This window comes from Bombina bombina, chromosome 9 (assembly GCF_027579735.1).
Source record: "Bombina bombina isolate aBomBom1 chromosome 9, aBomBom1.pri, whole genome shotgun sequence".
In the NCBI taxonomy this organism is placed as follows: Eukaryota; Metazoa; Chordata; class Amphibia; order Anura; family Bombinatoridae; genus Bombina; species Bombina bombina.
Window position 1 is genome coordinate 194,878,423 of NC_069507.1, and position 288,358 is coordinate 195,166,780.

The window sequence follows — 288,358 nt, forward strand, 5'->3', positions numbered from 1 at the left end:
TCTTAATTCTTGTTTCCGGAGACCCTGAAGGCTCGCACGGAAACAGTTATATTCAGGGCCATTCAGCCCTTGTTAAATCGGCCCCTTTGTGACAATTCACACTTTTAAATTAACTCTGAACGAAATTAGCAGATGAAATTGCTTCATTTTAACCTGCTCTTTCTGATGAATAATAGTTAAAGTTCTGAGTTAACTATCACTTAATCAATAATAATAGTTATGAATTTTAAAATGATTTATGTATGTTTATATAAACGGTATAGTTATTCTAGCCTTATTTTTTCTGATAGGTAAAGCAATATGATTTTGAATCATTATGTTGTAAGGCTGGTTGAACTCATATAGTATTAGTTCATTTCTAATCACCTAGAGTTTTGCTTTTGTGTTTTAACGCTGAAAAAATGGCAATTTCAGCGTTAAAACAGCAACGCAGCCATTACAAGTCTAGCTGTACCGCAAGCCTTTTAGCCTGTAACGCAAAGTCAGCCCCGCACTCAAAAAATTATGTTTTTGTGTGGGATTTCCATTACAAGTTTTGCGGTGAGGCTAAAAAGCTTGCGTTGCACCCCTATAACGACACAATCCGTTTCGCAGTCTAAGAGCAGTAGTTATGAGTTTTACACAACAAAAATGTTACACAAAACTCATAACTAAAGTGTTACAAAGTACACTAACACCCATAAACTACCTATTAACCCCTAAACCATGGCCCTCCCGCATCCCAAACACTATAATAAACTTATTAACCCCTAATCTCCCACTTCCGACATCGCTACCACAAATAAAATTTATTAACCCCTATTTCGCCACTCCCTGACATTGTGGCCACTATACTAAAGTTATTAACCCCTATTCCCCCGCACCCCAACATCACACACACTATAATAAAGATTTGAATCCCTATTCCGTCGCTCCCCGACATCGCCGCCACTAAATAAAGTTATTAACCCCTAAACCTCTGGCCTCCCACATCACTACCACTAAATAAATAAACCTATTAACCTCTATACCGCCAGCCCCCCACATCGCCAAAAACTAAATAAACTATTAACCCCTAAACCTAACAACCCAATAACTTTAAATTAAAATTACACAATCCCTATCTTAAAATAAATAAAAACTTACCTTATAAAAAAACTAAGTTTAAACTATAAATTAAACTAACATTATCATTATACTAAAATTAAAATAACTACAAATTAAATAAATTAAATTACACATTAAAAAACCTAACCCTACTAAAAAATTAAATCTACAATCACAAAAAATAAAAAATACTAAATTACAAAAAATAAAAATATACTAAAGTACAAAAAAATAACAAACACTAAATTACGAAAAATAACATGAAATTATCCAAAATAAAAACAATTACACCAAATCTAATAGCCCTATCAAAATAAAAAAGCCCCCCCAAAATAAAAAACCCTAGACTACAATAAACTACCAATAGCCCTTAAAAGGGCCTTTTGTAGGGCATTGCCCTAAAGAAATCAGCTTTTTTCCCTGAAAAAAAATACAAAGACCCACTCAACATTAAAACCCACCATCCAACCAACCCCCCCAAAAAAACCTAACTCTAAAAAAACCTAAGCTACCCATTGTCCTGAAAATGGCATTTGTATGGAGATTGCCTATAAAAGGGCAATCAGCTCTTTTTCTTGCCCTTAAAAGGGCATTCAGCTCTCTTAAGAAAAGCCCAAACCCTAATCTAAAAAAAAAAAACATGCAAAAAAAGTTTAAAAAAACCGAACACTAACCCCCAACTATCTTTGCTGAAGACTAAAATAACAATGTCTTCAGCAAAAAGTAATGCTAGCGTTTCTGTACATGATGAAATTGTGCCCTCCCCAAGATCCTCTGTCCATGAAGTGGTTCAGGAAAAAACTCTCAAATTAGAAGCCATGAACCACATCATGACTAGACTTGATATTGGGGACGATGTCTCCATGTATATTAAGGGGTGTAAAGCTAAGGCCAAAGATTTAGTTAGAGATCTGTGGTTTGAAGATGGGGAATTATACCAAATGTTACTGCAACTTAATGAATGCACTGAACTTAGAGGGTGTGATGAATTAATTTTCGAAACTTGGCCAATCCTAATGTATTTGAGCTGTGAGATGTCTAGCCAAATGGCAGGACAGGATAGACAATTAGGACGGCTAAGGGTTGAAAATGATTCATTACGAGAATTTGAAGAAGCTTTTATTCAAGGAAAGGTAGAGGTTTTCGAAGCTAACAAAAAGGTTTCTGGCTTAAATAAATATAATCAGGAATTAGTGGCTGTATTTAAAACTTTCGAAGAAGAATATGAAAAATGCCAAGATGAAAATAAAACTTTAAAAGCTAGATATTGTGATGCTGAAAAAGGATATGAACAGGCAATAAATAAATTAAAGAGACAAATCAGCAGTATTAAGGACTGGGGCAGAAATGAGTTTCAAGATACCAGGCGGGAGGATAGACAAAATTACCCAAATTATAGCCCTAATTCAGGCCCAGAAGTAACTTTTCCCCTAGGCAATTACCTAACTCTGGGGGACCAGAAGATTATTACGCCTCAGATGAAGAGGGCAGTTACTATAACGGGTCAGAAAGGGGGCTAGATTCTCAGACAGCCCAAATAAAAATACACGGTAAGATTTCAGCAAAATAAAGATAGGACAGATGAAAGGCACCCTTACCCAAACAATAAGCTCCCAGTAAGATCCAGTAATATACCAAATAAAGTGTATGACACCCCCACAATAATTAAATTCCTAAAGAATGCAGTACGCCCATTTTCCAAAGGGGTGGCCACTTCCATAATTGACCACTTAGAGGCCTTTGAAAATGCTTTATCTATAATGAGTGTTACAAATGAGCAATTAAAAATTGAATTTCTACCCTGGGTATTTGAAGGTAAACATCACAAATTCTTTGCTTCACTAAAGGATATGAATATTCATTCCTGGAGTGAAACGAAACGACAGTGCAGAAAGGAATTCAGGCAACATCGCACTAAAACTGCAGCAAGAATAGCTGTATATGGTTTAAAATGTAGTGCAACTCAAAGCCCCATTGAGTTCCTTTCTATACTAAAAAGTGCATACAGTATGGCTGAAGATAATCCCATATTTGAATGCTCAGAGTTTGGGAATCTATTTTTGAAGCACTGCCCACACCCATCAACATTAACTTAGCTAGAAATTTTGATGAGAACTGCTCATTGGAATGACTGATCAAAGAGAGTATAAAGTTATACTCTATTCAGCAATCCGGTGAACTGGGGGATAAAAGGGAGAGAAGACCCAATCCTAAAATAGTGGCAGAAACTAGTGTGTCACCTAGCCCCCTCAATTTGGAGTCTAAAAAGAAAACCTATGCAGAGGTAACCCATGGAAACGGGCCATCTCCACAGAGGTTTAACTCTACCCCTCCCCCAACACGGGCTGAGGCGCAGTGAGACTATAATCAAAGTGGGGGACATACTCAGGCGAATAATTACTCAGAAACAGAATACCCACAGAATAACTGTTACCCACGCAAAGGTAGAAACAATAGATGGCGAAGATATTCTCAGGATAACCAGACACCCCAAGAAAATAATGCTCCCCAAAATACTAATGCTGAGCAAGCTAAACCCCAAGGGCAACCATGCCAGGATGGAAATAGCGGCTCTGATCCTGAGGGGAACCAATGGTCCAGGAATCATTATTATGGGGCATCAAGAGATAGGCCCAGGAGTAGAGGTAACTTGTACAATCAAGTAGATCAGCTTAGTACCCAGCTAATTCGGTTGAGCGAACAAGTCGCTAATATGAGTCAAAAACTTACGGCTCAGCAACCGAACAATACTTTTTTAGGGGTACAGTCAGTGGCCAGCAGTGGGCCACAGGCACAGTCATAGACACTGTAGTATCACCTGAAAGGGAAGGGAGAGATATGCAAAATATAATGATAAATGTCAAAAATGGTACTAATCATGTTCTCTCCCCACAGACCGGAAACGGATGATTTAGCTGTGATGACGAGCAACCTCAGCCGGGAAAAATTAACCAAATTCTTCCTTTGCAGCGTTCTCTTAACCTTATTTCCACAGATGCAGTACACAAGAATCCGGCCGACCCTGTCAAAGAGGGGACCGGTAGGTATGAAGTTTCTTCTGCATCGGAAAACATGGCGGATTCAGGTAACACGTGGCGAAGCCCACAGATGTATGATAATGCCAATTTTATGTGTGAAATGGTAGAAACTGCAGGGAGATATTATGTATTAGCTGAGCTACAAGATTCAGTCTCCAACCCTATCATGGGATTAATTGATACTGGATCTCAGGCAACTATCTTATCCCACAGGTACTACACACAGCTAAACGAGCTAACACCCCACAAACCTAAAATAAAAGAATTTGATGAATCTCTAATAGGTGTTGGGTGTGAGTCTCTAAAAGTCTACGGTACGGTCTGGTTAAAATTTAAACTAGGGAATAGGGTCATAAGACACCCTGTCATTATAGTGGATCTGCCAACTGATCGTTTAATTATTGGTAGTGATCTCCTAAAGCGTTTAAGCACCATAATTGATTGCATAAATAATGTAATTTGGTCACAAGTTAAAAGGCCTATCAATTATGAGAAATCTGGTATATCTCGCCCGCGACATAACTGTCATGTGGTGGAAGAGAAACCAGATGATGTGGAGATTCATTTCAGGAATAACTCTGTACCTGAAATCACTATCCTACAAATAGATGACCAGACTCCTTTAAGTGGCTCTGATGGTAATACTTTTAAAATTTCGCCTGGAAAGATAGCGAATATTTCCTTAGACGGCGATGTGTTAACCATATCTCTCCACAAGAGGGATCATAAAATCCCTAAGGGGGGGTGGGGCACGCTCAATACCTCGCAGGGATTGAGAGAGTTAAAGAGGATCTATTTATCCCTATACAAGTGCATGACCTTGGTACAACAAAATTTGCCAAATTGAACTTAAAACAGGAAGCTAGCTATATAAGCGAAGGCTTATTAGCGCAGATAGCGGAACCTAAAGTGATTAAATATCTTTCTCCCCAAGACCACTGTGTCCACAACCTGGATAACAGGTTTGAAAGCTAAAACATCACAGCTAAATGCCTATTATCGGTATCTATAGGTAATAAATCAGTGAAGCACCTGTTTTTAGATATGCCATACAAATAGATTTGATTAACTCTTGCCTCTGGAGCAGGTTAAGGGGGGACCCTGAAGTATTTCAGGATGAAAATGCAGCCCTGAAATCAAACCAGCAATTGCCATATGCTGTGAATATGCAGGTGTCTAGCAATGTTATAATACCTGCAGGAGCTGATAAATTCCTTAACTTCTGAAACACTAATTTGCCTCTTCCATAGAATACAAAATCTGGGTGTCACAATGACCTACACTCCTTTGGTAAATATTGGAACTATTCCAATACATGTTATTATGCATAACATGACCCCACAGGATATAAACTTATCCAAGGGGACTACCATAGGATACACGCTGGAATCAAGTTATTACACTTTTGGATTCCAGAATAATGTAATTGAGCTAATACCGGAAGGATACTTAACTGAAGATCAATTAATAGAACAATCCTTTACATCTATGCCAGAGGGTCTATTTAATATTCAGTCTATTTATCCCTTCAGCTCAGAGGAAGGCATCAGTAAAATTGAAGAAGCCTCTCTAGTGTTTGATCAGCCGATCAAACAGCAAAATTACCCCAATACCCAGAGTCATGAGAGCAATGTAAATTATAATTAAGGGGATCTCACCTCTAGGTTGGAAGAAGCCTATGAAATAGGACAGCCTGAAATCTTTCCAGGATTTCAGCAAATAGACGAAGAGCAAATATCCTTAGCTAATGGCTGTTCCAGCGATGATGAATGCCAACAGCTGCGAGAACTCCTGATGGAGTACAAGGATATTTTTTGCTAGGGATTCTTATGACTGTGGTACTACAGACTTGTACATTGCAAGAATACAAACAGATCCCAATGCACCACCTGTCTTTGTTAAACAATACAGACTTCCTTTAGCCTCATATGATTCTCTTGCAGAAATCATAAGGAACTTGGAAGAAAGAGGTATTATCAGACAGGTGCACAGCTCTTACAACAATCCTATTCTAGGTGTTCTTAAGCCCAATGGACAATGGCATTGTGCCATGGTGTGTGCTGATTTAAGACAGCTAAACAAACGAGTATACATGTCTGGCTGGCCTGTACCATACATTGACCAGTGCCTAGCACAGATGCATGGATCCAAAATATTCACTGCCATTGATTGTGCACAGGGGTATTGGACCATAAAAGTACACGAGGATGACCAGTATAAGCTGGCATTCTCATTCCAAAAGGTCCAATATGCATTTCAGAGACTCCCTTTTGGATACATAAATTCTGGACATGAATTTGCTGTATTCATGCATAAGGCTATGCCTGATGCACTGGAAAGGGGGACCTTATCTTTTGTTGATGATGTTTTAATCAAAAGCACAGACTTTGAAAAACACATTGAAGAGCTTAAACACGTCCTCAGCCAACTTAAAAGGGCAGGTGTTAAATTATCCCTACAAAAAGCTCAATGGTGCCGCACTCATGTAAACTTCTTGGGACATGAAGTTACTTCTGAAGGGCTAAATCCTCAGAAGAAAAAGGTGGAAGCTATAGTAAATTCTAAAAACCCAACTAACTTAAAGGAATTGAGATCATTCCTGGGTATGACGAATTATTCTTGCAAATTCATTGATAATTATGCAGAATTAGCTAAACCACTACTACTTCTTCTCAAGAAGGATGTTAAATGGCACTGGAGTGAGTCTCAAGAGACAGCCATAAGATAGCTGAAGAGAAAACTCACTCAAGCACCTTGCTTAGCGTACCCTGAAGGAGGTAAACCTTTCTTCTTAGAAACAGGTTACACAGATGTAAGCATGAGTGATGTGTTATACCAAAAGCATGATAATTTAAGTAAAGTCATTGCTTATGCGAGCAAAACTTTATCCGCAGTAGAAATAAAATTTAGCGATTGCGAAAAAGCACTCTTATCTACTGTATGGGCTCTACAAAATTTCCGCAGCTATGTACAGGGCGAGAAAATTATTGTAGAAACAGCCCACAAGCCTTTGCTATATTTGCAAAGTGAGAAAATAAGAGATGGGAATTTGTCAAATAGCCGCATAACAGCGTGGACTCTTTCCTTACAAGGCTGGCCTTTAGAAATTTGCTACAAGTAGAATAAAAAGAATCCAGTCGCACAGGGGCTTGCTGAGCTCCACGACTGTACTGCTAAAGATCCTGGGGAAGAATTGTCAGAAGATGATTTCCTGGAGGAACAATTACTTTCCCCATATAAAATGTACAATGAGGACCATTGTCAAACATTACCTTGGGTGTATGTTGATGGTTGTTCTTACCATGCCACTATTGATGATGAGCGCAGATTAGTTGCTGGCATTGGTATAACTTGGGCAAATGGATTCTCAAATATATCTATAGGTTTCAACATTGGACCAAGATCCAGTCAAGTTGCAGAACTCACTGCTGTTCTAAAAACCGTTGAAATGGCTATTGAACATGGTATTCATGAATTTGTAATCATAACTGACTCAAATTATGTGTGTGACAGTTTTGTTGAATACCTACCAACTTGGAAAAGAAATGGCATGCAGAAAAGCAATAACAAACCAGTCAAGCATGGCAAGTTGTTCTGCGAGATTGATAATCTGGTGGTATCCGATGATTTAACCATACACTGGAAAAAGACCAAGGGTCATTCCAGGGTTCTAGGCCCAGATAAGGAAGGCAATGATCTTGCGGATTCATTAGCCAAACAAGGAGCCATAACTGGAGAACTCCTTAATATTGACCACTTAATGGGTGCAATTCAGGTAGAAGCCATTACCAGAAACCTGGCAAAACAACAGAGTGAGCCTAACTTGGTACAATGGAGTCAGGATTCTCCTAGTGAGGACCTGATCACTAGTCAAAAAGAAGACCCCGTTGTAGGCACCTTCTATAAACACATAGAAGATCCTGAAAATAACCCCATATTAAAAGATGATTGTATTGGCAAAGAAGATCTTAGAATCTTAATGAAATCCAGAACACCATTCAAGTTACAGGATGGTTTGTTAATTATGACCTCCAAAACTGGCATCCAGCAATGGGTAGTACCCACCAAGTTCAGAGGTCTAATGCTTCAACATGCCCAGGATGCTCCCACATCTGGTCATCGTGGTGCCAAACTCACATATGAAATATTGCGTGACTACACTTTTTGGCCACACATGTTGAAAGATGTTAAAACCTACTGTCAAGGGTGTTTAATCTGTCCACAGTTCCAACCCTCTGCTCCAACGCATAGAGCGCCATTGCAGAAAAGGGGGATGATAATGCCATGGTCAGATATACAAATTGATTTTATTGGTCCAGTAACAAGGTCATCAAGAGGTAACAAATACATGTTAACCGTGACATGCCTGTTCACAAAATGGATAGAGTGCATTAGTGCACCTAACAATAGTACTGAAACATGTGCAGCATTGCTCATCAACCATGTGTTTTCCAGATTTGGTTTGCCCCAAAGAATTGAGTCAGATCGGGGAACCCACTTCACTAGCGAAGTGATGACCAAAATGTGGAAAATACTAGAGGTTAAAAGAAAGCTCCATATTGCATATAGAGCTGCCTCAAGTGGTGGTGTAGAGCGTTACAACCAGTCCATTGTTAAAATCCTCAAAAAGTTTGTGAGTGAAACGGGTAAAGACTAGGATGTGAAACTACCTCTTGTCTTAATGGCATTAAGAGCAACTCCAAGTAGTGCTACCAAGATGTAACCTTTTGAACTGATGACTGGTAGGAGAATGGTTCTACCTCAACATCTGCTGTACCGTACATCAGACCAAAACTTGGTAAACGCTTCCAATACACATAAATATGTGGAGAACCTAAGAAAGCACCTGCAATATGCCTTTGCATTTGCTCAAAGGAATTTAGAGAAAGCTGCAACTGCCACTAAAACATATTATGATCTCAAAACGTCCAAAAAGGAATATGAAATAAATGATAAAGTTTATCTTTATAACTTTAGAAGAGATCAGGTTAGGGAGAAGAAATTTCTTCCATCATGGAAAGGTCCTTTTGTCATTACTGACAAAATATCTCCAGTGGCCTATAAAATAAGGATCCCCAAAAATGAAAGTTTCATAGATAAATGGGTCCATATCAATCAGCTGCGAGCGTGTCATCCTAGGTCCCAACTACAAGTCATAGAGGGAGAATGAAGTGTCATATCCCCAAATGCACCAAAGACATACTGAATTTTAAAGATGCCTAGCTGATAAGCATGAAGGCTAAAAAATGATGGACTCGCTCCATCGCTCCATAGAAGACTGTCTATGAGGCATACAGTTGACGCTCACAGAGTACCACTGACTTTAATCCAATTCAAATACATGTGTCCTACATATATTTGAATTTTAAAGGGGGAATTATTTCAGGGTACAGGTAAATTACCTATATGTATATATACTAATATATATATATATATATATATATGTAAATAATATAAAAAGGATGTGTTTTTATATATATATATATATATATATATATGAGGCTGTATATTTTTTCAGATGTGCTGTAGAATAGCAATTCTGATGTAAAGGATTGATTTAAAACCCACAGTCCTCCCCCACTTCTTTCAATTACATAGGACACTCATAGAAGTCATTTCAAAAGAGACATTTCTAGCTAGGGTGTGAAAATGAAGTCCATATCAGATTGTAACTGAAATTTTCTTCTGGCACTAAAGCATTTGGCCATCAACCCCTTTTTAAAACTTCAAAATACAACATTTGGTCCTTAATTGGAAATGCAAACTTCAGAACACTCTTTACCCCATACAGTGAGTGAAGACAAGATGTCTGGAATCTTTCTTTGAGGCCTAATGAGATTCGTAGGAAAAGAAGAAATTATTGTATCACCTATGTGCAAATTATCTTCTATGGAGTTTCCATGTACAGAGAACAGACAGATTGGCATTTAAAGTATCTGTGTAACAAATAAAATAAGAATATATTCAGACAACATAAAAATAAATACATTGTGCAAAAGGAATGAGGCCAGTTTTTCATGTGTGTTGAAAATAATTCAAATAACCCAAATATATATATATATATATATATATATATATATATATATATATATATATATATATATATATATATATATATATATATATTGAGCTGGGACATATTATATTAAATAAATAATTGCTGTATTGAATAATAACTACGTTGATAATATTGCAGATAAACATATCAAATGTATGCTCCAGACTGCATTGAATATATATCTGGGAGATAAATTTAAATCTGTATAGATTGAATAGCAATTGTGATAGTCCCATGTTTGGATGATATATAACATGTTGCTTTCTGTGTTCCAGATGGGGCTAAAAGATACTAAATACAGGATTGTCTGTATGGAATAATAACCCTTGTATCACTTTATTTTATTTTTTTAGACGTATGATAACAAGATTCATGCTTTCAGAATTTGTTAGAAATGTGAAACATGCTGTATTTGCATGAATGCAATATCAGGATTTTAAATGCTATCAATCTGGAATAATTAGCAGTATAATTACTTTAATATAATATAATGTTAAAGACACATGATGTTTCATATTAAAATAATCAGAAAATTCACATGGTGCTATCCTGCCTGGAATTCAGATTGTAAATAATAAATGCAATGTTATAGTATTGTTTAATATAATCATTATATGGGATATGTAAAATTTAGAAACATGAATGTTAGAAATGGTTAAATGAATCTGTTTGTGTTGTCTGCTGCCCCCGATGGCCAGAATCCAGTATGACAGTCAAGGGACTTAAATGTTAAAAGTTGCGTTTCCATGGTGACCATGCAAAGCCGAGGGCCAATCCGCATAGACTTCCCAGGTAACCAATGGGATGGTCAGCTCCCATAGGGCCACCCACATGGTTTCATAAATGAGTGAAAACTTATATAAGTAAAGCAAGAGAGGGAAAGACACGCTACTAACTTTGAGTGATAACTACTGCTGGGCGTTCAAAATACATTCATTCTGAGCAAGCTGACTGCCTTTTCTCATTGATTGCAAAATTTACTTATCTGTCTTCTGAGATGAAACAAGGAGTTTTTGGTAACTGAATTATCGATTTTGGTCATTTTGGTAAAGTATATATATAAAAAGAAAAAAGGTTTCAATTAATATCTTAACACAAATATATGCATTGTCGCTGCAGTTTAAATTACAGTTGATAGATTTAAAAAGAAGGTTATATTTTAGTTTATATTCATAGTCTGTGTATTGTTAAACACATATCCTTAATGCTAAGTTTGTTTTAGCTGTGCAAATATAGAGTTATAACTCAGAGTTTGATTGTTGGCACAAATAATATATATCATTTCTAGTGTTTCAATTAGAGTATATATACTGTCCTATTGTTTAAATAAGCACTGTTAAAACTGTACCAGTCTGAATGCTTAGTGGTTTATATTTTAGTCTCATTGTGTTAATTGAATGAAAGGCTATTGTGAGTAAGGCTAATTTTAAGGGTAGACTTGCATAACTCTGCATAGCATATTTGCATAGTTTTTAAACGCATATAATATTGATTCATATTCTGGTATTACAAATATATTTCAATGTGTTCATAGATATTTACTAATAATAAAGAATTCAGGTATTTATATTCATTTTATTGTACTATTATATGCATATTTGATTGTGTCTTTAGTTTAAAGAAAGATTGTTAAATATATTCAGTTATAACCCTGCCATATACTCACATATTATTTAGAGAGTACTGCTAAGATTTTTATAAATATACTGACATTACCAAACATCAAGTTTACAGCAGGAATATAATCTAGTTTATTGGTATTTAACTATGACCCATATTCCATTAAGGAATTGGAAGACAAGTAAGGTCAGGTAGTTAGTCTTGCACTATATTAAATGTTAATACATAAATTAAATATTAATAAACTATTTTAGCTTAGATTTGCCATTAAAATATATTTAAAGATTGGGGCTGTTGGTTTTTATTTTTGTTACAAAAGGGTACTTAAATTACTATTAAATAGGAGCTGACATAGCTTGTAATATCTGACTTAGCATGTATTTGTCAACCTGCAGAATACAGAGGTATTTGTCTACTTATAATATTAATATATGTGTTAATTATGACCTAACTGTAAATACAGAAAGAGAAAACAGTTCAAACAGGGAAGAAATACAAGTGCATAGCTTGTTCTATGGATAGTTACCATTCCAGGATAGGCTAATTGTGTTTTTTTTTTTTAGAACGTTCCTTTGACAGAAAAGCATTTTCCTACATGCTGCTTCCGATCCACTCTGCTTCAGGTCTGCCTGAAGTGGAAGTTAAGAAGCAACGGTCATAAGACTGCTGCTCCTTAACTTGTCCGCCACCTCTGAGGCAGCGGACAGCAATCAGCCCGATTGGATACGATTGGGTTGACTGACACCCCCTGCTAGCAGCCGATTGGTGGCATTGCTCAAGCATTTCACTAGAAATGCTTGGGCAATGATAAATGCAGACAGTGTATCATGTGTCACCCGCATCATGATAATTCGGCCCATGGGATCCAGTTTTCTAATGTGCAGGTGGACATTATACGCTGTAATAGATCATGTCCGCTGTACATCAATAATTGCCGACAGCATATGCTGTCAGTATTTATCATTGCACAATCATTTCTAGTGAAATGCTTGTGCAATGCCACCCCCTGCACATTCGCGGCCAATTGGCCGCTAGCAGGGGGTGTCAGAAGTTACGACCGCTGCTTCTTAACTTCTGCATCAGGCGGAGTGGGTCGGAAGCAGCATCCGTTGCTTCATAAATCGACCCTTCGACAACTCCAGGTGTACAGTTTGCCTTCTGTGAGCCTTGTTAGTGAGGATCACCCATTGGTCAACTGGTCCAACTCTTTAGGGAGAATAATCCTTAAGGTCCACATCTGCATACACAAGAAGAGCTCAACCATTGGATGAACAAAAGCATAATAGCTTTACGGCTAGTCACCATTTTGAACAGAATGTCACGGAGAACTTTCATGACTGTGTTTAACTCTAAATTCCAAAGGAAACATTTTATTAAAAAAAATAATCTAAAAGAGGACTATTTCTTCTGTTATGTGTGATCAGTCCACGGGTCATCATTACTTCTGGGATATAACTCCTCCCCAACAGGAAATGCAAGAGGATTCACCCAGCAGAGCTGCATATAGCTCCTCCCCTCTACGTCAGTCCCAGTCATTCTCTTGCACCCAACGACTAGATAGGATGTGTGAGAGGACTATGGTGATTATACTTAGTTTTTATGACTTCAATCAAAAGTTTGTTATTTTACAATAGCACCGGAGCGTGTTATTACTTCTCTGGCAGAGTTTGAGGAAGAATCTGCCAGAGTTTTTTTACTATGATTTTAACCGGAGTAGTTAAGATCATATTGCTGTTCTCGGCCATCTGAGGGAGGTAAAGGCTTCAGATCAGGGGACAGCGGGCAGATGAATCTGCATTGAGGTATGTAGCAGTTTTTATTTTCTGAATGGAATTGATGAGAAAATCCTGCCATACCGTTAAAATGACATGTATGTATACACTTCAGTATTCTGGGGATGGTATTTCACCGGAACTACTCTGCTAAAGGTCACTAATACTTTTAATAACTATTTATCATGTTAAACGTTTTTGCTGGAATGTAGAATCGTTTACATTGCTGAGGTACTGTGTGAATAGATATTTGGGCATTATTTTCCACTTGGCAGTTTTTTGCTTGTAATTGTGACAGTTTCGTTTCTCTTCACTGCTGTGTGGGAGAGGGAGGGGCCGTTTTTGGCGCTCTTTACTACGCATCAAAAAATTCCAGTCAGTCATTTTTATATTTCCTGCATGATCCGGTTCATCTCTGACAGATCTCAGGGGTCTTCAAACTTCTTTGAAGGGAGGTAAATTCTCTCAGCAGAGCTGTGAGAATTCTTATAGTGACTGTGCATAAAAACGTTGCTTTGTACTTCTTATGTCAAATTTAATTATTGTTATTTTACTAATGGGAACAAACCTTTGCTAAAAGTTGTGTTGTTTTAAAGTTTGATGCTATAACTGTTTTTCAGTTCATTATTTCAACTGTTATTTAATCGTTTAGTACCTCTTTGAGGCACAGTATTTTTTTGCTAAAAAAGATTATAACCAAGTTGTAAGTTTTTTGCTAGTGTGTTAAACATGTCTGACTCAGAGGAAGATATCTGTGTCATTTGTTCCAATGCCAAGGTGGAGCCCAATAGAAATTTATGTACTAACTGTATTGATGCTACTTTAAATAAAAGTCAATCTGTACAATGTGAACAAATTTCACCAAACAGCGAGGGGAGAGTTATGCCGACTAACTCGCCTCACGCGGCAGTACCTGCATCTCCCGCCCGGGAGGTGCGTGATATTATGGCGCCTAGTACATCTGGGCGGCCATTACAGATAACATTACAAGATATGGCTACTGTTATGACTGAAGTTTTGTCTAAATTACCAGAACTAAGAGGCAAGCGTGATCACTCTGGGGTGAGAACAGAGTGCGCTGACAATGCTAGGGCCATGTCTGATACTGCGTCACAGCTCGCAGAGCATGAGGACGGAGAGCTTCATTCTGTGGGTGACGGTTCTGATCCAAACAGATTGGACTCAGATATTTCAAATTTTAAATTTAAATTGGAGAACCTCCGTGTATTACTAGGGGAGGTCTTAGCAGCTCTTAACGATTGTAACACCGTTGCAATACCAGAGAAACTGTGTAGGTTGGATAAATACTTTGCGGTACCGGCGAGTACTGACGTTTTTCCTATACCTAAGAGACTAACTGAAATTGTTACTAAGGAGTGGGATAGACCCGGTGTGCCGTTCTCACCCCCTCCAATATTTAGAAAGATGTTCCCAATAGACGCCACCACTAGGGACTTATGGCAAACGGTCCCCAAGGTGGAGGGAGCAGTTTCTACTTTAGCTAAGCGTACCACTATCCCGGTGGAGGATAGCTGTGCTTTCTCAGATCCAATGGATAAAAAATTAGAGGGTTACCTTAAGAAAATGTTTGTTCAACAAGGTTTTATATTGCAACCCCTTGCATGTATCGCGCCGATTACGGCTGCGGCAGCATTTTGGATTGAGTCGCTGGAAGAGAACCTTAGTTCATCTACGCTAGACGACATTACGGACAGGCTTAGAGTCCTTAAACTAGCTAATTCTTTCATTTCGGAGGCCGTAGTACATTTAACTAAACTTACGGCTAAGAACTCAGGATTCGCCATACAGGCACGTAGGGCGCTGTGGCTAAAATCCTGGTCAGCTGATGTGACTTCTAAGTCCAAATTACTTAATATACCTTTCAAGGGGCAGTCTTTATTTGGGCCCGGTTTGAAAGAAATTATCGCTGACATTACAGGTGGTAAGGGCCACGCCCTACCTCAAGACAAAGCCAAAGCTAAGGCTAGACAGTCTAATTTTCGTCCCTTTCGGAATTTCAAAACAGGAGCAGCATCAACCTCCACTGCACCAAAACAGGAAGGAGCTGTTGCTCGTTACAGGCAAGGCTGGAAGCCTAACCAGTCCTGGAACAAGAGCAAGCAGGCCAGGAAACCTGCTGCTGCCCCAAAGACAGCATGAACCGAGAGCCCCCGATCCGGGACCGGATCTAGTGGGGGGCAGTCTCTCTCTCTTCGCCCAGGCCTGGGCAAGAGATGTTCAGGATCCCTGGGCTCTAGAGATCATATCTCAGGGATACCTTCTAGACTTCAAATTATCTCCCCCAAGAGGGAGATTTCATCTGTCAAGGTTGTCAACAAACCAGATAAAGAAAGAAGCGTTTCTACGCTGCGTACAAGATCTGTTATTAATGGGAGTGATCCATCCGGTTCCGCGGTCGGAACAAGGACAAGGGTTCTACTCAAACCTGTTTGTGGTTCCCAAAAAAGAGGGAACTTTCAGGCCAATCTTAGATTTAAAGACTCTAAACAAATTCCTAAGAGTTCCATCGTTCAAAATGGAAACTATTCGGACAATCTTACCCATGATCCAAGAGGGTCAGTACATGACCACAGTGGATTTAAAGGATGCTTACCTTCACATACCGATCCACAAAGATCATCACCGGTATCTAAGGTTTGCCTTCTTAGACAGGCACTACCAGTTTGTAGCTCTTCCATTCGGATTGGCTACGGCTCCAAGAATCTTCACAAAGGTTCTGGGTGCCCTTCTAGCGGTACTAAGACCGCGAGGGATTTCGGTAGCTCCGTACCTAGACGACATTCTGATACAAGCTTCAAGCTTTCAAACTGCCAAGTCTCATACAGAGTTAGTTCTGGCATTTCTAAGGTCGCATGGATGGAAAGTGAACGAAAAGAAGAGTTCTCTTTTTCCTCTCACAAGAGTTCCATTCTTGGGGACTCTTATAGATTCTGTAGAAATGAAGATTTACCTGACAGAAGACAGGTTAACAAAGCTTCAAAATGCATGCCGCGTCCTTCATTCCATTCAACACCCGTCAGTAGCTCAATGCATGGAGGTGATCGGCTTAATGGTAGCGGCAATGGACATAGTACCTTTTGCACGCCTACACCTCAGACCGCTGCAATTATGCATGCTAAGTCAGTGGAATGGGGATTACTCAGATTTGTCCCCTACTCTGAATCTGAATCAAGAGACCAGAAATTCTCTTCTATGGTGGCTTTATCGGCCACACCTGTCCAGGGGGATGCCATTCAGCAGGCCAGACTGGACAATTGTAACAACAGACGCCAGCCTACTAGGTTGGGGCGCTGTCTGGAATTCTCTGAAGGCTCAGGGACTATGGAATCAGGAGGAGAGTCTCCTTCCAATAAACATTCTGGAATTGAGAGCAGTTCTCAATGCCCTTCTGGCTTGGCCCCAGTTAACAACTCGGGGGTTCATCAGGTTTCAGTCGGACAACATCACGACTGTAGCTTACATCAACCATCAGGGAGGGACAAGAAGCTCCCTAGCAATGATGGAAGTATCAAAGATAATTCGCTGGGCAGAGTATCACTCTTGCCACCTGTCAGCAATCCACATCCCGGGAGTGGAAAACTGGGAGGCGGATTTCTTGAGTCGCCAGACTTTTCATCCGGGGGAGTGGGAACTTCATCCGGAGGTCTTTGCCCAAATACTTCGACGTTGGGGCAAACCAGAGATAGATCTCATGGCGTCTCGCCAGAACGCCAAACTTCCTCGCTACGGGTCCAGATCCAGGGATCCGGGAGCAGTTCTGATAGATGCTTTGACAGCACCTTGGAACTTCAGGATGGCTTATGTGTTTCCACCCTTCCCGCTGCTTCCTCGATTGATTGCCAAAATCAAACAGGAGAGAGCATCAGTAATTCTAATAGCACCTGCATGGCCACGCAGGACTTGGTATGCAGATCTAGTGGACATGTCATCCTGTCCGCCTTGGTCTCTACCTCTAAGACAGGACCTTCTGATACAGGGTCCATTCAAACATCAAAATCTAAATTCTCTGAAGCTGACTGCTTGGAAATTGAACGCTTGATTTTATCAAAACGTGGTTTTTCTGAGTCGGTTATTGATACCCTGATTCAGGCTAGGAAGCCTGTTACCAGAAGGATTTACCATAAAATATGGCGGAAATACCTATACTGGTGCGAATCCAAAGGTTACTCCTGGAGTAAGGTTAGGATCGCTAGGATATTGTCTTTTCTACAAGAAGGTTTAGAAAAGGGTTTATCAGCTAGTTCATTAAAGGGACAGATTTCAGCTCTGTCCATCTTGTTACACAGACGTCTGTCAGAAAATCCAGACGTCCAGTCCTTTTGTCAGGCTTTAGCTAGGATCAAGCCTGTGTTTAAAGCTGTTGCTCCACCATGGAGTTTAAACTTAGTTCTTAACGTTTTACAGGGTGTTCCGTTTGAACCCCTTCATTCCATTGATATAAAAATGTTATCTTGGAAAGTTCTGTTTTTAATGGCTATTTCCTCGGCTCGAAGAGTCTCTGAGTTATCAGCCTTACATTGTGATTCCCCTTATCTGATTTTTCACTCAGACAAGGTAGTTCTGCGTACTAAACCTGGGTTCTTACCTAAGGTAGTCACTAACAGGAACATCAATCAAGAGATTGTTGTCCCATCCTTGTGTCCAAATCCTTCTTCAAAGAAGGAACGTCTTTTACACAATCTGGATGTAGTTCGTGCCCTCAAGTTCTACTTGCAGGCAACTAAAGATTTTCGCCAAACTTCTTCCTTGTTTGTCGTTTACTCTGGACAGAGGAGAGGTCAAAAAGCTTCTGCTACCTCTCTCTCTTTTTGGCTTCGTAGCATAATACGTTTAGCCTATGAGACTGCTGGACAGCAGCCTCCTGAAAGAATTACAGCTCACTCCACTAGAGCTGTGGCTTCCACTTGGGCCTTTAAGAATGAGGCCTCTGTTGAACAGATTTGCAAGGCTGCAACTTGGTCTTCACTTCATACTTTTTCCAAATTTTACAAATTTGACACTTTTGCTTCTTCGGAGGCTATTTTTGGGAGAAAGGTTCTTCAGGCAGTGGTTCCTTCTGTATAATGAGCCTGCCTATCCCTCCCGTCATCCGTGTACTTTTGCTTTGGTATTGGTATCCCAGAAGTAATGATGACCCGTGGACTGATCACACATAACAGAAGAAAACATAATTTATGCTTACCTGATAAATTCCTTTCTTCTGTTGTGTTATCAGTCCACGGCCCGCCCTGTTTTAAGGCAGGTAAATATCTTTTAAATTATACTCCAGTCACCACTTCACCCTTGGTTACTCCTTTCTCGTTGATTCTTGGTCGAATGACTGGGACTGACGTAGAGGGGAGGAGCTATATGCAGCTCTGCTGGGTGAATCCTCTTGCATTTCCTGTTGGGGAGGAGTTATATCCCAGAAGTAATGATGACCCGTGGACTGATCACACAACAGAAGAAAGGAATTTATCAGGTAAGCATAAATTATGTTTTTCATGTGAAAAATCTTTATTCAAAGTGACATTCAAATGCAGAAACAACTAACGCATTACATTTTTGCATAAGTTTACCTTACTTACAATTTCTTTAAAGGGACATAAAACAAGTTGGGATAGAGACAAAATATATTAATATGTACTTTAATTACTTTACCTGCAAATCTATAGTGCCTCGCCATTAACCCTTTCCTTTAAGTTTCCGAATTGTACAACTCTAACTCCCCCCACACAATTCATTTTATGGCTGCATCTATATCCATCATTGATATGGTAGAATGCAAGACTTTAACAGTCATTATCTGCTGGAGCATGCCTAGAAGCAAATAAACTGCTGTGAACTCAGTCTAAATACAATGCCTGTGTTTCTGATGCTAAGCACTGATATGGAGGGGTGGAACAGGTTTCTCCAGACAGAATGACTTTGTAAACAATTTTGCTCATTTCTGAAATTTATTTTAAAATACTTGCCAGCAATTTTTAAACAATTGTATGCCCTTTTAGAATATGCACAGATCTCAACATGTTTTATGTCACTTTAAGCTCCAAGCTTTAAGCTTGAGCCAGTTGTTCATTCCTGTGAGTGTGCTTCTCTCTGTGTGTATTTAGTCTCCCTATGGGAAAAAGGGGAAACCAAACATGGACTCCTTGCTCAGTGTGCTTAGAGGAATATGGCTACACCTCACTGACGAGGCCCAATGAAGGACGAAACAATCGTCTGGGGTTGCTGTGTTCCTTGTTCAGAGAGGAGTTGCCTGGTATTTCGGCGCTAGACTGACCGTAATAGGCAGGATCAGACTGATATACTACAGGAAATTTCTTCTCTGTGAAAAGCATTACTGGGCTAAAAGAAGCTGCACCCAGGTGGTAAATCGCCATAAAACAGGCTAACAATAGTATTGAGCCAGTTGTTCGTTCCTGTGAGTGTGCTTCTCTCTGTGTGTATTTAGTCTCCCTATGGGAAAAAGGGGAAACCAGACGTGGACTCCTTGCTCAGTGTGCTTAGAGGAATATGGCTACACCTCACTGACGGGGCCCAATGAAGGCCGAAGCGATCGCCTGGGGTTGCTGTGTTCCTTGTTCAGAGAGGAATTGCCTGGTATTTCGACACTGGACTGACCGTAATAGGCAGGATCAGACTGATATACTACAGGAAAGTTTTTTCTGTGAAAAGCATTACTGGGCTAAAAGAAGCTGCACCCAGGTGGTAAATCGCCATAGAACAGGCTAACAATAGTATTGAGCCAGTTGTTCGTTCCTGTGAGTGTGCTTCTCTCTGTGTGTATTTAGTCTCACTTAAAGCTCCACAAAAGGAGTAATAAACACACGTATAAAGTCCTGCTTGTGAACAGCAACACATTGCAGCTCCTGAGCAGAAAACAGCTGGTGACTTAAAGCTACCTGTGTATGCCACAGCTAATTTAGCATTTCCTGCTTAGAAACAGCAATGTATTGTTATATCTGAGATAGGCTTTAGATATGTGTTTAAACATTAGATTTGTTTTGTCAGGAATATACATTTGTGACGCAAATCGGATTTTTAACTAAACTAATATCTGAATGAATTTACAAAGAAAATGAAAAAAAAAAATGAAACACTACTGATGAAAAATGTCAGTATTTATTTAGTTAATACCTTAAAATTAATTTCACTAAATGGGTTTAGGAGGCTAAGAACCAAAATTAAAGGGACAGTCTACACCAGAATTTTTATTGTTTTAAAAGATAGATAATCCCTTTATTACCCATTTCCCAGTTTTGCATAACCAACACCGTTATAATAATATACTTTTAACCTCTGTGATTATCTTGTATCTAAGCCTCTGCAAACTGCCCCTTTTTCAGTTCTTTTGACAGACTTGCAGTCTAGCCAATCAGTGTCTGCTCCCAGATAACTTCTCGTGCACGAGCACAGTGTTTAAATAATCATTTTATTGAGAATCCAGAAAAAACAAATATTTGTCATTTTGTGGACACGAATGTTGAAAAAATAAAAATAAAACAAATGATCACATCATATATAATTTCCAGATACATTCTCAAAAAAGGGTATAACTAATACCTCTATACTGACTTGTATCTTATTTAACTGTACATAACGATAGGATAACAAACATAATCTTCCCATTCGTTTTATCCTAAATACTGAATTCTATTTATTTCTCTATTCACCTTTTAAATGTACCTAAAAAAATAAGACAAAAGAAAAAAAAAAAAAAAAAAAAGGGGGGGGGGGGAAAGGGGTAGGAAAAGAGAAAGGATAAACCAACCGTGGCAAGCCGCTTCCTCACTCCTTAAATATTTATTTTTACATCCACTGTTGAGGGAGAACCTCCTCCACGACCAACGTGATCAAAAAGAGCGAGCTCCTTAGAGGAGCAATGAACTGAGTCTGAATTTCGAGAGGCCATGACAAGATTATATTCTTCCATTTATCAAAGAACAATCTAAACAGTTTTTCCGCCACTCGAGTTAAGCCTTGTCTTTCTACTGTCATTTGTAATTTCATGTTGTTTAAAAATTCTGCTATCCTGGGGGAATCAGGGGATCTCCACTTCTGACATATTAAATTGCGTGCGGCCAAAATGGCCATATTCACCAGCAATCTATCACCTCTTTGTCTAAGTTATTTTTCTAAAAAGAATACATTGCGCGGGGAAATTTCAACCCTCTCTTGCAAAAATCTGTTCAACCAGTATTGTACTTTACCCCAGAATTGTCTAATTTTTGGGCACCCCCAAAGGCAATGTTTCAAGTCTGCCAGTACTTGCCTACATTTTAAACATGTCACATTTTGCCATCCCTGCCCCCATTTCCCTATCCTATGAGGTGTAAGATAGTAATTATTCATTAGTTTAAATTGCGCTTCTCTCCAAGTCGCCAATAAAGTGGCTTCCCTTGCCCGCTCGAAACTCTTTGCAATTTCCTCCTTTTGAACTATTCCAAAATGTCTTAGAAGTGTCTCTTTCATCTTATTCAGATGATTTTATCCCGACACGGCTTGTATCGCCTGATACCAGTAAGATAATGTGCGCTTCCCTGCTTTATATAGTTTGAGTCCTGACTCAATGCCTGGGTCCCAGACCATTCTATGCTTCTGTAACAATTCTGAGAGAAAACTTCTAGCTTGCAGATATGCGAAAAAATTATTTGACGGTAGATGGAAATTCCTTGCTATTTCCTCATGTTTGTATTATCTCCCTATCCAGTTGCATTATCTGGGCAAAATATATTATCCCTTTTTGTTTCCAAGATCTGAAAACTGCATTATTTGACCCTGCTGTAAAATCTGGGGTTCCTATAATTGGCAAATATTTTGATAATTGAAACTCTTGACCTCTAAGGGCACAATATTTTTGCCATGCAAGAACAACGTTAGCAAATGTAATTAAATTGCCTATATTGCTTGGTAGTCTGCCATGTGGGTGATGCAGAATTGCCTTAAGATCAAATGGCGCTACTAATGCAGACTCTATTGTATAATATGTAACATGGTTTGTCTCTAAGATCCAATCTATACCAAATTTGATAAGTGTTGCAATATTATAATGAGTGATATTAGGTAACGCCAGGCCACCATATTTTTTGCTCTGTGTAAGCTTATCTAGCGCTAACCTAGGTCTCTTCTTCCCCCATATAAACCTAGTACATGCCTTTTTATATTTGCCCACATCCTGTTTGGAGATGAATAATGGTAAATTCTGCATCAAGAACAATAATTGGGGGAAAACTATTGTTTTTATCAGCATTATTTTTGCAGATAAGGATAGGTAGTGTATATTCCACCTTTCCAGTTTCTCCTGAAGATTATTAAAAAACTCACTATAATTTAAATAATACCAGTCCTTAGGATTTTTACTCAATTTGATACCTAGATAATTAATGTGGCTCACTTCTCTAAATATATGCTGAGTGTATCTTCTCGCTGTTTTAGTAATCCATAATAACTCTGATTTCTCAGAGTTGATTTTATATCCTGAAAATTGACTGAAGCTCTTAATAATTTCTAGACATTTTGGAATACTTACATTGGTATCTTGTAAAAACAAAACAATGTCATCTGCATAGAGTGAGATGGTTACCTTCTGACCTCCCAACGGAATCCCTTGCATCTCCTGTCTTAGCAGTACTGCCAATGGTTCGAGCGCGATATCAAATAACAATGGTGATAACGGGCAGCCTTGTCTTGTCCCTCTTTGCAGTGTGATGTAATTTGATAATTCCTCATTTACTAGAAGTTGGGACCTGGGATTACTATATATCTTTTTTATTATCTTTACTAAATTTCCCTCTATTCCAAATTTATTTAGAGCAGTAAATAAGTGATCCCATGCAATCGAATCGAATGCCTTTTCTGCATCGATAGTTAGAAGGGCTAAATCCTTTACACTTTCTTTGCAACAATCTTGATTTATTATAATAATAATAATCTAACATAACTAAGACCCGACGCATGATATTACGCACCGGATTTCTTCCAGGAATGAAGCCTGTCTGATCCGTATGTATCAGGTCCCCTACTGCTCTTTTTAATCTGTCTGCTAAAATTGATGTAAAAATTTTGTAATCCAAATTCAGGAGAGAGATAGGGCGATATGATCCCATATCCTCCACGTTTCTGCCTTTTTTATGAATTAAAGATATTATTGAATCTGTAAAGTATGGGGAATCCAGTTTACCTTGCATGTAATAACTGTTGTATAATCTGGCCAGTGTTCCCGTTACTTCCTCGCTTATCATTTTATAGAATTCCGCCGGGAGGCCATCTGGCCCGGGCACCTTGTTGACTTTAGTTATTTCTATCGTGTACCTAATTTCCTCTTCCGTAATTTCTTTATTAATTAATTGAAGAGCTTCTCCAGATATTCTTGGGATATTAATATTTTGCCAGAATTTATCTTTCTCCTTCTCACTAATTCCCTCCTTAGAATATAATTTTTGGTAAAACCGAATGTTTCGGTACCTTCCTTAATTATGGGAATCATATTCTTTTTTTTCCTAAATTTAACAATTTTTGCGAGGTGTTGGGCGGAGATCCCCTGATACCCCTGGCAATATGCCCTCGTCTTCATATCTTCCCGTGCCCAGGACTCTCTCAAATATGCCTCTCTCTCATTTTTTGCTTTCATATACTTTTTCCATGTGTCTGGGTTGGGGTTACTGATATAGTTGCCATAGCGATTTTTAAGATTATTTGCTAATTGTATGTCTCTGGCCTTCCACTTACGTTTTCTTGTTATCATATATGATTTGATTTCCCCTCTCAGGACTGCCTTCCCTGCTTCCCAGAATATTTCTATTTTTGATATATGTGCTTTATTTAATTCATAATACTCTTTCCATTTCCTTGCGAGCCACTTATTAAATTCATCATCAAATATCATATACTTAGGGAAATAAAATGTGTTTATGTTATTAACACTCCTATTTATCCTCCCATCTACCTTTAAAGTAATTATTGCATGATCAGAGATTAATATTTCAGCTACTTTTGACTCTAGATTACTCGAGAGAATATTTTCCTCAACCAAAAACATGTCTATTCGTGAGAAATTTTTATGCCCTTTGAACTCGCATGAGAAACTACATTCGTCTGGATGCTGTAGACGCCATATATCTTTTAATTTAATTTTTTTTGCAAATTCTCTGAGGACTCTTGCCACTCTCATATGTTGTTTATTGCCTTTAAACCGAAATCTATCTAAATATGGCTGCATCGTTGCATTTAGGTCCCCGGCCAAGATTATGTTTTGCCCCAAATAGGGTGTTAATTTATTCGTCATTTTTGCCCAGAAATCTCTATCTAGTCCATTTGGACCATATATATTACACAATGTCCATAATCTATGTTCGATTTCTAATTGCAAAATAATAAATCTCCCTGCCGGGTCTAATTCCTGTTTATTAATTTTGTATTCTAATTTCTTATTAATTAATATAGCCACACCGCATTTTCTACTATTGCAAGGGGTCGCAGAAATCTCCGCAATCCAGTTAAACTTTAATTTCACTAGCTCCGAATCCTTTAAGTGCAACTCTTGTAAAAAAATTATATCCGGATGGTGCCTTTTGAGCAGTTTAAAAACATTTTTTCTTTTAATGGGGGAGGTTACCCCTCCGACATTCCATGAGACGAAATTTAACATTTATTTTTAAAGAGTCATTTTATTAAAAAGTTTCTTTTCCCTTTCCTTTCATCCTGCCTTCCTACGCAAAGTGAGCTTACGGCCGCCATAGGAGGAGGAAAGTAGGGGAAAAAAAAAAAAGGGGGGGGAGAAAAAATTAAAAGAAAAACAACTGTATCTTGCCATATTATTCCTGAGCAAAAAGTGTTGCATGACCTTTATTCCGATCGTGTGTATTTGGACACCTCTATACCTTTCTCTGCGCAAAATCTTCCGGCTTCTTCCGCCGAGTTTAAAAAGATATTGTCACCTTCCGTATTTATGATTATAATTTTAGCCGGATACCTCATTGTTGCCTTTATTCCTGCTTTTATCAGATTTGTACAGAAAGGTGCCATTAGCTTTCTTTTGGAAGACGTTTCCACAGAGAAGTCTTGGAATGTGAGCACTTGTTTAGTGTCTATCTTAAATACTTTGTTTTTCCTATATTGTCTTAATATGGTCACTTTATCTTGAAAATCAAGATACTTTATCAACACCATTCTTGGGCGTGTAGACCCGTCTGAATATTTATTAATGTTCCCAATTCTGTGTGCCCTCTCTACTCTCATTTTTTCCGAGGTCATATTCACCCCTAATAAAGATGTCAAAGTAACTGATCCGAATACTACTAGATCCTCGAATTCCTTGCTTTCAGGCAGTCCGACTATACGGATATTATTCCTGCGGGATCTATCTTCTAAATCCTCCATCTTAAGTTGCATTAATCTAATCTTCTCTTCATAGTTCAACCAGTTTACTTCATAGGAATTAAGCCTGTCTTCAAGACCCGAAACTCTCTCCTCTGCCTCAGATAATCTGTTAGAAAATGACCTAATTTCTGCTGATAGAGTAACAATCTCTTTTTTAATAGAGTCAAATTGGGGGAGTATTAAATCAGCTAATTGATTATTCGATAATTGCTTTTCTGCACTATTGATGCAAGCCTCCATTGTACCTTCTAATCCTATCTCTAATGTGGCTTTAGCTTTCTTATCTCTCTTGGTTGGCATGGCTGGGGACCTTGTCTTGAGATTGGGTATGTACTTATCCATATATGTGTCTAAGTGCACTCGTGTTGGAAAAGAAAGAGGGAGAAAAAAAGAAAAAAAAAAAAAAAAAAGGTGGGGGGGGAAGTGAGAAAAAAAAAAAAACTAACTGCTCGTGCACAGTATGTGTCAGTGTATCTACGCTAATAGTGTTCTAAATAGTATTAATCCTTAAAATTAGGGTTACCCTAAAAAAGTGCTTTCGATTTATGTCGGACTATGTCCGAGAACAACAAGAAAAAGAAAAATGAGTGACGTGATGGTGAAAAAAAATAGATTGTGAGTGAAATATATATTGGTGCCTCTGGCTGTGTGTGCCAGTTAGTGTATCGTGACCCCCTGATGTGTACCCCCTAACCCAGCTCAGTATATAACCCTATGAACAGGAAATAATAAAATTAATCCTCTATTCAGGACCCCCAGACTCGTTTTAGGATCTTAGCAACCCGTTAATGCTGCCTATCAGATTGCTTTAACCCTTGACTTATGCTGTATCACATATGACTATTATATAATCATTAACTCAACTGTGAATCAAAATACGCTTACACCGCCTTTTATATGGTACTTATTTTGACTCAAAGATCCGTCTTTATGTACTTATACTGCAGTTCCCAACAGTCTATTTGTATACAAGTTTTTTTCTCCTCTATCCACTGCCAATGAAGCAACAGAGAAGAGAGTGTATTAGCACTGTAACCTTTTATAACATTGATTCTTGGGCTTAAAGTAGAAATTACCCCTCTTAGCTTACACAGGAGTTGTACTTTCTGTGTTATCTGTATCTACTTCTAACCTAGTACTTTCATAATGCAAGGAAAGATACTATGTCTAATACCAATCCTTAAGAATGTTTAAAGACTATAAATGTTGCTTGGCCACATGTATCTTTATATAACTTTTTGCTGCCAGTCTATCATCAAGGTATCACAAGTGCTGTGTACTGCTTACCCAGCGTAATGTCTATTCCTATATAGACATACTACCTCTTTGAGTTAGGGCCCAATTAGCCCCTTACACTCCTTCCGGAAAAAATTAGATACATAGGAAGGTTCTAAATTCAAGTACCCATCCAATTACACTGCTGTTTATCTTTTAGCAGGTTTCTTAGTTAACTTAAATTTTAACCTAGAGATCCCTTTTTCCCTCTCTTTCTTCCTTTCCTTTTCAGCAGTTCCTGGTGATTTACAATATTCTTTCTTAGGATTTCTAGCTAGACCATACCCTTCTTGACTTTGTACATTAGATTCCCCTTTTATGTTTAACAGTCTCACGTGTACATATTTGCTAGTTCCGTTAATTATTGGCTATAGTTCCAAAAGAGAGAACCAGAAAGTTTTTTTTTTTTTTTTTTAGTTTGAACAACCTTTTGTTGGCAATTACTCAGTCAGCTTTTCCTTAACTGACCGATCTTAGTGAAATGTTAATAAACCATCTGTCATAGCTTTTAAAAATAAAACAAACATATAACCAATATGAATCACCGCTACTTTGAGCAAACTTAGTCACAGCAGTATCCTTTCTCATATATACCGCTTACTGACTATAAGTTTATGCCAGCTTGACACTTTTTAACCTCTACAATATGTTGGAATATATGGAAATCTTATATATCAGAGTCTAACGATATATTAAACTTAACAAGAGTTCATCCTTGCTTTAACAGCGAGCAATTTCCAAGATCCTAAGGAAAAAAAAGGGATTATAAGTAGAGTCTATTCATATGCCTTTTATCTTGTGACATCAGCTGGCTTAAAATTCTAAATATATTGCACACAGTCACCCCTGCTGACACAGTTGTCCTGTTCTGGGGGTATCATGCTGTTTATAAAATGTCACCAATTTTGTTTAACTTGATGTTGTTAATTCTGCCACCACCAGGAAACAAGAAAAAAAGGACAAACAAAACAAGGAGGCCAAATCCCCCACTCTTCAACTGTAACTTTGTCTTTTGGCCTTCTCCCCTGAATCTCTTCCTTTCTATGGGATAGACAACAAGAAAAAAGAGATGTTTTCTCTTTTTCCTTCCCTTTCTCCCTTCCCAGAAAATGTGTTGAGGAAAGGAGAGGCCCACTTTCTTTATCTCTTTTTCCCCATTAACAGCGACCCTGGTCTACACCTTTATTCTGTGCAGGTGTGTCGCGTGCTTACAGTCTTCTGTTGACTTTCTACTTGGGGCTTTAGTATTGTCTATTAATGGAGTTAGATTTATAGTTCTTCTCCCTTTCCCTTCCCTTTCCTCAGCTCCCTTCCCTTAGGAGTGCAGTTAAGGTATAGGTTTTCACTTTATTTAGTATGTGAATGTCTCTTTATCCTCTTAGCCGGTATTAGGGCAAAGGTATTTAAAGTCAGACAGATGAAAGTTTGGTGAATAAATAAAATCTACTGTCCTCCTGCAGACACACACAGCGGACTATACACCCATATTGCCAGTTTATAATCTCAGCGTCTTTTAATACTTGCGTTCACCACCGTGTGACCACCTCGGCCGCTGCTCCTTCCTGACCCCGGATCCAAGCGTGACACCTCCCGTCTGTCTCCAGGTGAGGGGGGCAGCCAAATTTTCTTGCCTCGGTTGCTATGTTCAGACCTACTGTGTGTGTCTCACGGCCAGTACCACCCGGCCTGCATGGCTGTAAAAAGGCTTCCGTCAATGGATGGTTTGTCCTCCCCAGGCAGGGCTCTCACCCCCAGCAATAGGAGCCTGTGTTATTGGGGTGTTGTAAAAACCAGCTCCTTCTCACAGACACGCCAGAGCGCGTGTAACCAGCGTGCTCCTCCCACCGGAAGCCCCAGCACAGTGTTATCTATATGAAATACGTGAACTAACACCCTCTAGTGGTGAAAAACTGTTAAAATGCAATCTGAAAGAGGTGGGCTTCAAGGTCTAAGAAATTAGCATATGAGCCTCCTAGGTTAAGCTTTCAACTAAGAATACCAAGAGAACAAAGCAAAATTGGTGATAAAAGTAAATTGGAAAATTGTTTAAAATGACATGCTCTATCTGAATCATGAAAGTTTATTTTGGCCTAGACTGTCCCTTTAAACTTACATACAAGTTGTGGGGAGAGTACTGTGGGCAGAGACAAATGGAGCTGGGGAGGGTCTGAGCTGCATGGTGGTGGGAACGGGAACAGGAGGAATGATAACTTTTGGGGGTGACAGATTAAATAATCAGAAGGGTAGGGAAGGAGCAGAGGGTGTCTTAGCCACTTTCCTAATAAGCTCCCCTCAGGCTTAAAGTACAAAATTACAATAGTTTAGAAAATTAAAAGGGCGCTTTACAGCTGACGATTCAAATGATTCTCACAATGATCTCAAATAAATCCCAAATAATTCTCAAAATGATCTCAAATAGATCCCAAATAAATCTCTAGAGGTGGAAAATGGTTTCATATTTTTATAAGAATCAAATTTAAAAAACAGCAATAATATATCAACAACAATTTGATAGCAACAGTGCAATAGTAACAATGTAACAATATCAGTTATTTCAGCACAACTCTCATTAATGTTTTCAAATGCTGGAACAATTGTATATTCAAAAAGACAATATATTTAAAATCAGGGACGTCTCCCTTTAAATTTGCTAGCAACACTTTTAAAATGACCACCTTATTAGGAAGTTCAGCATGTACCACCTTATTTTTAAAAAAGAGGGCTTTTTAGATCTTTATGGTTTTATGTCTTTTTTAGACAATACAATGTAAATTCGCCTTAAGTCTTTTTTAGACAATACGATATTTGCCAAAAACTTAGATGCTTAGTCCCAATTTGTCACTATGTGACTATCCCAATAGCTTTTCAAAACAGCTTTGCTGAATGTAAAAATGGAGCCTCTTGGCTACTAGCTTGGATATACTGACTGGTTTAATGTTACCTCACCAGCAGCAGGATCACAGTCCCTCCATGGAAGGAAAAAGGAGTGTGCAGCCTTTCACAGTGCTTCCACTCCACAACCCACAGTGTTTTCACTTCTGTTTTTCCGCTGTTCAGTTCTAATTCACCTGCATGTGTGATTGGTGATGCGGTCGGTCAACTGACCTTTTGCTGTCCTCTGATTGGTCCAAGAATGGTCTTTAAGTTTAAGGCTTTTCTTTAGTATCGTTTGTCACAAAGTTGGAAGATTGACTTTAGTATTGTCACAAGTGGCACCCCACAGCAATTCTACGCGTTTCGCCCGTTTATAGGGCTTTATCAAGAGTGTTGCTAGCAAATTTAAAGGGAGACGTCCCTGATTTTAAATATATTGTCTTTTTGAATATACAATTGTTCCAGCATTTGAACACATTAATGAGAGTTGTGCTGAAATAACTGATATTGTTACATTGTTACTATTGCACTGTTGCTATCATATTGTTGTTGATATATTATTGCTGTTTTTTAAATTTGGTTCTTATAAAAAATATGAAACCATTTTCACCTCTAGAGATTTATTTGGGATCTATTTGAGATCATTTTGAAAATTATTAGGGATTTATTTGAGATCATTGTGAGAATCATTTGAATTGTCAGCTGTACAGCGCCCTTTTCATTTTCTAAACTATTGCCACTTTTGGGGGTGCACAAGAGTTGACCAGCAATAATGTTTTGGGATCTAGTGCTCCCCCCATTGACCCACCCAGACAATGCCACTATATGCGACACATCTTTTTTGCTATCTGCAGTCAAGTCTTCAATGCTAGAAGACTGTAGTATGTTTGTTTATTTTTTCCTTTGAGAGCCGTTTCTCAGATTATCTGCCTGTTGGAGTGCTGGTTGTGAGTGGAACAAAAAAATATAGGTATTTAAGTATTTTTTTATTTTCTAAAATCTTGGTCTGTACATTTAATACAATAAATGCATTTATACGAAGTAAGAGGTGCACAATTTCTTTAAAACTATTATACCGATCCCCAGTTTAGTCATTTTCATTAATAACAAAAAAAAAAATCATTTTTAGATAAAAGCATTTTATCATTTGTACATATTATATTTCAAGAAGCTATGAATATAAAAACGTGCTTGGTTGCTGTTTTTCCAAACCTTATTTGAAAAGTAATATTTAAACTATAACGTATTCAGGATATGATGTGAATTCATATCTCTCTAAGGTCTTATGCCATTTGTTTTTTCATACATTTTTCTGGCTTACTCATTTACCGCACACATTATAAATAGTACACTATAGGTTGCAGCATTATTCTTGAATTCCACCAAATGATGGATACCAACATTTTCAAGGAACTCTCCTGGGCAGTCTTGGAGTTAAGAGTAAGCCCTTAAAGGGAAGTAATACCCATATGCTAAATTATTTTAAAAGTAATGCAGCATTACTGTAAAAAGCTGACTAGAAAATATCACCTGAACATCTCTCTGTAAAAAAGCAAGATATTTTACCTAAAAATTTCCTCAGCTTATCAGAGTGCTATGTTAACAGTTATAGCTCAGCCACTGTCAATCTGCAGGTTGGAAAAAAACAAAACAAAAAACAGTAGTCATGAGATTACACTCTCACTGAAATCTTGCGAGATTTCATAGTAAACTTCCTTAAACTGAATAGGGAAATAACATGACTGTGCCTGAACATGCCAGATGCACACTCCCTTGCAAGTCCTGGGACTAGCATCCTGATTGGCTGCTTAAAGCTTAAAATCTCTTAGGAGATTTTGAGGAAAATATCTTCCTTTTTTATTTAGAGATGTTCAGGTGATATTTTCTAGTCAGCTTTTTACAGCTATGCTGCATCACTCCCAAGTGCTTCAACATTTGGGTATCATGTTTAAGGATAGGTGAATGTGCTGTAAGTGAATTGCATTTGGTAGAACAAATAGTCCTGTGGACATTAATTTTGGACAATCAAATGTTAATAAGAAGCAAAAAATCCATTATAGTTCAGTAATCAAATGTTATTTCCGGTTTTCAAATGTTTTTAATTAGACTGAATATCCACATTTGAAATTTTGAATGTAACATTCGATTTAACAAATTCTATTCAGAAGGTAAATAGTTCATGTGGTAGGGAATTTAGCAAATTGATACATAATAGATACAAATATATCAATTTGAATATTTCTATTTCGAATATTGCATAATTTGAATATTACATTTAAAAAGAGAATTAGAAATACTATTACAAATATATTGATACAAATTTTTCTAATTCTTATATTGCATAATTCGAATCAAATAATTAGAAAAATTAAAATCGAATATTACATTTAAAGATGGTATTAGAAATACTGTTGCATTAAACAAATGTTAGAATGTTGTAAAAACATTTGAAATTCAAACCAACGAACGAATGTGTTAAAATTCTTATCATTTTTCAAATGTTGTAAAACATTCACCCATCCTTAATCATGTCCCTTTAAACTGAATTATACTCTCTTTAATGACTAAGGGCTAGATTACAAGTGGAGCACTAATTTATCCTACGCCCGCAACCATTACAAGTGGCTGGTTATTACTACCGCAAGCTCAGTTAATTTTATAAATGTGCTTAAAATGCACCCACAATACAGTGGTGTGTATTTTATTAAAAAATAAAAATTGTGGCATTTTAATGTTTTAATAAAATAAGTGTACCAGACAGTTTTTGGGGGCTAAAGTTAGCGGGTGTTGGGTATTAGAAAAAAAACGGCACTGAAAAGTGCCTTTACATTGCAGTCTATGGAAACTGTGTGTTCCCAGTAAATATGTATGTATGTGCTTATATACATATATATTTACAATTTGCTGCTATCGCTCTGCAACTTATCCCCTACACCGTGGTTCTATGCCATGCATCAGAACAAGGCTCCCATTGGTGCCTATGGAAGTGTGCTATCGTGAGCGCAATGCTTCCCAGCAATGTGAACACAATCTTGCGTTCACATTTCTGTCAGCTGGTAATAACCGCGCACATTGGAGTACACTGGTATTACTCTGTGAACTGCAAATATCGCTTTCTTAAAAGCAATATTTAGAGCTCCACTTGTAATATGGCCATAAATAATTAGCTTCATAGGTGAAGCAGAATTATTTATTCTGATGATATTTTGCCCTCCACTCAGTAATACCAGCGCATGCAAATGTGCGCTGGAATTAAAGTTAGGCGCAATGCGATCATGAATTCGCATTCTCCTTGCCTTAAAGTATTGCACTTATGAGAGCTCGTTTCTATAGGCTTCAATTGGAGCTTTGTTCTCATGGCATGAAAAACAGCAAAGAATCTAGCACAGTACAAGGGGTATGTCGCGTAGCGTTCGGCAGCAAATTCAAAATATATATGAATATATACATATATATTTATGTTTTTATATGTGTACATACTCATATTAACACATAAATATATATGTATATAAGCATATACATATATATCAACAGTGAAAACACAGTCCCCATAGACCACAATGTAAAGGCACTTTTCAGTGCCGTTTTTTTTCTATCACCCCACATCCCCTCACTGTAACCCCTTAGAACTGCTTTGTGCAGTTTTTAAACAAAATAAAGATACTACTATTTTTTATTTACAGAAGGATTTGTCCACTTCATTTGGGGGGCTATTGGGGCATATTTCTTTTAATTAACCAGTGGTTATTTGCGCTAAGCACAAAGTGCTCCCACAAACTCATAGGAGCATTAACCAGCCTTTTGTAATAGCTGGTTATTTAACGTGCACCCGTAAATGAGCAGATTTGACCATTTACAGGGGTACATTAAAATAGTTCTCCACTTGTAATCTAGCCCATAATTGTTTATCACTGTAAAGAAAAGATCAAAGGCTGTAATTACTGTCCTATTGTGCTTTCATAAAGCAAACCACGCTGTCACATTAGGATGCACCTGCAAGGGCTACACAGTCACAATACAGGAGAGCATTGAAATGTATTTATTTTTTGTTTCCATATGGTTGACCAAAAGAGTCTATGGGCCTCATGATAAAATATTCTCTTGCTTGGAGAGAAATTGTAGTGCAGACTTCATAGGAGCTGAACTCAATGAATGCTAAAAGAAAAAGAGCGGAACCTGGAAGTCCCAGCGTGATGAGAGATGCTTCCCATAAAGCTCAGATGAGATGACATAAAATGATTCTTCAGCACTAAGAGATCTCTCACAAGATTCTAGACAGGCAAAGTTTACGATACCTGTCTAAGGGGTTTTCTCTGCATTTCTGTATGTGAAGGAGACACAAGCCCAGTGCAATATAGGACTGCATGTTAAGAGAGTTGTGTTACACTTACACTTTCTGTTTTGTATTTTATATTACTTTACACTTCTGATTGGGTTCTATCATTATTATTACATTTAAAAATGAACTTTATCTTTTGCATGTAAATGCATTTAGATTTAGATAGAGCAATGGCTTTACAAATTCTTTTTGTGTTATGAAGGTTTCTGTGATACTATAACAAATTAAGAATCAGGATCATACTTTGTATATTTCTTTTTATCTTTTACAAATTACATTGCACTTTGTATTTGCTCTATTGTAAAATAAAACACAGCTTCAGAAAGTGGGATTGACAGGAGAGTTCCCTGGGCTGAACAGGGGAATTTCTAGGGAATATCTAAATTTCTTTCACATCTCATAAAATGCTGTAAGCATTTTACACAAGCTGGTCTCATCAAATAATATTGCCAGCCCTATGCCCTTATTTAACTGTCAGAAAAGTAATATGCTAAACTAGTGATAAAAAAGTTAAATTTTAGAGAAAATATTTCAGTTCAATTTGTATTTGCTGCAAACTGGGACTTTATATAAGGCACAGGTGTGCTACTGTTCTTCTCTCCACTATGAAATTCTATATCCCAAAGAGCCTTATAACTTTCTATGGAAGGCATCTCTCATTTCTCTGGGACTTCCAGGTTCTGCGTTTTTTCTTATAAAATTCAGTGATTTCAGCCCCTGTGAAGTCTATACTATAATTTCTCTCCAAGCTAAAGAATCTTTGCTTATTAGGCCTATAGACAGTAATGAAGCTCTCCGGGAAATAAAACTGTAAAACTGACAGCTTCAATTTTAAATAAAAAAAATACAAAGTGCAATGTAATTTGTAAAAGATACACATAAATATACAAAGTATGAACCTAATTTGTTAAAGTTACACAGAAACTGTCAAAGCATAATCCGAATTTGTAAAATGACAATCCTAAATACAGTACTGTATACATAATCTTTGTGCATTAAAATATAAAATATAAAGTGCTAAGTTTAAATTGAATAAAAAAACAAAATGAAGTATAAAATCATATAAAATACAAAGCACAAAGTGTAAATAAAGCAGAACTCTCATGTCATGCAGTGCTATATTGCTTTGGGCTTGTCTCTCCTTCACTTACAGAAATGCAGTAAACGCACCTTGGAGAAGTATATCGAAATCTGCCTTTTTAGAATCTCACAAGGACAGTGCTGGAGGATCATTTTAGATCATTTCACCTGAACAGGGAGCTTTATATAATCAGGCCCTATATGAAAGGAGAGTGGGAAGAACATTTCTGCCATATAAACTCAAAAGACTGTGTTTGCTAAGATGGCCAGTGCTAATCATACAATAAATCAATTTAGGTAGGGTACCTTCAATAAAATTGAACTATCTTGGCTTGACAAGTTATTCAGTAAATTGCTTATATATTCTGAATGTTGCATTTTATATAACCACCAATGTTATGGGATAGTTTTATTCATACACACATGTAATTGCAATATATAATCTCTATAATTAAATATAAATAAGATAGCTGTCCATGTTGTGTTTTATGACAATTGTAAAAGATCTTACCAAGAAGCAGTAAGGGTAAGGTATGGGGTTTTCCAGGATATGGCAAATTATATCTTTGCCTGGGTAGACAAAAAACATTGCATAGCCCTGGTGTTGTCTGTATCTATGAGACTCAAAATTTATATAGATATCAGTGCATAGCAACTACCACAGGATTTAAAATTATATGGGAGCTGAGTCAGATGCTCCTCGTGGGTGGTTATTACAGAAGGAGATGTAGATCTTATCCCTTGTTAATTTGCTTTTTTAATACTGTTCTTTTTGTGCTGTTAACCCCTTTGATGTGCATGTTGAGCTATAGTTGCCATGCATATCATAGCCTGTGATGAGCCCTTTTCATCATGCTGGGGGATCGCAGATTAAACATACTACAGGTTGGAGGTAATTGGTGATCTAGTAGGAGGCACTTCCTGGCTTCATGCCAGTGATGTCACAAAGGGGGCAGAATCAGGAAGCTCAGTGTAGCTGCAAGGGAGTTGGATGGGGAGGTTGTTCAAAGCCCTCAATCTCAGCTCCCCTAGCAGCTAGAAACTTGGGATGGGCGAATATGTTTATATTCAAATTCAAATGTTAGAACGAATGTTATTGTAAAAATTTGATTTACATAATAGAATGTTGATAAGAACGAATATTCTTAAAAATTCTATTATCAAATGTTATTTACAGTTTTCGAATGTCACATTAGAATTTGAATGTCACATTAGAATTTGAATGTCACATTCAAATTCGAATGTCACATTTCGAATGTCACATTCGAATTTGAATATTACATTTATAAAACACAATTGTAGACTAGAAATACTATTTCAAATTCGAATGTGACACTCAAATTCGAATGTCACATTCAAATTCGAATATTACATTTATAAAACACAGTATTAGACTAGAAATACTATTTTGAATTCGAATGTCAGATTTGAATATTACATTTATAAAACAGTATTAGACTAGAAATATTATTTTGAATTCAAATGTGACATTCAAATTCGAATGTAGCATTCAAATTTGCATATTACATTTATTAAACTCAGTTGTAAATTTGAATATTACATTTTAAAAACACAGCATTAGACTAGAAATACTATTTCAAGTTCAAATGTGACATTCGAATTTGAATGTCACATTCGAATTTGAATATTACATTTAAAAAACAGTATTAAAATAGAAGTACTATTTCGAATTCGAATGTGACATTCAAATTCGAATATTACATTTAAAAAACAAAGTATTAGACTAGAAATACTATTTCAAAATTCGAATGTGACATTCGAATTTGAATATTACATTTATTAAACACAGTTGTAGACCAGAAATACTATTTCGAATTTGAATCTTACATTCAAATTCGAATACCACATTCAAATTGGAATATTACATTTCGAAATTGAATGAATACATAGCTAAACATTCTATTATTCAAACTAATATTTTCGAATTTTATTGAAAAATTCGAAAACGAAAATTCGAAAATAGAATGTTAGAATGTTATATAAACATTCAAAATTCGATTCGAATGAACAAATGTATCAAAATTTGTTTTAAATTTTGAATTTTTAGAAACATTTGCCCATCCCTACTACAAACCTCCATTTGAAAGAAAAATGTCTGCTACATAGCAGTGGTAGTCTTGAAGCAGTTCTATATAGTAGACATGTGCGATTCGGTTCGGTTCAATTCGGAAAATTCGGCAAATTCGGAGATTCGGATCGAACCGAATCTCCGAATTAAAATAGTGCCGAATCTACTGAATAAATCCGAATAACTTCGGATTTATTCGGATTTATTCGGTAGATTCGGATGGCCATGGATTACACTAGTATTGTACAGTATATTAGGTTATATCACTCTGCTATGGGTTACACCTAATGTACAGTACATAATACTAGTCTAATCCCACCTAAAACTTACCGAAATTCCGAATTTCCGAACCGAATCAAACCGAATACAGCCGAATTTATTCGAATCCGAATGAATCCAAAACAAATCCGAACCGAATTTATTCGAATCTGAATGAATCCGAAACAAATCCGAACCGAATTGATTAAAATTTTTCCGAATTTGAATTGCTCCGAACCGAAATTCGAAAAAATCTGAATCGATCCGAACCGAATTTTTTCGCCATGCACATGTCTATATATAGCAGATGTTTTAAAAACAAAGTACAAAAACACATGGGGATTTGCTTGGAAATGGGTCATTATATGTGCCATAAAAAATCTGGTATGACTAGAGAGCCCTAATAAAATGTATTTTCTAGTAGACAAGTCCCTCTCTCTCAAAAAAAAAAAGAATTTTGTCTTTATAGTCAGGTGATCACTGTGGTAAGAACATCTTGCAAGAAAAAAATTGCTTTTATTTCTGAACGAGACAATGGTGTCTCTCTAATCTATATTATAGCCCCCAAAAGCCTGTATGTGCCCCTATTTCACATGTTACTTCACATGATGACAGTTTAGTAAGGTGATCAAAGTAACAGCAGTGGTCATGTGGCTATTTTCAGTATTATTTACTAAAATCTCAGAAAAAATTATACATTTTTTACAGTTTATTCCGTAACTATCTTATCTGCCGTAGCCATCTCATATGCCATGAATTATTAATATAATAGTGGTACATTGTGAATTTGCTGGGCCTTCTGAAAAAAAATATATATAATTTGTGTGGGTCACTCACTGAAATTTGACGAAGAATAGGGCTTGCATGTAGGTAGAAAAAAAACTTAAAATTGTCTCAGCACTGGGGTGAAAAAAAGGCTTAGCAGCAAAAGGGTTAACATTTGTGTTTGAAATGAGACAAACATTATAACTTAGAATTGTAGTTGTATAGTTATATTTCTTGCTGTCCTTTAAAAATACAGAATTCAGCAGCCAAATTAACAATGCCATTTTACATCAACACAAAGATGAACTCATAAGAACACACCTCTCATTTTAGCAAATGAAATAATTTACTTTAATAAACACAATATTACAGGATTAAACATTCTTTGTAAGAAACAATGATACAATGTGAAATACAATATATATGTTATATATATACTGTGCTGTTATATTGAAAATGGTGTAAAATGTGCATTTTTAAAGCAACTACAAAGAAAGTCCCTCTGTGATTCTAATAAATGTTTCAATAACAAGTGGGTGCACACTTTAGTTTCTAGGTCTATAGGTCTTCAGGGACACATTTCAAAATTGAATTTACTATACAGAAATAAAATACACTAATAGAAGTTAAAGGGTCATGAAACCCAAAAAATGTATTTCATGATTCTGATAGAGAATACAATTTTAAACAGCTTTCCAATTTGCTTCTAATATTTAATTTGCTTCCTTCTCTGCTGAAAGGTTTATCTATGAAAGCTCAGGAGCAGCAAAGAACCTAGGTTCTAGCTGCTGATTGGTGGATGCATATATATATACCGATTGTCATTGGCTCACACATGTGTTCAGTCAGCAACCAGTAATGCATTGCTGCTCATTCAACAAAGCATACCAAGAGAACAAAGAAAAATAGTTAATAGGAGTAAATTAGAGAGTTGCTTAAAATTGCACGATCAACCTAAATCATGAAAGAAAGAAAATTGGGTTTCATATCTCTTTAAGTAGCACTTTTAGGTACACGGTGTTTACTGGAGATTTCTTTTAATTTCATTTTTATTACAATAATCTTAACATAAATTGTAAAATTCCCAGTTTAGACGTACATAAAAATAATTTGTGAGATTCTTCTTATTTCTCTACAAAATCACAAGGTTGTCTAGCTTCTCCAAAAGCCCCTTCCACTTGTGCCCTTTTAAAGGGATACGAAACACCCTCTCTTTGTTTAAAAGCATGGATGTAAGCTCAGGAGCGTGCATGTGTCTGGAGCACTATATGGCAGAGCACTAGATGGCAGCACAATTTCCTACCATGTAGTGCTTCGGACACCTACCCTAGGTATCTCTTCAACAAAGAATATGTTGGGAATTAAGCAAATTTAATAATAGAAGTAAAATGGAAACTTTTTAAAAATGTTTGGGTTTTATACCCCTTTAAGTTATCCCTAACACAAGTTACCAATATTATCAGAGCAAGCTTAAATTAAAAAGACACAAATGAAATAGAAAGAATCATACATAACACTGCTACTGCAGTATTAGATGAGAAATCCTCTAAGGGCCTATTTTAAAAAGTGAGTCAGACGTGGTTTTCCACATTGTCACTCGCAGGGCACCATAAAAAATAGTTTTGCCCCTGAGAGTTGCAACATGTCTTCCATACAAAGTGTTGGAGCTTGCTGGAAAGGGAAACGTCACAGGGGAGAATGAAGTTAGCAGGGAGCTCACTATAAAAATTAAATCCTGTAGCCAAGACAAATCAGATTAAATTTTAGTGTATAATATCTTACAATCACCTCTATTTTCATATACTTGTGTTTTCTATGAGGATAAAAAGTGTTTTACATATTTTGAAACAATCTTGCCACCTTTTAGATTCAGAAGAAAAAACAGAGAGATCTGCAGGGGAAAATGTTTACAGAATATGCCAGACCTATAGGAGACAATTCAGCTACACCCATGGATGCCCCTGTTTAGCCCAGTATATGAGTCAGGGAAACTGAATTTCCAGTAAGGAAAATAATGGTCATTTCATATTATAAATTCAAATTTCACAGCATTTTTTGCATGTGCAGTGCATTTTTATTACAATACCTACTGTGCACCTTAAATAATTTATTTTTTGCACAATTTCAATAAAAATTTTTTTTCATAAAATACTACTTAGAAGAATAATTTTGTAGCGATTTTTAATATGATTAAACATTAAAAATTTTTACTGCATATTTCTATTTCAATATTTCCTTTATTAATTTCAAACGATTTTTAAATGAGCCTTATTGTAATGTATGCTGCGGAATTAGCACTGCGGAATCTGTTGGCGCTCTACAAATAATCGATAATAATAATGTATGCATCACCTTCACATACTTAAATGCAGGGAACACCACTTTGTAAGACACACTGATCTCAAAGGAAAAACTGCCTTTATAGGATTAGGACAGGGCATATTTCTTATAGAATCTATCAAGCCCAGAGAGCTTTATAGAATCGGAGCCTAAGGGGCCTATTTATGAAATGCCTGTCGGACTTGATCTAACATTGCGGATCATGTCCGACAGACCTCGATGAATGTGGAAAGCAATACGCTCTCCGCATTCAGCATTGCACCAGCAGCTCTTGTGAACTGCTGGAGCAACGCCGCCCCCTGCAGATTTGCGGCCAATCGGTCACTAGCAGGGGGGTGATAATATACAATCGGGTTGAATTGCGGCAATGTCCTCAGAGCGGGCGGACAGGTTATGGAGCAGCGGTCTTTAGTCTGAAGGCTCTCCAGAAACACAGGGCTTCAAGCTTTACACAGAGCTTGATAGATATGCCCCTAAATGTGGCCTAAGGCAGATATCTAATAACACATTCAACCCTTTGTTAAACTGTAATGGTATCAAATGTATATAGAACAACTGCAAAATAGCATAGAAATGCCCAAGCACAGGTTGTCTAACTTCTTCAACACTTTCTCCCAGGAGTAGCCTTTCGCACTATCCCAGGATTTCTCAATATTATCAGATCATGACATATCTTTATTTATGAGATCTCTCCTCTGTAACCTGCAAAGGGGCTGTATATGTGGTCAATGTTGAAAGACACAGAATTAAAATAAAACATCATGTATAATATTGCTACAGTAGTTATCAAATATGCAAAACTCTAAGTAAAGGTGTCCTTAGGCAGCTATCTAATGACATATTCAAACCTGTATGAGATCATATCTAAATGCACAACAACCTACAAGAGAAATAGCACAGTAATGATGTCTGCCCTTTGATACTATCCCTTATATGAGTTATTATAAGAGCAGAGAGATTGTTCTAATTATGAGAGATCCCCACAGTAACCTCTGATATGTTAAATGACTGGCCAAGCTTTAAAGACACAATATGAAATAAAAAGGGTCATGTATTACATTGCTCCTGCACTATCAGCTAAGCAAACCTTTTAAGTAAAAGTGTCCTTATGCAGCTGTCTAATGACAAATTCAACCCTCAATCAAAATGTAATGACACCTAAATAAAGAACAACCTAAAAGCAAAATAACATAAACATTTTATGAACTGTTTTACCCTCTAGTCTGAGATTTTCCTCAAACAAAAATCAAATACTTTGTATTGTATTGATAACCTTTTGTTTTGTTTATTTGTTCAAATGGATTTTCAGGCAGATATGTTGCCTGTTCTCAGACTGGTAATGCTCTATTCAGCTATTATGTTGCTTTTCATCAAATGTGTTTGAAAACATGTTTTCAATTTCCATTTTGTGCCTTTTTTTATCCTGCATTATAACTAACATAACATGAACGATACATCTTTATGAGATATAAAACATTGATGTATATTCAATATTTATAATGTTTCTACTCAGTAAAATTTGTGTAGATGCCGCAAAAGCAGACTGGAAGTACTATATATAACTGAAATATATGTGCTAATTTTATATTGTGCAATATAGTAAATGAAATGGAAACAGCAAATTATAGCCTTGGCATTTAATCTAATCAACTGTTAACCTTTAAAAATGATTGGCACCTTATACAATACTAGAACAACATAATCTATACATTAGCAAACATATACAAACATCTTATGAAACTAGCAGATCTATATTGCCACTGGTTCAGTCATACTAAGAACTCCTATTTGGCAGAGTGGACATGGATGGCTCAACCATGGGACGAAACCGGTCTAACAGACCCAGGCAGCACTTTACTAGGGGCAGCATGTTAGTGACTGAGTTGAGTCAGGCCTGGAGATGAAGCCTCTTGTGAAGTGTTTTTAGTTACTTGGAGGTGGGGCATTGTGGCCCTAAATGAGGTCTGGTTTAAGCTGTCTTTATGTGGGGTCTGAGTGCTTTTAAACATGGTTCACACCATGCAGTGAAACACCCTGGAACTGTAATTGCTGCTCTATACAACTAAAGGGACATGAAACCCAAACAATTCTTTATTCATTCTCTTTAATGAAGAAGAAGCTATACACTACTGGGAGCTAGCTGAACATACTGGGTGATCCATAATCTTTTTTATTTTGAAAGTACCTGTAGCCAAACTTGAGCCACTATAGTTGTTAATTCATGGGAGCATGCTTTTTGTGGCCAGTTCAAAGTGATACCCATGCCTTTGCTGATTTCATAGAAAGAACTGCAGAACCTGTTGGTACTCTTCAAAAAACTGATGATAATAAGAATAATAAAGAGCATAAGACTTTGGACCAGATTACTTAAAGCTCTATGATCTGGTTAGATTGTCTAAGAGGTCTCATCTTCAAGATCGCTCAAAGATTTTCAAAAAGTTAATATTTAACTTGAGATATGTTTGCCTCATCATATGAAGTTCTGGATATTAAGGAAGGAGAGAAACATACATTACAATACAATGTTATAAAAAAAACATTTTTGTGTGATTTCTCTCCATCCCAGTGTGTTTGTGATAATCAGGCTCTTAGTGAGGAACATCCCTTTAACTAGCATAAGAAATTGAGATGAGAATGTACAACAGACTCATAAACAGATGCCAATACCTGGCATAATCAGTTTGTCAAATTAGATATTCAGTTTGTAGGTGATAGTCATAAGCCGTATATTAGTGATCTAAACATTATTAAATTAGATGACAATTTCTTAACTTGCAACTCTGACCTTAAAAAATACAAAAATATTAATTTATTAACATTGATTGCTCTCCCACATGGGTTAAAAAATCAACTGTCTGTGCCCCATTAATGACTGTAGACACAATCCCTGCAATAACAAAAAAAACATAAATCCTAACAATATTCATTTTACAAATAGAGCCAGCACAGCAGTGGATCTAGTTCATGCTTTAATGTACAATAATCATAAAATGCTTAATAAAAAATATTTAATTATTTGAATAATAAACTTCTTTTATTTATTTTTCCCCATTCTGAAAATTGTGGACCTTACTATTTCCCTAAGTTTCTATATAGCATTCCATACATTAGTGTTTCTCAACCGTATTCCTCAAGTACCCCCAACAGGCCAGGTTTTCATTATAGCTGAACTAGAGCACAGGTGAAGTAACCAGCTGATCAGTAACCATGGTTACTAACCTTCTTTCACCTATAAGCTGATTACTTCACCTGTGCACTGGTTCAGATATAATGAAAACCTGGCCTGTTGGGAATACTTGAGGACCGTGGTTGAGAAACAGTGCCATACATCATTTGTTAGCACTTTTTGTCCCTAATTGTTCTTAGCAGAATAGATTAGATAAGGGAAACCTAGGTTTAAATATAGAAGCACCCATTAATTAAAAAAGTACTTTATAGAAACTTAAATGTTAAACTAATTTCTCCAAAATGTCAACACTAATAAAATGTTAAAAAACCCAAACACACATCTAAATATTATTCTTAGTCTAATCTTTGTGTTTAATACTGCATTATAGCTAGTATTTATTTACTGCGTAATTTCACTTTAAAGAAATGGAAAATCTAGTCTTGTACTGCAAACTAAATTATGGGAGAATATATTAGGCAGATCATGATTATCAAATTTCATGTGATGCTAGCCATTTCTGGAATAGTATCAATTTAACCATTATTAGGATAGATATTAACAGAGTCAATGTTGACAGCGTCAATGTGGCGCTGTAAGTTTGAATATTTTCCCAGTTTCATTTAAGCATTAGTTTAATAGGGGAATATGAATGTTTAATGTATTAAAGGGTTATAGGAAAATGAGTCAGTCTGTTTACTTTTCTGAATTCTACTCAAACAAAATATTTTTTTCCTTGGAAAGATGCAAAGATGCATTTACAGATTAACATTATGAGTAAAAGGTCACATGCCATTAACACTTTCCTTTTAAAATTAATGTTTACAGCAGTAATCCCCAGGCATCAGTCATTTTAAAGGGACAATATCACTTAAAATTATTATGTTTTATTTAATGTGGTAGGTGTTGAGTGTTTCACTGAAAAAGTTGAACAATTTTTATAAAAAAGTTCTCCATCAAAAACATTCTTTGCACTGAAATATAATTTATTACAATATTGTGCAAACATTAAAGGGACACTGAACCCAAATTGTTTCTTTCATGATTCAGATAGAGCATGCAATTTTAAGCCACTTTCTAATTTACTCCTGTTATGAATTTTTCTTTGTTCTCTTATTTGTCTAAGCTTTTTTGGTTCAGACTCTGGACAGCACTATTTTATTGGTGGATTAATGTATCCACCAATCAGCAAGAACAACCCAGGTTATTCACCAAAAATGGGTCGGCATCTAAACTTACATTCTTGCATTTCAAATAAAGATACCAAGAGAATGAAGACAATTTGATAATAAACGTAAATTATAAAGTTGTTTAAAATGTCATGCTCTATCTGAACCACAAAAGAAAAAAAAATTGGTTTCAGTGTCCCTTTAACAAAAAGAGAAAAGGGATCACAATTTCTGTATCCTTCCTCTAAGTACGGGCATGCAGCTATAATTCACTATCAGCAGTGATATTGTTAGAGGCTATTGTCTTTAGACTGAGACAGTAAATTCTGAAGTGAGTGTCCATGCTTTAAAACATGACAGCAACTTTAACAGGATGACCATCAACACACAAAAGTGCTGTTGCAGATGCTAATTAATTATCACTGACCACACAGTAGAGTAAAATCACTGATATGTGTGTTATACAGTCACAAAGGGTTCAATCACTGCTCTGTATTAGTTACTGGCAGCTAAATTTATAAATTCACAAATCTGTGTGGATTATTGGTATTAAGAGGTTATAGCATTGCTCTATACATGTTGCTGGTAGTTTAGGGAGTTAAATCATTTTCCTGTGTGAGTTAATAGCACTGCAAGGTTAAACCATTGTTTTAAATGTTTTACTGGCAGCTAAAGGAGTAAAATATTTATTGTTTGGGGTTTACTGGCACAAAATGGTTGAATCATGTCACTGGCAGCTAAGGGGTGAAATCATATTACATCATTTTATAAAACAATGATTTTATATTCCAAGAAGCAGACCTAATTTCTTTCCATGTTATTAACTTGCATTCCACAAATATCATGTACAGAACTTGCTTCCTGACTTGAGACTAAGGGGCCGAAAGTGTGAGTGGACATGATCGATGTAGCAGTTCATGCCCACCAGACATCGATAAATGCCGATAGCATATCCGTGATATTTAGTGCTCCACTTGTAATATGGCCCTAAATGTTTTTAAAGCATTTACAAAAAATAATCATATTTTGTACATGTCTGACAATGTGTGCAGCAAGAAATAGTGTCCCATTTCTGCATTCCACGTAATGCACTCCCTCTCTGGGGCAGTTAAAACACTTCAATTATCAAGTTAAATTACAGGAAAAAAAGGCAAAATAAATAATTAAAATGCATTATATATATTAAACATTGAATGGTGAATTTAGTTCTGGCTTTAAAGTCATTCATAGTTAAGTCTGAACTAGTTCATAATAATTTCTACATGTATGAAATAATAAAATGATTTCCAGGAACATGAACACTAAGCAGGATTAATTTTCTTATTATAGAAGCCTGTTGCATTAGTTATAAAATATGCACACAAATGCTGTTGTAGACAAGAGATGCAAATATATCTGCTTTTGATTCCAGATTTTATGTCAATGTTTTGCTAAACTGTGTGAAAACAAATGAATAATGAGTGGAACAAGATAATAAACACACTTCCTTGCATTAATTGTATTCTGTATTGTAATTAACATGTATTGTCTTTCCTCTACTTTGGTACCCATGACATGAAGTGATGCATTGTGGGAATATATTAATATTGATTTAGATTTTTCTTTTGTTATAGGTCTCTTACCTATTGTAACACAAAATGCTCCTGAATTAAAAAGGAGATTAAATTGCTTAATAATGAAAGTGACCATTTCTGTTAAATCCAAAGCTAAAATTATGTTAAAATGTGCTGAATATATCTACTTTTTCTTGTCAGGCATGTGAAGGCTGTAACTATTAGCCAATAATACAATGGAAGTTTTCTTTATCAGCCAAACCTATTCTTTGATGATTCAGAAAGAGTGCACAATTTACTTCTATTACCAATTTTGCTTTATTCTCTTGGTATCCTTTATTGAAGGAGCAGCAATGCACTATTGGGAGCTAGCTGAACACATTGGTAAGCCAATGATAAGAGGTATTTATGTGTAGCTACCAATCAGCAGTTAGCTCCCAATTCTGTGTCTACCTAGGTATGCTTTTCAGCAAAGGATGAGAAGAAAAAGAAGCAAATCAAATAATAAAATTAAAGTTGTTGAAAATGTCATGCTCTATCTGAATCATTAAAATAAATTTTTAGGTTTCATGTCCCTTTAAGTGTCGACTGTGAACTAATTTCTTCCAAGTTTCAAAGGAAATATATACAGAAATTGAATAACTTATCTGTATTCAAATATATCTTAAACATATTGAATTGCTGTTGTTTTTTGTGCATGATAGCAAATGCTTGCCTACAACATCCCCTTTTACAGAACTTAAGGACCAAAAATTAGGGAGAAAAAAATTAGCAAACAACGTTTTTAAACATAACGTTAACACGCAACTTGTAATCTAGCGCAAAATGTATAATGCAACAGGGAAATGCATAAGGGTCATTTCCCTACCTCTCTTAAACCCTGCAAGTAAAGAAACACTAGACTAACTAGGCAAGATTTCTGTGGGTGCCTAGTTTATTAGCAAGAAAAACATGTGCCCCTTGTGCTACTTGCCAATAAATATTGGTACTTTAGCAGTTTCATTTGTGCACAAACATGTATTTCCTGCAACGTTTGATTTTAATTCAATCAGCTTTTGCTTAAAGGGGCATCAAAGTGCAAAAAAAGAAAAGGCTATAATGCTAATGTTTGAATTTAAATTTTTAACACCTATAAAGGATAAAACACATGGTTAGAGTCAGCTCCAGAGCAGAAAAGCACTACCGAGACCTAACTGAAAACATCTGTTTAGTCAACAACAAGAGGCATATGTGTGTAGCCACCAGTCTCCAGCTAGCACATTTACATAGAGCATGCAATTTTAAGGAACTTTCTATTTTACTCCTATTGTCATTTTTTCTTAGTTCTTTTGGTATCTTTATTTAAAAAGCAGAAATGTGAAGCTTAGTAGCCTGCCCATTTTTTGTTAAGCACCATGGAGAGCGCTTGCTGATTGGTGGCTACAATTATGTGCATGTGCAGTACTTTCTTGTAACAAATATGTTTACAACGATGGCACATTTAGCCTGAATTAAAATGATCCTCAATTTTGTAATTTGCTCTCACTTTCATTATAGGAACATTAAGCACCCACTTTTTCAAGTTCACATTTTTAATAGAACACTATATGATATATTACAAAAGTTGTTTTCTTAAAAAGAGGGAAAAAAACAAGTGATCTGAAATGCAATAAATGTACTTTATCCTATAGCACAAGTTTGGGCAACTGAGCATGTACTTCTCTTTGCCATGTTACCAATTTGATTAGAGGAAATTAACTTCTCTACTAGTATTGCCAGTGACACCTTCACTATTTACAGGTAGCAGTTTCTTGAACAAAAAATAAGGTGATGGAGAATTAGATTACTTGAACTATATAGCAAAATAATCATTAGATTACCCATCATTTATGTGACAAAAACAGTTTAACATCATTCTTTACTTAAAGGGACAGTCTTGTCAAAAATAAATTTTCATGATTCAGATAGGACATGTAATTGTAAACAACATTCCGATTTACTTTTATCATCAAATTTGCTTTGCTCTCTTGGTATTCTTAGTTGAAAGCTAAACGTAGGTAGGCTCATATCCTTATCCTTAAAGGCTGCTTTTTCAAAACTAGGGGGCATTAGTTCATGTGTGCCATATAGATAACACTGTGCTCATGTCCGTGGAGTTACAGAGGAGTCAGCACTGATTGTCAAAAATGCAAGTCTGTCAAAAGAACTGAAATAAGGGGGCAGTTTGCAGAGGCATAGATACAAGGTAATCACAGAGGTAAAAAGTATATTAATATAACAGTGTTGGTTATGTAAAGATGGGGAATGGGTAATATAAAGGGATTATCTTTTTTTTTTTTAAACAATAAATATTCTGGTGTAGACTGTTCCTTTAAAATGACATAAAACCCACATTTTTCTTTTATTGGTACACTAGATTATACAATTTTATGCAACTTTACAGTTTCCTTTTACTATCAAATTTGTTTCATTATCTGGTTATACTTGAAGTATCTGCAATGCACTACTGGGAGATAGCTGAGCACAATTAGCGAGCCAATCACATAAGACAAATGTGTGCAGGCACCAATCACCACCATTTTTTTTTCAGCAACAGATACCAAGAGAAAAAAGTAGATTTGAAAATAGAAGTTAATTGAAAAGTGTCTTAAAAAGCACATTCTTTTTCGGAATAATGCAAGTTTAATTTTGACTTTCCTATCCCTTTAATACATGACACACAATATGGGACTTCTCCTTCCCTTTAAATAAGTATTCTACGCTATATCAAAAACGTGCGCAACCTAGTACTTTTTTTTATTGACTAAAAATCCATCCCAGACTTAAAGCACACTGTATGGTCATAAGAAATAAATAGTAATATGTATTTTAGTGAGTTGAGAATCAAATTTATGTATATTCTTTAGGGCAAAGTCTAAAATTTGTTATAAATAAAATGTAGCAATGAGAAATTGATATTTATGACTTATGTGAAAGACTGTTGTTTACAGATATGCCATAAGATTCATGGCTTGCTGCCTGACATCCTACACTGCATGAGTTATTGCATAGTCAGGTAATAATAATTCCTCTGTAAACACTTTTCATATTTTACCAGCAAGTGCCAGGGTCTTAAAAGTACATGGACGTCTTTCTTCATTAATATGATCTTACTTGCACACATATTTATATATCGGTATATATATATAAATCCCGTGTGTATCTGCACTCTCAATGCCGTATGGTCAGCAACCAGGGAGCCAAAGTCAATATCAGTGTAAATATCTTCAATAAAGGACTGCACTCACTGGATTCAGATAAATTATAGGTTTAATAAAGTGGTAACGCTTCAAGGTTCGCAGACCCCTTCCTCAGACCCAACGTTATAACTTATGTATTAAACCTATAATTTATCTGAATCCAGCCAGTGAGTGCAGTCCTTTATTGAAGGTATATAGGTATATATATATATATATATATATATATATATACAGAGAAAAATGAATCCTCCCACCAACTACAGCCACCTGGGTGCAAGTAAAGCAGATGATATTCTCCAAAAAATAATGCACTCTCAGAATTTTTTCAAAAACAAGGTCAACTTTATTAGATGACATTTCAGGGAACTCAAGTCCTTTTCTTCAGATCTGAAGACAGGGACTTGAGTTCCCTGAAACGTAATATATTTGTAGCAAATGAAGAAACCAGCAAGCCTTCCAAGCAGGGGAGGTACTAAAAACAGCTTAAAAAGCAAAAATTCCCCTGGCAATCTAGGAAGGAGTCCATGACTAAGGCAGTGGGCTGCCGAAACGCTTAGGACTGTTTTTTTCCTTCTGTTTTATGTACCTCCATTAAGCAATACAATCTTTGTGAATTTGAACACTTGGAAGGCTTGCTGGTTTCTTCGTTTGCTACAATTCTATTTACCTCCAGCTAAACCTCAGTGTTGCCTGGACCCACAGAGGATACCATTGGCCCATGTCACAACCTTGTGTCATCAGGAAGTAACCGACAGTTACGAGGACGGCTTATGCCGCCACTGAAGGAAGGTGGAACGCCTGCCCTGTTAGGAGCCTTGGTCATAGTGGTAGTGAGGAGGCTGACGGCACAGGGACCCAGACTGGAGTTATGGATCACTGCAGATATCTGGTGAACGATCCGTGGCCGCTTTACTGAGCCCAAACCACATGAAGACCTTTGTAGGGTGAGTGCTTTTTCCATTTGTATCTGCTTTAACCGGATAACGCCAGTGACTTTGTCTTGAGCTGCAGAGAAGGACTTCTGTATATATATGTTGTTTAAAGTTTTTATCCCCTTTTGTAGCTTTTCCACTCTAAAATAATTTCTGTTACATACATACATACTTACATATCGATTAAAGGGGCAATCCAGTGTAAAAATACACATTTGCTTTTCTTTTAAATATCTACTTTACTATGTGCTAAAAATGAAATGTGTTTAACATAGTCAAGTTGTTGTCCTATGCCATTTCAGATGAGGATACAACTAATGGACAAATAAGAAGAAAGTATACCTATGTATGCTCCAATAATTGGCTGTATTTTTGTCTGGAGCAGAAAAGGGCATTTCCAGCATTGCAATTCTTACTTTTTCCTAATCCTTTAGAAAGTTAAGACAGCCAGCACTCTAGTCTGGTGAAGTTATCTATGAAATCTTGTTAATATTACAAGGTCCCACACAAAATTAAGATAAGCTAATTTTAGCTTGTGAGCTCTTTTTCTCGTCGGGTTGTGATAGATATAGATACACATTACAATATAATTCTAAAAAAAAGGCTTTTGCATGGTTTCTCTTCACGTCAGCGACTTTTTGATAATTACCAGTGTTCTCTAAAAAGCCTGGTAGCATTATAAGGAAGCCAGGTGGGGGCAGTATAATATTATAACATTTTCTTCATTTAAATGTTTAAATTTAAATTAAGCTATCCAAAGAACAAATTAATTGTATAATTTAACATACATTGAGTCAGTAATAATTTTCTGCTACAAACATTGAAAATATTTAGGACCAGATTACAATTGGAGTGCTAATTAAAGCTCCCGCTCGAGCTTTTATTGCGCTAGAAGTAAGCTTTATGTGACCAAAAAAAGGCGAAGTTAGAATATCACGTGAACATTCACGTATTCCCCCATAGAAGTAAATGGCGAAAAAAATGCACTCTCACGCAAACCCGATCGAATATTCTAATGTGAGCTAACCCAATATGAATATTTCACATTCTATTGAAGTGTTCTATTTATTCATAAATAAATATTTCTTCATATATTTGATTTTGGTACTATTTATCTATAACTATGTATGTATATATATATATATATATAATGAATATATATATAAAATATATATATGATTATAAAGGTATAGATATATACAGATATATAAAGGAATATATATATATTTATAAATACACAGAACATATTCTGCTATCTACAGAACATTGGAATGTTAAATATTTACAGTAAATACAGAGTTAAAACCTTTATTAGAAATTAATATTGCATAAATATGTTTTTTTTTCATGTTTTCATCTACTTATTAATGTTATTATGAGTGTAACTATACTTTGTAATGTATTTTTGATGTGTTTTGTGCAACTTTTTAGGTTCGCAAAAGCAAAAACGTTAACCAGAACTCTAAAGTCGCGATAATCATTCTAGCATAAATCACATTTAAGCAATCGCAATTACTTTCAACTCGCAATACTAGCGTTAAGCCCGACGAGCCCAAACCCCGCAATAAATCCTTTATCGCTTGCGCACAAATGTTAGCGCTTCACTCGTAATGTGGCCCTTAATATTTGCTCATTTTAGCTTAATATTGGCTTACATTTCAGCTGGGTGGTATACTATTAAATAGGTCCTTGGAAGAACACTGGCCCATAGTAAGAGAAGGTAATCTGTTTAAAAATGAAGTAGACCGTTTCATTTTTACAGCAAAATGTTTGCTAAAGTCAGCTCCACTACGGAATAACATGCCATGTGCTTTTTACTCCCATGCTTGTGCAGTGACTTAGATAATCAATTCCATGGCTCCCTTTGCACATGCATATTAACAAAGTCATGCGCACCGTACTTACTCCCATACAAGAAGCTGATTACAGAGATATTAAAGAGTTTTTGTTGCTATGAAAGAGGGCATTTGAAAATATATTCTTTTCTTTCATTCTTTCTTTCTTTCTTTCTTTCTTTTTCTCTTTCTTTTCCTCTTCTGAAAAAGTGTTTTGTTTTTATGTGTATGTGTATGTCACTTTCCACCAGCAGAGCTTTAGGGTTTTCCTTATCACCTAGGGAACTTTTATCCTACAAACCAGTTATGCACTCCCTATTCATTTCATAGTGACATAAATAGTTTTAACTTAACCTTTTACATTCAAAATATTTTTTAACTTGTTCAATTAGTTTGCCTTCATTTGTGTGATAGACATTTTCTTTTAAGTTTAACAACTATGGAACAGTTACAAAACATGGTAAACATTTTAACCAACACATATTTCATTATTATATTTTAACTTGTTTAGGACATTTTCTAGGAGAATTTTTTTTTTATGAGGTTGATAACCTACTTATTTTGTTAATCAAATAACGCTAGACTCCCAAACCCTTTTGTTGCAGATGGATTCTCAAACCATGAACAGTATTTGTTTTAAACACAGTCTTCAAATAAAGCATCACATTGATAGTTTCTTCAATTCTTGGTGCATCTTCTTCAAAAGATAATATTCTTCACCCTCTCTTTTTGTATCGTTTAGACTGACTATCCTAGTAATTGTAATGTTTTAAGCTGAATATGCTATGTTACTGCTATTACTAAAATATAAAATCCATTTGGTAAGGCTGGGAGAGGGTGAAGCCATAAGTTCTATGGATAACAAATTTAGCGGAAAGAGCCTAGGTGTGATCCTGTGCCATGAGAAATGGTGTCAGAACATGGATATGAAAACATAAAGTTCACTGCATACTTCATATCTTTGCTTTTCTTGTCCCACTTGTAGATGGCAGTTAAAATAAGTTTATTGTCCACCTTTCGACCCATGATAAGAAAGCTGCCACTCAAGTTGTCAAGTTGAGGACATGGACACCCTGCCGCGTTCTTTATATACAGGACAAGTTTACGGAATTCTTTCCGTTTTAGCTTTCCAGCTTTCAGAACCTTTTTCTTCTTCTGAGCTGCAATGAGTTTCCGATCTCCATTTTCAATCTTCACCTCTTTAACACGCATCCGAAGAACTGGAAAGAATTCAACAGAATAAATAGTCAGCCTTGCTTGGAAAGCAAATGAATACATAAGTGAGTGTTACTATTGCGTTCTACTTTTCTTATCTAGAAAGCCATTCATTATGTTTCAAGACAAAAAGCAAAGTGCTTTGTAAGCTGTGTAAAATGTGCCAAAATATTACATAATGGTGAAAACAAAGCTTTTAATGTTCTCTGATATAGCAAATAGCATAATCTCAGCTTTAAAACTGTTACCAAATTGATGGATTAACAGTTACTTTTGTGAATCATAAAAAAAATAAACATATTTTTCATATAAACTGTGAAGAGATAAATAGCATACTATACTAGAGTGTCCATATCTTCTAAACAGTGCTATACATGTAAGGTCCAGTCCCATGTATTGGAAAAGTATTAGCATTAAATATAATTTGTCCTTTCTCAAAACCAAAGAAATTATTCAGAGCAGGGCTGATAATAGCTATAATTAGCCATCATATTCCTAACAGGGGATGGAGAGTCATGGTGGGAGTTTTTCCTTAATAAACATTAACAACAACCCCCTATTTTTAGCACTCCAGCTAAAACTGCTGTCCCATTTTCCCTTAAATGAAGGTACAACACAGGAAAAAAATCTTTAATAAAGTATATGACTGATGTTGGTTCTATTGGGGATGCACAGAGGTGCAAAAGCTCCCCAATGTTTTTTTTTTGATGGGTTGAATTTTTCCCTCTGCTGTTACAGTTCCTTGCTGTCTAGATATATTCCTTGACTGCATAGTCACACAACCAGAGCAACATCCCCAAATAACTGTGCCAACAAAACCCCCACTGTTCTGACTCCGCCCAACCGACTCCACCACTGAGCCTCTCTGATTCATTTTTTATCTTACCACACCTCCTTAAAAAGTATGTCTAGAAACACAATTGGCTAGGAAATTTTAATTATATTATATAAAAATAGCAAAACCAAAAAGTTGCTTGCCTCACTGCACAGGATATGGGGTATCGAAGCACTCCCCAAGTTAAAGGGACATAAAACCCTTTTTTTTTTTCGTCTTTCATGATTCAAATAGAGAATACAATTTTTAAAAAAGTTAAAAATGTACTATTATCAAATGTGTGTTGTTCTTATGTTATTCTTTGCTGAAGAGATATCTAGATAGGTAGTGTGCAAATGTCTGGAGAACTAGATGACAGGAAATAATGCTGCCATCTAGTGCTCTTGCTAATGTATAACATTGTTACAAAACTGCTGCCATTTATTGCTGCAGACATATGCACACTCCTGAGCTTACCCTACTGCTTTTTAACAAAGGATAACAAGAAAACAAAGAAAATATGATAATAGAAGTAAATTCAAAGGTTGTTTAAAAATGTATGTTCTATCTGAATCATGAAACTAAAATTTTGGGTTTTATGTCCCTTTAACTTCATTCCTAGGACAGTCCTGCCAGGACAACCACTAACCATATAAGTCACCAGGTGCAAGCCACATGCTGTAACATTAACTGGAAGAATTATTTTGTTTTGGGGATTAGAGAAAACAGTGAAAAGAAAATACATAAAACTATATTTGACAAAAGTAATCTGCATTATTCATTACAAAATTTTTCTCATATATGAAGCTGCAATTTCATTCTGCTTCCACTTTATTCTTAATGTCCCTTTAATCAGGGCCGCAATCAGGGGGTGAAAGGGGTGACTCCTGTTAGAGGCCCACTAGGTCAGGGGACCCCGTGAGGCAAGCACAACTATTTTTTTGACAGCCACCAGAGGGCGCTACAACAGAGTGCTATTGAGTGCAGGAAATGTCATAACAAGGAGTAAAGCATTAGCATTTGAGAGGATTTATGAGTGTGCACTAAACCACTTTGCACAGTGTGAGACAGACTTGGCACTTCAGTTTGTACAGTGTGTGCCTGAGTCAGACGGCAGATCACTTTCATTTGCAGAGGAGGTAGGAATTACTTAGTAAATGATTATTTCTTTTTGCAATTTTGGATTGTAACTTCAGTGTGGTAGTTGTATGGTGGGGCCAGGGGTAGTTAAAACACATTTTGTTTTAGCAATATGCAGTAGTGTATTATGATTATTTGACAATACTGTAGAAATTCTATATTTAAAACCATGCAGAAATGTTTCCTTCTCAATACACAAATGGTAGGTGACCTTTTGGCAGAAATTATTATTTTTTTATTTATATATATATATAGTTTAATTAATTCCAGTTTACTGCCCCTTTATGCAAGGACTTTCCAGATGCCAGGAGGCATTTTATCCATAAGTACAGCTGACAGATGGGAACATTTGTACATCAGATTTGAAGTGATGCTCTTGGCTGGGCAAAATGGTGGAAAACAAAAACATATGTCAACCTTTCAAAAGTGCTTTTCTTCATCTACCCATTCTGACAGATCATTAATGTACAATTTTTAATTCACAGAAGTATTTTTGTTTGCACATTTACAAATATGATTCTTTAAAAAGTGATCACTAAATGTCTGCTATTTTTTTTATCATGCATGTCACACACTGTTGATTTAGGGGATGGCAATGTGCAGCCATTTTACCTCCTGTGAGTGTTTCTGTGGGTGTCTGTGTTTATGTCTTTGTGCTTTTGTTGGTGTCTTTATGAGTGTGTATTTTTTTTCTGTGGGTCTCTCTTTGAGGGTGTGTGCATATGTCTTTGTGCATTTTCTGTTGATGTCTCTTTGAGGTTGTGTGTGTGTATGTCTTTGTGCATTTTCTGTGGATGTCTCTGAGAGGGTGTGTGCATATGTCTATGTGCATTTTCTTTGGGTGTCTCTGTGAGGGAGTGTGTGTATGTATGTCTTTGTGTACTTTCTGTGGATGCCTCTGTGAGGGTGGGTGTGTATGTCGTGTGTTTTCTGTGGGTGTCTCTGTGAGGGTGTGTGCATATGTCTTTGTGTGTTTTCTGTGGATGTCTCTGTGAGGAAGTGTGTGTGTATGTATGTCTGTGTTTTCTGTGGATGTCTCTGTGAGGGTGTGCACGTATGTCTTTGTGCATTTTCTTTGGGTGTCTCTGTAAGGGTGTGTGCATATGTCTGTGTGTTTTCTGTGGGTGTCTCTGTGAGGGTGTGTTTGTATGTCTGTGCATTTTCACTGGGCATCTCTGTGAGGGTGTGTGTATGTGTGTGCATATGTCTTTGTGTGTTTTCTGTGGATGTCTCAGTGAGGGTGTGTTTGTATGTATGTCTTTGTGTTTTTTCTGTGGGTGTCTCTCTCTCTGTGTGTATGTCTTTGTGCGTTTTCTGTAGTGTCTGTGAGTGTGTATATATTTGTGTGTTTTCTGAGGCTGTCTCTGTGGGTGTTTCCTTGGGTGTATGTGCAAGTTTGTGTTTGAGTTTGTCCATTGTCGGTTCCTTTTTAGGACATTTTGACCTTACTATTGATTATTCACAAGAACAGGAGAAGTGGACCGAGCGCTACACCCAGGGCCTTAAGCTTACTAACTATATAGCCTCCTAGTAGGCTAACAATATAAAAGCTAAAATGGGGAGAGAGTAAGCGCTAAAAAGCTTAAAAGGCTAGTAAAAAGTACATTTTAATACATATAAAAATTTACAAATGACAATCAGACGCATGGATCCATGTCTGACTTAACAAAAAAATATATAATAAACAAATCTAAAAGTATCTAAAAATATCCAATGGAGTAAAGCATGTGACGCTGACTTAGTGAGCCAGTGATGAGGAGTTAGAAGGACATGTACATTCAATAATATAAACAACCTAAGTGAGTGATTGAGTGCACACACTAGCTGTCAACAAAGAAAAATAGCATTCACAAAAAATAGTGTTCACAAAAATTGGCGTACATAAAAAATGTTCAAATGTTCAACCGGTTATATGTTAGTGAATCCAGTAGTGTTTCCTCCAAAGTGACGTGTAGAAATATAACGTGAAGTCAATAATAGTAGAATGCAAACGTTGAGTGGGTCAAATTATTGTGGTTCAGCTTCTAAATTAACCCCTTAATGACCACAATGTACCCTGTATGTCACTGGTCGTTAAGGGTTTTTTCAGGACATAATAGCACAAGTCTAGCAAGAAGACGCTATTAATACCCTCCCTCCAGCAGGCTTTGTGGAATAGAGCAGTCTCAACGCTGGTGGTAAGACCGTGCTATAAAGCAATCAAGTCCCAAAAAAAGGCCAGTGACATACAGGGTACGTCGCTGGTCCTTAAGGGGTTAAAAAATGGTAAATCCGGTATAATATTATCACTGATTTTCTATTTTTGTCTTTTGATATTTTTGTCTTTTGATTTTTGTCTTTTGATTTTTGACCTTTGTTTATCATTTGAATTCAAGTTTTCCACGTGGATTTTTTCACAAGGTATTTTTATTTTTATACACCTCACGGATTTACCATTTTTTAATTTAGAAGCTGAACCACAATAGTTTGACCCACTCAACGTTTGCATTCTACTATTATTGACTTCACGTTATATTTCTACACGTCACTTTGGAGGAAACACTACTGGATTCACTAACATATAACCGGTTGAACATTTGAACATTTTTTATGTACGCCAATTTTTGTGAACACTATTTTTTGTGAATGCTATTTTTCTTTGTTGACAGCTAGTGTGTGCACTCAATCACTCACTTAGGTTGTTTATATTATTGAATGTACATGTCCTTCTAACTCCTCATCACTGGCTCACTAAGTCAGCGTCACATGCTTTACTCCATTGGATATTTTTAGAATACTTTTAGATTTGTTTATTATATATTTTTTTGTTAAGTCAGACATGGATCCATGCGTCTGATTGTCATTTGTAAATTTTTATATGTATTAAAATATACTTTTTACTAGCCTTTTAAGCTTTTTAGCGCTTATTGATTATTCACATCTTTCTACAGACTTTGAGACTAAGACCTTTCCGGAAGTCACCAATCCACCACGTAACCTTTAAATTATTGTTTAGGCAGTTCAGGGCCCTTCCTTTCAGCCACTGCATGATGTTGTCATCATATAGTTGGCATCTACCTTGACAAAAAGATAATAAGAACTTCATATTTTTTCTTGTAAATCTCCTTTTTTGACAAACTGTAGCTACCTCATTACTTGTCAGGTCAATGTAATCAAGTGCTGAGTGTCTGTGTCTGAGTGTGTTTGTGTGTTTCTTTACGTGTCTGCTAGAGTGTCTATATTTGAATCCTTATGTGTGAGTTTCGGTGTATGAGTGTGTCTGTGTGTTTCTGTGTTACTACCTTTACAACATTTCCAAGTTTGACTACACTTAAGAATAAAGTGCATATAAGTTTTAGTCCTTTGGTCAAAAATTGCATATGTCAAGGGGGGGCTGATCAATGGTTAAGTCAGGGACCCCAAAATTTCTAGTGGCCGCCCTGCCTTTAATTATGAATAGTGCCCACTTAAATGCACATTTTTCTATGGGCACTGATTGGCTAAAATGCATGTCTGTCAAAAGAACTGAGATCAGGGGGCTGGCAGAAGAGGCTTAGATACAAGGTAACTACCGAGATAAAAAGTATTTTAAAGGGCCAGTAAACCTAGCAAATAATGTTATATAATTCTGCACATAGTGCAGAACTATATAACATTAGCTTAGCGCCAGGTTTCTAAAGGGAAGGGTTAAATAGATATCTTGCAAAGAAAACAGAACGCCACTCCTGGCTCTACTGAGCAGGTCTGTTTTCTTCTCCAAAGCGCATCACGTGCACACTGTCTAATCACAGCACGCCCAATTGTGCTATTAAACTCAATGTAGCTCACTCCCGCTCTGGTCTGGTAGCGGGGGTGAGCTACATTGAGTTTAATAGCGCGATTGGGCCGGCTGTGATTAGACAGCGCGCCCAGATGCGCTTACGAGAAGAAAACAGACCTGCTCAGTAGAGCCAGGAGCGGCGTTCTGTTTTCTTTGCAAGATATCTATTTAACCCTTCACTTTAGAAATCTGGTGTTTTCTAATGTTATATAATTCTGCACTACGTGCAGAATTATATAACATTATTTGCTAGGTTTACTGGCCCTTTAATATAACTGTATTGGTTGTGTAAAACTGGGGAATGGGTAATAAAGGGGTATCTATCTTTTTAGAAAATAACAATTCTGGAGTAGACTGTCCCTTTAAAAGTCCATTTAAGTTAGGCTTATCTAAATTAATATTGAAGCCACTTACTAATGGAGACACTTCTCACAGTTCTATTGGTGGACAAAAAAAAATTAAGGTCTTATTTTACTGCAAAAATAACTTATTTTAATACGAAATCTTTTCCTGAACAAAACACTTTTCCAGTTTTTCAGTACATATATTATGTAAAAATGTGTTAAATGATATAATTAGCTGCAATATATATACAAGAGTACTATACAGTAGTTTGAATATTCCAGTAGGAAGATGCTACTAACCTAAAGAAATGTGAGTTAAATATGAAATATAATACTCTGTTTTTGCAGCACTGAGATTTTAGGACTTTTTCGATAGATTTATATATTCAGAGAATGAGCCTAGTGATAGACCTCCCATGCTGAATGTGGTTTTGACTCTTAAATAAATACTAAGGGCATTGTAAATGCTGTCTGGGCGCAAGGCTGCCCAGTTTGTGCAGCTGAATTGAAATAGCTGTAACACAAATACTCTTAAGTCCATCCTCAAGAGTATGGTCCAAAATAGGCTGAAAAATATGTAAAACATAAATGTAATTAAATAAATACAGATTTGGATCTGCCATGCCATCTTTTTTTAACCAGTAACAGAAAGCTTTTAGGGTATATGAATGGGAGTTCACTTCAGTGGGGAAGAGAATTTTAAAATATACCTCCTGTGAGTGAGTAATTTTAATGCTGTCTTTATAGGTTAGGGATATAGATATTAGTGTTTATATATTTATATATAAAAAGTTATTTTTGTACTACAGCACTTCCTGTATTAAATATAAAATGAGTGATCAGTATTTCTTGCTGAAGATTTTGGTCATCTACCATGAAGTCATCCTCTACTGCAAAAAAACAAGTTACAACATAAAACACTTTACAGATATACATTGGTTACCATACATTTACTTTAAGTTTCAATAATATAAATAGTTTTCTTTTTTTAATATCTACATTTGGGTCTATTTATAAACTTACAACTTCACAAGTAACCTTTGTTTAAGAAAAGGTGGTTTAAAAAAAGTCAGATGAGGTTAGATCAATACAAAGGCTTATAAGTCCCTTAAATACAGTAAAATTACATAATCAACAAATGCATAATAAAAAAACAATGCAAAAGTACTTATTCTTAAATTCCAATGAGTAGTAGATTTTGTATCATGTGACAGCAATTAGCCTGTTAATTCTTGCACATGCTCAGTAGGATCTGGTGCCTCAGAAAGTGTACATATAAACAAATAAATTGTGCACATTTTGATAATTGAAGAGAATTGGAAAGTTGTTTAAAATTGCATGATCTATCTATAGTTATTCTATATTATCTTTATTTATATGAACCTTAAAAATAGTTGCCATGCCGGTAAAACCAACCCTTCCTCAGAACTTAACTCTAAATTCTATATACTTTAAAGGGACAATAAACACCTTGAAATTTGTATAATCAATATTTATTTATGCAGGATGTAACTACTTTGCAATATGTTTTCATTATTTTGCCCCCTTTTCATGTAATTTAGCTCTTAAAATTGCAAATTTCTAATACTCAAAACTTAACTCAAAAAATAAACTGCTAGATATCTGTCCCTAATTGGTTGTAACTGATAACTACTGCAAATAAATGTATTTTATACTATGGTATGACCACAGCTAGCTTTGTTGTCTGCTGACTAAAGCTCTGATTGGCTCCTCCAAATAAAGCAAATGATATGTGGCTATTAAAAATAATTACAAAGGGGACGTGTCCGGGCTATGGGCCAAGATGGCCGCTAAACTGGGAGCTCTGGAATACAGTTTTACATCCCGCCTGTAATCTGCTAACTACATAGCCTTCCAGCTAGAATTTATACCTCAAGTTGTAGGGGACATTTAGCTGAATGGACTGATATAAGAATTTTTCTCAATATAGCAGGACTTCCCAGTCTTGACTGCTGAGGGTCCCTGGTGGCTCCTAAGGAGAGGGATCTCAGCCCCCCTCCCCCCCTCCGGGGAACTGGGTAATCAGAGAATACAGAGATTCTCTACATAACATTTACATCATGGAGGAGGACTTTTGCACTAAGGTACAAGCCCTATTTGCTGAATCTGAGCGGTTGATGCACTGCAAATTTGACCGCCTTATGAAATTACTTGAGGCCCCTATGGCGCAACCTTGCAGGCTTAATATGGAGGGAGAGATAGCTCCATGCACTAGGAGCGGCGGTTCACAGCCGCGGAACGAAAGCGCATTCACCGGAACCAGCTTCATAGAGAAGGGACAGCAGGATGCTGGTCCTGGAGAAGATGGGTGGAGAGCTGTCAACACTCTGGGAGTGCCTAAAGTAAAGGATCCGTCTGAGAAGGAGACAGATGTGACGGCAGCGACTATCGGCATCGCAGAAGACACGGTAGAGGCTCGTGATGGTTGTTCCATTAGAAGTATCCAGCTTACTGCCGCTTACCTGGACATGTGGGGGAGACCGGCCGGCTACCCTGCGAAAGGTTATACGGAGGAACGCTGGGTGTTGGTGGCTCACTATAATAAGAGCCGGGATTGGGTAAAGTAAAGGCCATAGCGATAACTTTTGGACTGCTGGGCCTGATTTAACTCCACCTCAGAACTATTCCTCTCTTAAACTTGGTATCTATACACTGCTCAGAGAACTGTTATATCTTATGCCGAGATGCTATTTGTATATTTATTATTGTTTTGCCACTGGGTTTGTTGTTAATTTAGCTTAGTTATGCATCTTGATTATTACCCTATGAGACAGGGGGAAAGATGGCTAGCTGAAATAAATTTGCCCAATCCCAGTTTATTAGTAGGACAACGATATCTGGTAGAACCTGGGAGTCTATCAGGAGATAAGGGTGTTGCATCCGTTTGATAAAGAGTAGACCTCCCCCCCTACTCCACGCTTGTTATACCGCAGGTCCAACAGGGGCCTGTACCCCCCAGATCAGAAGGTGGTGTTCATAGAGGCCCTGATGTAGCAATGCTAGAATATGGGGAAAATTAATGTTTATAAGCTCCTTTTAACTATGATAATTAGTCATATTTTCTTTTTCTCCTGACTGTGCGAGAATTAGTTAGCCAGTTATGTAGATATGTTATCATAAAAGGGAGTGTGTAACCTATATAGTTCTCTAGAATTTATATTATTTAATGTGGGGTTGCACGTGTAAAACTACTACGCTATTCCTGGGACACACATGTTTAGATGAAGCTATATAGCCTTAATGTGCAGTTTATAAGTTACATTACTAATTGGGAGTCTCTGTAAACAGATTTCCTATTGTGGGATGCTATGTATTAGGTCTGCAATTGGTATAATCTATATGGACATGCCCTGATGTTCCGTGTATATATTGACACTCATGTATTACTTGCCCCGCTTGTTACTAAGGTGCCTTGAGATTCTATAATTAAGGTTCACTGAAGTTACCTCTTGTAATTTAAACTCAACATCTTGGAGCTTAAAGTTAACTTATTGCAGCTGTTAATATGTTGAGTATAAGGTCCATGAGTGGCCTATCAGATTTAGAAGCAATTTAAAAAATTGAATAAACATTGTGAGGGGTTATATATATCGATACCCATGTATTACTTGCTCCCCTCGTTAGTAGGGTGCCTTGAGATTGTATAATTTAAGCTCACTGAAATTACTTCTTGTAGTTTAATTTAGGCAGGCGCCCTAGTCATAGCATATTTATATACTTCAGATTCTAACTTAGATTATCATATTTATTGGTTGTTATTTATGTTATGGACACACGACGACCTATGCCTTTTTCCTTAGAGATGGAATACGAAAGCCAGGTCTCATGACTAACATTTGTTTTGTTTTGTTGTGTCCATGTTAATATATTTATATGTAAAATGAGGTACGGCTCATGGCCTAATGTATTTCCCACTGCTTGGGAATCTATGCTGTTTCCTGTTCTAAGACATACCTATGTATTAACTGTGCAAGAATTAATGCATGTATACAGGTATGTTGCCATGAAAGTATACACTGTTATCTATGTATGTCTTTGTTACCTCAATAAAAAGGATAAAAAAAAAAAAAAAAAATGATGTTAATTTGTTATAATAAAATTTAGACTTGGATAATATTTTATGCTATAGCAACACAACAGAAATTTCTTGTAATCACAAGGTGTCCCTTTAATGGACATAAATATGAATGATAATTTTCTTTCTATTGTGCAACAATCATATTTAGCTTATTTTTAAACAATCTTTAGTGAACTGCCCTGATTAGGTTAATAGGAAGTACAAATGTACTCACGAGCCAGTCAAAAAAATAGATATGTGTAGCAACATGGATATTATCTTCCTAGTGATAATGCTTTCATGGATAAATATACTTGCTTCGTGGGTCATGAAGTACATTAATAAGTTGTTTAATGTATAAACGACTCAATGGGATTCATAGCACAAAACATGCTGCTACTGTAGTGGCCAGTTACAAACACTTTAAAAGATGAAAGAGACGCGTATCAACCTTAACTGAGATAGCTCGGTTTTACAACATACTTATAGATATGGTACTCAGATTCCTGTCATCATTAAACATAACCCATAACACATACCAATGACTTCACATACTTTAATACTATCACACTTTTATACAAGGTTTATTAGGCTATTTTATGCATTGCTAGAATGTCAAGAAACAGTCATAGATTGAGCAAAAGAAAGAAAGAGAGAGATAAAGAGGACAGATTGGTGGCAGCTCTTGGGAGAGATGGGAGGGGGGGTGCTGGGGGTAGAATGCACCCTCTTTTCATTACTATAACAATTCCCAAACTCTGCTGGCTAGAAAGGTAGGGCTTTTTTATAGGTAGTATAAGGTAAAGTTAAAAATCATTACCCTTCAACCTTGATATTTAGTTTTGTAATAATCTTCTTGCACTATATTTTATGTAAAATAAGGGCACACTGTACTGAAAATGTTACGTCATCTCTTTAAAAAATCTACAAATACTGACTTTTATCAGGACAAATACATTAGGTAAACATTTTTTTTTAAATTTAAATTAAAACAAATACAGCTTTATCAGCTGTGTTCTCCTGTTATTCCTTAATGGATGCTAAGTACTTCCCAGTAATTCCCATTAGCTGATAACTACTTCTTGTTCTTTTATTCAAATAAGGGGTTTTATGTCCTTATAGCTACAAAGTGTTAACGGTACTAGTAATAACCACTAACCTCTTTTTGTCATGTTGTTGATTTTACAATTTGTAGATCCGTGTTTCCCTGAACTAATAAAAACATAGCAGGCATTTAAATAAATAGGGAAACTGTATTACAGGGAGAAAACCCTTTGTCCAAACTGCTTGGGACTGGAAAAGGTTTGGATTTTGAAATATTTGCATTTGTAAAATGGGCCAGTTTAGAGAAAATATCTTATGTCATTTAGGCAATATTTACATGTCATAGTACAGCTTATACAGACAACCTAAAGGTTGTTTTATATCATTTTAATACTTTTGCATACATAGTACCATCAGAAAGATAGTACAGTGCTGTAATCAGAAAGTTGATGTTTGTTGTTTTAAATAAATATGAACTGTTTATTTGCATTTTACAACGTAAAAACCAAACCAAAGACAGGAAGAATATACTGTGACTTACAGAGAGGGAAAAATATAAATTTTTGATAATTTCATTTAAAAAAAAGTTTGGGTTTCAAAATAAGTTTGGATTTTGGAATTCCGGTCTAGGGATTTGTACTGGTAGTATAAAATTAGATGATATTTTTAATTTCTATATAGGTTGATTTTTTTCCTATGCTAATTTTAGACAGGGGTAGAAGCGTGAGTATATTGTCAAAATCGGTTAGGCCACCCCTCTGGGAAATAAGAAATGTATCTCATATTTTTACTGGTAAATATGTTTTACCTATTTATTTTATGGATAAATTGTAAGATGTGTTAAAAATAATACATTGTATTTTCAGATTTCCAGTATTTTTTTTATCAAACAATATAGGTATAAAATTCTAAAGTGTTGATGTTTAATAAAGGGGAATTAATGCTGAATGTGAGACTATAAATTTGTGCATTAAACATTTGGGAAATAATGAATTCTTCACTACTTTGTACAATGTGCGTAATAGAAAAATACTTAAAGTGTATTTTTAAAAATGTCTTATAGTGGCATTTTCTCATATTAAGATGTTTATGAAACTAAAGTCATTTTCTAAAAGCTGAAAAAAATGATGTATGATTTGTTTAGGTAGCCCACAGAAAAATACTGAAATTGATTGATAAATGCAATTAATGCCAAACAGTTTTATCATAGGGGTGTGAAATGGCTCAGCAATGAAGAATGACTTTAATGCCCCTTTAAGAGTTATGTAAATATAATTCAACAATTTAATGCATCTGCTCCATTAATAGAAAAGTGGCCATTCTGTTCTTGAATTGAGAACATGTTGCATACTTTATGACCACCCATGGTTAACTGCATTAAAATAGTTTCTCTGCTCCATTTTGATAACAAATAAGAAGCCACACTGCCGTGTGAATGTATACCATGGACACAAGAGTGCTTAAAAAGCAAGTTTTCTTAACACACAGAGACAACTTCTCTTAATGGAAAGGTTTTTAAACAAGGTTATCCTTCATATTCTACCAGAACAGTGCTGACCTGTCAGACTGATACAAGGCAGCACTTCCTTGTTAATTTGTTAAGACACAAGCCATGTGCCCATTTTTTACATGGCAAATTGAAGTATAAGAGAGTCCTATATTGAAAAAAAAAAGTCTGACAAGTCGTCACTTCACTTCTCAAGCCAAAGGTATGTTTGAAGATGGAACTGAGGTGATTTTGACAGTTAATTAATGTGGTAAATGCCCCATTACCACAAACTACCTATGGTGATAAAGGCCTGGTGTACTCTTGCCCAAACCGCTGAAGTGTTGTTGGGTCAGGGATACGAACAGAATGTTTACTGCTTAAAAGACCTTAAATGTATGAGAAGAATTTAGGTCTGGTAGCTGAAAAGCCCACGTTTGTATGTTTACTGTGGAAATGAAACTGTTTAATTCAATTTTCTTTTTAAAAAGGGAAATCAAACATAAAGCTGGTACTCCCGTTTCAAAATAAACTTTATGTATTCTATGCAATGTCCATAAATATAAAAAGAGACATTTAGCAATCGAGCAAATAAACTCAGCGCTTAGTGTGTTTGTTTTATTTTAGACTAATTGGCTTTTAAGTTTAACATTAGCTTAAAAACAACAGTACACATCACAAGTTGTTGTTTAATTACTGATTTCAATTAAACTTTTGTTCTCTAGTTAATAAGCCTAGCATGTTTAAACATCTTAAAGGAAAATAAAAGAGATAATAAAGTACATAATGTTAAACCTTACTTTTTAAATATTTAAGAGATTCCTTCCCTCAGAGAAAATTAATTTATAGCGGTGTATGTTTGGAGACAGCGCTGAATTTTTCTGTTTTCTGGATCCTGTTTATTTTCTCTCAATAAGTTTTCTGGATCCTGTTTATTTTCTCTCAATACGTTTTATTTCCCTTCTTCTCTCCCTTCTGTATTTTCCACCATTTATAGTAAACCCAAAGCCCTTGGGGTAGATTTATTAAATGTCGGATGGACATCGATAAATGCCAACAGCATATGCTGTCGGCATTTAACATTGCACAAGCATTTCTAGTAAAATGCTTGAGCAATGCCGCCCCCTGCACATTCGCGGCAAATCAGCCGCTAGCAGGGGGTGTCAATCATCCTGATTGTATCTGATCGGGATTATTGTAGTCTGCCAGCTCAGAGGTGGCAGAGAAGTTAAGGAGCAGCGGTCTTCTTAACGTCTGTTTCCGGCAAGCCGGAAGCTAAAGGGGTAGATTGCAGCACCCGCTGCTAAATAAATCTACCCCCTTGTGTCTTGGATGGTTTTGATCAGATTGAAAATGGAGGGAAAAAAAACTATACACATAAATAAAGATGTTGGGGCCAAAATCATATCTCCCAATTTTTTATTTTATTTTTATTTTTAACAGGAGGTCTTGGGTGGAGTTAGGAATCGAGTTGAGGCACAGTCTATAGACATGGCTGAAATATGATATAGAATACTAGCAGGCATGCCAAGGATCATATAACATTTTAGGGTGCAAATAAGTGACCACAAAGTTGAAGGGACATACAAATGCAAAAATAAAATGCTCTGATATGTTAGAGCATGCTTGAAAAATAATTATGTGTTAAATCCTTGCAAAGGTGTGAAACATATATTTAAGGTCATCTCAATAGCAGCAATGCACTACTGGGAACTAGCTAAACACACATGGGGGCCTATTTATGAAAGGCCTGTTGGACATGATTCGACATTGCAGATCATGTCCGACAGATCTCGCTGAATGACGAGAGCAATACGCTCTCCGCATTCAGCATTGCACCAGCAGCTCTTGTGAACTTCTGGTGTAACGCTGCCCCCTGCAGATTCGCGGCAAATGGGCCGCTAGCAGGGGGGTGTCAATCAACCCGTTCGTATTCGATCCAGTTGAATTGCGGCGATGTCTGTCCGCCTCCTCAGAGCAGGCGGACAGGTTATGGAGCAGCAGTCTTTAGACCGCTGCTCCATAACTTGTGTTTCTGGCGAGTCTGAAGGCTCGCCAGAAACATGGGGCTTCAAGCTCCATACGGAGCTTGATAGATATGCTCCATGGTTCGTCAATAACAAGAGGCGTATATGTGTGTAGTATCCCTTTAAATACCAGTGGTGCATTGCTGTTCCTGATCCTACCTAAGTATACTTTTCAACAAAGGATACCAAGAGAACAAAACGTATTTGATGACAAAAGTACATTGACGTGTCTCTTAAAATTGAATGCTTTATCTGGACCATTACAGTTTCAATTTTACATTTCATATTCCTTTAAAGCAGAGATAGAGAACCTTGGCACTTCTGATGTTTCAGAACTACATTACCCATGATGCTTAGACACTCTGAAGTCCAGTTGAGCATCATGGCAAATGTAGTTCTGAAACATCTGGAGGGCAAGTTTCCTAATTCCTGCTTTAAAGGGATACTAAATCCCAATTTTTTGCTTTCATGATTTAGATAGAGCATGCAATTTTAAGCAACTTTCTATTTTACTCCTATTATCAATTTTTCTTCGTTCTCTTGCTATCTTTATTTTAAAAAGCACAAATGTAAAGCTTAGGAGCTGGGCCATTTTAGGTTCAGCACCTTGGATTGCACTTGCTTATTGGTGGCTACATTTAACCACCAATAAACAAGCGTAACCCAGGTTCTGAACCAAAAATGGGTCGGCTTCTAAGATTTTACATTCCTGTTTTTTTAAATAAAGATAGCAAGAGAATGAAGAAAAATTGATAATAGGAGTAAATTATAAAGTTACTTAAAATTGCACGCTCTATCTGAATCATGAAAGAAATAATTTGGGTTTAGTATCCCTTTAAATATCAAAAGGCAATTGTACTTAAGTTGGAGGGAGGCATTTTAAACTACCTATTCCAACGTAAATTAATAATTTAAAGGACCAGTCAACACAGTAGATTTGCATAATCAGCAAATGCAAGATAACAAGACAATACAATAGCACTTAGTCTGAACAAATGAGTAGTAGATTTTTTTTCTGACAATTTTAAAAGTTATGTCTTTATCCACTCACCCTGTTCCATGTGACAGCCATCAGCCAATCACAAATGCATACACGTACCATGTGACAGCCATCAGCCATTCACAAATGCATACACACTTATTCTTGCACATGCTCAGTAGGAGCTGGTGACTCAAAAAGTTTAAATATGAAAAGAATGTGCACATTTTGTTAATGGAAGTAAATTGGAAAGTTGTTTAAAATGGCATGCTCTATCTGAATAATGAAAGTTTAATTTTGATTGAGTGTCCCTTGAAATAATTTATTCATTAATACATTTTAAATAGTCTTCCACTGTCGTTACCTCTCTTTTTACTCTGCATAGATCTCAGAACATATAAAAAGGGGCATTACCTTGCAAAATCACGGAAGCTAGGGGTCAAACCCTACAAAAATAAGTGTGGAAACTCACGAAGACTTCCACCCCTCACAATTAATATTGTTTTATACACACACACACTTATATATATATACACACACACACACACACTGCATTTATATGTATTTAATCTATACGCTTTGGTTAATGAAAACAAATTAAATCCAGTAAAGGTTTGAATGGTTGCCTTTGAGCCTGAGACGCCTCCTCTGTCACCCACTTAAGGTGCAATAGTCCTATTTCTGCTGAGGGGAGTTAAATAACTCCAGAGCAAGCCACACAGAAATGTAAGCACCATGTGTTCCACACATTGCAAGGTGATCACACAACAGGACCGCTGACAGGCTTGCATTAAGTGTATTGTAGGAAATGTTACTGCCCATTACTATAGGATCTCACTATCCTTCTAACCAGTCTGTGCTCCAGCTCCTCCCACCAGCAGCAGCAGTGTTTAATGAAGCATTTCTGTTCTCTGTCCAGAGGGAACTTAGTTCCTCCTGCAAAAATAGTGCAGGAACTCTGTTCCCATGCGTTCCCGCCCAACTTGACCCCTGTTTGCTACAGCAATACATTAGGGGTCAACATTTTTTCCTTTGTAACCTTTACTGATTATTGGTCTGCACAGATTGGTCTGAGGGCATAGCTGGGTGAGGGAGAATTTGGCAGGATTTCAGTTGTCATTGGTTTTACTTTGGTGAAGCAGTAGAGGGGACAATGTTCGAAAATAGGTACAATCCCACAAAATATGGGCCACGTGAAAGAACTGCAAAAAAGTCTATTCTTTTCATAGAGAGAAAGGGTAACATGTGAAACAAATTTATAACATTAGAATACAACTTTCAAGCCTTTAAACAACTTTAAACATATTAGGAATTTTGCAATGAGATTTCTTATTATATTAAAAACTAGCATTTAAATGGTTTGAAAATCTGAGGGGGAAAAGTGAATATTGATTTGTGCAGAATGTTCTCGTTTTGCTCCGTTCTATGCTTTTAATGGTAAGAAATAGATCTTTAGCTGTATTATATTCACAGTCACTAAGCTGCTGACAGCATATCTTGGCAGAGGATGTATTGGCAAGATAATTATTTACAAAACTTTCATTTCTAAAATGAAAATCACATGCTTAAATGCAAATAGTTCTGCTATGTAAATGTAAGGTATTAGTCACCAAAATGGTGTTAACAAGGAAGGAACCGACAAGGCAAATTCAGTAAATTTATTAGGTGCACATTTAAGGGGTGTAATAATTTATAAGCATTAATCAAGTACTGTGAACAATAGACATTACGTGATTCATCATAATCTAGAGTTTGACAATTATCAGCTGCAGAGGAGCCCTTTTTAAACTTGATGTAATAACAATCTGCTATTTTCATTGTGCAATTTTTTTCTTCGTTATTGAAAATGGTCCTATACTTAAAGGGACAATCAACACCAGAATTTTTGTTGTTTTAAAAGATAGATAATCCCTTAATTACCAATTCCCCAGTTTTGCATAACCAACACAGTTATATTAATACACTTTTTACCTCTGTAATTACCGTGTATCTAAGCCTCAGCAGACTGCCCCTTTTTTCAGTTATTTTGACAGACTTGCAGTTTAGCCAATCAGAGCTGTCTCCATGGTAAATTCACGTGCATGAGCTCAATGTTATCTATATGAAACACGTGAACTAATGCCCTCTAGTGGTGAAAAACTATCAAAATGCATTTAGATTAGAGGCGGACTTCAAGGCCTAAGATATTAGCATATGAACCTCCTAGGTTTAGCTTTCAACTAAGAATCACAAGAGAACAAAGCAAAATTGGTGATAAAAGTAAATTGGAAAGTTGTTTAAAATTACATGCCCTATTTGAAACATGAAAGTTTTTTTTGGACTTGACTGTCCCTTTAAAGGGACATGAAACCCAAAATGTTCCTTTCGTGATTCAGATTAAGCATGCAATTTAAAAGAACTTTTTAATTTACCTCTATTATCTCATTTTCTCCATTCACTTGGTATCTTTTGGTGGAAAGCAGGGACATATGTTCAGGAGCGTGCACGTGTCTAGGCAAATTTACAAGGCAATTTTTTATTTATTTGAATACAGTTAAAAGGTCTTGATAAATACCCGGACAACAATTTTCAACTTAATACTGAGTGTCCCAAAAAGCTTTTGACACATGACATGAACATGGGCAAAACACACTGAAATTACCATTGCCATTAGGGATGGGCGAATGTGTTTATATCCGAATTCGAATGTTAGAACGAATGTTATTGTAGAAATTCAATTTACATAATAGAATGTTGATAAAAACGAATATTCTTAAAAATTCGATTTTCGAATGTTATTTACAGTTTTCGAATGTCACATTCAAATTCGAATTTTACATTCGAATATCACATTCAGATTCGAATATTACATTTATAAAACACAATTGTAGACTAGAAACACTTTCGAATGTCACATTCGAATCGAATATCACATTTAAAACACAGTATTAGACTAGAATTACTATTTCAAATTGGAATGTGACATTTATAAAACACAGTTGTAGACTAGAAATACTATTTCAAATTTGAATGTAACATTCGAATTCGAATGTCACATTCGAATTTGAATATTACATTTCGAAATTGAATGAATACATAGCTAAACATTCTATTATTCAAACTAATATTTTCCAATTTTATTGAAAAATTCAAAAACGAAAATTCGAAAATAGAATGTTAGAATGTTATATAAACATTCGAAATTCGATTTGAACGAACAAATGTATCAAAATTCGTTTTAACTTTCGAATTTTTAGAAACATTCGCCCATCCCTAATTGCCATACAGAATAAGATGAGTAAATATCTTTGCCAAAACAGATACCAACCTACATGCTCGATCAAATAGAGTTAAAAAAAAAATACTGATAAGCACTTTAACACTAATAACACAATATAGCTAAATTAATATCCCAAAAAACATATACTGTAAGCCCACTAAACTGAAAATGCATCTGTTCAAATCCCTGTTCGAAGAGACATACGCATATCTCTAGTGTTTTGGAGCATAACAGGTTTATTGAACATTCTCAATACAATGTGAACGTGCATATAAAGGTTGATTGGACACGTCACCTGTTAGCATCGGATCATTTGACTTGCAGACCTGTGACATAACTGATAAGCCCTTGAAATCACCCTTCTGTTTGTTGCTACTCATGCACATTTGTTTTTTGGGTTAAGAAATCAGGAAAAGTAAAATTGCTTTTCTCAGATATGCCTGACAAGGGTACCTCATCATCCTGAAAGCTTGCAATTGTATCCACTATTTGTTCCAGAAGCATCAGCCCTAACCATTAGGCAGCATTCGCTTGTATCCACTATTTGTTAGCTATTACAGGTATCACCTGTATATCACTTTTATTATTTTCTTACAAAAGGATTTTTACTTTGAATACACTGGCTAACGCAGTACTGCCCTTTTTTAAAATCAGATAAATAGAAAAATAATGATTTTGCAATGTTTTGGGGAGGTTAACATGAAACATTTTAGGATTGGTATGACTGGAAAAACATACTGACAATACAGGCCAAGGTTCATAAATGGTTTACTGCTAAAAACAAGTAAATGATTGCGATCAAACCCTGATTGTTTAACCCCCTCAAAATGGTTAAACACATAGTTAAAGTCAGCTCTGGATCGGTAATACATTGCTAATCCTGAGCTGAACACAGCTGGTGATTGTCAACTGCACACATATGCCACTCCTGATTTGTTCAACAGCCATGTTTAGCTCATGACTATTAATGCATTGCTACTCTAGAGCTAACTTCAACTATGTGCTTATACCCTTTGCTTAATACAAAATACGATTTTTTTCCTGCAAACAGGTGACAGCCAAAAAACCAACAAGCTCCCATGCATTTCCAGATTACACTATGGCCAGTATTTGTTCCTACATATATATATATTATTATTAATAAATATACATATATATAGTCAATTCAGATGTCAGGATCCTTTGTTTTGTAGTGCAAATAGTTAGCCAAGAGATTCAAAATACTGTGTCACTTCTAGGCACAGATGATCGAAAGTGCTACGAGGCGGCAAAATATTCCAAGAGATCTATAGATAACACCCAGCATCGCTGCCCATATGGGCGATGTAAAGTAAAAGATCCCTTGGAATAGAACTTCCATTCCTAACCACTAATCCTAATACCCCAAAACCGAAGTACCCCACAATTGCAAACTAACAATACACTAATACATTATTAAACCACCACATACCCACTGCAAGTACCTATCCTGTTAAGCCCTATATCGCCACTAGCCCACAGCAAGTACCCATCTAAGCTATTAACCCCTATACCGCCACATACCCAACGCAAGTACCCATCTTAACTATTAACCCCTATACCGCCACATACCTACCACAAGTACCGTCTAAACTGTTAACCCCTATACCGCCACATACCCACTGCAAGTATCTATCCTGTTAAGCCCTATACCACCACATACCCACCACAAATACCCATCTAAGCTACTAACCCCTATACCACAACATACACGCCGCAAGTACCAAACTAAACTATTAGCACCTATACCACCACTTACCCACCGCAAGTACCTATCTAAACTCCTAACCCCAATACCATCACATACCCATCGCAAGTACCCTACATTATTAACCCCTAAACCACCACTAGCCCACCGCAAGTACCCTACACCATTAAACAGCCACAACCCCCAATGGAGACTAACCCTACTCTACCTAACACCTAAGCCCCCTAAACTAAACCCCCTAAGAATAGGAAAAGGTAGGAAAGGCAAAGCAGGGCCTATAGAGGTGTCATTAGAACTGTCGCCCAACATGAAGCTGTCAGGGCCTGTGTACCATCATCATTCGGAAAGAAAATAATTTATCAATTAAGTATAAATTTTGTTTTCTTTTGTAAAATGATGATGGTCCACACTCCTCCATAACATATGGGATTAAACTCAAGCCATTGATCTATGTTATGCAAAGGGTGGGGAAATTCTCTGACAGTTCCTAATTAGCCGACACCATGTCTGAAGAACTTTCTTGCCAAAAACTGCTTGCAAAGAAGCAAAAACATCAAAATGATAACATTGTGAAAAAGTATGCATAGAAGACCATGTGGCAGCTTTGCAAATCTGCTCCATAGATGCATCATTCTTAAAGGCCCATGATGTTGCTCTACTAGAGTGAGCTGTCATAAGTGTAGGAAGCGATTTACCTGCTACTAAGTAAGCCTTGTGAATCACTTGTTTAACCCAAGACACCAACGCTACCTTAGTAGCTTTTTGCCCTTTATGAGTCCCAGAGTAATGCACAAACAAACTAGACGTTTTTCTGAACACTATAGTAGCTTGAAGATAGAGCTTCAAAACTCTTACCACATCCAGATTATGCAACAATCTTTCCTTAGAGTTAGCAGCGTCTGGAGGAGGACCACAAGACAATGCTGCCAATTAAGAAACTCTTCTTGCAGAAGAGATTGCTTACAAGAAAAGTACCTTCCAAGACAATAGTTTGATGTCAATGGAGTGCATTGGTTCAAAGGGAGGAGCTATCAGCTGGCGAGACTACATCGCCTGAGGTGGTGTCAGGGTTTCACCCTGATTTAGTTTGCTATTTGCTGCTTTTTCTCTTGGCTGCCATTTTGACTCACCTGTCTCTCTCCTCGCCTGCAGTAAGAGACAGGTTGCAGTCCAAGAATTATGATGTCATTACTTATTATTTTAAGTGCCTTTAGTTCAGTCTGCCTTTGCTCTTGCGTTGTCTCTGATTTCTCTATGAGTTCCTGATTCTGTGTATAACCTGGCATTTTTGACACCCCTTCTGATTCCTGATCCCAGGCTTGTTCTTGACTCCGCTGATCTTTGTGTTCCTGACCCCGGCTCATCTGACTACTGACTTTTCACTCCTGACCTGGCACGTCTGACTACCAGCACTTGCTTTGACTCCTGGCTTGACATTTGACTTTTGGACTCTTTATTTTTTTTTTTTAAATTTTTAATACAGGTGTGATTTATTTAGCAATTCATGCAACACTACAGAAAAAGGGGTTTTGGGTGTGGGGGGCCCTAAATAATGATTGCGGGAGGGGGGGAGGGGGGGAGCCACTATGCAGAAATAATTTAAAAAATAATAAAAATAAAATAAAGAAATATTTAAAAAAAAACTTTTTTATAGGTACTGTCAGAAAGCTGCCAGTACCTAAGATGGTGAATATAGTTAGAGGGGTAGGGTTAGAGAGCTGTTTGGGAGGGATCAGGGAGGTTGGTTGGTAAGGGGCGATCCTACCCTGCAGAAAAAAGAAATTAATGCAAAAAAACCTTAATTCTTTATATTGGCAGACTGTCTGCCAGTACTTTAGATGGGGGTGACCAGTGGAAGGTGGGGGAGGGAAGAGAGCTGTTTGGGAGGGATCAGGGAGTGGGAATTGTCAGGTGGGAGGGTCATCTTTACACTAAAGCTAAAATGAACCGTACAAGCTACCTAATTAACCCCTTCACTGCCGGGTATAATAGAAGTGTGGTGCGCAGCTGCAATTAGAGGCCTTCTAATCACCAAAAGGCAATGGCAAAGCCACATATGTCTGATATTTCTGAACAAAGGGGATCCCAGAGAAGCTTTTACAACAATGATTGCACAAGCAGTATGTAAAAAACCTCAGTGACAACCCCAAAGTTTGTAAAAAAATAAATAAAAAAACATTTATTTGATCACATTTGACAGTGAAATGGTGGCATGAAATATACCAAAATGGGCCTAGATTAATACCTTGGGTTGCCTACTTAAAAAAAAAATATGTACAGTTTGACAGGTAAATAAAGTAACCAAGGCTCTATTTCTGTTTAAATGGAGTGATAGCAAAAATACAACCTAGTTTCCAATGAGGTGTTAAAGTTTGGAAACTGGAGGTAACATAAAAAAATCTCTATATACTTTAATGGAGATAAACATTTTTATTACCAGTTTCCAAAAATGACCACCTCAATAGAAACAAGGCCTAAATTGGCTATGAGTGAACCTACTAGGAACTAATGGAGTAATCTCTGTGTACTACAGGTTATCGTTACTTCACATTATATAGTACTCTTCTATACTATATTGTATACTGTTACATTAAAGGGACACTGAACCCAAATTTTTTCTATCATGATTCAGATAGATCATGCAATTTTAAGCAACTTTCTAATTTACTCCTATTATCAAATTCTTTTTATTCTCTTGGTATCTTTATTTGAAATGCAAGAATGTAAGTTTAGATGCCGGCCCATTTTTGGTGAACACACTGTGTTGTTCTTGCTGATTGGTGGGTAAATTCACCTACCAATAAACAAGTACTTTCCATGGTCCTGAACAAAAAAAATAGCTTAGATGCCTTCTTTTTCAAATAAAGAAAGCAAGAGAACGAAGAAAAATTGATAATAGGAGTAAGTTAGAAGGTTGCTTAAAATTGCATGCTCTATCTAAACCATGAAAGAAAAAAATTGGTTTCAGTGTCCCTTTAAGCATGTACATCCATTATTTTCTTCTTAACCATGAGATTCAAAAGAAATTAGAGTTTATTAAGCCAGCAGTGCCAAATGTCAAGATGAAAAGAACATGTTGACTTTTTACTCTTATACCAATTTTTTTTTTTCAGCGCTAATAATCAGTAACAGAAATAGCTTGCAGCTTTTAAATATATAAACAAATATGAAAATGAAAACCAAAATTCTACTCAAATAACCAGTGTGTATTTGTCTTAGATTTCATGATAAGAATCTTTTTGGAGAGCTTGTAAGACTAAAATAAAATAAATACAAAACAGAAATGAGAGATCATGGTCAAATATGTTACTTTTCACAGAAAGAACAGGAAAAATAAATTTGTGGCAAGGCTGATTCGCCATAGTTATCAAGTCCTACAGCCCAGCAAAAGTAGAATCTAGTGACGTAACATACGATCCGCCGGACTCAGTCCGACACAGATCGATGGTTACGTCACTACAGATGTTCCGAACGCAAGTTCGGCACAATCTGACTACTTTTGGTAGTTATCAAATACCTACCAGGTACGCTCGCCACTATTCCGGGCCAGCGTACCTGGTTTTCAATCCGCCGCCCTGGAGGCGGCGGATCCCATAGGAATCAATGGGAGTCTGACAGCAGCGAGAGCTCATGTTCGCTGCTGCCCGATATCCCATTGATTCCTATGGGAAGTGTCTGCACCTAACACCCTAACGTACCCTGAGTCTAAACACTCCTAATCAGCCAATAGAATGCAAGCTCAATCCTATTAGCTGATTGGATCAGCCAATAGGATTTAAGTTCAATCCTATTGGCTGATTGCATTAGCCAATAGGATTTTTTCTACCTTAATTCCGATTGGCTGATAGAATTCTATCAGCCAATCGGAATTGAAGGGACGCCATCTTGGATGACGTCACTTAAAGGTACCGTCATTTAGTGTTAGTCGTCGGAAGAAGAGGATACTCCGCGTCGGATGTCTTGAAGATGGACCTGCTCCACTCCGGATGGATGAAGATAGAAGATGCCGCCTGGATGAAGACTTCTTCCCGTCTGGAGGACTTCTTCTGCCCGGATAGGATGAAGACTTCGGACCGTCTGGAGGACCACTTCTGCCCGGTTGGGTGAAGACGTCCCCATGTAGGGTGATCTTCAAGGGGGTAGTGTTAGGTTTTATTAAGGGGGATTGGGTGGGTTTTAGAGTAGGGTTGGGTGTGTGGGTAGTGAGTTTTAATGTTGGGGGGGTATTGTCTTTTTTTTTACAGGTAATTGAGCTGATTATTTTGGGGCAATGCCCTGCAAAAAGCCGTTTTAAGGGCTATTTGTAATTTAGTATAGGGTAGGGATTTTTATTATTTTCGGGGGCTTTTTATTTTATTAGGGGGATTAGATTAGGTGTAATTAGTTTAAAAACTTGTAATTATTTTATTATTTTCTGCAATTTAGTGTTTTTTTTTCGTAATTTAGTTTATTTAATTTAATTGTAATTAATTGTAGTTAATTTAGGTAATTTATTTAATGATAGTGTAGTGTTAGGAGCAATTGTAACTTAGGTTAGGATTTATTTTACAGGTATATTTGTATTTATTTTAACTAGGAAGTTATTAAATAGTTAATAACTATTTAATAACTATTCTACCTAGTTAAAATAAAAACAAAGTTGCCTGTAAAATAAAAATAAATCCTAAGCAAGCTACAATGTAACTATCTTAGGGTTTATTTTACAGGTAAGTATTTAGTTTTAAATAGGAATAATTTATTTAATAATAGTAATTTTATTTAGATCTATTTAAATTATATTTAAGTTAGGGGGGGTTAGGGTTAGACTTAGGTTTAGGGGTTAATAACTTTATTATAGTGGCAACGACGTTGGGGGCAGCAGATTAGGGGTTATAATTGTAGGTAAGTTGCAACGACATTGGGGAAGGCAGAATAGGGGTTAATAACTATAATGTAGATGTTGGCAATGTTGGGGGCGACAGATTAGGGGTTCATAAGTATAATCTAGGTGGCGGCGGTGTCTGGAGTGGCAGATTAGGGGTTAATAATATAATGTAGGTGTCGGCGATGTTGGGGATGGCAGATTAGGGGTCAATAAGTGTAAGATTAGGGGTGTTTAGACTCGGGGTTCATGTTAGGGTGTTAGGTGTAGACATAAAAAGTCTTTCCCCATAGGAATCAATGGGGCTGCGTTAGGAGCTTTACGCTGCTTTTTTGTAGGTGTTAGACTTTTTTCAGCCAAATCAGCCCCATTGATACCTATGGGGAAATTGTGCACGAGCATGTTTTTTCAGCTTACCGCTACCGTAAGCAGCGCTGGTATTGAGGTGAGATGTGGAGCTAAATTCTGCTCTACGCTCACTTTTTTGTGGCTAACGCCGGGTTTCTAAAGACCCGTAATACCAGCGCTGTCTGTGGTGAGCGGTAAGGAAAAACTGTGCGTTAGCACTGCACACCATTAACGCCAAAAACTCGTAATCTCGGCGTATAAGAGTTAGTTACACAACAGAGATGCCCAAGGACAATCCCTCCCATGGTCCTCAAACTACAGCAACACAAATTGAGATTTCAGTAACCCCAATCAAGCCTCGGTGCAAAGCCTGAAGGAAAAGTCACATAAAAATATTGCCTGGGTCTATGGGCTCCATTTACCAAGCAGTGATAGCTGCTTCAGAGTCCTGGTGTTTCAGAATTGCCTGAAAAAATAGTTAAAGTGCCAGTAAACCCACAAAATAATGTTATATAATTCTGCAAATAGTTCAAAATTATATAACATCAGCTTAGCGCAAACTTTGTACCTTAAAAGATTAAAGTGAAAAAATGCTACGAAATTTACTTTCACAGTACGCCGCTCCTGGCTCTACTGAGCGGGTCTGTTTGTTTTCCCTAAGCGCATCGGGCACGCTGTCTATTCACAGCCAGCCCGATCGTGCCATTAAACTCAATGTAACTCGCTCCCGCTCTGGTCTGGTAGCAGGAGCGAGTTACATTGAGTTTAATGGAGCGATCGGATCAGCTGTGAATAGACAGCGTGCCCGATGGCTTAGGGAAAACAAATAGACCCGCTCAGTAGAGCCAGGAGCGGCGTATTGTGAAAGTAAATTTCGTAGCATTTTTTCACTTTAATCTTTTAAGGTACAAAGTTTGCGCTAAGCTGATGTTATATAATTCTGCACTATGTGCAGAATTATATAACATTATTTTGTGGGTTTACTGGCCCTTTAAATAACAGCGGAGGTTATTAAAATCATCCCGATCCAATCCAGTTGGGATGATTCACAGCAACTGTTAGTGGCCGATTGATTGTGAAATGTTAAAATTGGGCAGAGTTTGCTGTCCGTTCACATCGAGGTCGGGCGGACATGATTTGCCACCGTAAACCATGTCTGCCCGACCCATGATAAATGGAGACCACTGAAAGCAAATAAAACACTCCGGTTTGAGACAATAGTCCATTTTCATGTTTTGTATGTGTCTAGGAAAATTACAAAGGCCTGTTAATTGTATTTCAGCTTGTCTGGTTGATAGTAGGCATGTGCATTCAGACCATTCATGATTATCCAAATTTGCAAGAACTGGGCACCCACTCGCAGCATTCAGCTCTTTTCTGAGCCAGATTCCTTCTTGTAAAAGTGCAACACACTAAGATGTGTGTAAAAATCCAGATCTTAATATGTTGCACTTTCACAAAAAGGAATCCAGCTTTAACAAGGGCTAAATGTCGAGAGCAGCCACCTTCTTCTGCATTCGGTTCTTCACAAATGTACCAAATGCACATGCCTAGTTGATAGCTAGCATGCAAGGCTGTAAGTTAAGGACCCAGGAAGGAAGCAACCATGATGCTGTCCTGGGCCTGTCACCATGTGTCCAAACTCTTCCAGTTTGCTTGTCCCACAGTCTTACCTTCACTAACCTGCAGCTGATAATTAGCAATTAGCATCTGTAAAATAGTATGTGCTGGGCCTGGGAGATGAAACCTGAGAGTCAAGGAAACATGGTGATGTTGGGCTAACGTCTAACAGCGCTAGAGCTACAAGGGTTGCTAATTTGTTTTGAAGGTTATTGTTGGTGAGTGGACCAGCCACCCAACTTTGGTTTTGAGTACCGCTTAATAAGCATTGTGGAGCAAGGTTTTGTTTTGCTTTATTTATGTTTAAACACTTTTGCTGCAAGGAATGTTTGCCTATGCCAGAAAGAAAATACCACTTAGATTGTTTTGTCTCTGACTGTCTATCTATCTATCTATCTATCTATCTATCTATCTATCTATCTGTCTGTCTGTCTGTCTGTCTGTCTGTCTGTCTGTTTGTCTGTCTGTCTGTCTGTCTCTCTATATAAACCACCATCTTTTAAACATTTTACATTGATTGATGGAGTTCTTTACATGATTGTTTTTTAATACAAAATTATGGCCTAGATTACAAGAGTAGTGCAAATATATTTGTGCTATTGAGTGCTAACATGGATCATTAATAGTGCTATTATTCTTGTTAGTGGGATCAGAATGATACTTTTGGAATTCCTTCTCTGTGAAAAGCATTATTGGGCTAAAAGAGGCTGCTCCCAGAGGGTAAATCACCATAGAACACGCTAACAAATTATTGTGCTGGTGTTCATTCCTGAGAGAGCACTTCTCTTTCTATATGTGTGCTTATATATATATATATATATATATATATATATACATATATACATATACATATACATATACACACACAGAGAAGTACACTCTCAGAAAAGAACAACCAGCTCAATACCATTGTTAGCCTGTTCTAAGGTGATTTACCACCTGGGTGCAGCTTTAGCCCAGTAATGCATTTCACAGAGTAGAACTTTCCTGTAGTATATCAGTCTGATCTTGCACCAAAATACCAGGCAATTCCTCTCTGAAAATGGAACATGGCAACTCCAGACAAAAAATTAAAAATTAAAAATTATATATATATATATATATATATATATATATGTGTGTGTGTGTGTGCTTTATTACACTTTTATTCCAGACCTTCACTTAAGATCTGCAGCCGCGCTAACATTTTTACTGCTGTTATGTGTTGCAATACACATAACTCACAGCTTGTAATTTGAGTGATATTTCGCTGGGCTACGCTATCCGTTGAATGTCTAGTGCGGATCTAAGAGGCGTAGGCTGAGCTAAACACTTTATGGTAATTCTGTTTTACCATGATTGTGCACTATGCTGTGTGTGGGCCTACCATTTAAATTGCACATCCTGCACTATCAACAGCTCTCTACTAGGCCTATATCAGCATCGTAATGAAAACATGTACCCTCTAAAGAACAAGAGGATTGCTACATCTCTTATTTGAACTGCTAATGTTAAGTTTTACTTTTACTGAAAAATGAATTTTGTTAGTTTAACTTGCTCACAGTTTTACAGGTGATGCAGGATGTGTGAGAGAGAAAACTGACCATTTCTGCCTCTGTCCCTTTAATGTCCAGCCACAACTCTAAACCATATGGTCACTCCCTGATTTGCCAAACTTTCTTCTAATGGTTGTGAAGTGAGCACTGTCTTCCAATGAAGCAGAAGATGTGCTTAACAGCCAATGAGCAATCAGTTCTTTAAGGGACATGATACTCAAAAATGTTCTCTGTGCCATCCAAAAGAGAGTGTTTCAAAATGTATTACAGTTTTTTTGATTTTTGAAAAATGCTCTTGTGATGAATAAAAACAACTTTTTTTTTAGCTAACAGCTTTTCTATTACCTTATTCTTGTAATATATGTTTAATATGTTTAACTGATGCTCCTTCACACACGTGAGAGAGAAAAATGTGAATGCTATGTCCCTTTAATACCTAGTTGGACTTCTTTAGCTTAAAAATCTAAACAATCCTCTTTAATAGAGCTCTTTATATGCATAAAAGAAATGTTTAGAGGTCTGGGTCCCTTTAAAGCTGGGAAAATCATCCTCAAATAGCTCTTTTTTTATTTTTAGTTCATCCCTGAACATAAATAATTTCAGGAAGGTAGCAGAAAGCACTTTATTTTCACAGTGGACAGATACATGTGTAGAAATAATATATAGAACAATTAACAACAAAGAAATTGTGCTTTTAACCCAATGAGATTTAAATAAACTTTCAACATTTTTTTGTATGTTGGGTGGTCTTCAGTCTTAATGACAATATATGTATATTTATATTTATATTTATTTTTTTGGGGGGAGGGAAGCTTACTTCAGAATCATTAATATTATTTTCTCTAAAATTAACTTTATAAATTCTGATGGGAGCCTTTCTATGTCTATGTTGCCATGGATGCCTTATATACTTCTGAGAATATATTTTTATTTAATTAGCCCTAAAAACTGTGGATTTTCTAATTCTCTGAACCTTGACTTCTCAAGGCTTACCCTGTTACATATATGTCCCTAACTGTCTTTAATTAAAAACAACTGCAAAACAAATTCACTTCATACAAGAGAACCATGTGTAGACTTCACTGCAAACTCAAGCCTGGATTGGCTTTTCCAAATAAGGTAGCTGGTGGGTGGAATTCAATTATTGAAAAACAGGTACACTATAAAATGTTTTATTTAAAAATGTTTTGACTTGGCTGATATGTAATTCTATAGCAAAACAGCAGAAATATCTTGTAGTTAGGTGTTTACTGTACCTTTAAAGGGACACTTAACCCAAAAATGTTCTTTCATGATTCATATAGAGAATACAATTTTAAACAACATTCCAATTTACTTATATTATCTAATTTGTTTCATTCTTTAGATATCCTTTGTTGAAGAAATAGCAATGCACATGGTTGAGCCAATCACACAAGGCATCTATGTGCAGCAACCAATCAGCAGCTACTGAGCCTATCTAGATGTGCTTTTCAGCAAAGAATATCAAGAGAATTAAGCAAATTAGATAATAGAAGTAAATTATAAAGTTGTTTAAAATTGCATGCTCTTTCTAAATCATGAAAGAAAAAAAATTATGGTTTCATATTCCTTCAAAGGGACAGTCTAGTATAAATTAAACTTTAATTATTCAGATAGGACTTTTAATTTTAATCAACTTTCCAATTTACTTTTATCATCAAACGTGCTTTTTTCTCTTGGTATTCTTAGTTTAAACTAAACATAGGTAGGCTCATATGCTAATTTCTAAGCCTTTGAGGGCTGCCTCTTATCACATGCTTTTTAAATCTCTTTTCAACACAAAGAGACAGAAAGTACACGTGGGCCATATAGATAACACTGTGTTCAGGCACAGGGGGTTATTTAAGATCTAGCACAAAACAATACTTAATTTAAGACAATACATAATAAACAGTCACAGTCATGTGATCAGGGGGCTGGAAGAAGTTTCCTAGACACAAGGTAATCACAGAGGTAAAATGTATATTAATATAACTGTGTTGGTTATGCAAAACTGGGGAATGGGTATTAAAGGGATTATCTATCTTTTAAAACAATAACAAGTCTATGGTAGACTGTCCCTTTAAGCTTATGCTAAACAGGTGTAAAAATGAATGAAAAACTTTATCTAGTATTCTGTAATAGACAATGTTAAAATGTAAGAAAAGGCTATCTGATATAAGTTAAATAACTAACATCTAATAGAAAACCTTAGAACTATATATATATATATATATATACACACACAAAAATTTTAATCTGGACATAAATAGAAGTAGCTATATGGGTCATATATACAATATAAAACATACTGTGCTGACATGATACTCCCATATGGTTAACATTTAAGTTGTAACTGAATAAGCATGTATAGGTACTAATAATGGTTTTGTATTAGAGTATCACTCAGAACCAGAATTGTAGAAATAGGTTTACCACACCCCCATCAGTTTTGAATGGGACTAATTTAGTTCACTCACACCTGATGGGTGTGTGTGCTAATAGAAGACAGGGATTGGTTCCTTGTTATATTTAAGCCAGAGCTCTCCCTTTGTGAACAGAAGCCTGATGAGACAGTAGTCTGAGAAACGCGTTGCAATCTGTTCTTTTTATATATCAGAGTTATATGGTTGACACCTGATTTGTATTCACCATTAAATTGTGGTTCTTTTTTAATACTATTATTGAGAGTCTGAGCTTATTTCTATCTACTAATTACATTGGGGATACCGGCACTAACGCTGAGACAGTGAGCTGGTTCACTGCAAGCTCCCAGTCTGCCTTATATAGCACAATTGGGTGCTGCTCCACTTGTGAGTATTCATTTAACATTTATATCTATCCATTTATATCCACCATATCACACTAGGAGGCACCTTTGTTTTGTGATCTTGTTCACAGAGAAAGTTTGTAAAAATGAATGCACTACATATGCCCCTAGAAAGTCCTCTCTACTTCTATCATCAGTTTTATAGCTATATATGTATAATAAACAGTCAATTCCACACACAATACAAGAGGGCATCTTTAAAGCAATGCATACAGAAAGGGAAGCGCTCTACCAGGAACGAACAACAGCTCAGTACCTTGTTCTATGGTGAGGTAGCCCAACCTACTTCAGGAAAGTTCTTCTCTGTAAGAAGCATGATATGGGCTAAAGAAGCTGTACTCAGGTGGTAAATCACTATAGAACAAGCTAACAAGTTATTAAGCTGTGTTTAATCCTGAGAGTGCGCTTCTGTATGCATCTTGTTAAAGGGACAGGTCAAAATTAAACTTTTATGATTCAGATAGAGCAGGCGATTTTAAGCAACTTTCTAATTTACTCCTATTACCAATTTTTTTTCGTTCTCTTAGTATCTTAGAAGCCGGTCCATTTTTGGCTCAGAACCAGGGTTGTGCTTGCTTATTGGTGGCTAAATGTAGCCACCAATCAGTAAGCCCTAGCCAGGGTACTGAACCAAAAATGGGCCGGCTTCTAAGCTGGAATTACTACTTTTCAAATAAAGATACCAAGAGAACAAAATAAAACATCTGAATCATGAAATGAAAATGTGGGTTTAATATCTCTTTAACAATCCTTGATGTTAAGTATGCTGGAGCTAAATTTGCTGATTTATAGTTACAGCCATGCTAAGCCAGGACATGTTCACATTCTGCATTTCCATTTAAAGTACATTAGTAGGAGTGAATAAATGATAAGATATTGTACAAAAGGGTGCAGGGTACTGAATCTTGTATAGTTTATACAAATAACAAATAGCACTTTTACTTGATGTGCTAAGGAAATTAAACAATATTGCTTTGCATAGTTTGGCATAAAGGAATAGATAAAACTAATGTGTATGATTAGTAACGAAACACAAAATTGTAGCACATATTATGTTACATTCCCCTTCTAAGGAATGTAACTTAATATTGAAGTAATGTTGAATTAATGATCAATTAAGTTGTGATAAACTATGCTCTTCCAATAATGTGCTAGCCAAAACAATAAAAAGGACATTAAATACTTTGGGCTAAATTACAAGTGGAGTAAAAAAATATCTCTATTGTGCATTAATGTCGCTCAAACACAATGAATAGTGCGTCTATTTTTGGGCTCATATTTTAAGTCCAAATTTATTAGTCTAGGATGTGCTAACATCTGAATGTTGGATAGAATTAGTGCGCTAAATCCCTCACATAATAGACAGTCCATTCCCTTTTCCACCCCTTCTCATATACCTTTAATTCTGCCAAACAAAAACTTTTTATTTTTTATTTTTTATTAATAACCTTTATTTTGTAAGTGTCAAAGGAACAGCACACTCAGAATTAAAGTTTAATGATTTTGATAGACTAATGCCGTTTTAAACAACATTCCAGTTTACTTATATTATCAAATTTGCTTTGTCGAATATTAGTCTCAGGGGCAGCAATATAAATAAATGTTATTTTAAGAATAAAATGAAAAATATCTACTATCTATCTATCTATCTATCTATCCATCCATCTATCATCTATATATATATATATATATATATATATATATATACTGTATATATATAAATAAATAAATAAATAAATAAATAAATAAATAAATAATAAAGACAAATCAGCTATTCTTGTCCAGCACAAGGGTATTTATAAGAGTCAAAATATGTTTTCTATGGCAGAAGGAAATAAAATGCCCTGATATGTATAAAACAATCATACATTTAATAAGCAATAAAGTATACAAAATCTAGCATTGACAACATTAAAAGTTCATTGGAGTCCAATAGAGCAAGGATTACAAAAGGCAAATGATCCTTGAATAGAAAATGGCCCCAAACAGTTTATTGTATTCTGGGTATTAGGCTTATACTGGGTATTAGGCATATTTCCAAAACAGTGCAGTTTATTATTATGTAATACACTGCAAGCGGTAGATTGACCCGTTTATAAGGCTTCAAGTCCATAATATGTGATGCAGTATAGTAGAGTAACGATCCTGGGAAGGACAGCTAAGTACACCTATAAGAGGTATAGGAAATCGAATTGAAAATCAAAGGCTATGACACCAACAGGGGCGACTCTCCCAAGAAATTGCTTAGGCTCAAATAGAAATCTGCTCTTCGCTAAGAAGGCTTTACTCGAACAAACCTCCTTCAACAGTTCAGTGAAGCCAAATAATGTAGGTAATCAAAGCTGTATCTCTTAGGGTTAGTTGTGTAGCATTTTGTTGGTAGAACCAGATGAACAATACTGGTATATCTGGGCACTTAGTGGAAGTCCATAACCTTTTTACCGGTGGTATTTGTGCTTCTCGAATAATCCAAATAAGGACAAAAAGGGCAATTATCACTGAATGCTCCAAGACGATCCGGAGGCGGACAGCTGTAATCCCTCCGGCTTCTCAAACCAAACATCTACGCGTGTTTCACCAGTGGGTCAGCTTCTTCCTGCTGTGTTGTATATATATAAAAATATTGGCACCCCTGCATTTCTGTCAGATAATGCACCACTTTGAATCTCACCTTGAGTTTCCAATATTAAATTGATCTATTTGTGCTTTGAATGACTCGCTGGTTCTTTGGTAGTTTCAGTGCATGTCTTGTTTCCAGTTGGAGTCACAGCACAGCTTGCTGATTTGCATCACAGAGGGTTTGCAAGTGGGTTTTCTTGGAGCTGATTGGAGCCGAGTCGAGTGGAGCTGAGTGGAGCAGTAGAGTAAGTGACGTCATGGCTACCCAGTTTAGCAAGGTGACGGGCGGACGGAACACATTGAGCAACAGCGGAAAGGCAGTGGACTGCATCAAGTGGAGAATAATATAGAGCGACTTTGCCCAATAATCCAGGTAGCGGTTCCAGAGGAGGAATGATCGTATGTGACAACATCAATACATGGTGAGCTATCTGGCTAGGGCCTAAGTTTGGGTCGACCTTTGCTCTCACAGTTCACTTTTATGGTTATATGCTTGCATCTGCTTTATTGACTCTTAATACCGCCGCTACTTGCTCACATTACTACAGTTGACGACTTACAATACTGCATATAGCAACCTCTTGTAGATGTTTTTGCCTTTTTTGGAGCCTGAGCAGGATTGAACTGTGTTTGTTTGTTCCGGATTTGGATTCCTACTTTCCTGCAGGCTCATTAGACTAGGCAGTGTATTATCTTCATAATTCACAAAGTATAACTTGTGAAATTTATATTATGTCTATGAAAAACTCAGGGTTTGCTTTCTCTAACGCCATTGACAGATTTGGATGTGGACAGATTAACTCTTGAAGATATGTTTCTCAAACAGAGTGAGATTTTAGGCATCAGTGAGACTTTCTTGTGGCTTGAGAAAACTTTATTAAAAGAATATAAAGCCTGGTGGGACAAAAGAGCCTTGGAAAAATATTTACAACTTGATTTAATTTCTAGATGCTTGAGGTTGAACAAGTTTCCCACCTTCCAAGTGGATGACCAGTATTTTATTTAATCTTAAATTGACATCTCAAGTGACTGTTCTAAAAGACTGATGATGTTAATAATTAAATATAAGGAAACCCAGTAAGTAAAAATCAGAACAGAACTATATTCAATTCAGTCACAATTAAATTGTTTCATAGACCACCCTAAATATAACGATCTTGATAAATTACTAAGTGAAACAGTCTCAAAATTCTGAATACTTTTGGGGTTGCTTTGATGCTTCAGGCACTGGATGTCTTGACTTTATGCATGGCATTATGAAATCTGAAGACTACCAAATCTGTGGTGCAATGTAGGGCCCAGTGTCAGAAAGCTGGATCTCCATCCGAGATCATGGGTCTTACAATAACCCAAAGACAAAGCGCTCAAGAATACTGAACTGGTCAGCAATGAGTCCAGATCTCAATCCCATAGAGCACCTGTGGAGAGATCTCAAAACAGCAGTTAGGAAAAGGAACCCTTCCATTCTGAGAGACCTGGAGCAGTTGGCGAAAGAAGAGTGGTCCAAAATTCCAATAGAGAGGTGTAAGAAACTCATTGATGGTTACAAGAAGCAATTCATTTCAGTTATTTTTTCAAAGGGGTGTGCAACCAAATATTAAATTGAGGGTGCCAATAATTTTGTCCAGTCCATTTTTTGGAGTTTTGCATGGAATGTGTAAAATTGGGGGGGTTCTCCACTTTTTCGTGTCATATCAAAACAAACAAAAGAAAAAAACACGAGAATGCCTAAACATTTGTAATTGCAACAATTTTCTGGGCGAAGTGGTGCATTGAAACTCCCAAAGAACCAGTGAGTCATTCAAAGTGCAAAAAGATCAATTCAATATTGGAAACTCAAGGTGAGATTCAAAAAAATAAAAACAACAACATGCACAGATATTGTCTAACACATTTTGGCCCGCAAGCCTTATTCATAGACATGGGGTACAAACATAACATGATCGTTTAAATAGGCTGTAAACCAATTAAGTAAATTACATGATGTATGCCATTGGCTGTGCATCGATTGGCAGATTGGAAATGATGGGCTATATTAACCCATTGAAGTAAAGTTAATTATAGTCTGTTGAATAGAATAGAAATATTCAAAACATATGATTTAACTGGCCAAACTAGGTTTTTAGTATGCAAATAATGTTTTTGATGTTCAGCATAAATAATACCTAAAGATAGAAAAGAAAATGAGTCTGAAGTCAGTATGAAAACACAAACAGCATATTAAGGTATATTCTGCTATCAGGCAGAATAATGCAATAGTACAATAGCTCCAAACACAAAAGTTCAAAAATTAATGATAGTCCTATACAATAAATAGACAAACTTAGTGACATTATGAGGAGTGTAACTGGTATACAATTGGAGTACTTAAGATTAGGGTATTCAACATCTTACTGATTGTCATGCTTTCACCTATCCTTGCTTTCCCTTTAATAGGAGGTGTCTATCATCAGGTATAAAAGTTCCTCCCACAGTCTAATAGTTGCTTGATTATTTTGTTCTACTAGCTCAGAATTATCCAGCTCCTGCATATTCTGGTATCTCTGTTCTGCAGACCTCACCTCTCTCACCAGCTAACACCTTTTGAGCATCCGCTCTCACTTACCATCTCATTGGAGTAATTTCTAAGGATCAATCTGTCTCCCTGAAACTCCTGCTCTCCCAGAGCTGACAGTTTCACACTTCCGGTTTCGGTAACACTGCAGGTGTGACGTCACACGCCGGAGCTGCACACAGACTGTCTCAACTCCAAAGGATCTCCTCCTGTTACAGAGTATCTGGACTTCCACTAAATAGTAAGAATTCTTACCTAAATACTCCTCTCTAATGTTAATAATTACCTGGTACCTAAACTATAACTTGTTAACAATCTTTACTAATATTGTGCTGCATTTCTCTGTATCTTTTATATTGGTGTCCTACACTTAGTATCTCTGTCATAAGCTGCCATCCTCCTGACTATAGATTTACTTGTGTAGATTTCCACCATATATCAATGCAAGGTTTATTTCTAATTATGAACAAGTTTTCATATGTTGCCACCTATTATTTAGGAATAAATCTTCTACACACCTATTAAACAAAAACTCATAGAAATCCTTATTAGTTAATTTATATTCTACTACAGTTGGATTCAACTAAAGGATAAATATTTCTTCCTACAGGAATTAGGAAATTCAGCAATTCAGGTGAATATCCTGACATAATAATCAAGCCCAATAATGAATCCAGTAGACTTAGTTACTCATGTGCAGACCTTAACAGACAAGGTAGAAAACATTACTCAAGCCTTAAACTCACTCCAGCAAGAGAACACCACTTTAAAAAATTATATTAAAGAGATTGCTGAAAAACAAAAGGTATCCCATACCATTGAACCTAATGTAAACCCACCTGATGTCTTTTCAGGGGATAGAAAAACATTCAGGGAATTCAGAAATGCCTGTTATCTGCTCTTTACTCTTAAGCCTCACACTTATCCTACAGAGCAGGTAAAAGTCCTTACAACAATCTCATATCTTAAGGGTGAACCCCGCAGTTGGGCTAACAGTTTCTTTGAAACTAACGACCCCATTCTACAGTCCTTGGACACCTTCTTTCAAACCATGTCTCAGCTATATGATGATCCTTATCTCCAGTTAACTGCTGAGAATTCAATGAGAGCCCTGAGACAGCATAAGAAACCTCTGGAGGACTATATAGCTGAGTTTAAGAGGTGGTCCAAGGATAGTGGATGGAACGAGTTATCCTTAAGAAACCAATTTAGGTTAGGTTTGTCTGACTCACTCAAAGACGAGTTAGCGAGAGTTGAGTTACCCCACACATTAGATGCATTAATTAATCTAAGTATTAGCTTAGATAGGCGTCTTCGTGAACGAAGGCATGAACGAGGCTCAGTTGAATTCACTACAAAACGTCCCATCACATCTGGAGCCTCACATTCTTACAATAGACCAGTACCACAGTCTACTCCTGAAGCTATGGACATTGGCGTAATAAGAGGTCCCTTGAACCCACAAGAAAAGCAAAGAAGAAAAAATAACAACCTCTGCTTGTACTGTGGTGCCGCTCAACACACTGTCAAGGACTGTCCTCTTCTGATTCGTCAAAGGAAGGGTAAGAACATAGACATTACCTACTGTTGTAGTTCAGAACAATCTTCAACCACTCATTTCCTCTTACCCCTTGTTTTACAGTGGGAGAACCATCGGCTAACCAGTCAAGCGATTATTGATTCTGGAGCAAGCGCTAATTATATTGATTCACATTTTGTCACTGTAAATAAAATTCCACTAATTAAAAAGCAGAATCCTGTTTTAGCTCGTGTTATTGACGGAACGAACCAATCAATGGTTAGAACAATTTCTACGCTGTTTTACTAACGAACACCAGGATGATTGGTCGTCTTTACTTCCATATGCAGAATTCTCTTACAATAACTCCGTACATTCCACAACTAAACATTCTCCTTTCTATATCAACTATGGATTCCACCCCCACTTCCACTATGACGCTCTCAAGAATGGTTCAAGTCCTCTAGTCAACCAATTTGTCAACACCATTGCTGACACCTTTCTTTCTATTGAAAATAATATCAGACAGACAAAAGAATATCAAAAGTTTTATTATGACCTCAAACATTCACCTTCTCCTTCCTATGCCATAGGTGACAAAGTATGGTTGTCAACAAGGAATCTTCGACTTCCTTACCCATCACGTAAGTTGACTCCTCTGTTTATTGGACCGTACGAAATTGAGTCAATAATCAATCCAAATGCTGTTAAGCTTTCCTTACCGGAAAACTTCAGGATACACCCGACATTTCATGTCTCTCTTTTGAAACCATTTATACCTATAAGGGAGCAGGAAACCCCCTCTGTATCAGTCCCTTCACCTCAGTCCACGGAACAGGAATATGAAGTAGGGTCTATTAAGGATTCTAGATGGATGAATGGCACTCTCCAATATCTGGTCCATTGGAAAGGTTTCCCAGCTGAAGATGATACTTGGGAGCCTGCCTCTAATTTATCTGCCAGACGTCTGGTTTCTCGTTTCCATCGTTCTCATCCTGATCGTCCTGGACCTTGATCCTCGGTGTGGATCCTTGGGGGGGGAGTACTGTCATGCTTTCACCTATCCTTGCTTTCCCTTTAATAGGAGGTGTCTATCATCAGGTATAAAAGTTCCTCCCACAGTCTAATAGTTGCTTGATTATTTTGTTCTACTAGCTCAGAATTATCCAGCTCCTGCATATTCTGGTATCTCTGTTCTGCAGACCTCACCTCTCTCACCAGCTAACACCTTTTGAGCATCCGCTCTCACTTACCATCTCATTGGAGTAATTTCTAAGGATCAATCTGTCTCCCTGAAACTCCTGCTCTCCCAGAGCTGACAGTTTCACACTTCCGGTTTCGGTAACACTGCAGGTGTGACGTCACACGCCGGAGCTGCACACAGACTGTCTCAACTCCAAAGGATCTCCTCCTGTTACAGAGTATCTGGACTTCCACTAAATAGTAAGAATTCTTACCTAAATACTCCTCTCTAATGTTAATAATTACCTGGTACCTAAACTATAACTTGTTAACAATCTTTACTAATATTGTGCTGCATTTCTCTGTATCTTTTATATTGGTGTCCTACACTTAGTATCTCTGTCATAAGCTGCCATCCTCCTGACTATAGATTTACTTGTGTAGATTTCCACCATATATCAATGCAAGGTTTATTTCTAATTATGAACAAGTTTTCATATGTTGCCACCTATTATTTAGGAATAAATCTTCTACACACCTATTAAACAAAAACTCATAGAAATCCTTATTAGTTAATTTATATTCTACTACAGTTGGATTCAACTAAAGGATAAATATTTCTTCCTACAGGAATTAGGAAATTCAGCAATTCAGGTGAATATCCTGACACTGATAGAATAGGACATGATAGAAGATAAAATAGAGTAAGGGAGGGATAAATGGACCAAGCTTAAACTAGAGGCCACTAGGGAAAAAGCATGTACTAAAACCAGAGGGGATTGCAATCGCTACCAAAAATTAATAACATCTCCCTCTATGTTTAAACTCAGTGGCTTCCTAATTTGGAGCTGAAAGATCCAAAAGGCCTCTCTGTATAGAAGCCGTTTTATCCTATCACCTCCCCTAAGCTTGGGGTGGACAATTTCTATAACTTGCCAACTCAGTGAGGAAACATTTTGTTTATGACAATAAATAAAATGTCTTCCTAGGTCAGAGCATTCAATATTGTTTTTAATATCATTATGTTCCCTAATACGGGTCCAAGCTTCCCTTGTGGTACAACCTGTATATTGTAACTCACACTGTGAGCATTCATTGTCATGATGGTATACCCTCTGTGTGTTTTTCAATTGAAAGGTAGAACCTGCCTTGTGTATGAGCAAGCTATACAGTTACTGAAATTGCATCTGTAGTGTTCCTTAACAGTTAACCAACTGCTTGTATTGATACTTTGTTTCCTCAACAAGCTGGGAGTCAGAATGTTTCCAATGGTGCAACCCCTCCAAGATACAAAGTTGCAACCACCGGATACATACTCCTTCACTCCTTTACTGATTGGCTGATTTAATCAGCCAATCAGATGGAAGTTCAATCCGATTGGCTGAACCAATCAGCCAATCAGATTGAGCTCGCATTCTATTGGCTGATCGAAACAGCCAATAGAATGCAAGCTCAATCTGATTGGCTGATTAAATCAGCCAATCAGATTTTTCCTACCTTAATTCCGATTGGCTGATAGAATCCTATCAGCCAATCGGAATTCGAGGGACGCCATCTTGGATGATGTCACTTAAAGGAACCGTCATTCGTCGTTAGTCCATCGGTAGAAGAGGATGGCTCCGCGTCGGCTCGTCTGAAGATGGCTCCACTCCGGATGGATGAAGATTGAAGACGCCGCCTGGATGATGACTTCAATCGGATGGAAGACTTCTTCAGCGCCCCTTGGATGAAGACTTCAATCGGATGGAAGACTTCTTCAGCGCCCCTTGGATGATGACTTCTGCCGCTGCAGATCTCCTCTTCTGTTCCATCGGTGGTCGGGTGGCTGAAGACGGCTAAAGGTAGGATGATCTTCAGGGGGGTAGTGTTAGGTTTATTTAAGTGGGGTTTGGGTTATAGTAGGGGTATGTGGGTGGTGGGTTTTAATGTTGGAGGGGGTTGTATTTTTATTTTACAGGCAAAAGAGCTGTTTTCTTTGGGGCATGCCCCACAAAAGGCCCTTTTAAGGGCTGGTAAGGTAATAGAGCTGTTAACTTTTTAATGTAGAATAGGGTAGGGCATTTTTTTATTTTGGGGGGCTTCGTTATTTTATTAGGGGGCTTAGATTAGGTGTAAGTAGCTTAAAATTGTTGTAATATTTTTGAAATGTTTGTAACTTATTTTTTTTATTTTTTGTATCTTATTTTTTTTATTTTTTGTAACTTAGCTTTTTTTTTGTACTTTAGTTAGTTTATTTAATTGTATTTAATTGTAGTTATTTGTAGGTAATTTATTTAATTAATGTAATGATAGTGTAGTGTTAGGTTTAATTGTAACTTAGGTTAGGATTTATTTTACAGGTAATTTTGTATTTCTTTTAGCTAGGTAGTTATTAAATAGTTAATAACTATTTAATAACTATTCTAACTAGCTAAAATAAATACAAAGTTACCTGTAAAATAAATATAAATCCTAAAATAGCTACAATGTAATTATTAATTACATTGTAGCTATCTTAGGGTTTATTTTACAGGTAAGTATTTAGTTTTAAATAGGAATAATTTATTTAAGTATAGTGTAGTGTTAGGTGTAATTGTAACTTAGGTTAGTTTTTATTTTACAGGTAATTTTCTCTTTATTTTAACTAGGTAGGTATTAAATAGTTAATAACTATTTAATAACTTTTGTACCTAGTTAAAATAAATTGAAAGTTGCCTGTAAAATAAAAATAAATCCTAAAATAGCTACAATATAATTATTATTTATATTGTAGCTATATTAGGGTTTATTTTAAAGGTAAGTATTTAGTTTTAAATATGATTAATTTAGTTAATAAGAGTAATATTTATTTAGATTTATTTAATTAATATTTAAGTTAGGGGGGTGTTAGGGTTAGGGTTAGACTTAGGTTTAGGGGTTAATAATCTTATTATAGTGGCGGCGGTGTAGGGGGGGCAGGGTATGGGTTAATAGGTATTATGTAGGTGGCGGCGGGGTCCGGGAGCAGCGGTTTAGGGGTTAACATATTTATTATAGTTGCGGCGGGGTCCGGGAGCGGCGGTTTAGGGGTTAACATATTTATTATAGTGGTGGCGGGGTCCGGGAGCGGCGGTTTAGGGGTTAAACAGTTTATTATAGTGGTGGTGGGCTCCGGGAGCGGCGGTTTAGGGGGTAATACATTTATTTAGTTGTGGCGGTGTAGGGGGGGACAGATTAGGGGTGTTTAGACTCGGGGTACATGTTAGGGTGTTAGGTGCAGACATCTCCCATAGGAATCAATGAACTTTTGCTATGGTCAGACTCCCATTGACTCCTATGGGATCCGCCGCCCCCAGGGTTGAAAACCAGGTACGCTGGGCCGGAAAAGTGCCGAGCGTACCTGCTAGTTTTTTGATAACTAGCAAAAGTAGTCAGATTGTGCCGAACTTGTGTTTGGAACATCTGGAGTGACGTAAGAATCGATCTGTGTCGGACTGAGTCCGGCGGATCGAAGCTTACATCACTAAATTCTACTTTTGCCGGTCTCTAGCCTTTGATAACTAAGGCGAATCAGCCTCGCCACAAATACGCTGCGGAATTCCAGCGTATTTGAGGTTGACGGCTTGATAACTAGAGGCCTTTGGATATTGCAGCCAGTTACAGATGTCAGCTATTTTACCTTACCTCATAGTGATTGAGGTTCCTAGAAGTAAGTGTTTTGGGATAGGGGAGTCGCAACCCCACACACTTTTTATTCATATAGTCCACCTAAGAGAGTAGCAGACACATACTCTTTTCCATATATATATATATATATATATATATATATATATATATATATATATATATATATATATATATATAATATATATATATATATATATATATATATATATATAATATATATATACACACATATCCACAAAGTATGGTTTAGCATACCTTACAAAAGGTTTAAATACATCTTTGGCATACATCTATTTGCAAATAATCAGAACATTTTTATATGCTGCAAATAATTGTCTGCAATAAACACCTATGCTTTTATATTAACCCCTTAACAATAGTAACTGCGCTATTACACCCTCCTTCCCTCCTGCTGACTTCCAAAAATAGCGTGGTCTCGCCCACTGATTGCAAGACCGCGCTATGAAAAGAGCAACCCCCATAGAATCATACGCTGGTTATTAAGGGGTTAAAATTGCGATATTAGTCACCCAATATGGCCATATTCTGCTTAGCCAACTTACAAGGTATCACAATGTTGACTGGTCCTAACATTACAATACTTTGCCTTTATGAATCATTCCTGCTTTTTCTCTTTATAATAAAATTAGACTCCCTGGTTTTATATATACACAACTCCATTACACTGTCATGAGTACACCTGAGCTTGGGTGGGGTGCTTTAATTAATGGAAGATGGTCAGTCTCAATTTTTATAAATACAAATCCACAAAGTATGGTTTATCACACCTTACAAAAAGTTTAAATCTGGGAGTGCAGCCTATTATAAAGAGAAAAAGCAGGAATGATTTAGCCCATAAAGGCAAAGTACTGTAGTGTTAGGTCAACATTGGAACACCTTGTATTTTGGTGATTGGCCATATGTGTGACTAAGATCCCAACTGTAATATAAAAACAAATATGTTAAACATAAAATTAAACATAAAGAGATTGAGTTATAAAAAACAGCAAACAACTTACTTTTTTTCTTTCTTAATTAGCTCAATTATTGGTGTAGCCACTGCCTACAACTAGATATGAGAGCAGACATTACAGAACTTAAGTTCTACTGTAACTCGATTTTTGCCACAAAAGTCCTCTATACTGTGCATAGACAATAAACTGACTACAGCTAAAGCAGATGCATCCTAGCAACACTTCAAATGAAAAGCTACTTGTTTGCCTTCCTATAGAAACCATTAGTGTGCGCTGGTATTACTCAATGGATCGCAAATATTGCTTTCACGAAAGCGATATTTAGCGCTCCACATGTAATCTGTAATTAATATTCAAAAATACAGGAAATCTGGAAGGGAACAGATACTTTTTTGTAGAATCATATGTACCTTTTATGTTGCATTAAGCAGATGGATAATCATTGGACCAACGCATATCAAACTCAGTTTCTCAGACATACTTGTAAATTATTATAGTCAAAGTGTATAAAGGCTGAACAATATTTTTTATTTGTCCAAGCTGTCAAACAATATTTTGATTTAATCAGACACATTTTATTCAGCACAATGCCCCATGCAATATAAACATATCATTTTATTCTTCAGTTCAGTCTTACTTGGTTGCTAGCTGACTATCTTTTTATACATATTCGTTTTTTTCAGTAATCCCATTACCCAGAGGCCTTTGCCTCAGGAAGTCATAACTATTGATTTAAACTCTATTAAAACAGGCCTCACAACCACATGCCTATTTTTTAAACAAGAATAAGCCTTCCTCATACTTCCTCTGGCGAAAAGTGTTCAATAGATGCATATGAAAACAGTAAATGTTGTCATGATTTATGAAAACACCTTACTGAATTTAGCTTAGAGGGATAAACAGTAATATGAAAGTAATATCTCACTGGCTTGTTTAACTAACACAATGTAGCACATATTTCCTAACAAGTCAGCAGCAGGAATAATAAACTAATAAAGAGATTATGATAACTTTCAAGTTATTTTGTATAAACAATAACCATTATAATCCATTATATATTTTAATATAATCATAGTTTTATTAAATTAAAACAAAAATGGATTCTACCAACCACCAGATGAGATTTGCTAAAAATGAAGCTAAGTAGAATGAATAAATTCTTTCTCAAGATCAAACCTTGTTGACAGCTTCCAGACTGTATCTGGTGTGTGTTATATACTTCATCATGCAATGATTAAATTTCCTCACACGTGTATTTGTAGTAGGGTATACACAGCTGCAATTAAAATGTCCGCACCCTGAAATAATACAGCCCATCACTTAAAAAATATTGTTAATCTTGGAATCCTGCCTTCTTTTTCCAATAAAAGATCTTAGCATCTGTGCTGTAATATTTTGTAATCTTTTTTTTGTATGATATACTGCAAAATGTAACATTTTAAATAAATAATGAGATATTGAATACATAAATATGTAGAGAAAAATAGTATATACTTTTGTAGATTTTTTATTAGAGAGGTGCATTGGTTTTGTTTTACGAATGCACATTCATACAATGTCAGAAAAAATGTGCCCAAATTGTACCTTTAGGGGTACAACAGCGTGTAACTGGGGCAGTACCCTTAAAGGTATAACCGCTGTACCCTTTAACATGGGTACAAATTGGTTCCCCTTGCAGATTGTTCCTTTCAAAGGCAAATATGTACCTTTAGTGACTAGATTGGACCTCAGTGCTATGGTACCATAATGTACGCTTAAAAAATGGTGCAAATTTGGTGTTTTAAGGGTACTACCCCAGTGACAAGCCCTTTGTAACTCATGTTGGCAAATTTGTACTCAACACAGCATATTAAAATGCTGTTCCATTAAATTTATTATATAACATTAAAATATGCATTAATTTAATGTGTAATTTTTCAGACAGTATTACAATAGCCACACTGCAATTTTATAAGTTTGGTTAGTGTAGCTGAATAGCAGGTCCTAAGATTTTTACAGGAATTCCTGAAAGAACCAGGATAAACAACCAGCTCCAAAACGAGCTACTCAACATGTTTTATTTCACTCCATTTAAATTAGGGTGATATGCCATATAAAACATAAATATATAGAAAACACATAGGCCTAGATTTGGAGTTTTGTCGGTAACGACCCGAAAAACTAACGCCGGCTTTTTTCTGGCCGCACCATAAAAATAACTCTGGTATCGAGAGTCCACATAAAGGCTGCGTTAGGCTCCAAAAAAGGAGCGTAGAGCATTTTTAACGCAGCTTCAACTCTCGATACCAGAGTTGCTTACGGACGCGGCCAGCCTCAAAAACGTGCTCGTGCACGATTCTCCCATAGGAAACAATGGGGCTGTTTGAGCTGAAAAAAAACCAAACACCTGCAAAAAAGCCGCGTTCAGCTCCTAACGCAGCCCCATTGTTTGCTATGCGGTAACCCTTCCTACGTCTGCACTTAACACTCTAACATGTACCTCGAGTCTAAACACCCCTAACCTTACACTTATTAACCCCTAATCTGCCGCCCCCGCTATCGCTGACCCCTGCATATTATTATTAACCCCTAATCTGCCGCTCCGTAAACCGCCGCTACTTACATTATCCCTATGTACCCCTAATCTGCTGCCCCTAACACCGCCGACCCCTATATTATATTTATTAACCCCTAATCTGCCCCCCACAACGTCGCCTCCACCTGCCTACACTTCTTAACCCCTAATCTGCCGACCGGACCTGAGCGCTACTATAATAAAGTTATTAACCCCTAATCCGCCTCACTAACCCTATCATAAATAGTATTAACCCCTAATCTGCCCTCCCTAACATCGCCGACACCTAACTTCAATTATTAACCCCTAATCTGCCGACCGAATCTCGCCGCTATTCTAATAAATGTATTAACCCCTAAAGCTAAGTCTAACCCTAATACTAACACCCCCCTAAGTTAAATATAATTTAAATCTAACGAAATTAATTATCTCTTATTAAATAAATTATTCCTATTTAAAGCTAAATACTTACCTGTAAAATAAATCCTAATATAGCTACAATATAAATTATAATTATATTATAGCTATTTTAGGATTTATATTTATTTTACAGGTAACTTTGTATTTATTTTAACCAGGTACAATAGCTATTAAATAGTTAAGAACTATTTAATAGCTAAAATAGTTAAAATAATTACAAATTTACCTGTAAAATAAATCCTAACCTAAGTTACAAATAAACCTAACACTACACTATCAATAAATTAATTAAATAAACTACCTACAATTACCTACAATTAACCTAACACTACACTATCAATAAATTAATTAAATACAATTGCTACAAAGAAATACAATTAAATAAACTAGCTAAAGTACAAAAAATAAAAAAGAACTAAGTTACAAAAAATAAAAAAATATTTACAAACATAAGAAAAATATTACAACACTTTTAAACTAATTACACCTACTCTAAGCCCCCTAATAAAATAACAAAGCCCCCCAAAATAAAAAAATGCCCTACCCTATTCTAAATTACTAAAGTTCAAAGCTCTTTTACCTTACCAGCCCTGAACAGGGCCCTTTGCGGGGCATGCCCCAAGAAGTTCAGCTCTTTTGCCTGTAAAAGAAAAAATACAATACCCCCCCCAACATTACAACCCACCACCCACATACCCCTAATCTAACCCAAACCCCCCTTAAATAAACCTAACACTAAGCCCCTGAAGATCATCCTACCTTGTCTTCACCATACCAGGTTCACCGATCGGTCCAGAAGAGCTCCTCCGATGTCCTGATCCAAGCCCAAGCGGGGGGCTGAAGAGGTCCATGATCCGGCTGAAGTCTTCATCCAAGCGGGCCAGAAGAGGTCTTCCATCCGATTGAAGTCTTCATCCAAGCGGCATCCATCCGGAGCGAAGCGGCAGCATCCTGAAGACCCCCACCATGGAACATCCATCCTGGCCGACGACTGAACGACGAATGACGGTTCCTTTAAATGACGTCATCCAAGATGGCGTCCCTCAAATTCCGATTGGCTGATAGGATTCTATCAGCCAATCGGAATTAAGGTAGGAATATTCTGATTGGCTGATGGAATCAGCCAATCAGAATCAAGTTCAATCCGATTGGCTGATCCGATCAGCCAATCAGATTGAGCTCGCATTCTATTGGCTGATCGGAACAGCCAATAGAATGCAAGCTCAATCTGATTGGCTGATCGGATCAGCCAATCGGATTGAACTTGATTCTGATTGGCTGATTCCATCAGCCAATCAGAATATTCCTACCTTAATTCCGATTGGCTGATAGAATCCTATCAGCCAATCGGAATTTGAGGGACGCCATCTTGGATGACGTCATTTAAAGGAACCGTCATTCGTCGTTCAGTCGTCGGCCAGGATGGATGTTCCGCGGTGGAGGTCTTCAGGATGCTGCCGCTTCGCTCCGGATGGATGCCGCTTGGATGAAGACTTCAATCGTATGGAAGACCTCTTCTGGCCCGCTTGGATGAAGACTTCAGCCGGATGATGGACCTCTTCAGCCCCCCGCTTGGGCTTGGATCAGGACATCGGAGGAGCTCTTCTGGACCGATCGGTGAACCTGGTATGGTGAAGACAAGGTAGGATGATCTTCAGGGGCTTAGTGTTAGGTTTATTTAAGGGGGGTTTGGGTTAGATTAGGGGTATGTGGGTGGTGGGTTGTAATGTTGGGGGGGGGGTATTGTATTTTTTCTTTTACAGGCAAAAGAGCTGAACTTCTTGGGGCATGCCCCGCAAAGGGCCCTGTTCAGGGCTGGTAAGGTAAAAGAGCTTTGAACTTTAGTAATTTAGAATAGGGTAGGGCATTTTTTATTTTGGGGGGCTTTGTTATTTTATTAGGGGGCTTAGAGTAGGTGTAATTAGTTTAAAATTGTTGTAATATTTTTCTTATGTTTGTAAATATTTTTTTATTTTTTGTAACTTAGTTCTTTTTTATTTTTTGTACTTTAGTTAGTTTATTTAATTGTATTTCTTTGTAGCAATTGTATTTAATTAATTTATTGATAGTGTAGTGTTAGGTTAATTGTAGGTAATTGTAGGTAGTTTATTTAATTAATTTATTGATAGTGTAGTGTTAGGTTTATTTGTAACTTAGGTTAGGATTTATTTTACAGGTAAATTTGTAATTATTTTAACTATTTTAGCTATTAAATAGTTCTTAACTATTTAATAGCTATTGTACCTGGTTAAAATAAATACAAAGTTACCTGTAAAATAAATATAAATCCTAAAATAGCTATAATATAATTATAATTTATATTGTAGCTATATTAGGATTTATTTTACAGGTAAGTATTTAGCTTTAAATAGGAATAATTTATTTAATAAGAGATAATTAATTTCGTTAGATTTAAATTATATTTAACTTAGGGGGGTGTTAGTGTTAGGGTTAGACTTAGCTTTAGGGGTTAATACATTTATTAGAATAGCGGCGAGATTCGGTCGGCAGATTAGGGGTTAATAATTGAAGTTAGGTGTTGGCGATGTTAGGGAGGGCAGATTAGGGGTTAATACTATTTATGATAGGGTTAGTGAGGCGGATTAGGGGTTAATAACTTTAATATAGTAGCGCTCAGGTCCGGTCGGCAGATTAGGGGTTAAGAAGTGTAGGCAGGTGGAGGCGACGTTGTGGGGAGCAGATTAGGGGTTAATAAATATAATATAGGGGTCGGCGGTGTTAGGGGCAGCAGATTAGGGGTACATAAGGATAACGTAGGTGGCGGTCGGCAGATTAGGGGTTAAAAAATTTTTTTCGAGTGTCGGCGATGTGGGGGGACCTCGGTTTAGGGGTACATAGGTAGTTTATGGGTGTTAGTGTACTTTAGAGCACAGTAGTTAAGAGTTTTATAAACCGGCGTTAGCCAGAAAGCTCTTAACTACTGACTTTTTTCCTGCGGCTGGAGTTTTGTCGTTAGATGTCTAACGCTCACTTCAGAAACGACTCTAAATACCGGAGTTAGAGAAATCCCATTGAAAAGATAGGATACGCAATTTACGTAAGGGGATCTGTGGTATGGAAAAGTTGCGGCTGGAAAGTGAGCGTTAGACCCTATTTTGAGTGACTCCAAATACCGGCGGTAGCCTAAAACCAGCGTTAGGAGCCTCTAACGCTGGTTTTCACGGCTAATGCCAAACTCTAAATCTAGGCCATAGAAAACAACATAATAATAAAAACGTAACAAAAGTAAGATGGATTCAGGGGAGGGATAAACGATAAAACTTACAACCATACATTAAATTGTCACTCTATGCAAAATATATGAAAATTAGTCTATTTCCCCAGTACACATTTTGGTGCTGAACCTTCTAACAAGAAATGGAGTTGTTACACATGTCAAGGAACTTTCAACCCATGTATGCGACTGGGGAATAGTTACAATTTTTTTTTTTTTTTTGAAAACAGGTTCTTAAACAGCTTTTGTTTATTTTATAGAGTTTAAAACAAAAAAATCTCTGTAATTTTAGTTAATACATTTGCTTTATCTTTAAGAGTTATCATTGTGATGTTCTAAATTTAAGCATTACAATATGATTTCTTTGGGACAATGCCCCGCAAAAGGCCCTTTTAAGGGCTATTTGTAATTTATTAGGTGTAATTAGTTTAAATCTTTGATAATTTATTTTTTATTTTGTGTAACTTAGTGGGGGGGTTTGTAACTTAGTTGTTAGTTTTTTGTAACTTAGTATTTTTTTAGTGTAGATTTCAATTATTTGAGTAGGGTTAGGTGTTTAAATATATAATATAGTTAATTTAATTTGTAGATTAATGTAATTTTAGTCTAACAGTTAGGGTAGATTAATTAATAGTTTAATATAGTTTAATTTAAATCTAAACGTAAGTTTAAATTTATTATACAATATGGATGAGTTAATATTTAATATAAAGTTAGGTGGTTGTTAGGTTTAGGGGTTAATAGTTTAATTTAGTTTATGGCGATGTGGGGGGCTGGCGGTTTAGGGGTTAATAGGTTTAGTAAGTGGTAGTGATGTGGGAGGCCAGGGGTTTGAGGGTTAATACATTTATTTAGTTGCGGTGGGCTCCGGGAACGGCAGGATAGGGGTTAATAACATTATGTAGGTGGCGGTGGTGTCCGGGAGCGGCGGAATAGGGGTTATTAACTTTATGTAGGTGGCGGCGGTGTCGGGGCGGCAGATTATGGTTTAAAAAGTATAATGTAGGTGGCGGCGGTGGCGGACGGCAGATTAGGGGTTAATAAGTATAATGTAGGTGGTGGCAGTGTCGGGGCGGCAGATTAGGGGTTAATAAGTATAATGTAGGTGGCGGCGGTTTCGGGGCGACAGATTAGGGGTAAATAAGTATAATGTAGGTGGCGGCGGTGTAGGGGGCGGCAGATTAGGGGTGTTTAGACTCAGGGTATATGTTAGGGTGTTAGGTGTAAACGTAACTTTTATTCTCCCATAGGAATCAATGGGATATCGGGCAGCATCGAACATAAGCATTCGCTGCTTTCAGACTCCCATTGATTCCTATGGCATCCGCCGCCTCCAGGGCGGTGGATTGAAAACCAGGTACACTTGGCTGGAATAGTGGCGAGCGTACCTGGTAGATATTTGTTAACTAGCAAAAGTAGTCAGGATTTGCATTCAGAACATCTGTAGTGATGTAAGCATCGATCTGTGTCGGACTGAGACCGACAGATTGTATGTTACATCACAAATATCAACTTTTGCGGTCTGTAGGCTTTGATAACTGAGGGGAATCAAGCTTGCCACAATTATGCTGCAGAATTCCAGCGTATTTGCGGTTGACAGCTTGATAAATAAGCCTCAAAGTATTCACAAAAGGACCCCAACCGTACCCTTTTTGCTGACAGTGTAACAAAAATACTGATATTTGTTTCGTTTAAACGAAACAAATATCTGAATGAATGCACAAACTAATTTAAAGAAAACAAATATATACTAACAAAATTCATTATCATATATTTGTTACCTTTCATTTAGCTGTAAAAGGCAAAATACCTATAGCGCACTGTGGAGCCTCGCTCATCCCGACCCTTTTCCACAGAACCCAGGGCTGAACAGTGGATCCCAGAGGTTGCACTAAAGAACAAGGTCCTTTAGTGCAGGCTCTTGGATCTGCTGTTTTAGGGTCCTATTAGAACTGCTCTGGGTTCCGTGAAGAAGGTTCAGGATTATCGCAGCTCCCCTGGCGCGCTATAGGTAAGTATAAGGCTACAGTTGAAAGCTTTCACCTGTAGCAAAGGAACATTTACATTTATTTTAACAAAAACAAATTAAATGTTCCATGAGTATTCAGCATTCGCTTAGTTTTAGACTAAACAAATACCGAATAGCGCAGAAAACTAATATTCTGAAAAACACATTTTTCAGAATATTCGCTATGAATGATTTGTCCGAAACATTTTATTCACTGCCCTCAAGTCTATTTTCTATAAGGCCATATCAATGTTTATTTACTGTTTATGTATATTGTAAAAGTGTTTTTTTCTATGACATTCTACAAGCAGGTTAGTCGTTTTGTTTTATATTAAAGGGACAGTCAACACCAGAATTTTTGTTGTTTAAAAAAAAAGATAATCCCTTTATTACCCGTTCCCCAGTTTTGCACAATCAACACAGTTATATTAATATACTTTTTACCTCTGTAATTATCTTGTATCTAAGCTTCTGCTGACTGCCCCCTTATTTCAGTTCTTTTGACAGACATGCAGTTTAGCCAATCAGTGCTCTGTCCTAGGTCACTTTACGTGCATGAGCTCAATGTTATCTATATGAAACATGTGAACTAATGCCCTCTATAGTGGTCAAAATGCATTCAGATTAGAGGCAGTCTTCAAGGTCTAAGAAATTAGCATATGAACCTCCTAGTTTTAGCTTTCAACTAAGAATACCAAGAGAACAAAGCAAAATTGGTGATAAAAGTAAATTGAGAAGTTGTTTAAAGGGACATGGAACTGTTAGATATTACAATGCGAAAATGAAAGTGAAGGTAAATCATATAGTATTTAAATGCCCCATTTGAACCTATATAATATTACTGAGCAAATTGCCAAATAAAATTGTATTATTTTTTACATTATATTAAAAGAATAACTTTTATTATTTTACTGAGTGGTGATCTTCCCCCCGCCCCTTCTATTTTCTTTTCTGTAGTGTAGTGACGTAGAGAACAGTTCTGACTGCTCTCTAAGTAGAAGATAATACGCACTGCAGATATTTACAACAAATCTGCAGGTCTGCACGTCCTGCAGTGCACAACAATTGGCCTATAAAGTACATGAGACGCTTAACTACTCCATGCCAGAATATTAAAATAACCAAGTCATGCAGGAACAATGCTGATTGGGTGAGTGCAATAATCAGCCGAAGAAAAAGTACACCAAGGGTTTGCAGGTGGGGGGATTTAAATTAAGTATTGTAAAATAAATATATATTTATTAGCATTTTAAAGGATATAAATATAACACATAACATAAATAATCTAATATGAAGTATAATTAACTTTTCTATTACTTGAAGTATTAAAGGGCCATAATAGTCGAAAAATTACATTTTCTTTGTCTTTAGAGCATGTAATTTGAATATTATTAAAGCTGAACCACTTTGTGCTAAACCCACACAACAGGGTTAAACACATGGCTAATCCTGAGCAGAAACTGCTGCTGATCCAATCAGCAGTGCTATTCACACTACTCAGCTGTTTAACTAGAGCTTCTGATTGGATCAGTATAAGTTTCCATTCGGGACCTACCGTACTTCTACTTTGTGTTTAACCCCTTATAAGAAAACAGAACTTGCCACTGTCATTGTGTTAAACAAAATCTCTGTTGCTTGGCATCAGCAAAAAATAAAGATAACAAATTGGGAAATCAGGGTCAGATACGTGACTATTTTAGGGTTGTGAATAGGGATGGGTGAATGTGTTTATATCCGAATTTGAATGTTAGAGCGAATGTTATTGTAGAAATTCGATTTACATAATAGAATGTTGATAAGAACGAATATGCTTAAAAATTCGATTTTCGAATGTTATTTACAGTTTTCGAATGTCACATTCGAATTTGAATGTCACATTCGAATTTGAATGTCATATTCAAATTCGAATGTTACATTCGAATGTCACATTCGAATTTGAATATTACATTTATAAAACACAATTGTAGACTAGAAACACTATTTTGAATGTCACATTCGAATCGAATATCACATTCCAATCGAATGTCACATTCGAATTCGAATATTACATTTATAAAACACAGTATTAGACTAGAAATACTATTTCAAATTCGAATGTCACATTCGAATCGAATATCACATTTAAAACACAGTATTAGACTAGAAATACTATTTCAAATTCGAAAGTGACATTCAAATTTGAATGTAGCATTCAAATTTGAATATTACATTTATTAAACACAGTTGTAGACTAGAAATGCTATTTAAAATTTGAATGTCACATTCGAATTCGAATGTCACATTCGAATTCGAATATTACATTTCGAAATTGAATGAACACCTAGCTAAACATTCTATTATTCGAACGAATATTTTCGAATTTTATTGAAAAATTCGAAAGCGAAAATTCGAAAATAGAATGTTAGAATGTTATATAAACATTCGAAATTCGATTTGAATGAACGAATGTATCAAAATTCGTTTTAAATTTCAAATTTTTAGAAACATTCGCCCATCCCTAGTTGTGAAGCATTTTTCAAACTTACATTATAGTAAAATGAGTCAAAATAGATAATAATGAAAACACATTACAAAGCTATTTATGCATAATTAAGTATTTTAGATTTCAAAACGAAAGTGTTAATTACCAAACACTAATTTTAAAAAGCTACATTTGCTAAAAACATGTGTTGTGAACATCAGGTAGAAAAAATTTACAGTTGTAATAGCGTGTAATCTTAATTATGATGAATATCCTTTCTGATATTGTCTTATCTATAAAAAAACAATGCACTATCCCGAGACTACTACTTTGTGTAAACACCAGTCATCTGGAATTTAAAATACCATTTGATTGTGTTTCTCTATAAAAAAATATATGTGTATTTATATATATATATATATATATATATATATATATATATATATAATGGTAGCAAAAACTTGCACTCACTGGTCTTTTCAAACACCAAACATTTATTGTAACGTTTCGGAGACAAAGTATCCCCTTCCTCAGACCTTTGTGTATATATATATATATATATATATATATATATATATATATACAGTATAATTATAATTATACCCAGCGCTACAGAACTTTGCGGCTCTGTACAAATAAGTGGTAATAATAATAATACTCTAATGACTCCCATGATTTGGGCAGCAATATTAAAACAATATACAAAAAAGGACAAGGAATACAGATTTCTTTTCAGTAGTCTTTTCTTGACATAACAAGCCTCAATACACAAACACAAGTAAATAATATAAAACACATAAACTACATAAAATGTTTAGGATGAATAATATAATTGGTGTTAGCTCGCTCATTGCTTGTCACAAAATGTTGTTTAATAAATTAAAACGAGGGACACAGTCCACAGGGATCACAGTGGTAAAGGGGCATTTGACCTCTTAGAGGAGGGTGGTAATCTTAGCTAGGATTGTTTTTTGTAGGGTGGTATTGGGATCACAGCGAGTATAAAAGTGTTAGTACCAGATTACATTGTATGTATGTATGTATTGGGTACTTGTAAAGCGCGGCTAATCACCCGTAAGGGTCTCAAGGCGCTGCTCAGTTTATTGACTATTGACCTCGGAAGGATGAAAGGCTGAGTGGATCTCGCCGAGGATCGAACCTGCAACCCTTGGGTTACTACAGAGCTCAGCCACAGTGCCTTAGCATGCTGAGCTATCTGTCCGACATTTAAACTCCCTGATCCCATTTTTTGGTAGATTATGTCTTACACATTTAATCTTTTATTGTTGCAACAAAGAGGAGATGCTTCCTCCAGTCGAGTACTTTTTAATGTATTACTGGTAGCCTCCCTGTGGGGAGACATTTGTCAGCTCTTTGGGCATTGATTTTCATAGTGCATTGTTAAAGTAGTGGTTAGTATCAGGGTATGGTTAGGCGATACCTTTTACGTGTGGAATTGTCCAGTACAGATGTGCGTGGTCTCAGAGGTCCAAATAAAAAACTCTGCACATACTTTTGGGGGGCCATCTGTCCATGTGATCAGTTCTAGTTTTGCTACATGGGGTCTGGTGGGAACTGGGCTTCATCTGCATCATGACCCCCTATGTTCCACCTCTCTGTAAAACAGGGCTCATAGTGTAAGGCAAGGGTATGGATTTGCCTTTACAAATATGGTGGCAGTATTTCCAAAATGTCAGTCACAGTGTGGGTGTACAGAAAACCTGCCAACATATTTGTACAGGAAGTCTACAGGAAGTAAATATCTTCTGGTGCAAAGGACATTTTGCAGCTCCTATGTGGCTGCTGGTTCAGCTTCTGATGATTTCAAACAGCCAGTAAAGGTGCTGTTACAATAGGGGGGGGGGGGGTCCACAACCTTTGCCATTGAGGTTTAGTCAATATGGCCATCAGTGTCTGTAGTTGGACCCAAAGGGAGTTTGAAATGTGACTGAAGTTCTTTACAAGGTGTGTGTGTGTGTATATATATTAGAGATGTGCATTTTTTTTCTGACAAATGCACATTCTTCACGAAAATCGAATTTACGTTTTGTTGTAATGAAATGAATATCCGAATGAATGCACCAATGAAAATAAAGAAAACAAAAAAATACTGATGAAAATTGTCAGCATTAATTTGTTTACTTTATTATTATTTTTTTAAGCGGTTAATATTTACCTAAGCGCTCTTTCTATGCTCTCCAGAACACATTAAGGTAAGTATTGTGCTGAAAGTTCACTTGCTGCAAATCTACAGTATATCTATATCTATCTACAGAAATGCTGTGTTGCGTTTCTATTTAGCGGATGTATTTTTTGATGTGGATGAGTTGTTGTTTTTTGCTAAGGTGGGTCTCATGCTTAGACAAGTAAAGGGTCAAGCAACGTAGGTCATTTCTGGCAAGCTATTACTCTACAGAGGTTGTAATGTGGCAGTTAATGGCCTAATGTTTGTGTAATTATAGATAAGAAATTCCTGAGGTTATACTAACATTTTTCTCTATTCACTTTAATTAGATCATGGGATACTTTAACCTAAAAATATATACATAGTACGTCTGCAACATCATTTTTCATCTTACACCAGTTAATAATAATTTAATAAATCTCCTTTTCACTGAAAGAACATTTAAAAAAAATAAATAAAAAAAAAAAATAACATTAAATGACTTACCAAAGTCACTTGCACACAACTGCACTCTCATATTTTCAGATTTCTGCTCTATTTCACATTGAGTACAAATCTTAGTTACTGCAAAAAAGAGGAAACAATATTACTATTAAAATAGTGAAAACATAGATTTTAAAATAATAGTTCTGGACAAGCTCAGTTGGTTTTTGAAAATGTTGATGCATATATTTCTTTATTAAAAATTGCCAGGAATCATTTGACTCACTGTTTAATTTATTAGTAGTTATTCACACATAATGCATGACACAGACTGTGGAACACGCTCCACAAACTGCTATTGTATGTCACTTTACCTAATGTGTTCTCTAGAGAGATTTGCCAAAAGAAATAGATTGCTTAACTTGCCTTTCAAGTGAATACAGACCTCAGAATGACTATTTGGCTTAAGCATATATTTTTAAAACCATTTGCAGGAGTTTAAAACAAAATGTATGTTGAGCTGTTGGGGTGATGAAAATATGTGATCACAAACTGAAACTTACGTTTACAATGAAATATATTAATAATACATATCAGCATTCAGCAGTTAAACAGCAAAATATCTGCATACAAAATACATTTTTATAAAGTATTTTAAACTGTCATTTTGTGCATGCTTTTTCAGTCCAGGAACATAGCCCTTATAAAGTCTCTGGTTTATGTTTATTGTATTGACGATGCTTTGTCCAGTTAGCTCATGTACTAATTAAGTAATCACTGCGTAAAATATTGTAGGTTAAGTGTTCTGACACGTTTCACCCTCTCCAGGGGCAGTTTAAAAACCATGATTTTCAGTGTTAAACTATAGCAAATAAAAGACCAAATAAATAAAAAAAACATAGCTTACAAATCTTTTTCACTAGGCATAATTAAACATATTATGATGAATTCAATTTTGAGTTCAGCAACCATTTAAATAATGGAATAGGAAGTTACCTATGCAACACTTAAGGGACAGTCTAGTCAAAATTAAACTTTCATGATTAAGATAGGGCATGTAATTTTGAACAACTTTCCAATTTATTTTTATCATCACATTTTCTTTGTTATCTTGGTATTCTTAGTTGAAACCTTGCTGCCTAAAAATAGGTACAAGACTTCCAAAAGCTTTCCTTGCAGGATTGTAACTTGAAGAGGTGGAAAGTTATAAACATCTGTGGGACTGGGTTGTGTGGGTCAGGAATATCAGCCCTAGCCATGGAAGCAGCAAACACAGACCTGAAGAGCGCAAAACGCCAGCGCCATATTGTGAGGGACATCAACGCACATAAAGAAAAGAAAGGAATTGGGCCAGTTCATTGGACACGGGCAACGGAACACTGATAAACACGGGTAAGCTGGGAGTATAGCCCCTGGGTGATTGACTACAGCGCAGTTAAAGGTGAAAGCGGCCCCACATACAGCACAACAAGAAGAGTCACACCTACAGGGCCTACATAATGGTCAGTGCATAAATATAGTACAGGCCGAACAGAAACATTGCCTCAGCTAGTAACAACCCCAACCTGTGGAAATATATTTGGGGGAGGAACGAAGTACTGGAAATGTATGTGAGGGAAGCAGGCTATTTAATTTCCCAGTCAGAACTTTGAGACTGCTGTATAGGGGCTAATACTGCTGCACTGAGGGAAACCCTGTGAGATAAGTAAAGTGCAGCTTGGAGATTAGGAGAAGAATTAACTGCAAGACAGAGCAATACCCCTAAATATCCAAAACAACACTCTAGCACACACTGGGATTATTTTGTGCCCCCAGGTAATTATGGGGAAGATGGGAGGTGAGCGCTGTTTCTCTAGAAAGTGAGGCCCGCAAGCAGAATGAGATAGTGGGTGAGATGTGCACTGGACCTCCAAATATCTGCAACTATTCTAGTTAACCCACTAACACTGAGAGACAATGACCTTGACTATCATTATCGGGAAACTGTGTCTCTAATGCTCTGTGCTTCATACACACATTAAAGCCCCTAGGAACACCCTGTACAAGAAAACAGAAAATCCACTTGGCAAGTGCATGCATGCAGAAGTATTACTCCAGCTTCACTAAAACAACAGGCAACATGTCTAACAGGCAAAAGAATCAGGAGAGAAAGTCGAAAATGATAACAGAAACACAGTCTTCAGAAAACAGCACACCGGAGTCTACTGAAGCTATGGCTCAGGAGACACTTCCAATAGTTTCCCAGATATCAGCTCTATTTTTGCCCAAAATAGAGCAGCTGCAGACTGGGATGGACTCATGTCATCCAAATTCAAAAGCTTCTCTTCTAGACTACAACAAATCGAGCAAAGGGTAGGGGATGGTGAAGTCAGACAAAGGAATTGCTCAATGAAGGTTAATGCGCTAGAAGCTCAAAACAAGTTGTTAGATAAAATTGAGGACTTATAAAATCGTTTACAATGCAACAATTTGCACATTGTTGGGCTCCCAGAGACTGTGACGAGCTCTGAATTAATTATGTTTGCGGAGAGAACCCTACGTTCACTCCTAAAAATAAATCCAGAAGAAATTCCATGCGTCGTTGAGAGGGCTCACAGAGTCTGCAACATCAACCAAGATCCAAAGAATACTAGGGGACCACGTCAAGTCATAAGTCGTTACCTCAACTTCAAGGATAAAATACTTCTTGTAAGAGCATATCGTCAAAACTCTCCCGTGCTCTATGAAGGGAAGAAAATCCTTATATTCCAGGACTACTCAGCGGAGATCTCAAGAAGGTGGAGAGAGTTCTCGACGTATTGCAAATCCTTGCTGGAGGCTGGACGCTCAGTGTCCTTATTATTTCCGGCAAGGCTCAAGCTCCAAACCCAGCGAGGGATCAAGTTTTTTGATGACCCCAGACAACTCCAGAAGTTCCTGAGGCAAGAAGAGGCAGATACAGAGCCTGGGACTTGAATGGCTTGGAACTTTGACCTAACAATTAACCAGTTTGTATATTGCATGCTGACAATAATTATTTTGTTCCAGGATAAGAGCAGTTGTGAGGTAGAGATAGGCAGGGGGGTCTAAACAGTTTAAGATGCCAGTCAAGTGGAATTATATAGTTATGTTATTTAGCAAATTCTGCATGCTAGAGAGAACCATTTATTTTAAACCCTCTTACAGGCGAGGATTAATAAAAATAGTAGTGAAAAGATGAGGACTCTATTGGTTACCTTTCTTTTCACTTTAATTTAATGAAGCCTAATATTTGAAGTTAATGTCAGAAGCCTAGAGATTAACAAATAGAAACAAATGAGCGTTGAGATGTGACCAACATGATAACCAATCTCAGAGGTCAAATATCGAGTAGCTTACTGTTAGGGTCATTGTTTTTTTCCTAAAAGAAAATAGAAAGTCCACTAAACATTATATATAGTGAGGGTTCTGTATAAGTAAACAGAGAATAGATGGAGATCTGGTGCACGAACGCAGTAGGATAGTTTTCAGAACTAGGAAGAGTTGTTCTTTATGAAAAGCTATACACAATCTGATATATGCATTAGAATGTGTTGGTTTTTTTGTTTCTGTTTCTTATTTTTATTTTAACTGATTGTTATTTTGTTTAGTTCACAGAGTGCTCTCTTCTCTCCCTGGCGTTGCATAAGTTGGGAGGTGCTCCTTGACCCAGATGGAACAGGCACATCCTTATCAGAGAAGGACCTGTACTAAATGGCTTCAAATATACCAGTTCTACAAATACGGTACCTAAAACCACACCACACACACATGGAAATAGATTATGATGACTAACAAATTACATATTATAAGCTGGAATGTAGGAGGCATTACATCCCCACAAAAAAAGTAGATCAATATCACGTTATTTACATTCTAAAAAAGCGGATATTGCTGTCTTGGAGGAGACACATCTATCTAGATTAGAACACCAGAAACTGAAACAAAGCTGGGTAGGGGAAGTCATCTTTACATCACTTGAACAGAAGCGAGCTAGAGGGGTGGCGATTCTACTTAGGAAGAATCTAGCATACACCATTACCAATACACTCATTGACCAGGAAGGAAGATTTGTCATGGTGCAGCTTGAAGTTCAAAGTTTCTCCTTCACACTAGCTGGGATTTATGGCCCACAAAGTCAGAAACAAATATTCTGGAGAAACGTACAATCTAAAATAATACAGTTTGTCTCTTTTCCTATCATAATTGGTGGATATATATATATATATATATATATATATATATAATATAATATATATAATATTGCACCTCAGGTGCCTGCAGAAAGGTTTCACAATCCCAATAAGTCTAACATCACAAGCCGGACACTCCAAAACTCTAAGAAAGAATCCCTAAAGTTTTGTACACTAATGAAATGTTTAAATTTGCAGGATATCTGGAGAGCTAGGCATCCAGAACAAAAAGACACACTGTCGAGACTAGACTACTTCCTCATTTCAACCAACTTTAGTCCTAGAATATTGGAAACCACAATTGACCCTATCACTATCTCGGACCATGCCCCTATAGCTTTAAAACTCCAGATCGGCCAAATGAAGAGAAAAAGCAACAAATGGGTATTCCCAACATATGTATATAGAGACCCTAATTTCTACAGACACATATTAGGTGAGTGGCAGGAATACAATTCACTTAACGAGACTCATCTTGACAAGCCTCTTTTATTCTGGAAAATGGCTAAAGCTGTTCTGAGGGGAGTCATAGAATTGTATGCTGCTGGTATCAAGAAAACCTATATATACATATATATATCAAGAAAATACCTGAGAAACCCCATGCCACGGAATATACTTATGTATAAAGAGGTGAAAACGTCTAGAGATAACTATATTTATCAGCAGACATATAATGCACACTCCAAAACACTGGCCAAATTTTATAGGTTTGGTAATAAAACTGGAAAATTGCTAGCTAGCATCACTAAACTTACTAAGAAAAGGAGCTCAATACTAGTAGTTAAGCAGGGAAACATGATCCTAAATAAGGAAGCAGACATCCAAGAGACATTTATAAATTTAACAAAGATCTATAATCACCACAGCCCCAGAATAGACCAAACCCATCTAGATAGCCTTAATCACCCCATTAATGGACACAATTAAGAGATAATGGACACAATTAAGTCACTAGCATTAGGAAAAACTCCGGGCCCGGACGTGTTACCAGGGGAGTTCTACAAAATTATGGGACCAGACGTATGTTTGCACCTAGCATTATTGTTCAATTGTCTGTTGGAAGATACTGTGGAATCCTCCCCTAGATTCTAAGAAGCCAATATAAGCATTATCCCAAAAGAGGGATTTGATCCCCTCCTGGCCCAATCTTATCGCCCCGTTTCACTGCTTAACCAAGATTATAAAATCTTAACAAAAATCTTAGCAAACAGATTTGCGATAATACTACCAAATATAATACACAATGATCAAACGGGGTTCATCAAGGAGAGATCCTCTGTGCTGAATATTAGGAGAATACAAACAGTCATTCAGCACTATTGGACGATATCACAAGATAAAAAGATTAGGAAGGACCATAGGGAAGCGACTCTACTATTTATAGATGCAGAAAAGGCCTTTGGTAAGGTCTTATGGGACCACATGTTCACCACACTAGAGAAGGTGGGAATAGAGGGCGCATTTATCAAGGTTCTCACTAATATATACAAAATTCTGCATGCATCCCTTCTAAACAATGGAATAGTAACCCCATGTTTTCTATTACAAAGATGCACACATCAGGGCTGTCCTCTTTTGCAGACGACATGGTGCGCTATGTCCCAGACCCCCATAAAAATGTCCCAAAGATAACTGAACTAATTGCAGAATTTAGTCAGGTTTCTGGATAAAGAATTCACACAGATAAAACAGAGTTACTTTGGTATTCACACACTACCAGGTAACACACGTAACTTGGTTATTACACCCTTTAGAAACACTAAATACATGCTTAATGCGCTTTACGAGGTGAAAAGGAATTTGATTGAGCACAAAACCCCGGGGAGAGAAGAAGAAATGATGAGAGCAACCTGAGTTGGTAAATGGTTTAATTATGTTTGATTGTACTTAATGTTTTGGAAAAGTGAAAACTGTGCACTATGGAAACTTTGTAATTACAGTTAAGAATTACTTTATCTCCAAGATCAGAAGCAGGACTTTGGGGCTGATGATCCTAAAAAGTAAGGTTTTCAAAGGAGAGATGAAATCATAATTATCTGCACCATCTGTCAAGTAAACATGTCGTTTCTTAACTTTACTGAAAACAATTGTTCTTTTCTGTGGTGACAATAAAAAAAAAATATTTAAAAAAAATTAAATAAACTAATAATGTAGTATATCTAGCTAATAAATGGACAATATTTAATAAACCCATTAAAAAAGGGAAAAAAACAAATGTAAAACTGGATTGAATATCACTCTCATTTCTCTTCAGTGCTTGAGTCCAACTCTTGTATAACTTATTCCGACTGTTTTTGATTATTACAATAAATACTTTAGAAAGGAACATAGAGCTTTAAAACTTGTTTAGTAACCAAATAACATAAAAATACATTAACAGTGCACATTACATAAATTGTATTGATTTTTTAAAGCAAATTCTATTTTTACACTGTAGTCCAATTACAGTCTATCAAAAGTGTTATGCAAGAAAAAACAAAAACATTATAGACTTTTATAATCCATTTCAATCTATTTGAATGACCAAGGGAACAATTTTAAAAAGCTCTCTGGGCTGGTGAGATTCTAAAAGAATGCTCGCCAGTACTTCTGTTTCCCTGGGGGAATTCGATAAAGCCACTTTTTGTCCTGAAAACAGAATGTCTCACTAAGGGGTGTATGCAGCATTTCCATATGGGAAGAAGATGCATATATTACAAAAGTACACAGTGAAAATTGTAATTTAAAAAGCATATATGAATAATTTAACCATTCACACAAAAGTACACAGGAAAAATAGTATTAAGATGCATCAAAAATGATAAAATTGTTAACCAAATATTATATTTTATCATAAATGTAAAATTTGTATGTAAATTACACAGGAATAAATCTTATTAAATATGCACTACATAAATCGTAATTTAACCCCTTAACGACCAGCATCATTCCCTGTACGTTGCTGCAGACCTGGGCTTCTCTCTGCCGCGATCAAGCTCAAAATTGCGAGATTGCGCTATTTCTGCATGCCCCACGAGTGGGGCACTGCAGATATAGATTTGCAGAGTTACTGATGCAGAGAGGGCCTTCAACGGTGCGACATCAGATCCTGTCTGTCATCGTGCATGGAGGCGGGGGCGGGGCTTGGGAGCGTGCGCGCGTGCACGTGTGCATGTGCGCGTGCGCACGGTCATTGCCACTGTCTTTTCTAATTCAATTTAATCTGCCGAAGGAGGGAGGAGGGAGAGGGGAGGTGGAAAAATGTTTTGGAAAGGGATCTGGGAGGTTGAGAAGGTATTGAGTGGGGGGAGAAGCTACACTACAGAAAATAGGTTTTTCTGTGCAAAATGCAAATTTGTTAGTAAACTGGGTACCTAAGATGGCAACCAATAGGTAAAGGGAGAGGCTTAGAGAGCTGTTTGGGGGGCGTCAAGGAGGATGGGGGGTAATGGTGGATCCTACACTTCAAATAAAATATATTTAAAAAAAATAATAAAAAAACACCTTTATTTTTATACCGGCAGACTTTCTGCCAGTACTTAAGATGGCGGTGACAATAGTGAAGTGGGTGAGGGAAGAGAGCTGTTTGAGAGGGGTCAGGGAGGGATCAGGGGGTGGGATGTGTCAGATGGGAGGCTGATCTCTACACTAAAGCTAAAATTAACCCTACAAGCTACCTAATTAACTCCTTCACTGCTGGGCATAATACAAGTGTGGTGCGCAGCGGCAATTAACGGCCTTCTAATTACCAAAAATCAATGCCATTATATGTCTGCTATTTCTGAACAAAGGGGATCCCAAAGAAGCATTTACAACCATTTGTGCCATAATTGCTCAAGCTGTTTGTAAATAATTTCAGTGAGAAACCTAAAGTTTGTGAAAAAGTTAACGATTTTTTTTTATTTGATCGCATTTGGCGGAAATATGGTGGCATGAAATATCATGTAAGAGAAAAAGACAGAGGCGCACAGGGCCAACTCAAGTGAAATATTTTATTATCAGTGAAATACACACATAAAAACTAACACTTACAAGATTCTTGTCTTTTTCTCTTACATGGTACTGCATTGGAGCTGAGGATTGGATTGCCCAGCTGATTACAGGCAGCACGGAAACAGCTATCCAACAAATTGTTTATAATTAAGGAAAGCAACATACGCCCTTCTCCTTCTTTTACATTTGGAATATCCAATAAAAGAACATAATTGGATTGGACTCAATCAGAACGTTATTTGATTGTATGGACTCAGTCAGTAACTGTAAGGTACCATATACCATTTAAAGGGATAACATAAATAGGCTGAAATTTGTTTTTCTGTTCTGCAACTGTTTGCAACTGCCTATATTTCTCTATCCTGTGGTTTTTACCTTACTTTACCTTACTATTATTATTTTTTTCTGTTACACTTTAAAATTATCATTAGCAAGATATACTACGTGTGTATATATATTGATACAATAATATAGAATAAGGATATTTATCAGTCATATACATATATATATATATTCTTTAGCGCAATATATTTTGTTTTCAATTTTTGGCATGAAATATACCAAAATGGGCCTAGATCAATAATTTGGGTTGTCTACTACCTTACAATAAAGCTAAAATTAACCCTATAAGCTCCCTAATTAACCCCTTCACTGCTGAGCATAATACACGTGTGGTGCGCAGCGGCATTTAGTGCAGTGGCGTCAAGTAATCATATGTTTTTTGTCTGTTTCTTCCAATAATGTATTGGGCTGTTTGTATATCAAATGACTCAACAAACAGTGGCGTCACTAAGGTTGGTGTCACCCAGTGCGGTAAGTTATGGTATACACCCCACACCCAGTAATGTTTTTTTTTGTTTTTTTTACTGCAAGAAGAAGATTTCATAGAAAAGGCAAACTTCTCCAATGGACAGAAAGCAGACACACACAAACACTAAAACACATGCACACACACACACTCAGACACACAGAAAAATACACTCAGATGCACACACAAACACTCTGTCACACACAAACACACACACACGCACAAACACTCAGGCACAAACACAAAAACACTCAGACACACACACAAAAACACTAAGACACACACAAAAACTTAGACAAATGAAAGATAAACAGTGCACTCTAAAAATAAATCACTAAAGAAAATGTTTAGGAGTGCAAACTTTAAAAATTCTGCTCTCTGACTTTGTTCCAAGTCTGTCTGTCAGTGCACAGCCCCATGCCACATGTCACTGCTTCTTATGGCCAATCACCTCTGCACTCTGCCCACCCTCCCCTCCTACCTCTTCAGTGTGCACTTAGTGTACCGTAACCGTACCGGTCTGGTGGGCATCATATGTGGCTCATTCACTTTAGCGACAGTGTCAGACAGTCATGCTGTCAGGTGCCAGGCATCCCCCTCATGATTTCCCAGTTCCCGTTTAGAGAGACAGCACAGCAGTGAGTGACTCCACTGCTCCTCACGTCACTGAGCAGTGAACACAGATAGGCAGGCAGGTTTTAACTAGCAGCGCAACTTCGCAAGCCCCACGGCCCGCCCACAACATTTATAGTGAAATTGGGCAGGGGAGGAGCAAAGTAAAAACAAGCAAAAGCAGCCGGGAAAACTATTTGTGGAAATTGTGGCGCGGGCTCAAGGAACAAAAAATGTAAGTGTGTCTACAACTTCCCCAGTCCCACTAATGTTTACAACTGCTGGCCCCTCTAATCAAAAAATCTATGCATCTCTACATTGTATTTCTTTGAATTCCAATAAAATTTTAAATTAAAAAAACAATAAAAATAAAATAACTCTGGCTGGTGGTGTCACCCCCTGGAGGGTGTCACCCGGGTGCGATCTTCACCCCCCGCACCCCCCTAGTGACGCCACTGATTTAGGGTCCTTATAATTACCAATTATCAAAATACTCCAAACAGTAACTCTGAACAGAAAAACATAGGCATATGAAAATAGCAGTGAATTTGAGGTACAGAAAACTGAAACCAGCGTAATTTGATTTGTATTAGGCGTAATATTAAAGCTTAAACATAACCCATACTCCATTGCAGAATTTACCTAACAGAGATCTCTCATTATTTCTATGGGAGATATCTCGCCACTCGTCCCTTTTTTATAGAATTCCATGGGGGCTGCCCCTGCGAGTATCAGGGTGGAAAACCATGTCTAGACTTGCACATTTTATAGCATTGGCACCTAAATCTCTTTAAAAAAAATGTTGTACTCAAAAACATTCTGCTATCCATAAAAAGAACAGAATCAACACATGCTGAATATCATTTAGTTTAGTTTTTTTGGGGGTTTTTTGCATTAAAAATGTAAAGTAAAAGTAATTTACATTTATATTTAAACTAATTTAGCTATATCAGTTCCTACTAATCCTATTGACACACTTTGCTTATTCTATTTGTCTGAAAGGCACTTCCTAAATAAGCATTAGCTAGGAGTACCTATTACAATAAAATATATTAATAATAACAATAAATAAATGCAAAATCACAACCAACCAAAAGTGCAATACAGTAAAAAATATAACAGTGCACTGTTTAATCATGGGGAATAATATGGGCTAGATTACATTTGACTGGTAAGCTTTACCAATGCTGTCATTACCTGTCCAACTCTATTAACGTCTATGGAGTTGGAAATGTGAACAGAGCTTACCAATCAAATGTAATCTAAATTTAGTCCTATAATTGTATGATGAGTTCATAGGAATTAACTTAATTTGTCCTATGAACACTCTTCCTGCAGTTAAATAAGATAAGGATGTTCCTCGGAGTAGAGTATGTTTTGAGAATAATTGTGCAAGATGAGAACTAGCAGTATAACTGGCAATCTAGCAAATAAAATAATTTTTCAAAAGTTAGTGGTAAGTTCTCTTTAAGGAACAGAAGCATCTTTTCATTTTGAACAAATGCCACAAAATGGCATATAGGTAAAATCTAAGATATGGAGGTATTAGTTTAAAGGGCCATGATACCCAAATGTTGAAACACTTGAAAGTGATGCATCATAGCTGTAAAAAGCTGACTAGAAAATATCACCTGAACATCTCTATGTAAAAAAGAAAGATATTTTATCTCAAAAATTCCTCAGTAGCCACATCCCATTGTAAAGAAGTCCTAAGCAGCAAATCAGTATGTCTGTTTCGGGACAGGCAAAGGAGTGAGCTTTATGCACTCGCATCTTATTTCCCTATTCAGTTTAAGAAAGTTTACTATGAAATCTCATGAGAGTTAAGTGAAATCTCATGAGATCAGAGTAAAAGAGTTCATGACCTCAGCACTGTTGATGCTGATTAGCTGCTGTTCATTTCTTCATTTTTTTTAATTTTTTTTACCTGCAGCTGGGCAGCTCTTGTGAGCTGAGGAAATTGTGAGGTAAAATATCTTCCTTTTTTACATAGAGATGCTCAGGTGATATTTTCCTGTCAGCTTTTTACAGTTATACTGCATCACTTTCGATTGATTTAGCATATGAGTATTATGTCCCTTTAAGTATCAGAGCATTTGCACGAGTACATCGTACTGATACTAGTATTGGTGCAACCCTATTTATTATATAATATAATTGTAAAACCTACATCTACATATTATTCTAAGGCTAATCTTTGCTCTGAATATATAATTATCCCTTGCATGAATTTACTGTTTAATATCCCTTTAATACTGTGCCACAAGATAACTTGTTTTTGTTAAGAATTTATGAAGTATGAATTATATTGCCTGTAGTAGGCGGAAGTGAACTTTCTAGTGTGTCTCATACTTTCTAAACATATGTCAATGACCTAGATTCAACTTGTTTGTGAAACTAATATGTTACCGAAAAAACCCTGGAACAGCATCACAACTGGAAAACTGTGGAATTCATAAGGATTTGTAATGAGATCGGCTTCATTATGACAAGTAGAGCTGCATTTATCTTGCAACTGTTAAAGGGTCAGGCAAGTCAAAATTAAACTGTCATGATTCAGATAGGGCATACAATTTGAATCTACTTTCCAGTTTGCTTTTATATCACATTGGCTTTGTTCTCATGTATTCTTTTTTGAAGGCTACAACTAGGTAGGCTAATGTCTAAGCCTTTGAAGGCCACCTCTTATCTCAGTGCATTTTATTAGCTTTTCAAAGCTAGACAGTGCTAGTTCATGTGTGTCATATAGATAACATTCTGCTCACTCCTGCGGAGTTATGCATGAGTCAGCATTAATTGGCTGAAATGTAAGTTTGTAAAAAAAGAACTGAGATAAGGGGCAGTCTGCAAAGGATTAAATACAAGGTAAGCACAGAGGTAAAAAGTGTATTAATATAACCGTGTTGGTTGTGCAAAACTGGGAAATGGGTAATAAAGGGATTATCTATTTTTTTAAACAATAACAATTTTTTAGTAGACTGTCCCTTTGACTTCTGGCTGCATAGAACAAGTTCCACTGTTAAAGGGATACTGAACCCAATTGTTTTTCAATTATGAATCAGATAGAGCATGCAATTTTAAGCAACATTCTAATTTAGTCCTATTATCAAAATTTCTTCATTCTCTTGGTATCTTTATTTGAAAAATCCAGCCCATTTTTGGTTCAGCACCCTGGATAGTGCTTGCTGATTGGTTGCTGTACAGATATGTATCGTCATAGATTGACCCAATGGCCTCTACTTATGAAAGTCTGGCGGACCTGATCCGCCAGTGCGGATCAGGTCCGCCAGACCTCACTGAATACGGCGAGCAATACGCTCGCAGTATTCATCATTGCACCAGCAGCTCACAAGAGCTGCTGGTGCAACGCCGCCCCCTGCAGACTCGCGGCCAGTAGGCCGCCAGCAGGGGGGTGTCAATCAACCCGATCGTACTTGATCAGGTTGTATTGTTGTGATGTCTGTCCGCCTGCTCAGAGCAGGCGGACAGGTTATGGAGCAGCGGTCTTTGTGACCGCTGGTTCCTAACTGATGTTTCTGGCGAGTCTGATGACTCGCCAGAAACACGGGACATCAAGCTCCTTTCGGAGCTTGATACATATGCCCCAGTGTGTTCATCTAGCTCGCAGTCATGCATTGTTGCTACTTCAACAAAGGATAACAAGAGAATGAAGCAAATTTGATAACAAAACTATATTGGTAAGTTGTTTAAAATTGTATATTATATCTGAATCATTAGAGAAAAAACTTTCATATCCCTTTAACATAAATCAAGTGTGTCTACTTTACCCTAATAAAGCAGATATGTAAATATTTTACAATTACAAACATTTGCATATTTATGATTTTACTCCAAAAATAACACGTTTTTCAGATGAGAGATTTAGATAAATAGAGATGGCCAATGATAGTGTATACTACAGATATATGCTCAAAACAGGGAACATTTGTCTGTCTAATAATTCAAGAGAATACTGGGTACAATCATAACATCTCATAAACATCAAATCACACCTAAATAGCTGTTGTTCTTTGTCATAGCTATCCTGAATATATAATAAAAACCTAAGCATAATATTCCCCTCTGCTTACCCACCATAAACACTCTTGAAGTGGTAGCTAACCCAAATCAACCCCATTATCCTATAACATATCCTTAAAGAGACAGTCAATAAATTTGAGATTTTCATATAAAATGTTTAGTTATGCATAGGAAAGCAACTTTGCAATATACTTTATTCTTTTAGCCAACTGTTTGTCTAATTTAGCTCTGAAAATTGTGGCTTTTCCAATTCTCTGACTTGGAAAAGCACACTGCAGAATTCTCAAGGCTAACCCTGCTACATATATTTTCCTTTTCTTTTTTTTTACAGCTTCCATTGGAGCTGCTATGTCATAGAAGTGACATGATCTTTGAGTGTCACTATTATGTGAAGTAGGCTGTAAGACTTATCCTCTTTTCTACCTATAATCTAGAGCCGCTCCACACAGCAAATAACCGTAAAGGGATCTGAAAACCAACAATTTTCTTTTGTGATTCAGACAGAGCAATTTAAAAAAGTTTCCATTTTACTTCTATTATTGATTTTGCTTTGGTCACATGTTATTCTAGGTAGGTGTCCGGAGTACTATGTGTCAGGAAATAGTCCTGCCATCTAGTGCTCCTGCTAATGGATATTAGTCTTGCAAAACTTCTACTATATAGTGCTACAGACACATTCACACTCCTGAACTTAAATTCCTGCTTTTTAACCAAAAGCTACCAAAAAGAACAAAGACAATTTGATAATAGAAGTAAATTAGAAAGTGTTTTAAAATTCTATGCTCTATCTAAATCGTGAGAGAAAAAAAATGGAGTTCATGTTCCTTTAAACCCCACAGCAAATTCCCTTCCAAAATTCTAACCAACCCTGCCTTATCACAAATACTCCCTTTTAAATGAACCAATCTTTTTAGTTTTCCTCCATTACATATATTCCTCCAAAATCTTACAACCTATTAAAATCAGAAGAATGCACAATCTTAAAGGGACACTGAACCCAATTTTTTTCTTTTGTGATTCAGATAGAGCATGCAATTTTAAGCAACTTTCTAATTTACTCCTATTATCAATTTTTCTTCGTTCTCTTGCTATCTTTATTTGAAATAAAAGCCATCTAAGCTTTTTTGGGTTAAGAACTCTGGACAGCACTTTTTGATTGGTGGATGGATTTTTTCCACCAATCAGCAAGGACAACCCAGGTTGTTCACCAAAATGGGCCGGCATCTAAACTTAGATTCTTGCATTTCAAATAAAGATACCAAGAGAATAAAGAAAATTTGATAATAGGAGTAAATTAGAAAGTTGCTTAAAAATTCATGCTCTATCTGAATCACAAAAGAAAAATTTTGGGTTCAGTGTCCCTTTAATTTCACAGGAAGATCTTATATCCCCAGTTTTGATTTATTGAGACAATTAACCAATCAAAATTAACACCAAGAGTGGCCCAAGGAATTTTCCCAGGGGCCGTGAATGTTCTAAACATAACAATATTAGTGGAAACATATTCTTACAGTACATAGGTACTGCTTTTTATTAAAGTAAGTTAAATAAATGTCATTTTTCTATTAACCATGGAAAATCTAGAGGACACTTAAAGGGACATTAAAAACTAATTATATTTTATAAGCAAATATTGAGGATTTCCCCACCTCTCTCTAGTTATAGGTACTGTCATGTTGAATTCTATCTTTCACTACATTCCAATGGTGGCATGTAGTCTTAAAGGTTAAAACCCCCCAAAAAGCACTCTAAGTCCTCAAAATGATTCTATACATCCTTATTCATGTATCTGTATTATGGTTGGTTTGTTACCATTTATTGTGCTGTATTGTGATGACATTTAGTTAATTTCTTTCCAATATTTCATCCTGGATGTCCTCTCACTTTCTTAAGCTAAATCTCTCAAAAACTGAGCTCATTATTTTCCTCAATTCTTCCAAAATCCCTAACCTCCCAACTTTCTCTAATTGTTGATAATAACATAATTTCCCCAACCCCGCATGCCCAATGTCTTGGGGTCACACTTGACTCAGATGTCTCTTTCACTCCCCACATCCAATCCACTTTGCCACTTCCTCACACAAGACACAACTAAGACTTTAATCCACTCTTTCATCATCTCCCACCTTGACTATTACAACTCTATCCTATCCGGCTTCCCTAGCTACAGTCTATCTCCCTTACAATCCATAATAAATGCCTCTTCCAGACTGATCTTCCTTACACATCTCTCCTCATCTGCTGCACCTCTCTGTCAGTCACTTCACTGGCTTCCTCTAACCTCCAGAATAAAACACAAAATCCTCACTCTTACTTTTAAAGCTCTCAATAACACTGCTCCACCCTATATCTCTGACCTTGTCTCCAGATACTCACCCTCCCGCTCCCTTTGCTCTGCTCATGACCTCCTTCTCTCCTCCTCTCCTGTTACTTCCTCTAATTCCCATCTACAAGACTTCTTCAGACTGGATCCTATATTTTGTGGAACTTTCTGCCTCGCTCCACAAGATTCTCCCCTAGTTTTCAAACTTTCAATCGCTCCTTAAAGACCCTACTGTTCAGGGTTGCATATAATATACACTAACATTTTCCTATCTCAGTTCCTTTCCTCCTTTAGTTATCCCCTTGAACCCCTTAGCATGTAAGCCTACGAGCCTAGCTGTTTTGTAGATCACCTTCATGAGAGCTGATTTACAATAGTGAAACTCTTTGCAGGGCTCTCTTACCCTTTGTCTCCCATAATTGTTTCCTTGCTTGTTAGACCCGCGTCTTTAGCGCTGCGGAATCTTTTAGTGCTCTACAAATAACTGATAATAATAATAAATAATAATAGTTTTATTTACATATGGAGGTGTAAGAAGTGGTGTGAGCAGTCAAAAATGTTGTGTATTTCAATAACATATGACAACGTGAACATTTTCCTTATGTAATCGCATTCCACACATTCTTTTCAAACATATGTGGAGTGCAATTACGTAATTCTGAGCATGTGCCACATCCAGGTAGTAAATCTCGATGAGGGATCAAAATCAGACTGGCCACCGGCACCTTTGAGGTTCAGTTGTGCTAAAGTAATGGATAAGCTTATTTTTCATTTCATAAACAGTAAAATCTTCAATAAATTGGTTAACAATGCATAGCAAAAAACAAACAAAGCAAAATAAAAATAAAAAACAGTAAAGCAAGGTTCATAATTTATTAATCTTGCTTCCTCGTATCTTAGCTCTGAAATTTTTACTTTTTCCCACCCCCAAATAAGCTTGTGTTGGATTCAAAACCTTGACCAAGCTACATGCTTTACAGTGTTTGCTTGATCAGTGAAGGATCTAATTTATAACTGTCTGTAGTTGGTAACAGAAAAGGTGATAAGATAAACAATACTCAAGAAACTATGAGTTATACCCCAATATTGATCTGACAATGCAAACTGTGCTAACAACATTACAGTCTAAACATTTTAAAATATTAATTTTGTATACAGATATATTGCAATTCAGTGTTTTATATTAAAGTAAAGGTCAATTTAGATGAATTGGTGCCCAGTTTTTAATAATCCATTTAAAAACAAGGGCACTTTAATTCTTTAAAATTGACATTTCACTCGTTTTCTTCAAATACTTACCTTTTAATCTTCACAGCCGCTCCAGTGATTCTCCCGGCGGTCGGAAGCCTCTTCATACGACGGACTTCCTGTGCAGCTGTTGCTGGCATTCTATTCCCTTGCTCATTTCCATTTGACCACCTTCCACTACTTGTATTGCCAAGTTTGTATAGCAAGCGTGTCGGCAAAGGTGTTTGCGGGGCTCTTCATACACACCTCCTGATTCTGCTGTGCTGATTGGTACTACCATTGGAAGGCGTTGGAATTTTGTCGCCTTCGATTGGTGAGATGCATCCACGTGACCAGACTGCGGATATTGCCGATTGAGTCTGTTGGGCGACTAAGAGGTCCCGACTTGCTGTTTCTGGAACCACAAGTGCCGCTCCTTATGTGAGTTTGAAATCGTCTGATTGTTTGCTCCATTTAACCTGACGATATTGTTCTATGTGGCGCATTCTTTTTTCTGTTTTACAGGATATTCATTTGACATCTTATTTTTGGGAGAGCTGCCTTTAACTTGATCGATTTGGACACTTTGCCATAAACATTAGCGCACCTCCATAGGGTGCCACTAGCCCTATTCTTCTCCAGATAATAAATTGCAATGCAGTGTTTTAGATTAAAGTGAAGGTCAATTTAGATGAATCAGTGCCCAGTTTTTAATAATCCTATTAAAAACAAGGGCACTTTAATTCATCAAAATTGAAATTTCACTTGTTTTCTTCAAATACTTACCTTTTAATCTTCACAGCCGCTCCACTGATTCCCCCGGCCATCGGAAGCCTCTTCATACGACAGAAATGACTAATCCGGCTTCCTCGAATCACGGCTTCCCCACCGGGAGAATCATGGCTTGAGGCAACGCCATGATTGGAGGAATCCGGATTCATCATTTTGGACCCGCGAAGAGGGCTTGCGACGGGTGGAGGCGGTGCTGCAGCGGCTGTCAGGATTAAAAGGTAAGTATTTGAAGAAAATTAGTGAAATGTCAATTTTGATGAATTAAAGTGCCCTTGTTTTTAATAGGATTATTAAAAAATGTGCGCCGATTCATCTAAATTGACCTTCACTTTAAATATATACTATGTATAAATAAAACATGTTTTTGTCTCTTTAATTATCTCATGAAAGATACTTTAGACCATTTCATTAATTTACTTTGATGTTCATCAAGTCTGGGAAAATGACACAAGTAATACAGTAAAGAATGAGACTGTTTCATGTTCCAATAATTACTCATAGGCTGTGTGTCTGTTACAAGAAACCCTTAACATTCAGATACTGTTCTTTCCAGTCTGCAGTATGTCTAATTGCAATAGGATTTATAATCTGACTATCCCGATAAGATGGAACATGACTTGAAAATCTAGCCTATAAAGCAAAGGCCTTAGGGCAGAGCTGGAATGTTGTGTTAGTAGAGTGGTGAGGTCTGTATATGGTTATCAGCTTGTCAGGCAAGCATCCTCTCATTACCCTTTGCTGTGTGATAGACATTTCAAGGCATCGGGCACCTGCTAAACATTTCTCTTCCAATCTGGCAGGCATCATATCTGCCTGTTTGATTAATACAACACATACCTTTGTCAGCAATTTACCCTATACTTAATTAGATTCAAATAAAAACTAATTTCCATATGATAATATCATAAACCTATATTTCTACAATATTTATGTTAAAAAGTTTATGTTACATACCAGTTTAACTATTTTGACATGTCTTTAGTGTGTCTTTGACTTCCTATTTTTATCTGTATTAAATATTCTGTGCTATTGGCATTGCATTGTTTTTTATTGCGTGCCTTAAAAGTGGTGTCTCTTTTCATACGTTTTCCTCAGTGAGACATTAATTTAATTCCTGTCTCTCAGGTACTAGAGTTGGATTTTTATGCTAAAAATATAAAACAGAGAGAAGGAACCAATGGCCAAAGGCAAGTTTAAGCCTACTGTCTTTGTATTCATATCTTTGGCTCATCTCACAAACTGCCCTCTCTCTGCATCACTTACCCTTGCCTATAACTCATCTCTTTAACCACCACTGGCACATTTCCTGATACATTCAAATGTCAATCACACCAATCCTAAGAAACCCCTCGCTTGATCCCTACACCCCTTTTAACTATTGGCCAGTCTCCTTATTTTGCTTTGTTTCCAAATTATTGGACCGACTGGTCTATAATCCCCTAACTCTAAACTAAAGTAACAAATGATCTGTTATCAGCTAAAGCAAAGGGACTCTACTTCTTACTAAATGTTCGGGATCTATCTGCTGCTTTCGACACAGTTTACCATCCTTAAAAATCCTACAATTATTTGGCATCCCGGACACAGCCATCTCCTGGTTTGCTTCATATTTCTCAAACACTCATTTTCAGTTTCCTTACACAAACAAAAAGGTATTAGCGCACATCCATTTTCAAAAGCACAACATATTTTTTGAACTGCTGCAAAAAATTGCCTGCAAAACACATCAAGAGTCAAATAATTCAAAAAATATGTTGTGCTTTTAAAAATGGATGTGCGCTAATACCTTTTTGCTTGTGTATTGACTAGGTCATATTGGCAGCACTCCCAAAGATGTGTATATAAACTTTTTGTAAGGTGTGCTAAACCAAATTTTGTAAATGTATTAAAACATAATCAGGGAGACTGATCTGCTCCCATTGGTTAAAGCACCCCACCATAGCCCAAGTGTGCTCATAACTTTGTAATAGTTGTGAATATTAAGCCAGGGAGTCTCATTCTATTATGAAGAGTAAAAGCAGGAATGATTCAGCCCTCTGAGGCAAAGGACATTAGTGTTAGAACCAGTCTATATTGGGGCACCTTGTAAGTTGGTGACTGGCTAAGCAGAATATGGCCATATTATGTGACTGAGATCCCAAATTTATTTAAAAAGAATAGTTGACTCTTGATTAGGGATGGGCGAATGTTTCTAAAAATTCGAAATTTAAAACGAATTTTAATGCATTCGTTCATTCAAATTTGAATGTTTATATAACATTCTGACATTCTATTTTCGAATTTTCGTTTTCGAATTTTTCAATAAAATTTGAAAATATTCGTTCGAATAATAGAATGTTTAGCTATGTATTCATTCAATTTCGAAATGTAATATTCGAATTTGAATGTGACATTCGAATTTGAATGTGACATTCAAATTTGAAATAGTATTTCTAGTCTACAACTGTGTTTAATAAATGTAATGTTCAAATTCGAATGCTACATTCAAATTCGAATGTCACATTCGAATTTTAAATAGTATTTCTAGTCTAATTCTGTGTTTTATAAATGTAATATTCGAATTCGAATGTGATATTCGATTCGAATGTGGCATTCAAAATAGTGTTTCTAGTCTACAATTGTGTTTTATAAATGTAATATTCGAATTTGAATGTGATATTCAAATATAACATTCAAATTCGAATGTAACATTCGAATTCGAATGTGACATTCAAATTCGAATGTGACATTCGAAAACTGTAAATAACATTTGAAAATCGAATTTTTAAGAATATTCGTTCTTATCAACATTCTATTATGTAAATCGAATTTCTACAATAACATTAGTTCTAACATTCAAATTCGGATATAAACGCATTTGCCCATCCCTACTCTTGATGTGTTTTGCAGGAAATTTTTTGCAGCAGTTCAAAAAATATGTTGTGCTTTTGAAAATGGATGTGCGCTAATACCTTTTCGTTTGTATATATATATAGGTATAGATATATACAGATATATATATATATAGGAATATCTATTTAAAAATAGATAGAATATATTCCCCTATGTGAAGAAGAACATTGGAATGTGAAATATTTACAGTAAATACACAGTTAAACACTTTGGGCTAGATTACAAGTGGAGGGCTAATTTATCGCATGCCTGTAAACGGGCAAATTCGCCCATTTACGGGTGCACAATAAATAACCAGTTATTACAAGTCGCTGGTTATTGCTACTGTGAGCTTGCATTAGCAATTAGCGCTCTAAAAATTAACCAGAGATCAGATCTCTAATTAATTTTCAAAATGTGCCCCAATTGCCCCCAAAATACAGTGTAAATATTGTAGCATTTTGATTTTTTTTTTAAAATAACTCAAAGAAGCAGTTATGAGGGCTTAAACGGAGCAGGTGTGGGGTGCCTTTACATTGCAGTCTATGGGGAACTATGTGTTCTCTATAAATATATATGTATATGCTTATATACATATACACTTATGTGTTAATATGGGTATATACACATTTTAAAACACAAATATATATATTCATATACTTATATATTTCAATTTGCTGCACGCTTCACGGCATGAGATTGAGGCTCCCTTTGGAGCCTAGGGAAGCATTCTCTCGTGAGCACAAAACTTCCATGTAATGCGAACGCGAGGTCTCATGAGCATTGCAGGCCACCTCTAATACCCCGAAAGCGCAATTTTGCGTTCCACTCGTAATTTGGCACTTTATTAACTATAAATATTGAATAAATATTTTTTTTTCATTTTTTCATTTACTTGACTGCAAAGGGCTCCAATGCACTTTATAAATGTATACATACTGTATATCTGCACTTTATAAATGTATACATACTGTATATCTGCACTTTATAAATGTATATATACTGTATATCTGCACTTTATAAATGTATACATACTGTATATCGGCACTTTATAAATGTATATATACTGTATATCTGCACTTTATAAATGTATACATACTGTATATCGGCACTTTATAAATGTATACATACTGTATATCTGTACTTTATAAATGTATACATACTGTATATCGGCACTTTATACATGTATACATACTGTATATCTGCACTTTATAAATGTATACATACTGTATATCTGCACTTTATAAATGTATATATACTGTATATCTGCACTTTATAAATGTATACATACTGTATATCGGCACTTTATAAATGTATATATACTGTATATCTGCACTTTATAAATGTATACATACTGTATATCGGCACTTTATAAATGTATACATACTGTATATCGGCACTTTATAAATGTATATATACTGTATATCTGCACTTTATAAATGTATACATACTGTATATCTGCACTTTATACATGTATACATACTGTATATCTGCACTTTATAAATGTATATATACTGTATATCGGCACTTTATAAATGTATATATACTGTATATCTGTACTTTATAAATGTATACATACTGTATATCGGCACTTTATACATGTATACATACTGTATATCTGCACTTTATAAATGTATACATACTGTATATCGGCACTTTATAAATGTATACATACTGTATATCTGTACTTTATAAATGTATACATACTGTATATCTGCACTTTATAAATGTATACATACTGTATATCTGCACTTTATAAATGTATACATATATCTCTAGGTCCCACTATCTCTACATCCCACTTCCCCCTCCAAGACTTCGTATGTGCTGCTTCTGTCCTCTGGAACTCTTTAGCCCACTCCATAAGATTCCATCCTTGTATAGCTTCCAACGCTCCTTGAAAACAAGTAGGAGGCAGAAGAGATAAGCAATAAAATGTTGAGTTTTAATTGTTCTAAATATTGGGCTTTGGTTTACAGAGATAATTTAAAGAATTATGTGTGTGTACAGAAAGTGATAAACTAAGGATATCTTATATCCCTGATGGGTTGTAGTTTCAAAGAACAAAACCAGCTATTTTAAATACAAAAAAAGATAAAGGGGCGATTTATTGTACATTTTATACTCTGCATGGAAAAAAATTAAAAAAATAGAAAGGTCAAATATGAATTGTGTATGGGCACATTACAATTTAAAATATAAGCATTTTTGCAATATACTTTTATTAGCAAAATTGCTTCTAGTAAAAGTTATTACTGTTTTTTAGTGGCATACGCGCATATCCTGTGAAGGCCTGTGCACCAGTATTCAAACACCATACATTGTCAGAGAGCTAGCACTAGTGTGTATTCCTTCTGAAGATATCATTTGTGTAACAAACCTCTTCTTATTCTCTAGAAAGATGTAGTGTTTGAATACTGTTGCACAGGCCCTCACAGCATATGTGTGTATGCTGCAGAAAAACAGTAATAATTTTTACTAGAAGCATTTTTGCTAATGAAAGGATATTGCAAAAAATGATTCTATTTTTAAATTGAAATGCACCCATGCACATTTATTTTTTTACTATCATTCCTTTAAGGTAAAAACTATTTTACAAAATACTGTCCCATTGTTCGCTTAGTATAACATTTAAATTTCAATTTTCATTGTGCGCTTTTGTAATGTACGCATTTCGTTCCCATATGAAAATGCAGTATACATCCCTTAGTGAGACATCCTGTTTTCAGGTTTAACAGTGGGCTTAGTTAACTCCAACAGGGAAATAGAATTGCTGGCGAGCATTCTAAACTAATCTCACCAGCACAGAGACCTTTAGATCATAGGACCCTAATTATTGGGCTTTAATATACATGTAGAGATAACATAAAGAAGCATGTGTATGTGATAATGTGTACAGAAAGTGTTAAAAAAGGATATCTGATTCCTCTGCAAGAACAATATATTTTAATGGGTTGTGGTTTCAAAGATCAAAAATAGCTATTTCAGTTCTAAAATACACCTAAAGAAGCCATTTCTCATAAATGTTATACTCTGGTATAACAAGTCATTGGAAACACATTAAGGGGAAACAATTTACAGTACAATGTCTCTTTAACCTCCCCCATGGACTGAATGACCAGGTTTCTATGAAAAAAAGTTGTGAGGTATGTTTAAAGGGAGATGAAGCCCATATTTTTTCTTTTATGATTAAAATAGAGCGTACAAAAAATACAATAAAAAAACTTTCAGATTTTCTTCTTTCATGATTCAGATAGAGCAAGCAATTTTAAGCAACATTCTAATTTACTACTTTTATCAATTTTTCTTTGTTCTCTTGCTATCTTTATTTGAAAAAGCAGGAATCTAAGCTAAGAAGCTGGCCCATTTTTGGTTAGTGCTAGCTTATTGGTGGGTACATTTAGCCACCGATCACAAAACGCAACCCAGGTGCTGAACCAAAAATGGGCCGGCTCCTTTGCTTAGATTCCTGCTTTTTCAAATAAAGATAGCAAGAGAACGAACAAAAATTAATAATAGGAGTAAATTAGAAAGTTGCTTAAAATTGCTTGCTCTATCTGAATCATGAAAGAAGAAAAAAATGTGGGTTTAGTATCCCTTTAAGTATAGGTTTCTATGTCTAAACAACTGAAATATTGATTAACTTATTTGTGTTATAAAAGTGATATCTATATAACATGGTTTATTGAGTTAAACTGAAAATGACTGCCAGAGGAATAAGCATAACATTATAAGAAAACTGACAGAACGCTGCCTAATAAATTGTTTACAAATTGCTGCCTGCTACACATTTGGAACATTTCCCAGAATCCTCATCTCATACTTTTTCAAAGTACTTATTTATCATTTTAAGATTACATGAACCCTTTTTACATAGGGCTATGTTCCAGAGCTGTTTGACTGGCTAGAAAATTCAGATGGATTTCTAATGGATTGGAATTCTTTCAGCAATAAAGAAAAGCAATATATTATATGAGATTGACATTTTTATATATTAAACACTTTAAGAGGAGAATCTAGGTCAATGGTTCTGAGCCATCTTACCTCAATATCATTAGCAATCACGTACTAGTAAAAGAAAACACAATGACTTAAAGGGACATTCTACTCAAGAATTGTTATTTTTTTAAAAGATAGATAATTCCTTTCTTACCCATTTCCCAGTTTTGCATAACCAACACTGCTATATTAATTTTCTTTTTACCTCTGTGATTAACTTGTATCTAAGCCTCTACAGACTGCCCCCTTATCTCAGATCTTTTGACAGACTTAGATTTTAGCCAATCAGTGCGGACTCATAAATAACTCCACGGGAGTAAGCTCAATGCTATCTATATGGCACACATGAACTAGCACTGCCTAGCTATGAAAAACTATTAAAATGTACTGAAATAAGCGGCAGCCTTCAAGGGCATAGAAATTAGCATAAGAGCCTATATTTAGGTTTAGCTTTCAACCAAGAGTACCAAGAGAAGCAAATTTAATGATAAAAGTAAATTGGAAAGTTATTTGAAATTGCATGCCCTATCTGGATCATGAAAGTTTAATGTTGACTAGACTGTCACTTTAATGGGCTGAGGATGATACTCAAAAGGAAATAGAAAACATGAGTTGCATAAGGTTTACTTGTTACTAATCATGCTATAAACAGACTTTTTTTTTACTTCTTAAAGGACCAGTCAACACAGAAGATTTGCATAATCAACAAATGCAAAATAACAAGACAATGCAATAGCACTTAGTCTGAACTTCAAATGAGTAGTAGATTTTTTTCTGACAATTTTAAAAGTTATGTCTATTTTCCCTCCCCCTGTACCATGTGACAGCCATCAGCCAATCACAAATGCATACACATACCATGTGACAGCCATCAACCAATCACAAATGCATACACGCTTATTCTGTGAATTCTTGCACATGCTCAGTAGGAGCTGGTGACTCAAAAAGTTTAAATATAAAAAGACTGTGCACATTTTGTTAATGGAAGTAACTTGAAAAGTTGTTAAAAATTGCTGCTCTATCTGAATAATGAAAGTTTAATTTTGACTTGAGTGTCCCTTTAACTCAACTAGTTTATTAAGACACTTGTATTGATGCTCTGCTCATAAAATATTAATTCTCATATTAATTTACAAACAATGGGAGAGTCCTCTAGGACTGGCAGCTCATTATGTTTTATGAGAGATCATTACTGTGCATAGGTGAGAAAATCAGTAGCCTGAGAATTCATATTAAAGGGACACTCAAGTCAAAATTAAACTTTCATGATTCAGATAGAGCATGCGATTTTAAACAACTCTCCAATTTACTACCATTAACAAAATGTGCAGTCTTTTACTGAGCATGTGCAAGAATTCACAGAATATATGTAGATGCATTTGTTATTAACTGAAGCCTGTCACATGATACAGGAAGAGTCAAAATATACATAACTTTGAAAAAACACTGCACCCGTCCTAAAAATAACTGTATGTAAACAGAATAATAATTTAAGGAAAACATATTTATCAAACACTATAAGTAGTGCTATTGGTTTTCACAAATATACTATAACTTTGAAATTAGTCAGATTTTTTTTTTTATCATGTTAATAATTAAATGTTTACATTTTTCTTTTAATAACATGAATGGTGAAATAACATTAATTGTTTTAATTGAATGTAGACTCTGGGGCATATTTTTTATAACTGAGAGGTAGCTCTCAAAGCACGGATTAAATATGTGACTTGACTCCTATTACGCCACAGTATCATGATTCGTTGCTCTGGAGTTTAAACAACTGAAGGATGAACAACTATAACGCTACCGATAGATGAAAACTAGGGTGACCTCTGTGTTCAGGAAGAGATTTTGTTTTGTAACTTTATTCCATTTCGAAACACTTGATTCACCTTCCTCTTTATTAGCAGGTATTACCCCAGATATTTCAATTGATCTTTGTTACAGTGATGCTGTGGCAGGAGGATTCCTGGTCAGTATAGTACGTCGTAAGTATACGCGTTTCGCCCCAGACTGGGCTTTATCAAGACTGATATTATTCTGTATTAGAGAGTCCATTTAAAAAGACCTCTCTTTGCTCCAATTTGTGCTTGTGTTTTCTATAAAAGGTGGACATATTTTTTTTTTGACAATTCAATTAAGGTGGACATTACTTAATTTACCATTATGACAACATATATTCATACAATGGAGTTCACTATGTTTTTATGTTTCTCATATATTTACTCATACCCAAATTAAATATTTCCATCTATAAATGGAATTATATTTCCAAGCTATGTTTTCTATAATTTATTTAAAAATTACATAGAGAATATACCTAAATTATTAACCTTATATTAACCTTTAGCTTATATAAATACACCTCCAGGGTTGATAATATTAGATTCATTTTTTCTCTTGGTAAAATTTGGACAGAGCGTGTGATGGCCAGGCAATAAAGATTAATTCCTAAATTTCTGTTTGAATAAACAATTACAGAAGTGGTGTAACATCCAACTCTGAATTCAGTCATGAAGGATACAAAGTATCCAGTTGATATATAAGTTCAGCTTCAATTTTCAGTAACTGTAATTCCCTATTTCCCCCTCTCCAGATTGGTACTACTTTTATAACACCCCAAAATTTAAAATCCTTAACATTATTGCTGTGTACTTCTCTAAAATGGGTAGATAAATGGGTCTCTAAATTACCCCTATCTATACAGGAGAGGTGTTCCTTGATCCTTTCTCTCAGAGTCCTGATGGTCTCCCCTATGTAGAATTTTTTGCAAGAACATTCTATTATATATATTACATATCTATCCTTACATCTTATGGTATCTTTGATGTTTAATTTGAATTGATTTGTGGGTGATACAATACTTTTAATTTTATTGCTATGTTTGCATGATCTGCACCCAAAACATGGATAGAATCCTTTAAGAGGATTGTCCTCTAAGTTTATTTCGATATGAGTTTTTTTAAAAGGTTTCATTTCACTGGGAGCTAGCATGCTTTTAATATTTTTTGCTCTTTTATAAATTATATTAGGGCATTCTGACATTTGCTCCCCTATTATTGGGTCAGTTTGAATAAGGTGCCAATGTTTTTTAAGAACCTTTGTGATAATTACATTGTCTGTGGTAAAATCTGTAATGAAGGGAACATTAAGTTTAGCACTATTTTTTAATGTGTTCTCATTTTTATCTTATATAGATTAGAAGATTTTTCCTATCTATTTTATCCACCGCTTCTTTTGCTTGTGACATAATCTCTGAGTTATAACCCCTCTCTGTGAACCTTTTTTCAAGAATTTCTATTTGTTTTTCATAATCTCCAATATTGGAACAGTTTCTTTTTAATCTTATATATTGGCCATTTGGTATATTATCCTTCGAAGTGACAACTTCTATAGTGTATAAAATTGTAGATATTGTCACTTGGGTCGTGACATTTTCTGCATTGTTTTATATTGTATACTGGTCAAATGGCCTTTTAAATTGCTTCAGGGAGACGTCCCGTTTATATATTTTTAACTTTGCTACAAAATAAACACATTTATTATTATACAATTTAACTTATAGTTTATAATTGTTCATTCAAGTCACATATTTAATCCGTGCTTTGTTCGCTACCTCTGAGTTATAAATTATATGTTTTGTTTTAATTGGAGGGGTTAAACTGAGGTTTAGCAGGATTTCTCTTAAGCGCTTTTTTCTATTTTTCTCCTTAACACATTTACCCTCATCTGGGGCATATTTATCAAACTCCGTATGGAGCTTGATGCCCTGTGTTTACGGCAAGCCTTCAGGCTCGCCAGAAACACAAGTTATAAAGCAGTGGTCTAAAGACCGCTGCTCCATAACCTGTCCGCCTGCTCTTAAGGGCCACGGACAGAAATCGCCAGAAATCAACCCGATCGAATACGATCGGGTTGATTGACACCCCCTGCTAGCGTCTGATTGGCCGTGAATCTGCGGGGGGCGGCATTGCACCAGCAGTTCACAAGAACTGCTGGTGCAATGATAAATGCCGAGAGCGTATGCTTTCGGCATTTATCGATGTGCAGCGGACATGATCCGCTATATCGGATCATGTCCGCTCGCACAATCATAAATATGCCCCTCTGTATTTATATTAAATGTTACTGTTATTATTTTTTAAATAATAAAAATAAATATATGTACATTTTGAGTTTAAAAAAGACATTTCTACATGTTTATGTAAGGCAGGAGATGATAAAGTTCTGTTTGTACTATTTATATTTTTTAGGAAATAAAATATACAGCTTTTAATATACTATGATATTGATTTTACACAGCTTTTTTGATATCAGCTACAAGAGCCTGGGCAATTATAAGGTATATCAAAATGCATCCATGTAGAAAACTGCTTTGTTGTCTTTGATTACCCAAAGCATCAACAAGATCTCTCCTGTAGTTTAACTGAAATCTTATGAATCATTTAAGGGACATTGAACCCAAAATTTTTCTTTCATGATTCAGATAGAGCATGCAATTTTAAGCAACTTTCTAATTTACTGCAATTATCAAATTTTCTTCATTCTCTTGGTATGTTTGTTTGAAAAGCAAGAATGTATGTTTAGATGCCGGCCCATTTTTGGTGACCAACCTGGGTTGTCCTTGCTGATTGGACAGCACCCATAAAAAAGTGCTGTCCATGGTACTGAACCAAAAATCTGCTGGCTCCTTAGCTGAGATGCCTTCTTTTTCAAATAAAGATAGAAAGAGAACGAAGGAAAATTGATAATAGAAGTAAATTAGAAAGTTGCTTAAAATTGCATGCTCTATCTGAATCATGAAAGAAAAAAAAATGGGTTCAGTGTCCCTTTAAGTATATGAACACAGATAATGCTTATGTAATTGTCCTATATTAAGAATTCATTAATATAGTCTTTCTTTGTGGCAAGAATATAAACAATATCTACAGATGGTTATGGCTTTGAGCCTGCTCTCAGTGATCATAATTACTTATACAGTACAGCCTCTGGTGATCTCTATAACTTTAGCCTCCAACCTAAAAGGATTCTGCAGCACACAGTATGCTGAAATTTTTTTTTAATAGTTGCAAATTAGCATAATGCATCACATAACTTCTGTTTAATTTAGCTTAAACTGAAATAAATTTGCCTGCATAATTAAATTATACTAATATTTGAAAAAGTGTAACTGAAAGGATACGTCCAACTGAAATTTTTAAATGTTTTTTTTAGGCAATGATTTTTATGAATGGCTTCTTTTCTTTATGTTATTTTTTTTTTTTTTTTGAAGAGTAAATTTCATCTGCAGATGAAAGAAAAGCTGTATCTGATTTAAGCAATGATTAGAGCAGAGTGACTTTGTGAATCAAAAAAGAGAAATGTTGTAATAAGCAATAGGGAAGATTATGTAGCTAAAGTACATCGACAGCTCTCAGATAGAGACATTTATGTAGGTGTAACTTTTTATCCTACTGCCCGCTTTTATATCCTGTTAAAGGACATTATAGATACATCAGTTCATGAAAGCACATTGTATAGAGAATTGGGTGAATGTATTGTTCTTCCTAGTCCCACCATAATGCTCATTTTTTAAAATTATTTTCCCACATTATATAAGAATAGTGTAAAAGGGACAATCTACTTGAAAAAAATTTTTATTGTGTAAAGGATAATTAATTCCATTAGTAGCCATTCCCCAGTTTTGCATAACCAACAATGCTATAATAATATACTTCTTACCTCTTTAATTACCTTGTATCTAAGCTTCTGCAGACTGCCCCCTTATCTCATTGCTCTTTACAAATCTGCATTGTAACCAGTTAGTGCTAGTTCCTGCATTACTCCACAAGAGTGAGCACAATGTTATCTATATGGTACACATGAGCTAGCATTGTTTGGCTGTGAAAAGCTAATAAAATGCACTGAGATAAGACGCAGCCTGCAGGGGCTTAGAAACAGGCAGAGGTTTAGAGGTTATAAAGTACAATAATATAACAGTGTTGGTTGTGCAAAGCTAGGCAATGGGTAATAACAGCATTTTTTTATCTTTTTAAACAATAAAAAAATCAAGTAGACTGTCCCTTTAAGCCAAGGTGACCGATTATAGCTGATGCAGGTTTACCTAATGAAAAAGTGTCAGATATTTATTTACAACCATTAGTAAAGAACCTATTGGTATACACAGGACGCAACTGCTCTGATTAAAGGGACAGTCAAGTCCAAAAAAAACTTTCATGTTTTAAATAGGGCATGCAATTTTAAACAACTTCCCAATTTACTTTTATCACCAATTTTGCTTTGTTCTCTTGGTATTCTTAGTTGAAAGCTAAAACTAGGAGGTTCATATGCTAATTTCTTAGACCTTGAAGACTGCCTCTAATCTGAATACATTTTGACCACTAGAGGGCATTAGTTCACATATTTCATATAGATAACATTGAGCTCATGCACGTAAAGTGACCTAGGACTGAGCACTGATTGGCTAAACTGCATGTCTGTCAAAAGAATTGAAAAGGGGGCAGTCAGCAGAAGCTTAGATACAAGATAATTACAGAGGTAAAACGTATATTATTATAACTGTGTTGGTTCTGCAAAACTGGGGAATGGGTAATAAAGGGATTATCTTTCTTTTTAAACAACAAAAATTCTGGTGTTGACTGTCCCTTTAAATGAGTGGATAATAGGAAATGGTGTGAATTGATTTGGCCTCTCTTGTACCTTAATACTCCACAAAAAATGATTATTGGCAGCGGAGTATGTTTTGAATGTGTTTTCACATTATGAATGCAATCTAAAAACATGCGGACACCTGTTTATATTGTAGTAAATGCAATTTTATAATAATATATCACAATAAACAATGACACAAATTAATTTGCATTGGTAATAATTATCTATGTTGAGGGCATATAGAAAAAAATATATTCACAGTAATGCATTAGGCAGATATGAGAAAGAGAAGGTTTAGAGAGTGGTGGATTTTCAGAATATTCCTTAGATATTCAGAAGTCCCAGGGAGCTCTTTCCTGCTGTCGCTACAGCTGCACTTTCTTCCCTAAAATTGTTCTTTCATAAAGAGAAAAAGAAATAACCCAGCCATACCCTCAGGCGGCACTCATGTCCCATACATAGGACAACCAAACAGCACAAAACGCACCTCTCCCTGCCCCAACCAATCATGACGTGAGCTGAACACAATCAGTGATTGGTAGGATCATGTGACTGCTGTTGCTACTGATTGTCACAACATCTGTGTCCTACTTGGAACCTGCAATTCTGTTAAGCCCCAGAGCAGGATTTTATATACTGTATGTGTTTAACCTCTTTGCATGGGTTAAACACATTAGAGTTACAGAAGTGCAGTACAAAAATTGAGAGCATGTCATTTTTGCACTAGAATGCCCCTTTAAAAAAACAATAAAAAAAAAAAAACAATATGGCAATTTATATGAAAGGTTTGGGCATCTTTACAAAGCATAAAAAACAGTTCTAGTCTGATATATTGAAACAGAATCTGCTAAAAGGTTTATTACCTTTCTTCAAATGTTTTTATGCTACTTCCGTGTAAAATATAACAAGGTATCTTACCTATTCCCTTTGTAACATTTTTCTTCATTTAACAGAGCAAAAGCAGACAACATATTTTATCCGATCAATAAAACAATATTACAGAGAAACCCTTTTCTCTTTCAAATTAAATTCTTGCATCAACAGAAAAAAGTTTATATGTTTAGTGCAAAAACTTTCTTTTTTAATTTGACTTTTCTTTCTTAACAAGTTTGACAAATAAAAAAAAAATCAACTTGGTTTATTTTTGCTAAGAAAAGATAATTCTCCTGTTGTGAAATTCATTACAATTCTATGCACATTACAATAGCAATGCTTAGAATTTCTTCACAAGTTAATAAACAGCCTCCATAGAAAATAGTGAGGATTTTCTTAATCTTTAAAAAGCTCTCATTTTAGTGAATGAAATCCATTGTCCAAGATTCACTAGGTATTATTATTAAAGGGACAGTCTACACCAGAATTTTCATTGTTTTAAAAGATAGATAATCCCTTTATTATCCATTCCCCAGTTTTGCATAACCAACACAGTTATATTAATATTCTTTTAACCTCTGTGATTATCTTGTATCTAAGCCTCTGCAAACTGCCCCTTTATTTCAGTTCTTTTGACAGACTTGCAGTTTAGCCAATCAGTGCCTGCTCCCAGATAACTTCACGTGCATGAGCACAGTGTTATCTATATGAAACACGTGAACTAACACCCTCTAGTGGTGAAAAACTGTTAAAATGCATTCTGAAAAGAGGTGGCCTTCAAGGTCTAAGAAATTAGCATGTGAACCTCCTAGGTTAAGCTTTCAACTAAGAATACCAAGAGAACAAAGCAAAATTGGTGATAAAAGTAAATTGGAAAATTGTTTAAAATTACATGCCCTATCTAAATCATGAAAGTTTATTTTGGACTAGATTGTCCCTTTAAGGAGCTCCTAAATGTACTAACCATAGCCACATATGTCTGTTTGCTCTATAATGGGGCATTACTTTCACACTATAGTTATATAAAATTATTAAAAAAAAAGACATGGCAATCAAATTTAAACTTGATTCTGATAAAATATGATTCTACTATTAATAATAATAATAATAATATTGTTGCATTAATGCAAACACTGCTGCCACCTAGTGCTCAAGACAAGTGCACACTCTTGAGCCCACCTCATGCTCTCATAGAAAAAAATTAAAGAGACAGTAAAGTCAAAATTAACCTTTCATGATTCAGACAGAACATGCAATTTTACACAACTTTCCAATTTACTTCTAGTATCTAATTTGATTTGTTCTCTTAGTATCCTTAGATGAAAAGCATTCTTGGGTACGCTCAGCAGAAGCAATGCACTATTGTTATTATTATAATTTATTTGTAGAGCGCCAACAGATTCTGTAGCGCTACTTGTACTGTATATGCCACTTTGTCATTAGCTCACCCAATGCGTTCAACTAGCTCCCAGTGGTGCATTGCTGCTCCTTCAAAAAAGGATACAAAGAGAATGAAGAAAATGAAATAATAGAAGTAAACTATAAAGTTTTTGTTTTACAATTCTATGCACTATCTAAATAGTGAAAGAAAAAGGTTGGGTTTCATATCCCTTTCTGCAAAAAACATACCAGAAGAAAAAGATAAATTCTTTTTTTTGTGTGTATGGGCACCAATGTTTGATAGCAGTATAACAATCCATTGTAATATACACAGTGAACCCAACGGAAAATAAACATTTTTATGCCTACCTGGCCAATCTCCCACTTGGAGCGTGATTTTTTTTCTTCTTAACCTTACATAGCTTTACTATAACTAGTAATTTTAGGGACACGAAACCCATATTTTTTTATGATCCAGATAGAGCATAACATTTAAACAACTTTCTGATTTACTTGTATTATCAATTTTGCTTTGTTTTCTGATGGAACAGGTAGCAAGCTGAACACATCAAGTAAGCCAATAACCAGAGGCATATATGTGCAGCCACCAATCAGCAGCTAGCTCCCAGTAGTGCTTTGCTGTTCCTGAACCTACCTAGGTATTCTTTTCAACAAAGAATACTAAAAGAACAAATTAAATTAGATAGTATAAGTAAAATGTTTAAAATGACGCTCTATGTGAATCATGAAAGCAAAGTTTTTGGGTTTAATATACCTTTAAGTATTAACATTTTCAGTATAGGTGAGGATACAACAGTCAAAAACAGGTATTTCAAATGACAAAATCAAGGTAAAGAAGCTATATAAAAACAATATAATACACTCCAGCAGGTAAGGATAATTAGGGACACATTAAAGAAGACATAAATCAAAGTACATGTCCCATTAATTGTAAAAAAAAACCCTTATCTAAACTATTCAAGTTTATTTCTGACTTTCCCTTAAGCAAAATGTGTCCTATGTGTTTCAAATACAATAGACTTACATTTTCAGAATATTTGTTCTGAATGATTAGGTTAAAACAAATTATTCAGGGCTGCACAAGTCTAAAATGTATTTCCATTACCAATTTGCTTTGTTTTAATGGTATTCTTTGTTGAAGAGATATCTAGGTAGGTGGTGTGCACATGATTCTGAAGCACTTTATTGCAGGAAAAAGTGCTGACATCTAGTGCGCTTGCATATTTATAACATTCTTGCAAAAATGCTGCCATACAGTGCTGTAGAAATGTGCACACTCCTGAGCTTAACGTCCCTCTTTTTCAACAAAGGATACTAAGAAAATGAAGAAATTAGATAATATAAATACATTGGACATTTGTGTAAAAATGCATATCTGAATCATGAAAGAAAAAAAATTGGTTTAATGCCCCTTTAAAAGGGTTTCCAAGGGTTACTATATATCTTTGAGCTGAAACAAAACAATTTTTTTAAATAAAATTACAGTCTGAAATGTTAATAAAAACCATTTTTTTTCAGCTGCGCAGACCTTGTTGAAATTACTTTGTCTGAAGGGTCTTTGCATATTTTTATTGGATTATTGGGAAAGGCATATTTTGTTGTAACCATACATTGGAGCTGTTTTTATATATATTGTATTAAAGTCAAGCATTGAAAAAAATCTGATCAGGTAAGTGTACGCTCTAAGCCAGATATGGTTTTTTAGTATTAATTAAATGGGCATTGTACACTAGATTTTTCTTTTCATAAATGTTTTGTAGATGATCCATTTATATAGCCCATCTGGTAGTGCTTTTGTAACAATGTATAGTTTTACTTATTTTTTATGAACATTTTGCTGATTTTCCGACTCCTAACCAAGCCCCACAGTGTTAGATGTATACCCATGTATACAGACTCCTGCTGGCTCCTGTTTATGTTGTCTGTCTTTTCATATGCAGGGAGGGGGGGGAAGTGTCTACTCTTCTTGTTTTCCCAGCCCCTTTGACTGGGTGTTCCAGTCTAACCTCATCAAAAGTGATATACTGGGAGCTTCTAAGTAAGTTTTTAACAACTTTTATGCTGGATGTTTATATCAGTATCTGTGCATATTTTTTTTTACAGTAGTGTCTATTATATGCAATTATATGGAAATCAGTGTATAATATCCCTTTAAGTCTTTACCTACATTTTATTTAAAATGTGTGATCTACACTAGGATTGTAGCTTTCACCTAATATCCCTTTCCCTCCCCCAAAATATGCCTTTCTTTTTCTCTAAGAATATATTCACAGACATTGTAAATCTATTCAGCGGTAAAGCTTTACTGACTCATAATAAACTGTCCTTTCACCTCCTGAATCACCAGCATGTTTCAAAACTTGATGAAAGCTTGGCTATACAGTGAAATACTTGAAAAATTACTGTTTAATGTCTAAGCACTTATCTATGTAAAAGGCAAAGTTGTGAAAATAATTTACAGTAAAAGCTTATTAATGAGTCCACCTACCAAAATGTTTTTGTTACTCATTCCAAACATTGCTTCTTTCATGGTTAGAGTAATTATAGGGAGCACCAGAAAGTGCTCAGATGTTTCTAAGGTCAAAGAGCAGCGCTGGTCTGCATTTACCTCTGCAAAGAAATCTATGAAATCATGGTTGCTGAAAACTCCGATTTAAAGTGAAACACAACAAATAAAAGCTTAGTAAAGGACATTTAAAGGGACAATGAACCCAAATATTTTCTTTTGTGATTCAGATAGAGCATGCAATTTTAAGCAACTTTCTAATTTACTCCTATTATCAATTTTTCTTCGTTCACTTGCTATCTTTATTTGAAAAAGAAAGCATCTAAGCTTATTTTTTGTTTCAGAACTCTGGACAGCACTTTTTTATTGGTAGATGAATTTATCCACCAATCAGCAAGAATAACCCAGGTTATTCACCAAAAATGGGCCGGCATCTAAACTTACATTTTTGCATTTCAAATAAAGATACCAAGAGAAGAAAGAAAATTTGATAATAGGAGTAAATTAGAATGTTGTTTAAAATTGCATGCTCTATCTGAATCACAAAAGAAAAAAATTGAGTTTAGTGTCCCTTTAACCTCATAATAATACCTAATACCTAACCTGATTAACCTAATAAATGTGTGGTGCACAGCTTCAATTACCTTCTAATTACCAAAAATCAATGGCAAAGCCATATATGTCTGCTATTTCTGAACAAAGGGGATCCCAGATAAGCTTTTACAACCATTTGTGCCATGAAAGCACAAGCGTTATGTAAATAATTTCAGTGAGAAGCCTAAAGTTTGTGAAAGAGTTAACATTTTTTTTTATTTGATTGCATTTGGTGGTGAAATGGTGGCATGAAATATACCAATACTTTTTGTTGTCTACTAAAACATATATATAGTTTTGATAGGTAAATTAAAAAAAAAATTGTTTTTAATGGAGTGACGGCAAAAATGCTAAAAATATATAATATATAAAATATATAATATTATATAGCCCTTTCCAGTCAAATAACTTGTTATATACCATATACCTTTTTACCATTATATAAAACATTTTATTGATATTTATCTGAATAATGTTTATCAGATAGTGTAAATATGAGTGTAACACTTTATTTTGATACGCTTTTTGCTAATTTAATTTGCACTCAAGCAAACACGTTTACTTTCAACTTGTAATATGTGTTCAAGTTAGCACATTCACAATGTTGCTAACTTTAGCTCACCATCTGTAATTTAGCCCTATATGCACTAAAGGGGGCAAGGGATCCTCCTTTTAATTAGTTAGGTAGCTAACAAAGGGTACCTGTGCAACAGGGTACACCATCCCCCATACTTACCAATATTTCTCAGACACCTTTCGGTAGAGGGAGATCTATGCTGTTGGAAGCTTGTGGGTGGAGCATTGGTTATGGAGTGTTTGAGCTGATACCAATGGGGATGGAGACCATGGAGTTAAAAGTGCTCTGTTGTCAGTGTTCAGTTTTCCATTGACAGGGAGAGGTGGAGTCTGGGTAGTCCTTGGAGAAACAGTGGGCAGTAAAAACAGTAAAATGAAAGTATCCATATATTGGACCCCCTGTGAAGATTCTAATTAATCTGCTGGAATTCTGCCTCACTATGAACTACTTCCGTTTTAAGCATTCACTTTCTGGACCTTCTGGACCTTCAGCTATATAAGGATGGAAGCCTTTTGAAGAGTACACTCTATAGAAATGAGACAGATAGGAACTCTCTGCTCTCATTGATTAGTGGTCACCCACCATCTCTCAAGAGATCCCTGCCTAAATACCAATTCAAAAGGGTCCAAAGAATCAACTCGGATGAGGAGAGAGCCCAAAAGCAGATGGAGGAAATGTATAAAAGATTCCAGGAGAGAGAGTACCCCTCTAGGATCCTTGACCAACAGTTGATGGAATTAGAGATCCCCAAAACTCGTGGACTACAGGAACAACTCACTTTTGTGATGACTTATACAAGCGATAAATCAAGCCTTAGAGATTCTTTTAACAAGCACTGGGACATTGTGAAGAGTGATCCAGCGCTGCCATTCAGAAATATGGTACCACCTCGCATGGGCTTTTCGTAGATCCACATCACTAAGGGACATGCTGGTAAAGACAAACCCCCATCCTTGTTATCAGAAGAAGTCCTGGTTGGAGAAAACAAAATGTCAGATGTCTGGGCTGTATGACCTTCAGTGCCTTACAGACAGGACCTTACTTCACTCATGCCTCCAAGAAGATGAAGTACAAGCATAGATACCGTCTGACGTGCACAACCACGTATATTGTGTACCTACTCCACTGCACTTGTGGCCTGTTTTACATTGGGAAAACGACTGATGACTTGAGGACATGGATGGCCAACCACAGCTCGTCAATACCTGTTGCCATTCTGAAGGGAACATTTGAACAACCAGTGGCAAGACAATTCATCTAAAAAGGACAAGCAGTGATTGATTTGAAATACACCATCATTGACCATGTACCACCTCTATCCAGAGGTGGAGATAGAGGGAAAATTATTCTACAAAGAGAAGCTAGGTTGACCCACAAATTGGTTACTCTGGACCCGAATGGCCTAAATGTTCATTTAGACTGGCATTGCTTTCTGTAAATGTTTTCTGTAAATATTTTACTGCATCAGTGCCTTTGTGATATGTGCATGTTATTTAGATCTATGACCTAGCCGGACCTTCTATTCTGTTTATTAGCAGCATTGTTTTGATGTATCTTTATTATTTGATATTTATGATTATTATTATTTTCTGCTTGAGATGGTAGGTAGATATAATGACCATAACTCACACTAAGTTGTTTGGGTAACAATATGCTGCATTTTTATGCCATATAATGCGTTACCATGGATGGTATCTCTCACTGGATACTGGTGACGCTCCCCCCCGGATTAGCCCCTTGTTATACTTTAGTTTCACATTCTATGGACTTAATTGAGCATGGCATTATCACTTAGTCTATTGACTAGGTGTCTGATAGTTAGCCTATAGGATTACCCTCTGTTCACTTGTACATCCTGGGGGTGCACCGCGTATCGTGGAGTCTAGCCCCCTGATTGGCCTCCTATGACACGCCTCTTCACCGGGCCTAGCCCAGTTGTGCTGGGATTACTGTTATTCACCATATTAGCACTACACTTGGGGATGCAGTCTGTGAACCTGCCATTTAGCTATTTTACTTTAGTTGGTATCTTGATATATGACTTTGATGCTTTGTTCCGTTATTGCTAGCTCGCTGTTTGCATGTATTGCAGATCATATCTCTGTGGCCATACCACACACTGTACAATCTAGCCCCTTGATTGGCTCACAATGACACACCTCTACACCGAGCATTTCTTGGCTGCGCTGAGAACGCTGATATTTTTCAGCATAGCACCTGAGGTTGGAAATGCGTACCATATGGCTGGTTTACTAAAGATTGACCAGCTCTGTTATTGTATAATTGATGCTGCTACGGTATACCAAGCATTTGTTTTGTCTTGTCTATTTAGTTTACATATTGTGCTATATGACTTTCTGGGTGTTTTGTTTGACTGACTGGGGATTGGGCGCTCCTCTGTTTCTATACTGTTGATTGGCCACATTATACCTTACCCTGGATTGGGGGCCGTTGTTGTTAGGTATGGTTGCTATGGCAACCATCTGCTGGCCATAGTTAGCATACTGGCTTATCAGGCATTAATATCACATGCACCTTGGGGCTTTTCATTCATCGTTCAATCTATTTTGAGTATTACTGTGCATACATTGTACAATGTGGTTCTTTCAGTATAATAGGGCACTTATTATTCACTTATTGTTCACTTTTAGCTACTATTGCTGATAGTGGGAGTGGCACCACAGGTGATGATCTGGAACTGTATCACTTAGGTTAGTTTGAAAGGCACGGTGATAAGTAGGTTGTGCATTGTTATTTTGTACTGTCTGATGAAGGGGGTAACACCCGAAACGTTACATTAAAAGGTAACTTTGGAAATCCTGGCGAGTGCATCCCTATTCTTTACTACTATCAATACTATGGAAGCACCCTGGGTGGATGAAATGTTAACCCTGAGTGCTGGCCTGCCTGATTTATATATATATATATATATATATATATATAAACACATAAATGCAAATTTTGCTCAAGCGCACCTGTTTACTTTTAAACTTGTAATATGGGCGCAAATTAGCATGCTTGTGATATTGCTTATAGTGACCAGCACTAAAGGGACACTGAACCCAAATTTTTTCTTTTGTGATTCAGATACAGCAATTTTAGGCAACTTTTTTATTTACTCCTATTATCAATTTTTATTTGTTCCCTTGATATCTATATTTGAAAAAGAAGGAATCTATGCTATTTTTTTAGTTCAAACTCTGGACAGCACTTGTTTATTGGTGGGTGAATTTATCCACCAATCAGCAAGAACAACCCAGGTTGTTCACCAAAAATGGGCCGGCATCTAAACTTACATTCTTGCATTTAAATAAAGATACCAAGAGAATGAAGAAAACTTGATAATAGGAGTAAATTAGAAAGTTGCTTAAAATTGCATGCTCTATCTGAATCACAAAAGAAAAAATGTGGGTTCAGTGTCCCTTAACTTTAGAGCACCACTAGTAATTTAGCCCTAAATGTTTTAAATATCTTTAACATTTACCTAAATAAAGTCAAAATATCTATGTTGCTAAACAGATCATTTAAGGTTGTACAGATAACTTTATTTACACTGAAATATAAAATAGCAGAATAACAAGTTATTTTGCTTATTTTAGTGGCAATAAAGGTTGCATTACAATATCTAGATTTACTACTTCTTGAAATGTGCACAGTTGTGTGAGAGGATATTTATTTTATTCTCGGTTTTAGAATTTATGTTTCCAGCTCGACATCTACAAATCTCAAGTAACTTTAATTTACGAACTATAAAACGTATTCCCTGACAATATTTCCTAATATATACCAATGCCTTGTATGTGCACTAGCTACTAAATCTGCTCTTCCAGGTGCCATATAAATATAGTCCATGTAAAAAATATGCATACTACAGTTGTAAACAGTAATGTCCAGATTTTTTTGCTTGCGCATTAACCCGACGAGCACAAAAAGTTAGAATATCGCGTTCACATATTCCCCAATAGAAGTCAATGGAGAAAAAAAGTGGGGAAAAAACCTAACACCCTACCCACGCACAAACCCAATTTCATATTCTCAAGTACGTTAAACATGAAAATTTGAATATTTCACATTCCAATGTTCTTCAATTAACAAAATATGGGCTATTTATTCATAAATACATATTTCTACATATATCTGATGGTAATTTGGTACAAAATATATCTATACCTATATATTTATATATAGATGATTATATATAGGTATAGATATATACAGATATATATTTATAAAGGGATATCTATTTATAAATACATTCAACATATATAAATACATAAAATCACATATATAGGCAATATTTTATACATACATATACATCTTTAGAGATGTATATTTATATTTCTCAATGTTAAATCTCTTTGCCTGCTTTTTATTTCTACCTGAGATCTCAAATCTTTGAGCCGTTATAAATTTTGTGTGCGATATTTTTTATATTTTTTTAAATAATTTTTATTAGATGGTGTTATTATGAGTTCAAGTGTACTTTGTAATGTATTTATGATGTGTTTTGTGACATTTTATTGTGTTGCAAACAGTTAACCAGAGCTCTGAGGATGCACTAACTCGACAAGCGTTTAGTATAAAGCTTGTAATACGGGCAATATACCGGACTTGCGCAAACACTCGCTATAAACCAATTATCACTCGTGCGCAAACATTAATGCACCACTTGTAAGCTGGCCCTAAATATTTTCGCCTAGATTACGAGTTTGTCGGTAAAGACCTGCGGGGCTAACAAGCCTTTTTTTCCAGCGCACCCTTAAGCCAACGCTGGTATTACGAGTTTTCTGAATGGCTGCGTTAGCCTCAGAAAAGTGAGCATTGACCTAAATTTAGCTCCACTTCAACCCGCAATACCAGTGTTGCTTACGGTAGCGGTAAGATGGAAAAACGTGTCTGTGCACGATTTCCCCATAGGATACAATGGGGCTGAGCTGGCTGAAAAAAACCTAACACCTGCAAAAAAGCAGCATTCAGTTCCTAACGCAGCCCCATTGTTTCCTAGGGGGAAATGAAATTTATGTCTGCACCTAACACCCTAACATGAACCCCGAGTCTAAACACCCCTAACCTTACACTTATTAACCCCTAATCTGCTGCCCCCGCTATCGCTGATTATTATTAACCCCTAATCTGCCGCTCCGGACACCGCCCCCACCTACATTATCCCTATGAACCCCTAATCTGCTGCCACTAACATCGCCGACACCTATATTATATTTATTAACCCCTAATCTGTCCCCCTCAACGTCGCCACCACCTACCTACACTTATTAACCCCTAATCTGCTGACCGGACATCGCCGCCACCTACCTAAATTATTAACCCCTAATCTGCCGCCCCCAACGTCGCCGCTACAAAATTAAAGTTATTAACCCCTAAACCTAAGTCTAACCCTAACCCTAACACCCCTCTAACTTAAATATAATTTAATTAAATCTAAATAAATTTACTATAATTAAATGAATTATTCCTATTTAAAAATAAATACTTACCTATAAAATAAACCCTAATATAGCTACAATATAACTAATAGTTACATTGTAGCTATTTTAGGATTTATATTTATTTTACAGGCAACTTTGTATTTATTTTAACTAGGTACAATAGCTATTAAATAGTTAATAACTATTTAATAGCTACCTAGTTAAAATAATTACAAAATTACCTGTAAAATAAATCCTAACCTAAGTTACAAATACACCTAACACTACACTAGATAATTGTAGTTTATTTAATTAATTTATTGATAAACTAAAATACAATTAAATAAACTAAACTATAGTACAAAAAAAACAATCACTAAATTACAAAAAATAAAAAAATATTACAAGATTTTTAATCTAATTACACCTAATCTAAGACCCCAATAATATAAAAAAGCCCCCCAAAATAATAAAATTCCCTACCCTATACTAAATTACAAAAGTAATCAGCTCTTTTACCAGCCCTTAAAGGGGCTTTTTGCGGGGCATTGCCCCAAAGTAATCAGCTCTTTTACCTGTAAAAGAAAATACAAGACCCCCCCAACATTACAACCCACCACCCACACACCCCTACTCTAAAACCCACCCGATCCCCCCCTTAAAAAAACCTACGTCTAACCCATTGAAGATCACCCTACCTTGAGCCGTCTTCAGCCAGCCGGGCACCGATGGAACAGAAGAGGACATCCGGACCGTCAAAAGTCTTCATCCGATCGGGACAGAAGAGGTCCTCTATCCAGCAAAAGTCTTCATCCAGACGGCATCTTCTATCTTCATCCATCTGACGTGGAGCGGGTCCATCTTCAAGACATCCGACGCGGAGCATCCTCTTCTGACGACGGCTAACACTGAATGAAGGTTCCTTTAAATGACGTGTGGGTGGTGGGTTGTAATCTTGGGGCTTCTTGTATTTTTTTTCAGGTAAAAGAGCTGATTAATTTGGGACAATGCCCCGCAAAAGCACTTTTAAGGGCTGGTAAAAGAGCTGATTACTTTTGTAATTTAGTATAGGGTAGGGAATTTTATTATTTTGGGGGGCTTTTTTATTTTATTAGGGGGCTTAGATTAGGTGTAATTAGATTAAAAATCTTGTAATATTTTTTTATTTTTTGTAATTTAGTGTTTTGTTTTTTTTGTAATATATTTTAGTTTATTTAATTGTATTTTATTTTAGATCATTGTAGTTAATTTATTTAATTAATTTATTGATAGTGTAGTGTTAGGTGTATTTGTAACTTAGGTTAGGATTTATTTTACAGGTAATTTTGTAATTATTTTAACTAGCTAGCTATTAAATACTTATTAACTATTTAATAGCTATTGTACCTAGTTAAAATAAATACAAAGTTGCCTGTAAAATAAATATAAATCCTAAAATAGATACAATGTAACTATTAGTTATATTGTAGCTATATTAGGGTTTATTTTATAGGTAAGTATTTAGTTTTAAATAGGAATAATTTATTTAATTATAGTAAATTTATTTTGTTTTATTTAAATTATATTTAAGTTGGGAGGGGTGTTAGGGTAAGGCTTAGACTTAGGTTTAGGGGTAGTAGCGGCGACGTTGGGGATGGTAGATTAGGGGTAAATAATTGTAGGTAGGTGGCAGCAATGTAAGGGAGGGCAGATTAGGGGTTAATAACATTTATTATAGTGTTTGCGAGGCGGGAGTGCAGCGGTTTAGGGGTTAATACATTTATTATAGTGGCGGCGATGTCCGGTCGGCAGATTAGGGGTTAATAAGTGTAGGTAGGTGGCGGCGATGTTGGGGTTTATTATAGTGTTTGCAAGGCGGGAGTGCGGCGGTTTAGGGGTTAATAAATATAATATAGGTGTCTGGGGCAGCAGATTAGGGGTTCAGAGCTATAATGTAGGTGGCGGCGGTGTCCGGTCGGCAGATTAGGGGTTAAATAATTTTATTATAGGGTTTGCGATGTGGCGGGGCCTCGGTTTAGGGGTTCATAGGTAGTTTATGGGTGTTAGTGTACTTTTAGCACTGTAGTTAAGAGTTTTATGTTCCGGCGTTAGCCCATAAAACTCTTAACTACTGACTTTTAAATGCGGTAGGAGTCTTGTAGGTAGAGGCTGTACCGCTCACTTCTTCCGAGACTCGTAATACCGGCATTAGGCAAATCCCATTAAAAAGATAGGACGTAAGGGGATTTGCGGTAGCCTCGAGTCGCGGAAGAAAAGTGAGCGGTAGACCCTTTCTTGTCTGACTCGTAATACCAGCGGGCGTTAAAAAGCAGCGTTAGGACCCCTTAACGCTGCTTTTTAAGGCTAACGCAGAACTTGTAATCTAGGTGTTTGTTTGTGCAGGTATATTTCATTATTATTGCAGTTATTATTGTAGTTATTATTGTAATTAATTGATGGAGTATTCAATGGCTTTTGTTATTAACAATATTGCTGTATGTTTTAGACATTTGGAATTCAACAAATTTAAAATAAAACAAACTAAATATGTGTTAGTTTGATACAGTCCCCTGTAAAGTGCTCCTTTTAACTAAAAACAAACAAAAGAATGTATTCAACAACAAAAAAAATCTATTCTTTTTGGCCAATTTTGACACCATTACAAACTATTATTTAAAAAACCACAATCATATTAAAATATAGCTTGGCTTGTTACTTCTTTAACTTTACTACCTTAACTTTAACTCATGGACAGTTTTTAATTAACACATTCTAAATGAGCCCATGAGAGAATATAAGACAGAAAAAAAAAGAAAAAAACATTTTTTTCATTGACAAATGATCTATCCAAAACTGACTATTTTAATGATAACAAAATGGTTGTAATCAATTACTAACACAAATATCTTTAAAAATATGATACAAAAACCAATAAGCCAAAATATTTATATTTATATATATATATATATATATATATATATATATATATATATATATATATATATATATATATATATAAAAGAGAACAAAAACACTTGCACTCACTGGTCTTTTAGTGAAATAATTTTTACTTAGAAAATAGTGACGTTTCGAGGACAATATATCCCCTTATTCAGACAAAGCGTGCATCAAACAACAGTGATTTTATACACTTTAACAAACAACCCCTCCCCCCAATTAGAGCAAAAAAAACCTCCAAACTGGTAACTAAGGTGACCCATGAGTCACAATGTAAACAAACAAGTGCTAATGTAATAAACAAATTTATATGAGCAATCCCGGCTCCTAAATACATAGTGATTGCCCGAGTGCTACATAAGGGAACTTCTACAAAAGGTACATAGACGATTTGCTGATTTTTTGGAGTGGTACGGTATCTGAGCTGGAGACATGGTTTGCTGACCTCAATTCCCTTGCTAATCCAGTAAGGTTCAAGCTGAAACATGATATGTCAAATATTGAGTTCCTAGACCTGAATATCTTCAAAATGGATAATGGCCAACTAGGTACCTCTCTGTTTAGAAAACCCACTGACAGAAACTCAATTTTACATGCCACTAGTAATCACCCAACAGCACTGCTTAAAGCTATCCCGAAAGCCCAACTCTGTCGAGCTGTTAGAAATAATAGTGATGAGATTAGAAGAGAACAACAACTCAATGAAATGCAACAACGCTTTACACAAAGAGAATATAATCCCCATCTGATTAATCAGAGTAGGGTGACAGCAGAAAATGAGAATAAATCCTTGTCCACCTCCAGGTGCAAAGACGAGCAGAGAATGACCTTTACGACCGTCTATAGCCCCCTAACGAGATCTTTGGGAAAATCATTGAGAGAACATTGGCATATTGTGAAAGGTGATCCTTCACTCCCATTTATTGGCTGGCAACACCCCCGAGTGGGGTACAAAAGGGATAAGAATCTGAAGGATCTACTGATGTTGACCGACCCAATCCATTGTTATACTTCAGAGACATGGTTATCACGGAAAAAGAAACCGGGGTGTTACAGGTGTTTAGGGTGTACCACCTGCAATTCTATGATTCCAGGGGCCACTTTTGGCCATCCACATCGCAATCAGAGATATAAGATCAGACATGTGTTGACCTGTACTACCACGCATGTGGTTTACTTACTAAATTGCAGCTGTGGACGGTTCTATGTGGGCAAAACCACGGATGATGCCAGAACTCGGTTTGCCAACCATAGGTCTTCTATTAGGACATCTCTCAAAAAGGATTCGAGTGACCAGCCTGTGGCCAGGCACTTTGTGGAAAAAGGACATGGACTCTAGGACCTCAGGTTCACCTTAATAGACCATGTCCCCCCATTGAGGCGGGGGGGTGATAGAGATACGCTTCTCTTACAGATTGAAGCCAAGTGGATCTTCCGGTTGAACACTTTGCAACCCTATGGACTTAACACAATGTTTGACTGGCACTGCTTCTTGTAGCTGTGTTTAAGGCTTTGATGGATGTTTTCTACTAAGTGCCAAGCCCATTGAATCTTTATGTCTAACCGGGAGAGTCCACTTAACATTCAATACACCATTTAACAAAGTTTTTACTGTGTGTATCCTGGCTTATAAAGCTGTCCTGTCCTTTTCACAGTCCTTATTGGTGATCAGCCCTCTTGCATGCCTGTACACCTTTTTTTCTATCCTATTTGTATGTGCCTCCGAATGGATGACCAATGAGTTGTGCTTAGGTGAGCCTGTACTATGGGTCTTACGGGTGTATGTCAGCTGTATGTTGCTCCCCTTTGTTTATGTCTATTGAACAACTTGTGTAGCTCAGGGGTTATTGCAACCATCTATGGGTCAGCTGTTCTACACAGTATTTGATACCCTTTGTCTCCCCCACTCAGTAAAGGCTGTCCTGAGATTGCCGCCGATGTAAGTGTATAGTTGTGACTCTATGGAAGTTCTGTGTCAGGTTCTGCTTGTGGCGCTGATCCTTGATGGGTCTGAGTCCCTGAAATGTGCCCCCTGTGTGTGATGATGTGTTGCGACTCTGCACATAGCAGCCTTTGCCCACTGTGTTAACATTTCTCCACTTTATTTACAGTTATGTTATGTGTGGCTTGACGCGATCTATCACCAAGGCAACAGTATACTACCTCTGTGATTGGCTGAGTGCCGTCCATGTGACTGACCTGCGCAGTTCCGGGTTTCCGTACACAGTGGTGTGTACTGATGCAGTGTTGTGGGTCTGCAGCGTTCTTGATGTGTCTCCCCTTGGTGAGTTTGATATTGTATATTCTAAAACTGTGTACGTGTCCTTAATGCCTAGTCTTCAGTGGATTGTAGGCAGATGCCTATTGTTTGAAAGGGATATTTAGTATGACTGGACATATAGTGGCTATCCGTTGTTGTGTGTGCTGTTTTTACCCTTCTTTTTGCTCTATCTGAGTTATATATGGGTCTCCATTTCTACCACAGTTCCCTTATGTAGCACTCGGGCAATCACTATGTATTTAGGAGCCGGGATGGCTCATATAAACCTTTGTTTATTACATTAGCACTTGTTTGTTTACATTGTGACTCATGGGTCACCTTAGTTACCAGTTTGGCGTTTTTTTTGCTCTAATTGGGGGGAGGGGTTGTTTGTTAAAGTGTATAAAATCACTGTTGTTTGATGCACGCTTTGTCTGAAGAAGGGGATATATTGTCCTCGAAACGTCACTATTTTCTAAGTAAAAATTATTTCACTAAAAGACCAGTGAGTGCAAGTGTTTTTGTTCTCTTATCAATTTTTGACTAGCACCCTGGCAGTTGTGGATAAGTGAGAGTGCACTTCCTTGCTAAAACTACAATATATATATATCTATATATATATATATATTTATTTTTTATATACACATATATATATATATAATATTTATCTATATTTATAGTATAATTATAGATATATAGAAATATACACACACGCATATATATATTTATACTATATACATATGTTTGTGTGTGTATACGTTTATATATAGTGTATATATATATAAATATATATATATTTATATATTTAGAAATATATATATAGAGAAAGAGAGAGAGAGAGCGATGCTCTAATTCCTTAAGATAAATCCAATGGGGCATATTTAACAATGTGCGAGCGGACATGATACAAAATAGCGTATCATGTCTGCTGCACATCGCTGCCCATTGATAAAGGCCTACAGCCTACGCTGTCGGCATTTATCATTGAACCAGCAGTTCTTGTGAACTGCTGGTTCAATGCCGCCCCCCTGCAGTATCTCGGCCAATAGGCCATTAGCAGGGGGTATCAATCAACACAATCATATTTGATCGGGTTGATTTCTGTCCGCCGCCTCTGAGCAGGCGGACAAGTTATGGAGCAGCGGTCTTTAGACCGCTGCTTCATAACTTCTTGATAACTTCTGTTTCCGGCGAGCCTTCAGGGGCCTCAAGCTCCATACAGAGCTTGATAAATATGCCCCAATGTCTCTAATTAAATCTTTCTACATGAAATACATGTTAGAAGAAAAAATAGTATCCTGATAACCGCAGTAGTAAATAAGTAGCCAAGTTCTTACTCAAATGAATACAATTTAAAATATTCTGAGAAAAGAAAGCATTTCAGTATTGTACTATCATGTCCTTTTACAGTGGGTTAAAATAACAGAATATATATCATTATGTATTCTGGCATTGTCTTTTAGAGTATGATAAATGATCCTTCCGCCAATTAAAATGATTTCTTTAGAATTTGAGCTGATATGTTAAAAATAAAATATTAAACTTTTTTCCTCAACCCCCAGGGTTTTAACCTCAGTAAGATATATATTCTATGACTACATCACTCAGAAATGTGTCTCTCATCTCTTACACCAGTGGGTCATTTCTTGATGCGTGTGCATTTGGTTGACATAATGGTAATTTAACATCTTCTGTCACCTTAAGTGAAAAGGGAGAAAGAAGATTCTTTACTTTTGATATCAGTTATGTTTATATTTATTTGTTCTTTTAGGTCAATGATAACCAATTGAGGCCTAGGTTACAAGTGGCGTGCTATTTAGCGCTTTTGCTTGAACATAAACAAAGCCAGAAATAAACTTTTAACGTGTGTGGCTTAGCAGGCGTTTTCAAAGTTGAAAGTAAATAGTTTGAGCGCAATCGAAACCCGACGTGCGCTAACTTTGGGTCTTTGGATATCGTAACCGCGCTAACTTTTCTCCCCTAGAGTTTAATGGAGCCACAAAGTTAAAAAAATGTACACCTATCGCTCGCGCACTAACCTGACATGAATACATCACATTCAAATATTCTTCACATATAAGAAAATGTTCTTTATATACAGGTATAGATCTATACAGATATATATATATTAAAAAATAAATTTTCCCCTATGTGAAGAACATTGGAGAGTAAAATATTTACAGTTTATACACATTAAAACATGTTATTAAATATTGATTCTGAATAAAGTTATATTTCATGTTTTTAGGCATTTGAGTGGAAAAGGATGCAAAGTGTATATATATATATATATATATATATATGTTTGTATACATGTGTTTATATGTGTATATATGAATGTATATAAATACATAAATACATATGTATACACACACAAACACACACACATATATATATATTCTTACATACATGCACATATTTAGATGTGCATATGTATATATATATATATATATATATATATATATGTGTGTGTAAATATAGATACTGTGTGTATATATATATATATATATATATATATATATATATATTCTTTCCAGTTAAACACCTCGTCATATACCATATACTTTTGAACCCTGATAACTATTTTATATGAGTGTAACTGTTTATTTTAATATAATTAGGTTGTGTTTGGTGCATTTTTTTAACTCTTTATCCTTTACACAAGATCTTCAGTTGTGATAACCCGATGAGTGTAAAATGTGAATATTTCTATATTGCGCCCTAACGTTAGCGTGACACTTGTAATCTAGCACATAGTAAGTAAATAATTAGCTGTAGATAAAACATAAAACATTTGTAACAATATTCAGTCTAAATAATGGAACTTGGCAACTCTACAGACGAAACAATATTACATGATTTTTAAGCACATTTTTCTTTCTTTTTTAAAAAAGAAGAAAAAGCTAATATTGAAGATTTGTCCAATTCTTTTAATCACAAGGGAAAATAACAGTGTCCTTTACATTTCACAAAAAATCCCAAAGGTCAGATGTTTAGGTATATGAATACGAAGAAGGATTGTAATCTCTTTCTACAGGGAATCTTTCAAAATATTTATCCATCTCTAATGAGAAGCAGACTAAGTTATCAGTAAAGCAGCAGGAAGCTTAACCTTGTCCCACAGGCAGAAGAGAAAGTTCAGTCCATGATGTATCTTATAGGACATTAGCACAACTATCACAAAGCAAAACTGTTTGATAAGAGGTTTAATTAAATAAAAAATAAAAAACCTTATTCAATTATAAAAGGGATATTAAACAGTAAATAAATGCTAGTTATATATTCAAAGTAAAAATTAGCCAGATAGTTATATATATATACAGTATCTCACAAAAGTGAGTACACCCCTCACATTTTTGTAAATATTTTATTATATCTTTTCATTTGACAACACTGAAGAAATGACACTTTGCTACAATGTAAAGTAGTGAGTGTACAGTCTGTATAACAGTGTAAATTTGCTGTCGCCTCAAAATAACTCAACACACAGCCTAAGTGGAAATGTCCAAATTGGGCCCAAAGTGTCAATATTTTGTGTGACCACCATTATTGTCCAGCACTGCCTTAACCCTCTTGGGCATGGAGTTCACCAGAGCTTCACAGGTTACCACTGGAGTCCTCTTCCACTCCTTCATGACAACATCACAGAGCTGGTGGATGATAGAGACCTTTTCAAATGTCCATTTAAAGCATGTTTTCATACCAGTTTTAGGTATTTTTTGAAAGCTATATTGTAAAATTCACATGGAATGTTGATGTCTACACTAGTGGTTTTGAAGAGATAATTTATATGGACCTTATAATCCTAACTGAAAAAATGTCACTATAAATCGCAATCAAGAAGAATATTCACTTAGGCCAGATTACAAGTGGAGCGCTATTTAACACTGCCACCCGAGCGTTAATTGCACTAGAAATAAGATTTTGCGCGCGTCGGATTGCACTCGTATTATGAGTTGGAAGTAAACTGTTTTAGCTCTCGCGCTAACCCAATGAGCGCAAAAAGCCGCACTTACAATATTACATGCGTTTTCAAGTATTACCCCATAGAAGTCAATAGAGAAAAAAAAGTGGGGGAAAAAGTAATTCACCTCTCCACAAAGACTCAAGTTTTACAATCTTCATATACCAACTTGCTATACTTAGGGGTACATTTATCATGGTGCGGACAGACATGATCCGCTATAGCGAATCATGTCCGCCGCACATCGATAAATGCAGACAGCATACGCTGTCGGCATATATCATTGCACCAGCAGTTCTTGTGAACTGCTGATGCAATACTGCCTCCTGCAGATTCTGTTAGCAGGGGGTGTCAATCAGACCGATCATATTTGATCGGGCTAATTGCTGTCCTCCACCTCAGAGGTGGCGGACAAGTTAAGGTGCAGCGGTCTTAGGACCGCTGCTTCTTATCTTCCGCTTCTTGCAGAACTGAAGCGGAGTGGGTCGGAAGCAGCATCCGCTGCTTCATAAATCGACCCCTTAGAATTTTAAAGGGTATTCTAATTTGAGATGTGCACTCGGGCTTCAGATGAATGTAAAGTCGTCTGAATTTTGCTGATTCGTCGAGTCATTTGATATACAAACAGCCAAATGCATTAATGGAAGAAACAGACGGAAAACAAATGATTACTTGACAAAATCAATTTGTTCATTCGTTTATGTCCTTTGGCACCAATAAAAGGTTCAGGAATAGTCAGCAGGAGTTATATTGTTTGGTTAATTAGCTCCTTTGTTTGATATGAGGTACAGGGGGTCTAACCATTCATGTGTCGTCCCCTGTACAATTCTGCCATAGTATTACTAATGTCATACAGGAGTTGTATGTTCATTTAACATTTGAGAAATAGGTTGTTTTTTCGAATTCTATAATGTTTGTTAATATTAATTGTTTATTTTAGCTGATCCCATTGTAATTAATGGTAGCAAATCTGAATCCAATACGTTTGAAAAAATCCCAAACAAATCTTTCAGACTAAATTAATTTTTCGCCTGTGCACATGTCTAAGTCTAATGCATATATATGACATTAAAGCATGCCAGTTGCCAGTTGCCAGTAGTACAGTGTTTAAAGAGAAAGAAAGGTTGAATTGTGTATGCATGCATTTTAATTTTTAATAGTAGCATTTTTGCAATATACTTCTCCATTAGCAAAAATGCTTCTAGTAAAAGTTATTACGTTTTTTCAGCAGCCCATCGAAACATAATGCCTGCTCAGAGAGTTGGTGGTGTGTGTATTGCGTCTGTGAAGACTTAATTTGTGTCATACAAACCATTGCTCACTCTGGTGAGATGATCTAAACCTCTCCGCTCTGGCGCAAGATGATCTGATACATCGTATCAGTACCGCAAGGTCCCTCAAAGACTTTTAAAAAGGCACTTTTTTTCTTGAGAGCTGGTTATCTCTGTCGTTCTAGATGTGAAGGAGAGACTCCTACATTGCAAAATAATGCTGAAAAAAGCCCCCAAAGAATTGCTGAGATTTCTCTCCATGCAGGTGAGTTTTTGATCACTGGCTCTCTCTGAGCAGGCATTGTGTTTGATTACTGGTGCATGGGCCCTCACAGGATATGTGCGTAGGTTGCTAAAAACAATAACTTTTTCTAAAAGCATTTTTGCTTTTCAGCACCCTAGATAGCGCTTGCTGATTGGTGGCTACATTTAGACACCAATAGCAAGCAATACCCAGGTGCTGAACCATAAATGGACAGGCTCCTAAGCTTAAATTTCTGCTTTTCAAATAAAGATAGCAAGAGAATGAAGAAAAATTGATAAAAGGAGTAAACTAGAAAGTTGCTTAAAATTGCATGTTCTATCTGAATCATTAAGTCAATTAGAACAAAGTTAATTCTTGTCTTTTGCAGGTTGGTAAAACACACAGCGATCAAAATTTGGTTACATTTTTTTACAGTTCAAATGTATGTAGATAGCAGGCCTTGTGGTCTATTATAAACAGGCAAATTTAACCTTTGTCACCCAACTTTTTCCCATATCCCAAGTTGATTTGTAGGTCTCAGTTTTGTGATATAAACCTCACATTGAATTAAAAAAAAAAATCTTAATTTTACACCTATTAAAAATAATTGACCATGGGCCAGATTACAAGTGGAGCGCTATTTAGCGCTTTCACTAGATCGCTAATTTCGCTAGAAGTTAACCTTTTGCACACGTCAGGTTGCGCTCGTATTATGACTGAAAGTAAAAAATCTTGTGCTAAACTGACGCGTGCAAAAAGCCGAACTTACAATATCGCGTGCGATAACCTATTCTCCCATAGAAGTCAATGGAGCAAAAAAAGTGGGGGGAAAACCTACTCTCGCGCAAACCTGATTGCATATTCTCATGTGCGCTAACCCGACATGAAAATATAAATATTTCCCTTTCCATTGTTTTGCACATGGCAGAATATGTTCTATCTATTCATAAATACACACACACACACATATATATATATATATATATATATATATATATATATATATATATCAATATAAATATTTGCATAGGAAATTAGTACATCTAGGCAAGTATCCCCGCTTGCTTTCCCCCAGGAATTCTTAATATACAATGTTTCCAATGAACAAGAGAATTGTGGGTAAGATATGCAAATTAGATATGCAAATTCTCATTTTTTTTGCTTCAAAAATACTGTTTTGACACAGCGATCCTTTTAAACAGGAATATGACAGCAAACCAGAAATCACTCACTAGACAAGCCTGTTTCGTTCTTTTTGGAACTCATCAGTAGGAGATAGATTTCTGGTTGCTGCATTGGAAAAGCTATTTTCATGGTTAAACCAAAATTCATTAAAATTATGGGGGGAGATAAAAAACTGGAAACATTGTATATTAAGAATATCTGGGGGAAAGCAAGCGGGGATACTTGCCTAGATGTACTAATTTCCTATGCAAATATTTATATTGATTTAATTTTGAGACATGGAGGATTTTAATTTCATTTTTTTATCTCCCCCCATAATTTTATTTAAATAGTTTTTTATTGAAGTCATAAACAAATATAACAATAATGAAACGTCCAACAATAATAACAAAGGAGAATAGTACAATACCAATACCATGATCTTGCCAGATAAACAGTACTAGATATGCCCACATTGTATAGATTCAAAAATATAAAGAGTAATACTCTATGGTGAGCGGTAAAAGAATGGAGAAGCTATAGCTGGTTAGTGTTATGAAGGAGCATGGAGGTTTACTAGGCAATAAATCTAAACAGAAGGGGCATATAAATCCCGTTTATTAAAGGTATTAGTAAAGATTTTGGACTATCCAAATTGAGACCTCAGTTTTTTTTTTGTTTTTTTTATATGGTATGTAGACTAAAAGTGACCCAACCTTGTGATGGATAAATACACCATAAGTTATTAATTTAGAAGATATAAAAGCAAGGAAGGGTTGGTTTTATGGGGGTAGAGGAAGGGGGGAAATAGAGTATATTCTCCACATTATCCTGAAAAGCGTTTGTAGCATAATATAAACTAGTAAAGTAAGATAAACATGGATTGGCTTGTGTTTGGCCACTTATGGGCCAATTTAGCGGGGAGGGGGATAAGGGGACGCAGCGGGCAAGAGCCGCTCAAAGTGGAGTGGGGAGGGGAATGGGGGGGGGCGGAGCCAAATAGGGCATGGGAGCAGGTATGGAAAGCCTTATTGGACGGATATAAGGGTGGACTTCACAGGGAGGGCTTGTTATTTACATGACTACTGGGATGGGCATAGCTCCCTCAAAGCGGAGTAATTATCTAAATATAGAATTATGCTTATATAAAGAGAAAGTTATGACAAATGCGTAGAATATGCAACCAGAACAAAACCAGAGCTCAATTATGGGAGGTAAGGGGCCTCACTAATCACTCTGTAGTATTATGTGGAGAGGGGGGCTGTAAAATGTTCGGGATATAGGGAATCTCTGGATGAGCCCCTCTCCTAGGGAAGTGTCATCTATAGACGAAGCTGGAAAAAGGAGTGGGGGTCTGACCCGCCGGCAATAAGCTCCGGCGGGAAAGGGAGGAGAGAGGCTTATCATGGACGAAGTATAAGAAGGGGGGAAATGGAGGAGGGAATGAAGGGCGGAGCCGGTAGGGATGTCAATCTTGAATTAACTATGATCGGGACCCTAAGTGAGCGTTAGTTTGAAGTGCCAAGTAGACAGAGTGTAAATTGGAATACTCAATTAAAGGGATATAGTGGCGAACTTTCATTAGTCTCGTTATGACCTGTAGGTAGAGCTTAAAATACCAGAATGGATCTTAGTACATGAAGTATGAGAACTAGAGTAAAATTAAACACCCAATACAACGATGTCATGACTAACAGTAGGGGTTGACTTTCTATAGATAAAACGGAAAGGGGTGACTCCCATCAATATTAAGAGGGGTGGGGGACATTAGTATATATGAAACATAAGAGATTTCTAGAGGAGCTCCACCCCTAGGGGATTACCAGCTATAGGCAGTGTGGGAAAAAGGCATAGGGGTATGACCCGCAGGCAGTCAGTACCGGCGGGAAAGGGAGGGGAGGAGCCCAACTGAGACAAATAATTTTACATAAATATGGAACTCAACATAAGTAATGTCATATCCTAGAGAAATAGATACAATAAAGCATAAACATAACGTATTTCCATGTACAGTTATAAGGGCAAAGAGTATTAAATACATTAAATGAACCCACTAGCGCCCAAACATAAACACATCTCTGCGGGCAAATGAGAAAGCAAACTATATCTGTATCTTAGCTAGCTGGAGTAAAAAATTTTAAGTGAACATTAACTTTTGAGAATAATTCTTGGGGGCTTTGTACTAATAATACCAGGGGGGGTGCATAGGGCTGGATAAGTATGAATTGACGATCCTATAGTAGTCTAAAACTCTCTCACCGAGATCGTCCTGTCAGGGTAAAATGGCTATTGAAGCATATTCAATTTACCCCCTTTGCGGAAATAAAGTGTGTAGTGAGGTGTAGTTAAACATTCAATATACTTAGTTAAACAAAGCTCCAGTACAATAACTAGATACCAGCGAGCTGTTTATCTGAAAGGGGTTTGTATTAAAATCCTGCTTTGCTAGTGTATCCAAAATAAAAACCACTTTAATTAGCTCCCTTTTTGAGTTATTATTATAACAACTAACAATTATTGTTGGAAGAAATATAGTCTCTGTGTAGCTGGGGAGTCTTGATATAAGTATAACCTATCTGTACATATCTTTGGGTATCTGGATTAAGTATATAAAGTTTAGTCAGCAGAGGAGCAAATAGATACGATAACATAAAAAAATCAAACAGAAGCTAGAGCTATAGTTAGCCTATTCTTAAACTTGACCTGTAGTACAATAGAAACATTACACACAAATGGATAAGACATGTATTCTGCGATAGTAGTCTGTATCTGCGTCATACTGGAGGGGCAGGCAATATAAAGACATTCAACAGACAACAGTGTCTAACTATAAAATAATATATTTGACTAAAAATATATGTGATATCAGAGTTACACAATGTCCTGAAAGAGGGAGGTCGGAAAAGGATCTAGCTGTCCTTAAAAGCATAGCGAGAGAGGTCTCCACTAGCCCACGCCACATCTAATTAGATTGCTCCAATACACGGGTATTAGCTTCCTGCTGTAGATATGAGTTGTAAAGTCTGCAGGGCTAGGAAGGGCACCCGGTCTGATGTAAAACGGGTCCAAAAGTGCTGCGGCATAAAATATAATGTTTCTCCTGTGCGGCTCAAATAGTGACCCCTTCTGTGCATCAGTCTCTGTAGCGGTATGGTAAGTTTCACAACTTGTCAGGGAAAGGCCATCAGGCAGGACGCAATTATAAATTGCATGACAGAATCTCCACAGAGTCTCCGATTCACTAACAGGTTCAGTACAGTCTCCTCTCATATGCTCACCTGCGGAGTCGCAGCCCAGATGGCTGTAGTCTGGCGGCCACAAAAGTAATCTACGGTTCCGTACCTCAGTAGGCATAGTTACCTCTCCAGTATTCACCAGAAGCTCTCTCTTTACAAACGAGTGGATAGAGGTCTGAGTTAAAGCGCTAGCCGCATCTCTCTGATCTGCATTGTAGCTGGGCAGGGAATGATCAGTGACAATACTAGGTGTCTCAGAAGCGTCTAGCATAGAGTCCGTTATCCAATCCCTTTGTTTGCAGGCTCGGTCTCCATAAGTCACTATAGTGACATTTTCCACCTTATCCTGCTGCAGCAATTCATGCTGTGATACGGAAGCTCTTAGGTGGGTTAATATATCAGAGAACCCAATCGACATTTGCAAACTTAAATCCTGCAGAGCTGCGTAGATGTCCGACCAGGCTTCATTATCTGTTGACGCCATGAATAGTGTAGGCCGTAAAAGCCTAGTCGTTTCCCACACGGTATAGATGAGCAAATAATGTGGCTACCGCGGCGACAATTCACTGGGATCTTCCGATGGGGTAGAGAGTATCCTAAAGGAGATTTTTGAGGTAAATCTCAGAGGGTTTAGTCCCTGTTTACAACAAAATTAGATATATTGCAGCAGGAGCTCTCATAAACACGTCTTGTTTGTTCAGTTGCTGGCTCCGCCCCCCTAACCCCCATAATTTTAATGAATTTTGGTTTAACCATGAAAATAGCTTTTCCAATGCAGCAACCAGAAATCTATCTCCTACTGATGAGTTCCAAAAAGAAAGAAACAGGCTTGTCTAGTGAGTGATTTCTGGTTTGCTGTCATATTCCTGTTTAAAAGGATCGCTGTGTCAAAACAGTATTTTTGAAGCAAAAAAACTGAGAATTTGCATATCTAATTTGCATATCTTACCCACAATTCTCTTGTGCATTGGAAACATTGTATATTAAGAATTTCTGGGGGAAAGCAAGCGGGGATACTTGCCTAGATATACTAATTTCCTATGCAAATATTTATATTGATTTAATTTTGAGACATGGAGGATTTTAATTTCAGTTTTTTATCTCCCCCCATAATTTTAATATATATATATATATATATATATATATATATATATATATATATATATAAATCTGATTATATTTAGGTATAGATATATACAGATATATATATATGGGAATATCTATATAAATATACTTATAACACGCTCCTCTTTGTGCAGAACATTCTAATGTGAAAAATTAATATTGCATAAATATGTTTTTACATGTTTTTATCTACTTAACTGCAAATGGCTCCAATGCACATATATATCTGGATTCTGCCCCAAACACGCAACTGAGACTGCCCCTACCAAGGTTACTAACGATCTTCTCTCTGTTAAAAATATTGGCCACTACTCTATACTCATCTTACTTGACCTCTCAGCTGCCTTCGACACAGTTGACCACCCCCTCCTCCTACAGACCCTTAGCTATTTTGGCCTCTGTGACACTGCTCTTTCCTGGATTCACTCCTATCTTTCTCACAGGTCTTTTTCTGTGTTATTTGCCGGCGACTCCTCTCCAATGCCTCTGTCTGTTGGAGTACCTCAAGGATCTGTTCTGGGTCCTCTACTCTTCTCCATTTATACTTCTTCACTGGGTAAACTTAACAGTTTTAGCTTCAAATATCACCTCCATGCTGATGACACCCAGATCTACCTCTCCACACCTGCTCTCTCTCCCTCTGTCCTTTCTCATGTCAGCGACTGCTTATCTGGTATTTCTTCCTGGATGGCCTCTCACCACCTAAAGATTAACATTTCCAAGACTGAGCTCCTTCTTATCCCCCCTCAAGCTAACGCTGACTTCTGACTTCTCTATCCCTGTTGACGGCATCACCATTTCCCTATCGCCCCAAGTCCGCTGCCTCGGAGTTACACTTTACTCAAATCTATCCTTTGCCCCCCATATCCAATCACTTTCTATATCCTGCCCCAACCATCTACGCAATATTTCAAAGATTCACCCTTTTCTGAGCGCTAATACCACAAAGCAAATAATCCACTCCCTTGTTATTTCCCGACTTGACTACTGCAATAACCTACTTTCTGTCCTTGCTCTTTCCCGCCTCTCCCCCCTTCAATCCATCTTAAATGCCTCTGCCAGGCTGATCCACCTTTCCCGTCGCTCTGTATCTGCTGCACCTCTCTGCGAGTCCCTTCATTGGCTCCCCATTCACAGCAGAATTAAATTCTCACCCTTACATACAAAGCTCTCACCAATGCCGCTCCCCTCTACCGATCCTCTCTAATAAAAAAGTATACTCCAGTCTGCCCACTAAGATCCAACAATGACCTGCTCCTTGCATCCTCGACTATCACCTCCTCTCATGCTAGACTGCAGGACTTCTGTCGTGCAGCACTTACCCTCTGGAACACTCTCCCTCGTGCTGCCAGGCATTGCCCTAATCTTTCTTCCTTTAAATGCTCCCTGAAGACTTTTCTGTTCAGGGAAGCCTACCACCCAACTCAATAATTAATTAATTTCACTTTCCTAACATTTCCCTCATGTAACTCAGCCTTAACATATTTCTCAATCTTGCAGTCCTCACCTCCTGTTTCTCAACCTCCTACCCTTATAGATTGTAAGTTCCGATGGGAATAGGGCCCCCAATTCCTCCTGTATGTGTTTGTAAATTCTGTCCAAGTTTTATATCATTGTTTTATTTAAATGAATTGTATCCATGGACAGCGCTGCGGAATATGTTGGCGCTTCATAAATAAAGTATAATAATAATTATATATATATATGCAAATGTGTATTTATGTGTTTATATGTGTATATACATCTATAAATAGATATATACACATATACATACATATCTACACATATATAGACATTTATATATACATACATATACATCTTTAAAAAAACAAGCGATATTGATTGTGCGCAAACATTTTGCGCTCCACTCGTAATCTGGCCCAATACCTTTTGTTTTTATATTGGCTGCATACTCCCACAACCAGCTCATATGCTTGTCAGTCATCTTTTTATAGTCAGCGATGCTGATGTGATTTTTTCTTGGCACAAGTGTCAAGATTGCTTATTTATTTATTTAGAATTTGAGCAGTTTTCACTATTACTCATTGTGCAGGTTCCAAATGATAAATGTATCCATGGTGCATCATTGTGTATAAGTGATCATTCAGCCCCCACAAACACTTTTTTTAACAGGTGTTAATTGAAGACTTATTCTTTCTTATTTAATGAATATATTAATTAATTAAACTGACGGGTGTTTTTATCACTATAAAGAGAGGAAATAGCCTTATTGCTGAAGATGTTGAGTAGTCACAGATTAGTTTATTATTCATACCGGGTCTGTAATTGATGGAGTAAAAGGGACATGAAACCCCAAATAGAGCATACACTTTAAAAAATAAAATTAAAAAATAATTCTTCTTTCTCTTGGTATCCTTTATTGAACTAGCAGCAATTTACTACTGGGAGCTAGCTGAGCACATAAGTAAACCACCAGCAATCAGTGCAGCCACCAATCAGCAACTACCTCCCTGCTCCTGAGCCTCTCTCTGTATGTTTTTCAACAAAGGATACAGAGAAAACTTAGTGAATTAGATAATAGAAGTAAATTGAAAAGTTTATGCTCTATCGTGAAATAAGAATTTTGGGTTTCATGTCCCCATGTAAAACTGTAGTGACCTGTCCTCTATCCTTCACTCGTTAGCACACTGTGTGACAAATGTACTTGTCTAAAATGAGAAGCAATTTCTCACAATAAAATTTTGCCATTGTTCTATTTTTAGTATTATTTTTCAAATGTTCACATTAAAGGGACATAAAACAAGTTGGGATAGAGACAAAATATAATATGTGCTTTAATTACTTTACCTGCAAATGTATACTGCAGTGCATCGCCATTAACCCTTTCTTTTAAGTTTCTGAATTGTAAAGCTCTAACCCAAAAGTGCATAGGGATTATCTGCTAGAGCATGCCTAGAAGTTTTTGAAATACAATGCCTGTGTCTAAACACTAATAAGGGGGGGGGGGGGGTAGAGTTGGCTTCTCCAGGCAGCTTATCTATGTAATTAATTTTGCTTATTTTTGAAAATTATTATAAAACACTTGCCAGCAATTTAAAAAAAAAATGTAAATCTAACTATTTTTAATTAATTAGCCATTTTAGGATATACACATATTTCAACCAGTTTTATGTCCCTTTAAAAGAACATGAACGTCAATATTAAATTTCCCTGGTTCAGATAGATTATGCAATTTTTAGAGACTTCTGCAGGGGCGTAGTGTGGCCAAGGCAAACAAGGCACTTGCCTAGGGCAGCAGATTGGGGGGGCAGCACTTTTTGAGTCTCTGTTGGGAGCATCAGGCTTGCGCTAGCAATCTGTATTTTATATATAGACAAATAGATAGATTGATTGATAGATAGATATACATCATACCTGCCAACATTTTTTTTGGTTGAGCATCAGGCATGATAGGGGCCTGTCACCATTTTGTGGGTGTAGCCATGTTTGGAGGGATCGTTGATGGTTAGTGGGTGGGATAGTGGGTGTGTTTGGGTGGTCTGTGGGTGTGTCTGGGAAGTTTGTGGGTGGGGCTAAGGGAAATTCTGCAAATATGGACATATGGCTATATCAGAGGGACAGAGCTCAGAATCAGGGACTGTCCCTTTCAAATTGGGATAGCTTGGAGTTCTGTATATCTAAATATTATTACTGCTCACATGTATACTGTGTACACATGTTCTAATTTAACCCACCCAAGTGTATGCAGGTGTTTTGCAAGCCCTGGGGAACATTTGCTTTGGAAATGCCATGAAAAAACAAAAGTCATGTTACACCCTGACCAAAAAATATTATGGCTAAATAAGGCCTAAAACCTGGGGGGCGGTGGTTGGGTTGCAGCTGGATTTTGAGTGCCTAGTTCAACAAAAAGCCTAAATATGCCACTGGACTTCTCAATTTACTTACTATTAAAGGGACAATATAAACAAGATATATAAACCCTTTATTAACCTTTCCCCAGTTTTGCATAAACAACACACTATTATATTAATATACTTTTTACCTCTGTGATTACTAAGCCTCTGCAGACTGCCCCCCTTATGTCAGTGCTTTTCACAGACTTGCAATTTAACCAATCAGTGTTGACCCACCCATAACTCCATGGGAGTGAGCACAATGTTATCTATATGGCACACATGAACTAGTGCGGTCTAGCTGTGGAAAACTGTCAAAATGCACTGAGATAAGAGGCGGCCTTCAAAGGCTTAGACAATAGCCTATTAGCCCACCTAGGTTAAGCTTTCAACAAAGAATACCAAGAAAACAAAGCAAACTTAATGATAAAAGTAAATTGGAAAGTTCTTTAACATTGTATGCCCTATCTGAATTATGAAAGTTTAATTCTGAATAGATTGTCACTTTAATATTATTCCATAGTGTTGGATATAAAAGTAGGGGTATAGAATGACAAAGATGTGTGGTAAGATACAAATACAGAATAAAAGACTACATAAAACAAATTAGTACAGGAAGAGATGGCTATCAAATTATTTTGCTGTCTTGGTATCCTTTGCTGAAAAGCATATCTAGGTAGGCTCAGGAAAAGCAATGCACTACAGGGAGCTTGCTGGTAATTGGTGGCTACTTACATATGTGTCATCATTGGCTCACCTAATGTTTTCAGCTAGGTTACAGTAGTACATTGCTGCTCTGGAGCTGATTTTAACTATGTGTTTAACATCTTTGCAGGGTTTAAGCACAGTTATATGCAAACAATAATACAATGGGGTACATTTATTAAGCTGTTAAGGGTCCTATCTGTTGCAGGCTCACTCATTTGAGCCTGCAACCACAATTTATGAAGCAGTGGTCTTAAAACAACAACTTTCAATCCTCTCCACCACTCCTCTTACAGTTGATGGATTAAAATTCCCCTGGACTGATCCAACTGAGTGATTGACACATTATACCATTTTTATGTTCCTTAAACCCATGTTATCTTCCAAAACTGAAATAAGGAACGTGTAAGACATATGAGATGTCAGTTTTCTAAATCCCAATTTTAAAGGGGCATAATACCCATATGCTAAATCACATGAAAGTGATGCAGTATAGCTGTAAAAAGCTGACAAGAACATATCACCTGGACATCTCTATGTAAAAAAGATAATTTACCTCCAAATGTCTTCAGTTTACAAAAGTAAGTGCTCTGATAACAGTTATACTTCAGCTGCTGTCCAGCTGCAGGTTAAAAAAACAACAACAAAAGACAATAACCAATCAGCATCAGCAATGTTGAAGTCATGCTTTGCTTTGCTGTGATCTTATTAGATTTCACTGAATTCTTGTGAGATTTCATAGACTTCGTTAAACTGAAAAGGAAAATAACATGACTGTGACTGCACATGCCAGATGCACACTCCCTTCGAAGTCCTGAGACTAATATCCTGATTGGCTGCTTAAAGTCTCTATACAGTAAGGTGTGAAAACTAGAGATGTTCAGGTGATATTTTCTTCTAAGCTTTTTACACTTATACTGCATCACTTTCAAGTGCATCAACATTTGGGTATCATATTCCTTTAAGGCTTTAAATTGGAAATGTAATAATAAAAAATAAAATTTGTGCATATACGTATAAAAAACAAATGCAAATTCAATTTCATTATTTTGCTCCTGTAATTTAAATTGATATTTTTTTCTTTGCCCCCAGATTGGCTGGTATACATCTTGCAAGATCCAAACACTGACAATGCAATATTCACATAGTGATTGATACTTATATATTTTTCTAATTGCCACCCCACTCAAAAAGATATAACATAAACAAAACACAAGTGGATTCCCTGGACTGCAAATCAAATTTGCTAACAAATTGTAAACAAATTGTGGTTAATTGCTGATAGATACTGTAAATATATGAAAATTACTTTGGCCTCTTTAATCCTTTAGCAGTCAAAGCTGTTTACAACATATTACTACAATTTAACATATAGCTCTGTCTGGCAACCAAAGGGTTAAAAAAAATTCTATAGCTTTGTTCATGTATTTTCCAAATTTTTAGGTGATTCAGAATATGATCGCATAGTCATAAAAATCATTCATAATAAGAAAATATATAAATAACAAGACAAAAAACTAAATATTAAAAATGATCCAGGAAAGCTGTCTTCCACACATTCTTTGCAGTGAGGACAAAAATAAATTAAACATTTGGAGTTCAGCAATAAAATAGGGCAGATGTCTCTTATAAATCCAGAGCAAAGCACTCAAGGCTATACGAGTGCAGAAGCATTGTCAGAAATAGATGTTCTGTAAAATGTTCTCATTTAAGTTTTGAAAATATGAATCCTCTAAGCCAATACACGGTACAGAATAATAGTATTCAGACTAGAAAATGAATGTCATATGTAGATAGTACAGATAAAATAGCCTGCTCCACAAAGAAGTACTATGCATATCAATTCACATATTTAATGTTGAGATATATGTATTATAGCAGGACAAAGCAGTTTTTATTTATTTATATTATTAGTATTTTAAACTTGAACTTGCTGTGTATGCTATTTATTAGGAGAGTGGTTTGGGCAGCACCCTCACACCTGCAGGCACTGAGAGAGAAGGACAGTCCCTCATGTACAAGAAACAGAGAAGTCCAGCCACAGGAAATAAAATAAAATCCTTAATTTCTCCATAAGGGTCAAGGTGAAACAGAACTGAGACAAGGTTTCAAGCTCAAAAGCTCTTAATCATGAGGCATGATTAAGGGCTTTTGAGCTTGAAACATTGACTCATTTCTGTAACACTGTGACCCCTATGGAGAAATAGAGGCTTAGATTTTATTTCCAGTGGCTGGGCTTTTCTGTTTCTTGCTGTGTATGCTAACAGTATAGTGTACAAAAAAGATGGGGATATGATGTTCTTTATGGATGTCAATATGGCATCAGTCAGTGGCGTTTCTATGGGATGCCTCCTAAAATTTGCAGAAGTCTTTAAAGGACAGCGAGGTGATGAGGACTTGTGGGTAAAGCCTTGACAGGTTGATCAGGGCTGCAGGTGTGTAGTGGGCAGACAAGGCATATCATGTGAGGGTTAGGCACACCACACTATTCCTTGGATTTGCCATAATGAGAGAAGCTGTATAAAGGACGGTGGGCAGGCTTCCTAACTTGTGACCATCAAGCAATATCTGGACATTTTTGGGTATATTATGCTGTGCACCTCTTATCATTATTATAAAATTTGCAATTTTCAAAATCATCAGTGGCCATATATTTGCTAGGCAGCTCCATTCAATAGATGAACTTTGCTCTGTTTGCTATATCCAGGACAATACAATAGTTAAATATGGGTAAGGGGTATTTAAAAGGATTAATAATTTTACACTGATACCACAAGAGTAACCTCATCCACCCTTCACATGAAGTTTAGGCAACCTCTGTTAGTATACCATATTTTTAATGTCTAATTCCACCCTTGTATACAACCTTTCATTGACAGAGATTTAATTTGATCTTTAATATAGATATTAGACTAGTCCTATACCAAACCCCTAATTCCTAACTAAAATCTGTAGCTACTGCAAATGTTATTTCATATAGCCATCAAAATAACACTGACTACATTATCATACCTCCCATCATTTCCTACAGACTATCTTGGATAGAGTGGCAGGCGGCTTAGTCAGGAAGATCGGAGAGGAGTCATGGCTGGCAAGACAGGAGGAGCCAGACCACGGTGGTGAACTGAAGTGAGGAGTGGGTGGAGCTTGACATAAGAGTAAGAAATTCAGGGGTGTGACTTGGCAGCTATCATCTAGGAGAGCTGGAGGAGGGGTTTTGGATATTTTGTAATGACAAGCCCTAATCTTTAAAGATATATTCTGGTAGACCTTTAGATGCAGCTACTTCATTACATGGTACTGAATATACTAATTATTATATTGCTCAGAAACAAATCTTAAAGGGACAGTATACTATAAAATTGATTTTCCTTAATATATTTCCAATTACTTATACCAGTAATGTATGAGAAATTGTTTTATTCAGGTTTATTTATATATATGATATAGCTGGTTTTGTGCTTTAAAACTACAACCTATAAAAATGGACGGAGCTTGCAGGTAAAAACAGATCTTATTATTTTATCACTTTGTGTACATACACAAGCTTCTTTATCTTATACCTGTCTGTAAATCAATCCCAATACTTAGAGAGAATAATGGAAAATTAACATTTTATTACTTATCCCTCCCACACCCAACTGGGAGTGTAATTTCTTCTGCTGGCTGTGTTTACATAGCTTGTCAATAATTTATACAGAAACTTTCTGTATAGGTAGGGATACCACAGGCAAAATCAGCTATTTCAAATGCAAAATAATGGTAAAGGAGTTACTTTTTAATACACACCAACAGGTCAAATGTAACATCAGGAACAAATTAAAGGGAAGAAAATGTTGCATAAACTGTCCCTTTAACATTTGTGTCTATGCCTGTACCTGATTGACAGTATGGTATGTGTTTAGCTCTTTAGGAAAGATTAAATTCATGGTAAAATAATAATTTAATTTAAAACTACAAAACAGTCCATTTTACTTCTACCCAAGAAGGCCCCTTTAACAATTTGATTTTTGTAACGTTGCAAATTAATTTTTTGCTGATGCACTTTATGTGTACCTGTACTGGTGAATTCATGCAAAGATATTTCAAAAAACAAGTTATGTAGCAGATTATATCATTCTTAACAATTTTAGCTAATACATTAAAAGGCATATAAAAGTGCAAAACGAAAAATGCTCTAATATGTTATAGAATTGTATTATTGTTTAACTGCTGCATAGGGATTAAACACATAGTTAAAGTCTGCTCCAGAGCAGTGCTTCACTATTGGAAGCTAGCTGAGCATATCTGGTGAGCCGATTAAAGTGTTTACCCACAGATCATCAGCTAGCTTCCAGTAGTGTAGGATATGTACATATTATTTTTCAACAAAGGGTAAAACAGAACAAAGTAAATTTGAAAAAATAAGTGAATTTAAAGGTGTCTTAAAATGGCATGCTCTATCTGAATCATGCAAGTTTCATTCTGACTTTTTTTTATCTCTTTCACAGCGGGATACTGATGAACAGATAGGCCATGTACTGGCAAATTCGACCATGCAATGGCTTCGGGCCAAGTCAGTGCATTCTGTGCAGCAGTACATTTCAAACAGCATTCAAAGCATTTTTTGAATATGCTTCACCCTGAGAAATGCTTCTATTAAGAGTTATATCACTTTTAAAGGGATCTTTTTTTAATATGCATGCTATCTGATAATAATGGTGCAAAGCTGCAGCATTAGTCATGTAAAAAGCTACCACTTTAGCAAGGACAGAAGAATACATTTTTGCAAACACAATTATTTTGCAGAAATTTAAGTGAAATGGGGTTTTTAATTTTGTTTCTCATAAGCAATATGTTGCAGGCCTCTCAGGAAATGAAGTGGTTAATAGATTTATAAAATTATGTATGAATTACTTAAAGGGACAGTTTGCACAAAATAAGTCTCCCTTTAATTTGTTCCCAATGATCCATATTACCTGCTGGAGTGTTTTAAATTGTTTACAAGTGGCTTGTTTGCCCATATTTCACAATTTAAAATAGCTGATTTAACCTGTGGTATCCCAACCTACACTGAAAGTTTCTATACTGTAGGGACACTGTACTGTGGGGACACTGTACCCAATTTTTTTTCTTTTGTAATTCAGAAAGAGCATGCAATTTTAAGCAACTTTCTAATTTACTCCTATTATCAATTTTTCTTCGTTCTCTTGCTATCATTATTTGAAAAAGAAGGCATCTAAGCTTTTTTTTGGTTTCAGTACTCTGGACAGCACTTTTTTTATTGGTGGATGAATTTATCCACCAATCAGGAAGGACAACCCAGGTTGTTCACCAAAAATGGGCCGGCATCTAAACTTACATTCTTGCATTTCAAATAAAGATACCAAGAGAATGAAGAAAATTTGATGATAGGAGTAAATTAGAAAGTTGCTTAAAACTTCATGCTCAATCTGAATCACGAAACAAAAATTTTGGGTACAGTGTCCCTTTAAAGGACTAGTAAATACAGAATATTTGCATAATCAACAAATTAATGATAACCAGAAAAAGCAATAGCACTTAGTCTGAACTTCAAATGAGAAGTAGATTTTTTTTCTGACAAATTTTAAAGTTATGTCTATTATCACCCCCCCTGTATCATGTGACAGCCATTAGCCAATCACAAATGCATATGCATATATTCTGTGACTTCTTGCACAAGCTCAGTAGGAGCTGGTGACTCAAAAAGTGTAAATATAAAATGACTGCACATTTTGTTAATGGAAGTAAATTTGAAAATTGTTTAAAATTGCAGGCACTATCTGAATCATAAAAGTTTAATTTTGACTTGAGTGTCCCTTTAAAGGGACATGAACCCCAATTTTTTTTCTTTCACAAATCAGATAGAGAATACAATTTTTAAAAAGATTCCGATTTACTTATATTATCAAATGTGCTTCATTCTCTTTTTATTCTTTATTTGAAGAGATATCTAGACAGGTGACGTACACATGTTTGGAGCACTACATGCCAATAAATAGTGCTGCCATCTAGTGCTCTTGCTAATGTATAACATTGTTGCAAAACTGCTGCCATATAGTGCTGCAGACACGTGTACGCTCCTGAAATTACCTTCTTGCTTTTCATCAAAGGATAACAAGAAAACAAAGAAAATAGGATAATAGAAGTAAATTGGAAAGTCCTTTAAAATTGTTTGTTCTATCTGAATCATCACATTTTTGGGTTTCATGTCCCTTTAAGTCAAGGCTATTGACAGGCAATGGGAAGATAACCAGCAGAAGAAATTACACTCCCGGTGGGGTATAGAAGAGATAATTAATAAAATTATAACATCTAGATATGTGCGATTCGGAAATTTGGAAAATTCGGCAAATTCGGCGATTCGGATCGAACCGAATATCCGAATTAAAATTCTGCCGAATTTTCCGAATCAAACCGAATTAGTTTGAATTGATTCGTAAATTCGGGATGGCCTCTGGATTACACTAGTATTGTACAGTATGTTAGGTTTACACCTAATATACAGTATAATACTAGTCTAATCCCACCTAACACTTACCGAAATGCAGAATTTCCAAACCGAATCGAACCGAATCCAGCCGAATTTCTTCGAATCCGAATGAATCCGAAATGAATCTGAAACGAATCGATTCAGAATTTTCCGAATTCGAATCGATCCGAACCGAACTTCAAAAAATTCCGAATCGATCCGAACCAAACCGAATTTTTTCGCCATGCACATGTCTAATAACATCCATTGTTATCTCTAAGGGCTTGATATTTAAAACCTCGCCGCTCAGGCAAGATATTATAAGTAGTCTCCTCAGTACTGTGAGGTCCTTAAAAATGTTTTAGAAACATAAATTTATATTGAGAAATTTTTATGTTGCTATGTATTGTTCTTTATGTGAGAGACTCCTACATTGCCATTACTATACAAGGTCTACAAAAGATCCCAAAGATTTTGTGTGATTTCTCTCCATGCCGGCAAGGTTTGGAATATCAGGCCCTAAATATTGATCTTTGGTTTACAGACACATATAAGATAAGGAAGCTTGTGTGTGTACACAAAAAGATAACATAATGAGATCTGATTTTACCTGCAAGCTCAACCCATTATAAAATACTGTGGTTTCAAACCACAAAACCAGCTTTTTCATACACACAAATAAACCAGAAAATGCAATTTCTCATACATTTTATACCCTGCAGCTGGTTTAACAAGTCATTGGACAGTACACTAAAGTTATAAAAACAATCTCTTAACTAATGTTAACAAATCAATGTGTATTAAAAATGTTTATAATTGAAATCATACATGATCATTGTGTTAAGTTTATTTTAGTTTTGGAGTAGTTTCTTGATTTAAAAATATGATTTGTGTTATGTTTTTAAAGTTTTTTTTTATTAAACATTGTATATGTTATTGAGCTGAGCATGCACAAAATGTAAATATTTAATAAAACCTTTCACAAATAGCCATAATATGGCCTTTGAATCAAGCCAAAACGTTTTTTTTTCTTTAAAGATGCTAAGGATGTTGATTTAGATAATTAAAGAATGATGTGACCACTGGTGTCTCGTGTAAAGGATCCAAAATCAATGATTTTTCACAGTTCAAATTAATCATAAACAATTTGAATACATGTAAGAAAAATTTATTTTGAATGAATTAAAATGGCTTTAAATGTAAACCCTTTGCAAACCACTACACAAAGAATGAACGCCATTGTTCTAATTTATTAGCATAATCAATCAATTTATCTCAAATTTAACATATTGCCGAAATAAAAAATGTAGCATTACATTATAAAGTGTTAGTTAAATGTTTAATAAATATTTTTAAAATTATTTATGAATGTGTTCATTTAATGCACACATTTATTATTCCTTCTTTTTCAAATGTACTTTGACCACAGAGTGTTTAATCAAGTTTCTTTAGTGCTGACTTTTCCTAAAAGTTCTGTAGATCAGCTAAATATGTTTTGCTCACATTATTCTCCAAGGGAATTTTGCTTCCTTATCTGTCCAGTGAATTATGTTAGCTTTGGAATGCAATTTTTTATAAAGTATAAAAATTGCCAAGAAAGCTGCTTTTGATAACCAAAGTATTGTCTTTTCTTAGGAAAACATGATCAAATTTATTTAAATAATTTTACATGTGGATTTAAAAAAAAGTAGTAATTAAGTGTTTTTGTCTGAACCATTCATGGCATCTAAATGTAATATGTGAGCTAAGATTGTATCTGTTTTTTCTCTTTAGAAGATTGTAATAAAACTGAAATTAAAAGCTATTAAATAGGGAGGTAAAATAAATAGTTTTGATAAAAAACAACTTTATTTTAAGCCAGAAATGTGAATAAACCCAAATTTTTATTGCTATATAAAAATAGTTTTTCTCTCTTCTTCATATATATATTTATGTTTATTTATTTTTATATATATATATTTAATTTTTTAAATGGCAATTTGTTTCTTTCTTTTTCTAATTTTGTAGAAAAGATGTACAAATACTTTGCATTCCATTGCTTAGCTTCAGAATTTAAACACATGATTTAATGTTAATACGATTGACAATTATTGCAAGCCAGACCTTCAATTGAGTAAAGGAAGGATTTTTTTTTTCCTATGGATATACAAATAAATGCTCAGGAAGACATGCAGATACATAGATACCTGTTGGATAATTCTGAAATCTTAGGAGTCAGAAATAATATTCTCATTGTTGCTACCTGGTTTTGAGGATATGCCAAGCCTAAATTTATGATGTATGACAGTTGAATATTAACAATGAATGATATGTGAGTGCTTATTACATTAGCATATTTAACACTAGACATGATATAAGGAAGGAAAAATGATGCACTTTGGTTGAAGATAGGCAGCTAAACATGCCCAATATAACTATATGTATTACCTGATATTTATAAATGATTTGCAGTGATCCTTAAAGTGATATGAAACTGCACTTTAATGTTATCCTTAAAGTGATATGAAACTGCACTTTAATGTTATCCTCAAAGTGATATGAAACTGCACTTTAATGTTATCCTCAAAGTGATATGAAACTGCACTTTAATGTTATCCTTAAAGTGATATGAAACTGCATCAAAAATAAACATTTAAAAAGAATGCCTATCTTAAAGTCTGCAGTTATTAATTACTTGAAGAAAAAAAATTAAAATGCTTTTCAGTGTCCTTCAAAAGTAAAGTACTTTGAATTGCTCCTATATCAGTTCTGTATTGGCTTTGGACACCACGTTTGGAGTAATTCATTGAGTGTGCAATTGGTTAGCAGTGTAAAGTACCTTGGGTAAAAGTGCCTTCTGCGCTTTGGAAATGGATATAGGTAAACATTTTCTTACAAGTAACTAATAACTGGAGATTAAAAAATAATAATATATATATATTGCTTTACTGTGTACCTTTGTATCATTGTATCAATGTTTCTTAAAATTGTTTTAGTTGATTGGTCTCAGGGAGTAGCAGTTAATAGCACATAAAACAGCAAAATCTTTTTTTTAAAATGTTCACTTATAGAAAAGGTAGTTTACTGTGAGGGAGTTGAATCAGGGTACCTCTGAGTTTGCAACATAACAGATAATTAACCAGTGGTATTGTTCACAGCTCACATGTTATGCTATGTTTTCCAGAACTTAAAAAAAGTAAAAAAATATACAAAAGTAAGACTAAATACAGAAATGATGTGATGACCTATTTCTTCCTGACCATACATACAAATATCATTAAGTTAACCACAAAGGGACAAAAGTAGCAAAATACATGCAATCTATGCAAATTTTTAGTTGATTTAATCTCTATACAAATTGTTTAAATTAATCCTTAAAGATAATACATATTGGTTTATATTACATGTGAATAGTTTTTCCATGTTGTTTAATTAAAAGGACTAAATGGATTTTTGAGAATAAAATAAGATAAACTTTTCAGTCAATAAAAAAAGAATAATCGGAAATGTTTTGAATTAAAAATCAGGTTCAAATAAATAATTGATTGGGGATAACAGTCAGTTGCATCTTTTTAATGTAAAATAAACCATATGGGTGACTCAAGAATAAAATAAATGATGGCAAAATGTTCCCAAGCTGTTTGAAACCTATGAATATTTTAATAAAGGAGAGTGGGTTACCTGGTGGTTGTGTGACTTGTTTGCTGCCAAACTGTACGGCAATACAGAGGTCATTATCAAGAGGAAATTTATTACAGTTCAACATCTCTGGCCAAGGAAAACCATAGGATTCCATGACAGGAGCACAGCTGTCGCGCACAACCTCGCAAAGTGACCGACATGGATAAATTGGCCTTTCTAAGCACACAGGAGCAAAAAGTGAGCATAGGAAGACTTGGGTATCTCTATGGCACCTTTTTGCCAGCAGGGGCACCCAGCTGCTGGCTTGCTGTTTAACCTCCGGCATGGTTTCATGGTCAAGCAAATTAGGCAATCTCATTTTCTTGTACCCCACATTGTGGCAGAGATGGAGATCTGATGGAATGTCCACACATTGGCTCTGTTTAGCATAGAAGCGTCCATTCTGAAAATTGTCTGACTGCCAGCTGTAGTAATCATATTCTTCTGCAGAACTCCAGAGAATGAGTCCAAACAACAAGGAGTTTATCCAAGTCACAATATTCCACTGGAACTGCATGGCTGTACCAAAAGTAAAAATAAAACAACTAAACACACTAATCTAATTCATGTATAAACCAAAGATGCTTCTGGTACTTTGTATATTTGTTTCACAATAAAAAAAATGAAATCATGCAAAATTGTCAGCTTTTTCTTAATGCAAAATTGTATTAGGTAGTTTCCTTTTCCCTTCGTTTTTAGTTATTCACTCTCCCTTTCACAAACTTCACTGCAGCTGTAGATAGAGACAGCTGGAGCCTGTATGCTGCATGAGAAGTGAATTAAGTCTGTGCGTGTTTGCCTGCTTGCAAACTCTTTACCCAGTTCAGGGAATCTTAGCACCACCCACCCCCTAATCTTTTAAGTGAGCCCTGAAGGATTAGCCAACAGCCAATCTTCAGTGGTCATACCTCCTCCTGCTGCCTGTACTAAAGAGTCTGACTCCATGTGTAAATGTGACAGTCAAATTTAGATTCCTACTGTGCAGCTAGTCAGGCATATTGAGAAACTATCTTGTCTAACAACTTTCCCAATTGTTTTTCACCTGTAGATTCTCTAATGAGTTTGACCTGTCACTCATGTCTTTGATTTCTGTATTTCTATAGTGAAAGCCTTACTATAATGCCTAATATCACTTTTTTCTTTGTAGTAATTTTACTATTTTAGCTTTTTTTTGCAGTTTTCAATTAATGACCCTTACCTGTACTTGCCTCATTTATGGTATGATGGTATGAATCATATTTGCTGGTTTTCAATTCAATTCTGTTTTATGTTATTTTATATTCTGACAAATATAGTATCCTGCTTACAAAAAGCAGTGGTTAGCCAACTAATTTTGAGTTGCCAACATTGTTAAATACAAAAAGTACTGCCGAATTTCATACGCAGTAATGTTTCACCTACTCTCCTATACAGATTCTCAAGTTAAAGAACCATTAAAGGATCAGGAAATACAGTAGTTTTGCATAATTATCAAATGCATGATAACAAGACAATGCAATAGCACTTAGTCTGAACTTCAAATGAAAAGTATTTTTTTTTTGGGACAAATTTCAATGTTATGTCTATTTCCACTCCTCCTGTATCATGTGACAACAGCCATCAGCCAATCAGAAATGCATATACATATATTATGTGAATTCTTGCACATGCTCAGTAGGAGATGGTGCCTCAGAAACTGTGCAAATAAAAAGACTGGGCCAAATTTGATAATGGAAGTGAATTGAGAAGTCTCTTTAAACTGCATACTCTTACTGAATCATAAAAGTTTAATTTTTACTTTAGTGTCCCTTTAAAGGGACACTCAATCAAAATTAAACTTTCATGATTCAGACAGAACATGCCATTTTTAACAACTTTCCAATTTACTTCCATTTACTAAATGTGCACAGTCTTTTGTATATTTAAACTTTTTGAGTCACCAGCTCCTACTGAGCATGTGCAAGAATAAGTGTGTATGCATTTGTGAATGGCTGATGGCTGTCACATGGTACGTGTATGCATTTGTGATTGGCTGATGGCTATCACATGGTTTAGGGGAGTGGAAAAAGACATAACTTTTAAAATTTTCAGAAAAAAAAATCTACTACTCATGTGAAGTTCAGACTAAGTGATATTGCATTGTCTTGTTATCTTGCATTTGTTGATTATGCAAATCTACTGTGTTGACTGGTCCTATAAAGGACATTCTAGTGTAAAAATTATGTGCTCTGATTCATTAGAACATGCAATTCTTGCAATACTGACCCCAGCTTAATATTGGTTGATTGCAAATATTCAAGCATTATGGAACGCTAATAATGTGCGCAATAAATACTGCTTGCATATTTTGCACTCAAATCAGCGTATAATATTTATCATATAATCTATATTATAGTATGCATTGCAATATTCATGTCGGCTAACACATATGTGTAATTTACCACAAGTAATAGATTTCTGTGAAGACTTACACTAAAATTATTCATGCTGGATAACACTCAAGTGCAAAACTTCTGCTCAAGTAGTGGAGGTTTTCATTTAGTACACACTTTTAACTGTTCATTTTTCATATACAACTTTAAGGGTGTCAGGTACGTAAAAATTAAAGGAACACTGCCATTTTAAACAACTTTCCAATTTACTTCAATTAACAAAATGTGCACAGCTCTTACATTTTTTGAGTCACCAGCTCCTACTGAGCATGTGCAATAATTCACAGAATATACATATATGCATTTGTGATTGGCTGGTGGCTGTCACATGATACATCAGAAGTGGAAATAGACATATCTTTGAAATTTGTCAGAAGCAATCTACTACTCACTTGAAGTTCAGACTAAGGGGTCAATTTATCAAGTGCAGAGCAGGCATGATTCGATGTAGTAAATCATGTCCGCCCGACATCGCTAAATGCTGACAGCATACGCTGTCAGCATTTAACATTGCACAAGCATTTCTTGTGAAATGCATGTGCAATGCCACCGCCTGCACATTCGCGGCCAATCGGCCGCTATAAGGGGATATCAATCAACCTGATCGTATCGTGATGATTGCTGTCCACCACCTATAAGGTGGCGGACAAGTTAAGGAGAAGCAATCTTAGTGGTTGCACATATGTGCCTCTTATAATTGGCTTACCGATATGTTCAGCTATTTCCCAATAGTGCATTGTTGCCCCTTCAACAAGGATACAAAGAGAATTAAAAAAATCGATAATAAAAATAAATTGAAAAGTTGTTTAAAATTGTATGCTGTATCTGAATAATGAAAGCATGTCATTCATGTCCCTTTAACACACACACACTTAGACATATACATAAATACACACACCCTTGATCCCTTCCCTCCCCTTATCTTTTTACATTGTCTCTTTAATTCTTCACCAAAACATTTATTTCTTTACTAATGCTTTGTTTCATTTTATTTAAGCCTTCATGTATCCTCTATTAATTTCTATAGGAAGGTATACTTGAATGCACAATAGCAAGCATTAATATTTCATACCAGGTTATCGAAAGTTTTAAATGGGAAATCCATATTTCATAATGGGCACAAGCCAAACCCTAACTGACAACTTTCAATAAGAGCAATAAACTTACTACTAATACAGTAAAAATGGTTTTGTTAAACATTTTAACCAATAACTTGTAATACCCAAATCAAGTATTATTGCTGATGCGAGGGCCAAGCACAAAATAATGTGACACTTGTAATAAATTACGCTTGACTTGCAATCTGGTGCTATGTGCTTAATGCTCACAAATGGGTTAAACTTATAGGTAAAGTATACTTGGATGTTATTAACCAGGATTTGGTCAGTCAACCAATAAGGGAAAGCAGTACCATGACATCAACAGCTGTGTTCTATTTGGGAGATGCAAACCCCTGCATATGTCACATTATAATGTCCCTTTAACATAGCATTGGATACATAGTTAACAACTTCAATGACCCATTCACATTTTTGTCTGGTGATTTTAGTTTAACTTGAAGTGATACTTCACTACAAAGGGGTCATTGTTGCAATGAAAATGTTCAATATTTATCTTTGCAATTATGTAGGAGATAATAGAGAAAAGATAAATTGCAAAAAAATAGAATCTTTCTGAACATGAAAACATTTAATAATAAATTGGGTGAATGGTGCATCTTCTTTTAATAAAGGAAAACAGGTAAAATGCTTATGCATCTTATACTTTTGACTAAACAGTTATTCCTTTATAAAAAATCAACTGCTCCCATTTATAAACATTCAATGGAACGTGTAATGGTTAAAAATCTTACGCCTTTACTACCCATTCCCCAGCTTTATACAACCAACATTGCTAGATTAATATACTTTATAACATTTAAACCTCCAAATTTCTGCCTGTTTCAAAGGCTCTATTGACAGCCTCTTAATCACATGTTTTTGGTATTTGCTTTTTACAACAGGAGACTGCTAGTTCATGTGGGCCATATAGATAACATTGTGTTCACGCCCGAGGAGTCATTTAAGATTTCAAAGAATCACTGCCTGAGGAAAGCGTGCCATAAACACTTTGAAACGCGTTGCAGATTATATTCAAATTTTAAATATTATTTTTTGCTCCAATAAATAGTCCTCTATGCATAGAGGTTTTTTTTGTTTTTTATCCTAAACTGTGAGTGTTTCTTTTACTTTTATTTCAACTGGGGATCTGGTACCTGTTTGCCTGAGTGAGCTAGCTGGTGGGCTCATATTAACCCAGCTTGTTTGACTTGCACTGCAATATAGTGCGCCACTTTTGTAAGTATATTCTTTGGAGGGTTTTGGGGAATTTTCTCTATTGTGTAATGATTTCATGCACTATTGGAGTACTCTCCCCCTTCCTCCTTGCAGCAACCATTGGTATCTCCACGATCTGGAGTGAGCCAGCTGGTGAGCTCTGATCTATCCAGCCTGCCTGACTTGCACTGCCACATAGTGCGCATCTTTTGTGAGTATCATTCTGTAGAGTGATGTATTGATACAATTTCCAACAATTGTTGTGATCTTCTGCACCATTTTAGCGCCTTTTTCTGTTTTTTCATATTTGCAATAAAGGGATTATCTATGTTTTAAAAGAATACAAATTATATTGTAGACTTCCCTTTAAAGGGACAGTCTAGTCAAAATTAAACTTTCATGATTCAGATAGAGCATGTAATTTCATGTCGATGAGTAAACGTCACTAGGGGGCACGAAACGCATCAGACGTCTTGCCTGTCTGTCTTGCTGTCTCATGTCTGTGTGTTCCATTTTTTTTTTTTTTTACTTTTGCTAATAAATGTTGTCATTTTATTTCAGTACCTCTTAGTAGTGCCGTTTTTTTCCCTTTTGCTTTGAACTCTCTGCGGTTGGATTCCGCCGTTGCTATGGCACTCCGTGAAAGACTGGAGGACTGTGGGTGACCTTTCCCACAGTGGATTCACTCCCGCTGTTGGTCTAGCTGTGATCGGAAGATGCCGGGACCTGTTTCACACTTACTCATGTAATTTAAAAAACTTTCTAATTCACTTTTATCATCAAATGTGCTTTGTTCTCTTGGTATTTTTTGTTGAAAGCTAAACCTAGGTAGGCTAATATGCTAATTTCATGCATTTTGACAGTTTTTCACAGCCAGAGGGTGTAAGTTCATCCAGCCCCGAAATACCAGGAAAATTCTCCTACGAACAAAGAACATGGCAAGCCCCTACTCAGTGAGATGCAGCCATATCCCTCTAGGCACATTGGGCAAGGAGTCCACGTTCTGACCAGGAATGAACAACAGTTCAGTGGCTTGTTCTATGGCCTGGTTATCACCTGGGAGAAGTTTCTGTTTGCCCCAATTGTGCTTTTCACAGAGGAGAACTTTCCTGAAGTATATCAGTCTGATCTCGCCTCACAAGATCAGTCCAGCACCGAAATACCAGGCAATTCTCCTCTGAACAATGGAAATGGCAACCCAATATGATGGTTTCAGCCTATTTTGGGCATTGTTAGTGAGGTGTAGCCATATCCCTCTAGGCACAGTAGCCAGGAAGTCCACATCTGGTTTCCCCTTTAGGGAAATTTCACCAGTTCATAATGATTGATATGACTGCTGTTTTAATTTCTGTTATCGCTTGGGGACAAGGTGGAGAACCCTGTGGAGAATAATTTCTATCTGTTTGGAGCCTGAGTGTTTGCACCAGCACCAGAATGAGGCTTGAAGAACATCATACACTGAAGCGAGGCTTGTCAATGAGGAGTCGCTGCCCCTGCAGAGACTGAGGCAGCAGTAGACAATTATCACACTAGCCTGTCGCTTGTGGAAGGGATTACCACTTGATCACTTGAACGAGGTCAGTGATAAAATAACATATGACAATAACAAGTGGATTAATATATATTGAAGCTGATTCTGCACATGAACCATTTTCCTTTAAATTGCCAAAATAAAAAAATTCAGGCATCTCCAAAGAAATAGGTATGATAGTATGGTTAGTAAGTCGAAAATGTATATGCGCATATAACAAACAATGTATACAGGTAATTAGTGTCCAGAAGGATATAAATAAAGTATCCAAAAAAAATGTATATACAATATATACAATAAGATATATCCAGTGAATACCATCATATATGTTGAGTTTACCTCATGTTATAATAATTTGTCTGGTATGTTGACGAGTATTATAGATCATGTTATTATACTGTCTAATATTCAAGCCAGAGGAGTTTTTTATTAGTTGATTTGCTTTTTATTAGCTGATTTGCTTACTATATATACTCATATGCCATTCTGTTCATATGTGCGTGCCGTGCAGACTATATAATGAGCATTGTTTAAGATAATGTTATATTGTTTATACACTTGAGCCTTTAGGCCCTTTCCTTCTACCTTCACTTATGTTTTAGATTTGATCAGGAAATCTTAGAAAGCCTGTGTATTTTCACTTTTGGTGCTGTGATATTATTTGTTTTTTTTTGTAGATGTAAGAAAATAAATAAAAATAGGGGAAGCCGCAATGTGCTACATATATATATATGTGTAACTTGGCAATGCCAGTAATGAGAAATTAAAGTGATGGTAAATCCTAGCATTTGTGAAATGTTAGGATTTACCAGTGTAACAAATAAATGGGACTTTTCGTCATGAAGTATAAAATACTTCATGCTGTAAGTTCCTTTATTTGCATGTAGCGTATGCCCCGCTGAGCGCCTCAGGCCAACCGCAGCAGAATGCTATTTTTGAATAAGGTGATGTTTCCACCTCTTAGCCAATAGCCATGCGGCCCATTTGGCATTATGCCAGATAGCTATCATGCTATTGGCTAAGATCACCTCACTTAAAAATAGCTTTCTGCCATGGGTGGTCTGAGATGCTCAGTGCAGCAAACGCTTCAAACAAATAAAGGAATCTTCAGCATTAAGTATTTTATACTTCATGACTGAAAGTCCCCTTTATTTATACCAATTGTAAATCCTAGCATTTCTCAAACACTAGGATTTACCATTACTTTAAGACAAATATGAGCTAAAATTGTTGGGTGTGGGGGATAAGCAATGATACTTTTTTCATTTATGGATATTTCAAGCATTTGAAGGTAAAATATATACACATAATGACTATCTAATCGCAAGTTAAATTATTGTAAAATTATCTGTTTTGTATGTTTTTCTATAGTGTTAGAGCATTTTACTATTGTACTGTTGCTTACCTATAACTATGTGTTTAAACCTTGCAACTGAGGTAAAATACATTGTTAAAGGGGCAGTTTAGTCAAAATTAAACTTTCATGATTAAGATAGGGCATGCAATTTTAAACAACTTCCAATTTACTTTTATCATCAAATTTGGTTTGTTCTTTCTGTATTCTTATTTGAAAGCTAAACCTAGGTAGGCTCATGTGCTAATTTCTAAGCCTGTGAATGATATAGATAACATTGTTCTTATGCACGTGGAGTTGCTATTTAAGAGTAAGCACATTTATTGCCTGACATGGAAGTCTGTCAGGAGATCTGCGATAAGGAGGCAGTCTTCAGAAGCTTTGATACAAGTTAATCAAAGAGGTAAAAGTATATTAATATAACAGTGTTGGTTATGCAAAACTGGGGAATGGATAATAAAGTGATTATCTACCCTTTTAAAAAATAATAATTCTAGGGTAGACTGGCCCTTTAAACTCAGCTTCAGACCAGAAATGCACTAGTGGAACCTAGCACACATCTGGTGAGCCAATGACACAAGGCATATGTGTGTAGCCACCAATCATTAGCTAGCTTTCAGTACTGCTCCTGAACCTACCTATGCATGCTTTTCAACACAGGATAATAAGACAATAAAATACATTTGATTAAATAAGTTACTTAAAAAGGCTCTTAAAATTGCTCTCTATCCGAATCCTGAAAGTGTGTCTTCAGGTCCATGGAGAAATATGCTGTTTTTTATTAGTGAAATTTGTTTCTTTGTTTTCCTAATTTAGAAATGTTTGTAAAACACTACTAATATAGTCAGATTATCGCAATACAACTCTGCAAATGTTCCATTTATTCTGGATACCTGGTTAAGTGCTAGATCCCCCACAACCAACAAGATATCACTTTGCAAGCACGATATTTGCGCTCCATTCAGTAATAACGATGCACGCTGCTATTACAAGTTAGGTGCAATGTAAATGCGACCTTGTGTCCGCATTGCTGGGAAGCATTGTGCTCATAAGAGCGCAATTCCATAGGCTCCAATAAGAGCCTCGTTCTCATGCCGTGAGACACAGCATGAGAACCTAGTGCAGGGAAGGGGGTAAGTCGCGCAGCGATGGGCAACACATTGAAATATATATGTATATGAATATATACATATATATTGATTTGTTTATATGTGTATATATATTTTTATATATATATATATATATATATATATATATATATATAAAACACGGAAGGGGACTGCACTCTCATACCGGACCGGGTACACATCCCATGACCCTGCAACATGCTCAGCCTTGGGTGCTCACCGGCACTCACAGGAAGCTGTGCTGTCCCCAGAGTCACAGGCAGTTAACCCCAGACAGGTCTGGGTGCAAGAACCATAGGGAAATTACAAAACAAATTAATACAACACGCAGAGAATGTCCAGCACTCACAAGCTCTCAGCTAAGATTTAAAAGCAAAAATGGAAAGGTTAGTTACCGCATCTGGCCAAATGGGACAAGCCCAGGTACCACATCAAGGTCCTTTCCAATACCTGGAACCCTAGAACAGCCACACAATGCATGCTCTCAAATCCAAACAAACTGGGAACAAGGGAAGGGTGCAAAGGCTTATGTAATCACCCTAGACATATACAAAACATGGAAGGGGACTTCACTCTCATACCAGACTGGGTACACATCCCATGACCCTGCACCATGCTCAGCCCTGGGTGCTCACCGGCACTCACAGGAAGCTGTGCTGTCCCCAGAGTCACAGGCAGTTAACCCCAGACAGGTCTGGTTGCAAGAACCATAGGGAAAATTACAAAACAAAGTAATACAACACACAGAAAGTCCAGCACTCACTTACAAGCTCTCAGCTAAGATTTAAAAGCAAAAATGGAAAGGTTAGTTACTGCATCTTGCCAAATGGGACAAGCCCAGGTACCACGTCAAGGTCCTTTCCAATACCTGGGACCCTAAAACAGCCACACAATGCATGCTCTCAAATCCAAGCAAACTGGGAACAAGGGAAGGGTGCACAGGCTTATGTAATCACCCTAGACATATACAAAACATGGAAGGGGACTTCACTCTCATACCAGACTGGGTACACATCCCATGACCCTGCACCATGCTCAGCCCTGGGTGCTCACCGGCACTCACAGGAAGCTGTGCTGTCCCCAGAGTCACAGGCAGTTAACCCCAGACAGGTCTGGTTGCAAGAACCATAGGGAAAATTACAAAACAAAGTAATACAACACACAGAAAGTCCAGCACTCACTTACAAGCTCTCAGCTAAGATTTAAAAGCAAAAATGGAAAGGTTAGTTACTGCATCTTGCCAAATGGGACAAGCCCAGGTACCACGTCAAGGTCCTTTCCAATACCTGGGACCCTAAAACAGCCACACAATGCATGCTCTCAAATCCAAGCAAACTGGGAACAAGGGAAGGGTGCACAGGCTTATGTAATCACCCTAGACATATACAAAACACGGAAGGGGACTGCACTCTCATACCGGACCGGGTACACATCCCATGATCTGCAACATGCTCAGCCCTGGGTGCTCACTGGCACTCACAGGAAGCTGTGCTGTCCCCAGAGTCACAAGAAGTTAACCCTAGACAGGTCTGGGTGCAAGAACCATAGGGAAAATTACAAAACAAATTAATACAACACACAGAGAAAGTCCAGCACTCACTTACAAGCTCTCAGCTAAGATTTAAAAGCAAAAATGGAAAGGTTAGTTACCGCATCTGGTAAAATGGGACAAGCCCAGGTACCACGTCAAGGTCCTTTCCAATACCTGGGACCCTAAAACAGCCACACAATACATGCTCTCAAATCCAAACAAACTGGGATCAAGGGAAGGGTGCACAGGCTTATGTAATCACCCTAGACATATACAAAACACGGAAGGGGACTAAACTCTCATACCGGACCGGGTACACATCCCATGACCCTGCAACGTGCTCAGCCATGGGTGCCACTGGCACTCACAGGAAGCTGTGCTGTCCCTAGAGTCACAGGCAGTTAACCCCAGACAGGTCTGGGTGAGAGAACCATAGGGAAAATTACAAAACAAATTAATACAACACACAGAGAAAGTCCAGCACTCACTTACAAGCTCTCAGCTAAGATTTAAAAGCAAAAATAGAAAGGCTAGTTACTGCATCTGGCCAAATGGGACAAGCCCAGGTACCACATCAAGGTCCTTTCTAATATCTGGGACCATAAAACAGCCACACAATGCATGCTCTCAAATGCAAACAAACTGGGAACAAGGGAAGGGTGCACAGGCTTATGTAATCACCCTAGACATATACAAAACACGGAAGGGGACTACACTCTCATACCGGACCGGGTACACATCCCATGACCCTGCAATGTGCTCAGCCCTGGGTGCTCACTGGCACTCACAGGAATCTGTGCTGTCCCCAGAGTCACAGGCAGTTAACCCCAGACAGGTCTGGGTGCAAGAACCATAGGGAAAATTACAAAACAAATTAATACAACACACAGAGAAAGTCCAGCACTCACAAGCTCTCATCTAAGATTTAAAAGCAAAAATGGAAATGTTAGTTACTGCATCTGGCCAAATGGGACAAGCCCAGGTACCACGTCAAGGTCCTTTCTAATACCTGGGACCCTAAAACAGCCACACAATGCATGCTCTCAAATCCAAACAAACTGGGAACAAGGGAAGGGTGTACAGGCTTATGTAATCACCCTAGACATATACAAAACACGGAAGGGGACTACACTCTCATACCGGACTGGGCACACATCCCATGACCCTGCAACATGCTCAGCCCTGGGTGCTCACCTGCACTCACAGGAAGCTGTGCTGTCCCCAGAGTCACAGGCAGTGATTACATAAGCCTGTGCACCCTTCCCTTTTTCCCTGTTTGTTTGGATTTGAGAGCATGCATTGTGTGGCTGTTTTAGGGTTCCAGGTATTGGAAAGGACCTTGACGTGGTACCTGGGAAATCTTAGCTGAGAGCTTGTAAGTGAGTGCTGGACTTTCTCTGTGTGTTGTATTAATTTGTTTTGTAATTTTCCCTATGGTTCTTGCACCCAGACCTGTCTGGGGTTAACTGCTTGTGACTCTGGGGATAGCACAGCTTCCTGTGAGTGCCAGTGAGCACCCAGGGCTGAGCATGTTGCAGGGTCATGGAATGTGTACCTGGTCCGGTATGAGAATGTAGTCCCCTTCCGTGTTTTGTATATGTCTAGGGTGATAACATAAGCCTGTGCACCCTTCCCTTGTTCCCAGTTTGTTTGGATTTGAGAGCATGCATTGTGTGGCTGTTTTAGGGTCCCAGGTATTGGAAAGGACCTTGACGTGGTACCTGGGCTTGTCCCATTTGGCCAGATGTGTTAACTAACCTTTCGATTTTTGCTTTTAAATCTTAGCTGAGAGCTTGTAAGTGAGTGCTGGACTTTCTCTGTGTGTTTTATATATATATATATATATATATATATATATATATATATATATATATGTATATAAAGGTAGTAGTAGGTCTAGCAACAGTATGCACAAAGGCAATTAAAGCCCATATGTTAAGTGCACGCCCGCCTGAGGGTCCTGCAACTCCTCAAATATGTATATCCAAAGGAACAAAGATGGCGTCAGCACTCCTTCTTTAGTTAAACAAACATCTTTATTGTGACATAGAGGAACAGCAACATTTCGGGTCCCACACACCCTTAGTCATGCTCTCGTTTTGGGTCCCACAGACTAAGGAATAACACAGTCCCCAAAGACCACTATGTAAAGGCACTTTTCACTGTAGTTTTATTTCTAATAACCCACATCCCCTCACTTTAACCCCTATAAACTGCTTTGTGCATTTTTTTTTTTATTATTAAAAAAAACACTAGTTTTTTTTAAAAATAAAAACCTACACTAGACTTAAATTTGAGGGAAATCTGGGCACATTTTCAAAATTAACTAGTGATCTGATCTCTGGTTAATTTTTGGAGCACTAATTTCTCCCGCGAGCATGCGGTATCAATTACCAGCCACTTGCAATGGCTGGTTATTTATCATGCACCTGCAAACAGGCACATTTTCCCAGTTTACAGTTTATTTCTATTAACACATTTACTTAGCTTTCTTTGTATTCATTGTTAAAAAGTAGCTAAGTAGGCTCAATAGTGTGCTCGTGTACGGAGCACTATTTGTCAGCAGTTTTGACAAAAGTCAAAGTTAGTTTTACATTTTTCTTCCTAAAGCTTCATGTGACACCCATCATCCAATCACAAAATGCATATACTTGTATACTGTGAATCGTGCACATGCTCAGTAGGAGCTGGTGCCTCAGTAAGTGTGCATATAAAATTATTGTGCGCATTTAGATAATGGAAGTGAATTAGAAAGTTGTTTAAAATGTGCTCTATCAGAATCATGAAAGTTTAATTTTGGCTTGACTCTCCCTTTAACAATGTTATACATGGATTTTATCACTGCTGCCATCTAGCGCTCAAAGGTATTCTACCAAAACTACTGACATGTGACTCCAGACACATGCACACTACCCTACTTAGGTATTTTCTTCAACAAAGAATCCCATAAGAATTTAAATGTTATAATGATATTATTTTAATAATGTCTCCTCTATCTAAATAGTGAAAAAATAAAATGGTCGATTTCATGTCCATTAAAACAGAGATACATTTGGGGGAAGGGTTAAATTTATTTATACATTATTTATATGTCGCCCTTTAAATGGTTGGTAGTATATAATAAAGCTTAAGGGACACTGTACCAAAAACATTTCTTCAGATAGAGCATGCAATTTTAAGCAACTTTCTAATTTACTCCTATTATCAAATCTTCTTTATTCTCTTGGTATCTTTATTTGAAATGCAAGAATGTAAGTTTAAATGCCGGCCCATTTTTGGTGAACAACCTAGGTTGTCCTTGCTGATTGGTGGATAAATTCATCCACCAATCAAAAACTGCTGTCCAGAGTGCTGAACCAAGAAAAAAGCTTAGATGCCCTCTTTTTCATATAAAGATAGCAAGAGAACAAAGAAAAATTGATAATAGGAGTAAATTAGAAAGTTGCTTAAAATTGCATGCTCTATCTGAATCACAAAAGAAAATTTTTGGGTTCAGTGTCCCTTTAGTGATGGAATCATACACTATTTGCTCTGCCATGCATGTTTGATAATTGACCTTGTTTCTAAGGCAAAGTGGCAGAATGTTTTTTTAAGGTTCTGGAATAGCTTGTTTGTAAATAGCTTTAAGCATACTTACAATATTATTATTAGCATGCTAACTAGTATATATTTATTTTGGTTGCATTTTATTTACTTTTTTTTGGGGGGTGGGGGTAAACTTAGCATCTCAGATAACCTGATGCATAAAGGGACAAATTTGTTTCCCCTTAATGTTTCTCAAATAACTGCATTTGAAATTGTTCATATTTATGTATTAGTAATAGTTAATATTGCACCTTAAACCCATCACCTGTTGTTAGTTAGACATGCCTATAACAACAGGCTGAACCAGCAAGTGAAGCAGACTTGTTAATATTGTTTATGTTAGGTATTTAAATGCTTCTTATGGCTGGGGGGTAAATAAGCAAAACCAGCTATTTCATATACAAAGTATATCTCTCTCATATCCCACACTGGGAGATTAATCAGTGCTATTGTCTTCTCTTTTCTACAGAGAAAAAGTTTGTTATTTACATTTTCAATATACAGTAGGTTGGGATACAGCAAACAAAAGTAGCTATTTCAATTAACAAATAAAGGTAAAGGGGCTGTTTGCAAACAACTAAATATAATCCAACAGCTAAAATTGTCATTTTTTTGTGATGTATTTTATTAATTAGTTTATATAATGAATTATATAATGAATTATCCTTGGCCTTTGATATTCACTAAGCTGCCCTATTTTGATATTATTAGGCACAGTGTTTTGTATTGCATACATTTCAGTTTCTGTTGAACTGTAATGTTAAAATCTTGTTGAAGTATTAAGATTATGAAATTATTTTTTTTACACCATAAACATCTACATCTTGCAAGGGCTTTGCAAGTCAATGAATACAAAATGATGAGGTAAATTCTGGTCTTGATGAACGTGTTTATTAGCTGTTTTTTTGGCTCCTTTTTTTTTTTTTTTTCAACATCAGAACAATACAAATCAAACAATAACACCATTCCCGTATTGGAAAATTATTAGATTGGTTACTGGAAAAGTCACTGACAATATATGAACAGCACCGACTGTGCAATTACAATCAACAAAATATTGCCAAAAAAAATGAACACATCAAATTAATTAGTCAAAGACACTTGATAAATGTTCAAAACCTACAGATCGACTGATAACGCATCATATAAACAATAAAAATATCAGCCATCAGTCTGCGTATCCTAAACCTAAAAAACAAAATGGCGCTGCTCATATCATCAACAGTGTCAGCCCTTTTTGATAATGATCAAATTGCACCAAACAAAAACCAATACTCAACACTCTATCACCATCAATTAAAGGGACAGTCTACTCCCAAATTAAGATTCTTTAAAAAGATAGATAATCCCTTTATTACCCATTTCCCCATTTTGTATTACCAACACAGTTATATTATTTAATACCTCTGTGATTACCTTATATCTAAGCCTCTGCAGAATGCCCCTTTTATCTTAGGGCTGTTTATGACTTGCATTTTAGACAGTCAGTGCGGTCTCATTTGTAACTCCACAGGATTGAGTGTCTTGCTGTGAAAAGCTAATGAAATTGAGATAAAAGCAGCCTGCAGGGGTTTTAAAAACAGGCAGAGTTTTAGAATTTTAGATGTTATAAAGGATATTAATATAACAAAATTGGTTATGCAAAGCTGGGGAATGGGTAGTAAAGGAGTTATCTATATTTTTAAACAATAAAAAAATTGGAATAGGTTGTCCCTTTAAATGTAAGATCACAAAGAAACATATCTACGAGACATACAGAGACAGTCAGAAGGGTAGAGAACGCTAGGCCAGCAGAATAAGGATTGGTCACGGTCAGTTTTGGGCCGCCCGGAGAGCAGTTGTAACGATTTGTTTTTTGGTGATCAACATCTATTATCGGTCATTAACGGTGAACTTGTAGGGAAATGGAGATGGAATAGCGAGGGAGTTGATTAGATAAGCTGTGTTTAACAAGGTATGGTTGTGATTGTTTTGATAAAAAAATAAATATTAGCCAATCCCTTTTTCTGATTCTGAGAAAAGGATTTCAGAAAAATTGGAATCAAGCCCTATTTTTGTGTTGAGGTATAGCTTTAATGTAATCTCAAAAGGTCACCTTGTACCATACACTCATATTTATAAATATTTAATGAGTTTGTCAAAAAGAGGGACATTAAAAACAATATTTTTTTTTATTATTTTTCATTTTTAAATACATTGTAGAAAAGGTAAAAGTATTTGAATTATCACAAAATAACTTTATTTTGCTGTTTCCATTTCCCCCAAAAATGTACTAGCTATTTATGTAGATGTCTCTTTTCCCTGAAGTAGTTTAAGAAAAACATTTACAATAGAGGATTCTTTTGTTGTTTCTTTTCTTCTAACTTTTCATGTGCTTTAATTTTTCACAGATGCTTTTTATATCAAAATTGTGCAAATCTGAGAAGAGTTGCATCTAACATTGATTTATCTGTCAAACTCATCAAGAGATGGACAGATTAGAGCTTGGAAAGACCCTTTTGAACAAGAACGGTCTCACGAAAAGTCAACCCTTAGGAGAATATAAAAATAAGGAAATCAGAATTTAATTGAAACCAATTGTTTAATGTACATATTTTATTGCAATAAAAAGAAACTAATATAAAGGGAATTTATGTAATATGGAAAATATAGAGTCAAATGGATGCTGCATCATTTTTAAATAGAAGGTATAATAATGTAGTTTATCCTCTCTGTCCAGAGTGATCTTTATGATTATGTTCTGGAACCTACAGTGAGATCAGTCTTTTATTAATCAGTCACATATTTGCTAGATATGTTCATTCAGATTCGAAAAATAAAAATAAAATCAGTAATTTTGCTGTATTCTTTGAATTCACTTCCAAACTAAAAATGAGAAGCCCCTTTAATGAATAATCAAAAGAACGAATGATGGTGTATTAAAAAATTAGTTTAGTCGTTCACGTCATTAAAACCGTTACTTTATAGACAGGAAAGGGTTTTCTGCAGGTAGGAAAGGGTTCAAAAGTTCAGCTGTTCAATATTCGGTTAGGAAAAGATTCAGAAGTTCACATTTACATTATTCAATAACTATTCAGCAATATTATTGTTAGTTGATTGATTTCTGTGCCAGACAACAAGCATGTAAGCTTCATTTCTGTTATAAACAAAACCAGACCCCATAAAAAATAAATGGTGTACTGCCATTGGCTTGTAACAGTAGCACTAGCTACAACTTTAACTTTAAAGGGATACTGAACCCAACATTTTTCTTTTGTAATTCAGAAAGAGCATGCAATTTTAAGCAACTTTCTAATTTACTCCTATTATCAATTTTTCTTTGTTCTCTTGCTATCTTTATTTGAAAAAGAAGGCATCTAAGCTTTTTTTGGGTTAAGTACTCTGGACAGCACTTTTTTTTATTGGTAAATGAATTTATCCACCAATCAGCAAGGACAACCCAGGTTGTTCACCAAAAATTGGCCGGCATCTAAACTTATATTCTTGCATTTCAAATAAAGATACCAAGAGAATGGAGAAAATTTTATAATACGAGTAAATTAAAAAGTTGCTTAAAATTTCATGCTCAATCTGAATCACGAAAGAAAAATTTTGGTTACAGTGTCCCTTTAAGTTTAAAGGGATAGCGCGCTGTAGAATTTCCTTTACCTTATTGCTGTATGCAAAAGATACTTTACCTTTAGTTTATCATTTGAAATAACTGATTTTCCTGTTGAAACCTCCACCGATAATAAAAAATTTCAGTACAGGACAACTGGCTATAGAAAAGCTATTTAAACAAAAGACATTATAACAAATTAGCCTCTCAGTGGGGGTTGGGAGAAAGAGATCCCAGCTCATTGTAAAGGATGTTCCTGACTCAGCTTTAAAGGGATGTTAAAAAGTCTGTTTCATTGTTGTAAATATAATAAGCACTAAACATTTGCTTATATTTAATATTTTCTTTACTCTACATTGTGCTTCTTGTCACAGCCCTAAGTGGAGGAGGAGGCCTTTGCAGGAAGTTTTACCTTAGCTTAATGTTATAAAATGTCTAGGCTTGTGAATAGACTACATAATAGCTAGCCAAATTTGCTCATGCCCAGAACTGTCAAAATAACATTTCTAACTTTGCAAGAAAACAAGTAAGTTATTTACTATTTTTACAGAATGTTTTTTTTATATATTTACTTGGATTTAACATATTTGTTTTTACCAAAGGAGCACTGTTTAATATCACTTTAAATGCAATGAACCTTTATCTATGGCTTGCCTGAGTATACTGTTCCTTTCGACTGATGTCCCTCTGCTGCCCTCAAGATGCTCCCCATAAGAAATAATGGTTTTATATTTATAACCATGGACACACCCCACAGTCATGGACGTTGCTAATTGTGTACTTATGTAAAGATGCATATTGGACACTTTCCAATTTGTTAGATGATTTACTATGTGAGGACTTATCTGGAGTTACTTTAATCCTCATCTGTTTCAGTGTACATGTTTGTATTCTGTATACGTTGCTTTTTCTTCTTAATAAAATATAAATTAAAACAAAATAAAATAATGGTTTTACGGTGGGGGGCGGAGCCGGCAGCTGCAGAGATGGCAGCATAACTCCGGAGCTCCGCTGTAAAGGCCCTTATATCATTATGAATCCTCACCATCCTTGCCCCTAAACTCTCCTACAACATTCCCCAGCACCTCTAAAACCTGTAGCTACAACTCTGAGGGATAATCCTTTCATCTCCCCCTGGACCAGAGACACCCAGCACTCCGGGCCGAATTCAGGCCACATCTGACATCAGGTAACAAATGTACCCCTTTGCTGGTCATCAGGGGCCACAACCAAGCTCCTAGGAAGGCCCACAATCTAAAACGAAGGGCCCCAAGACTGAAAAAAAGCACCCGATTTTCGAGTCGGACCGGAAAATAAATTTAGCCCGGGGATTGGGCCTACTCCGGAACTCCGCTTTCTCCAGGGTAAGAACTTTTTATAAACCCTACTAAATCAGCCTACCCACACTGAGACAAGCACATTCCCTAACTGTAATCTGGCCACAATATATAATTAACACCTGCATGACCTCTGCAGGCCTCTGCAACATACTGAGCCTGGGGATTAGGCCTACTACAGGACCAGCTACAGACACAGACTAGCTGCGCACTCTAACCTAACTTTCATGCCTAATTACTGAAACAGGGTCTGCAACTCAAATACTCCAAATACCCCTTTGTGCAAAAGAGGAAATAAATAACAGTTTTGCTGCTTTTAACCACTGACTCTGCTGACTCTGCAGCTCTTTTGAAACATAAATCCTCAGCAACATTCAATACCTGACTTTCAAACTTAGCCTGGAGATAAAACCACACATTTGTTGCCGTGATTCTAGTACATTCTAGTACAGACTTTAACCCTTCCAGCCGCAATACACCACCACTGTGCATCTTTTATTTATTGGCAGTGATTACAAGATCCTTTTGCCTGTTTTGAGGACTTGTTCTAACACCTCCATATACCTCATAAGTGTTTCTTGACATAAGACAATCTTGGCGCAGGAGAATCACGAGTTACGCCACGAGTATCTCTGGCCCAACATGACGGCTAAACGCAATGTCAAACATGACAAAATGTCAAAATCTCTTACAGGGAAATCAAGCCTTATGTCCTCTTTTTTGCATAGTTCAGACACAATGAATACCTCTCCTGCTTCCCAAAAAACTGGTGACAAAACCCCTCAAACCCTGTCACAGGAATCTCAATCAAACAGAACTTTACCAGCTGAATGCCAACTCTCTCCTTCATTTTTGCAAAATTTACCATCGAAAAAGGACATTGCGGACATAGTCCGTTCCTGTATTAGAGAAGAGCTGGCCGAATTAAAGCAGGACATTCACACCTTAGGTTTCCAAGTTGAATCTCTTGAAAGTAACCAAGAAACTATTAAAGAGGATGTACAGCAACTAACTGACCAAGTAACCTCTCAACAGGAGACCATACTTTCTCTTCAAGATAAGCTCGACGACCTCGAGAATCGAAGCAGGCGCAAAAATATGCGTATCAGAGGAGTGCCAGAGTCAGTCTTGCCCAGGGATTTCCCAGTTTATTTGCAAGATCTATTTCGACATCTGAAAGAATCTTCCTATACTGAGGATATCCTATGGGTCAGAGCTCATAGAACTTTGAGACCAAAACCTCCTGACTCAGCTCCGCCACGAGATATCGTGATCCGTTTAAAGAACTTTCAAGAAAAAGAAATGCTCTTACGACAATCCCGCAAAACTCAGCCTGTAAGATTTAGAGGCAATGTCTTACAATTCTTCCAGGACCTATCAACCTGCACCTTACAACGCAGGAAAGAATTTTCACCTCTTACTACCATGTTAAGAAATAAGAGAATCCCCTACAGATGGGGCTTCCCAACACATCTTTGGACCATCAGCAATAACACCCGTGTCATCTGCAAAACTCCAGAGGACACTCAAACTTTTTGTACAGCACTTGGCCTTGAACCACCTATGGAATCACTACCTGAACCACAGAACTCACAAATCTCCAAGGGACGAATCAATCCGAATGAGTCTTGGCATACAGCCCTTCCTAAGAAAGCCAAAGCAAAAGAAGCCACCACAAGAAGGCAACCCACTACCGGCTTGACCTCCTCTGAAGACTCACCTTTGTGAACTCTTTTACACCTATCTCAGTAATACTAAACAAATAGAAGGACATTTTGGCGAATGTTGCCCCTTCGGGAAAGGCAAGTACAGGTCATCATCATTTAGTCTAGTCTTTTTGTAACTCAGCAATTTAGAACCTTCTGCTATTAGCAGAATGAGAGCAAAGATAGATTCTGACAACTCCTTTTCCATCATGCCTACCTCATCCTCTCCCCCCTTACCACCTATCCTTTCCCCTTCCTACCCACCCCTCCAACTTATCTACCTCACCTTCCCCACTCTAGGATTCTTATTCAATATAATTTAAAAAAAAAAAAAAATGTCAACTTCTCAGGGCACTTTATGGTACTGCCCCCAACTTACTCTCAGTTATGACCTATGATAGGCAGAGAGATTTTTTGTTTTTGGTTAATATGTCAATGTTTTTTATGGTTAATAATGTTATTATGTTTGTTATGAGAAACTGTTTAAGTTATCATCTGTCAAATGAATGTTTTTCTCCTGCAGAGATGTGCCCACACATTTGTAAGATACATATACGTAAAGTGCTCTATGTGACCTCATCCACACAATTAAACAACATACCCCAACAAACACACTATGTTGCCCAAAAATAAGAACGATGAAACTCGTAAACTAACACTTCTTACACAAAATGCTAAGGGACTCAACTCACCCCACAAACGATCTAAAGCCCTTTCAGACCTTTCAAAAAGACAGGCAGACATCTTATTCTTACAAGAGACCCATTTTAAAAAAAACAAAGAGCCCAAATATTTTGGGAAAACATTCACCACTCACTACCACAGCTCCAACACCTCAAAAAGAGGTGGAGTCAGTATTCTACTGCATAAGTCTCTCCCCTTCACCCATATCCAAACCTCTAGAGACACTGAGGGCCGTTTTCTCGGCCTAGTAGGTCTACTTTATGGTAGACCTATTACCCTGGTAAATATTTACGCCCCAAATGTAAAACAAACCCCTTTCTTTAAACAAATATTTAACCGCATTATAGACATCGCAAAAGGACCCATCTTTGTTGCAGGGGATTTTAATGTTCCCATTCACCCTACTAAGGATAGCTCCAATCCTACAATAGCGATATCAAAAAAAGTCACTAATGTATTATGGACAGGTTTGAGAAACCTTAACCTCCACGACACTTGGCGTTTTATCCACCAGGACACCCGAGACTATACCTTTTTCTCCCATCCTAACAGAACATATAGTCGCATAGATTACATTTTCACCAATCAACCTGCCCTAGCCTTAGTCAACAGATGCATTATTTCCCCCACATCATGGTCAGACCATTCAGCGGTAAAACTAACCATATCATGGACAAACACCCCACTAACATCATATACGTGGAAACTAGACAACTCCCTTCTTAACAATCCAGACACAATTAAGAAACTTACTAGCACCATTGAAGAATATTTTAGATTGAATATCCCCTCAACGGCCAACAAATATACAATATGGGAAGCACACAAGTGCGTGCTCAGGGGCGAATTAATTAAATTAAAGGCTCATTTCCAAAAATTACATCGACAGCAATATAATGAGCTATCAAACACCTTTGCCCGACTGGATCTGGCCCACAAACAATCCCCTACAAACCCTGATATACTGACTGACTTACAAAACGCTAAACAAGCATTAGACGGTTTCCTACAAATAGAATACCAGACACTTCGCGCAAAAACTAACAGCATGTTTTATTATGAAAGCAATAGGTCAGGCAAGTTATTAGCAAGAGCCTTGAAAAAAAAGAGATTGAAATCTTATATTAACGAATTACAAACACCTAATTGTCCCCACACCCTAAAAACTACTAAAGAAATTCTACAATCCTTTCATGACTACTATTCCACCTTATATAATATTCAAAGAAATGCACCCTCTCAAGGCCCTACCCCAGCTCTGATCTCTTATATTTCCAGCGCACATCTACCCACTATAACAACTGATCAACTTAACACCCTTAACAAACCCATTACCCAAATTGAACTCACCACGGCCATAAAATCACTTAACAATGGGAAAAGCCCAGGGCCAGACGGTTTCACTGGAAAGTACTACCACACCTTCTCTTCTCAACTATCCCCTTATCTCACTCAATTATTCAATGAAGTAACGGACACTAACCCGTTCCCCCAATCCATGCTAGAAGCGCAAGTAGTAGTGATCCCAAAACCAGGTAAACCCCCTACAACGCCCGCTAACTTTCGCCCAATCTCCCTCCTTAACATAGATATCAAACTTTACGCTAAAATATTAGCCACCCGCATCAACCTAATACTCCCAACAATTGTACATATTAATCAGGCAGGTTTCACTCCTCTTAGAGAAGCTAAAGATAATACGACCAAAATTCTATTACTAATGGAACATGCAGTTCACAACCATATCCCCTCCGCGTTCATCTCTATGGACGCGGAGAAAGCCTTTGATAGGCTAAACTGGCAATTTCTGAAGGAGACACTTTCCCAATTTGGCTTCGACTCGACCTTCACTGGAAAAATATTCTCCCTTTATAACAGTCCCCAAGCCAAAATAAAGTTGAACAATACCTTGTCCCAACCATTTTCAATCACAAACGGAACAAGACAGGGATGCCCCCTCTCCCCTATATTATTTATCCTTGCAATGGAGGTCCTAGCATCACATATTAGACACAACACGGACATACAGGGGTTCAAAATTGCTCACCAGGAATATAAAGCTACCTTATATGCTGATGACCTCTTTCTCACACTAACACGACCTCAAAACTCACTTCCCCCCCTCATTCAAACAATACACCAATACGGCAATTTTTCAAACTTCAAAATAAATATTACCAAATCAGAATTGCTCCCACTTGGACTACAGACGGAGGAAATCACTGCCATACAAGCACTCGCTCACTTTCGCATACAACCACGCGCTATAAAATACCTCGGTGTATATATCTCCCACCACACGCAAGTCACACTGGACACCAATTATAAAGCCATAGCCGATTCAATCCAAAATATACTGCGCTCCTGGAACAATAAACCACTCTCATGGCTAGGCAGAATTAATTCAGTCAAAATGATTCTTCTCCCCAAATTACTATACCTCTTCCAAACACTACCGATCCCAATCCCCAAATCTGTGATACACAATCTTCAAAAATCCTTCATCTCCTATATATGGCAACACAAAAGACCTCGGATAGCTACTGCCACCCTTTATCGCTCCAAAGAACTGGGCGGCCTTGGGATCCCAAACCTTACCCAATATAGACTGGCTAGCTTCTACACCAGAATAATACATTGGTGCAGACATTCAGTTCACAAAGAATGGGTTCTTCTAGAGCACTCGTTATCGAATACTTCACATCTTGGCAGCAAATGCTGGCTACATCCCTCCAAAAGAAACTTACCTACATATCTACCAATAATCACTAGAGAAACTTTAAAACTATGGGATACATCCATAAAACAACATAACCATATCTCAACTGTACCCTCCCCACTAACACCCCTTTGTGAAAATCCAGATTCTCCAATACCATTCCCCACACAAACATCTCAAACACCTCACATTATAAACTCCTCTCCCTGCCTTACAGTCATCCAAAATGGGAAAATCAAACCCTTAACCGAACTGGCCCCCATCCTGGACAAAATACATATAGAATGGTTTAAATACCAACAACTAACAGACTTCCTTGTCAAACATCCACATAAGCTATTACTTTTTCGCCCCCATACGGGTTACGAAAGCAGCTGCATCTATGACACCCTACACAGGGGCTTTCTATCTTTTACATACCAATTACTTACGCAACCGAGCAGCACATCTCTCCCCTCGTACACGCAAAAGTGGGAAACAGAGATAGGCACTACACAAACCCCTAAGGAATGGCAAAAAATCTTCACTTGCATGACAAAATCCTCCTCATCCATTTATGTAATGGAAATGAATGTTAAGTTACTATATAGATGGTACTATACACCTCACCGACTTCACACCATTTTCCCTACACACTCACCGGAGTGTTGGAGAGGTTGCCACAACGTTGGCACTCCCACACACATCTGGTGGACGTGCCCAACAGCCCAAACATATTGGGAAGCTATCAGAGTCGAATTCGAAAAAGTTCTATCTCTAAGTCTCAGGCTCGACATCTGGTTTTTCATCTTTAATAAATTTACCAAAATAACTTGCAAACTCCGACTAGCCCTACTGACCATCATGACAAACTCAGCAAAACGACTAATTCCCAAAAACTGGAAATGCAATACACTTCCATCTATCCAGGTCTGGAGAGAAACAACCACCCAATCTCTTCAACTAGAAAAATATCGCTTTACTCGTAACAAACAAGTAGCCGACTATGACTCGATATATTTTTTGTGGGAGGAATATCTTAATCAGACGACCCCCACACCCAAAACCACCACCCGAACATCCACTTCTTAAATGCATATTCACTGACTACCCTTAGCTGACAACACAGATGCCTTCTCCTATTACTTGGACTTGAGCAGAAGGTCATTTTAAGAGCCCGATAATCACTGTCACAACAATTTACGTTTCTGCAGGAATCACGTACATATGAATATACATTTATACATCCATTTGAATTGTTCATTGTATTTTCTCATTCACTTAATTGAATTGTTTCCTTTTTTCTTTTTTCTTACCTAGTTTAAATAACTTACCTATGCAATCTAAATTTGCCTATTGAACGGTAAATATATCTACAACTCATATATGTCGAAACACTGTGTTATGTATATGGAATCATTGTAACCACATTGTTGCATATGTAACTGTTTTAATTCTGCGTTATACGCAGTCATTTTATGTTCAATAAAGCTTTTGAAAAAAAAAAAAAAAAAAAATAATGGTTTTACAAATTTCCATTAATGAACTAAAATTAAACCAAACTGAATGACCCCAAGAACTAATTTTGGACAAAATTAAAAGATAATTTTTTTGCACAATTCGTCCAAATTTTGTTTTCTCTGTGACATATATACAGAGTCCCAGAGTGGCCACATAATATTTTTTATTTAAAATCATCTGCATGATTTACTGCCACACCAGGGCTCCTAATAGGATAAAGTAACCTACCTCTTCCCCAATGAGGGAAGACCACGGGCATGAGCTAAGACATCAAGGGTAAATAAGATTCCCACAACTTCTACCTAACCCTGAAAAGATCATGTGACACACATCTACCCACATTTAAAGTACTCTGGAAACAGCACGTAATAAAATTGGCTCTGTCACTCCAAATTCCTGCCTTGTACCTGTTTAACCACATCTCTGCCAGAGCGGCTACCATGAATCGCACTTCACCTTCAGCCATGGGGTTAATAAATGTATCTCATTATAAACTGTGCCTATATTTTTGAAGCACCCCTTGATATAAATATTTTATTATTTTTTATGTCCCCAATGTTTAGATATCTATTTATTCTCTGCTATTGCCTCATTGAAACCAAGCTAACCCCAGATATCTGACAATACGTGCTCAATTTAGTAAATTATGCCCACACAATTTATAAAAAAAAAATTGTGTGGCCACTCCGGTGCTTCCGTACATAGCTAAAATTTACTCTCCAACCTATTTTTCTGATATATTAGATGCTGATAAGCAACTACTATATTCTGCACTTCAACTGCTTGTGTTTATTATTTCCTTTATTTTGCAACTACTGTTCTCTGGTGTTAAATAAATACTACAGTCGTGACAACCAAATATTTATTTTAATATTCCTATAATTAGCGCATAAACCTATAAAGGAAACATGAGTTGTAACCATAAAAGCAAATGTCATAAGAGGGGAATTACTCCTTGTAAATCATTAAACTGTGTATACTATTGTCTCATACCATATTTCATGCTGAACAGTAATATATGAGTCTCTAAATCAGCAGTATTATAAAAGACCTTGAATAAATGTTATTATGCTACTTGTAAGACATTAGCACTATGACATAAGGTATGAATGTACTAATATAACCTATGTTCTAGCCAATATTTTATAGTCAATTACAGAGATTTTTCAAATGCTTACGTTGGACATTGAGCAAAAATGTATATATTGGTTTATTGCAGAAGAGTCCGTAACACTAAACACAGAATGTCCGGCAGGGCAGTGAACTACATACACAACACAAGTGGTTTAGTAGTGTTCCTTTAGGAGTTTATGATACCTTTTGAGGGACCAACAAAATGAAGGTTTTTTTTTTTATTCCATAATATTTTAAGACCTTACTGGTCTCTTCATATATAGATAATAGCTGTTTGAAAAGGAGAGGCTTATAAATCTTGTACATATAATATTTAAAATGGCAGTTTACAGGTAATTGGATTAACACAAAGTCAGTCCTTATTTCTAGTTTCTCATGAATGTTACCTTCAGATTACGAGCGCTAACAGTTGAATGTGAGCAGTAAGGAGTTTATTGCGGCTATTTGCACATTTCAGAAGTAACACATGTATTACAAGCTGAAAGTAAACGGGATTGAATTTAACATGCGTCTGTTTAACGTGCCCTCAGAGCGCTGCTTAACTGTTTATGCTCAAATAAAAAGTTGCACAAAAAAAAACATTAAAAATAATAAAGTACAGTTAGATTCTAGAATAACACTATCTAATAAAAACTATTTTTAAAAAATTCAATAAAACGTTATGACTCAAAGATATGAGGTCTCAAAAAAAGCACGCAAAGGGCTATAATATAGAGATACATACATATACATGCCTAAATATGTGTATGTATGCTTATTTATACTATATATATATATATATATATATATATATATATATATATATATATATATATATATATATATATAGTACAGATGACCCTCGTTTTACAACGGTTCAATTTACACCGTTTCAGAATAACAACCATTTTTTCTAGTCATGTGACTGCTATTTAAAAGCATTGAGAAGCAGTGCATTTTTTTAAAATAGCCAGTAGGTGGAGCTGTCGGCTTGTTATTCAGCAAAGCCAAGCAAGCTGAAATTAATCAGTTTAACCAGACTTGAGCTATCGAGCAGATTTTAAAGGAACAAGATCTTACTGTCTATAAATCAGTCCAGATTTGAATGCATAGAAAGAACTGTTTGCAGAAAAATGCAAGTGAAGTCTGTGTTGTGTGATTATTTTATTAGGTTTATAATGCTGTTTAGCAAATGTTTTTGTTCATTTAACTTAGTTTAATTATATATTCTGTGTTGTGTGATTATTTTTTTAGGTTTATAATGCTGTTTAGCATTTAACATCTTCATTTCAAAGCTTTAAAAATAATGTATTAGATGTTACTTATGACAATTTTGAAAGGGGCCTGGAACCCATCTCCCTCACTTCCCATTGACTTACATTATAAACTGGGTTTCAATTTACAACGGTTTCGATTTACAACCATTCCTTCTGGAACCTAACTCCGGCGTAAACTGAGGGCTACCTGTATATATATACATTAGATATGTGTGTGTGATGTTTATATGTGTGTACATATGTATTTATATGTCTATATATGTATTTACAGACATATATACATAAATACATACATATGTATACATATATTTAAGTGCATTGTAGCCCTCTGTAATCAAGTAGCTGAAAACATGCAAATCATATTTATGTAATTAAAGTTTTTAGCTGTGTATTTACTGTAAATATTTCCCATTCCAATGTTCCTCAAATAGGGGATAATGTTCTTCTAAGTACTTTTATACAGATTTACCTATATATATCCTTATATATCTATACCTATATATAACCATCTATAGCATATATACAGGTATAGATAGATATTTTACTGAAAAAAACATCATATATATATATATATATATATATATATATATATATATACTGTATATAAAAGAAATATGTATTTAGGAGTAAATAGAACATTTATTTTTTTCAACTTTTCACGCTCCATTAAGTCTATGGGAGAATACACTGTCGGAGAATGCTGTCGGAATATTGTAACTTCGACTTTTTGCACATGGCGGTTTAGCGTGCAAGCAATAACTTTTACTTTTAACTTGTAATACTCGCGGTATCAAAAAGCTGAAGTCGAGTGCAGTTAGTGCGTGAGTGTGACTGAGAAATAGCCCTCCACTCGTAATCTAGCCCATAGTATGCAGGGATAGAAGTGTGAAAAAAAACTTTGACGTAATTTAGTGATCAGTCACATTCTATATCTAAAACTGTAATTTTGTAAACGGAAATATAATGAATGAACTGTACATTATAGGAAGGAAGGAATTAAAATACATATTTGAGAACTGAAGTCTTAGCTAGATCTCAGACTAAGACTACAGCTTACGCCGAAACGTGTCAACCATTTTAGCATTCCTCTAATGTCCCCCCACATTGTATGTTCCTTTTAACTCTTTGAACTGAAATAAAAGGGAAGTTTTATTTTCGTACACCTGGTTCTCCTTGTATTTTCTGCTGTTGATCCCAGATGAGCCTTTATACTGGATTTACTCTAAAGTTAAACGGCCATTATAGTAAGCATGTAACTTTATCACTAGCCACCCTGCAATGCTACGTGTTTCAAGGGGCGTATTATGAGATTTTTATATAAAATGTTTAGTTATGCATAATGAAACAACTTTGAAATATATTTTGGTTATTTATTTTGCCCCCCTTTTTTAATTAGCTCTGAAAATTAAGCAATTTCTAACTCTCATGCGCCCTGCTGACTTATCAAGGCCAACCTTGCTACATATATGTAGCTAAATGTCTTTAACAGAACACAACTGCAAAACAATACACTGTATTATTATTACCTTGTCTAGTTTGTTTTCTGCAGCCTGCATTGGCTCCTCAAAGTAAGGAGCAATTGCAGTAAAAAGGATGTTATTTTGTTTTAAAAACATTTAGACTTGGCTAATATATTATTCTATAGCAACACAACAGAAATGTACCTACAATGTGTTTACTGCCCTTTAAAGGGACACTAAATCCAAAAAAAAATCTTTCGTGATTCAGATGGAGCATGCAATTTTAAGCAACTTTAATTTACTCCTGTTATCAATTTTTATTTATTTTCTTGCTATCTTTATTTAAAAAGCAGGAATTTAAAGCTTAGGAGCCAGCCCATGTTTGGTTCAGAACCTGGGTTATGCTCGCTTATTGGTTGGCTGAATGTAGTCACCAATAAGCAAGCACTATCCACGGTGCTGAGCCTAAAATGGGCCGGCTCCTAAGCTTTACATTCCTGCTTTTTAAATAAAGATAGCAAGAAAATGAAGAAACATTGATAATAGGAGTAAATTAGAAAGGTGTTTAAAATTGCCTGCTCTATCTGAATCATTAAAGAAAATATGTAGGTTTAGTGTCCCTTTAACTCCAGCAAAGGGGTTAAACACATTATTAAAGTCACAGAAAACTGCTGCAGAAAACTGAGACAATCAGCAGCGATAGTTGCACAGCTGGGTCCCTAATGACCCTTTAAGTGTTTCAAGCAGTGGAAGAGCTCTGAAGTAATTTGTTGCTTTTAATGAACTTTAAACCATTTTTAAAACTCTGTTAGAATCCATGTGCAAAGACTTGATAGTGATTATTTTAACTTTACAAATACTTATTCCTCCTCAACATAGCCCTAACCATGCCCTTCCCCCACCCCAATACTGTTTAATGGATTATCTGAACCTATCACTGCAATTAAAGGGACATGAAACTCAATATTTTTCTATCTTGATTCAGACAGAACATACCATACACTTTTAAACAGGGCTGCCATCAGGGAGTGAAAGGGGTGACTCCTGTCAGGGGCCCACTGGGCCAGGGGGGCCCATGAGGCAAGCACAACTATTATTTTAAAATATATATATATATTATATATATATTTTTTTTTTTACATTTTGGCAGCCACCAGAGGGCACTACAGCAGAGTTCTATTGAGCGCAGGAAATGTCATTACAAGGAGTAAAGCATTAGCATTTGAGAGGGGTTCTGAGTGTGCACTAAACCACTATGCACATTGTGAGACAGATTTGCAGAAATTCTACATTTAAAACCATGCAGAAATGTTTCCTCCTCAATACACAAATGGTAGATGCCCTTTTGGTAGATATGATTTTTTTTATTTTTATATATATATATATATATATATATATATATATATATATATATATATATATATATATATATATATGTTAATTACATTCCAGTTTACTGCCCCTTTATTCAAGGACTTTCCAGGTGCCAGGGGGCATTTTATCTAAGATTTTTATATCTGAATAAAATGTTATACTCTCAGGCTAAGATTGCTTATTGTTTGAAATATGACAGGTTAATTTAACACTGTTCAGTTTACACTACAGCTGACTTAATTTTGAAATACATACAAATAAGCCTAAATCCTGCATTTAACCAGATCTAATGGTATGAGACTGAATACCACAGCTTATGGTTCCACCAAGACCATGTAGAGTACAGCATTTTCAAAATCCATAAGTACAGCTGACAGATGGGAACATTTGTACACAAGATTTGAAGTGGTGCTCTTGGTTGGGGAACATGGGGGAACCCATGGGGAAACATATGTCAACCTTTCAAAAGTACTTTTATTCATCTACCCATTCTGACAGATCATTAATGTGCAATTTTAAATTCAAAGTATTTATGTTTGCACATTTAGTCTCAGTAAGGTTGTGTGTGTATATATGTCTTTGTGTGTTTTCTGTGTGTGTCTCTCTGTGTGTGCGTCTTTGTGTGCTGTCTGTGGGTGTCTGTGTTTGTGTATGTCTTTCTGTGTTTTCTGTGGGTGTCTGTGAGTATGTATGTCTTTCTGTGTTTTCTGAGGCGGTCTCTGTGGGTGTTTCCTTGGGTGTATGTGCAAGTTTGTGTTTGAGTTTGTGTCTGTGTGTGTGTGTCCATTGTCTGTTCCTTTTTAGGACATTTTGACCTTACTTCACATCTTTCTACAGACTTTGAGACTAATGAGACCATTCCGGAAATTACCAATCTACCAATTAACCTTAGAATTATTGTTTAGGCAGTTCAGGGCTCTTCCTTTCAGCCACTGCATGCTGTTGTCATCATATAGTTGTCATCTTCCTTGACGAAAAGATAATCAGAACTCCATATTTTGCCTTGTAAATCTCCTTTTTAGATAAAACTGTAGTCTACCTCATTACTTGTCAGGTCAATGTAAACAAGTGCTGAGTGTTTGTTTGGGTGTCTGTGTCTGAGTGTGTTTCTTTGTGTGTCTGCTAGAGTGTCTATATGTGAATCTGTATGTGTGAGTGTGTGTTTCAGTGTATGAGTGTGTCTGTGTGTGTGTTTGTTTGTGTGCTACTACCTTTACAACATTTCCAAGTTTGACTACAGTTAAGAATAAAGTACATATACGTTAATAATTTTCTAGTGACTGCCCTTCTTTTAAATAATTTACATCTATTATCTAATTTGGTAATTTGCTTAGTACTCTGGGTATCGTTATTGAAAAGCATACCTAGGTAGGTTCAGGAGCTGGGAGTTAGCTGCTGATTGGTTGCTGCACATGTATGTCTCTTGTCATTGGCTTACTGATGTGTTCAGCTAGAAAAGTAGTGTATTGCTGCTCTTTCAATAAAGGATACCAAGAGAATGAAGCAAAATTGACAATAGAAGCAAATTGGAAAGTTGTTTAAAAACATATTCTCTACCTGAATCATAAAAGAAAAATGTTGGATTTCATATCCCTTTAACTTTTTTTTGTGCCCAGTTCATTGATAACACCAATTCATCTCGAACCCCCATTGCAAACACAGTTCAGCACATAACCCCCTCTAGAATAAATGTTTAAAAAAAACTTAATTAATCAAATTAACCACCTGCCTCTTCCATTCATCAGCAACAGGGTCCTTTTTCAGGTTCTTGCGGTGTCCTGAATTTCCAAATGGTTCCTCCTCTATTTATAAAATTGTAAACAATCCTGATTGGTTAATAATGTTAACTACTGCGGATTGTGAATGAACAGGATAACTTTGAGAGTACAGAGCCAGATCAACCATGGGACCAAGAGAGTGCAACAGACTCAGGCAGCAGTTGACAAGGGGCAGCACTTCAGTGACTGAGCCAGACACTGTCAGACCAAGACCACTCCTGTCCTCTGTTTCCGTGGGGGAAGTCACAGGTATCTAGCAGCATAGCCTCATCATGCACAAAGACACATAACCACTCAGGGGCCATATTCAAGGTGGGGCAAGGGCATCTCTTGTGTAATTGTGCATAAGCATTGGTTGCATGCAGGTAGGCAGGCTTAGTACAGTCAGCGGCCAGGCTAGTAGGTTGATAAGCAAATCAGTAATGTTACTACCGGGAAGGGGCCTCATTGCATTCTCAGACTCAGGCAGCACATCTTGAGCTGGCCCTGCGAGAGTAGACCTCACCTACTATGCATAGTAGAAATAAAAAAAATACAATATATTTGAATTATTTATTTTGCTCCCTTTTCCTGTAGTATGGATTTTTTTAATCCTAAAAACTGAAAGAATGCATTGTAGGTTTTCACAATCCTAACTTTTCTATATCTCTCTCCCTGATTTGAAGTCTGTTATCTTATTGTTTATGCGGAGGGCGCGGAGGCCAAACAATCACAGTGGCAAGCTCTGTCATCTCCAGAATGAAATCCAGATTGGCTCCTTCAAATAAGGTAAAATGGTGGATGGATTTATACATTGAAAAACAGCTGCAGCAAACAAGACATTAATCTGTTCTAATATGGTAGGTTAATTTGTTGAAAAAATGTGGTAATTACAAATTGTTTGATGTCCCTTTGAGATATGTGAAGAATTTTATGAAGTTGCAGATACTTTATAACTACGTAAAAGCAAAACTCTCTGTTCATGGCAAAGTATTTAGTTGCTTTATTTGGTTTTATGTAAATAAACATAAGCAAAACATTGTTTTCTATATTGCAGTTCATTTATTTAAATGTACAAAATAATATCAATTAATTGTACATAAACTCTCTTGCTCAGGGTTTGGAAAAATAATTTGGGGAATTCATTTTTGCTGCAGTTCATCTAACTTTTATGCATTGCCTATATCTCCCCATTCATTTGGAAAGTGTAATACTCTGCAATTTTGTACATTTTATTTATGTTATTTATAAATGTTACACTATTCAAAGCACAAATTATTTCATAATTTAATATAAATGGACTCTAATAAAATCTTGTACATGTAACATTGAGAAAAATAATGGCTAATTTTACCTTAAAGGGACAGTGGATTTTTATATAAAATGTTTACTTGTGCATAAAGAAACAACTTTGCAATATAATTTGTATTATTTATTTTGACCCATTTTCTTGTAATTTAGCTCTTAAAGTTAAGCAATATCTATCTCGGCACCCTGCTGACTTATCAAGGCTAACCCTGCTACACATATGTTCCTAATTGGCTTTATCAGATATGTCTTTATGACAGTGACTAGCCTTGTTGGCTGCAGACTAAAGCCCAGATTGGCTCCTATAAAAAAAGAACATTGTGATTGGTTGATATGTTATAATATAGCAACACAACAGAAATGTCTTGTAATTACAAGGTGTTTACTGTCCCTTTATTGTTTACATTTTAGGTGGTTAGTAAATCAGCTGGTGGTGTGTGTGCCCATTAAAGGGACAGTAAACACCTTGTATCTACAAGACATTTCTGCTGTGATTCTATAGAATAACGTATCAGCCAAGTCTTAATGCTTTTAAAACAAATCAACATCCTTTTAATGCAATTAAATATTAATAGCCAAACCCCACCCACCATTTGCCTTACATGTTATGCCGTTGTTATCAGTTAAAGCCATTTAGGGACATATATGTAGCAGAGTTAGCCTTGAGAAGTCAGCAGGGTGCATTTCAAGGTCTGAAAATAAGGAATTGAGCTATTTTCAGAGCTAAATTACATGAAAAGGGGACAAAATATAGTGTTGTTTCATTATACATAACTAAACATTTTATATAAAAATCTTAAGGTATTTACTGTCCCTTTAAATAGGTCCTGAGGAGAACACTGCATTGTCTGCGCATTTCACTTTATCCATTAATTAAATGCACTCTCTGTGGTGTATTATGCAGTTGAAGCTAGAATTTAATACAAAAAAAGCCAATAATGACATATACTGTATGCAAGCTGTTTTGTCTAGGTTTTCTACATTTCCCTACCACTGAACAGGTTAGTTTTCATCAGACAAAAGACATTAAGATCTTAAGATAAGAAGAATTCTGTACTTTTGTTATGCTTCACTGCAAATTATTAGAGTAAATTCATTTTTTTCTTAGCTGCATTAGGAACATCAGTACTTTTTTACTATCATTTAACATTGTGCTGAAAGTTATTGGACATAATGTTCATTTTTCACAACTAAAGTGTAAATTGCAAGGACAAACATATTTCAAAACTCACTCCTTTCATTCCCTGGTGATTAATCAAGTCCAATCAAAAGAAAATAACTGTGTTTATTGTTCACAAGCGCAGTTCCTTTCACAAGGCATGTAATTAGTTTTTCAGAAATCTTCTTAGGTTGTAAATCAAAGGTTGTAAGGTAAAAATAGATATGAACTGTGGGTTAGGTGTAGAAAGTTGACAAATTACATATGCTCTGGAGATAACATTCATTTTTTTATAGGTTTTCCACCTTATTAATCAGGTTTCTTAACAATTTTAGTTTTAAAGGGGGTCTACCTAGCACTGCTCATAGATTTAAAAGAACAGTTTTATTGCTTTGCTTTCTCAGGAGAGAAATCCCAGTGCAGTGATTGGCAGAGATTACAGACTCATTTCTGAGATCTGATTTGCCCAACTGAATACAAATCTTACTTAAAGCTTTCTTAGAGTTTTAACCCTAAGGAGTTTCTACCCTGGCTGTACACACTATAGAGATGTAGAGTTCACAATTGGCCACTGGATAGTAGTATTGTGTATTTCTGTCTGCAATAAATCTGGTTAATATATTGTGGTGTCGCTGCTATAAATCAGCAAAGGATACTGAACTGAGAATGGTGCTTCATCCAAGATACAAAAAAAAAAGGAAAAAATTTGTAACCAGAACAAAGACCTCTCTTTTTGTTATGTTATGTTATCTACTGATTGTCAAGAATTAAAGTGAATGTCAACTTTCAAGAATGTCAAGAGACCTATATATGTTAGTCTCCTAAAGTGATTATAGAAGTATGTCCATCCTGCCAAGTTACTATGGCATTCATATGGATACTGAGTGTTTAGGTTGTATTTTGATGACAATAGGTTAATGTCACATGAAAATGAGTATTTTCCTTGCATGGTGAAGAATGCGGTTACATGAATAGAGATTTCCTGTAACCTTAAGAGCTATGAATGTGCTATTATATGTGGTCATAAGACCACTGCTCTATAACCTGTATGCCATCATTTAGGTAGCAGATTGAAATCATGCCGATCCGTTGCAATCGGGATGATTGACTGCCTCTGCTAGTGGCCGATTGGCCACCAGTGAGCACAGGGAAGCATTGCACAAGCATTTCTATTGAAATGCTTGTGCAATGCTGCCCCCTGCTCTCTGGCAGCCAATTGGCCCCTAGCAGGGGCTGTCAATCATCCTGATTGTATGCTGTTGGCATTTAGCGATGTTGAGCGGACATGATTCACTATAGGGAATCATGTCCGCTCGACATTTGGTAAATTTACCCCATAGCCTTTTCAGATTGCGATGGAAGCCTGCTGACTATCGGCTAGATTTAGAGTTCTGCGGCCTAAGGGGTGTGTTAGCTACGCATGCTTTTTTTCTCCCGCACCTTTTAAATACCGCTGGTATTTAGAGTTCACAGAAGGGCTGCGTTAGGCTCCAAAAAAGGGAGCGTAGAGCATATTTACCGCTACTTCAACTCTCGATACCAGCGGTGCTTACGGACGCGGCCAGCTTCAAAAACGTGCTTGTGCACGATTCCCCCATAGGAAACAATGGGGCTGTTTGAGCTGAAAAAAAACCTAACACCTGCAAAAAAGCAGCGTTCAGCTCCTAACGCAGCCCCATTGTATCCTATGGGGAAACACTTCCTAAGTCTGCACCTAACACCCTAACATGTACCCCGAGTCTAAACACCCCTAGCCTTACACTTATTAACCCCTAATCTGCCGCCCCCGCTATCGCTGACCCCTGCATATTATTATTAACCCCTAATCTGCCGCTCCGTACACCGCCGCAACCTACATTATACCTATGTACACCTAATCTGCTGCCCCTAACACCGCCGACCCCTATATTATATTTATTAACCACTAATCTGCCGCCCCCAACGTCGCCTCCACCTACCTACACTTATTAAGCCATAATCTGCCGACCGGAGCTCGCCGCTACTCTAATAAATGTATTAACCCCTAAAGCTAAGTCTAACCCTAACACTAACACCCCCCCTAAGTTAAATATAATTTAAATCTAACTAAATAAATTAACTCTTATTAAATAAATTAATCCTATTTAAAGCTAAATACTTACCTATAAAATAAACCCTAATATACCTACAATATAAATTATAATTATATTGTAGCTATTTTAGGATTAATATTTATTTTACAGGCAACTTTGTAATTATTTTAACCAGGTACAATAGCTATTAAATAGTTAATAACTATTTAATAGTTACCTAGTTAAAATAATTACAAAATTACCTGTAAAATAAATCCTAACCTAAGTTACAATTAAACCTAACACTACACTATCAATAAATTAATTAAATAAAATACCTACAATTATCTACAATTAAACCTAACACTACACTATCAATAAATTAATTAAATAAAATACCTACAAATAAATACAATTAAATAAACTAACTAAAGTACAAAAAATAAAAAAGAACTAAGTTACAAAAAATAAAAAAATATTTACGAACATTATAAAAATATTACAACAATTTTAAACTAATTACACCTACTCTAAGCCCCCTAATAAAATAACAAAGCCCCCCAAAATAAAAAAATGCCCTACCCTATTCTAAAATTAAAATAGAAAAGCTCTTTTACCTTACCAGCCCTTAAAAGGGCCATTTGCGGGGCATGCCCCAAAGAATTCAGCTCTTTTGCCTGGAGAAAAAAAACATACAATACCTCCCCCCCCCAACATTACAACCCACCACCCACATACCCCTAATCTAACCCAAACCCCCCTTAAATAAACCTAACACTAAGCCCCTGAAGATCTTCCTACCTTATCTTCACCACACCGGGTATCACACCAATCCGTCCTGGCTCTGATGTCTTGATCCAAGCCCAAGCGGGGGGCTGAAGACATCCATCCTCCGGCTGAAGTCTTGATCCAAGCGGGCAGAAGAGGACATCCGGACCGGCAAACATCTGCATCCAAGCCGCATCTTCTATGTTCTTCCATCTGATGACGACCGGCTGATCTTCAAGACCTCCACCGCGGATCCATCCTCTTCTTCCGACGACTAGACGACGAATGAAGGTTCCTTTAAGGGACATCATCCAAGATGGCGTCCCTCGAATTCCGATTGGCTGATAGGATTCTATCAGCCAATCGGAATTAAGGTAGGAAAATTCTGATTGGCTGATGGAATCAGCCAATCAGATTCAAGTTCAATCCGATTGGCTGATCCGATCAGCCAATCAGATTGAGCTCGCATTCTATTGGCTGCCTGTAAAATAAATATTAATCCTAAAATAGCTACAATATAATTATAATTTATATTGTAGCTATATTAGGGTTTATTTTATAGGTAAGTATTTAGCTTTAAATAGGATTAATTTATTTAATAAGAGTTAATTTATTTAGTTAGATTTAAATTATATTTAACTTAGGGGGGTGTTAGTGTTAGGGTTAGACTTAGCTTTAGGGGTTAATACATTATTAGAGTAGCGGTGAGATCCGGTCAGCAGATTAGGGGTTAATTATTGTAGGTAGGTGGAGGCGACGTTGGGGGCAGCAGATTAGTGGTTAATAAATATAATATAGGGGTCGGCGGTGTTAGGGGCAGCAGATTAGGGGTACATAGGGATAACGTAGGTTGCGGCAGTGTACGGAGCGGCAGATTAGGGGTTAATAATAATATGCAGGGGTCAGCAATAGCGGGGGTGGCAGATTAGGGGTTAATAAATATTATGTAGGTGTCGGCGGAATTAGGGGCAGCAGATTAGGGTACATAGGGATAACGTGGGTGGCGGCGGTGTGCGGTCGGCAGATTAGGGGTTAAAACATTTTAATAGAGTGGCGGCAATGTGGGGGGACCTCGGTTTAGGGGTACATAGGTAGTTTATGGGTGTTAGTGTACTTTAGAGCACAGTAGTTAAGAGCTTTATAAACCGGCGTTAGCCCAGAAAGTTCTTAACTCCTGGCTTTTCTCTGCAGCAGGAGTTTTGTCGTTAAATTTCTAACGCTCACTTCAGCCAAGACTCTAAATACCGGCATTAGAAAGATCCCATTGAAAAGATAGGATACGCAAATGGCGTAGGGGGATCTGCGGTATGGAAAAGTCGCGGCTGGAAAGTGAGCGTTAGACCCTTTCCTGACTGACTCTAAATACCAGCGGTAGCCCAAAACCAGCGTTAGGAGCCTCTAACGCTGGTTTTGACGGCTACCGCCAAACTCTAAATCTAGCCGCAAGTGTTTAATCTCCCCAAGATGGGTTAAACACAATCAATCCTGTGCACTAGGCATGCCCCAGAGAAGAATAGGCCAGCGATTGGTAGATATGTATATGCTGTCATTGATTGTCTTTGTGTCTTTCCCAGGAGTGGCAATTCATTGTGGGCCACCTTTGTTGGAAATAATATCTACCTTGCTAATTAGCATACATAATTATAAAGTATAACTCAAGAACTAAAGCCTCTAGGACTCGTCACAAGAGGGTTTTTATTTCTATATTTATTCTTTATTTTCTACATTGACCTGAACCTTAAAAGTACTGTCTGTCCGACTTGAAACTTATGCAGCATAAGAAACTGGCAAGTAAATATCACTTGAACATCTCTATGTAAAAAGGGAAGATATTTTTAACCACAAATGTGTTCTTCTCAATAAAAGAAGTGATTCAGAGCTAATGTTTTTACTGTCACTTGCATAGTAAAAAAGAAAGAAAAAAAGCCAATCAGCTTCATCAGTGGTGAGTTCACAGTTTGCTCATGGGATTTCACTACATTTTTTTAAAGATTTTATTGTAAACTTTTTTCAGATGAGGAGGCCTGCACATGCCAGATACACACTCTTTTGCAAGTCCTGGTACTAGTATCATCCAGTTTGTTTGCCTAAAGCTCCTTTAGAATGGGATTCATTTTTTTTTATCGTGTCCCCTGAACAATTTGTTTAACCTCCTTATGTGGATTAAACTTGTAATTAACAAAAGATAAAAACATTCATGCAATGGTATAATGCTCTAACAACAATATTTAATTGATCTTCCAAATGAAATTGACCTGACTTTTCAGAACATGCTTGCATTGAAACAGTTACATACTTTGCTTGCCATATACCTGTATTTCTATCAAATGTGTTATTGTCATAGTTTGTGCCTAATGTTGTAAAAATAATGATAATATGGAACAAAACAAGTAAAAAAGAAGGGCAATAGCAATCGTTATATTAAAATTGCAAAACTGTAATTCAGCATGATTGGTTGTATCATTCCAATCCATTAGAAGCATGCATGTTAGACTTAGTAAAAACTCCCTAATTACTAAGGAATATGTTTATCTTTGTTGGCTGCCGAATACAGAAGTAAGCGGCCCCTCATTGACTTTCAGCTAATTAAGGAGTCGGATTTATGCTTGTGAAAGATCACCACACCAGAATCCGTGCAAATCTAGATCTTAGTGTGGTGAAATTTTACAAGCATAAATCTGGGTCTGAAAAGAGCCAAAGTCAACGAGGGGCCACCTTCTTCCACATTCTTCCGCTAATGAAGCTGCTGAATGCCCATGTCTATTTATCTTACTCTTGTGTTAAGGAGACACATAGGGACTATAGGAAACAGGATTTTTTTGTCTTTTTAAAGGAAGGGGTTCAGGGCAGTTTGCACTCACCTATGTGAAAGCAGAATATATTTGGTCAATTTGAAAGAGAAACATAGTGGCCTTGCTTCAGTAAAAGTCGTCTGTGAAACTGTTATATCCCATGGAAACATTTAGCAATGCAAAAAAGATTTGTACTTGCCCCTAATTACATATGTGAGTTGCAAATAGCTCTCCATTATAAAAAAGAAGAATCGTCTATCCCAAAACATAGGGCTTAATGTACTAAGCAACTTATGCTGCTCTTGAGCACTTGCATATGCCAGCCTGCTTTCCCTAATATAAGAAGCAGCGATCACCACACTGCTGTTTCTTACCCTCAGAGTTGGCAAACATGACTAATCAACCAAAAGATGGGGGCAGCATTACTGACTTAAAGGGACAGTCAACGCCAACATTTTTATTGTTTAAAAAGATAGATAATCTCTTTATTGCCCATTCCCGAGTTTTGCATAAACAACATGCTTATATTAATATACTTTTTACCTCTGGGATTCCCTTGTGTCTAAGCCTCTTTTGACAGCCCACTGATCACATAGCTATTTATTTATTATCTTTTTGACTATTAGTGCAGTATCAGCTTCAGCTTCACGGGCATGAGCACAATGATATATATATGGCCCACATGAACTAGCAGTATCCTGTTTTGAAAAGCTAATGAAAAAGCATGCGATAAGAGGCTGTCTGTAGTGGCTTAGAAACAGGCAGAAATTTAGAGGTTTACATGTAGTAAAGTATATTACTATAACAATGTTGGTTGTGCAACGCTGGGGAATGGGTAGTAAATGCGTTATCTGTCTTTTTAAACAATAACCATTTTGGAGTTGACTGTCCCTTTAAGTGGGTGTATAATGAGATGACCAATCCATTGTCCACTGCCCTTTTGATGCAGAGTAAGGTGGACAGATTCCCAAGCCTAGAACCATGCCTGCACCGTGCTTAATACTTTGGACCAATAGAATAAGAATAATAGAATAATAAAATAATAGAATAATCCCTTGTGAAATATAGCAGCTTTAAGAATGCCTTAAAAATCTTACAGCATATATTGATTAGAAAGAACAATATATATAAAACAGTTCATATGCAACAAAGAAAACATAAAAACAGTTTAAAAAAAAATAAATGAAAAATAGAAAAATGAAACCTTTTTTTAAAGTTTTAAAGTTGCAAGACACAACCGCTTGTCAGTTTTAAAGTTGCAAGACACAACCGCTTGTCAGTTTTAAAGTTGCAAGACACAATCGCTTGTCAGTTTTAAAGTTGCAAGACACAACCGCTTGTCAGTTTTAAAGTTGCAAGACACAACCGTGAGACAAGAGTTTTCACAATGGCAATTGAGTCTTTAAGAATTATACATGCTGGGCCTAAGTGTAGGTGAAATATTTTGACCACACCTCTGGAAGACTCCAGAACAACCATAGCCAGCCCCTTATACGTGTCTATGAGGCACCATTTGTTGTATTCAGCGAGACGTCTTTATAATAACAAAAGAGATGTGTACATAAACCATTTTGAAAGCATGTTTCCAAAGTGTTGTAGTTGTAATTCCATGCTGCTAGCGGTTTGTAATTGATGTACGAGATATTGAATAACAATTATAGATGTTAATGACAGGAACATCCGCTAATAAAGTTCTGGAAAAAGATAAGTGAAGTAATGTTCAATGAAAAAGTGATACAAAGTTTATATTATATAAGCATCATCTAGCCACACACCTATGTCATAGGGAGGGGTGGAGCTAAGAGACGCTAGACAGTGCGGTGTATTAGTTTAACTTAATACACCAGTGGGCATACAATCCGTTGCCATTGGTTATTTTGGACAGTGGTCTTCACTCATACAATATACCATGTAACTAACAAACTTTGGGCCCAATGATCAAAAACTCTCCGCCAGAGAGAGAAATCTTTGAGATCTTTTTTAGACCTTATAATGTAATATAGGAGTTTCTCCTTCACATACAGATCCATGCATGGTGGAATAATCATTACTCATTGTAAAATTTGTATTTCTAAAATTCTTTGAGGGACCTCGCCATACTGACGAGACTTCTTAGACTATCTTGCCTGAGCAGAAAGCTTTAGATCATTGGCACCTAATTGACTTCATAGTGATTTATATATTGTGGGAATTTCATTGTGGTTTTATACACTTTTATCTTTTTAATAAATACATTGTAAAGGTGATTGCATTTGTATATTCTGGGTACCTGGCAGTATAAAACCAAATGTGCTCTGTTCTTAGAGTTATTGTAGCTCTTTCTTATCTGAGTAGCCAGCGTGAAATCATATTTACCACTTAAATGGACAGTGTACTGTAACTTTTTTCTCTTCTTTAATGTATTCCCAGTGATCTATTTCATCTGCTAGAATGTATTGAATTGCTTACAAATGCACAGGCAGATTCTATTGTGCTATACATGGGTGGCATTAAAGTGATGGTAAATCCAAGCGTTTAACAACTAGGATTTACCATCATTAAAAATCAAGGGGAGTTTAATTCATCAACCATGTAAAAAAGGGTGCTAAACTCACCCTTTCTGTGCCGTTGCACAGAGCTAAATTCAGCGGCGCAGGCCGCCCACAGCACAACGATCTTCTACCAATGAGATGGCGCTTGCACCTCTGAACCCACATAGGTTCTGAGGTGCAAACGTCCCCTCATTAAAAGAGATCGTTGTGTCGTGGGTGGCCGGAGCCACTGAATTTAGTGATGTGCAACGGCACAGAAAGGGTGAGTTTAGCACCCTTTTTTACACGGTTGATGAGTGAAACTCCCATTGATTTTTAGTGATGGTAACGATGGAAGGCAGACTGGGACAAGAGCATTACATGTCTATGATTCATTCAGAACTTACAATCAAAAGTGGTACTTGGAGACAAAATATAAGACAAAAGTGGTTTAACTTAACCATTAATATCAATGCGTTTTCTATGCAATTAACAATTGCATATAATTTTATGCAATAGTATAATTAACATTTTAAAAATGACCAGACTTGAAATTGCAAACAGAAATTAACATGCTGATTACACTATTTTAGTTTTGCACATGGTTAATTCTTTAAAATGTGCTTTGAGCTATATTTTTTACTTTTTTTAAAACAGTAAGAAAGGCTGTTATATTAGATGAATCCAAAAACCCACAGAATTTGTTTCTCTTAGATGGGAATACTACTGTCAGGATAGGATTGGAATTATTGCATAGTGCTAAATGGAATGTGCTTGAATTTAAAAACCAAAACAAAACTATATGGCATAGTTCTTTTTAATGGATTGGGAGATGAGCTGTGACAATGTATCACAAGGGCTCGATCCAGTTTGCAAGTTCAATAATGTAGTCCCAAGAACTGTAAAGTGCACTGCCGTGAACGTGTTTGGTCTTTGCACTCACGAAGGTGCCATCCTGTTTGAAAGCCCAGTCATAAAGGCGCTTTTCCTTTTAAAACCTGTTTACAAAGTCACAATCTCCTTTGAACATAATGTTTAGTCTACACTATTGCAATGGAGCAGTTTCATATTTTACAGTTTGAGTACTGTTAAAAATCTAAGGCCTAGATTTGGAGTTCGGCGGTAAAAGGGCTGTTAACGCTCCGCGGGTTTTTTTCTGGCCGCACCATAAATTTAACTCTGGTATCGAGAGTTCAAACAAATGCTGCGTTAGGCTCCAAAAAAGGAGCGTAGAGCATATTTACCGCAAATGCAACTCTCGATACCAGAGTTGCTTACGGACGCGGCCGGCATCAAAAACGTGCTCGTGCACGATTCTCCCATAGGAAACAATGGGGCAGTTTGAGCTGAAAAAAAACCTAACACCTGCAAAAAAGCAGCGTTCAGCTCCTAACGCAGCCCCATTGTTTCCTATGGGGAAACACTTCCTACGTCTGCACCTAACACTCTAACATGTACCCCGAGTCTAAACACCCCTAACCTTACACTTATTAACCCCTAATCTGCCGCCCCCGCTATCGCTGACCCCTGCATTACACTTTTAACCCCTAATCTGCCGCTCCGTAAACCGCCGCCACCTACGTTATCCCTATGTACCCCTAATCTGCTGCCCTAACATCGCCGACCCCTATGTTATATTTATTAACCCCTAATCTGCCCCCCACAACGTCGCCGACACCTGCCTACACTTATTAACCCCTAATCTGCCGAGCGGACCTGAGCGCTACTATAATAAAGTTATTAACCCCTAATCCGCCTCACTAACCCTATCATAAATAGTATTAACCCCTAATCTGCCCTCCCTAACATCGCCGACACCTACCTTCAATTATTAACCCCTAATCTGCCGACCGGAGCTCACCGCTATTCTAATAAATGTATTAACCCCTAAAGCTAAGTCTAACCCTAACACTAACACCCCCCTAAGTTAAATATAATTTTTATCTAACAAAATAAATTAACTCTTATTAAATAAATGATTCCTATTTAAAGCTAAATACTTACCTGTAAAATAAATCCTAATATAGCTACAATATAAATTATAATTATATTATAGCTATTTTAGGATTAATATTTATTTTACAGGCAACTTTGTAATTATTTTAACCAGGTACAATAGCTATTAAATAGTTAAGAACTATTTAATAGTTACCTAGTTAAAATAATAACAAATTTACCTGTAAAATAAATCCTAACCTAAGATATAATTAAACCTAACACTACCCTATCAATAAAATAATTAAATAAACTACCTACAATTACCTACAATTAACCTAACACTACACTATCAATAAATTAATTAAACACAATTGCTACAAATAAATACAATTAAATAAACTATCTAAAGTACAAAAAATAAAAAAGAACTAAGTTACAGAAAATAATAAAATATTTACAAACATAAGAAAAATATTACAACAATTTTAAACTAATTACACCTACTCTAAGCCCCCTAATAAAATAACAAAGCCCCCCAAAATAAAAAATTCCCTACCCTATTCTAAAATACAAATATTACAAGCTCTTTTACCTTACCAGCCCTGAACAGGGCCCTTTGCGGGGCATGCCCCAAGAATTTCAGCTCTTTTGCCTGTAAAAAAAAACATACAATACCCCCCCCCCAACATTACAACCCACCACCCACATACCCCTAATCTAACCCAAACCCCCCTTAAATAAACCTAACACTAATCCCCTGAAGATCTTCCTACCTTGTCTTCACCATACCAGGTTCACCGATCCGTCCTGGCTCCAAGATCTTCATCCAACCCAAGCGGGGGTTGGCGATCCATAATCCGGTGCTCCAAAGTCTTCCTCCTATCCGGCAAGAAGAGGACATCCGGACCGGCAAACATCTTCTCCAAGCGGCATCTTCTATCTTCTTCCATCCGATGACGACCGGCTCCATCTTGAAGACCTCCAGCGCGGATCCATCCTCTTCTTCCGACGACTAGACGACGAATGACGGTTCCTTTAAGGGACGTCATCCAAGATGGCGTCCCTCGAATTCCGATTGGCTGATAGGATTCTATCAGCCAATTGGAATTAAGGTAGGAATTTTCTGATTGGCTGATGGAATCAGCCAATCAGAATATAGTTCAATCCGATTGGCTGATCCAATCAGCCAATCAGATTGAGCTCGCATTCTATTGGCTGTTCCGATCAGCCAATAGAATGCGAGCTCAATCTGATTGGCTGATTGGATCAGCCAATCGGATTGAACTATATTCTGATTGGCTGATTCCATCAGCCAATCAGAAAATTCCTACCTTAATTCCGATTGGCTGATAGAATCCTATCAGCCAATCGGAATTCGAGGGACGCCATCTTGGATGACGTCCCTTAAAGGAACCGTCATTCGTCGTCTAGTCGTCGGAAGAAGAGGATGGATCCGCGCTGGAGGTCTTCAAGATGGAGCCGGTCGTCATCGGATGGAAGAAGATAGAAGATGCCGCTTGGAGAAGATGTTTGCCGGTCCGGATGTCCTCTTCTTGCCGGATAGGAGGAAGACTTTGGAGCACCGGATTATGGATCGCCAACCCCCGCTTGGGTTGGATGAAGATCTTGGAGCCAGGACGGATCGGTGAACCTGGTATGGTGAAGACAAGGTAGGAAGATCTTCAGGGGATTAGTGTTAGGTTTATTTAAGGGGGGTTTGGGTTAGATTAGGGGTATGTGGGTGGTGGGTTGTAATGTTGGGGGGGGGGGTATTGTATGTTTTTTTTTACAGGCAAAAGAGCTGAAATTCTTGGGGCATGCCCCGCAAAGGGCCCTGTTCAGGGCTGGTAAGGTAAAAGAGCTTGTAATATTTGTATTTTAGAATAGGGTAGGGAATTTTTTATTTTGGGGGGCTTTGTTATTTTATTAGGGGGCTTAGAGTAGGTGTAATTAGTTTAAAATTGTTGTAATATTTTTCTTATGTTTGTAAATATTTTATTATTTTCTGTAACTTAGTTCTTTTTTATTTTTTGTACTTTAGATAGTTTATTTAATTGTATTTATTTGTAGCAATTGTGTTTAATTAATTTATTGATAGTGTAGTGTTAGGTTAATTGTAGGTAATTGTAGGTAGTTTATTTAATTATTTTATTGATAGGGTAGTGTTAGGTTTAATTATATCTTAGGTTAGGATTTATTTTACAGGTAAATTTGTTATTATTTTAACTAGGTAACTATTAAATAGTTCTTAACTATTTAATAGCTATTGTACCTGGTTAAAATAATTACAAAGTTGCCTGTAAAATAAATATTAATCCTAAAATAGCTATAATATAATTATAATTTATATTGTAGCTATATTAGGATTTATTTTACAGGTAAGTATTTAGCTTTAAATAGGAATCATTTATTTAATAAGAGTTAATTTATTTCGTTAGATAAAAATTATATTTAACTTAGGGGGGTGTTAGTGTTAGGGTTAGACTTAGCTTTAGGGGTTAATACATTTATTAGAATAGCGGTGAGCTCCGGTCGGCAGATTAGGGGTTAATAATTGAAGGTAGGTGTCGGCGATGTTAGGGAGGGCAGATTAGGGGTTAATACTATTTATGATAGGGTTAGTGAGGCGGATTAGGGGTTAATAACTTTATTATAGTAGCGCTCAGGTCCGCTCGGCAGATTAGGGGTTAATAAGTGTAGGTAGGTGTCGGCGACGTTGAGGGGGGCAGATTAGGGGTTAATAAATATAACATAGGGGTCGGCGATGTTAGGGGTAGCAGATTAGGGGTACATAGGGATAACGTAGGTGGCGGCGATTTGCGGTCGGAAGATTAGGGGTTAATTATTTTAAGTAGCTTGCGGCGACGTTGTGGGGGGCAAGTTAGGGGTTAATAGATATAATACAGGGGTCGGCGGTGTTAGGGGCAGCAGATTAGGGGTACATAAGTATAACGTAGGTGGCGGTCGGCAGATTAGGGGTTAAAAATTTTAATCGAGTGGCGGCGATGTGGGGGGACCTCGGTTTAGGGGTACATAGGTAGTTTATGGGTGTTAGTGTACTTTAGGGTACAGTAGTTAAGAGCTTTATAAACCGGCGTTAGCCAGAAAGCTCTTAACTCCTGCTATTTTCAGGCGGCTGGAATCTTGTCGTTAGAGCTCTAACGCTCACTGCAGAAACGACTCTAAATACCGGCGTTAGGAAGATCCCATTGAAAAGATAGGCTACGCAAATGGCGTAGGGGGATCTGCGGTATGGAAAAGTCGCGGCTGAAAAGTGAGCGTTAGACCCTTTAATCACTGACTCCAAATACCAGCGGGCGGCCAAAACCAGCGTTAGGAGCCTCTAACGCTGGTTTTGACGGCTACCGCCGAACTCTAAATCTAGGCCTAAGTCTTATTCTTGTTATCATATATACATCACCCCAAACTGGAAAACTTTTTTTTAAAAATAAATAGAAAACAATACTTTTAAAATATTAAAATTGTCAGTATAGTCATAGCAAACATGCCATCATGCCTGTATACAAATGACATTCAGATAATTTAATAGTGATCAGTATGGATTTAGATTATATTACACATGTAAATAAGCATGTCCCTTACACACTGAACAAAGGGGTTAATGCACTCTTTACTGTAACCTTAGGAGGTGTGAAAGGGACATTGTTTTTGTTAGTTTCAGGTGGATTCCCAGTTTCTATTCTTTTACTTTTACTGTGGATGTGCACATGAAGCATATGTAAATATGCATTATGCACTAGCATTTTAAACAGCGGATTTGCTGTGAGAGCTGGCGGTGGCTTGTAGAATGTAAATTGAGTTATCACAAATACAATACAAGGCATTGCCAGCTATTTGAGAAGACACACTGCTTAAAATACTGGTGCCTGAATCATATTCACAAATGCTTCATGTGCACGCGCACAGTAAATGCTCTCACTTAAATCAGTGATAGCTTTTAACAGAAGCAATTTTGCTTACGCTATTGAAAAGTGAAATTAATTAGTGTACATTTCAGTTTTGCCTGGGATGTCCCTTTAACATACAAAAACACTGGAGTTTTTTCGGTTGAAAACATTTTCGAGGCTGTGGGCTTTTAGGGCACAGATCCGTTTTGGATTTTGAACAATCAGAAAACACGCTGACAAATTTGACCAGAAACGAAAAATCATTTTAGGTAGCAGATGACCGATACTTTGAGATCAACCCCAAAGTCTTTAAATGGCAACAGTATTGCAAAACATTTAACTCTTATACCAGTGGGATGTTTATTAGATACATTCTTAGTATAGTGGTTGCTTCGAATGTTGAGTTATATTATTAGTTACTTTTTCCCAAGCCAATCAAATAATTATCAATTCAGTACACAGTGTTCATGAAAAAGTATGTGCCCTTTTCTTGATTTATTTAGTTTTTGTTTATTTGTCACACAGAAAGTTTTTTAGCGCATTATACAAAATGCAATATAAGACCCTAGTAAACATAAATTTCAGTTTTTCTACTATAACTACTGGCCAGTAGCATTGAATTTAAGAACACCACCATCATGTGTCACAAATTTCAGTTTTTATTCATATCCACTATTAGCCAAGTCTTAGCATTTGTAAACAAATTAACATAATTTTTACTACAATTGCAAATCAATATCAAAATTCCACCCACAACTTGGAGGAGCAAATCAGGGCTTTAGTCTGCAAACAACAAGGCTAACTATTATAATAATGTTAATATAAAGTGCCTTGTTTTGCAGTTGTTATCAGTTAACAAATTCTTTATGCCGGGAACAATTATTAACTATATCTTCTGGAACTTAGCAATTCAGATCTCTATGTTATTATTTATGTTAAGTGCGATCTGATGAAATTTGAAATACTGTTTTTAATGTTTCTTTATGAATTCCAGCCTAGCAATCAGAATTTAGGAAATGACTGGTTAAGGGCCACTGATTAACACATGGATCAGCAACCCTCATAATTCATATAAACAATCATTAAATTCCAAATGAGGTTTCATTATTTCTAAGTATATATGACGTAAATAAAATTACCTGGTATTCTACTGCTTGTGTCATAAATAACTTTTTGTCTGACTGCATTCAGTGTTTAACAATGTCTATATAGCTTTTTCCTTGTATTGCATATACAGTAGTTTATAATACGATTTAAGACAAAAATAATAAATATAATATTATAAATAAAATAATAATAAAATAATAAATTCAGTAGCAGGTTAAAATATCAAGGCTAACAGTAAAGGGTAGTGAGTACAGCGCCAAAAAAGGCCAAGGGATAAATATACACACTACAAAGAAGTATCCGGCGCGGAGCGGGACCATCTTCAAGCAGCCGACGCGGAGCCATCCTTCTTCACCGACGGACTAACGACAAATGAAGGTTCCTTTAAGGGACGTCATCCAAGATGGTGTCCCTCAAAATTCTGATTGGCTGATAGGATTCTATCAGCCAATTGGAATTAAGCTAGGAAAAATCTGATTGGCTGATTGAATCAGCCAATCAGATTCAAGTTCAATCCGATTGGATGATTGGATCAGCCAATCAGATTGAGCTCGCATTCTATTGGCTGATTATTGTAGCTATATTAGGGTTTATTTTACAGGTAAGTATTTAGCTTTAAATAGGATTAATTTATTTAATAATATTTATTTTATTTCGTTAGATTAAAATTATATTTAATTTAGGGAGTGTTAGGGTTAAACTTAGCTTTAGGGGTTAATACATTTATTATAGTAGCGGCGAGGTCCGGTCGGCAGATTAGGGGTTAATACTTGAAGTTAGGTGTCGGCAATGTTAGGGAGGGCAGATTAGGGGTTAATACTATTTATTATAGGGTTTTTGAGGTGGGAGTGAGGCGGATTAGGGGTTAATAACTTTATTATATTAGCGGTGAGGTCCGGTCGGCAGATTAGGGGTTAATAATTGTAGGTAGGTAGCAGCGACATTGGGGGGCAGATTACGGGGTAATAAATATAATATAGGGGTCGGCGGGGGTTAGGGGCAGCAGATTAGGGGTTCATATGGATAAAGTAGGTTGCGGCGGTGTACGGAGCGGCAGATTAGGGGTTAAAAATAATATGCAGGGGTTAGCGATAGTGGGGGCGGCAGATTAGGGGTTAATAAGTGTAAGGTTAGGGGTGTTTAGACTCGGGGGAAAATGTTAGAGTGTTAGGTGCAGACATAGGAAGTGTTTTCCCATAGGAAACAATGGGGCTGCGTTAGGAGCTGAACGCTGCTTTTTTGCAGGTGTTAGGGTTTTTTTTAGCTCAAACTGCCCCATTGTTTCCTATGGGGATATCGTGCACGAGCACGTTTTTGAAGCTGGCCGCGTCCGTAAGCACCGCTGGTATTTAGAGTTGCAGTGGCGGTAAATTATGCTCTACGCTCCCTTTTGGAGCCTAACGCAGCCCTTCTGTGAACTCTAAATACCAGCGGTATTTAAAAGGTGCGGGGGGAAAAAAACACGCGTAGCTAACGCACGCCTTTGGCCGCAGAACTCTAAATCTAGGCATAAATAAGTTAAAAACACGATTTAATACATTAAAAACAATGGGTATACTAATTCATACCTAAAAGCTGATAACAAAGAATAATTATCTAAGCTGATGGATGTTAGCAAATAAATACAATTGTACAATAAAAATAAATAGGAGACTGACACTGACAACTAGCAGTGATAAACAATAAAGATCAGTAAAAGATCAATAAAGCTGCGGCACAGTTAGAACAGCTAACAGTTTGGATCCATATAAAGGTGTAAAAATAAATTGTGACGTGCAATGTGATATACTAAACAATGCAATATAAAACAATGAATACAATGAATAAAACAATGCTCATAAAAGAAACGTGATATACAAAGCTCAAAAATTGTTGGTGGCAATGCAGTGCAAAAAAGCAACAGAAAAAAGGTGAAGAAAAAATATATATGAAAAAATATATATAAAAGATGAAAAAAATGATATGTGAGAATACAATGAATTGTCACAATAGGTGAAAAATGGTCAATGATGAAATAATGACAAAAACAATGCAAAAATCAAGATACAAAATGATGTTCAACAAACGTTAGTGAAGAACAGAAAAATTCCTTTGTAATCCAAATGAGTGAATAAATGAAAAAAATAGAAGTCAAAAAAAGGACATGAAAAAAACCTTGGATCCTGATGATGGAAGTTCCCAGGTGGTTCCTGACGGCGATCAGCTGCTCATCCAATGTCCTAGTGTCTTCCTGTAACCAAAGTTTGAAACATAGCGTAACACATCCTAAAAACAGTAAAACTTATGAAAAAATGCTTACCAATGGGTCTACGCGTTTCGGTCCTCAGTGGACCTTTATCAAGACTGATACACTGGTAAGCTGAGCATCTTTAAATAGGGATATCACTTAAGTGACCAGATGTAGCTTAAAAATTCTACTTCCGGTTTCGGAAACAGTGTTAAAAAATATATATATTTATCTTAGAGATGATTACGATGTATGTTGGTTAACATATTAGTCTTCTATATGTTAGTCAGATAGGTATGCTTATGAAAACTGTATTGGCTTGTGTTAATCTGTATTATGCTCAGTACATCATAGTGCCCAAGATCGTAATGTCACTTCCGTTTGTTGAACATCATTTTGTATCTTGATTTTTGCAGCTGATCGCCGTCAGGAACCACCTGGGAACTTCCATCATCAGGATCCAAGGTTTTTTTCATGTCCTTTTTTTTACTTCTATTTTTATTAATTTATTCACTCATTTGGATTACAAAGGAATTTTTCTGTTCTTCACTAACGTTTGTTGAACATCATTTTGTATCTTGATTTTTGCATTGTTTTTGTCATTATTTCATCATTGACCATTTTTCACCTATTGTGACATTTCATTGTATTCTCACATATCATTTTTTTCACCTTTTTTCATCTTTTATATATATTTTTTCTTCACCTTTTTTCTGTTGCTTTTTTGCACTGCATTGCCACCAACAATTTTTGAGCTTTGTATATCACGTTTCTTTTATGAGCATTGTTTTATTCATTGTATTCATTGTTTTATATTGCATTGTTTAGTATATCACATTGCACGTCACAATTTATTTTTACACCTTTATATGGATCCAAACTGTGCCGCAGCTTTATTGATCTTTTACTGATCTTTATTGTTTATCACTGCTAGTTGTCAGTGTCAGTCTCCTATTTATTTTTATTGTACAATTGTATTTATTTGCTAACATCCATCAGCTTAGATAATTATTCATTGTTATCAGCTTTTAGGTATGAATTAGTATACCCATTGTTTTTAATGTATTAAATCGTGTTTTTAACTTATTTAGTTACTTCTTTGTAGTGTGTATATTTATCCCTTGGCATTTTTAGGCGCTGTACTCACTACCCTTTACTGTTAATCTCTCCTTTGGGGGTTGGTTAGACCCTCCATTTTGTGTATAGCTTAGGGATTGTCTTAGCGCTAGGTTACTACATCTCACCTTTAAAATATCAAGGCTATGGGGTAGATTTATTAATTGCCGGGCAGACATGATTCTCTGTAGCGAAACATGTCAGCCCAACATCGCTAAATGCTGTCGGTATTTAACATTGCACAAGCATTTCTTGTGAAATGCTTGTGCATTGCCGCCCCCTGCACATTCGTGGCCAATCGGCCGCTAGCAGGGGGTGTCTTATGACCACTGCTTCTTAACGTAGTTTTTTGGAGAGGCGGAAACTTCGGGGGGTAGATTGCAGCATCCGCTGTTTGTTAAATCTACCCCTATATATCAGTTAGCTATGTAATGCTTATGCAGTGGTATCCCTGCAAGATATATATATATAAATATTTATTTCAGAAGTGATATTTTTTTCATAAATGAAACCTAATGAATGGAGATAATTCTGTTGATACTGGAAATAATATTTTTAGTGGATTTGAAAGATATATGGTATCACATAAGAGGCACTCAGTGGGATTTAATGAAAAAATGTGTTCTACCCCATTTTCAGACATATATAAGAGAAACAAACATACCTTTCTCTCGCCTCACCTAGGAGGAGGTGGCACATGATTAATGATTATGGTCTTTAAATATGTCCCTCTTGGACAAAGTGCCTTGCCAATGGTTGGTCCTAGGATCCCTCCCTCATGACAGCCCTGAAAGCAGATACAAAAACGAAATATATATCACAGATTAAATAATATGGTTAAAAAACAATACTCCCCTCTCAATGTGAATGCTGCCTCCCCCAATCTCTCCCAAGACTGCAGAATATAAGCACTTCACAAATGGTGGCGTTAGTCTAAAGGGGTCCAAATGTAATTTCTCATCCTTCTTTTGATAATGTGAATAAAGATCCACAATATTGAAGCACGTAATGCAAAGGAATGGTACTAAATTGTAAATATTCACAGGGAGTCAAATGCCAAATCTCAGTATATTTATTCCAGATGTATGAATAAAAAGGATAAAAGCTCTGTTGCAAGATTAATCTGCTCAACGTGTTTCAACAATACATTCGTCTTCCTCAAGAGCAAATAAAAACAAAATCACTAAAGGGCTATACTAGTCAGAAAGTACGTTATCAATCTATAGCTAAAAGTTCCAAATTCCAGCCATCTACTCTCCATTCTACATCTAAGGGCTCGCTTCCATTGAGTCGATAAAAATGGAGCCGTAAGCTACCGAAGCGGCCGACAGCTAAAAGTAATTTACGGCTCCATTTTAGTACCAGGTTTCCATTGAAATATTTTGCGGATAGCGTGTAGTCGCTCTTTTCGTGTAACTGAAAATTAACGTTGTGTTAACGCTTCCATCTGATGTCGGATTTCTTGAAAATCAATTAGTTGCTAAGGTAACCCGACCTTACGCTATAGAATTTACGTTTAACGTCCGTGCTCCTTACCTCTCAAGAAAAATAAAGATACACTTATCCATATTTTTAATAATCAAATACTATTTTTTAATATAATTATATTTACCACTTCATAAATATAAGTAATATGTATTGCTGCCCTAGGCATAGGTCTAGTTTGCATTCTGTAGATATGTTCTTGCATATATTATTATATTTAAATATATACTGATATTTCTATTAGAATATAAGTTCAACTATTCTTATACATGAGACAATAATAAATATTACTTATAACAATTTATTTCTACATTAAAACACTTGCATTATTTGCAAGTTTTATAATTTCAATAGAAAATAGGTCTCAAAAGCACAATTTTCCTCTTTTACACCTAGTTCAGCTGGGTGTAATATTTCTCAATGCATCGACAGCCTCCGACAGTATATTAACTGTTTGCGCTTTCATTGGAAACCTGGTATAATTTATCGATTAACGACTTCTATTACTTTCTATAGGACGTGAAGATTTTTTTCGGCAGCCGGAGTCCAGCTGCCGATATTGAGGTATAACGCGCCATTGGAAACAGTCGATAAACGATATTGCTTTCGACAGTATATTTAACGGTTTGCGAGTGCACGCAAACTGAATAACGACTCAATGGAAGCGAGCCCTTAGTTTCTGGAAAGGAGATTTGCAATAATGCGGAGAACTAAATTAAATTAATTAATCATGCAAAATACCTTTACCCAAAAAGAAGCACTATCATTTAAAAAAAAAATTCTTACCCTATAATAAAATATTTAAATAATCTTTATTTATAATAAAATCACTCACATTTGGGTAAAGTGCACTAACATTTTTTTAAAACTCCTTAAAAGCCAATCCATGACAAAGCCTTCAGTCAAAATTGATAACCAATTATAGAATTATTCATTTCAGTCCACAAACAAGTAGTCATCAGAAAATTGTTTCACAACAAGTCCCCTTCTTTTTCGAATAATCATGTGACCTGAGGTGACCAATCGTAATTGAGAATTTTCACTGCCTTATGCATTCTCTTTTGAGTAGTTAAATTTCAACAGATCCCATTCAGTTCTGCTTTTATTGTTAAAAAAAAGAGAGACCAATCAGAATTAATTGACTTTCATAATGCTGTAATGTGGATCTAACTTCACAAAATTAGTTTCTCATATGAAGTCCATATAATCACTCCCCAGCGAGAAAAGAAAATGGTGTAGATTTATCAAGTAGTGGATGCTGCAATCTACCCCCGAAGTTTCAGGTCTACCTGAAACTTAAATTAAGAAGCAGTGGTCGTAAGACGGCTGCTCCTATATTTATCCGCCACCTCAGAGGTCCACAGCAAACATTCCAATCGGATATGATCGGGATGATTGACACTCTCTGCTAGCGGCCGATTGGCCACGAATGTGCAGGGGGTGGCATTGCACAAGCATTTTACCAGAAATGCTCATGCAATGTTAAATGCCGACAACGTATGCTATTGGCATTTAGAGATGTCGGGCGGACATGATCCGCTATCTTAGCGTTTATTTTTATTTTACAGGCATTTTTGTATTTATTTTAACTAGGTAGAATAGTAAATAAATAGTTATTAACTATTTAATAACTACCTAGTTAAAATAAAAACAAATTTTCCTGTAAAATAAAACCTAACCTAAGTTACAATTACACCTAACACTAAACTATAATTAAATAAATTAACTAAATTAAATACAATTAATTACAATTAAATAAAATGATCTAAAGTATGAAAACCCCCCCACTAAATTACAGAAAATAATAAAATAATTACAAGATTTTTAATCTATTAATTACACCTACTCTAATCCCCCTAACAAAATAAAAAAGCCCCCCAAAATAAAAAAATCCCTACCCTACACTAAATTACAAATAGCCCTTAAAAGGGCCTTTGCAGGGCATTGCCTCAAAGTAATCAGCTATTTTACCTGTAAAAAAAATGTACAAATACCCCCCCAATATTAAAACCCACCACCCACACAACCAACCCTACTCTAAAACCCACCCAATCCCCCCTTAAAAAAACCTAACACTAATCCCTTGAAGATCACCCTACCGTGAGATGTCTTCACCCAACTGGGCAGAAGTGGTCCTCCAGACAGGCAGAAGACTTCATCCAGACGGCATCTTCTATCTTCATCCATCTGGCGCGGAGCAGGTCCATCTTCAAGATATCCGACGCGGAGCATCCTCTTCATCTGGAGTCTTCTTACTAAATAACAGTACCTTTAAGTGACGTCATCCAAGATGGCGTCCCTTCAATTCCCATTGGCTGATAGAATTCTATCAGCCAATCGGAATTAAGGTAGAAAAAATCCTATTGGCTGATGCAATCAGCCAATAAGATTGAGTTTGCATTCTATTGGCTGATTGGAACAGTCAATAGAATGCCAGCTCAATCCTATTGGCTGATTGGATCAGCCAATAGGATTGAACTTCCATCCTATTGGCTAATTGCATCAGCCAATAGAATTTTTTCTACCTTAATTCCGATTGGCTGATAAAATTCTATCAGCCAATCGGAATTGAAGGGACGCCATCTTGAATGACGTCACTTAAAGGTACCGTCATTTAGTAAGAAGACTCCGGATGAAGAGGATGCTCTACGTCGGATGTCTTGAAGATGGACCCGCTCCGCGCCGGATGGATGAAGATAGAAGATGCCGTCTGGATGAAGACTTCTGTCCGTCTGGAGGACCTCTTCTGCCCGGCTTGGATGAAGACTTCTGCCCGTCTGGAGGACCACTTCTGCCCGGTTGGGTAAAGACGTCTCACGGTAGGGTGATCTTCAAGGGGTTAGTGTTAGGTTTTTGTAAGGGGGGATTGGGTGGGTTTTAGAGTAGGGTTGGTTGTGTAGGTGGTGGGTTTTAATGTTGGGGGGGATTTGTCATTTTTTTATAGGTAAAAGAGCTGATTACTTTGGGGCAATGCCCCGCAAAAGGCCCTTTTAAAGGCTATTTGTAATTTAGTGTAGGGTAGGGCTTTTTTATTTTTTTTGGGGGGGGGGGGCTTTTCTGTTAGGGGGATTAGATTAGGTGTAATTAGTTTAAAAAATCTTGTAATTTGTTTATTATTTTCTGTAATTTAGTGTTTGTTTTTTTTACTTTAGATAATTTTATTTAATTGTATTTAATTGTATTTAATTTAGGGAATTAATTTAATAATAGTGTAGTGTTAGGTGAAATTGTAGCTTAGGTTAGGTTTTATTTTACAGGTAACTTTGTATTTATTTTAGCTAGGTAGTTATTAAATAGTTAATAACTATTAAATAACTATTCTACCTAGTTAAAATAAATACAAACTTGCCTGTAAAATAAAAATAAACCCTAAGATAGATACAATGTGACTATTAGTTATATTGTAGCTAGCTTATGGTTTATTTTACAGGTAAATATTTAGTTTTAAATAGGAATAATTTAGTTATAGCAATTTTATTTAGATTTATTTTAATGATATTTAAGTTAGGGGGTGTTAGGTTTAGGATTAGACTTAGGTTTAGGGGTTAATAACTTTAATATAGTGGCAGCGACGTTGGGGGCAGCAGATTAGGGGTTAATAATATTTAACTAATGTTTGCGAGGCGGGAGTGCGGCAGTTTAGGGGTTAATATGTTTATTATAGTGGCAGCGACGTTGGTGGAAGCAGATTAGGGGTTAATAAATGTAGATAGATGCGGCAACGTTGGGGGCAGCTGATTAGGGGTTAATAAATATAATGTAGGTGTCGGCAATGTTGGGGGCAGCAGATTAGGGGTTCCTAAGTATAATGTAGGTGGCGGCGGTGTCCGGAGCGGCAGATTAGGGGTTAATAATATAATGTAGGTTGCGGTGATGTCAGGGGCGGCAGATTAGGGGTTAATAAGTATAAGATTAGGGGTGTTTAGACTCTGGGTTCATGTTAGGGTGTTAGGTGTAGACATAAAATGTATTTCCCCATAGGAATCAATGGGGCTGTGTTAAGGAGCTTCACGCTGCTTTTTGGCAGGTGTTAGACTTTTTTTCAGCCGGCTCTCCCCGTTGATTCCTATTGGGAAATCGTGCACGAGCACGTTACACCAGCTCACCGCTAACGTAAGCAGCGCTGGTATTGAAGTGCGGTAAGGAGGAAAATTTTGCTCAACGTTCACTTCTTGTCTGGGTTGTAAAAACCCATAATACCAGCGCTGTCTGTAAGTGAGCGGTGCGCATAAACTGCTCATTAGCACCGCATAGCCTCTAACGCAAAACTGGTAATCTAGGTGTTTGTTTTTACCTAAAGTGATTTTCATATATCATTATTCAGGACTTTATAGCCCATCTCCTTGTCCTGATCCAAATAATTAATTTGATGATCTCCTACTTAATTTAGATATTATAAGAACATTAGAATTCTACTTTCAAATTAGAAAGGCTTTTAGACAATCCTTTAATTTAATTGTCCCTTGGTCCACGTAAGTCAGAAGGCCATATTAGTTTCTTTAGATTTTTGGATAAATCTCCTAATTACCAAGGTTTACATGGAGGTGCGATAGTCTTATACAAAATGTATTTTTTACCTTTTTCTAGAACAGTTTATTCTTCTTGGATTTTGAAGAATAAGGATTATATTGAATACATTTGCAAGGCAGCAACATGCTTTCTTTTAATTCTACCACTTGGATGTGTTTGGTAGGAAAGTCCTTCAGGCAGCAGTGTCTGGTAATTAGGTGCCTGTCTTTAAAATGTTTTGTCCCGCCCAATTACTCGTGGACTCCACAGATTGGGTATTAGTTCCCTAGGAGAAATAGCTTATGGACGCTCACCACCTTATTAAAATGTATGCTTACTGAATAAATTAATTTCTTAATGAGTCCACAAGACCTGCCCATTTTCAATTTTTATGTGATTATTTTTTTTTTGTGCCAGTTCTAGCTTGTACCCCATTTTCCCTACTTTTCCTTTTCTACCTTTCTACTCCTTTCTTGGCTATACTTCAGACTAAAATACCATAGAAATGAATATATTCCACAAAGACTTTTGTGAAGGTTTCTTCAAACAGTTCAGACGTAAATAAAGTAAATCATCACTTGGTGAAAGCAACTCCAAACAGGAATCCCACTATAGCGGATATCACCAAGTGTATGCAGGTAAGTGAACACTTCAATAGTAAGAATACCAAGGACTTACCACACAGCTTGATCCCACTGATAAATAGAAACGTCTCTTCCACGCTCTTTAAACTCACAGTGTTGGCGTGTAGCTTGCAATGCAAGTTAAGTGATGTCAGTAAGGATATGGATGTGCCGCCTTGATGATTAACCTGCTAGGTAACGCAGGTGAGCGGCTGCTCCCAACCCCGGTGCTTCTAGGGCTCTCCAAGACCCTTCAAATCCAAAATCGTAACCAATATAGCACAAGGTCACAGTCCCGGTGTAAGGAAAGGCAGGGAGAGAGAATATTAGTTTAAAAGTAAATTTATTACACTTGCATTAAAATAGTTACAAAGGCACAGCAAACTGTCAGAGTCCTCGGCTGACGCGTTTCCTGCCTCACGGGCAGTTCACCAGAGCACAAGACTGAGTGTTAGGAACAGCTGTTAAATCTGGGATGTGTCATGTCTTGAACTAATAGAAATGTAAGATTCAAAATATACACATTAACCACTTAGTTACTTATTCCCAGATATTGCGTGTCATATTCATAAAAGCACACTCATTTAAAATATCAAAACAAAAAAGTTTTTCTTAAAAGTTAAATGCGACTAGACAGCGGAACCCTACTAAATAGAAATCGCAGTTTCATAGCACATAACTAGTACCGCTCTACCTAATGTCCGCAATAATTGTGGCTGTTTCAATATAAAAGTTAAATGCAAACAAATGTATAATCAGCCATTGCAGACAACAGACCAGAGCGTAGGTTACTTAGTATAGTGCTATGAGCTGCACAAGACAGAATGTTCCTAGGTGGAACAGCGGTTGCAACAAAACAAAATACAAATAAAATAAAATAAGGGCATTGACTTTAGATTCCAGATAGATCTTATAAAAAACAATATAAAGCTTCCTCAAATGGTGCAAAGCGATAAGCATATATGAATCATTCATTGCGGAACATTTGTTGAAGCACAAGCCCAAAAATTTAAAATTTCATTGTATTTCAAAGTGAAGCATCAATACTTAGTTATTATATCACCCAAAGTGCTCTACAACAAGCATAGCTAAATATTTCATTACATTGATGAATATTAAAAACAACAATGGAAAACACATATTGTTAAACAAGACAACCACATCCACATTAGGTTTAAATGCATAAGTGCATAGATGCAGTTCCGATGAATTACTGCATAAGCTACTGCAATATTCAGTGATGTTAAACTCTATATTGATAGATAGAGGCCAGCCTATGCAACATATTTTGCTCTATACCATTGTCAATTCTTTTTCTATGTTCATATTAATAAAAACAAAGTGTACAAAATATGATGTGATGGAGCAAAATATTGCAGTAGCTTATGCAGTAATTCATCGGAACTGCATCTATGCACTTATGCATTTAAACCTAATGTGGATGTGGTTGTCTTGTTTAACAATATGTGTTTTCCATTGTTGTTTTTAATATTCATCAATGTAATGAAATATTTAGCTATGCTTGTTGTAGTGCACTTTGTGTGATATAATAATTAAGTATTGATGCTTCACTTTGAAATACAATGAAATTTAAAATTTTTGGGGTTGTGATTCAACAAATGTTCCGCAATGAATGATTCAGATATGCTTATCGCTTTGCACCATTTGAGGAAACTTTATATTGTTTTTTTATAAGATCTATCTGGAATCTAAAGTCAATGCCCTTATTTTATTTGTATTTTGTTTTGTTGCAACCGCTGTTCCACCTAGGAAATTCCTGTCTTGTGCAGCTCATAGCACTATACTAAGTAACTTACGCTCTGGTCTGTTGTCTGCAATGGCTGATTATACATTTGTTTGCATTTAACTTTTATATTGAAACAGCCACAATTATTGCGGACATTAGTTAGAGCGTTACTAGTTATGTGCTATTAAACTGCGATTTCTATTTAGTAGGGTTCCGCTGTCTAGTCGCATTTAACTTTTAAGAAAAACTTTTTTGTTTTGATATTTTAAATGAGTGTGCTTTTATGAATATGACACGCAATATCTGGGAATAAGTAACTAAGTGGTTAATGTGTATATTTTGAATCTTACATTTCTATTGGTTCAAGACATGACACATCCCAGATTTAACAGCTGTTCCTAACACTCAGTCTTGTGCTCTGGTGAACTGCCCGTGAGGCAGGAAACGCGTCAGCCGAGGACTCTGACAGTTTGCTGTGCCTTTGTAACTATTTTAATGCAAGTGTAATAAATGTACTTTTAAACTAATATTCTCTCTCCCTGCCTTTCCTTACACCGGGACTGTGACCTTGTGCTATATAAAATACCAGAGAGGTGGGAGGGATTAAATGCTATTAGAGCTTTGGAAATATGTTCCTCCTTCTAGTGGCCTGGAATTGAATCCCAGGAGTAATGGCATGTGGACTCTCACCACTATGAAAGATATAAATTTATCATGTAAGCAAAAATGTTGTTTTTCCATTAGCTTTTATCTCTACAATATTGTTAGAATGCTGATTTACAGAATATCCTTTTAGCTTTGATGTCTTTTTTGCATGATTGATTGCAGCACAAAAAAGTTTTTTTTTCTAGTTTTGCAAAGCAATATTTTTTCGAGTTGTTAGTTGCAAAAATCTTTAAATATTTATTACAACAGTTAATTGTTGCTGAAATTACATACTTTGGGCCAGAGTTCTTTTTTTAATCTTTTATGAAATATGCTAGTATATCTCCTCTAGAAGCTTGCCAAAATATCTTCAGGTTGTCTACATAATGTTTATGAACATCTGCATATTCTCCCCATCTTTAGTAATAGTAATATATATATTTTTAATGTTATATTTTAAAGAATATATTGAGGGAATTAAACATATATTCACATTCCATTTCATACCTGTAACCTCTCATTATTATATCATGTTTGTCATATTGTTTATACGTATTAGATAGGCGTGTATAATATCTACAGTCTGGATAATGAGTTCTTTATTTGTCTTACTTTTAATATTTACATAATTGATTTAAATAACTGTGTTTAACGCTGGCATCATTTTTAATATTGGTTTAAATTATATGCCAAAATGTGTTCATTTTGACCATATATATTACATATAACAATAAAATGATAAATTATTTCTATATCTATTAGCACATACCTACTTTATTCCTTATTCTGGGTAATTAAGATTTGGTTCTAAATAAAATAGCTACTCCTTTTGCTGTTTGGTCATACATTATATGTAGAACTTCCCTCACGAATCCTCCCCTTTTGGTAAATGAGTCTCTTAGAGATATACCACCACAGTTACAGCTTAATTAGGTGTTGGAGAATTGCCATGTGCTTGATATGTGATATACTATCTTCGTTCCATTATATCGTATTATTTTTATTAAAACCATTTGAATTTCTTATTCTTATTTAGTAAGTCTCAGTCCCAATTTAATTATAATTTCATATTTAATTATCAAAAATGTATATTGTTTGGTTGTTTGGACAGGAAAGACAAATAAAGAGGGCCAAAAAGCAAGAGAAGAGGACAAGAGAGAGGAAAAAAACAAAAAATCTAAAAACAAAAATTATTCCAAATTTGAAAAAAAAAAAAATTCCAACACTATTGTCAATCTCTCTAAGAAAAAAAAAGATGGTAATTAATTATAATATTTATAGATTTATACTTATTCAGGTTTCACTAAAAAGTCACATTTCTAGCTATAAGCACTTATAAGTGCTAAATATGTCTGAACCTCCATGCTATTAAGAAATGTTTTGACCTGTTTTGAAGTTTGTAATGTTAATTTAGCGGGATAAATCATGGTAGTATTTGTAGATAAATATCTTCCTTTAGCTGTTTGACAGAATAAATTTGGATTGTGAGTAATTTTCCAATTAATTTGTAAATATTTGTTAAAATCATAAACTTTGTATCCTTAAACTTCAAGAATGCTATTATAGTGAACTTTGATGTTGCCTTTCTCTTGTTTTCTAGTCTCTGTGCTTTTTCTGGGGGGATTTAAAGGACCAATCAGTGCAGTAGGATTACATAATTAACAAGTATATAATAACAAGACAATGCAATAGCACTTACTATGATTTTTAAATAAGCAGTAGATTTTTTTTTTTCTGACATATTAATTTTTCTCCCATTTCCTGGCCCCCTGTATCATGTGACAGACATCAGCCAATCACAGACTATGGGCTCCATGTACTAAGAGGCGGGCGGACAGCTTCTTAACTCGCAAAGCTGTCCGCCCGCCTCCGCTACACACGGGCAGCGGATCTATTGATCCGCTTGCCCGTATGTATCATTACACACTCAGCGGAGTGTGTAATGCCCGCCCCTTCAGTCGCGCGACCAATCACGCGACTGAAGGGGCTGTCAATCACCGAGAGCGAGCGAGCTCTCGGTGATTTTGCTTCGCCACCTAAGAGGTGGCGTAGGGTGTAGGAAGCAGCGGTCTAATGACCGCTGCTTCTTACATTGCGGGAAGCAGGCTCGCATATGCGAACCTGCCCCGCAAAGGCTCCGGAGCAGCTTTCGCTGCTTCGTACATGGAGCCCTATGCATACCCTGTGAGCTTGTGCACATGCTCAGTAGGATCTTGTTTCCCAGAAAGTGTGAATATAAAAAGACTGTGCAAACTTTGATAATGGAAGTAAATTGGAAAGTGTCTTAAAACTACCTGCGCTTTCTGAATCATAGAAGTTTATTTTGACTTGAGTGTCCCTTTAACTGATAAATTTGAGCCACAGATGAGCCATGTAGCTTTCCACAGGCTAGTGAATCTGCTCTGCATGATATCATAGTAATTACAGAGATTTTTTTTCAATCAATTGTTCTTTTATTTCTCAGTGAAATTCATTAAAATTCTACATCTCTCCATCTCCAATAAATTTTAAATCCAAATGTTCGTATTTTTGCTAAGTCTTTTTACTGTTCCCAGTGGGGGGTGCAGAATTTATGTTTGGAATTTCCATTAGGCAAGGACGTAACCCCAGAAATTTCCTGGCATTTTTTCTTTTAAGTGAGAATTTCAGCTTTGTCTTTAACATTTTTTTTTACCATGAAATCTATTAGAAGTCATTAAAAATATAGAAAGTCATCAAAAAAAATAATAATTTGAAGCCATAATTAAAATTGTTTTAAGTCAGCATAAAAAGTTCAGATTAATGTTCACCAAATGCACAATTATCCATATGTGTAACAAACTAACAGCTAAATTACGAGTTATGCACGCTATAGGGAAATTAAAGAATACAACAAAAGTTGCGTTATTTAACCCCCTATAACGCAGCCATTACAAGTTTTTAAAAACCCGGCTTGTGCGTGCGATATGGTGCTTTTAAGCTCCATACTGCACCAAAAACAAGTGCTGTTTTGACGTGCTCATGCACGCTTTCCCCATAGACATCATTGGTAAGAGCGGGTCAGAAAAAAATCTAACATTTGCGATCGCGGGAGGAAAATCTCCGTAATGCAGCCCCATTGATGTCTATGGGGGAAAAAAAATAACGTTTAAACCTAGCACCCTAACGTAAACCCCAGGTCTAAACACCCCTATTCTGTCCCCCACCGACATCGCCGCCACCTACATAATGTTATTAACCCCTAATCTGCTGCCCTGATATCGCCGCCACCTAAATAAAACTATTTACCCCTAAACTGCCGCCTCCAATATCACTGCCACTATACTAAAGTTATTAACCCCTATTCCGCCGCTCCCAGACATCGCGGCAACTAAATAAAGCTATTAACCTCTAAACCTCTGGCCTCCCGCATCACTACCACTAAATAAATCTATTAACCCCTAAACCACCAGCCCCCCACATCGCAAAAATCTAAATTAAACTAATAATCCCTACACCTACCCCTAACCCTAAACCTAACCCTAACACCCCCTAACTTTAACATGGTTACAATAGAGCTAAAATAAAGTTACAATTATTAACTACAAAATACCTAGTTAAAACTAAATACATACTGACCTGTGAAATAAAACCTAAGCTAGCTACAATATAACTAATAGTTATATTTTAGCTAGCTTAGGTTTTATTTTTATTTCACAGGTAAGTTTGTATTTATTTTAGGAAACAAAAAAGGAGACAGAGCGCATACCGCGCATACCACTCTAAGGGTAAAACTGTATTTTAATAAAGCACACAAGTGCATAGATAAAAACACACGTACAATGTGTAAGATAAAATAGGCATCAAATATATCACATAAGTGTCACTACATCCGTCTCCTTCCGTGGGTGCTTGAGAGAGTGTTCTAAGGAATTCATAGTTAAACATAAATTCTCATAAAAATCCTTATATGTAGTGTATCTTTTAATTTGAAGCTGCAATTGTCTTTACATAGGGCATACCAAGAGGCTTATCAGAACAAGATATAACGAATATTGTTGTAATATTAAAAACAAGATAGAGACCCATAGTGTATCAGGTCATCACAAATACCACCATAATGCCAATGCCAATGGCCTTGGCATTAAGGTTATTGATTGGATTCCACCCAACAGTTCTAAGACTAGGTTGAGAAGTTTGCATCAACGTGAAACCTTTTGGATTCACGAGTTGCAAACACTCAACACGGAGAGCCCTGCAGGTGTTTATGTAGAAATGACAGGTCATTTATTAAAAAAATAAAAAATATATATATATATCTTACCACATTACTATTGCTCCACCTCTCCGGTCATAACCCAACATTACCAATTTATGAATATAAGTTCCACTATCTCCTTATTCATCTCCTCAGCATATCGATAGATTTCGTTATGATTATATACATCCGTAGATTTTTAGAGTAGCAGGCCTTTCTTCTGATTTGGCTCTTTAAGATCTTGCCACCACAGAAGCGATTAGTGAGTATTTTACTATGGTCTTAGCAGGATTTTGTTTAAACGTCATTTAATATATATTTCTATGTTTGTGCATTGTATGTAACATTTTATTACCCTGTTCTCTTTAACACTTTATGATATTACCTTGTTTTTGATACACTATTTGTTTAGTCTTTTTAATCTATTACAAGGCGGAGACATGCTTCCATGCACTTTCTTTGCACTGGACGTCATCACCTTCATCTGACCTATCAGAGACATTTACATGCTAGGAGGCATTTAAAGCCCGTATGTTCGGAAGCAAATACAGACTGCACAATCCAACAAACTCTTGAGAAAGTTGAGTCGGATCCCGACAAAACGCGTAGAGGAACCAGCCAGTCTTTTCAACACTCCCCAGACGTCAGGTCGGTTTGAGCAGCCTCCAGTCTCTGATCTCCTATAGCGGTCCGGAAGCACTTGGGACTACAGAAGGGACAGGATGGAACACTCTCTCAACCACCCACAGAAGGAGATGGATGTGGTGACACTTAGGTGATATATTTGATGCCTATTTTATCTTATACATTGTACGTGTGTTTTTATCTGTGCACTTGTGTGCTTTATTAAAATACAGTTTTACCCTTAGAGTGGTCTGCGCTCTTTCTCCTTTTTTTGTTTCCTATCTTTTTAGCCCTTTGGGATCTGAATCACAGCCTTCCCAGTTTCTTTGGAGCAGCAGCCATCTTCCATCTTTCACACTGTTGATAGGATCAATCTTCTGTTATCCAACCTCAGTGGTGGTGCTAAGGTCCTATGTCTGACCTGTTTATATATTTCCTGTATTTTGGTATCGATCTGATCACATTTTACTTATTAACATCTCTTGTGGATATTACTGATATAGTTCATGTGTTCTAACTATTATTATTTGTGGACTCCATTATCATTTTATGTTCAATCTAATTGCACTGGATGTATCTATTTGCTTTATATTAAGCATTATTTTATACTATTGAATATAGGTGTGAGGAGTGCAGCCTCTATTTTTTTGTTTATTGTATTATTTTAACTATTAAATAATAATAATAAATAATAATAATTACAAAAAATAAAAATGATTCCTATTCTAATACCCTTAAAAAAAAAAAAAAAAAAACACCCCCACAAAAAACTTAATCTAGAATAAACTACCAAGGGCCCTTAATAGGGCCTTTTATAGGGCATTGCCCTAAAGTCAACAGCTCTTTTTCTACAAAAAACAAGCAAACAAACACCCCCTAACAGTATACAAACCCCCACCCCCAAACTACAGAGGGCCCTAAAAAGGGCCTTTTGTAGGGCATTGCCCTAAAGTTAACAGCTCTTTTGCTAAAAAAAAAAAAACACCCCCTAACAGTATACAAACCCCCACTCCCCAAACCCACAAAATAAAAATAAAGTAAAATCTAATCTACCCATTGCCCTGAAAAGGGCATTTGTATGGGCATTGCCCTTAAAAGGGCATTTAGTTCATTTTCCTACCGTTTAAAGGGCATTCAGCTCTTTTACGAAATGCCCAAGCCCTAATCTAAAAATAAGAACCTAATCCAAAACGAAAACAAATACATTACACAAAATAACAAACAAATTATTAAAAATAATAAAAATTATTCCTATTATAATACCCTTTTAATAAAAAAACACCCCAAAATAAAAAAATAAAATAAAAAGAATAAACTACCAATGGCCCTTAAAAGGGCCTTTTATAGGGCATTGCAATAAAGATATCAGCTCTTTTTCTGAAAAAAAAATAAAAAAAATAATAGAAAGACCTATTAACATTACAAACCCCCACCGCCCCAAACCCACAAAATAAAAAAAATATCTAAAAAACCTAAGATACCCATTTGTATGGGCATTGCCCTTAAAAGGGCATTTAGCTCTTTGCTGCCCAAACCCTAATCTAAAATAAAAACCCACCATCCAATAGAATGAGAGTTGCTTAAATCCTATTGGCTGATTTGAACAGCCAATAGGATTTTACCAGCTTTAATTCCTATTGGCTTATTCAAAATTTTCAGCCAATAGGAATGCAATGGACGCCATTTTGAAACAGCATTGAAGTTTCAGTGTACGGCGGCGACCGTATGAAGAGGATGCTCCATTCCGGATGTCTTCAGGATGGACCCGCTCCGCGGCGCCAGGATCAAGATAGAAGATGCTGCCTGGATGAAGATTGAAGAGGCCGCCTGGAAGAAGACTTCTCGCCGCTTGGATGAGGACTTCGCCGCCGGGATGAAGATTGAAGAGGCCACCTGGATGAAGACTTCTCGCTGCCTGGATGAGGACTTCACCGCCGGGATAAGGATTGTTGAAGCGAGACTTCAAAAACTGTAAGTGGATCGTCGGGGGTTAGTGTTAGGCTTTTTTTTAAGGGTTTTTTAGGTAGGTTTTTATTTTAGATTAGGGTTTTGGCAGCAAAAGAGCTAAATGCCCTTTTAAGGGCAATGCCCATACAAATGCCCTTTTCAGGGTAATGGGTAACTTAGTTTTTTTTAGAATTAGGTTTTTTATTTTGGGGGGTTGGTTGGTGGTGGGTTTTACTGTTGGGGGGTCTTTGTATTTTTTTTCAGGGAAAAGAGCTGATATCTTTGGGGCAATGCCCCACAAAAGGCCCTTTTAAGGGCTATTGATAGTTTATTGTAGGCTATGTTTTTTTTTATTTTGGGTGGGCTTTTTTATTTTGATAGGGCTATTAGATTTGGTGTAATTCTTTTTTATTTTTGATAATTTCGTTTGTTATTTTTCGTAATTTAATGTTTGTTATTTTTTGTAATATATTATTTTTTATTTTTGTAATTAGATACCTTGTAATTTTTAGAGTAGTGTTAGGATTTTTTTTAATGTGTAGTTTAGTAAATTTTAATTGGTAGTTAGTTTAATTTTAGTTTAATAGTTACATTAGTTTAATTGTTAGTTTAAACTTATTTTTTTTTTAATTTGACAGGTAAGTTTTAATTTAATTTAGGATAAGGAAGTTGTAATTGTAATATAACGTTAGGGGGCGTTAGGTTTAGGGGTTACTAGTTTAATTTAGTTTATTGCAATGTGAGGGGTTTTTGGTTTAGGGGTTAATAGTTTATTTTAGTATATTTTGTTGTGGGGGGCTTTCAGTTTAGGGGTTAATTGGTTTATTATAGTGGCGACAGTATAGGGCTTAATAAGAATAAGCAGGGGCGATGTGGTCGGACAGCAGATTAGGGGTTAATAATATTGAAATAGTGTTTGTGATGCGGGAGGGCAGCGGTTTAGGGGTTAATAAGTTTATTATAGTGGTGACGATGTCGGGGAACGGGGGAATAGGGGTTAATAAATTTTATTAGTGGCAGCGATGGCAGGAGCGGCAGATTAGGGGTTAATAACTTTAAAATAGTGTTTGTGATGCGGGAGGGCCTCAGTCTAGGGGTTAATAGGTAGTTTATGGGTGTTAGTGTACTTTTTAACACTTTAGTTATGAGTTTTATGTAACAAAAAACTATTGCTTTTAGATGGCGGTACGGATCTTGTCGTTTTAGGGTGTAAAACTCGTAATGGCAGCGCTATGGAAATCCCATTAAAAAACATAATTTTTACGAGTGCGGGACTGACATTGCGGTATAGACTAAAAGGTTTGCAATACAGCTATACCGACAAGACTTGTAATGGCTGCGGTGCTGTTTGAATGCTGCAATTACCATTTTTCCATCATTAAAACACCAACGCACAACTCGTAATCTAGCTGTAAATTTGCTAACAAACTTACGGCTAGATTACGAGTTGCGCATTAGGCTGAAAAAGCAGAGTTAACAGGTCCTAACGCTGCTTTTTCACTACCGCTGGTATTACGAGTCTTTCAGGTTTAGGGGCACCGCACACTTTTTTGGCCTTACTGCAAAACGACTTACATAAACTTTGTAAATTCTTTTTTCTATAAGACTTACATAGCGCCGGTATTACAAGTCTGTCCTGGGAGGATAAAAAGTGAGCGGTACACCCTACCCGTCAAGAGTCCTAACGCATTTAAAAGTCAGTAGTTAAGAGTTTTATGGTACAACGCCGTAGCATAAAACTCATAACTAAAGTGCTAAAAAGTACACTAACACCCATAAACTACCTATTAACCCCTAAACCGAGGCCCTCCCGCATCGCAAACACTAAAATACATTTTTTAACCCCTAATCTGCCGCTCCGGACATCGCCGCCACTAGAATAAACATATTAACCCCTAAACCGCCACACTCCCGCCTCACAAACAGTAGTTAAATATTATTAACCCCTAATCTGCCGCCACTAACATTGCCGCCACCTACCTACATTTATTAACCCCTAATCTGCCACTCCGGACATCACCGCCTCCTACATTATACTTATTAATCCCTAATCTGATGCCCCCAACATCGCAGACACCTACATTATTTTTATTAACCCTTAATCTGCCACCCCCAATGTTGCCTCCACTATTCTAAATTTATTTATTATTTATTTATCAGAAACGACTGGGATCTAAAGTTTAACACAGCAAAGTGTAAAATAATGCATTTAGGGAAGAAAAATCCAAATGTTAATTACAGACTCAATGACACTTTACTAACAATTACAGATGAGGAACAGGACTTTGGAATTATTATTTCAGATGATTTAAAACTTAGTAAACAATGTAGTAATGCAGCGAGTAAGGCTAGCAGAATGCTTGGATGTATTGGTAGAGGTATTTGCAGCAGAAATAGCAAGGTTCTTATGCCACTTTATAGATCATTAGTTAGGCCTCATCTTGAGCATTGTGTGCAGTTCTGGAGGCCATATCTTCAGAAGGATATTAACAAACTTGAATCTGTGCAAAGGAGGGCTACCAAAATGGTACATGGTCTAAAAAATAAAACTTACCAGGATAGGCTCAATGACCTAAATATGTATAGCTTAGAGGAGAGAAGGGAAAGAGGTGATATGATAGCAACTTTCAAGTACATTAAAGAGTTTAGTAGAACTGAGGCTGTGGGTATTTTACATAAAATGGAAAATTCAAGAACAAGGGGTCATGAGCTCAAGCTAAAGGGTAGTAGATTCAGGAGTAATTTGAGGAAGCACTTCTTTACAGAAAGAGTGATTGATTTATGGAATAAACTTCCTCAAGAGGTAGTAGCAACAAACACTGTGGGGGACTTTAAAAATGCATGGGACAAGCATAAGGCTATCCTACGAACTAGATAAGTTTATACTGTTAGGTAAGGTCGGGCAGACTTGCTGGGCCTATGGCTCTTACTTGCCATCAATATCTATGTTTCTATATTAACCCCTAAACCTAAGTCTAACCCTAACACCCCCTAACTTAAATATAATTAAAATAAATCTAAATAAAATTCCTATCATTAACTAAATTATTCCTATTTAAAACTAAATACTTACCTATAAAATAAACCCTAAGCTAGCTACAATATAGCTAATAGTTACATTGTAGCTAGCTTAGGGTTTATTTTTATTTTACAGGCAAGTTTGTATTTATTTTAACTAGGTAGAATAGTTATTAAATAGTTATTAACTATTTAATAACTACCTAGCTAAAATAAAGACAAATTTACCTGTAAAATAAAACCTAACCTAAGTTACACTAACACCTAACACTACACTACAATTAAATAAATAAATTAAATTAAAAACAATTAAAAAAATTAAATTAGCTAAAGCACAAAAAAACCTTACTAAATTAAAGAAAATAAAAAAAAATTACAGATCTTTACACTAATTACACCTAATCTAATAGCCCTATCAAAATAAAAAAAAGCCCCCCCAAAATAAAAAAAACCTAGCCTAAACTAAACTATCAATAACCCTTAAAAGGGCCTTTTGCGGAGGCTCTTTTACCTGTAAAAAAATACAAACACCCCCCAACAGTAAAACCCACCACCCACACAACCAACCCCAAATAAAATACTATCTATAAAACCTAAGCTCCCCATTGCCCTGAAAACAGTAAAACCCACCCAATACATCCTTAAAAAAACCTAACTCTAACCCCCTGAAAATTGACTTACTGTTCTGAAGACCGGACATCCATCCTCAAGGAAGCGCAGAAGTCTTCATCCAACCGGGCCGAAGTCCTCAACGAAGCCGGGAGAAGTCTTCATCCAAGCCAGGTGAAGTGGTCCTCCAGACAGGCAGAAGTCTTCATCCAAACGGCATCTTCTATCTTCATCCATCCGACGTGGAGCGGCTCCATCGTCAAGACATCTGATGCGGAGCATCCTCTTCATCCGGAGTCTTCTTACTGAATGTCGGTTTCTTTAAGTGACGTCATCCAAGATGGTGTCCATTAGATTTCGATTGGCTGATAGAATTCTATCAGCCAATCGGAATTAAGGTAGAAAAAATCCTATTGACTGATGCAATCAGCCAATATGATTGAAGTTCAATCCTTTTGGCTGATCCAATCAGCCAATAGGATTGAGCTTGCATTCTATTGGCTGATTGGAACAGTCAATAGAATGCAAGCTCAATCCTATTGGCTGATTGGATCAGCCAATAGGATTTTTTCTACCTTAATTCCAATTGACTGTTAGAATTCTATCAGCCAATCGGAATCTAAGGGACGCCATATTGGATGACGTCACTTAAAGGAACCGTCATTCAGTAAGAAGGATGAAGAGGATGCTCTGCGTCAGATGTCTTGAAGATGGAGCCGCTCCGCGTTGGATGGATGAAGATAGAAGATGCTGTCTGGATGAAGACTTCTGCCCGTCTGGAGGACCACTTCACCCGGCTTGAATGAAGACTTCTCCCGGCTTCGTTGAGGACTTCGGCTCGGTTGGATGAAGACTTCTGCCGCTTCCTTGAGGATGGATGTCCGGTCTTCAGAACAGTAAGTCGATCTTCAGGGGGTTAGTGTTAGGTTTTTTTAAGGGTGTATTGGGTGGGTTTAATTTTTTAGATTAGGATTTGGGCCGCAAAAGAGCTAACTGCCCTTTTAAGGGCAAGACCCATACAAATGCTCTTTTCAGGGCAATGGGGAGCTTAGGTTTTTTTAGATAGTATTTTATTTGGGGGGTTGGTTGTGTGGGAGGTGGGTTTTACTGTTGGGGGTTGTTTGTATTTTTTTTTACAGGTAAAAGAGCTGATTTCTTTGGGGCAGTGTCCCGCAAAAGGCCCATTTAAGGGCTATTGGTAGTTTAGTTTAGGCTAGGGTTTTTTTTAATTTTGGGGGGGGGACTTTTTTATTTTGATAGGGCTATTAGATTAGGTGTAATTAGTTTAAATATCTTGTAATGTGTTTATTATTTTCTGTAATTGTTTTTTTTTTTGTACTTTAGCTAATTGTATTTAATTTATTTAATTGTTTTTAATTTAGTTAATTTATTTAATTGTAGTGTAGTGTTAGGTGTTAGTGTAACTTAGGTTAGGTTTTATTTTACAGGTCAATTTGTATTTATTTTAGCTAGGTAGTTATTAAATAGTTACAGTGGCAGTGTCCGGAGCGGCAGATTAGGGTTTAATAAATATAATGTAGGTGTAGGTGATGTCGGGGGCAGCAGATTAGGGGTTAATAAGTGTAAGATTAGGGGTGTTAAGACTCAGGGTTCATGTTAGGGGGTTAGGTGTAAACATAAATTTTATTTCCCCATAGGAATCAATGGGGCTGCGTTACTGAGCTTTACGCTGCTTTTTGGCAGGTGTTAGACTTTTTCTCAGCCGGCTCTCCCCGTTGATTCCTATGGGGAAATCGTGCACGAGCACGTACGACCAGCTCACCGCTGACTTTAGCATCGCTGGTATTGAAGTGAAGTGTGGAGCAAAATTTTTCTCTACGCTCACTTTTTGTCTTTTAACGCCGGGTTTATAAAAACCCATAATACCAGCGTTGTAGGTAAGTAAAAATTAACTTGGCCACCAGGAAGAGGTCACTAATTATAATGGAGACAGAAGATACTGAAATATGCTGGGACTTTTCTACTTCCTGTGAGCATATTTGTGTCTTATTGAAAACAATGAAATAGATTAAAAGTGGCATGCCTACGCTAACTTGCACGCATATTACAATATGAAAGTAAATGTGACTGCACAAGCAGAAAATAAATTTGTGCTTGTCAGGTTACAGCAACTGAAATCCTCGTGTAAAGGGTTAGGGTTAAATATAAAGTTGCACCAAACACAACATAAATCCATTAAAATAAACAGTTACACTCTTATATCCACTATCTGATAAAAAATATTCATATAAATATAAAAAAAGTTATAAAGGTTAAGCGGTGTATAGTATATGACAATGTATTTGAATTGAAAGAGCTATAATGTATATATACTGTACATGGAAAATCAAGTGAGTGCAGTATTTCTTTGTGTTATGCACTATCCTTTTATTTGTTCTCTGGTAGCTGCATAGTTTGTTCAGTGAGTGAAAATATATTCATAGCATGGATCCAACATTGTACTTTTGCTTTTCCTCCTGTGACTGCAGCTCTCTTCTAAGCCGTTCTCCTATTTTAACTCATTCAAGTTGCCAGACAATGAAGCTTTGCCTCTTCATAGTTGGAGCTGCCATCTTGGTATTCTTGCATTTCTTTAAAAAAAATTGTTTAACTTAAACGGTAAAGCTCACGTGCTGTATCAAGGACACTAACCTCAAGCAAATTATACACGTGTCAAAAAGATGACAATATCACTGATCTGTGAGTGTGTCACATGGTGTGAGAATACCTAAGCTCCAAAATGGCACCACTTAGTATAAAGAGGCGGAGTTTCAGCATCTAACACCTTTAAGCTAATAAAATAGGAGAATCATTTTGCAAAGAGCTGAGATCAGATAAGGCAATACAATAAGTAGTAACTATTAATTTGTAGTTTTTCTGCAGTTTAATGACCATTACATTTTTACCAACTTAAACTACTTTTGTATCTTGCATTACAAAAAATATGGTTCTTTTTCATTGTATTTTTCTTTTAATTCACATGAAAGTTTCCTTACTTTCATTATGAATATTTGCTAATACACTTATTCCTCCCAGATAATGTTCAAATTAGCAGCATTTTATTTTTTGCTTGTTAGCAAATTTGGTTTTTACATACACAGTAGATAGGGCTGGAGTAAGTGTTACACAGTCAAAGATAGATAAGTAGACTAAAATATAGACTTATTAAAGAGCCTGCTTTATCAAGCTAGGGAGGACAGGGGCATACATATGACCCCTGTCAGCCCCTGCTCACCCTGGTGGGCAGCAATCCACTGGCGAAATACAACATTGCACACAAGTGCTATTTTGCGCTCATGTGCAATACCGCCTCCTGCTCCTGCCCGCACACAGCCAATCACAACCAAGGGGGAGAAGGGGATAGGGAGGCAGCGGTCTCATAACCACTGCTTGATAAATCCTGACTGCAGGTTTTCTTGTGAGAACCTGCAGTCGTAGGGGAGGAGAAGGCTTGATAAATTGACCCCATAGATTGAAAGATCAAGAGATAGATTCAATAGACACATAGATGATAGATTTTTTTTGCTGAGAATTAAATCACATTTCCTTTTCTAAGCAAAGCAGGTGGGGATGACATCTTGGAATATCTCAGTAAACCACATTACTCTGTTTTGGTATGAATACACATATTTCACTGATGGGGTTTAGTCATACAATACTTGGAGACACAGTTCTTGCCCACAGGTGTAAAAACAACAGTTCTCCTCGGGGACACAGACTTGTACAAGCTGATTCCGATCAATGGAAAAGTCATTTGTTGGCAAATGCTGTAATCAGTTTTACAGCCCCTACATCAATTCCTTCCTGTAATCAATATGCCAGATTCTGACAGTTTTATTAGACATTTACGATATTTAGTTAAGATTGACATTAGTAACTAATCATGAAATAAAACTCTGATAATTACAGTAACATAGCAAAATGACCATAAATCACAGAGATAGCTATTTTCTGTCACTCTGACTAAATAATTTAATTTTAAACTGAAAAACAGGATATTGCAAAATCTGGGAAATACTTTGTTTTTTTATATTTTGATTTAGCTGTCTTGACCAGTAATCTCTGTATCATACACATTTTTCTATGGTAATTTTATATGGACAAATATATTTACATAATTTCTGTTCGACAGAAAGCTCCAGAATAAGACAGTTTTTAAATGGTTACAACTGTTTTGGTATTTGGAAAATGGTATATTCAGTCTGTCAAATATGATAAAATTTAAATGGATATAAAACTTCAAAACATTAAAGGGATACGATTCAGACAGTGCATACTATTTAAAAATGTTTTTTTTTTCCAATTTACTTCTATTATCAAATTTGCTTAGTTGCCATGAGATATTCTGTGTTGAAGAGATACCTAGGTAGGCATCTGACGCACTACATGGGAGGAAATAGTGCTGTCCTCTAGTGCTCTTACAAATGGAGTGCTCCAGAAATGGGCCAGCTCCTAAGCATACATCCCTGCTTTTCAACAAAAGATACCAAGGAAATGAAGAAAAATTGATAATTGAAGTAGCTCTATCCAAATAATGATAGAAACATTTTGGGTTTCATATGCCTTGAAATTCTCTATTATGTTAGAATAATTTATTATTGCACTGTTGCTTGTATATAACTGTATATTTAAAGTTAGAGCCGGCTCCAGCACAGCATTGCACTACTAGGAGCTAGCTGAACATATCTATTGAGCCAATGACAAGAGATATTTGTGTGTAGTCACCAATGACCAGCTAGTTCTCAGTAAAATATATTGCTGTTGCTTCTGTACATATGCTTTTCAACAAAGGATAACAGCACAGGAAAGTAAATATTATAGAGGTGAATTTAAAAGTGTATTACAATTAAATGCTCTATCGGAATCATGAAAGTTTATTTTTACTTTTCAATCCCTTTAAGTAGTTTTGGAGTCAGGGTGTATTTATTTATTTTTTTGCCTACTATAAAATGGCCTGAAATCTGAAACAGATACATGTAGGTGACTTCTGTATGTGCGTTTCATAAAAAAAAAGAATAAAATTAGTAAAAATGTTCATTAACTTTTTTTTGCATATTGTGTCATCAGTGATCATTGCTGATATCACACATCATAACATTCATCATGGTAGATTAAAACAAATAAAAATAAATAAATATTAGCTTAACCTTTTTTGAGGGTGGGAGTTAGGGATGGGCAAATTTGCTGATAATATAATTTGTTTGGTAGAAAAAAATAGTCCTTTGGATATTCGTTTTAGAAAATTGTTGATGAGAAGGAAAATCCATTAAAATTTAGAAATCAAATGTTATTTCCAGTTTTCAAATCTTACCTTTACGTTTTTTAATCTTCATAATTAGATTGAATATCCACATTTGAAATTTCGAATGTAACATTTAACAAAAACTATTTAAAATTAAATAGTATATTCAATTAGTAACATGATACATAATATAAACAAATATATTGATTCAAATTTTTCTATTTCGAATATTGCATAATTTGAATATTTAAAAGAGAGCATTAGAAATACTATTACATTAAATGAATGTTAGAATATTGTACAAACATTTGAAATTTGAAACGAATGAACAAACAAATGTTTTAAAAAATTTTTTTTTTTTTTGAATGTTGCAAAACATTCCCCCATCCCTAGTGGGGGACTCATTGTAATATATGAAAACATATTTGTGAAAGTCAAACTATTTCTATGGAGGTGATCTACTGCATTCAAATATTAAGGTGGATCATTATTTTGGGCTTGTTTATGGCAGATACTGATTTCTGAAAGTTGCCCCGTATTCTCATTTGTTTTTTCCAGTGATCACAATCACAAAAGGCTTCTGCCAGCAATATGCCTGAAGTTCAACAAAGAAAAACAAAATGTGCATGATTAATTACAAATAAAATGACGATTTTAGTTTTTTTTAGCGATTACATCACACGCTGAAAGGTCTATATGTTGACTTAAACCTTTTTAATAATGTGTAGTAAGGCTAATAGGTGAATTACAATTAATGCTTCAAAACTATAGAGAGATATGTGTGTATGATCAAGAGTTTGCCACCAAACACATGAAAAAAAACTTGTTTATCTTCGCAGGGACAGTCTTGGTGCAATTATCAAAGAAAATGGGCTGTCCTTGTGAGTAGCGAGCTGTCTCCCATAGAAATAATGAGAGCTTTCTGCTTATGTAACATAGTAACATAGTAGATAAGGTTGAAAAAAGACCAAAGTCCATCGAGTTTAACTTATACAAATCAAAAATACTTACAAAAAGCTCCAGTTAAGCTTAAATAATCCCACTAAAAGGTGATCCATTTAATACTAGCAATCATATCCATGAATTTTGTTTATATACAGAAATGTATCCAGACTATTTTTACATGTATCTAGGGTATTAGCATTCACTACCTCCTTTGGTAATGAGTTCCACAATTTTATTGCTCTTACAGTGAAAAAAAATTTCCGTTGCAGGAGAATTCATCTCTTTTCCTCCAACCTTAAATTGTATGCAGGACGAAGTATTTTGGGAGAAACCTCAGTATGTTAAAACTTTAATATTATGTCAAATACAAATAAAAATATACAGTTTTCAGGGCACTGTACATTAAAATCACTGTTATGTTTGTATGCATAGGTTTTCCTTCCAGAGTAATTAGTGTTTTGAGTATTTTGATAAAAGCTTGCCACATTTTAATTTGCAAGAAAAAATAGTGAGATCTGTAGGAGCGGAAATGTTTAGATAATTACTCTGTCTTAATTATAGTGTAATTTAAATACATTTATGTGTGCCATATATACAGTCATGGCCAAAATATTGGCACACCTGCATTTCTGTCAGATAATGCACCATTTCACCCAGAAAATTCTTGCAATTACTAATGTTTAGGCATTTAGGCCTTAGATACAGGTAATCATAGAAGTAAAAAGTATAATAAAGTGCCATAAAACAGTTTCAGATTTGTGCATATCCTAAAAGGGCTAATTAACCCTTTGGCTGCTAAGCCATTTCCCACCTGGGTGCTAATATTTTATTTTTATTTTATTTTTTAAAACATTTTTTTTTACTTTTTAATTTTTTTTTAGAGACCCCCAAGACTTACACTGTTGGAAAGGTTAAGCGATTACCTTTCCAACAATGGGTCTGTAGCTGCTTAGATGTCTGAGATACAAGCTTCTAAGCAGCATGCCCCCTCCTCCTATACTTAACTTTGGTAAGTATAAATAAAGTTGCACGGTGACATCATCACGTAATTGTGCGTGACGTCACCACGCATCACGTGAAGCCCCGGCGATGCCTGTCACTCTTCAGGCAAGATCTCCGGGGGTAGGAGCAGTAAGGAGCCCCCAGATCTCCCTCAAGGTGGGAGAGTGCTCATGACGGCTCTGAGTCGTCATTAGCCCCAGAGTGAGAAACTCTGTGACGGCTCAGAGCCGTCATTAGCACTCAAAGGGTAGGGACATGAAACCCATTTTTTTTCTTTCATGATTTAGAAAGAGCATGCACTTTTAAACAACTTTCTAATTTACTTCTATTATCTAATTTGCTTAATTCTTCTGATATCCTTTGCTGAAAAGCATATCTAGATAGGATCAGTAGCTGCTGATTGGTAGCTGCACATAGATGTCTTGTGTGATTGGCTCACCCATGTGCATTGCTATTTCTTAAACAAAGAATATCTAAAGAATTAAGCAAATTAGATAATATAAGTAAATTGGAATGTTTAAAATGTTATTCTCTAGCTGAATCCTGAAAGAGAACATTTTGGGGTTTAATGTCCCTTTAAGTAAAAAATAAAAAAAAATAGTTAAAACATTGCTGGCAAGTATTTTAAAATAATTTTCAAAAATAAGCAAAATTGCTTAGAAAGCCAAGCTGTCTGGAGTAGTCGGGTCCACCCCCCTTATCAGTGTTTACCATAAAAAATACAGGTATTGTATTTTAACTGAGTTCACAGCAGCTTATTTGCTTCTAGGCATGCTCCAGCAGATAATGACTGTTAAAGTCTTGCATTCTACCAAACAAAGGTGGATATAGATGCAGCCATAAAAGGAATTGTGTGGGGGGCTGTACAATTCGGAAACTTAAAAGAAAGGGTTAACGGCGAGGCACTGCAGTATAAATTTAATTAAAGTACATATTATTATATTTTGTCTCTATCCCAACTTGTTTTATGTCCCTTTAATTCAACAGTGTTGGTTATGCAAAACTGGGGAATGGGTATTAAAGGGATTATCTGTCCCTTTAAGAAAGAAAACAGTAACATATTAAGCATTGGGTCATTTTTCACCAAAACTAAATATTTCTACTATGTAGGACATTTTCAAAAAGTGATCTGTATCAAATGTGTACATTTCATTTATTAATTTTATTATAAAAGAGTGTTTTAAACTTAGAAATACATATATAGTTTGGCAGTGTCAACTTGATAAACTGCCAGGCATGTAATTTGCTAATAAGCTGTTGTGCAATAGGTACTATATATAATGTTAAAAATAATTTTTAATCAAAAAATGTTAGCTGGTGAATCATCAGAGATCAGCATTCAATTACCTGGAATGATTAAGGTTTCACATTGGAAAGGAGACTTCATTATTTTTATACCAGTGCTAGTTAACTTTTTGTTGAGGTGGATTGATATTTTTAAGATCTCGAAAGACCAGATCCACTGAAAAAAAGCAATATATTATTTTTCAGTTGTATCCCAATGGGCCACAATAGCAGATATTTTATAAGAAATACTTTACAACAGCGCATTATTTTTCTGTTCCCCACCACAGCACATTTACTCTTATAAACATAGTAACGCAGCATTTCAGTTCATCACACACCATTGAAGCAAAAGCTGCTAACACACCACACACAACCACATCTGAAATCATTTTACAGCATTTAGGTAAACATTTTGGGTTTTAAGACTTTCTTTTATTACTCTGGCATATAGTTCCACCATCTCAGTGTGTTCCCTGTCTGCATAATCATAAAAGGGTAGATCTACAAACAGCCTCCCCATTCTCTTCAATTCAGCCAGTTCTAAGACTATTTCTTTATAGGCTCCCTAGAATAGCATAGAGAATAATAAGACTGGTGAAAATAGAAGGGACAAAGAGAATGGAGAGGATACTAATGAGCCTACCACACAGTTTCTATCCCCGAAAAAATGTATGTGACTCTGCAATCATCTCACAAATGTTGTGATATTCTAAGGGCTCAATTTATCATGCTACGGCGGACAGGGGCGAACATATGTGCCCCTGTCCGCCGCAGCTCGCCTCTGGCAGACTGAATTCTGCTGGTGGAATTCAGCATTGCACAAGAACTTTATTTTGTGCTCTTGTGCGACGACGCCCTCTGCCCACGCACAACTAATTACGTGAGGGCAGGAGCTGTCAATCTCCCCTGTCGGATGAGACCGGGGAGATTGAAATTCTCCACCTAAGAGGTGGTAAAGAGTTAGGGAAGCAGCGGTCTGATGACTGCTGCTTGATAAATACAGACTGCAGGTTCTCTTGGGAGAACCTGCAGTCGTAGGGTGGCAAAGGCAGGCGAAGTCTTTGATAAATTGACCCTTAAGTATTTAAAGAACTATTATCACAATCCTACTAGAAAATAACTTGTTCTACTAGTTACTAGTAAAGATGGTCTTGAATACATAGATAACCTTTAAGTAATGAATGTATGCAGGTAAGGAAATTAGGTTTTATGGTAAGAAAAACTCAGAAACAGACCTGCAGTTTATATAGACAAGTTTTACTTATGAAAAATAAAGCCCAACAAAGAATAAGAGCTGCAGAAGTAAAACAAGGCAGTCCAAGATAATGGAACTGATATAAATACAAAAATAAGAGACCAATAATTAGAATTAAGAGAATAAAGTCCCGGCAAAGGTACAGGTATATGCAGGACAAACTGATGGAGTATAAGTCCAGGGTAGCAGAAAAAATAAAAAATGAAATAATGTCCACAAAGCTTACAGTTAGATCAATCAGGAAATTGAACTTTAAACAGGCAGGATATTCTAAATAAGTAGGATGGCAAGGGATTACCTTAGAGAGAGTGAGGAAGAAAACACTGAAGGTAGATCAATCCGCTGGAGTAGAAAGTAGATCCGGCTGTTTGTAATAAAAAAGCAAACTGCAAATAAACTTTAAGTGTACTCACTGAGAAAGTAGTTTCCAACAGGACTTTAGGCAGATAGAATTATGCATGCATGGAAATGGAATAAACTGCAAGAATGGTTTCTCCTGAAAAACTGCAGAGGAAAAAAAGATACAGTTTAAACACAGGCAGTAAGGTTCTCTGAGAAAAGACACAGGCAAAGCTAGGTAGGTAGCAGTAATGATATCCAAGCACTTCCTGTATGGAGGAGGTGCTATTTATTAGGAAAACTGCAGACAGGTAAAGAAAGAAATTTAAAGGAACAGCAGAAATGTGTCATGACCCCCTTCTCAAGGACGCCCTCCTGGGCATGCAGCAGGTTTAGTGGGATGAGCTTTATGGAAAGCTCTAAGCAAGTGTGGAGCATGAAGGTGGGTGGCAGGAATCCATGACTCCTCAGAGGAGTCATACCCCTTCCAACTCACAAGGTATTGAAGTTGACGTCTGTGGATCCTGGAATCAAGAATACGTCTGACAACATACTGAAGCTCACCATCTACCATTACTGGGTCAGGAGAAGGTAAGGTCCGATGCGGGTAAGGATTGGGTACAAACGGTTTGAGTAGAGAAACATGAAAGATAGGATGCATCCGAAGAGAAGGAGGTAATTTCAATGTGACGGCATTCGTATTGGCTATTCAAGAAACAACATAGGGTCCAATGAACAACTTACTCAGTTTCCTGGAGGGAGTTTGGAGTTTCAAATTCTTAGTGGACAACCACAGTTTATCACCAATTTGGTAAGACGAAGGAGTAGACCTGTGATTGTCATAATATAGTCTTTGTCTTCTTTGTGCATTAGCAATGTTGACTTGAATAATCTGCATGGTGTCCTGAATCTTTGATAAGGTCTGTCCTACTGCATAGTTACGAGATGAACGGTTAGTGAGAGTGTGAAATACAGGATGAAAATCATAATTAGCAAAGAATGAAGTGTATTTGGTTGTTGAACTGTAGTTATTATTGAAGGCAAATTCTGCCAGAGGTAGTAGAGAGTACCAATTGTCTTGAAGATGGGTCGTGAAACATCTTAGGTACTGTTCTAGCCATTGATTAGTTCTTTCTGTTAAGCAGTTAGTCTGTGGATGGTATGCACTGCTAAAACTTGATATGGATAGAGCTTTGCATAATTCTCTCCAAAATTTAGATGTGAATTGTACCCTCTGTCAGATATGATGTTGGATGGTAAACCGTGTAATTTAACAATATTATGAATGAAAGCTTCAGTACTCTTTGGTGCTGAAGGGAGACCTGTCAAGGGAATAAAGTGGGCAATTTTTGTTAGCTGGTCAACCACCACAAAAATTGTGGTGTAGCCTTGTGAATGTGGAAGGTCAACGATGAAATCCATTGATACTGAGGACCAAGGACGAGAAGGAATTGGTAGAGAGGATAATAGGCCATATGTTGGAGTTTGACTTGGTTTGGATGTGGAACAAACTTGGCAAGAGGTGATGTATTTCTGAATATCCTCAATCATTTTTGGCCACCAGAAATCACGTTGTAGGAGTTCATGGGTTCTTTGTGTACCTGGATGACCAGATAATGGTGTATCATGAATTTGTTTAAGCACCTCCACTCTCAAGGTTGGTGGAATGTATAGTCTCTGATCCTTGTAAAATAGGCCATCACTGGCTTTTAGGAGGTAAGAAGGTAGAGTAAGATCTGTACTAAGGCTGTCTTTAACTTTAGAAGTGAAATCTTTAACAATCCCAATGAACTGATCCTCTGGGCTAATAGAAGTGGGAGTTGCAGGTAATGGAGCAGTGTACATTCTTGATAGAGAGTCAGCCTTACTGTTTAATGTACCAGGTCTGTAAGTGCTGTGGAAATTAAATCTTTCAAAGAAGAGACTCCAACGAACCTGTCTTGAGGAGAGTGTCTTGCTGGATTTAAGAAATTCTAAATTCCTTTTAAAGAAAAGATATTAAAAAGCGCAGGGTTAAAACACCAAACTCCTGATATACCTAAAAAGTCCCTAATATAGGTGTATAAAAATCGATAAATTAATAATAATAAGCAGGAGCGCTATAGCTAAAGGTGTTAAAATAAAAGTGATGGAAGGTTGTATATAAAATTATATAAGTTTATAGGAAACTTAGGATATATGTGTATTACTAAAAGTGACTTAGTGAAAAAGTGATTAGTGCTGATTCTAAACAGTGTTAAAGTCTAATAGCTCAAAATTTATCACATAAGCTCAAGTAGGCTCAAAATGAGAAAAAACAGTGACATACAAAGTGATTTGTGTCAGGCTCTGCCTAAAGTATTTAATGCAACATATACAGATTAAAAACACAATATCTATAAAAACGGACGTCTCCGTATGTGGCAAATTATACTGGTACTTTCATAGATTATCTCCTTATGGCCCGATAAGGGATCAAACAGTCCAAGTCTATAGTATTTATGAATAGTTAATGCAGGCTTACCCCCGGATAGATGCAGTTCTCAGTGGGGGAAAAAAAGGAAAAGTTACCGCCGTAGCGGAAGTGACGTCACTTGTAGGGGCGCTGGTCCGATTGAGTACTCTGATTGGTCCTTTTCACCAATCGGATAATGGGTCTCGGCGTCAGATAGAGTTTGCGAATGGTAAGCAACAGGATGAATAACACCGGTATCCGGATGTCTTTGTGACAGAATAGCACCAAGTGCGAAAGTCAACTTCGAGGATGAACTGTAAATCTGGATCTGGCATTCTGAGAATAGGTTTAGAGGTGAATTTTATTTTGAGGTCATCAAATGCACTCTGGGTTTCTTGTGACCAGATAAAAGGGGTGGTGCCAATTAAACGGGTGAGAGGTTTGACAATACTTGAGTAGTTGCGAAAAAACTTTCTATAAAAGTTAGCGAAGCCTAGGAATTTCTGTAGGGCATTCTTGTTCTCAGGTATAGGCCAATTTTTAATAGCTTCAATCTTGTCATCCTCCATGTGAATTCCATCTGGAGAAATTTTATATCCGAGAAAACTGATCTCTTTTGAATGGAATAAACATTTCTCAAGTTTGGCATATAAGCAATGAGTTTGAAGTCTAGATAGTACCCATCGAACATGTTTGGTGTGTTCAAGTTCTGATTAAGAATATATCAAAATGTCATCTAAGTAGATAACTACACACACATCTAGTAAATCTCGGAAGATGTCGTTCACAAAGTATTGGAAAGTGGCTGGAGCATTACATAGCCCAAAGGGCATGACAAGATATTCATATAAACCACATCTGGTGCGGAAGGCAGTTTTCCACTCATTACCCTCTTTGATGCGCACCAAATTATAGGCTCCCCTGAGGTCTAATTTTGTGAAAATCTTTGCATCTTGTAGCCTTTCGATTAGTTCAGGTATTAAGGGTAGTGGGTAACGGTTTTTAATGGTAATCTTGTTCATTAAAAGATAATCAATAATAGGACGGAGTGAGGAATCCTTGTTTTTTACAAAAAACATACCAGCCCCAGCAGGGGATGTGGAGGGTCTTATGAAACCCTTGCAGAGATTTTCTTCAAGGTAAGACTTTAATTCATTGAGTTCAAGCTGGGAGAGAGGGTATACATGACCATAAGGAACAACTGCCCCAAGTATAAGATCAATAGGGCAGTCATACGGTCTATGTGGAGGTGACGTTTCTGCCTGTTTTTTTCTGAACACATCTTGGAACTCCAAATATCTCTCAGGTAAAGTTGGTTCTGTAATATGCATGAGAAATCCATGTTGAAGGCATGTTTTTTTACAATAATCAGACTGGAAGTCTAGTTCTGACTTATTCCAGGAAATGGAAGGAGAATGGAGTTGTAACCAGGAGATCCCCAGTATTATGGAGTAGAATGGTGAAGGAATTACATAAAAAATTATGTGTTCTGTATGTTCAGTAGTAGTTGTCATCTGTAAAGGTACTGTTTGATGCATAATAGGTCCGTTAGCAAAGGAAGATAGAACCATCTATAACTTTGATGGTTACAGGAATTGGTTTCTTTGTAATAGGGATATTATTTTTTCTGACAAGTTCAGAGTCAATAAAGCTTCAACAAGGCCCCAGAGTCGAGGATGCAATTAAGTTGCAGATGGTTTTGATCCCACTGCAATTATACACAAAGAGTGAAGAAAGTTGGAGAAATGGAATGTATAGACAAGCAGTTATTTTGTACTTGACTCTTACCAGAATGAGTTTTTTTTAAAGTTGGACAAGAATTTACATTGTGAATATTTGAAGCACAGTATGAACATAAATTATTTTTCCTTTGTCGCTCCTTTTCTTCAGAGATAAGCGGTCCTCTAGTGAAACCTATCTCCATAGGCTCACTTGGGGAACATCTAAAAGGAGAATGGCAAGCTGGAATTGGTGTGAAACTATGATATTGGTCAGTCTGAAATTTCTCTTTTCTCCTTTCACGAATTCTCCTATCTATTGTTGTAGCCAATTTCATCAATTCTTCTAAAGTGTTTGGAAACTGAACCCTTGATAGTTCATCCTTTAATAACTCAGAGAGGTTGAGCCTGAACTGATTACGGAGACTGATGTCATTCCATTGAGAGTCTTTTGCTAATCTTTTAAATTTGATAATGTAGTCCTCAACTGGTCTCCTACCTTGTTTAAAGTCTCTTAAAGCAGTTTCTGCAGTAATTTGAATGTCAGGGTCAGCATATAATGAGGACATAGAAGAGAAAAATGAATCCAAAGAGTTTAGGACAGGATCATTAGTTTCCAGGATGAAATTGGCCCAGATCCTAGGCTCACCTCTAAGATAAGAGATAACAGTGCATACCTTGATACGGTCAGAGCAGTAAGTCTTAGGCTTGAGCATGAATAACAATGCACGTGCATTTTTAAAATCACAATATTGGGACCTCTCTCCATGAAATGTGTCAGGTGGGCTAACAATTGGTTCAGGGGCTTCAATAGTAGTGTGTGTTTTAGTCAGAGTTGCTATGGTAACTTTCATAGTCTGATGTTCAGTATGTAAATCCTGGAATCTTTGAGATAATAGGTCTATACGTTAAGTGAGATTCATAGCATGTATAGTAATGTGTGTTTGCTCCATGATGCTGAAAAGAAAAACAATTTTTATTTTATTTTATTTTTTAATGGGCTATCACAATCCTACTAGAAAATAACTTGTTCTACTACTTACTAGTAAAGAAGGTCTTGAATACATAGATAACCTTTAAGTAATGAATGTATGCAGGTAAGAAAATTAGGTTTTATGGTAAGAAAAACTCAGAAACAGACCTTGTCTATTTATATAGACAAGTTTTACTTATGAAAAATAAAGCCCAACAAAGAATAAGAGCTGCAGAAGTAAAACAAGGCAGTCTAAGATATTGGAACTGATATAAATACAAAAATACGAGACCAACAATTTGAATTAAGAGAAATAAAGTCCCAGCAAAGGTACAGGTATATGCAGGACAAACTGATGGAGTATAAATCCAGGGTAGCAAAAAAATAAAAAATGAAATAATGTCCACAAAGCTTACAGTTAGATCAATCAGGAAATTGAACTTTAAACAGGCAGGATATTCATCTAAATAAACAGGATGGCAAGGGATTACCTTAGAGAGAGTGAGGAAGAAAACACTGAAGGTAGATCAATCCGCTGGAGTAGAAAGTAAATCCGGCTGTTTGTAATAAAAAAGCAAACTGCAAATAAACTTTAAATGTACTCACTGAGAAAGTAGTTCCCAACAGGACTTTAGGCAGATAGAATTATGCATGCATGGAAATGGAATAAACTGCAAGAATGGCTTCTCCTGAAAAACTGCAGAGGAAAAAAATATACAGTTTAAACACAGGCAGTAAGGTTCTCTGAGAAAAGACACAGGCAAAGCTAGGTAGCAGTAATGATATCCAAGTACTTCCTGTATGGAGGATGTGCTATTTATTAGGAAAACTGCAGCCAAGTAAGGAAAGAAATTTAAAGGAACAGCAGAAATGTGACAACTATAAAGCAAAAAATGTACAATTATTTTCCTTCTTCATCTACGAACAGTTTATATATATATTAATTGACAAAAAACTAAAGTTAATGAATAGAGTTTAAGTTCTCAATCAAACATTACAAAGCAAGGAAATTCCAAACTTAAACTCCCCCCACCCTGAATGCTTTGAAAGACATCATTAATTACACCACTGATTACATCACACATGACATTGTTGAAGACATAACATCATCCTACAAATCAGAGAAATTATATTATATTTTCTAAATCATCAATGAAATCACTAGTAACATTACATATGATATCATTAATAGTATCAGTAATGACATAACCCATGATGACAGTCTACACAGAGAAATGATAGTTTCTAAATCATCAATCACATCATTAGTAACATTATCAATAGCATCAGTAATGTCATAACCCATGACATTATTTTTCAAATAAGAGAAATTGAATTTTCTAAAAGTATAACACACTTACAGCCACCACACCCTCACAGTGATTCCTTTACCATTTTGAACCCTATTTTCCACACCTTAGCTCATATCCTCTTCTGTACACACAAGCATCTCTTATTCTCCCTCCCTTTCCACACTAATTTATTTTTAACCCCCTTCCCCTTTTCTTCATACACAATCCTTCTCATACTTTCCATTAATCACATTCTCTTTCTCACCCTCTTATCTTTGTCTCTTATCTTATCTTTGCCTCTCATACACATCAGTCTTCTCAATCTTATACCACTCTGAGGCACACCTTCTTTACCCTTTCTTGTCCTAACTCCTAACACTTCTCACCGTACTAATGAGAGCATGCAATTTTTAACTTTTTTATTATCAAATTTATTTGTTCTATTGGGTTCCTTTGTTAAAAAGAATATATACTGTCAGGGTATCTGTGAAGTAACCTTAAATAAACTACGGATGTATCATAGAATCTAATATTTCATTTAGCTAATACCTATTATGAATTGATTTAGCTGCATTGCGAAGAAACACTGGAATGGGTGATATCAACCCCTCCCTTTTGCTCTCAACTACAGACTTGTAGAACAAAAGGAATATAGACAGGACTTCTAAAGAAAAACAAACATTGGTCCCAAATTATAAGAGATAATGTCACATCTAAAGGTTCTTTGATCATGGTCTCAGAAGAGAGATAACTTATAAAGAATTATTGCTGGATAGCATTCCCAGATTGAAATCTCTAAATTAACTTAGCCAAAGAAATTCATTACTTAGATCACAGGAACCCCTGTAAGGAACAGACGGTCTATCTGCAAGAATAAGGGAATATACAAATTTACTCAGAAGATACAGCTGTCCTATTAAATTGTCCCTGCTGAGATCTGATACACATTCTCAGTTGAGAAGGCATCTGAACTCAAGTTACCTACAGCACATGAGAAATGAGATCTCAGATAAATTGTGTCTAAATCCTCATAATAATATAAAATACACAGATCATATTTAAAACATCTGTATATATATATATATATATATATATATATATATATATATATATATATATATATATATACACATATATGTATGTATATGATATATATGGAGAGAGAAATAGATCTAAAAATTATACTATGTTAAATAAATATATATATATATATATATATATATATATATATATATATATATATCTGTTGTATTGAATAATAACTGCATTGGTATATATAACTATTGACCCATTTATTTCAAGATAAACACATTTTATTTGTTTTCAGGAAAACAAGTGAAAATGACAAGGAAAAACTTTCTAAACAAGATGTCCTATGAATATTGATCATAAACATGTATCTATGCACTCAAAAATTATTAGAAATGTGAAATGTGCTGTATTTATTTAAGATGCAATACAATACCAGGATGTTGAATGCTATGATTCTGTGAAGAAGGATGGTTAACAGTGAGCTGCTTATTAATTTGATTACTAGAAGTATAATCATATTTAATATTAAAATAAATCAGAGAGAATGACACTATATGGTCTCATATATGTTGGCCAGATAAGTTTATTAATACTGAAATTATAGTAAATAAAATAAACATTTTATAGGTTAGATAATTAAACTGTAGCAGCATTAATGGTAAAACTGCATTTCTGGGTATCTGCCGCCACCTATGGTTCAAAAATGGTATTGGAGCCAAAAGGCATTGGGCTGCTCAGGGAGGCGTTTCCCAAAATAACCTATGAGATGTTCAGATCCGAGTGCGAATCAGAGACAAGCATCGAAGGGCTTATCATCCCAGTTTCACATGATATAACCTCATGCAAGAGGATAGGAGAGAGATTGCTGTTTGCTAAATGTGTGACTGATAACTTTGCTGACATTTTGGGACACAGTCACTATAAGCAAAATTGGGCTACCTTTTATTATCCATTTTGCAATACCTTTATTCATATGAGGTGAAACAAGAAATTCTGTAAACTGAAACATCGATTTGGTTATTTGGGGCAAAGTATACGCGATTGATAAATATATATATAATATTTAAATTAAAGGTATTTGGTAGCTATAACTAGATTGCAGTTAGTAATTTTAAAAGGGCATATTTGTATTTTAAGTTATATCCATAGTCCTGTGTAGTCTTAGCTAGTCACATAAATTGGCTGTTTGCATTAATAATAATATATGCAATTTCTGGTGTTTTCAATTGAAGTTATATAGAATCATTTCTGGGCTAAATAACTTAATTATACTTGCCTGAAAGTTATCTTAAATCTATTGAAATCCAGATAAATTGGCTGTTAAAGCATCTTGTTATATTTTTTAACCAAGCACTGTGGAAGTTAACAATCCATACCTTGGTATCTCATTGTGATATTTTAATGCAACTATGATTTGGGAGATTATTGTGAATTAGGTAATTTGTAAAGGTATATTTTTATGATCTTGTATAGAATATTATAACAGCATAAGTGTGGATCATTTGATTTGTAATCTGGTTTCTATAAATATAATTCAATGTGTTTAGGAATAAAATATTGATTTTAATTGTTTTGTATATGTATTTTATTGGGGGGTTTGTTTTAAAGAATAATTATTAAATAAATTGTATTATAACCCCGCCATATACAGACATATTATTTGGATGCGCTGCAGTAAATATTATTAAATTTATCACAGTGATATAATATATTTTGTAGTAAATAGAAATTATTATCTCTGAAATTTTTTTTTATTGATATTGATGATGGAAGATGAAATGAAAAAAGTGAATTATTCCAAGAATTATAAAAAATTAATCAATGCAAACATCTCAAAAAACGGGATGAACTAATACTAAAATCTTTGCCCCTTGTAATATGCGTTATTGACGAAATGTCTACACTTCTTATAGAAAAGGAATTGCAAATACAGGGGCTAGATGATGGTATTCGCTCATCACGCAAGTGCAAAGAGAGTTTAGAAATGGCCGAAAATGAAATTGTTACATTTAAGCAAGACATGGCCGCCTTAGATAAGCATAACCTAAATTTACTAGCCAAAATACAAGAGTTAAATAAACAACTCGCGCAAAGTCAGAAAGAACTTAGGCCTAGATTTGGAGTTTGGCGTTAGCCGTGAAAACCAGCGTTAGAGGCTCCTAACGCTGGTTTTAGGCTAACTCCGGTATTTGGAGTCACTCAAAATAGGGTCTAACGCTCACTTTTCAGCCGCGACTTTTCCATACCCCAGATCCCCTTACGTAAATTGCGTATCCTATCTTTTCAATGGGATCTTTCTAACTCCGGTATTTAGAGTTGTGTCTGAAGTGAGCGTTAGACATCTAACGACAAAACTCCAGCCGCAGGAAAAAAGTCAGTAGTTAAGAGCTTTCTGGGCTAACGCCGGTTTATAAAGCTCTTAACTACTGTGCTCTAACGTACACTAACACCCATAAACTACCTATGTACCCCTAAACCGAGGTCCCCCCACATCGCTGCCACTCGATTAAATTTTTTTAACCCCTAATCTGCCGACCGCCACCTACGTTATACTTATGTACCCCTAATCTGCTGCCCCTAACACCGCCGACCCCTGTATTATATTTATTAACCCCTAATCTGCCCCCCACAATGTCGCCTCAACCTACCTACACTTATTAAACCCTAATCTGCCGACCGGAGCTCACAGCTATTCTAATAAATGTATTAACCCCTAAAGCTAAGTCTAACCCTAACACTAACACCCCCCTAAGTTAAATATAATTTAAATCTAACGAAATTAATTAACTCTTATTAAATAAATTATTCCTATTTAAAGCTAAATACTTACCTGTAAAATAAATCCTAATATAGCTACAATATAAATTATAATTATATTATAGCTATTTTAGGATTTATATTTATTTTACAGGTAACTTTGTATTTATTTTAACCAGGTACAATAGCTATTAAATAGTTAAGAACTATTTAATAGCTAAAATAGTTAAAATAATTACAAAATTACCTGTAAAATAAATCCTAACCTAAGTTACAATTAAACCTAACACTACACTATCAATAAATTAATTAAATAAACTACCTACAATTACCTACAATTAACCTAACACTACACTATCAATAAATTAATTAAATACAATTCCTACAAATAAATACAATTAAATAAACTAGCTAAAGTACAAAAAATAAAAAATAACTAAGTTACAAAAAATAAAAAAATATTTACAAACATAAGAAAAATATTACAACAATTTTAAACTAATTACACCTACTCTAAGCCCCCTAATAAAATAACAAAGCCCCCCAAAATAAAAAATGCCCTACCCTATTCTAAATTACTAAAGTTCAAAGCTCTTTTACCTTACCAGCCCTGAACAGGGCCCTTTGCGGGGCATGCCCCAAAGAATTCAGCTCTTTTGCCTGTAAAAAAAACATACAATACCCTCCCCCAACATTACAACCCACCACCCACATACCCCTAATCTAACCCAAACCCCCCTTAAATAAACCTAACACTAAGCCCCTGAAGATCTTCCTACCTTATCTTCACCATACCAGGTTCACCGATCCGTCCTGAAGAGCTCCTCCGATGTCCTGATCCAAGCCCAAGCGGGGGGCTGAAGAGGTCCATGATCCGGCTGAAGTCTTCATCCAAGCGGGAGCTGAAGAGGTCCATGATCCGGATGAAGTCTTCATCCAAGCGGGAGCTGAAGAGGTCCATGATCCGGATGAAGTCTTCTATCAACGGCATCTTCAATCTTCTTTCTTCAGGAGCCATCATCTTCCATCCGACACGGAACTTCCTCTTCTCCCGATGCCTACTAGCCGAATGACGGTTCCTTTAAGGGATGTCATCCAAGATGGCGTCCCTCGAATTCCGATTGGCTGATAGGATTCTATCAGCCAATCGGAATTAAGGTAGGAATATTCTGATTGGCTGATGGAATCAGCCAATCAGAATCAAGTTCAATCCGATTGGCTGATCCAATCAGCCAATCAGATTGAGCTCGCATTCTATTGGCTGATCGGAACAGCCAATAGAATGCGAGCTCAATCTGCTCCCTAAGTTTTCCAACAAGGGAAAAAATTCTATAATTTACCACTTAGTAACTTATGAAAATGCTTTATCCATAATGAATGTTACTAGTGAGCAGTCAAACATTGAATTTCTGCCCTGTGTATTTGAGGGTAAACATCACAAATTCTTTGTTTCACTAAAGGATATGAATATTCATTCCTGGAGTGAAACGAAAAATCAGTGCTGAAAAGAATTTGGGCAATATCGCACTAAAACCACTGCAAAAATAGCTGTATACGGTTTGAAATGTGGCGCAAATCAAAGCCCAATTAAATTCCTTTCTGTACTAAAAAGTATGGTCGAAGATTACCCCATATTTGAAAGCTCAGAATTTGTGAATTTATATTTTGAAGCATTGCCCGCGCACATCAAGCTTAATTTGGCTAGAGATTTTGATGAGCACTGTTCATTGGACTGGATGATCAAAGAGAGTACAAAGTTATACTCTATTCAGCAGTCCGGTGAACAGGGGGTTAAAAGGGAACCAAAATCCAGTCCCAAAATTGTGGAAGAATTTAGGGTGTCACCTAGCCCCTAAATTTGGAGTCTAACAAGAAAACTTATGCGGAAGTGGCCCGAGAAAAGAGGCCTTCCCCACAAAGTTTTAACTCTGCCCCTATCCCATCACGGGCTGAGGCGCAGAGAGAATATACTCAAAATGGGGGGCATACCCAGGTAAGTAATTATACCCAAAGAGATGAATACTCACAAGGTAATCGGTATCCCCGCAAAAACAAATACCAAAAGTGGTGAAAATATTCTCAGGATAACCAGACACCCCAAGTAAATAGTGCTCCCCAAGACATTAACTCTGAACAAGTTGAACCTCAAAGACAACCGTGTAAAAATAGGAGAAATAGCTATGATTCTGAGGGATCCCAAGGATCTAGGAATCAGCACCCTGGGACATCTAAAAATTGGTCCATGGGTAAAGATAGCTTGTCCATTCAAGTGGGCCAACTCAGAACGCAAGTAAGTCAATTATGTACGCTATTTACTAATATGAGCCAAGCTTTTACGGCTCAACACCCTAATAATCCTTTTTTTAGGGGTACAGCCAGTGGCCAGCAGTGGGCCACAGGCACAGCCATAAATACTGCTGTATCACCTGAGAGAGAGGGGAGAGATATACCAAATAAAATGATAAATGTCAATAATGGTACTAATCATGTTCTCTCCCTACAGACCAGAAACGGACGATTTAGCAGTGATGACGAGCAACCTCAGCCTGAAAGCTCTAACAAATCTCTTCCTTTGCAGTATTCTCTTAACCTTATTTCCACAGATGCAGTACACAGAAACCCTGTCGATCCTATTACAGAGGTATGGACTGGTAAGAATGAAGTTTTTTCTGCATCAGGTAACGGGGCAAATACAGGTAAAACGTGGCAAAGCCCACAGATATGTAATCATGCTAATTTTATGTGTGAAATGGTAGAAACTGCAGGAAGATATTATGTATGTGCTAAACTCCAGGATTCAGCCTCCAACCCTATCATGGGATTAATTGATACTGGTTCTCAGTAGGGTTGCACCGATACCGATACTAGTATCGGTATCGGTACCAATACCAAGTATTTGCATGAGTACTTGTACTCGTGCAAATGCACCGATACTTAAACCGATACCTCCACTTCCTAGCCATATGCTATCTTGTGGCGTTTTTTCAAACTGCATGTTCCCATTTCATTTTAAACTGGAATGGAGACTAAACTAAAAATTGTTTACTACTGTTTTGCCAATACAAATTGCTGTTATTTGTATTATTGTAGGAGAGATCACTGTACCTCGTTCAGACAAACCCCTGAAGTACTGGGCAGTTAATAAACAGATTTCCAGCTCTGGCTAAAATGGGCCAAAAATATCTTTCTGCCCCATGCAGTATTGTGGAAAGTGAAAGAATGTTCAACTTAGAGTCGAACCTCCATACAAATGTCAGATTGATGTTATATAATAGCCCTACAGCCTAATTGTATCACCCCTTTAAATTTAATATTTTATTGTAATATTTTTATTTATAAACATGTTCAGTGAACTTTGTGACAAATAAAACTGTTTTATTATTTCATATTGAATTACAGTCCTTTATAATTATAAAGAAGGAATCTTAAATAATTAGTCTGTATTGTGCTTGGTAAACTGTCACATGACATTAAAAAAAAAAGTATCGCTAATTGGTATCGGCGAGTATTTGAAAACAAGTATCGGTACTTGTACTCGGTCATAAAAAAATGGTATCGGTGCAACCCTAGTTCTCAGGCAACTATTTTATCCCACAGGTACTACACACAGCTAAATGAGCTAACACCCCACAAACCTAAGATAAAATCATTTGATGGTTCTCTAATAGGTGTTGGGGGTAACTCTAAAAGTCTACAGTGCTGCATGGTTAAAACTAGAGCTGCGGAACAGGGTGATAAGACACCCTGTCATTATAGTGGATCTGCCAACTGATCGTTTAATTATTGGTAGTGATCTCCTAAAGCGATTAAGCACCATAATTCATTGCATAAATAATGTAATTTGGTCACAAGTAAAAAGGCCTATTAATTATGAGTGATCCGGCATATCTCGCACCCGACATAACTGTCTCATGGTGGAAGAGAAGCCAGATGCTGTGGAGATTCATTTCAGAAATGACTTTATACCTGAAATCACTATCCTACAAATAGATGATCAGACTCCTTTAAGTGGCTCTGATGCTAATACTTTTAAAATTTCACCTGGAAAGATAGCAAATATTTCCTTAGACGGCAATGTATTAACCATATCTCTCCACAAGGGGGGCCATAAAATCCCTAAAGGGGTAGGCCACACTCAATACCTCGCAGGAATTGAGAGAGTTAAGGAGGATCTATTTATCCCTATGCAAGCCAAATATGCTAAATTAAACTTAAAACAGGAAGCTAGCTACATAAGCGAAGGTTTATTAGCGCAGATAGCTGAACCTAAAGTGATTAAATATCTTTCTCCCCAAGACCACTGTGTCCACGGCTTGGATGACAGGTCTGAAAGCTATAACGTCATAGACAAATGTTGATTCTCTATCTCTATAGGTAATAAATCAGCAAAGCACCTGTTTTTAGTTTTAAATACTCCCCATAATAAAATATACATTGGCAATGATCTCTTACATAGATATGCCATACAAATAGATTTGATTAACTCTTGCCTCTGGAGCAGGTTAAAGAATTTAGGAATAAAATATTGATTTTAATTGTTTCGTATATATGTATTTTATTGGGGGTTTTGTTTTAAAGAATAATTATTAAATAAATTGTATTATAAGCCGGCCATATACTGACAATATATATCCTCAGTAAATGCAATGCACTACTGGGACCTAGCATTCTGTAAACAAACTTTGCAGTCAGAGCTAGCAGCTGCCACCGCTGCACTGTTTATGATGGCATGTGACTAAAATCAGTCTGATGAAGCAATCAGTATCAGCTACAACACAGTACGGTCCACACCGCCTGAGTCTCTGGGCTAAAAAGCAAAACCCTAGGATTGTCACAGGAAATTCAGGACTGTTAGCAATTATGCATTTCATTGTGCAAATAGCACTCCCTCTCTCTCCCTAGCATACAGAATATCTTACTTACTCTGAATTTGCTGTGGAGACTCTCCCTCTCCCTCTCTCTCTCTCTCTCTCTCTATCATTACTGTACTGGCTTTCCCTGCAGCGCAGCATCTGCTGCTCCTCCCTGCACTTCGCTGTGCAAATATGACTTCCCTTCCCTTTTTCCAGCATACAGAATATCTCACTTACTCATCCTGAATTTGCTATGGTGGCTCTTCCGCTTTCTGTCTTCACTGTATCAGTATGGATATAGCTGCCAAATTTAATTCCAAGCCAAAGATATTGCTATCTGAATAAAATCTAATTTATAATGGAAAGCCCTGACGAACATAAACTATAGGTACAGTATACTACCATGTGCCTATAATTAAAAAAGCTGCAATACAAACACTCCAACAAAAACTGCATTTCTCTCAGTAATGTCATTGATGCTGTTGTGAATAGCATTGTAGACAAAGACTTGGGTTTGATCAGTTTAATATATATTTATTTACTGACCTGTTTGCAATTTGGCCCATTTGAAAACATTTTGTTCATTTTTTATTTTTCTACTAATTTATTATTATTTTTTTAATGACAAAATGTTAAATTAAACTAACTTAGTGAATGTCTTTACACAATAGATCCTCTATTTACTTTTGTTAATGTTCTGTTTTACCTTTGAAGCTCCTGCTAGGTATATATAGCACCTCTTATATGTTGTCTTCTACAAGAACTCAAATGAGTTTACTTTTCTGATTCTCTGAAGTATGCCTTATTTACATAGAGGGTAAATGTTTGCTTTATTTCCCATATACATATTTTTACATTTATCTGTGTTAAACGTCATTTGTCATTTAGAAGCCCATTTTTGTCCTTTATACAGATCTTTTTTGTAGAGTTCCAGTTCAGATTTAATTATCCTCCTAAGCACAACAATGCCTTGCAAATATTACAGTGCAAACCAAAAATGCACCTACAATAAAGCTGTCCAGGTGAGATACTTGCATGTTGAGCTGAGGTTTAGGTTAGACTTGTGCGCAGCGAAAACATTTGTTTCGGTTCGTTTCGGATCGATTCAGATGTTTCCAAATTTCGTTTTCGGATCGATTCAAATTCGGATACATTCGAATGCATTCGTTTCGGATTCGTTCAGATTAATTCGGATTCGAATAAATTTGGATGTATTCGGATGTATTCAGTTTGGATTCGATTCGTAAATTCGGAAGTTCGGTATGTGTTAGGTGGCATGTGCTGTGTATTAGACTAGTATTATGTACTATAATATTAGGTGTACCCATAGCAGAGTGATATAACTTAAGATACAGTACAATACTAGTGTAATTGTGATTAGTCCATGGCCATCCGAATGTTACGAATAAATCTGAACGAATTCGGATTTATTCGTTAGATTCGGTGCTGCGGTAATTCGGAAATTCGAATCGATCCGAATATCTGAATTTGAAAAATTTGTCCGAATTTAAATTCGGAACGAAACTAAACGCACATGTCTATTTTAGGTGAATAATCCCGAACACTCCTCAAGAATGCTGTGGAACACCTACAATCAGCCCCTTATTCCAGTCTGTTAGATTGCTAAAACTTTCTTTATATCCGTTAAGACTACTTTACCATAACAACAAACACAAGTGATTATTAAACAATTAAGAGATTGAGAAAAAATTGCAAGGAGCTCCTAGTAGAAGGCAGTGGTTGGTAATCTTAAAAGATTAAAATTCAAGAAATTAAAAAATTCAAATTCAAAATGCGGCATTTAATACAATAAGGCTAAAAACAAAGAACCTAATGTACATAAATATAGAACATAAATATATTTATATACCTTAAGTTCTTTGTTTTTAGCCTGATTGTATTAAATTCTATATTTTGTATTTTAATTTTTTAATTTCTTGAATTTTAACCGATGCCTTCTTCTAGGTGCTCCTTGCCATTTTTCTTAGTCTCTGTATTTTTATCTAGGTAAGCTAGGATTCCTAGTGTTTAGGAGCTATAGCGGCTATACCTCTCAGCGCTGAGTGTTTTGGGGCTGATTTATTAATGTGTGGGCAGACATCGATAAATGCCGATAGCATACGCTGTCGGCATTTATAATTACACAAGCATTTCTAGTGAAATGCTTGCGCAATGCCACCCCCTGCACATTCGCAGCCAATCGGCCGCTAACAGGTTGTGTCAATCCACCCGATCGGATCGGGAAGATTGCTGTACGCCGCCTCAGAGGTGGCGGACGAGTTAAGGAGCAGTGGTCTTAGGACCGCTGCTTCTTAACTTCCGCTTCAGGCGGACCTGAAGCGATGAGGGTCAGAAGCAGCATCCGCCGCTTCATAAATCAACCCCTTTATTTTTATTTGCTCTATTATTAAACAATTACAAGCATGCACTGAACCTGCTTCTAAAGCACTGTGGTTGTATTCATTGTTGTTTCTGAGTTGCTAGCAGTTCTTAACTGATGTTTGATTTAATTGATTGGGCACCTCATGCAATTGTACACGTTAATGTTAGGTACACCCACCAGTGTTCCATCTAAGTCCAGTTTTGTGAGCGACCCAGCAGTGAAACAGTTAAGGCTAGATTACAAGTGGAGCTTTAATTTATCGTGAGCCCGCAAATGGGCAAATTTGCCCATTTGCGGGCGTGCAAAAAAATAATATTACAAGTGGCTGGTTATTGCTACCGTGAGCTCGCGGTAGCAGTTAGCAGTTATAAAATTAACCAGAGATCAAATCTCTGATCAATTTTATAAATATGCCCCCAAAATACAGTGAAGTGCATTTTAGTAAAAAATATAAATTGTAGCTTTTTTATTTTTTAATAAAATAACTGCACAAGGCAGTATTTCTGGGGTAAAGCTGGCAGCTGTGGGGTAAAGTGCCTTTACATTGCTGTCTATGGGAACTGTGTGTTCCCTGTAAATATATTTGAATATGCTTATATACATATATAATTATGTGTTAATATGTGTATATGCCGACATTGCTGCGCTACATTACCCCCTGCTGTACTTAAGTTCTGATGTCGTCTCTGATGGCATCAGAACAAGGTTCCCATTGGAGCCTATGGAAGCGCGCTCTTGTGCGCTTAACTTGTAATACCAGCGCACATTAGCGTGTGCGTGCATGTGATATTTACCGATCCACTTGTAATCTGGCCCTTAATAAGGGAACCACACCTTGCAGTCTGCATTGTGTAGTGTTTACTAATTGCTCTGATTAACTTTTTCACTGCTGGGCTGCTCACAAAACTGGCTTTATAGGGAACACTGAAACCCACTGGAAAAGTTAACTGAACAGGGGACATTATACACTCATATTTTCTTTGCATAAATGTTTTGTTGATTATCTATTTATATAGACCATAAAGTTGTTGTTTTTTTTTTTAAAAAAATGCATAGTTTTGATTATTTTTAAATAACATTGCTCTGATTTTCAGACTCCTAACCAAGCCCCAAAGTTTTAGGAGCATACCGACGTATACCTACTCCAGCTTGCTTCTGTTTGTGTAAAGAGTCTTTTCATATGCAAAGAAGTGTTTGATATTTTCCACTTGCAGTGGGTGTTCTAGTAACCTTTTAAACAGAGCTAAACTGGAAGCTTCTAAGTAAGTTTTCAGACAGTTTTATACTGGATTTTGATATCAGTATCTGTGCATATTATTCTTTATAGTAGTGTCTATTACATGCAGTTATATGAAAATTGGTGTATACTGTCCCTTTAAGCAATGTGAATTTGAAACAGGATTTACCTTAACACCTTAAGGACCACAGCACTTTTACATTTCTGTGGTATTTGTGTTTAGCTATAATTTTCCTCTTACTCATTTACTATACCCACAAATATTATATAGCGTTATTCTCGCCATTAAATTGAATTTCTAAAGATACCATTATTTTCATCATATCTTATAATTTACTATAAAAAAATTATAAAATATGATGAAAAAAATGGAAAAAAACACTTTTTCTAACTTTGACCCCCAAAATCTGTTAAACATCTACAACCACCAAAAAACACCCATGCTAAATAGTTTCTAAATTTTGTCCTGAGTTTCGAAATAACCAATGTTTACATGTGCTTTGCTTTTTTTGCAAGTTATAGGGCAATAAATACAAGTAGCACTTTGCTATTTCCAAACCACTTTTTTTCAAAATTTGCGATAGCTACATTGGGACACTGATATCTGTCTGGGATCCCTGAATATCCTTTGACATGTATATATTTTTTTTAGAAGACAACCCAAAGTATTGATCTAGGGCCATTTTGGTATATTTCATGCCACCATTTCACCGCCAAATGCGATCAAATAAAAAAAAAAATTGTTCACTTTTTCACAATTTTTTTCACAAACTTTAGGTTTCTAACTGAAATTATTTACAAACAGCTTGTGCAATTATGGCACAAATGGTTGTAAATGCTTCTCTGGGATCCCCTTTGTTCAGAAATAGCAGACTTATATGGCTTTGGCGTTGCTTTTTGGTAATTAGAAGGCCGCTAAACGCCGCTGCGCACCACATGTGTATTATGCCCAGCAGTGAAGGGGTTAATTATGGAGTTTGTAGGGAGCTTGTAGGGTTAATTTTAGCTTTAGGGTAGAAAACATCCTCCCACCTGAAACATCCCACTCCCCTGATCCCTCCCAAACAGCTCTCTTCCCTCCCCCACCCCACAATTGTCCTCCCATCTTAAGTACTGACAGAAAGTACTAAAATAAAAGGTATCTTTTTTTTTCCAAAACCCCAACATATTCTGCTGTGTAGGATCCCTCTTAGCCCCCAACCTCTCTGATCCCCCCCAAACAGCTCTTTAATCCTCCCCCTCTACCTTATTGTGTGCCATCTTGGGTACTGGCAGCTGTCTGCCAGTACCCAGTTTGCCATACATAATGTTTATTTTTAATTTTTTTATCTTTTCTGTAGTGTAGCTGCCCCCTCAATAGCGAACCCCCCACCCCTCCCAGATCACTTAGATAACTGCCCCTCCTCTCTCTCACCTTACCCTCAGCTAAATAT

The 288,358-nt window shown here is 36.4% G+C and overlaps 1 protein-coding gene across 1 annotated transcript; it reads right to left on the reverse strand.

Moving 5' to 3' along the window:
- Window positions 1-53,315: 53,315 nt before the first annotated feature.
- SFRP5 (secreted frizzled related protein 5) lies at window positions 53,316-186,167 on the reverse strand. The gene is made up of 3 exons (XM_053692549.1): window positions 185,491-186,167; window positions 111,796-111,873; window positions 53,316-54,068 (listed from the first exon to the last, which is right to left on the reverse strand). Exons 1-3 carry the CDS (start codon window positions 186,005-186,007, stop codon window positions 53,716-53,718), a joined length of 948 nt encoding a protein of 315 aa, XP_053548524.1. The 5' UTR covers window positions 186,008-186,167; the 3' UTR covers window positions 53,316-53,715.
- Window positions 186,168-288,358: the final 102,191 nt, after the last annotated feature.

Bases quoted from the DNA above. Each gene is read 5' to 3' on its own strand.
- SFRP5 (XM_053692549.1), bottom strand. From the start codon at position 186,007: ATGCAGTTCCAGTGGAATATTGTGACTTGGATAAACTCCTTGTTGTTT. The intron at 111,874-185,490 runs GTAACCCACTCT...TCTTTTTTGCAG, and splicing joins ACAAGTCACACAACCACCAG to TAACTAAGATTTGTACTCAA. The intron at 54,069-111,795 runs GTAAGTCATTTA...AATTCTTTCCAG, and splicing joins GTTGTGTGCAAGTGACTTTG to TTCTTCGGATGCGTGTTAAA.